This window comes from Loxodonta africana, chromosome 20, assembly GCF_030014295.1.
Source record: "Loxodonta africana isolate mLoxAfr1 chromosome 20, mLoxAfr1.hap2, whole genome shotgun sequence".
NCBI classification, from domain to species: domain Eukaryota; kingdom Metazoa; phylum Chordata; class Mammalia; order Proboscidea; family Elephantidae; genus Loxodonta; species Loxodonta africana.
In genome coordinates this window covers 74,566,088-74,852,755 of record NC_087361.1, presented here as the reverse complement: position 1 = coordinate 74,852,755, position 286,668 = coordinate 74,566,088, and the positions used below count along the sequence as shown (strand labels likewise).

At 40.1% G+C, this 286,668-nt stretch overlaps 2 protein-coding genes and 1 pseudogene across 5 annotated transcripts; 2 read left to right on the top strand and 1 right to left on the bottom strand.

The window, feature by feature from the left end:
* Window positions 1-59,893: 59,893 nt before the first annotated feature.
* On the bottom strand, window positions 59,894-61,074 carry LOC100672233 (tetratricopeptide repeat protein 12-like; annotated as a pseudogene).
* Window positions 61,075-107,560: 46,486 nt separating this feature from the next.
* Window positions 107,561-259,414, top strand: CAMSAP2 (calmodulin regulated spectrin associated protein family member 2). 4 transcript variants are annotated; one of them, XM_010590197.3, is made up of 17 exons: window positions 107,561-107,862; window positions 151,216-151,475; window positions 207,869-208,030; window positions 209,472-209,555; window positions 228,650-228,791; window positions 229,229-229,368; window positions 236,556-236,649; window positions 240,063-240,156; window positions 241,128-241,207; window positions 241,495-241,564; window positions 241,901-244,103; window positions 251,331-251,467; window positions 251,950-252,170; window positions 253,409-253,508; window positions 255,479-255,594; window positions 257,205-257,323; window positions 257,980-259,414. In XM_010590197.3, the coding sequence occupies exons 1-17, from the start codon at window positions 107,724-107,726 to the stop codon at window positions 258,283-258,285; spliced, it is 4,467 nt and encodes a 1,488-aa protein (XP_010588499.2). In that variant the 5' UTR covers window positions 107,561-107,723; the 3' UTR covers window positions 258,286-259,414. The 4 variants fall into 4 exon arrangements, with proteins under 4 accessions (XP_010588499.2, XP_003410254.2, XP_064129496.1 ...); XM_003410206.3 differs by having other exon boundaries at window positions 107,562-107,862; window positions 253,436-253,508; XM_064273426.1 differs by lacking the exon at window positions 151,216-151,475 and having other exon boundaries at window positions 107,756-107,862.
* Window positions 259,415-272,969: 13,555 nt separating this feature from the next.
* On the top strand, window positions 272,970-276,305 carry GPR25 (G protein-coupled receptor 25). Its single transcript, XM_064273428.1, has one exon. The coding sequence runs from the start codon at window positions 273,076-273,078 to the stop codon at window positions 274,186-274,188; it is 1,113 nt and encodes a 370-aa protein (XP_064129498.1). The 5' UTR covers window positions 272,970-273,075; the 3' UTR covers window positions 274,189-276,305.
* The last annotated feature ends 10,363 nt before the right edge of the window (window positions 276,306-286,668 follow it).

Here is a 286,668-nt window from a genome sequence, read left to right as displayed (position 1 = left end):
CTGCTTTCCAGTCTGGTCGATGCCTTTTTACTAAGGCTGAAAGTTCAGGTTTGAGGCCAGATATGAATACTGCGTTGAAAGCTCCTGTAGCCCCAAGGGATAATGGATCAATACAGGAATATTCAGCAAATCTTTGAAATAATCTGGTCTGCTAATTATATATGCCCTCTTATCTTTGTTTTGTATGCAGGAGTGGGGTTTTTGTTCAATCTATTATTGGGGGGAAAGCCTTAGGAATATCCTTTAGCAATCTTTTACTAATAGACTGAGAATCTTCTAACAGTTGGTCAGCTGTTCTATTTAGGTCTAGAGCTAAACTATGTTTAGGATTTCTCCATTTATCCTGTTCTAACCGCAACTGGGCCTCCCCTGGCCCAGTTATCATATGAATAGTTGATATAAATCAAGGAGCCTTGACAAGGATTCTAATTTCCTCAGCAAACTTGTAAGGATTCTCCTGCAGTTTTGGGAAACCTTTAGCAATTTTATATGAGTTGGAATTAACTTGACAGCAATGGGTTTGGCTTTTGGTTTTTCACAATTTTGTGTAATTCTTAGCACATCCAAGGAGTAAAAGTATTTTGGGGAGGATCCTCAGTATATGCACTGGGACAGATTTTAAAAGGCACTTCAGAAATAGGCTTTATGTTCCCAGTAGCTTCCTTAGGGGAAAAAAAAGGAAGTTCAGACAAAGTTATCAGAGGAATCCTTAGTAGGATCAAAGGAGTAAGAAGGTGGAGGAGGATACAAAGGAGACGGCCAGCAAAGGAGCAGATGGTCCAGGACAAATTGGGTAGTAACAGAAATCTAAAACTGCAATTCCTTATTTTATTTAGGTAATTTAGAAACATTATCTTGCAGGGAACCGCTTTTACTCTTATCACATCTCATAGAGGCTTCAAGATACCAATGAAAATAAGCATTCCATTGTTTTGGCTTAATTCAGGAGCCCTTCTCTTCTAATTTACTGTGCAGAAAATTCAATTTAGGTAATTCAAAACAACCCCAAAGTGGCCACATATTTTCCAGATTCTTCTTCGTGAGGTTATGCAAAACAGGTAGATACAGGTAGGTAGCAGAGCCATCGTGCATGTCCATATATTGGGCAAGAGTACCAGAGGGGAATTCCATATTGCCTCTAGATATGATATTTCCCATTTGCAAAGAAGATTCGAGTGTGTTCAAAATTTAAGGCTCTCACACTCAACAAAATCTTATGGAGCCTGAGATGCCACAAATCTGAAAACTTGTAGGACAACGGTTTGCCAATTTGCCCAGAACCTCACATCATTGCCACTAAAAAAAAAAATAGTGGAGGCAAATTCTTGAAAAAACAAATCAAAACAAAATGAAACAGATCTTTCAGTAAATCGCAAAGTGCTCAACGCAAGAAAGTTGAACTCAAAATTCCAAAGGTCTTATCTTAGTGGCTCCCAAGAGCTTGTGAAAATGGATGAGCTCAGTGGTCCTTGACCTCTCAGGGTCACTTAACATAAGGAGTCTTTGAATCCCATAATTCTGATACCAAGAAATGTTAAAGAGCAAACTGGAGCTTCTGTTAAAATTGAAGCAAAGGGTTTTAATGAAGGAGTTGAGTGAACTTGATCAGGCAGCACCTCGTGAGAATTCATGAAAGCACTCCAGTGAACGGAATTTTTTATATATAGTTTAAGTACAGAAAATTCAGAAACTTACCGGGAAAGAATTCCATTTGTTGACATTTACAAAATCATGCTTTAACAGACTTAAGATAATTATGAGATCCCTTAAACACTGTTTTGTTAATCATAAAGTTTGAGGCAGTTAACATCTTGTTAATCTATGGATATTTTGGGAGCTGCTTGAGTAAGTGTTCTTTTGGGGAGCCTTGAGTTGCAATATTGAAGGATCCTATGGATAAAATATTGAAAGATGCAGGAAGCATCAAAACAAGATGGAAGGAACACAGAAGGCCACTGTAGCAAAAAGAACTTGTCAACGATCTGATTTAGGACCATCTGCTCCTTTGCTGGGCTCACAAGGACGCTTCAGCTGAGCCCTGAGATAAAGACAGTAGCTAAAATAATCTTGGCAAATATCCTTAGAGAAGCTTTAGGGAAGCCGGAACACAAAGGGCCTTCCGCTCTTACCTTTCTCTGTGAACATTGAGTGAACTGAAATTTGTTGGACCGATGAAGACCCTCCTGACTGTCGTTACTGAAACCTGCACCAGTGATTAAGAAAGACTATTCAAAATGTAGAATCACAGTTTCCAGCCCATCTGTGAAAAGGTGAAGCTTTCAGAGGTTTTGTGCGTTTTGTAGTGTTAATTTATACTGATGACTCTGTAACATTCTCTGCACTCGGGTAGACGTGGCTGTGGCAGCATACTTGTCCGTTTTCCCATTCTTGCCTATTCTGTAATATTCTCTGGACTCAGGCAGACATGGCCGTGATGGCATACTTGTGCATTTTCCCATTCTTGCGTGTTCTGTAATATTTCCTTGGACTCGGGCAGACTCTAGCAACATGCTTGTTTGCTTCCCACTTTTGTCTTTTTGAATATATGCCAAATAAAACTTTCTTTTTCTTTACTAAACTTTGTGATTTTTTTTACCCTACAACAGTTCACCCATTTCTGGAGTATGTACAGCCTGTCATTGTTGTTATGTGCCATCAAGTTGATTCTGATTCATGTGCATATGAGTTAGGCATGTTGTATGGAGCCTAATATTTACCATCAAGCCCTTCATCTTTCTGTGTTAATAAGCCAAACCTCAGAATGACTGGGGCTATCCCTCAGTACATATTCTTTAATAAAGAGCTCAGATTCATATTTCCTCCTGGGTCTCACTAGAGCACAATCCAGTTCATTTAAACTACCATTTCTGTTTACTTCAAAAGAGTTCTTCACTGGCATGGCGTTATGATGACTTTTTAAGCTGAGGCCACATAAAGCCTTGCCTGTAGTAGCTCACATGGAAATCACAGATGGCATTACTGATGCATTCCTATTATGCTTTATGGCAGGGAGGGACAGGAAAATATCCAGGGTGACTCAATTAAACAGGAGCTGTGGAATGCATCCATCCTACATAATCATTTTAAGAGTTTGCTGTAAGCTGTGTCTTAGAACGGGAAATACTGCAATAATGTGAGCTGACCTGTATGCCAGTCTCATGTGCTGTTGAGACATGTATAGAAATAATTATGCCTATCATTCTTTCTTCTCAGGATTCTTAAACTCGTAAGTATTAACTTATAGCAACAGCTTACTTTTTTTAGCATCTAAGTCTTGGAAAACCTGTAAAAATTTATATCATGGTGAAGACAGGAGAGTACAGGTTAACAGCATCTGATTCCTGTTAACATTGTTTAGTATTACTGTTACACTGAAAAAAAAAATAGAATTCAGATTTTGTGCTCTTAATAGGTAGTATGGCCAAATCTTCAAAATTAAAAAATCAAATTATTTACTCATTCAACAGATTTGTGGCATCTACCATGTGCCAGACCTGGGACTATAACAAGAAAGATAATCTCTGCCTTCACTGAGCTTACAGTCAAGGGCAGGAGGCAGAAGAACAATTACATAGCAAGTGCCTTAATAGGGGCAGTACAGGATGTCATAAGAATGTATAGGGTGGGCAGGTCAGCCAGACATGGGGGATCAGGGTAAGCTTTCTAGTGAAAAGACACCTAAAGTGATATTTGAAGGCTGAATAGGAATTGAAACAACTAAAACAGGACAGAGAGAAGAAGGGAAAACCTTTTTGCAAAGCCCAAAGTGAGAGTATAGCACATCCAACTAACTGAAAGGAGTTCGGTATCAGTCTACATAGGTCAAGTTATGCTGGAGTAACAAGTGACCCCCAAATCTCAGTCGTGTATAATGACAACAATTTATTTCTCATTCATGCTACAATGCAGAGAAATGACTGGGGGGTGTGGGGGGGGGGAGGCAGGTTAAACTGAGGTAGGGAAATTAGGTAAAAGAGTCCACAGATGCCATTAGATTCTTAAACTGAGTACAACCCTAAAAGATCAAAAGCCACCTTAGAGATTAGAGTGTGTTCTCAACAAAGGAGAGACAAAGAGCAAAGCAATTGTCTATTGCATAATAATGACAATAATAATAGCTGACATTTATTGAGTACTTTCTATGTGCCCGGCTTCATGCCAAGAAAAACCTGCTTGAGCAAATATGAACAATTTAGTCTGTGTCCATGAGAGGTCTCCCAAGAAATTAATAAACAGGCATTCCATTTTTAAACATAAATGTTTTGTAACATCGTAATCGAGAGTCCTTTCACCAGAGACCAATCATCCCTTGTACATGGATAAAATTGACTTTAAGGACCTACCTAACTACCCCTGAACCTTGGTGACTGCATCAATATAAAGTGAACATGTTGGACCCTGCTGGAGTGGTCAGCCTGTCTCTTTTAGTTTATATCTTACGGTTACTACATTGGAAGCCCTGGTGGCGTAGTGGTTAAGTGCTACGGCTGCTAACCAAGAGGTCGGCAGTTCGAATCCACCAGGTGCTCCTTGGAAACTCTATCGGGAAGTTTTACTCTGTTCTATAAGGTTGCTATGAGTTGGAATCAACTCGACGGCACTGGGCTGGGTGGGTTACTACATTAGGACAACAAATGTGATATGTCTTCTTTCTTTTTTTAAAAAAAATAATTTTTATTGTGCTTTAAGTGAAAGTTTACAAATCAAGTCAGTCTCTCACACAAAAACCCATATACACCTTGCTACACACTCCCAATTTTTCTCCCCCTAATGAGACACCCCGCTCTCTCCCTCCCCTCTCTCTTTTCATGTCCATTTCGCCAGCTTCTAACCCCCTCCACCCTCTCATCTATCTCCCCTCCAGGCAGGAGATGCCAACATAGTCTCCAGTGTCCATCTGATCCAAGAAGCTCACTCCTCACCAGCATCCCTCTCCAACTCATTGTCCAGTCCAATCCCTGTCTGAAGAGTGGGCTTCAGGAATGGTTCCTGTCCTGGGCCAACAGAAGGTCTGGGGGCCATGACCACCGGGGTCCTTCTAGTCTCAGTCAGACCATTAAGTCTGGCCTTATGAGAATTTGGGGTCTGCATCCCACTGCTCTCCTGCTCCGTCAGGGGTTCTCTGTTGTGTTCCCTGTCAGGGCAGCCATCGGTTGTAGCCGGGCACCATCTAGTTCTTCTGGTCTCAGGATGATGTAGTCGCTGGTTCATGTGGCCCTTTCTGTCTCTAGGGCTTGTAATCGCCTCGTGTCCTTGGTGTTCTTCATTCTCCTTTGATCCAGGTGGGTTGAGACCAATTGATGTTATGTCTTCTTTCAATGGCAGTTTACCCTGTGAAGCAAACTAAATAAGTACGTTACACAGGAAATAAAAATAACATCAAAATTTGGCATTTTTAAGGCATGGAAGAAAGTTGGTTATTTGACCTTTAGTCAATCTATTAAAAACTTAAGAGTGTAAGGAAGCTGATGATGTTGTATGCTGCTGATCAATTGGTACAATGGAAGTTCGGCATATGCATTGAATTGACTCCATGGCACCTAACAACAACAACATGAAGAGCTTAAAAATATTCATACCTAGTGTGAAAAATAATCAAAGCTCACCGAACTTTAAACATGAGATTTATTGTGAGCGGTTATTCTATACACATATTAAAACAAACAAACAAACCTGTTGCTGTCGAGTTGATTCTGGCTCATAGTGACCCTATAGGACAGAGTAGAACTGCCCCATAGGGTTTCCAAGGAGTCACTGGTGGATTCTTACCGAGGCCATTTTGATTCCCAAAAAAACAAATGGCTCAAAGAAACTAGGAACAATGGGCTTATAAAGAGAAGGGGAGGGAGAAATATAGATTAAACATTGACTAATCTTACCGCGGTTGATTGAACCCAGCCTTTCCCCTTTACTGAGATCAGCTGATATCATTTTACTTCTGGCTTCCTGTTGCTAGGTGACATCAAGCCGGTTCTAATTCATAGCTTCTTATGTACAACAGAATGAAGCGCTGCTCTGTCCTATGCCATTTTCACAATCATCACTATGCTTGAGTTCATTGTTCAAGCCACTGTGTCAATCCATCTCCTTGAGGGTTGTCTTAGTCATCTAGTGCTGCTGTAACAGAAATACCACAAGTGGATGGCTTTAACAAAGAGAAATTTATTTCCTCAGAGTAAAGTAGGCAAAAAGTCCAAAGTCAGGGCTTTAGCTTCAGAGGAAGGCTTTCTCTGTCTGTCGGCATTCTCATCAATCTTTCCCCAGACTAGGAGCTTCTCTGCGCAGGGACCTGGAATGCAAAGGACTCTCCGCTTCCTGCACTGCTTTCTTGGTGGTACGAGGTCCCCCGTCTCTCTGTTCGCTTCTCTCTTTTCTATCTCAAGAGATTGCCTCAAAATGCAATTCAATCTTGTAGATTGAGTCCTGCTTCTCTAACAACTGCTGCCCATCCTCCCTCATTAACATCATAGAGGCAGGATTTACAACATATAGGAAAATCACACAATACTTGGAATCGTGGCCCAGCCAAATTGATACACACATCTTTACGGAGACATAATTCAAGCCATGACAAGGGTCTCCCTCTTTTTCACTGACTCTCTACTGTACCAAGTGTGATGTCCTTCTCCAGGGATTGGTCCTTCCTGATAACATGTTCAAAGTAAGAGGGATAAAGTCTCGCCATCCTCGCTTATAATGAGCATTCTGGCTGTACCTCTTCCAAGACAGATTTGTTTGTTCTTCTGGCAGTCCATGATAAATTCAATGTTCTTCATCAACACCGTAATTCAAAGACATCAATTCTTCGGTCTTCCTTACTCACTGACAAGCTTTCACATGCATATAATGCGATTGAAAATATCATGGCTTGTGTCAGGAGCAGCTTAGTCCTCAAGGTGACATCTTTGGTTTTTAACACTTTAAAGAGGTCTTTTGTTGCAGATTTGCCCACTGCAATATATCATTTGATTTCTCGACCGCTGCTTCCTTGGGCATTGATTGTACATCCAAGTAAAATGAAATTCTTGACAACTTCAGTATTTTCTCTGTTTTTCAAGAAGATTTCTGGTCTGTCTCCTAATAATTTGGACTTCCACCTACATGCAGCCATCAGGCTTTTTGGGATTTAAATTAGAAGGCAATGGGCTGACAATTATCTTTTTGTAGCATAAGACAAATTTACAATGTTATAGAGCAGCGTCCGGCAGACTTTTGCAGTTTGGGTCAGGCTTTCTGTGGTTAGTATTTGGTTTTGTGGATAAGAAAAAACCCAAAATCAAAGGAAAATAAACAACAAATCCATTGTCTTCTAGTTGATTCTGACTCATAGCAGCCCTATACGACAGAGTAGAACTGCCCCATAGGGTTTCCAAGGAGCAGCTGGTGGATATGAACTGTTGACCTTTTGTTTAGCAGCCAAACGCTTAACCACTGTGCCACCAGAGCTCCAGAATCAAAGAAAGATGTCTGTCATTAATTTTCCTTTCAACAGTAGCAATTTCTATTCTAGAGTTTTTTTTCTTATGAAATAGTCACTGATACAAATAGAGCTGTATTTTCGAGGTGTTCATTACATTATTTGGGAAATGATGCTATTCTGGAAATAGCCTAAATGTTCAACACTAGGGGAATTAGTTAAATTCACTGCTGTACATCTGTACAATGGAATACAATGTAACCATTAAAAATGAAAGAGATCCTGGGTGACGCAAATTGTTAACATGCTGGCTGCTAACCAAAAGGTTAGAAATTTGAGTCCACCCAGAGGCTCCTGATTATCTGCTTCTGAATCAGCCATTGGAAAATCAACGCCATAGAGCACAATTCTACTCTGACATACATGGGGACGCCACAAGTGCGAGTTGGCTCCACAGCAACCGGTACTGGTATTAACAATGATACTAAGTGTTTAATAACCTGAGTCGTTGTTGTCAGGTGCCGTCGAGTCGGTTCCGACTCATAACGACCCTATGCACAACAGAACGAAATGCTGCCCGGTCCTGCGCATCCTTACAATCCTTGTTATGCTTGAGCTCATTGTTACAGCCACTGTGTCAGTCCACCTCGTCGAGGGTCTTCCTCTTTTCTGCTGATCCTGTACTCTGCCGAGCATGATGTCCTTCTCCGGGGACTGATCCCTCCTGACAACATGTCCAAAGTATGTAAGATGCAGTCTCACCACCCTCACTTCTAAGGGGCATTCTGGTTGTACTTCTTCCAAGACAGATTTGTTGGTTCTTTTGGCAGTCCGTGGTATGTTCAGTATTCTTTGCCAACACCACAATTCAAAGGCGTGAATTCTTCTTCAGTTTTCCTTATTCATTGTCCAGCTTTCACATGCATATGATGCGATTGAAATACCATGGCTTAGGTCAGTGACATCTTTTCTTTTCAACACTTTAAAGAGGTCCTTTGCAGCAGATTTACCCAATGCAATGTGTCGTTTGATTTCTTGGCTGCTGCTTCCATGGGTGTTGATAGTGGGTCCAAGTAAAACGAAATCCTTGACAACTTCAATCTTTTCTCTGTTTATCATGATGTTACTCATTGGTCAAGTTGTGAGGATTTTTGCTTTCTTTATGTTGACGTGCAACCCATACTGAAGGCTGTGGTCTCATGAATAACATGAGAGGATGTTAATAATCTATTGAGAAAAAAACAGGTTAAAAACTGTATGTTTTGTATGTATCCAGTGGTTTGGAAAAATAAATATGAGTAAATATACAGAGAAAAAAGACAAGGAAGGATTTCTGGCAAATGTTATTAGTAATTCATAAGGATGGATAAGAGGACTATGGATACAATAGTGCAATATGATTGAAAATCCCAAAGTAAACGCTTGTATTTATGTTCAGTTGAATTTTGAAAAGGGTGCCAAGACAGCTCAATGGGGAAAAGAGTAGTCTCTTTGATAATGGGTATTGGGACAACTAGTATCTACATACAAAGGAATGAAGTCTGATCTTTACCTCACACCATACAAAAAAGTTAACTCAAAAATGAATCATAGACCTAATTGTCTGCACTAAAATTAGAAAACTCTCAGCAGAATATATAGGAGTAAATCTTCATAACGTTGTGTTAAGCACAGTCTTCTTTGATATGACACCAAAATCATAAGTCTCAAAAGAAAAAGTAGATAAATTGGACTTCGTCAAAACTAAAAACATTTTGTGCTGCAGAGGATACCATCAATGAAGTGAAAAGACAACCCACTGAGAGAAGTGATTTGCAAATACTATCCAATAAGGGACTTGTGTAGGGAGAAGTCTTACTCAGAAGGAAGAGGGGGAAAGGGAAAGGGACTCTTGCAGTAGTTGGGGAGGGAGACTAGACAAAGGGAGCACACTCGAACCATAAGATCTGCAAACTTATCAAGAATTAGGGAAAAAACTTTCCCGTTTATAGAAATTGAGAGTAAACAATGCTAGAAAAAAACCCAGGTGGGGGAAGTGGGATGAAAGGTTGAATTCATTAGATAATAAATGAATGTTTTATGCTGAGGCCAGCCTATTCTCCAGGAGAAGCCCTTAAAGATAGGTAGTATTGTTACCAGGGTCTTAGGTCCTGGTGAGGCTATACAGACAAAACAGGTGAAAGCCAAAGAAGAAGCTTTATTTGGTTGGCCAAGCAAACGAGCACACCAAGAACTGCGTCACCAAGGTGGCTCCCTGAACGATGGCCTGAACAGTGTTTATAAGAGGAAGAATGCTGGTGGGAAGGAGCAAGGTCTTTGATTGGTCTGGCCCAAAAAAGGCACTCCCGGAACAGTTCTATCGGCTGAGTTTGCTCAGTTGAAAAAGGGGGGTCTCTCAAACCGGATCTTAGTCTGGGACTCTTTGCTTCTGAAAGTCTCTCCCCAATCCTAGGCCACTACAGTTTGGTTGCGTCAGGTGGGTGAAAAGTTCTGGGGCCACCCAGAGGACGGGGTTGATGGTTCTGTGCATGTCAGGCGGGCCAGACTTTGTCTTAACTGGTTCTTCCAGCCTTGTTCTTCTTATCTTGGGCGGGAGGTTGGCAGACTGCCTAAAAAACACCTGGAGAAGCCAGTTCGAAGGGGAGGTGGCTCATGCTACTCTACTTACAAGTTGGGGGTTGGTAAAGGTGCCTGGAGGCTGTCAGCCTCATTATGGTGGTCAGGCTGAGGGTGGGCTAAAGCTTAGGGACTTGGGGGAAGGAGAGAAGCTTAACCAAAGTTTGGCTAGCAAGCACTTTGTTTCTGATTGCTGAGTGGGGACAGGCAATTCAGTTACTAATTAATGAGGCAAGAAGTGGGAATTTGGAGGATCTGTGCTTGGTCTTGTCATAGGTAAACAAGAGGGCATCCATGAGTTCTTATCTAAGTCGTATGGGATAAGTGGCTATTGGCAGCAAGCCATTTTCCTGAACACAAAGGGTGGGGTGACTTCTTTAATCATGATTATTTTCCAAAATCACGGGATTCAGGTAAAATTTAATATTAGCAATCCAAAATATGTAAAGAACTCTTAAAACTCAACAATAAAAAGGTGAACAACCCAATGAAAAAATGCGCAAAGGACTTGAATAGACATTTCTCTAAAGAAGATATACAAATGGCCAACCAGCATATGAGATGTTCAACATTACTAGTCATTAGAGAAATGCAGATCAAAACTACAATCAGATATCACTTCAAACCCACTAGGATTGTTACGATGAAAAAGACAGACAATAACAAGTATTGGTGAGGATGTGAAGAAATTGGAGCCTCATATTTTGCTGATAGAATGTAAAATGGTACAGCTGCTGTGAAAAAAATCTGGCAGTTCTAAGAAAACTTAGTCAGCCAGACATGGCAGATCAGGGTAAGCTTTCAACGAGAAAAGACATCGAAACTGTTATCTGCAAGCTGAATAGGAATTGAAACTATTAATACAGGAAAGGCAGGAGAAGAGAAAACCTTTTTGCAAAGCCCAAAGTAAGAGTTTAACACATCCAACTAACAGAAAGGAATTCAGTATCAGTCTACATAGGTCAAGTTATGCTGGAGTGACACATAACTCCAATCTCAGTAGCCTATAAAAACGAAGGTTTATTTTTCATTCATTCTACACTATAGAGAAATGATTACAGAGGAGTAAAACTGAGGTAGGGAAAGTAGGTAAAAGAGTCCGTAGATGCCATCAGATTCTCTTTTACAATAAAAAAGACAAACAATAGCAAGTATTGGTGAGGATGCGAAGAAATTGGAGCCTCCTACTTGAATGTAAAATGCTGTAGCTACTGTGGAAAACAATCTGGTAGTTCTGCAAAACTTAGTTACCACACGACCCAACAATTCCACTTCTAGGTATGTACACAAGAGGAATGAAAACATATCTCTACACAATAACTTGTCCATGAATGTTCCTAACAGCATTTTTCATAATAGCCCCAAAGTGGAAAAAACCCAAATGTCCATCAGCTAAGAATGGACAAACAAAATAGGTATATCCACACAATGGAATATTATTCGGCAATAAAAAGAAATGGGGTAGTAATACATGCTATGATATGGTGAATGAATCTTGAAAATATGGTAAGGGAAGGAAGTCAGTCACAAAAGAATATATTGTATGATTCCATTTATTTAAAATATCCAGACTAGGCCAATCCATAGAGACAGAAAGCAGACTGATGGCTGCCTACGGCTGAGGGAGGGGATATATATGTGAGGCGCAGTGGGGAGTGACTGTTAATAGGTCTCTTTCCAGGGAAATGAAATGTTCTCAAATTAGATTGTGGTGACGGTTGCAGAACACTGTGAAAATTCTAAAAACTCTTGAGCTGTATACTTTAAATGGGCTAATTGTAAGATACGTGAATTACATCTCAACTAAAAAAAAAACAAACCATAGCCATTGAGTTGATTCCAACTCATAGCGGCCCTACAGGACAGGGTAGAACTGCCCCATAGAGTTTCCAAGGAGCACCTGGTGGATTCAAACTGCAGACCATTTGGTTAGCAGCCATAGCACTTAACCACTATGCCACCAGGGTTTCCAACATGTCGATAGAGCTGTTAAATGTTAATCGTAATTATTCCTGGATGGTGGGCTTTTGGTGATTTTTATTTTTGTTCATCTGTATCTTCTGCAGTTAACAAATCTAATATTGCAAGAGAAAAAGAAACAAAGGTGTTGGTTTAAATGGTGTATCCTTAACGAAGTTACTTCTGAGAATATGGGTTCATAGATTTAAGAGCATTCATAAATTAAATAAGGCCCTGGAATAAAACTGGTCCATTTTCCCATCCCATTTCCCACATTTTCTTATTGTTCTCTATTGTAAAATAGGGAAGTTTTTTCCTTCAAATAATGAAATCAGTGGGTGTTTCTATTTTTTCATTTCGTGTGGTGATTCATTCCAGGCTGAATGCCTTTCCATTTTTGACTTCATTGCGGCATCAGGAGAAACTTCTGCACTTTCAAATCTTAATTTGGGTGGTAATTCGCTCAATGTGCTTTCACAAATTGAGTTTAATACTTTAATCCAATTTAGCAGACTGCAGCTTTGTTCCTTTCCTTACCCTATGACCAGTTATCATTTGGTTATAATTCCTTAACAATGATAAAGTGTAAGTAATAATGAATTCAGTTTGCAAAAGAAAAATTTAAATTTACCTTTAACAGTATAATAGTATGCTGTGAGACTTAAAATGATTGTCTTAAAATAGAACATAAACAGTCTAAAACCAAACCCATTGCTGTCGAGTCTATTCCTATTCATAGTGACCCTATAGGACAGAGTAGAACTGCCCCATAGGGTTTCCAAGGAGTGGCTGGTGGATTCAAACTGCTGACCTTTTGGTTATCAGCCATAGTCCTTAACCACTGCGCCACCAGGGCTCCTAAACAATCTAAAAGATTATATAAGTAATATTTTAAAGAACAAGGAATTTTCTCTTTACTGTAGCATATGTTGAACAACTACTTTATTGTAGATGGGTGAATCAATCAGTATCAGTTGCTAATTGGGCTTAAGAAAAATGACTATTCATACTTACTTAAAAGACATCTACTTAGTTGAAAAGCAATGCTTCTTAAACACTGAGAAAAACCCATGAAAGGTTATATCGAATATTCGTCTTATATGTAGATGATGAAATAAAAATGACTACATTAAAATTGGAGAGGACACAGCTCACAAAACTAAGATAACTGACAGGAAATCACTTTCAAAAGGTAAGAGCATTATAAAATAGAATAGGATTATAACCATATGAAGCAAGATAATAGGTTTTTTTAAGGATATATTATTGTTGTTGTTAGGTGCCATCGAGTGGGTTCCGACTTGTAGCGACCCTATGTACAACAGGACGAAATGCTGTCTGGTTCTGTGCCATCCTCACAATCGTCCTTATGCTTGAGCCCATTGTTGCAGCCACTGTGTCGATCCATCTCTTTGAGGGTCTTCCTCTTTTTCCCTGACTTTACCAAGCTCGTTGCCCTTCTCCAGGGACTAAGCCCTTCTGATAACATGTCCAAAGTATGTGAGATGTAGTCTTGCCACCCTTGCTTCTAAGGAGCATTCTGGTTATACTTCTTCCAAGACAGATACGAGCATAATTCTATACAAAAAAATTTCAAGTTACAGGTTTTTGCTTTGAATTTTTAGCCTTGAAGTTAGTGTTCTGAAAAACAACAGGGTTCTGCAAAGGTGTCTGGAAATAGGGATTGGGGGTAGTAACCTTCAGTTTTATGCCAAGAGATGATTTCATTTACACAAAGCATTCTACTGAAAGAAGAAAAATAAAGTTTGAAAACCGATGCTGGTTTCAGTGACCACTTACGTATATGTTTGAATCCTTTAAGTACTAATCGATCAGTTATGACTTGCACCTAAAAGACCAAGAAGGGAAAATCCTTATATGGTGAGGCAGGCTGACCCATGCCGTAGTAAAAGGCCATCCTGACGCTCTATTAGAAGTGAAAACAAAAAGTTTCGTTGAGGAATAAGATTCGTGAATCGGGACACAGCAATGTATCCACGGTACAATAGCAGAAAGACAGTGAAGTTTTTATCAGGTGGAGTAAACAAAGGGCACAAGGTGGCGGCAGGGCTACATGGCAAAAACTTACAAGGAGGCTGTTAAACTATAATCCTTTCTAACGTTATCAATTCTATTTTCTAACTTCCTGGATCACGCTGTGTAATCATTCTTGACAAACATCTGTTAACAAACATTTCTTACTCAAACTACAACTTCAATCCTCGACCCTTCCTCTTTCTGTGTTACAAGAAGTTAAACTTTTACAAGAAGCCGAACTGTCTTTTTAGAGTAGCAGAAGCAGAGATTTTTAGACCAAGTTGCAGTTTAATTTAAAATGGAGTTCGATTTGGATCTGGGATCAGCCATCTTGGTGATACCGAGCACCTTGGGTTTTAGGGGCCTGGATACACTCATAATGAGCTATACAAACGGCCCAATCTGTGTCAAGAGCCAAGGATGCAGTTATGTTCGCATCTCTTGGAGGTTATGCTTAAGTAAAATGCCTTGGGGAAAAACGCCCTTATGGTCAAATACAACACACAAATTTTCTCTTCTTCATCTTACATACTTTGGACATGTTATCAGGAGCGACCAGTCCCTGGACAAGGACATCATGCTTGGTAAAGTGGAGGGTCAGTGAAAAAGAGGAAGACCCTCGATGACGTGGAATGACACAACAGCTGCAACAATGGGCTCAAGCATAACAATGATCACAAGGATGGCACAGGACCAGGCTGTGCTCTGTTGTACATACAGGGTCCCCGTGAGTCGGAACCAACTCGATGGCATCTAACAACAAATAACAATAATAGGAAACCTCAGACATATTTCATTTTTGGCCTGGTATAATTGGTACAACATTTTATTGTTGTTGCACAAGGAACACTTTGTCTGCCCCATCTTCCACAAGAGTACTTTAGTTCTTGAAGACAACTTTTTTATTTCCCCTAAGTCAGTGAGTTTCACCTGGAGTCTAGGCTGTGTTTAGAGGTTATAATACAGGAGCAATCTTCTCGTGGGGCACTATCAGAATCTCGGAGCAGGAAAGGCTGAGCAGTTTGGGAAAGCAGTAGGCCTTTCCTTAAATGCTGTGATGCTTGATTGGTTGAAAAAAGAGGACATGTGCTAAAACTTTTTTAAAGTGATTTTAAAACCGCTATCTTAAATTTTCTCTTCCCCAGGTTAAACATTCCTTGCTCTTTAACGTATTTGGTATTCCTAAAAAAAAAAAATCAAACCCATTGCTGTCGAGTCAATTCTGACTCATAGCAACCGTATAGGACAGAGTAGAACTGCCCCATGGGGTTTCCAAGGAGTGCCTGACAGATTTGAACTGCCAACCTTTTGGTCAGCAGCTGAACTCTTAACCACTATGCCACCAGGGTTTCAGGAAAATATACATTTTTGGGCTCATACCTCTCCTTAGGCTAGACATCATTACATACTTAAGTTGAATAGATCTTCTCTTCCAGGTCCTATAGAACTAGAACAATGATTCTATTTGCATCAAGTAATTAATTATGGAGATTAGATTATGGTGTCAACAGTATTGTATTAGATATGTTATGAATTGAATTGTGTCAGTTCAAAAGACAATATGATGCAGATTTGGCTTCAGTAAAAGAGATCCCCAATAACAATGACTTAATACAGTAAAAGTATCTATACCATGTATAGCATGAAAGGAAGTTTCCACAGTGTTGGGTTCCCAAGCTTTTTCTTATCTTTTTGCTCCACCATCCCTCCTCTGAAAGAGGCAAGATGGGTCATCCTGGGGTGGGAAAGTTACCTTACGGAAAAAAATAAAGAGTAGCCTAACCTGCCCTTTCCTTTTTCAGCTACAACCTGGAAGTTGCATACATCGTTTCTACTCACATCTCATTCGTTAGAACTTTGTCCCACGGCCACATCCACTGATAAGGGAACTGGAAAGTGTAGTGTTTATTCTGATGGCAATGTGCCCAGATAAAAATTCCCTTACTGTGGAAGAAGGGCAGAGTGGATAGCAAGGGACTACTAACATCCTTTGCCGCAATAACTCTAAAAAGATTCTAAGCCACCAGATACTATAATGATAATGTGTCCTCAACTAAGAGATTCATTTTAATAGCCAAATACACATAACATATATGATAGACATTTGTTTTTGCCTTCCTAATATCCATTCATCCTACTTCCAGTAACAATCCCTGGTTCTTATGTGGGAAACTACCCTTCCTCATCTCAGCCCATGTGCTTCTGTGGAAGTCCCTCAATTCTTGACTCTGGGGTGACATGTGACTTAGGCTGGCCAATCAGAACATGATAGCCCTGAGACAACAGTGACTGGTTCAGGGATGGGCACATGATGCAAGCCAGGCCAATCACAGCTAAAGAAACTCATTTTTCCATACTTCATTTCAGCTACTGGAAAGCAGATTCTCTTATCCAAAAAACTTGAACTTAAGAGGATTTGAGACTAGAATTCCTGCAGCCATCTTGCCACATGGAGCCTGACAAGAAAACCAATTTTTTTTTTTTTTGAGCCCAGGAGCCAGCCATGCTTAGAACCTGCTCTACACTGGGGCTTTTTAGGTACAAAACCCAGTGAGTCTCCCCCTCCCCCACCTTTTTTTCCTCTTTACACTTGTTCGTAGTGAGTTTTCTGTAACCCACAATAGAAAGAATCCAAACTGATAAATTTGTGGCTATTTCTGAATTCCCAAAATGTAAAAATATATAGTAAAAATTTAAATAATTTTTGTAAATGAAGTAGAATATCTGTTTGACTAGTTCGTATATTTAAATGAATGCGCTATTTTCATATAGCAAAGAAATACAAAGCATCATTATTCTACACAATACTTGCAGAATTTGAATGCTAGTCTGACTAAAAACTACAGCCTTCCAAATATAGTTCAAGAATTCTTTCTCACACATACTAAGTAACTAATATTACTGTACACACAAGAGGTTAAAAAGTTTGGTCATTATCAGGCATTCAAGCTTAAATTCTTTATGGAATGAGGTGAGGGTATAAACAAATCAAAAAAGATATCAAGCAGTTTCTTTCTAATTTCTTCTTTCCTAAGCAGCCAAACCCTTCCTACACACAGACTCCATATTCTCATCCTGTGGTTCTCACGAAAAATAAAAATGCTTCTTCTTACCACTTAGAGAGAATAAGTAAGATAATATTCAACATGGCGTTGAACTGATCACGTTTCTTCCAAGGCCTTTGAAAAGCATCTTCAAAAGAAAATATTGACAATTTTATGTATTCCTCTATTGTTTCCAACAATTTCAGAGCGAAAAGAAACACTCATATTTCATGTGGTCTGGTTTGGAAAAGTCCTGTCTGTTCAGTGGGGTGGTACTGGTGTTCAGGAAAACACATGAAGCCTACACAGCCCCTGCTGAGTAAGTGCAAGGTAAAAGAATACAGACTGAAGGTTGCTTAGAGATCTCCTAGCACATCTTCTCCTCTATGAAACAATTGCACAAGAATTAGCCTAGAGATAAGGTGGCATGTCTCACGTTAAAGACTGGCAGAGGAGAAAATTCCATTCCTTTCTTAGTAACACATTTCAGTGCATAACAAACCTCACAAGAAATGTATCTCTTCATCCAGAATCTTTGGGCTTAAATTCTTCTGTTCTCAGTAGAAATAGAAAGCTGCTGCTGATTGTCATCAGTGTGAGAGCTTTTCATGTATTTGGAGACTGTAATTGAAATTGGAGGGGGATGCTACTGGCATGTAGTAGACAGAGGCCAGGGATGCTGCTTTATATCCTGCAATGCACAGGACAGTCCCACCATTCCTTTCCTCCCCACCACCACCCACACTCAACAAAGAATTATCCCAGCATGTTATTAGTGTTAAGGTTGATAAGCCTTGCTAACTTTCCTCATATGGTCTTATTTTCCAGACTTTTAACAATCGTTTGGATTTTCTTTGAGCCCCCTCTCAGACTTACATTATCCCATCTTGATGACACGTGGAGCTGATCATTAGTGAAAACTAAGGACAGATTACTTCATAATTCTTTCAGTGAGACTTATAAAGGAGTAACCTAAAGTGATATGTCCTGTGCGAGACAGAGGAGACATTCAGGTTACAGTCAAGAACTTCTCTGGGGATATAAATGATCCACATCAAATGTCTATAGGCTTTTGAATGAACTTCTAGGACACAACCAAAGTTCTGCCCAAGTAAGATTATTGAAATATGTGAACCTGATACAAGAGGCAAGGGGCCGGAGGGCAAAGGAGGATCTTCTTGAGCTGAAGCCAGAGGAATAAAGAATGATAAAGGAACTGGGAAAGGAAGGTTTCCCAAGACTCACCCTAACAACCCTCAATGTAAACAATCAGAGAAAGGGGCCGAGTAAGGTGTCCTAGCCTCAGATATGTTCACTGTGGCATAAAGACACATATTTAAGATAACTTTTGGTGATTTCTTAAACTTCTATAACATTTCCAATGTTGGTTTATTTTTAATCCCTTGTTTCTCAATAATGTAGAACAAAGAAAGCCCTGCTTCAAAAAATAGCAGAAGCAGCCCCTTTTGAGACTAACTTTGGGAAAAGGAGATTTCTGGGAAAAAAAACTGGAGTGACCACAGCCGGGAGGAGAAGCAATCTATTGAAGTCCCTGAGATCTGTAAAAAGAAATGTGGGATGCATGAAAGGCTAATGCTGGGGTTGGAAAAAGTGCCTCAAGTCTTCAAAGATGGATGTTGAGTCCTGCTTTGCATAGTGCCTCACTCATGAGAATATTTAATACGTGGTTTTCTGATTTTGATTAGCATTTTGCTCATAACTACTGCTCTTAAAGTCAAATTATAGCTTTCCAGAGGATGGAAAAAAATAAAAAGAAGACGAAGAAATATGCTGAGGTTTGCATAGAGATCATATAACCATTCCACTCTAAAACCATAGATTTTTGTCATTTGCTGAGTTTTCATGCCAGAGTTGACATTTCTCATGCTTGATGTCTACGTGCAAATGTTCACATTGGAGAGCTTGAACAAAAATCATTTGGTTGGTTTGAGGACTATAAGTAGTACATAAAATGTTCATCAAAATTATAGTTCCAAGTTTCCTTTTACATTTAGATGGCTAGTAAACACTATACTTGTACACTACCCATTTGGCCAGAAAGATGTTTACCAGTGTTTTATTGACTATGCAAAGGCATTCGACTGCGTGGATCATAACATATTATGGATAACACCACAAAGAATGGGAATTCCAGAACACTTAATTGTGTTCATAAGGAACCTGTACATAGACTAAGAGGCAGTCATTTGAACAGAACAAGGGGATAATGCATGGTTTAAAGTCAGGAAAGTTGTTCGTCAGGATTGTATCTTTTCACCATACTAATTCAATCTGTATGCTGAGCAAATAATCTGAGAGGCTGGACTATATGAAGAAGAACATGGCATCAGGATTGGAGGAAGACTCAGTGACAACCTGCGATATGCAGATGACATATCCTTGCTTGATGAGAGTGCAGAGGACTTGAAGCACTTACTGATGAAGATCAAAGACCACAGCCTTCAGTATGGATTACACCTCAACATGAGGAAAACAAAAATCCTCACGACTGGACCAATAAACAATGTTATGATAAACAGAGAGAAGACCGAATTTGTCAAAGGTTTCATTTTACTTGGATCCACAATCAATGCCCATGGAAACGGCAATCAGGAACTCAAACGATGTATTGCATTGGGCAGATCTTCTGCAAAAGACCTCTTTGGAGTGTTAAAAAGTAAAGTTGTCACTTTGAGGACTAGGGTGCATCTGATCCAAGCTATGGATCTCCTCTCATGCATGCAAAAACTGGACAATGAATAAGGAAAACTAAAGAAGAATTGATGTCTTTGAAGTATGGTGTTGGCAAAGAATATTGAATACACTGTGGACTGCCAGAAGAACAAACAAACCTGTCTTGGAAGAAATACAGCCAGAATCCTCCTTACAAGAGAGGATGGCGAGACTTCATCTCACCTACTTTGGACATGTTATCAGTAAAGACCAGTCCCTGGAGAAGGACATCATCCTTGATAAAGTAGAGGGTTAGTGAAAAAAAGGAAGACCCTCAGTGAGATGGACTGACACAGTGGTTGCAACAATGGGCTCAAGCATAGCAACAATCGTGAGGATGGTGCAGGACTGGGCAGCGTTTCGTTCTATATGCACACAGGGTTGCTACAAATCAGAACAGAGGCGAAGGAACCTAACAACAACAAGAACAGCAACCCATTTGGCATGAAAGATGACCCAGATAAATATGAAAAAATAATTTATTTCAAAAGTATGCAAGAGGAACATGACAGCTTAATGTATCTCACATTTCCTCTACTCCCAACTCTAGCTCTTTCCCGACTCCATTTGCTGAGAACCCCTAGGACCTGAAGGGTGAGAATCATAGAACTCATGTGATACTTTCTTCACTGTAGGCTAGACAGGAGTTGGGGGCCAGGAAGGGAGATCCCTGTCTTGAAGACCTGGAAGTGATAGTTGGACCCACCCTGGTGCTTCCATTATATTGACCTGCCAACAGAAGGTTGATTTCTGCCCTGTGTCGGTGTGCATATTCTCCCTAACTCCAAGATGCTGTGAAGGAACAAATCTGAAGCCACAAGAACTTGAGGAGATCAAGGAGCAGAAGGGCTTCCTTCCTTGCTGAAGACCTGTCTGCTACTATAGCATCAGACGATCAAAGACCACTGTCTTCCATCCTCTCAGGGCCACTTAAGCTACTCCCAAGGATCCCACACACAAGAAAGAGAAGAACAAACTGAACAATCAGAATATATTCCTTATGAAATAGCTGCTGGAAAAGACAGATGACAACTTGAACAGCAAAAAAAAGTAATAAGAACAATAAACTCCATTGCTGTCGAGTCAATTCCAACTCAGAGTAGAACTGCTCCATAGAGTTTCCAAGGAGTGCCTGGTGGACTTGAGCTGCTGACCTTTTGGTTAGCAGCTGTAGCACTTAACCACTATGCTACCAGGGTTCCTGAAATGAGAACAATAAGGACATCTGATTGAACTATAAAAGAGACTTTCTAGAAATAAATAAAACCATGATTTTCAGACCAAATTTTTAATAATAAAAGAAAGGCCATTGTTGAAAGTCATATTAGAAGCCTGGAAAACCCAGTGGAAGAAATATCTTAAATGACAGGTAAAAAATATAATGAGATAGAAATAGTAACAAAAAAGATAAGAGATATGGAAGGTAGATCCTGGAGAATTTATCCTAGAAGGAAAAAAAGGAGTGGATGGAGGAGAGATAATAATGGAAGAGAATATTTTTGTGTTGAAAAAAGACCTCAGTCTACAAATCCAAAAGGCTCGCTAAGTTCCACACACAATTAATGGGAAACATACCTAGGCATATACTTGTAAAATTCTTTAAGTTCAAGATAAAGGGAAAATCTTACAATTTTCAAAAAAAAAAAAAATAGGAGTAAGCTACAAAAAAAAAAAAAAGAATCAGATGGGTATCTGATTTATCTTCAACTTTGGAGGCTAAAAGACAGTGGAGCAAATTCTACAAACTACTGAGACAGAAGGACTGAAATCCAAAAATTTTTATATCCAGTGCCCAGTGCTATCGAGTCAATTACGACTTATAGCGACCCTTAGCATAAGTTTTCAGCCCACCTAACTAAGCCTATCTGGCCAGGGGGAGACCAAAAGAAGGTAGACTCCCATTTTTAAGTCACCCATCACACCACAAAGTGGGGTGTGTGTGTGTGTGTAAGAGCTGTCCCCTTCACACAGATAGCCTTCTCAAGTCGAGTGGATACTCAAAAAAGGATCCACACAAGGGTGTCATATTCATGGATCAATCAATATTGGTGATCGCTGCCCAATTTCTAATGGCCTTCTGGCGAATTAGAAATTAGGGACACACTTAGTGTTTTACACATGGGGTCATCGTGAGGTGGAATCAACTCAATGGCAACTAACAACAGCAACAACATTCTTAGTTTCAGTTTTTATTGCCTCTTTGGACCAAAGACTTTCTATGGGTATGTGCATTTGTTCATTTTTTAATTTCTAAGAAGTTACATAATGGGTTGTTTTGAGAATTAAAGTAATCATTACATGTAAAGTGCTCAGGATAACACTGATGTACAGAATGAACTAAAAAAAAAAAAAACAACAATATACTGTTGGATATTTTTACTTTAGATCATATTTTTATCATTTATTTTAGGGATTAAAGAATATATATCCTGTTTTTGAGGCATGTCTCTATGTATGTTTATTAAATATAGCATATTGATTCATTTACTCTACATTTCCTTCCTTTTTTTAATTTGTCCAATTCTGAAAATGTATATTGAAATTTCCCAACATAAGAGACTTTTTATTAGGTTTTTCTGGTATTTCTATCAGTTTTTACTTTATCTATGTTGTTTTCAAATATGTTCGTAAATTTTTTGACACATCTCTCTTCAAAGGTAGAATCAATCCTCTCTCCTTGAATGTTGGTTGGATTTTGGATTTAGTGATTTGACACTAGGAAGTAGACTGATGCTATGTAACTTCTGAGGATCCACCTGGGTCCCTCCTGTGGGATGGTTAGCTCTGGGGAGAGTTAGCCACCAAGTCATGAAGACACTCAAACAGTTCTAGAAAAGACCTATACAGAGGAACTGAGGACTTCCACTAACAGCTAACCAACTTGACAGCTGTATGATTTCAGTCCTTCTGTCTAGGTAGTTTGTAGAATTTGCTCCATTGTCTTTTAGCTTCCAAAGTTGAAGATAAATCAGGTACTCATCTGATTCTTTTTTTTGTAGCTTATTCCTTTTTTCTTTTTGGAAAATTGTAAGATTTTCTCTTTATCTTGAACTTCAAGTTACCATTTACCTATCAGTGTGAATAAAAGATATTTGTGTATATACAAGGATTCAGACATATCACAAGTTAAGGAAAAGACTTGAGAAATGGTGCCAAATAACAAATTAATCTGGATAGAGGTTATATAAAGCATATTAATTTGCTATCACTATATAGCAAATTATCTCAAAACTCAATGGCTTAAAACAACAATAAATATTTGTAATCTTTCACAGTTTTTGTGGGTAGGAATTTGGAATGGTATAGCTGTCTTCTAGGACTGTTTGAAAACCACATAGATAAGGTAAAAACTAATAGAAATACAAGAAAAACCTAATAAAAAAATCTCTTATGTTGGGAAATTTCAATATACCTTTTTCAGAATTGGACAAATAAAAAAAATAAGGATGGAAATATAGAGTAAATGAATCAATATGCTATATTTAATAAACATACATAGAGACTTACATGCCTCAAAAACAGGATATTCTTTAGTCCCTAAAATAAATGATAAAAATATGATCTAAAGTAAAAATATCTAACAGTATATTGTTAGTTTTTTTTTTTTTTTTTAGTTCAGTGTGTACATCAGTGTTATCCTCAGCACTTTACATGTAATGCTTGAGCTGCCGAGCTTTTTGGTTAGCCAAAACAAAAACAAACCAAACCCACTGCAGTCCAGTCCAGTCTGACTCATAACGACCCTATAGGACAAAGTGGATCTGCTCTACAGGGTTTCCAAGGAGTGGCTGGTAGATTCCAACTGCTAGTTAGCAGCCATGCTCTTAACCACTGTGCCACTAGGGCTCCAGAAAGACAAAAGGTACTTTAATTGCTCAGGCTATTTTCTGGAACCAGAGATAAAAAGCCAAATTTAGTTCTTTGTCCCACACCATATATGCAGAGTGGAACAGCTCCATAAGGTTTTCAAGACAGTAAACTTTCAGAAGCCGATCACCAGGCCTTATGTCCAAGGTTTGAATAGGCAAACTTTCAGCTAGTGGTCAAGTGCTTAACATTAGCACCACCCGTGGACTCCATAAATTATGAATAATTGTGTATATACATCACTATGCACTTATACAGCTATACTGGTGTTAATGACTAATTCCATTCTGATTGGTGAATGCCCACACTAAATACTAGTTGTTAAATATTTTTAATATTACCCTTATTGCAAACTATCTAAAAGATTTTGAAAAGAATACCTCAAAGCAAAAGCTAAGTAATATAGAAAAAGCTGTACCCAGAGGAAAATGAAATCTCTTCATTATGAAAGAAAAACAAAAATGAAAGAACAAAGTGCTTAATATATTAGAATCACAGCTAAACAAGCTGAAAGAAAGTACAAAGACGGCATTAGTATAAAGATAAAACTGAAATTAGTGAAATGGAAAACAAAAATAGTACAGAGAAGAAATAAATTCAAGAGCTGGCTTTGAATAAAATGATAGAGCCATATTAAAGAAAAAAGAGAAATAGGTAAGATTAGGAATGAGAAAGGAAAATTAAATACTTACAGAGATTAAAAAAAAATTGAGATAACAGTACCCAAGTAGACCCAGAAGAAACTGAAAGCTAGAATATTATAGTCACCATGAAAGATTGGAAAAGTAATTAAAGTTAGCATTTAAAAGAGCCAAGTTCTATAAATGTTAGAGAATCAGATAAATCCAATCTTATTTAAACTATTGCAGACAATAAAAGAGAGAAAAATCTTCTGAATTCATTTTATGAAACTGGCTTAATTTAATACTAAACATGATGAAGACATTGTAATAAAGAAAACTATAATCCAATTTTCTTATGAACTAAGTGATTTTTGACCAAATGAAAAGGTGGTTCAGTTTGAGAAAATCTATCAATATAATTCTTTACATCCATAAATTAAAGGAAAAAAGAGAAAACATATAACTAGTTGCTGAAAAGGCATTTGACAAAATGCAGCAACCACTTGTAATAAAACTTTATAGAAGAAAATGACTACATAACAAAGACTACACAAAACTAGCAAGTATTCTGAAGTATGAAATACTAAAACCATGTCGATTACAGTCAGAATACAATCAGGAATATTATTTCTAGCATTATTCAACATTTTCTTTGAAGTGCTAGCCAACAGAAAATTTGTTATAAACAGGTAAAAATGTTTGCTGCTGACTTGATTGTAAACCTAAGGAACCTAAGACACTCTAGTTGAAAAAAAAAATCCAATTAGAATTAATAAGAGAATTAGGTAAGTTATTTTAAAAACTAGTAACTTTTCTCAGCAATGAGCACCAACCAACTCACTGCCGTCGAGTTGTTTCCGACTCATAGCAACCTTAGAGGAGAGAGTAGAACTACCCCATAGGGTTTCCAAGGAGCAGCTGGTGGATTCAAACTGCTGACCTTTTAGCAGAGCTCTTAACCACTGTGCCACCAGGATCCCAATAAGTACCAAAAAATGAAAATACAGAGAAATTTCCTTAACAATAGTAACTCCATAAAATAACTAGCAATGAATTTTAAAAGAAAGGCACACCCTCTTTGTTTTAACCAATAGAACTACTAGACAAAATCAGCAAGGATACAGAAGATCTGAACGTAACAGTCAATGGGATCTAATTGACATATATAGAATACTCCATCCAATAACAGCAGAATACACAATTTTTTTCAAGCACCCATGGGCCACTGGAAAAAAAAATATGTGTATATACCATATCCTGGGCCACTAAAAAACGGCAACAACAACAACTTCGATTTAAAATAATTGAAATCATACAAAGTATTTTTCTTACCATAAAGGAATCAAACCAGAAATCAGTAACAGAAAGACAAAAGGAAAATCTCTAAGCACATGGAAATTAAGCAACATACTTCTAAATAATCTGTAGACAAAATAGGAAGTTTCAAAGGAAACTTCAAAATAAATAAAACTTAAAGAAAAAAATGTGGAATACAGCTAAAACAGTGCTGAGAGGGAAATTGGTAACACTAAATGCTTATATTAGAAACAAAGAAAGGTCATAAATCAGTCACCTTAGTTCCTGCCTCAAGAAACTAGAGAAAATGAAAAACAAAACAAAACCAAAGCAAGCAAAGGGAAGAAAAAATTGAGAGGAAAAAATCAATGAAATTGAAAATAAGAAAACAATAGAGAAAAATCAGTGAAACAAAACACTGTCTTTTCAAAAGACTGTCAAAGATAGAAAGAAAGAATACTCAATCCAGAATACCAGGAATGAAATAGGGACTACTACTACAAACACTGCAGGGAATACTAGAAACAACTTCATACTCATGAATTTGACAGCTTAGAAGAAATGAACCCATTCCTTGGAAATGACAAGTTACCAAAACTCATCCAAGATGAAATAGACAACCTAAATTATCCTATAACCATTAAAGAGATTTGAATTTGTAATTAAGTTCCCCAAAAAAGAAATCCCCAGGTTCTGGTGGCTTTAATAGAGAATTTTACCCAACATCTAAAGAAGTACTGACATCAATTTTACAGTCTTTTCCATAAAACAGAATAGGAGCTAATGCATTTCAACTCATATTATGAGACCAGTGTTATCTTGGTACCAAAAGCAGACAAAGACAGTAAAACAAAAGAAAATACAGACCAATATCTCTCATGAACTATCTCTCATAAACTTAGACACAAAAATTCCACCAAAATATTAGCAAGTTGAATTCAACATTGTATAAAAATAATTATACACCATGACTAAGTGAGATTTATTCCAGGTATACAAGCTGGTTCAATATTTGAAAACCAGTCAATGTAATCTACTGTATCAAGAGGCTAAGGAAAAAAATCAGATGATCATATCAATTGACAAAGCAAAAACATTTGCCAAAATCCAACACTCATTCATGATGACAAAGAAAAAAGTTCTCAGCAAAATAGGAATTGTTTTTGTTTTTGTTGTGTGCCCTTGAGTCAATTCCAACTCATCCTGACTTTAAGGACGGAGTAGAACTATGTCCTATAGGGTTTCTTAGCCTGTAATCTGTTTTGAAAATTATTTATTTATTTTTGTTGTTGTTGTTGAGAATATATACAGCAGAACACATATCAATTCAACAACTTCTACATGTACTATTCAGTTACATTGATTACATTTTTAAAGTCGTGCAACCATTCTCAACCACATTTTTCAAGTTGTTCCTCCCTCTTTAACATAAACACATTGCCCCCTAAGTTTCCTATCCTTCCATTTGCTGTTATCAATTAGATTCCAGGTAGATATATCTTAAAAGGGCATAATGCTCAAGGCAGACATTCTTTACTAATTAACTTAAACTATTGTTTGGAGGATGTTAGCGCAGTGGTTAGGTGCTTGGCTGTTACTCGAAAGATCGAGGGTTCGAACCACCCAGCAGCTCCACAGGAGAAAGATGTGGCATTCTGCTCCCATAAAGATTTTCAGCCTTGGAATCCCCATGAGGCGGTTCTACTCTATCCTACTGGGTCACTATGAGTTGGAATCAACTAGACAACAATGATTCTATTGTTTGGTTTTAAGAAGACTTCAGGGCCCATTTGAGGTTTATGGTTTATGGGTTAAAGATTATCTCAGACCAATCATTTCGGGAGTTCATCCAGCCTCCATGGCTCCAAAAAGTTTCTATAAGAATGTGAAATTCTGTTCCGCATTTTCCCCCTTTTGATCAGGATTCTTCTCCTCGACAGTTATTTTTATGGGAGCAGCTCACCAAGTCTTTTCTCCTGAGGATCAACTGGTGGGTTTGGACTGTGTACCTTTCAGCTAGTAGCCAAGTGCTTAACCATTGCAGCACCACAGCTCCTAGCTAGGAATAGAAGCGAATTTTCTCAACTTGATTTTTTTTTTTTTTTATAAAGAACATTAAAAAAAATACCCTACAGTTAATATGATAACTTAATTGTGAAATACTAAATGCTTTCCCCCTAAGCTTGGGAACAAGGCAAGAATGTCTACTTTCACCAGTATTAGTCGACATAGTACTGGAAGGTCTAGCCACTGCTTTAGAGAAAGAAAGAGAAATACAAGGCATACAAAGTGGAAAGGAAGATATAAAACTATGCCTTTGTGTAGATGATATGATTGTCTACATAGAAACTCCCAAGGAATCTACAAAAACCCTTAGAATAAATAAGTGAGTTTAGCAAGGTCACAGGATTTAAGATCCACACACACAAATTAACTGCATTTCTACATACTAACAATTAATATATGGAAAATAAAATTAAAAGTGCAATTCTATTTACAGTCTGTCCAAAGAAAATGAAATACTTTGGTAAATACCATATTTTTATGCAAATAACAAGTGCATTCTACATTTGTTTGTCAGCCGCTTCCTCCCCTGTGAGGTATTTTCATAAGCGTGCTATGCTAACTTTTTTTTTTACAACAACATGTAATAAAAAATTGGCATAGTGGCACTTATGAAAATTCCTCAGGGGGGAAGAAGCAACTAGCAAGCAAACGTAGAAGGCGTGCATTATCTGTGTAAACGTACAGTAATTAACAAAATATGTACATGATCTGTATGCTGAAAATTACAGAGGGCTGATGAAATAAATCAAAGATGGAGAGGCACACTATGTTCATGGATTGGGAGACTGTAAAAATGGCATGGTAATGGGGGTTTCTGACTTCCTCTAACTTCTCGAGGGAGAGAGAGAATCGACTTCAGAATCAGTACAAGGCTGATTTCTTTGAAGTGGACGTCACATTTTACCAATTCTGACACCATCTGTCCCTCCCGTGGCACTCTCTACTTCTCTGCTAGTTTGAATAATTCATTGCAATGGCCACACAGAACTCACAGACAATACTCATGATTGTGGGATTTATTAGGGAAGTAACAGGTTACAATTCAGGATCAGGAATGACTCAGGATACAGCTTCCTGATTCTCTCCCTGGCCCTTGGCCACTCAGGCCTGTTGGGCTGGCCCAGCCTCTGCCCTGATTGGGCAAGTGTTACAAAGCTCTTTAGCTCCATCGATAAATGCCCAGAGGCACTCCACTTCACCAGTAAAACTCATTCTGAAGGTGCTCAGCTCTCTAGCTCTGTTATTCTGGAAACTCACTGTGCCATCTCCTGCTTCTTTCCTGGTTCTGCTGCCTCTGCTGTCATCGTTTCTCTGTCGTTGCTTCTTGCAGTCTCTTGCCGTCTCCAGTGTTACAGCTCTCTCTCTGTCTGTCTCCTGGGTTTAAGAGATTATCAGTGCATGGATACCAGATCCAAAAGACATGCTCCACTCCTAGCTCGTCTTTCTTGGTGGTAGTGAGGTTCCTCCCCCCACCCCCTTGCTCTGGGATTGTTTCTCTTTTTTAAGCCTATGGGGATGGCAAAACTGACCAATCCCCTTGTTAGGTTTCCATACACCTTATCTGTATGGTCCCACCCCCACAGGGGTGTTATGCATATTATATGCATTATTAACAAGCTATCCAATCCCTTTGGTGGGCCGCAAGCACCTCATTTGCATAGTTCCACCCAGTCATTTAGTGGGAGTTACAAGACCATGGCAAGAAAGGCCATATAAATGCTATCCATTGCACCACAGACTAAACGCAGTAAAGATGTCAATTCTCCCAAAATTGATCTAGAGTTTTACTACAATTTCTATCAAAATCCCAGCAAGGTTTTTTTTTTATAGACATATACAAGTGTACTCTAAAGCGTATGTGGAAAGGAACGGGCCCTGACAATCTTGATGAAGAAGAATAAAATGGGAGAAAATACTGTATCTGATAGTCTCACTATATAGCTACAAAAATCAACAGAGTGTAGTATTGGTGTAATAGTAGATACATAGGTCAACATACAGAATATAGAACCTAGAAATAGACCCACACAAATATATTCTACTGATTTTTGACTAAGATGCAAAAGCAATTCAATGGAGGTAGTGGAAGGGTAGCCCTTTCAACAAATGGTGATGTAGCAAATGGACACCCTTTATAGGCAAAACAAAAAAGCCTTGATCTAAATCTCACGCCTTATATAAAAATTACTTTGAAATGGACTTCAGACTTAAACATAAAGCTATAAAACTTTTAAGAAAAAAGCACAGGAGAAAATCTTTGGCATTTAGGGCTAGGCAGAGTTCTTATACTTGATACCAAAAGCATGAGCCACAAAAGGAAAAATTAATAAATTGGACATCATCAATATTAAAAACTTTTGTTCTGCAAAACCCCATGTGAAGAGATTGAAAAGATAAGCTACAAACTGGGAGACAATATTTCCAAACCACATATCGGACAAAAAATTGGCATCTAGAATATATAGAGAACTATCTGAACTACCCAACAAACAAACCAGTTAGAAAATGGGCAAAGACATGAACCAATGTTTCACTAAAGAGAGTCTATGATGGGAAATAACCACATAAAAAGATTTTCAACACCATTAGCTCTCAGAGAAATGCAAATTAAAAACTGCTATGAGATATTACCACACATCTGGCAGTATGATTAAATAAAAAATAGTGACAACACCAAATGTTGGTGAGGACGAGAAGAAACTAGACACCGATACATTGCTGGTGGAAATGTAAAATGGTACATCCACTTTTGAAAATAGTTTTGCAATTTCATATAAAACTAAACAAAATTACCACACAACCCAACAATTTTACTCTTGGGCATCTATCCCAGAGAAATGAAAGCTTATGTTCACCCAAAAACCTGTATATGAATGTTCATAGCAGCTGTATTCTTTTTCTTTTTTAAAAATAATACTTTTGTGCTTTTGGTGAGGGTTGACGAAGCCGTTTAGGTTCCATTCAACGATCTCTACATAAATTGTTCAGTGACATTGGTTACATTCTTTACAATGCGTGTACTGTCTGCTTATTTCTGTTCTGGTTGTTTCATTTTCATTAATCTAGTTCCCCTGCCCCCTTACTTTCTCCTCTTTGTTTTAAAGAAATTGTTGACCGTTTGGTCTCACATAGGTGACTTTTTAAAGGAGCACAGTTCTTATTGGTGACATTCATTATTTTGTGAGCCAATCTGTTATCTTGCTACGGGGTGATCTCAGGTGTCAAACAACATGTTTTTACTAAGGAAATGTTGCTGTTGTCAGGTACTGTGAGTTGGTTCCAACTCATAGTGACCCTACGTACAAAAGAATGAAACACTGCCCGGTGTTGTGCCATCCTCACAATCGTTGCCATGCTTGAGTTCATTGCTGTGGCTGTTGTGTCCATCCACCCCATTGAGGGTTTCCCTTGTTTCGCTGACCCCTGCTTTACCAAATACGATGTCCTTTGCTAGTGATTGGTCTTTCCTGATGATGTGTCCAAAGTTAGCATGACAAAGTCTTATCATCCTCACTTCTAAGGAGCATTCTGGTTGTTTCGTATTTCTCCTAAGACTGATTTGTTCTTTCTTCTGGTAGACCACGGTATATTCAACCTTCTTTATCTGGAAATGTCTTAATTTCACCTTGATATTTAAGAGAGACCGTTTTGCTGGATATATGATTCTTGGCAGGCAACTTTTTTCCTCCAATTTTTAAAATATGTCATCCCATTGCAGTCTTGCCTGTGTGGCTTCTGCCGAGTAGTCCGAGCTTATTCTTATTGGCTCTCCTTTGTAGGTGACTTTTCGTTTATCCCTCGCTGCTCTTATAATTCTCTCTTTATCTTCGGCTTTGGCAAGTTTGATTATAATACGTCTTGGTGGCTTTTTTTTAAGATCTACCTTATGTGGACTTCGATGAGCAGCTTGGATAGATAGCTTCTCATCTTTCACGATATCAAGGAAGTTTTTTGCCAACAAATCTTCAACAATTCCCTCTGTATTTTCTGTTACCCCTCTCTGTTCTGGTACTCCCATCACTTGTAGGTTATTTCTCTTGATAGAATCCCACATGATCCTTAAAGTTTCTTCATTTTTTAAAATTCTTTTATCTGATTTTTCTTCATATATATTAGTGTCAAATGATTTATCTTTGAGTTCAGAAATTCTGGCTTCTACTTGCTCAATTCTGTTCCTCTGACTTTCTACTGAGTTGTCTAATTCCGTAATTTTGTTGTTAATCTTCTGACTTTCTGATTGCTCTCTGTCTATGGATTTTTCCAGCTTATTAGACTTTTCATTATGTTCCTGAATAATCTTTCTAATTTCTTCAATTGCTTTATCTGTGTGTTCCTTGGATTGTTCTGTGTATTGCCTCATTTCCTTTCTGATGTCTTGAAGGGTTCTGATTATTAAACTTTTGTATTCTGCATCTGGTAATTCCAGGAATGCACTTTCATCTAGAAGATCCCTGGATTCTTTGTTTTGAGAGCCTGTTGAGGTGATCATGGTCTGTTTCTTTATGTGGCTCGATATTGACTGTTGTCTCCAAGCCACCTATAAGTTATTGTATTAGTTTATGCTTGCTTACTGTGTCATAGCTTCTTGCTTTGTTTTGTTTTGGTATACCCAAATGGGTTGCTTGAGTGAGCTAGCTTGATTATTTTTGCTTTTGGAGTTCTGACGTCCTGTCCCCAGATAGCTGGAGCTGTTATCAGATATATCAGTCTAGGAGTCCATTCAGTTTTCTTGCATGAATTCAGCTCGGGTTTCCAGGTAGCTGATCATCAAGAGTGTGGTACAGGCTTTGTCCTACAGTCTTAGAGGGGCAGGGGTGATTGGGGTATATACCAGTATCTGATTGCAGCAGGGGATCACGCTTTGAACAAGTATGGGGTTGAGAACCATCTCCGGAGTGACTCTGAGGAAAGCGCGTCCCTGTTCCCTAGAGCGTGCTGGTGGGTGGGTTCTACAGATGGACCATGGGCACCCAAAGTTTTTGGTTGTAAGGACTGGGAGGTACCAGTTATCCTTGGACCCCTGTTGTGGGTGGCTGGGTGACCTGAGTGGAGCTACCAGTCCTTAGGTCCCTGATGTAGGTAGGTGAGGACCTTGCTTAATAGGCAAAGCAATGACAAACATCAAACACCAACCTCTCCACCACACAGCTGAAACGGTTGGAGTCTGCCAACAAGAGCCTATTCTCCCAAAATAGGCCTGCACAGGTCCATGCAGAAGGGAAAGGTGTCCAAAGTCCATGGGCCATTTATGCCTGGATGGGAGACGCTTATGTCCTGAGCTCCCCTGGTTAGTGGAGCTAGTAAATTATCTTTTCCCCCAGTTGCAAATTTTTTCCTTCCCCAAGGCTGGGAGGGTGGCTGTAGGTGCTCAATAGGGCCTATCTCAGGCCCAGGGAATTCAGCCACTGAAGCCAGCTTGGGGGTGGTGGGACGTAGTAAACTATACGCAACTACTTAGCTTTTGCGGAGAGTGCCGATCTTCTAAGGTTCCGGAGGTGTGAGTAGGCTGTGTGGCTGGCTGCTTCTCCCTGAGGAAACTGTGGCTGAACACTAGTACCAGCCCGCCACTGCTGCTGCTCCAGGAATGGTGCCTGAGTGCTCCCCGCGATTCAGGTCCAATAACTCCTCTCCACTTCTGAACGGTCTCTTCCTCCCCCTGCCCCTCAGTTTGTTTTCTGTTTGCCTTTTAAGCTCAGGGCTCCCAGCTTGTCAAAATATACTCGTTCCACTTGTTTTTTTGGGTCTTTGTTGTAAAGACGGCTCGCTGGAAGTGTCTGTCTTTTCTGCCACCTTGGTTCCGCCTCCTATTCAGCCTTCTTTGACAGCACCACAGTTCGAATGCATCAATTCTTCTTTGGTCTTCCTTTTTCATTGTCCAGTTTTCACATGGATGTGAGGTGATTGAAAAGACCATGGCTTGGGTCGGGTGCACTGTAGTCATCAAAGTGACATCTTCGTTTTTCAACATTTTAAAGAGGTATACTAAATAAAAGGTAGGCAGTTTGAATCTACCAGCCACTCCTTGGAAACTCTATGGGGCAGTTCTTCTCTGTCCTATAAGTCTGCTATGAATCAGAACCAATTCAACAACACTGGGTTTTTTGGTTGGTTTCCAGCAGATTTGCCCAAAGGAATTTTCTTTTCATTGTGCTTTAAGTGAAAACTTACAAACCAAGTCAGTCCCTCATGCAAAAATTTACATAACCTTGCTATGTACTCCTAGTTACTCTCCCCCTAATGAGACTGCACACCTCTCCTCTCCACCCTGTATTCCCTGTGTCCATTCAGCCATCTCCTGTCCCCCTCTGTCTTCTCATCTCCTCTCCAGATAGGAGCTGCCCACATAGTATCATGTGTCTACTTGAGCCAAGAAGCTCACTCCTCACCAGTATCATTTTCTATCTTATAGTCCAGTCCAATACCTGTCTGAAGGGTTGGCTTTGGGCAAGGTTCCAGTCTAGGGCTACCAGAAGGTCTGGGGATCATGACCTCTGGGATAGTTCTAGTCTCAGTCAGACCATTAAGTCTGGTCTTTTTGTGAGAAATTTGAAGTCTGCATCCCACTGTTCTCCTGGTCCATCAGGGATTCTATGTTGTGTTCCCTGTCAGGGCAGTCATCGGTCGTAGCCAGGCATCATCTAGTTCTGGTCTCAGGCTGACGTAGTCTCTGATTTATGTGTCCCCTTCTGTCTCTTGGGCTCATAATTACCTTGTATCTTTGGCGTTCTTCATTCTCCTTTACTCCAGGTAGGTCGAGACCAATTGATTCATCTCAGATGGCCACTTGCTAGTGTTTAAGACCCCAGACACAACTCACCAAAGTGGGATGCAGAATGTTTCCTTAATAGATTTTATTATGTCAATTGACTTAGAAGTCCCCTGAAACCATGGTCCCCAGACCCCCATCCCTGCTACTCTGTCTTTTGAAGCATTTGGCTGTATTGAAGAAACTTCTTTGCTTGCAGTTTAGTCCAGTTGTGCGGACCTGTCCTGTATTGTGTGTTGTCTTTCCCTTCACTTAAAATAGTTCTTGTCTACTATCTAATTAGTGAATACCCCTCTCCCTCCCTCCTTCCCTCTCCACGCTCATAACCATCAAAGAATATTTTCTTCTCTGTTTAAACTATTCCTTAAGTTCTTATGATAATAGTCTTGTACAATATTTGTCCTTCTGCAACTGACTAATTTCACTCAGCATAATGCCTTTAAGGTTCCTCCGCGTTATGAGATGCTTCAAAGATTCGTCATTGTTCTTTATCGATGTGTAGTATTCCACTGTGTGAGTATACCATAATTTATTTATCCATTCATCCATTGACGGGCAGCTTAGTTGCTTCCATCTTTTTGCTATTGTAAACAGTGCTGCAGTGAGCATGGGTGTGCATATATCTGTTCGTGTAAAGGCTCTTATTTCTCTGGGATATATTCCGAGGAGTGAGATTTGTGGACTGTATGGTAGCTCTATTTCTAACTTTTTAAAAAAAGTGCCAAATCAATTTCCAAAGTGGTTGTACCGTTTTACATTCCCACCAGCAGTGTAGACGTGTTCCAGACTCGCCACAACCTCTCCAACATTTATTATTTTCTTCTTTTTTTGGATTAATGCCAGCTTTGTTGGAGTGAGATGGTATCTCATTTTAATTTTGATTTGCATTTCTCTAGTGGCTCATGATTGTGAGCATTTCCTTATGTATCTGTTAGCTGCCTGAATGTCTTCTTTGGTGAAGTACCTGTTATATCCTTTGCCCATTTTTTAAATTGGGTTACTTGTCTTTTTGTTGTTGAGTTTTTGCAGTATCATGTAGATTTTAGAGATCAGACACTGATTGGAAGTGTCATAGCTAAAACTTCTTCCCAATCTGTAGGTAATCTTTTTACTCTTTTGGTGAAGTCTTTAGATGAGCATAGGTGTTTGATTTTTAGGAGCTCCCAGTTATCTAGTTTCTCTTCTGCATTAATGATAATATTTTGTATACTCTTTATGCCAGGTATTAGGGCTCCTAGTGTTGTCCCTCGTTTTTCTTCCATGATCATTATCATTTTAGATTTTATATTTAGGTCTTTGATCCATTTTGAGTTAGTTTTTGTGCATGGTGTGAGCTATGGGTCTTGTTTCATTTTTTTGCAGGTGGATATCCAATTATGCCAGGGCCATTTGTTGAAGAGACTGTCTTTTCCTCATTTAACTGACTTTGGGCATTTGTCAAATATCAGGTGCTCTTATGCGGTTGGGTTTATGTCTGGATTCTCAATTCTGTTCCATTGGTCTATGTATCTGTTGTTGTACCAGCACTAGGCTGTTTTGACTAGCGTGGCTGTATAATATGTTCTAAAATCAGGTAGAGTGAGGTCTCCCACTTTGTTCTTCTTTTTCAGTAATGCTTTGCTTATCTGGGGCCTCTTTCCCTTCCATATGAAGTTGGTGACTTGTTTCTCCATCCCATCAAAAAATGTCATTGGAATATGGATCTGAATTGAATCTATAGATCTTTATGGGTAGAACAGACATTTTTACAATGTTGGTTCTTCCTATCCATAAGCAAGGTATGTTTTTCCACTTATGTAGGTCTCTTTTGGTTTCTTGCAGTAGTGTCTTGTATTTTTCTTTGTACAGGTCTTTTACACCTCTGGTTAGATTTATTCCTAAGTATTTTATCTTCTTGGGGGCTATTGTAAATGGTATTGATTTGGTGATTTCTTCTTCGACGTTCTCTTTGTTGATATAGAGGGATCCAACTGATTTTTGTATGTTTATCTAGTATCCTGATTCTCTGCTGAACTCTTCTATTAGTTTCAGTAGTTTTCTTGAGGATTCTTTAAGGTTTTCTGTGTATAAGTTCACGTCATCTGCACATAGAGTTACTTTTACTTCTTCCTTACCAATTTGGATGCCCTTAATTTCTTTATCTAGCCTAATTGCTCTGGGTAGGACCTCCAGCACAATGCTGAATAAGAGTGGTGTCTGGTTCCTGTTCCCAAGGGGAATGCTTTCAGATTCTGTCCATTTAGGATGATGTTGGCTGTTGGCTTTGTATAAATGCACTTTATTACGTTGAGGAATTTTCCTTCTATTCCTATTTTGCTGAGAGTTTTTATCATGAATGGGTGTTGGACTTTGTCAAATGCCTTTTCTGCACAATTGATAAGATCGTGTGGTTCTTGTCTTTTGTTTTATTTATATAATGGATTACATTAATTGTTTTTCTCATGTCAAACCATCCCTGCATACCTGGTATGAATCCCACTTGATCATGGTGAATTATTTTTTTGATATGTTGTTGAATTCTATTGGCTAGAATTTTGTTGAGGGTTTTTGCATCTAAGTTCATGAGGGATATAGGTTTGTAATTTTCTTTTTTTGTGGTGTCTGTACCTGGTTTTGGTATCGGGGTTATGCTGGCTTCACAGAATGAGTTTGGGAGTATTCCATCCTTTTGTATGCTCTGAAGTACCTTTAGTAGTAGTGGTGTTAACTCTTCTCTGAAAGTTTGGTAGAACTCTCCAGTGAAGGCATCAGGGCCAGGGCTTTTTGTTGTTGGGAGTTTTAAAATTACCTTTTCAATCTCTTTTTTGTTATGGGTTTATTTAGTTGTTCTACTTCTGTTTGTGTTAATTTAGGAAGGTAGTGTGTTTCCAGAAATGCATCCATTTCTTCCAGGTTTTCAAATATGTTATAGAGTGTAATTTTCCATAGTAATCTGATATGATTCTTTTAATTTCAGTTGGATCTGTTATAATATTGCCCATCTCATTTCTCATTTGGGTTATTTGCTTCCTCTCCTGTTTTTCTTTTTGTCAGTTTGGCCAATAGTTTATGGATTTTGTTAATTTTTTCGAAGAGCCACGTTTTGGTCTGTTAACTCTATCAATTGTTTTTCTGTTCTGTATTTCATTTAATTCTGCTCTAATTTTTATTATTTGCTTTCTTCTGGTGCCTGAGGGTGTTTGTTGTTGTTGCTCTCTTTCTATTTGTTCAAGTTGTAGGGATAATTCTTTTATTTTGGCCCTTTCCTCTTTTTGAACGTGTGCATTTATTGATATAAATTGACCTCCGAGCACTGCTTTCGCTGTGTCCCAAAGGTTTTGATAGGAAGTATTTTCATTTTCATTGGATTCCTTGAATTTTTTTATTCCATCCTTAATTTTTTCTATAACCCTGTCATCTTAGAGCAGGGTGTTATTCAGTTTCCAAGTGTTTGATTTTTTCCCCCTGCTTTCACTGTTATTGACTTTTATAGCTTTATGGTCAGAGAAGATGCTTTGTAATATTTCAGTGTTTTGGATTCTGTTAAGACTTGCTTTATAACCTAATATGTGGTCTATTCTAAGGAATGTTCCATGCGCATTAGAAAAGAAAGTATACTTGGCTGCTGTTTGGTGGAGTGTTCTGTACATGTCTATGAGGGCAAGTTGGTTGATTGTGGCATTTAGATCTTCCGTGTCTTTATTGAGCTTCTTTCTGGATGTTCTGTTCTTCACTGGAAGTGGTGTGTTGAAGTCTTCTACTATTATTGTGGGACTGTCTTTCTCACTTTTCAATGCTGTTGGAGTTTGTTTTATGTATCTTGCAGCCCTGTCGTTGGGTGTATAAATATTTAATATGGTTAAAACCTCCTGGTGTACTGTACCTTTAATCGTTATACAGTGTCCTTCTTTATCCTTTGTGGTGGATTTAACTTTAAATTCTATTTTAATATTGCCACTCCTGCCCCTTTTTTATTGTTTGCTTGATATATTTTTTCCATCCTTTGAGTTTTAGTTTGTTTGTGTCTTTGGGTCCAAGGTGTGTCTCCTGTAGGCAGCATATTGAAGGATCGTGTTTTTTTTTTTTTACCCATTTTGCCACCCTCTGTCTCTTTATTTGTACATTTAGTCCATTACATTCAGCGTAATTACGGATAGGTATGAGTTTAGTGCTGTCATTTTGATGTCTTTTTTGTCAGTGTTGTTGACAGTTTCTTTTTTCCACTGCATTTTTTGTGCTGAGTAGCTTTTCTTTGTATATTGTCTTTTCCTCTTTTTTGTTGTTGTCGATTTTGTTTTTGCTGAGTCTTTATGTTTTTCTTGTATTTTATTTTGTTGTGTAGGATTGTTAGTCTCCTTTGTGGTTACCTTAATGTTTGCCCCTACTTTTCTAAGTTTAAATCTAACCTTTATTTCTTTATATTGCCTTGTCTTCCTCTCCATATGAAAGATCTATGACTACTTTTCTTAGTCCCTCTTTATTGTTTTAATGTTGTCTTCTTTTACATATTGACATCGCCATTTCCCTGTTTTGAGTGTTTTTTTATCTTGATTTATTTTTGTGATTTCCATATCTGGGTTAACATCTGATTGCTCTGTCCTGTATTCTAGTCTTGGGTTGATATCTGATGTTATTGATTTTCTAAATAGAGAACTCCCATTAGTATTTCTTGTAGTTTTGGTTTGGTTTTTATGAATTCTCTAAACTTCTGTTTATCTGGAAATATCCTAATTTCACCTTCATATTTGAGAGACAGTTTTGCTGGCAATTTTTTTCCTTCAAGGCTTTATATAAGTCATCCCATTGTCTTCTTGCCTGCATGGTTTCTTCTGAATGGTCTGAGCTTATTTTTATTCACTCTCCTTTGTAGGTGACTTTTCATTTATCTCTAGCTGCTCTTGAAATTCTCTCTTCATCTTTGGTTTTGGCAGGTTTGATTATAATATGTCTTGGTGACTTTCTTTTGAAATTGACCTTATGTGAGTTTTGAGGAGGCTTTTGGATAGATATCATCTCATCATTCACGATATCAGGGAAGATTTCTGCCAACAAATCTTCAACAATTCTGTCTGTATTTTCTGTTTTCCCTTCCTGTTCTGGCACTCCAATCACTCGTAGGTTACTTCTCTTGATAGAGTCCCACATGATTCTTAGGGTTTCTTCAGTTTTAAAAATTCTTTTAGCTGATTTTTCTTCAGCTATATTGGTGCTAAGTGTTTTATCTTCCATTTCACTAATTCTTATTTCCATTTCCTTAATTCTGCTCGTCTGACTTTCTACTGAGTTGTCTAATTCTGTAATTTTATTGTTAATCTTTTGAATTTCTGATTGTTGTCTCTATGGATTCTTGCAGCCTATTAAATTTTTCATTATGTTCTTGAATAACCTTCTTAATTCCCTCAACTACTTTATCTGTGTGTTCCTTGCCTTGTTCTACATTTTGCCTGATCTCCTTCCTGATCTCTTGAAGAGCTCTGTATATTAATCTTTTGTATTCTACCTCTGGCAATTCCAGAAATACCTCTTTGTCCAGAAGATTCCTTGATTCTTTGTTTTAAGAGCTCGTTGAAGCGATCATCATCTCGCTTCTTTATGTGATTTGATATCAACTGTTTTCTCCGAGCCATCTATAAGTTATTGTATTAATTTATTTTATGTTTGTTTACTGTATGCTAGCTTCTTGGTTTGTTTTGTTTTGATATGCTCAGATAGGCTGCTTGAGTGAGACAACTTGATTACTTGTGCCTTTGAAGCTCTAACATCCTGTCACCAGATGGCAAGAGCTGTTATCAGGTATATGAGCCTAGAAGTCCATTCACTTTTCTTGTATGGATTCAGCTCAGGTGTCCAGGTAGTGGGTCATCAAGTATGTGGTGGAAGCTCTGTCCTACAGTGTTAGAGGGGCAGGTGTGATTGTTATAGGCACAGGTATCTGGTTGTAGCGGGGGTCACATTCCAAACAAGGCAGGGGTCTGTCAACCATCCCCTGAGTGTCTGTGAGGAAAGCATGTCCCTGTTCCCTAGAGTGCACAGGTGGGTGGCTTCTGCATCCAGGCCATGGGCACCCAATGCTTTTGATTGTAAGGACTGGGAGGTACGTACCACTTATCCTTGGGCCCCTGTCATGCATGGCTAGCTGATGTGAGTGGAGCCACCAGTCCTCAGGCCCCTGATGTGGGTGAGAAACCTGTTAAATAGGCAAAGCAATGTCAAACATCAGAGACTTACCTCTCCACCGCACAGCTGAAACATTTGAAGTAAGCTCTCAAGCACACACACCATTGCAGTCCACCAACAAAGGCTTAAGCTCTTGAAATGGGCCCACAAAAGTCTATGCAGAGATGAAAGGTATTCAAAGCCATGGACCATTTGTGCCTGGACAAGATCTGCTTCTGTCCTGAGCTCCCCATCTTAGGGGAGCTGGCAGATTATTTTTTCTCCCAGTTGTGAATTTATTCCTTCTCCAACGCTGGGAGAATGGCTCAGGGCTTGCGGCAGGAACTATCTCAGGCCCAGGGAAATTGACAGCCACTGAAACTGGCTTGGGGGCTGGGGATGAGGTAAAATAGATGCATGTACTTAGCTTTTGCCAAGAGTGCTGTTCTTCTCTGATTCTAGAGGTGTGAGTAGACTGTGAGGCTCACTGTCTCTCCCTGAGGAAACTGTGTCCTGAATGCTACCACCAGCCCCACCATGGATTGTGCCTGAGGGGCGCCGATTCCCACTGAATCAGTCCAGCAACTCCTCACTGCTTCTGAACCACCTCTTCCTCCCCTGCCAATCAGTCTGATTTCCTAACTTTGCCTTTGATGTTCAGGGTTCCTAGCTGGTCATATATATAATTGTTTTGCTTTTTTTTTTTTTTTCACTTCTTTGTTGTAAGAGGGATCACCAGAAGCATCTGACTAGTCCGCCATCTTGGCCCCACCTCTGCCCAGAGGAATTTAATTAAAATTAAGGACTTTAAGGAAATAAGGCGTATGACTAGCTAGAAATAACTCTAACTTTTGAATAAGCTAATGGTTCCTTAATTAAGGTACATCAAATTGTAGATACTTTTTTTCCAATCAAAAATTTGCTGTTTCTTAATATATAATTTTGTGCTTCTTAATTAACCTATTGAAACATTGTCAATAACATAGTTTAGTGTTGTTTCAAAATAAATTTAGTAACTGGTTTTTCCTCTATAAGCAAGAATTCTAGAAATGCTTCCTGGCACAGTGTCATTGTTTTAACTTGCTACTTTATAGCAAAGCCCTTTCTTACAGTAACTTTAACTGCATCATCCTTCGTTCTAAAATTGCATTTTTCATCTTGACTTTGTTCAGTACTCATTAAGAAACAGCTTTCTGATGCCAATGCTGATGGAGTTCAATCTATGGCATCCAAGGTGCTGGAGAAAGAGGTTAATTGATCTTTGTTGTCCAAAAATTTACTAGAATACTCACTCTTTACTGAGCATTGTACGAATCAGAAGCCCCATGCTCCTATCTAGTGATTCAAACTGCTTGCCCCTCCCACTTTTAAACTACGGTGTTCCAATCTCTTGCAAAATCTCCAGTTCCCAATCACCCCCTCCTGGAAGGCTTCTATGATTACCCATTTATATTCTTCATATAATTCTAAATTTGTTTAATTTATATAATTGAACATTCACTGGTATGTTCCTTCATAACTTGTTTTCTAATTATTTGATCCTATGATCTGCCTTCATAGTTAGACTATGAACCCTTGGTTGTAGGCTTGGTGTCTATTGTTTTCATGGCTAGCATCACCAAGATTAGCACTCTTTCACCTTGAAAGCTAAAAGAATGTTCGTAATGATGACACCCCTGATGGTGAAGTGGTTAAGAACTCGGCTGCTAACCAAAAGGTCAGCAGCTCAAATCCACCAGATGCTCCTTGGAACCCCTATGGGGCAGTTCTACTCTGTCCTATAGGGTCACTATGAGCCAGAATTGACTCACCAGCAATGGTTTGTTTTTTTTAGTGATGACATCCAGTCACAGCAAAATTATTTTTTGGGAGGGGCTTTAAATGAAGATTTACAGAGAAAACTAGTTTCTCATTAAACAATTAATACACATACTGTTTTGTGACATTGGTTGCCAACCCCATGACGTGTCAACACTCTCCTCTTCTCGACCTTGGGTTCCCCATTACCAGCTTTCTTGGCCTCTTCTGTCTTCTCGTCCTTGCCCCTGGGCTGGTGTGCCTATTTTAGTCTTTTTTTGTTTTGTGGACCTGTTTAATCTATGGCTGAAGGAAGGACCTCAGGAGTGACTTCATTACTGAGCTATAAGGGTATCCAGGGTCCATACTCTCAGGGTTTCTCCAGTAATTGTCAGACAAGTAGGTCTGTTTCGTGTGTGTGTGAGTTAGAGTTTTGTTCTACATTTTTCTCTAGCTCCATCTGAGATAGAGGTATTGTAATTCCTGTCAGAACAGTCAGTGGTGATAGCCAGGCACTATCTAGTTGTGTTAGACTCAGTCCGGTGGAGGCTGTGGTAGTTGTGGTCCATTAGTCCTTTGGACTAATCTTTCCCTTGTGTCTTTGGTTTCTTCATTGTCCCTTTTGTTCCAGATGGGGTGAGACCAGTGGAGTATCTCAGATGGCTGCTCACAAGCTTTTAAGAACCTAGATGCTACTCACCAAAGTAGGCTGTAGAACATTCTCATTATAAACTATGTTATGCCAATTGAGCTAGATGTTTCCCGAGACCGTGGTCCCCACAGCCCTCAGCCCAGTAATTTTGTTCCTCAGGGAGTTTGGATGTATCCATGAAGCTTTCAAGACCTTGCCTTGGATAAGTTGTGCTGGCTTCCCCAGTATCGTGCACTGTCTTACCTTTCATCAAAGTTACCACTTATCAATTATCTATTTAGTGTTTTTACCTTCCACCCCTCTCCTCCCTCATAACCTTCAAAGATCGTTTCTTTTAGTATGTAAACCTTACGAGTTTTTATAGTAGTGGACTCATATAATATTTATCCTTTTGTGCTTGACTTATTTCACTCAGCACAATGCCCTCCAGATTCATCCATGTGTTGTAAGATGATTCACAGATTCATCACTGTTCATTTGTTGTGTAGTATTCCATTGTACATATGTACCATAGTTTGTTTATCCATTCATCTGTTGATGGGCACCTAAGTTGTTTCCATCATTTTGCTATTGTGAGCAATGCTGCATTGAGCATGGGTGTGCCTACGTCTATTTGTGTGACAGCTCTTATTTCTCTAGGGTACATTCCTAAGAGTAGGATTGCTGGATCATATGGTATTTCTATTTCTAGCTTTTCAAGGAAGCACCATGTCATTTTCCAAAATGGTTGTACCATTTTGCATTCTCAAGCTTTATTCTTCTTAATAACCAAAAAATTGGAAGCTTCCCAGATATACTTCAACAGGTGAATGATTAAACAAAATATGGGTCACATATACCATGGAATACTAGTCAGCAATAAAAAATAAAGGAACTATTGACGAATGCAACAATTTGGATGAATCTCCAGGGAATTGTGCTGAGTGAAAAAAATTCCAAAATGTTACATGCTATATAATCCCATTAATATAACATTTCTAAAATGACAAACTTTTAGAAATTGACAGCAGATGAGTGGTTGTCAGGGGTTAGAGATGGAAGTGGGGATCAAGGGAAGTGGGTTTGGTTATAAAAGGGCAACATGAAGGATCCTTGCCATAATGCACCTATTTAGTGTCTTGACTACGATGAGGGCTACAGAAACCCACACATATAATAACATTGTATAGAATTAAATATACACACACACCCTCAAACACACACACAAATGGATACAACTAAAAGTGGAAATCTGAGCAAAACTGGTGGATAGTACAGACAATAATTCTGGTCGTGATTCGGTTCTATAATTTTTCGCAATGTTACCATTGGGGAAATAGAGTAACATGTACACAGGATCTCTCTGTATTATTTCTTACAACTACATGTTAATCTGTCATTATCTCAATTAAAAATTCAATTAAGAATAATAGATAACTTCTGAATTTTTTCAGTATTTCAAAGGGTACTAAAAATGAGAGTAATAAATGACATTTGCTATTGAAGATATGTAGCTTTTCTATTTTTTAAGCCACAGGGCCTATATGAAGGAAAGTAAAAGTCATCTTGAAGGACTTAAAAAAGATCTAAACAAATGGAAAGATTTACCAGGTGCTTGGACAGGAAGACATTATAAAAATGACAAATCTCTCAAAATTAAGATAAAAATTCATTGTAACTGCAATTAGAATTCTAACCATTTGCAGGGGGAGGAATGGGAGCCCTGGGGATGCAGTGGTTAGGAGTATCCACCAGCTGTTCCTTGGAAGCCCTATAGAGCACTTCCACTCTGTCCTATAGGGTCGCTATGAATCGGAGTTGACTTGACAGCAACTTTTTTTGGTGGGGGGGGTGGTTGGGTGGTAAAGGGATGTTGGACGAAAATATCTTAAAGGTTATATTGAAAAATAACGCCCAAGAATATAAAAAGCATATTAAAAAGAAGAAGAGTGATGGGAAACTTGCCTTACGAGATATCAGAATGCAATCACAAGGCCACTGCACTCAAAACTCCATGGCATTGGTCTGGGACCAGACAACTGGGTCAGTGGAACACATCAGTGTCCAGAAATAGACCCCAGGGCGTGTGTAAGGATATGACAAAAGTGCTGTTTCCATTCAGAGGAAAAGAATTGTTTGTTAGCATGTGGTGCTGGCATGACTGGTTATCCATTCGGAAGAAAATACAAGTCAGCTTTCATGTCATATCATGTAAATCATAAAACAATAAAAATCTTACAGGAATAGCTGGGTGACAACATATGAACTTAGAGTGAGAGAGGCCTTCTCAACTAAGGTGGGAAACGCAGATGATAATTTTTTTAAAAGACATATTTAGCAATTTAAAAATTTTAAAGTTTCAAATGGCAAACTATATCAAATACGAATTCAACAAACAAATGATGGAGTGGAAAAACATTCACAATGTTTATGACAGGAAGAGGGTAATGTCTATTATATACAAAGAACTCTAACAAATTCATAAGGAAAAAAACAAAAACAGTATGAGCAGAGGATGTGCCATTCACAGAAGATCAAATCCAAATGGCCACGAAACATATGTGAAGATGCTCAGACTCACTCGTGGTCAGGCGATGCAAATTAAAAGGATAATCAAATAGCCTTTATATTCACTGGACTGTAAAAAGTTAGAAGGCATGATAACACCTATTTTTGGCTCAGATTGTAGGGAAAGAATTATTCTTATACATTTCTGGTGAAACTATAAAGTATTTTGGAAAGCAATCTGCCAATTATCTGTTAAAATAAAACTACACATATGTTTTCAACTCAGCAATCCTTCTGGGAATCTATTTCCTAGAAATAAAAGTCTATCAGGATATATGTCTGATGATGTTCATGGCAGCATTGCTCATAGTGGAAAAGACTGGAAACAAAGTGGATGTCCACTGAGAGGGGACTGGGTGAATACCATTACATTGCATCCATACTGTGAAATCTTATGCAGTCATGAAGAAGAAGGCATTCATATTCTGCCAGGCCACATAGAGGGATTCCCATGAGGTATTATCGCAGGCAGAAGTGAGGACTGTGAGGCTTCAGCTTGCTTACTTTAGGCACAACATCAGGAAAGACCAATCACTACAAAAGGATATCATGTTGGTAAAGTAGAGGGTCAGCGAAAAAGAGAAAAACCCTCAGTGAGATGGATTGACACAATACCCACAACAACGGTCTCAAACACACCAACGATCATGAAGATGGCGCAGCACCAGGCAATGTTTCCTTCTGTTATTTAAAAGGTCAGGAGTCAGAGCCAACTGGACAGCAACTGAAGACAACGATTATTGCATGAGAAAACTAAAATACAAGAGCAGCGTATATAATTCAATCTCATTTGTGTAAAGCAAACAATAATTTTTAAAGCTAAATATGACTACGAGTCTGGAAAAAAATACAGAGACAATATGTATCACATCGTTAACATAGGTTCCCTGGAGGGAAAAAGGGCGGGGGCAGAAGTGGAGGAAAATACAGGAAGAGGGAAGGAGAGGATGCTAATAAAGAAATAAATAATAAAAACGGGAAGACCAAACAAAATGAACTAAGCATATACGGAATGAACTTTGCCATGTAAAATAATGTGTGTGTGTGTGAGGGGGTATAAAGAAATAGGAAAAATATCACTATAGATCTATATCTACTAACTTGCAGCCATGTCTGTGATGAGCTGTTATATGACAATGTCAGTCCAGACACATGGATGGACTGAGGGTACTTATAAGAAAAGCGGGACACAGACATTATTGAATCTTGGGAAAACCTAGAACTGTACGGCATATGATTGTATTTTGCAATAACAGACAAACGAATCCTGGCATATCTGAATATATACATTTGTATGTGTATTAACAAAATATCAGGAGCCCTGGTGGCATAATGGTTAAATGCTATGCCTGCTAACCAAAAGGTTGGCAGTTCGAATCCACTAGCCTCTTTTTGGAAACCCTGTGGGGCAGTTCTCCCCTGTCCTATAGGGTCACTATGGGCTGAAACCGACTCAACTGCAATGGGTTTAACAAAATATTAATATTGGTTCCCTCAGGGAAACAACAGTGAAGTGATGGTATTCGGGCGGAAATGGGAGGAGAGGAGATAATTAGTGTTGTCTTCACATATGTTCATATTATTTACCTTATTATTAGAAACAGAGGCTGCTAGTGTAATGTTTAAAAAACAGAATAAAGAATTAAAAAAAAAGTAAACCCAAGTTTTTCCACATGCTACCTCACACCACAATCTGCCTGGTGAGCACACAACAAAAAAGGAATATGTTAAATGTCCATTTTGGAGACAGTACACAGGCATTATCGGCTTAAAATGGATTTAGGAACATAATGTAGAGGAGAAATTAAATACCCAAATTTAGGTGCATAAATATTTATTTAGGCTCATTTTGAAAGGACATTAGATAGCAACTGTTAAAAAATAATAATCTCTAATGCAAAGCTGGAGAGAGGTAGACTGACTCAATGTTGCTAGAAATATGAAGCTACCCATGGCACAAAGAGACAAAATTGCAATCATTCGGGCTTTGTGAACACTAGCTATAGTTTCGTTCAGGCTGCCACAGTCCAAGGCGATGAGCCAAAGTCATCATTTAAGATGGTTTTCAGAGGCACCAGAGCCCAAGGCAAATTGCAAAGCAGAAAATTCGCCTTTAATTGTGTTCCCTTTCTTTATGTCTTCCCTTTTCTCAGATTCCTATTGCCCGTGTTAGAGGATATGGAATGGGATTTTCTTGTCTCAAAATTTCAGCTAAAGCCTCAAAGCTGTAGACAATGGGTAACAAATACCCTATATTCTAAAAAGATGTATTAGACACATTCATGCAGGACTTATTTAGAGGTGACCAAACTGACCCTTCAATAATCAGTACCATCATCTGTTTCCAATCTTTATTAGATAGGACAAGAATCATCAATGAGATTCTTGAAAGCGAAGAATTCACGTAAGCATGCCTCCCCTCCTACCTCAAACCACAAGAAGGGGTCGATCCCAGGGAGCCATTTATAGAGAGAGGTATTATCTATAAGAGGAGAGACTGGTATCTCATTTTCTGCCTGGAAGCGGGTGTCTTGCTACCACAATGGAACACTACAGCACTTTTGGAAGAAAGTTTCCGTGGAGAATTCTCCCCTGGGGAATTCATAGGGTGGGGAGCCTGGCTAGAGTTGCCCGTGAAGGCAGGACAAGGACAAAAGAGAGCAGGAGGTGCAGTCTGCCCTTTCATCCATTTCCAGAGTCAGGATATGTAATGCTTCCTGTGGACCAAGTGGACATTAAGGAGAGTAGCTGGGAAAGAGCTGCCTAGAAAGGATGGAGCTGAGAAAGGCCAGGAAACAGTGCTGTGTTAGTCTGTCCAGTGGGAGTTCCAGAGATCTCACTAATTTGCTCTGTGAAAGAGTCAACATTTGGACACCTGCAGTGTATTAAATAAACATCACCAGATGTAAGAAACAGCCATTGCCTCTTTACCTCTAATCCCTCCTCCACCATCGCCCCCAACTCTAAGGAACCAGTGGTGGGAAGGAGGTAGAGCAAGAACAGATTGAACCCCTCACCCACAGCTCGTTCCCAAATTATGGGTCTGGCCTGAGCTGAGGATAAGAGAGAAGCTCTAAACTAGAAGACGGAATGGAATGTTTACCTAGACTTAGTAAAAAGCCCCAAAATAGCCCTGAAAACTATGGATACTGCTCAAAAAGTAACTTAATGGATGGAGAAGAAAAATCCTATTTAGAGTGTGTTTGAAGGAAGTGGTGGTAAATAAGTTTCCTAATCGCACTCAACCAAGTTCAGCCCATTCAACAAGGACGTTATACCCATAAAAGCCAATCTCCTGAGCTGACATTCAAGTCCTCTGTCACCTGGCCCTTACATACCCTTTAAGATTATTTCCTAATTACTTATTCCCTTCATTTCAACCAAACATTCCATGTGACTTTCCACACTCATGACATTTTCTACCCTTTGTTGGAATGTCTTCCCTGCCTCCCTTCTGCTTGTCTAAGTGCCAGTACTCTTTCAAGTCTTTACCTTGGAGCCCATCTCCTCCATCAAGCCTAATTAACCAGCCCAGGTTCTTTGGGATCACTTAGTCCTCTAAATTCCATATTCTGATCTGCAATGAAATAAAATATTATGTCCCCATGAGTACCCTCAGACCACACAATCCAATTTTTATTTGAAAAGTATGATCATCATACACATGACCTTGCTACTTTATGTTGTCATTTGCTTTCATGTTTATACCCAACATCTCATTATAAGCTCATCAACAGTGGTTATATATAGTTATATATAAAATATATGTATTACAAACCCTGTTGCCACTGAGTCAATTCCAACTCATAGTGACCCTGTAGGACAGAGTTTAACTGCTCCTAGGGTTTCCAAGGCTATAATCTTTACAGAAACAGACTGCTGCATCTTTCTCCCTGAAATAACTGGTTGAACCACCAACCTTTCAGTTATCAGCCAAGCGCTTAACCACTGTGCCACCAGGGCTCTTATAAAAATTATTTTAATTTTTTTAATATATATGTAGTATTTATATATTTAATAGCTATAATGTTTGTTTGTTTGTTTCTTGTCTCATTGTATCCCTAGACTTAGCATGGAGTAGATTCTAGGTAATTGTGTGTTGGTGGTGATTATATTGCTGACAATTCAGTGCTTGCCCATCCCCTTTTCCACAGTCCCTTCCCACATCTGGGGGCCCTCTCCAAAGTACTTATTGCCTTTAAGTTATCTTTTGGCTTGCCCAACTCTGAAATATCCCAATGTCAACCAGAAAACAAGGATCAGTCATTTCACAACCACTTCCAGAAGACTAGAATGACTAGACTGTATTTCCAGTAAAAAGATTTCCAAACTGAATATATCAAGAATTTGAACACAGAGAGAGAGCTGGGCAATGAGGACCAAGGCAGCAGGGCAACCCACGGGAGGCAGGGCCAGGGAACGTGTCTCTGGGAACTGGGAATCGAGTGCATGGGTTCACTTCCTGTTTTGCCAATCATCAGTGGCCAGGTTTCTAAAAAGGATCTGGACCACTTTCTTTACTTTTGAAATGGGAACAACAATATCTTTTCCTCTGCATAATCGGTAAGCATATTAGCAGAATCAATTGTGATGATGTGAACTGTGTAGTTCTGTAAATCTGATTATATATCATTAGCCCTTTGCAAGATCATTTCTGCAGAGATACAGAAATAACCGATCTAAAAGGATACTGGCTTCTCAAATAACAACTTTCTCTTATACTCTTGTCAATTGAGAAATCAAGATTTTAGCCCTCTAGGAGTAAAACAGCTGAGCTATGAATCAATTATGATTCATTTCAAAGATTTAAACAGTCTAAAGAAAAGTAAGTCTTAATTCAAAGACTCCTCAGATGTTGAGTATTGCAAATTATGTCCCAATTGAAATATCCCAGTGCAAACCAGAAAACAAGGATCCGTCATCTCACAACCACTTCCAGACGACTAGAACGACTAGACCGTATTTCTGTTTTCTGACTGTTGATTAGTCACAAAGAGTTCACGGTGCCCTTTTTTAGCACAAAGCAGTTTAAGTACAAGATCTACATTTGTTCCTGAAAGAAGCAAATACTCATATTTTATCTTGAGAAACCACCACTATGTGGAGAAAGGTGAAAGACGATGTGATTATCTGGCGAGTTTTCACTGCTGTGTTAATCATCTGGATGATTCGATAAAACAAGCCCAGAAAATGCATTGTCTACATTAGCTGTTATCCTGAATCTTCTTATTCCACAGATAAGTCAACCAACTCTTCGTTTTCCCCTTGGTCATTTGGAGCAATATATCTAACATCTGATCTCTCCTCCCTGGGAGTAGAGAATTTTGACCTCAGTTGGGGTCTTGGGGAGACAGTCAGGCATTAAGAGTGGGCAGAATTGTGTAGAGCTCAGGTGAGGAGCAATGTGGGCAAGTCAGTGGCTCAATGACAGTGTCTTGGGAAGCGAGGACAGAGGTCAAGGGAAGATTAACGGCACAAACATTGGCTCCAAACCAGTGTGTCAGGAGGGAGGGAGCTGGTTATGATTACAGAGCCTGGAGTGGCACCTGAGGCAGTGGCAGGCAGAAAGGCATTTTGCCCAGTGCCCACGGCCGAGCATCGTCAGGTGCAGTGAGTCAGACTGGGCACCCCAGGTCCATGAGCAGCAAGGCCAGCTATCACTTCACACATTACCTTCCCAAGCATAACTAAGATTGTCTAGTGAGCTCTAAAGCACCACAGAGATGTCACCTAATAGAATCTGCTCATTCATTCATTTAACAAATGTTGAGTGTCTTATGTGTCAGGGCCTGTTCTATGGTATTGGGATACAACAGTAAACAAAATATGTGGAGCTTAGATTCTAGTGGAGAAAAACTGTAACCAGCCCAAACCAGCTGCTGTCAAGTTAACTCTGACTCATGGGGACCCTATAAGTGTGCTCCATAGCGGTTTCGATGACTGATTTTTCAGAAATAGATCACTAGGTCTTTCTTCTCAGGTACCATTCTTTTGAGCTCATTAATCATTTGCACCCCCCATCAGGGACATCAATAGGTAAACTTTATAGCATTTAAGAAGGTGTTAAGTACTATAGGAAAAATAAATAAAGCAGGTAGAGATCACCAAGTGTGCCAAGGGTAGGAGAAACTTTCGATTTTAAGTAATGTACCCATTGAAAGAAGACATTTGAACAAAGATTTGAGGAAGGTGAAGGGGTTAGCCGTGTGGATATCTGAGAGAACAGCCAGTGCAAAGCCCCCAAATCAGGGACAGGCCTGGTATGTTGAGGGGACAGCAGGAAGGACAGTTTGGTTGGAGGTGAGTGAGTGAAAAGGAGAGAGTTGGGAGATAAAGTCAGAGAGAGAAAGTGGGGAGAAGGCTTGTGGGTCATACAGGGCCTTAGAGGCCTTCAGAAAGCTTTGGCTTTTGATGTGCACGAAATACATAGTTGTTAGGGATAAGGAGGGATGTGATCGGATTTAGGTATTCAAAGCATTCCTTTGGAAGATCTATTAAGAAGAGACTACAAGAGAGCAAGTGTGAAGCGGAGACCAGTTAGGAGGCTGCTGTAGTAATCTGAGGGAGAGAGACATTCTTAGTACAAAAAAAAACTCCTTGTCATCAAGTCGATTCCGACTCATAGCGCCCCTATAGGACAGAGTAGAACTGCCCCATAGAGCTTCCAAGGAGCACCTGGTGGATTCAAACTGTTGACCTTTCGGTTAGCAGCTGTAGCACTTAACCACTACACCACCAGGGTTTCCTTCTTAGCACAAGTGATGACTAAAGTTTGATCTACTGTCCCTCAGTGAGCAGTATATGTGGATAATGTACCTATATTGATTCTTCCTTTTGGTTTGTTTATGTAACGATTACTACATTCAGTGGGAGCTAATATACAAAAAGTCCAAAGAACACAATTGCTTTTCACATGCTTTTGATATATCAGAAGCCCTAATGAGATAACTCATTCTGGATTTTCTTTCACAACGCCACTTCATTTCTTTCAGTTATGGTGATATGTCAATTTTATGAATAAATATAATTTATTGTTTATTTCTTTGTAAATTATTTTATGTAAGTAAATAAATCAGAAAAAAATTTTGTCGTAGCAAATGTTTTGATCTGGGATTTAAAAAAACACAATGGAAAAAAAAAAAAGGATTTATTTTTAAATGTAGCCCCTTTAAGTGAATCCACATCCCCTTCCATGGACGGTTGTACGCTTGTGTTGCGTCCCTGCTCCTGGATCCCATGAAACTATATGATACGGTAGAAGTGCACAGGATGTGGAGTTAGGAGTCCCAGCTTGTCTCGAACTACGTGATCTTGGGCAAGTCACGTCGTCTTACGCCTCAGGCACTCAGCGATATTCACTGACTTGGGCCCTGGTGATGTGCCAGGCTATGGATTCAATGGTGAATTGATGGGGCTTATTATAGAGTTGAATGAGACTCTAAACATACAACAAAATATCCAGATGAATTAAACTCATATTTCTAAATATCTCATCTGTATTTTTTTGTTTGTTTGTTTACATGCTTTTGTTGGGGACTTCCTATTTCTTTCTACTGGCATATTTGCTGACTCATAAGATGCGTTTTTCTCTGAGGTACTACATTCCAAAATTATTCTGAATCCAAAGTACCCGTGTTATGGACAGAGAGTCTGGAGAGAGGTGGTCTTGTGCCTCTTCCTACTTTTATTCCGGCTCTCGTTGTTGCTAGGTCTAGCGTGGCCAGCTGATTGCAGGACCCATCTCATGGCAAGTGGACGGCACAGTCAGGGAAGCTGGGCTCAGTCTTCACATGCAGAAAGAAGACCACTAGAGGCGCTATCGGGTGGTGTGGATGTGGGATGATCTGGACTGGAATTTCTGTCTGCTCTTTTTTTTTTTTTTTCTGAGATGTCTGGGCTGGCATGAACAAGACATGCGTCATCTAAGGTGTGCAGCTGTGGACGGCAGGGTGAGGATGGTTTATCCTTTGAAGATAGCGATGACTCAGTTTCTAGCCCAGCAAATGCCAGTGATGAAGAGAATCCTCTGGATATTAGCAGTGACAAAGGGTTTTTAATCCATTGGAGCTAATGATTTTCTTGGTTAGGAGGATGAAAGATTAAAATCTTTTATTAATTCTTAGATGTTTTGTGGTGTATTTTACTATTACAATATGCACCAAAATATCAGTTTCCCTTAAAGCTCATTCAATGTTTCCCCTTTTGCTTGCTATATTCTAATAATCAGTGAACTATTTGCTACATGAATGAACATCACAACATAGGAATCTTCAAGTGCATCATGTTCTTATATGCTTTGTGATCATTTTTACTAAGATATTCGTTAGTCTGCGTGTACTAAAGTCTGTTAATTAGGTGTCTTTGGTTTCAAGCACCAGAAACAGACTTAGGATAATCTCAATAAAAATGAGTTTACTGGAAGATTATCAGGAGTGCGCAGAATCAACGAGAAGGCTTAAGACCTAGCTTTGTAACCAGTCAGCTGCAAAGATAGTTACTGAAGGCTAGGAAGAACTCAGAAGAGTGGGCTCACAGCAGGAACTGCCTGGTCTCTTCGTAGTAACTGGAATGGCATGGACTCTGGCTGCTTTCAGCCTTTTAGTGCCTCTTAACAAGATTCACATTTGCTGTTGCGTAGTGCCTGGGGTCTTAAAAGCTTGCAAGTGGCTGCCCAAGGCACGAAAATTGGTTTCTATTCACCTGGAGCAACAGAGAAAGGAGAGTCAGGAATAGGAGAAGGAAAAGGAATGCATGGCTAATTGCCTCCACAAACAACTGCCTCCTTTGCAATGAGACCAGAAGAACTGGGTGGTGCCCCGCTGCCATTAGTAAACATTTTGATCAAAGAACCTATAGAAGAATCCTCATTAAAAAGGGGGCGGGAGGGATAAGAAACAGAATTTCAAATTCTCATGGAATTCAAATTTTCTGGAGCCATTGAGGGTGGAAGAACCCCTAAAGCTACTGCCCTGAAATAATCTTTAACCCTGACACCTTAAACCAAAAATAACCCCTGAAGTCTTTAAACCAAACAATGTTGTTGTTGGGTGCTGTCAAGTCAGTTCCAACTCGTAGCGGACCCCAGGACAGAGTACAACTGCCCCCGTACGGTTTTCAAGGAGCGGCTGGTGGATCTAAGTTTAGATTAATTAGCAAAGAATGTCTGCCTTGAGCATTGCACTTTTTTAAAGAACTGTCTATGTGGGATCAAACTGACAACAGCAACTCGAAAGATTAGATAGGAAGCTTAGGAGGCAGTGAGTTTATGTTAATGGGGGAGGAACAATTTGGAAAAGGAGAGTGAGAATGGTCGCACAGCTTGAAGAATGGAATCAGTGTGACTAAATGGTACCTGTAGAAATTGCTGAACTGGTGTATGTTCTGCTGTGTATATTTTCAACAATAACAACAAAAATAAAATAAATTAGTAAAAAAACCCAAAACAGACAAGACCCTTAGTAGGCACATTGGCAGGCAGCAAATTCACCTTATGCAATAAGTTTTCTTTTAGAACTACACCAAAAAAATATTTACATTCGTATGGGGCAAGGTGATGATGACTATGATAGTCTGGGTCCTCTGAGAAACAGACACCAAGATAGGTATCATGCAAGCACCGTTTTAAGAGAAAGGCATGTTTTCTTCATTCACCTTTGCTCCAGATGGAATAGGACCAATAGATGTAACTTAGATGGCTGCTCGTGAGCTTTTAAGGCCCCAGACACTGCTCAGCAAAGTAGGATGTAGAACATTTTCTTTATGAAATGAGCATTTCCTCATGTGTCTATTATGCCAATTGACCTAGATGTCACCTGAGACTATGGTCTGAAGCCCTCAGCTTCAGCAATTCAGTCCCTCAAGGTGTTTGGATGTGTCTGGGAAACTTCTGTGACTTTGCCTTGATCAAATTGTGCTAACTTCCCTATATTGTGTGTTGTCTTTCCTTCACCTAAGTTGACACTTATCAACCATCTTGTTAGTGATTTCCCCTGCCCAACACTTCTTAACCTCATAGCCATCAAAGCATGTTTTTTTGTGTGTAAACCTTTTCTTGAGTTTTATATACAATATTTGTCCTTGTGTGACTGACTTATTTCACTCAGCATAATGCCCTACAGATTCATCCATGTTGTGAGATGATTTGCAGATTCATTATCGCTCTTTATTATTACGTAGTATTCCATTGTGCGTATGTATCATAATTTGTTTATCCATTCATCTGTTGACGGGCACTTAGCTTGTTTCCATCTTTTTGCTCTTGTGAACAATGCTGCAATGAACATGGATGTGCATATGTCTATTCATGTGACAACTCTTACTTCTGTAAGATATATTCCTGGGAGTGGAATTGCTGGATCATGTGGTATTTCTATTTCTAGCTTTATAGGGAGATGTCTTATTGTTTTCCATAGTGGATGTACTATTTTATATTCCTCTCAGCAGTCCATAAGAGTTCCAATCTCTCCGCAACCTCTTCAACACATATTATTTTGTTTTCTTTTTTTTTTAAATTAGCACCTGTATTGTTGGAGTGAGATGGTATCTTACTGTAGTTTTGATTTGCATTTCTCTAAAGGCTGATGATTTTGAGCATTTCCTCACGTGTCTATTAGCCACCTGAAGGTCTTCTTTGGTGAAGTGTCTGTTCATATACTTTGCCCATTTTTTAATTAGATTGTCTTTTTGTTGTTGAGATGTTGAAATATTTTGTAGATTTTAGAGATTAGACCCTTGTTGGGTATGTCATAACCAATTTTTTTTTCCCAGTCTGTAGGTTCTCTTTTTACTTTTTTGGTGAAGTCTTTTGATGAACATTGTGTTTAATTTTTAGGAGCTCCCATTTATCTAGTTTTTTTTTTCCTGGAGTTTGTTATGGTTTGTATTCTATTTATCTCATGTATTAGGGCCCCTAGCATTGTCTCCATTTTTTCTTCTGTGATCTTTATTGTTTTAGATTTTATATTTAGGTCTTAGATCCATTTTGAGTTAGTTTTTGTGTATGGTGTGAGGTATGGATCCTGTTGGATCTTTTTACAGATGGACATCCAGTTACTCCAGAAGTATTTGTTAAAGATACTATCTTTTCCCCATTTAACAAACTTTAACCCTTTGTCAAATATCAGCTTCTCATAGATAGGTGGATTTATGCCTGGGTTCTCAGCTCTGTTCCATTGGTTTATGTGTGTTGTACCGGTTGGGCTTTCCTTTTGATTATGAATAATTATTGAAATTCTATGGCACAGATGTTGTAAAACCTCTATTTGCTAGGGAATTTATGTTTTGTCATCTTCCATATACCAATATTCAACCTTACTAACATATTTCTTTTTAACTATCTGTTTTTATACTTATTTAGAGCTTAGTCAACTATTACCGTATGTGTAAAACTCAAAATTTTAGACTGAATTCTAATATCCTGTGTGTTGTATTTATGTAAATAAAATAATGTTTTGTAAAAATCTCTTTAAAATCACTTATAATACATATATAATGACAAGTAATTCCCCTCTCCCCGCAATTTTTCCTTTGTAAAATTGAAGCATGTCTTACACGTCAGCAAATACAGTGTTTGGGAAGGAAACCCTGCCAGATCTATCAAACTTACATTTAACCTTTCATGAATCTATAGTGATAAGCCAACTAAAAATTAACAGGCCTCTTTCAAGAAGTTTGGTGATTAAAAATAAGAACTCTAAATTTTTTAAATAAATGTGGAGGGAATAAACTATATTCTTGGGGCTTGAGTATAGTTGCTAAATTTCACTATGTGAAATGAAGGAGTGGGTCTTCTAATAAATTTATAGGCTTATGTAGTAATTGTTAGAGGTGTAGAAATATGACACTATGGGGGTGACAGGCAGCTATTTATGTCCCATTTATTTATGATTTTTGACATTTAAGCCCCATTTCTGAAACACCCAAGCAGCACCATGTGATATTAGCATATTATTAGAATATATTTATATGTTCTCCTAATAATATCTCTGATGAAGCCACCTTTGTCCCCTGAAGTCAGTGTCTTCCTGTCTCTTCCTTCCTACTCTCTGTTTATTGCTGATTGGAAAAGGGGTTGATACTTGTGTTGTGCAGCCAATTAGTTTTTCTCTTTTAGAAAGTTGGAATTATGACTGCTTGTCAGTCTCTGTCAGGCATTTATAATGAGAAGTGATTTAAAGTCAAGGCTAGGAGGGAATGTTTGGCCATCAAAATACTACAGCAAAAATTGGTCTGCAGAGAGAAGGAAAAATATGAAGATGCCACACAGAGAAAAGTTGACCCAAGAGGCCCTATTGCCCCAGAGAGTGAAGTAGAATTTTAGTTTATTAATTTATTTTTCTAATGTTTCATGGTACCCCATTCTGAGGGTTTTGTGATATACTTACATGCTTATAATAAACCTTTATATTTTTCAGGATAGCATGAAAAGGTCTCTATTATTCAAAACTAAAACAGATCTAGTTAAGAAAACCTGTCATGCCATTGTTTCTATGTATTCAGAAGTCAATTTCATCCAAGAATCATCTGCAAAGATGTGTATTATGTATATGATATTTGTAGTTTTTATTGTTAGTGTAGATGTCAAGTTCTCTCGAGATTTTTAGTAGGCAAAGGTATATCTAAGTACAAATATTTTCAATTAACTATCAGAAAATTATTATAATTCCAAGCATCTTATTAAAAACATACAAAATACTTTCTATAAAATATTTAAAGCAATATGCTGTTGATTTGTGTATCAAGTATTCCCTCCTCTGAATATTAAATAACAGTAGTAATTTCAAACTTAGAACTTTGAGAATTTAGGTAAAACAATTACAATTGATATTTAATTTTTAGGAATAAATTAAAATTTGCATTAAGACAATTCTTCTGCTCTACCTTGCTCTATATTATAGATATTATGCAAAACGAAAACCTCCTTTTGGCTAGCACTAGAGTAATAATGGATAGATTAATACTTCATGTAGTAATTGACTTATTGCATTTTCAAATTTCCAAAGCAAATTTATTAGATTTTTGAGTAAATACTTTATGATGTTATAAATTTAAATACATATAAAAATAATTTTAAATTGTTTACTCATATCTATTTATATTGAAGGAATTTTTGGGTTTTGTTTGCCCATTTGAAAGTGAACTATGCTTCCTGTCTGCAGTGCAATGGATGGCTTTTATATGGCCTTTCCCGCCGTGGTCTTGTAACTTCCACCAGATGATTGGGTGGGACTGTGCAACTGAGGTGCTTGTGGCCCATCAAAGGGATTGGACAGCTTGTTAATAATGCGAATAAGGTGCGTGGCACCTTATGGGAGTGGGACCATGCAAATAAAGTGGATGGAACCCTAACTAGGGGATTGGTCAGTTTTGCCATCCTGCTAGACTTAAAATGAACCACTCCAGAAGCAGAAAGGGGGGACCTTATTACCACCAAGAAAGAAATGCTAGGAGTGGAGTGCGTCTTTTCGACCCAAAATCCCTGTGCCAAGAACCTCCTGAACCCAGAAGACAGACAGAAAGAGCTGTAACACCTGAGATGGCACAAGGCGGCAAGAAGCGGCAGTGGAGAAGCACAGCAGCAGAACCAGGAGACTGGCATGGGATGGTGCAGCGGGCTTCCTGGGCCACAGAGCAAGGGTAACATCAGGTGTACCGATTCATAGAGTGAGAGAGCTGAGCGTCCTCGAGCAGGAGGCTTCCTGGTGGAGTGAGGTGTCCCCAGGCACTTATTGGTAGAGCTAAAGTGCATTGTAACATTTGCCTGGGCAGGGCAGAGGCCATGCAGAGGGACTGAGGGCCAGAGAGAGGCCTGCCTGCAGGCACAGCTGAGAAGAAGCGGTCCCAATGGCAAAACTGTAACCTGAGTAGCTCTTTTTTTTTCCAGACATGATTTACTTATTGATACTCCACCTTGTTCCAGAAGGGGTTTAAGGACATGTAAAACAAGATAGTGTTACCTCAAACAGGAATGAAAGAGGAAAAATAAAGACAGGAACAGGGTACTCCCAGGACTGAGGCTAAAAGGGCAGAAGCAAATGACATATTTTGAGTGAGGGCTCCAAATCTGGCTATGGAAGTACTGCCATGCATAGTGTCCACAGTCTCCATGAGATGGAAACAAGCCAGCTGCTCAGAGGAAGTGAAACTGTTCATGTACTAAGTTCAGACAGGAGTTTGGCCTGTGAAGAAGTGTTCCTTTCCAAGGCTCTTTCTTTTATTGACCTTCAATAAACTGTGATGGCACCTCACACATCAGAGGTGTGAGAAGGGCAATAGGAAAGTCTTAACTTGTTAGGTGGTGGTCTGAGATAACCCAAGCAAGATCCCGCCAGCAGGGCCTTAATGGGTCAGGTCAGGGTGGCTGAAGATCAGGCTCCATAAGTTCTCAGTCTGGGCGATCTGCATCAGCAGGACCAGGTTCTGCTGCTGGATGGTCATGACTCTGGAGTCCAAGAGGGAGGGGAGCAGCTCACCCATGCATGTCAGGGCATGTCACCAGCAGGTGCTGGTTTTCCTCGTTTCCACTGCACACTGCTTGCCAGAGCCAGAGAACAGGCACGCAGACTGTTTCTTCAACTGCATCGTTTTCTGCTGTGGAAAAGCACCTTCTTATGACCTCATTGTCACTGATGATACTGGATCCAATGTGTGTTCCGAATAAGGTTCGTTCTGTGCACTCCGTCATCATTTCTGTAAGGATCTCAATCCCCCCTGCGTAGAACAAGGGGATCTGATCAGGTTTGGAAAGTGTCTTCAGGAGATTCTTGGTCATCACGGCTGTGTTCTTTCTCTAATTCAGCAATTCATGGGCTTCCTTCTCTTGAAGTTCTGCTTTCTCCTGAAGATCTACTTGATTTAGACAATCTTTTACCTGTATCTGCAGCCTGGGGTCTATTTCTAAGATCTTCTGATAACGTTCTCTGGGTGCACTGTAGTTCCTGAGGGCCAGGTTAGCTTTTCCCATGTAGAAGTATGCTTTTGTGCATTTTTCACCATACTTTAGAGCCCAGTCACAGTCCACTAGTGCCGTTGGTAGTCCCCAAGTTTTATATAGGCCTGGGCTCCGTTCGTATACAGCACTTTCACGCCCTTCAGCTTCTTCAAGCCCTCACTGAGCACAGGACAGCTAGTTCATAATCACCTCTGGCGAATGCTTCATTCTCCTTTTCCTTTAGTGCATCTGGCTCGTTCATTTGCATCCTTCTCTAAAGATACCGAGAAGGCCTCTGAGTTTATTTCATCTGCATTCTTCATAGAAGCTTGTGGAGGACTGATCATGGTCTTGTTCAAGGTGGTCCTGTATTCGTCCTCCTCTTGGTCTTTCTCTGTAAGCAGTAGTCTTTTTTCTGTCTCCTGGACAGCTTTCTGTCGCACAACTGGGTCATCAGAATTCATCCCCTGAATTAAGTTGGTGATTTCATCCACTTTTTAGAGAAATTTCTGCAAGTCTTTCTCTTAATCTTCAGCCATTGTGGACCAGAATCCCTGACGCGCCTGAGGTTGGGCAGGAAATGGCGGCTTCTGAGTCGTTCTTGATCCTGAATTGCAACCTGTTACTTCCCTAATAAACCCCATAACTGTGAGTATGGTCTGTGAGTTGTGTGGGGCCACTGCAACAAATTACTGAACCCAGCAGAGAAGTAAAGAGTGCCATGGGAGGGACAGCTGGCGTCAGAATTGGTAAAAAGATTGGAGAGAGGGGGTATGTCTGACCTCCGCCTCATAGGAATCAGCCTTGGGCTGTTCACACTGATAATGAGTCTCTATCTCTCTTCTGAATTCAGAGGAGGTCAGACACCCCTACTACACCATTTTTACAAAGTCTGAATCAACATTTTAATAAAAATTATTATAAGACTTTATAAAGGTTTAACCAGTTCTTAGTTATTAAAAGTACTACTGCTCAAGCAGGTAAAGTGAGGACTGGAAGATGTAATTTCCTTATGTTGACAAAAGTATAACAGGAATAGGGGTTTGATATGGCCATACATAAAAAATAGGGATCATTTGAACATATCCCACGTGATATTTTTGGTAGGTACCATCTAGTCGATTTTGACTCATAGTGACCCCATGTGACAGAGTAAAACTGTCCCCACAAGGTTTTTCTAGACTGTAATCATTATATTTATAGGAACAGATGACCAGTCTTTTTCCTACCAAGTCTTTCTCCCACAGAGCTGCTGGGTGGGTTTGAACCACCAACCTCTCGGCTAGCTGCTAAGCTCTTAACCCTTGCACCGTCAGGGCTCTTAATTCCAGATAACAGTGGTGTAAATGAAAGGGACCAATCAGTTTAAATAGTCTTTCTGATGTTTCAGCTTATTAGAACATAAAATGGTGACTCTAGTACACCTTTTTTCTTTTTTATTGTGCTTTAAGTGAAAGTTTACAGTGCAAGTCAGTTTCTCATACAAAAATTTATGTATACATTCTTATGTGACCGTAGTTGCTCTCTCTATAATGTGATAGCACACGCCTCCTTCCCACTCTCTATTTCCCATGTCCATTCAACCAGCTCCTCTCCTTGCTGCCTTCTCATCTCACCTCTGGACAGGAGCTGCCCATTTAGTCTCATGTTTTATCCACTTCCGCTAAGAAGCACACTCTTTGCAAATATCATTTTATGTCTTATAGTCCAGTCTAATCTTTGTCTGAAGAGTTGGCTTCAGGAATGGTTAGTTCTGGGCTAGCAGAGAGTCCAAGGGCCATGTCTTCTGGGGTCCCTGCAGTCTCAGTCAGACCATTAATTCAGGCCTTTTAACTAGAATTTGAGTTCTGCACCCTACTTTTCTCCTGCTCCATCAGGGACTCTCTGCTGTGATCCCTGCCAGGGCAGTCATTGGTGGTAGCCAGGCACCATCTAGTTCTTCCAGTCTCAGGCTGATGGAGTCTCCAGTTTATGTGGCCCTTTCTGTGTCTTGGGCTCATATCTTCCTTATGTCTTTGCTGTTCTTCATTGTCCTTTGCTGCAGGTGGGTTGGGACCAATTGATGCATCTTAGATGGCCACTTGCTAGCTTTTAAGACCCCAGACTCCACTCACCAAAGTGGGATGCAGAATGTTTTCTTAATAAACTTTGTTATGTCAGTTAACCTAGATGTCCCCTGAAACCATGGTCCCCTGACCTCCGGCCCTGCTACTCTGTCCCTCGAAATGTTTGGTTGTATTCAGGAAACTTTTAGCTTTTGGTTTAGTCCAGATGTGCTGACTTCTCCTGTATTGTGTGTTGTCATTCCCTTCACCTAAAATAATTCCTGTCTACTATCTAGTGATTACCCCTCTTCCTCCCTCACTATCCTCAGAGCCATCAAAGAACGTTTACTTCTGTGTTTAAACCTTTTCTTGAATTCTTACACTAGTGGTCTCATACAATATTTGACCTTTTGAGATTGACTTATTTCACTCAGCATAATGCCTTCCGGATTCATCCATGTTATGAGATGTTTCACAGATACCATAATTTGTTTACCCATTCATCCATTGATGGGCATCTAGGTTTTTGCTATTGTAAACAGTGCTGCAAAGAACATGAGTCTGCATATATCTTTTCGTATGAGGGCTGTTATTTTTTCTAGGATATATCCCAAGGGGTAGGATTGCTGATTCCTGTGGTACTTCTATTTCTAGCTTCATAAGAACCAAAAAATTAAATCTGTTGCCATCGAGTCGATTCTGACTCATAGCGACCCTATAGGACAGAATAGAACTGCCCTCTAGGGTTTCCAAGGAGCGCCTGGTGGATTCGAACTGCCGACCTTTTGGTTAGCAGCCGTAGCTCTTAACCACTATGCCACCAGGGTTTCCTGTAGCTTTGTAAGGAAGCATCAAATCGATTTCCAAAGCAGTTCTACCGTTTTACATTCCCATCAGCAGTGAATAAGTGTTTCAGTCTCTCAACAATCTCTCCAACATTTATTATTTTGTGTTTTTTGGATTGCTGCTAGCCTCGTTGGGTGAGATGGTATCTCATTGTAGTTTTGATTTGCATTTCTCTGATGGCTAATGATCGTGAGCATTTCCTCATGTGTCTGTTACCTGCCTGAATGTCTTCTTCAGTGAAGTGCCTGTTAATATCCTTTGCCCGTTTTTTTAATTGGCTTATTTGCCTTTTTGTTGTTGAGGTTTTGCAGTATCTTGTTGATTTTAGAGATTACATGCTGATCAGATTTGTCGTAGCCAAATTTTTTTTCCCAGTCCATAGGTTGTCTTTTTACTCTTTTAAAACGAACTCTTCGCATGAGCATAAGTGTTTGATTTTTAGGAGCTCCCGGTTATCTAGTTTCTCTTCTGGTGTTTGCATATTGTTAGCAATGTTCTGCATACTGTTTATGCTATGTATTAGGGCTCTTAGCATTGTCCCTATTTTTTCTTCCGTGATCTTTATCATTTTAGATTTTATATTTAGGTTTTTCAACCATTTTGAGCTAGTTTTTGTGCATGGTGTGAGCTATGGGTCTTGTTTCATTTTTTTGTGCATGGATATCCAATTATGCCAGCACCATTTGTTAAACAGAGTGTCTTTTCCCCAGTTAATGGACTTTGGGCCTTTGTCAAATATCAACTGCTCATAAGTGGATGAATCTATGTCTGGATTCTCAGTTTTGTTCCATTGATCTGTGTATCTGTTGTTGTACCAGTACCAGGCTGTCCTGACTACTATGTCGGTATGATAGGTTCTAAATTCACGTAGTGTGAGGCCTCCCACTTTGTTTTTCTTCTGCAGTAATGCTTTATTTATCCAGGGCCTCGTCCCTTTCCATATGAAGTTGGTGATTTGTTTCCCCATCTCATTAAAAAATGCCATTGGAATTTGGATTGGGATTGCATTATATCTACCGATCGCTTTGGGTAGAATAGAAATTTTCACAATGTTGAGTCTTCCTATCCATGAGCAATGTATGTTTTTCCACTTATGTAGGTTTCTTGCAGTCTTCTAGTTTTCTTTGTATAGGTCTTTTACGTCTCTGGTTAGATTTTCTGTTCTTTCATTTAGTTCTGCTCTAATTTTTACTATTTGCTTTCTTCTGGCACCTGAGGGCTTCTTTTATTGCTCTCTTTCTATTTGTTCAAGCTGTTGGGTTAATGCTTTGATTTGGCCCTTTACTCTTTTTGTATGTGTGCATTTGTCACTATAAATTGACCTCTGAGTACTGCTTTTGCTGTGTCCCAAAAGTTCTGGTAGGATGTGTTTTCATTCTCATTTGATTCTATGAGTTTCTTTATTCCATCCTTAATTTCTTCTATAACCCAGTCGTTTTTGAGCAAGGTGTTGTTCAGTTTCCATGTGTTTGATTTATTTTCCTTGCATTGTAATATTTTGATGTTTTGGATTTTGTTAAGGCTTGCTTTATGGCCTAATATGTGGTCTATTCTGGAGAATATTCCACATGCTTTGGAAAAGGAAGTATACTTGACTTCTGTTGGGTGGAGTGTTCTGTATATGTCTATGAGGTCAGGTTGGTTGATTGTGGCATTTAGATCTTCAGGCATTTACTGAGCTTCTTTCTGGATGTTCTGTCCTTCACCGAAAGTGGTGTGTTGAAGTCTCCCACTATTATTGTGGAACTGCCCATCTCTCTTTTCAATGCTGTTAAAGAGTTTGTTTCACGTATTTTGGAGCTCTGTCATTGGGTATGTAAATATTTATTATGGTTATGTCCTCCTGTGTATTGATCTTTTAATCATTATTTTAGTGTCCTTCCTTATCCTTTGTGGTAGATTTTACTTTAAAGTCTATTTTGTCAGAGATTAATATTGCCATTTCATTGTTCTTTGCTTGATACATTTTTTTCCATCCTTGAATTTCAGTTTGTAGGCAGCATATAGACAAATCATGACTTTTTAATCCATTCTGCCACTCTCTGTCTCTTTATTTAGTCCATTTACATTCAGTGTAATTATGGATAGGTATGGGTTTTTTGATGTCTTTTTTTGTGTGTTGTTGACAGTTTCTTCATTCCACTTAATTTTATGGGCTTAGTCATTTTGGTTAGTCATTTTTCTTTAAGTATTTTCTTTTCCTCTTTTTCATTGTTGTTGGTTTTGTATTTGCTGAGTTTTTTTTTTTTCTTGTTTTTTATTCGGATGTGTAGGATTGGTTACCTTAATATTTACCCCTGTTTTTCTAAGTTTAAACCAATCTTTTATTTCTTTATATCACCTTGACTTCCTCTCCATATGAAAGATCTATACTACATTTTTCAGCCCCCGTTTTCTGTTTTAATGTTGTCATCTTTTACATAATGACATCTCTGTTTCCCTGTTTTGAGCATTTTAGCTTTATTTTTGTGATTTCCCTATCTGGGTTGATATCTGATTGCTCTGTCCTGTATTCTAGTCTTGGGTTGTTATCTGATGTTATTGATCCTCTAACAGGAGGACTCCCTTTAGTGTTTCTTGTAATTTTAGTTTGGCTTTTGCAAAGTCCCTAAACTCCTGTGTTTTTGGAAACACCCTAATTTTGCCATCATATTTGAGAGACAGTTTTGCTGAACATATAATTCTTGGCTGGCAATTTTTTTCCTTCAAGGCCTTATGTATGTCATCCCATTACCTTCTTGCCTGCATGGTTTCTGCTGATTGGTTCAAGCTTAATCTTATTGACTATCCTTTGTAGGTGAGTTTTCATTTATCCCCATCTGCTCTTAAAATTCTCTCTTTATCTTTGGTTTTGTCAAGTTTGATTATAATATGTCTTGGTGACTTTCTTTTGGGATCTACCTTGTGTGGGGTTTGGTGAGCATCTTGGATAGATATATTCCCATCTTTCATGGTATCAGGGAAGTTTTCTGCCAAAAATCTTCAACAATTCTCTCTGAGTTTTTTCTTATCCCCCCATTCTGGTACTCCAGTCACTCATAGGTTATTCCTCTTGAGAGAGTCCCACATAATTCTTAGGGTTTCTTCATTTTTTAAAATTCTTTTATCTGATTGTTCCTCAGATATGTTGCTGTCAAGTGCTTTATCTTCAATCTCACTAATCCTGACTTCCATTCCCTCAGTTCTGCTCCTATGACTTTCTATTGAGTTGTCTAATTCTGAAATTTTATTGTTCATCTTCTGGATTTCTGTTTGCTGTCTCTCTATGGATTCTTGCAGCCTGTTAAATTTGTCATTATGCTCTTCTCTAATCTTCTTAAGTTCCTCTATTGCTTTGTCTGTGTGCTCCTTGGCTTGTTCTGCATTTTGCCTGATCTCCTTCCTGATATCTTTAAGAGTTCTGTATATTAATCTTTTGTATTCTACCTCTAGTAATTCCAGGAAGTTCTTTTCATCTGGAAGATTTCTTAAATCTTTGTTTTGGGAGCTTGCTGAAACTATCATGGTCTGCCTTTTTATGTGAATTGATATTGACTGTTGCCTCCAAGCGATCAATGAGTTAAACTGTGTCCTAGGACACAGTAAACAAACAAAATAAATACAATAACTTATTGATCGCTTGTTTTGTTATGTTTTGATATGCAAATAGGCTGCTCATGTGAGCTAGTTTGATTATTGGCCTCTTTGAAGCTCTAACGCCCTGTCACCAGGTGGCTAGAGCTGTTACTAGGTATGTGAGCCCAGGAATCTGTTTACTTTTCTTGTATGGATTCAGCTCAGGTGTCCAGGTAGTTGGTCAGCAAGTGTGTCATGTAGGCTCTCACCTACAGTCCTAGATGGGCATGGGTAATTGGTATAGGCACAGGTATCTGGCTGCAGTAGGGGGTTACACACTGAGCAAGCAGGTGGCTGACTGCTGCCCCTGAGTGTCTGGGATGAAAGCATGTCCCTGTCCCTTAGGGTGTATAGGTGGGTGGGTTTTGCAGCCAGACAATGGGCACCCATTACTATTTGCTTTAGGGACTGGGAGGCACTACCTATTCTTGGATCCCTGTCGAGGGTGGCTAGGTGGTATAGGTGGAGCCACCAATCCTCAGGCTCCTGACGTGGGTAGGTGAGGATCCTGCTTAATAGGCAGAAAAAAAAGAAAAAAAAGCAGAGTAGTGTCAAATGTCTCAAACATGCCACTCCATCATATAGGTGATACAGTTGAAGTTAGGCTCCAGGTATATACCCTGTTGTACTGTGCTAATGAGGGCCTACATTGTTGAAATGGCGCTACACAGGTCTATGCGGGTGTGAAACGCATTCAAAGTCCATGGAACCCTTATGCCTGTGCCTAGGCAAAGGAGCTGTTTTTGCCCTGAGTTCCCGGCTTAGGGGAGTCAGCAGATTATTTTTTCATTTTCATGTTTGTTAATGTGTTCCCTCTCCAAGGCCAAGAAAATGGCTCCGGACGTGTGATGGGTCCTACTTCCAGCCCAGGGTATGTGGCAGTCTCTGAAGCCGGCCCAGGTCCCCATGCAGAGCAGGGAGGGGGCAGATAAATGGGAGAGAGGTTTTTCCCAAAGGGGTGTTTTTTGATTCATATGGTAGGTTAGATGCATGTACTTATCTTTTGCTGGTTGAGCACCATTTTTCACTGGTTCTGGAGGTGTGAGTAGACTCTTTGCTTCTCGGTCTCTTCTGATACGGAAAACATGTCCCAAAAGCCACTGTTTGCCTCACCGCACTGGTGCCAGCCAATCTGGCCTGTACAGTGCCGGTTCCCAATGGGTCAGGTCTAGCAAGTCCTCGCTGCTTCTGAACCATCTCTCCTTCCCCTCCTTGCTAGTTCTGATTCCTCAACTTTGCCTTTGATGTTCCGGGCTCCTAGATTGTCATATATAATCGATTCACTTGTTTTTTCTGGTCTTCATTGTAGGAGGGACCACAGGAATTGTCTGACTACTACACCATCTCACACCTTCTTTTTGTAAACAAACTTTCTATAAATATAACATGCCTACAAAAAAGCATACAAGTAAAGTGGACAGCTCAATGAATTTTCACAAAGTGAACTGTGGTGAGCTGTGAGCCTGTACCTCTGAGAGCTCTAACAACAAGAAGCATAATTGACCAAGGGCCTCAGTTCCTGTTCGCTAAAATCCATTGCCATGTTCTGACTGAGGCCATGCTTTCTTTGGGCTACTTCCAGTCAATGACTGAGTGTAGGCCTATTCCTAGGAGACACAGGACTCCCCTGGTGGCCAACTTTCACTCCAGGACTCCCCAAGCCATTACAATATCAGTTGCCACGGAGTTGGTTTTGGAGCCCTGGTGGCACAAGGATGGCAGTTTGGATCCACCACCCCCTCCTTGGAAACTCTATGGGGCAGTTCTAACCTGTCCTATAGGTTCACTATGAGTCAGAATCGACTAGATGGCAACAGGTTTGCTTGTTTTAGGTGGAGTTGATTTGGACTCATTGAGCTCCAAAAGGACAGAGTAGAACTGCCCCATAATGTTTCCTTGGCTGTAATCTTTACGAAAAAAAAGCCCTAATGACACAGTGGTTAAAGGTCAGTTGGAACCCACCAGCTGCTCTGTTGGAGGAAAAAGTGGCAGTCTGATTCCTTAAAGATTATAGCCTTGGAAGCCCTATGAGGCAGTTCTACTCTGTCCTATAAGGGTGCTATGATTCCATATCAACTAGACAGCAATGTGTTTGGATTTTGGCTTTTTAATTTTTATGGGACCAGGTAGCCACATCTCACTCCCTCACAGTGACTGCCAACCTTTCAGTTAGCAGCCGAGTGTTTAACCGCTGCACCACGAGTGTTCCTTGGACTCCGGAACAGCCTTGCCGCATCTTCCTTAGCAATCTTCAGAGTAATCTAGGATGTTTCTTCCCAACTTATCTTCCCTCTCTTCTTTCTGGGTTAGACCTGTATCTCAGTCTGATGACTCTCCCAGTCTTCCCAGCTCCCTCCCACTTTTTCTCACTAGTGGTTTCTCTGATAAAATCCCTGCACATTTAGTCTGACTTGGTGTCTACTTCTTAGAGGACTTGGACTAGCACATGTACCCAGCAATGTAACCAACCCCAGATCAAGAAACAGATTATCAGTACTCTGAAAGACTTCCTTGGGCCTCCTCCTAGGCATTACCCCACCACCACCTCTCCACTAAGAGTAAGCACTATATTGACTTTTAACACTATGGATTAGTTTTGTCTGTTTTAGAACTTTATATAAATGGACTATATAGACTACACAATTTTGTACCCACCTTCTTTAATTCAACATTATGTTTGTGAGATTCATCCATGCTGTTATGCATAGCAAAAATCCGTTCATTTTCTTTGATCTAAAGCAGGGGGAAAACTACGGCCAAAGCCAGGCTACTGCTTGTTTTTATAAATTAAGTTTTACTGGAACATAGCCATGCCCATTATTTACATATTGTTCTGTGGCTGCTTTTCAGTATAACAGCAAAGTTTAGTAGTTGTGACAGAGACCATTTGGCCCATAAAGCCTAGAGTATTTACTACCTGGCCCTTTATAAAAAATGTTTGCCAAAACTCCCTCTCTGGTATTCCGTTGTACGAACAGTTATCCATTCTATTATTGATGGACATTTGAGTTGTTTTTGGTTTTTACAAATAGCGTTGCTATGAAGATGCTAGTATATACCTTTTAGAAAACTTCTGTACATGTTCCTGATGAATATATACAAAGGAGTAAAACTGCTGAATCATAGGGTATGTGTATATTCAGTCTTAGTAACTACGAACAAATAATTTTCCACAGTTATTACATCAATTTACATTACCACCAACAATGTGTGAGATTTCTAGTTGCTCCACATTCTGCCCAAACTTTGTATTATCTATCTTTTTCATTTTAATCACTCTGGTTAAGTGTGGAACAATCACATTGTAGCTTTAAATTGCATTTCTAATCACTAATGACATTGTACAAATTTACATATGTCAACTGTCCATCTGAATATTCTCTTTAGTTCATTTATCTATTGGGTTATCTACCTCTTTCTTATAGATTTATAGCAGTTCTTCACTCATTCCTAGATAGAAGTCCCTTGTCAGGGAAATGTCTTCTCCTACTCTGTGGCCTGCCTCTTCATTTTCTTAATGGTGTCTTTTGACAACAGAAGTTTATTCTTAATTTTAATGTACTTTAACTTGTTATTTTAGTCCTTTATTGTTGGCACATTTTGTGTTCTGTTTAAGAAATCATTGCGCGTCCCAAGATTATGAACTTTTATTGTTTTACTCTTCACATTTACAGCTACGATCCATCTGGAATTGATTTTTGTATGTGACACAAAGAGGAAGTAAAAATTTATACTTTTCCAAATAAATAATCAATTGATCCAGCTCTTCAGGATCACCTTTGTTGAAATCAAGTGACGATATATGTTTGGATCTGTTTTTGAACTCTATTCTGTTCCATTGGTCCATTTGTTTTTTTGTGTCAGTACTACACGGTGTGAATTACCATAGCTTTATAAATCTAGATATTCCATGGTGTGAGCGTGGCATCATTGTTCTTACTCTTTAAGATTGCCTTAATTTGTCCTGGCCCTGTGCGTTTCTAAGATAAATATTGGAATCAATTCATCAATCCTCCTACCCAAAGAAACCTGGAGTTTTGATTGGGTTTGCATTGAATTTACAGATTAATAGATTAATTATAGATAAATGACATTTTTGCAATTTTGAGAATTACAACCCATGAACTTGGTATGTATCAGTTAGCTTTTGCTGTGTAACAAACCACCCCAAATATTAGTGGTTTATAACAGTTTAACTATTTAGCTCAAGACTCTGTGGGGGTAGTTGGATGGCTCTTCTGGTCTTGGCCAGCTCAGCTGAACTCTGCTGGACTAACTCACATACCTGTAACACTTGGGCTGGCAGTTAGATAATCAAGGATGGCTTCACACACATATCTGGCAGTTGGCAGGGTATTAGTTGGGGTGACAGGAAAGAGTGAGACACATGTTTTTAATCAGCCAACAGGCTAGATCAGACCTGTTCACTTACTGGGGCTGTAGGGTTCTCAAGAACAGTAAGTTTCTACTTGTATTAAGTTCGCTATTGTCTAACTGGACAAAGCAAGTCACAGGGCAAGCCCAGTGTCAGTGTGGGATAGCATTCCAAGGGCATGGAATCTGAGATGTATAAACCAACTGGAGGCTGATACTTCAGCCATCTACCACATGGTATATCTTTCCATCTATGTATGTCTTCTTTAGTATCTCTCATTCATGCTTTTAGTTTTTTTAGTAGAGGTCTTATGTATCTTTTGCTAAATTTATTCCTAGGCATTTGATGTTGATGCAAAAGGTATTTCTGAATTTCATTTTCTAATTGTTTGTTGCCGTTATAAAGGAATACAACTAAGATAAATATGCATTTGATTTTTAATTCACTTTTAAATTCTAATAGCTTAACTGTAGATTCGTCTACACTTTCTACATACAAAATAATGTCATCTGCAAACGATGACAGATTTATTTCTTCCTTTCCAATCTTTATACCTTTTTTTTTCTTACCTCATTGTATTGGCCAGAACCAACATTAAAATATTGAATAGAAGTAATGATAATGAACATCCTTGTCTGATTTCTGATCTCAGGAGGAAAGCCTTTAACATTTCACCACCATCTGCTCTTGCTTTTTTAATAAAATTCTCTTGATCGAAGGAGTTTTCTTTTAGTCCTAGTTTTCTAACAGCTTCATCTAAATGAATGTTGAATTTTTCTGATAAAGTGTGGTGAATTACACTGATTTCCAGATGTTAAACCAACATTTTATTCCTAGAGCAAACTTCATCGGGTCATGATGTGTTATTTTTTATGTATATTTGTGAATTCAGTTTGCTAAGATTTTTGTTAAGGATTAATGCATCTTTGTTCTTGAAAGAGATTAACCTAAACTTTTCTTTTGTGGTAATATCCTTGTCAAGTTATTGTATCAAACTTTTGCTGGCCTCATAAAATGAACTAGGATGTGTCTCAATTTCTAATCTGGAGAGTTTGTGTAAAATGGTGTTTTTTTTTCCTTTACATGTTTGGAAGAATTTACTCCATAAACCATCTGGCTTGACTATTTCTTTGTTGAAATTTTTATTATCATTATTATTAAAATTTAAACTTATTTAATAGATATCAAGCTATTCATATTTTCTCCTTGTGTAAGTTTTGTTTAGTTGTGTTTTTCTAGAAATTAAACTGAATTTTCAAATATATTGGCATAAAGATGTTTATCATATCTTCTCTGAATCTTTTTTATGTTTATAGGACCTGTAATGTAATTTTCTTTCTCATTCCTCTTATGGGTAATCTGTGCCTTTTCTCTTTTTTCGTGCTTGGTATAGCCATGAGTTTATCCATTTTATCAGTGTTTTTGAAGAACCAGGTTTGACTTAATTGTTTTTCTCTATTGCGCTTTGGTTTTCTATTTTATTAAATTCTCGTCTTCTTTTTATTATTTCCTAACTGCAGCTTTGTTTGGATTTAATTTGTTGTTCTCTAATTGAAATGAATACTGAAATAATTGATTTGCAGTCTTCTCTCCTAAAATAGAAATTGCAGGTTATTAACTTGCTTTGGCAAAGCTTTACCTACATCCCAAGTTTTGAGATATTATCATTTAGTTCAAAATATTTTCTAAATTTTCATTTGATTTCTTATTTGTCTCATGAATTACTTTAAAATGTACTGTTTGATTTCCAACACCTGATTATCTAGTTATCTCTCTGTCACTGATTTTTAGCTCAATCCCATTGTAATCAGAGAACACACTGTTTAGACTGAACAAACTTGTTGAAACTTGCTCTATGGCTGTGGTGCAATGGATTGCTTTTGTGTGGCCTTTCTCGCTGTGGTCCTGTAAGTCCCACCCAAGTGATTGCTAGTGGGACTGTGAAAATAAGGTAACTGTAGCCCACCAAGTTCAGTTTTGCCATCCCGCTAGGCTTAAAAGAAAGCCAATTCAAGAGCAGGAGAGGCTCTCACCACCACCAATGAAGAGCCAAGAACAGAGTGTGTCCTTTGGATCCCCGTGCTGAGAAGGTCCTGTAACCAGGAGACTGAGAGAGAGAGAGCTATAACACTGAAGATGGTGAGAAGTGCTGGCAGAGAAATGGCGGCAGGAGAGATAAGCGGGAGAAGGAGTGGTGGGATTCCTGACCCACAGAGCAAGAAAGCTGTGTGCCTTGGGGCAGGAGGCTTGCTGGCGGAGTAGGGTGCCTCCAGGTACTTTGTGGTGCTAGGTTTGCCTACCCATGGAGCTAGAGCTGACTGCCTTCAGGCCAAGGCTTACTGGCAGAGTGGGGGTGCCTCAGTGCGCTTACCAGCAGAGCTAAAAGAGCTTTGTAACACTTGACCGAGTAGGGCAGAAGCCAAGGGGCCAGAGAGAGGTATGCCTATAGGCAAGGCTGAGAAGAGGCTGTCCTGATGGAAGAACTGTATCCTGAGCATTCCTGAACCTGAAATATAACCTGTTACTTCCCTAATAAACCACCTAATCATGAGTATTGTCTATGAGTTCTGTGTGGCCACTGCAGTGAATGATCAAACCCAGCAGAGAAGTGGAGAGTGCTGTGGGAGGGACAGATGATGTCAGAATTGGTAAAGATGGTGGAGACAGGAGGCATGTCTGACATCTGCCTCGTAGGGATTAGCCTGGTGTTGTCGATCTTGATTCTCCTTCACCGTTGTGAAGTTAGAGGATGTCAGACGCCACCACCACACCATTTTTACAATGGCCTAGCACATAGTCAACTTTGGTGTGTGTGTATGTATTCCATGTACTTTTGGAAAGAAATTATACACACCCACACCTCACTTATTGACATGGTTAGGTTCCAAAGAACAGGGCGTTATGAAAAAATCAGGATCATGTGAAAATGGAGAATGACTGATGACCGCATCGGATTACAAAATGGAAGATAAGCACATCATTACATAACTGCCAAATTTTGTCATTACATAACTGCCAAACCACTAGGAATCATGGCCCAGACAAGCTGACACATAACTTTAACCATCACAGCCAGTGTTGCTCTCGCGTTGCACCTTGGTATTTGTTACGCCCAGACGTATGTTGTTAATGTGCAAAATAGTACATTTTTCGCTATTGTTGTAAATGCGAAATGTCAGATAACAAAATAGTCGGTAAGTGAGGAGTGGGTGTATTGTCATTGTTGCTTATATTCTCTATACATTAGGAAGTCAAGTTTGTTGATCAGATATTTTTAGGTATTTTATATCCTGACTGATTTTTTTTTTTTAATCTGCTTGGTCTATGAATTATCGAATGAAATGTCTTAAAAACTAGATACAAAATATAAGTTTTGGAACAAAAGATAAGTTTTGAGATACTTGGAGAAAAGGCATTTTACAGTTCAGAGTGAGGGACCTCACTCATCATTCTCCTCTAGTAATGTGAGCTGAAGCTCATGGTCTGTGTGCCCAAAGCAGAATACAGACAGAGGAGAGAAGGGCTTTGACTTTGAGCTGAAGCCGAGGCTGCAATTTACTAAACACGTGAGGAGATTTGAATTCTGAGGGAGTAGTGGCACATTCTACAAAACTAGAAGGAGGGGAAGACATCAGGAAAGGGAAGAGATAAATACAGAGGGGCTGTAGAAAGAAGGGAAAGGAGGGAGTCTCTAACCAGGGACACCTTGACCATCTTAAAAAGTAAAGCTCTGTGCTCTTGCTTACTGAAAGAGGCTGCAGGAAATAGGTCAGGAGCACAATGCCTGTTTTCCTACTCTCTGATCCTGTATGGTGTGGATTTATCATTAGTGGCTTTGAATAAAGAACTGTTTAGAGAACGAGGGTCCAGTATTTATTTCAGGAAGCAGTTTTCCAAAACAGTATCTGGAACAAGGGAGGGCAATATCTTCTTTTATACTCAGTTACCAGCAGCAAAGATGTATTTACCATGAAGCTAATAAGCTTCAGCTTCAGGGGCACTCACTTGTATGAATACTTTTATGGCATTGAAGAGGCAATGTATGCATCTGGTCAAAAGTTTTTATAAAATTTGACAATATGACTAAGTAAGTCATTTTTGTATTCTTTTTCAAAGAAGCTCCCGTCCTTACCCCCATAAAATTGTGTAAGCTTCAAGCTGCTTAAAATCTGAACCACACCCTCTCCCCAGCTGATTTTAAAAACATCTTCATCATGAACTATGGAACTGTGAGGAAATAACAACTTAGCTAGAAAAACAAAAAAATCAATCCCTAAAAATAGTCCTTTTTTGAGAAAAAGGCTTGCAGATGCATTTCCTTATGACAAAAACAGAACTAAAAATAAAAACAAACGAAAAACTCCTGCTTATCATATGAGGTTCACTGATACCGGTTAATGGCTCCACTATCGAACCGTCTAATCCTTAAAGGAAGCCCTGGTGGCACAGTGGTTAAGAGTTTGCCTGCTAACCAAAAGGTCAGCAGTTTGAATCCACCCGTCTCTCTTGGAAACCCTGTGTGGGCAGTTCTACTCTGTCCTAAAGGGTCACTGTGAGTTGGAATCGACTTGACAGCAACAGTTTCTTTTTTTTAAATCCTTAAAGGCACTCTTCCTCACCACATCTCCATCCAATTGTTGATAAGTCTTATCGCTTCTACCCTAGAAATTTCCTCCCTCTTCTCCATCTCTAATACCTGACAACCAAACCAAAAAACCAAACCCACTGCCGTCGAGTCAATTCCGACTCATAGCGACCCTATAGGTCAGAGTAGAACTGCCCCATAGAGTTTCCAAGGAGCGCCTGGTGGATTTGAACTGCCAACCTTTTGGTTAGCAGCTGTAGCTCCTAACCACTATGCCACCTGGGTCTCCTACCTGACAACAGTCAAAGTTAATATAAGCGCTCATTAATATTCCCTGTACCCCCACTACGTTTACCTCAAAATGCATCTTTCTCCTTTCAGAATCAATACCCTTTGTCATAGATTGAATTATGTCCCCCCCAAAATGTGAGTATCAGTTTGGCTGGGCCACGATTCCTGGTATTGTGTGATTGTCCACCATTTTGTCATCTGATGTGATTTTCCTATTTGTTTTAAATCCTGCCTCATGATGTTAATGAGCGGGGATGGGCAGCAGTTCTGTTAATGAGGGAGGACTCAATCTACAAGACTGGGTTGTGTTTTGAGGCAATCTCTTTTGAGATATAAAAGACAGAAGTGAGCAGAGAGACAGGGGGACCTCGTACTACCAAGAAAGCAGTGCTGGGAGGAGAGCACGTCCTTTGGACTGGGGGTTCCTGCGTGGAGGAGCTCCTAGTCCAGGCAAAGATTGATGAGAAGGCCAAAAGAGGGAGAAAGACTTCCCCTGGAGCTGACACCCTGAATTTGCACTTTTAGCCTGCTTTACTGTGAAGAAATAAACTTCTCTTTGTTAAAGCCATCCACTTGTGGTATTTCTGTTATAGCAGCACTATATGACTAAGACACCCTCATACTCCATTCTCTAATATGATCTCTACCTCTAATAAGATATTTTCAGAAGAAATGTCTGATTATATTACTCCCTAGCTTAAATATGTTCAGTTGGCTTCTATTACCCCCAGGTAAGCCTCATTGGCCATTCTTTCAAAGTGAGCTGTGCTTCAGTTCAAACTGGAGTTTTATAAGTCTGGTGCATGTAGAGGACATGAGATGATTTTAATTAGTTGTCACATGGATAAGGAGCTGTGGCAGTGTAGTGGCTAAGCACCTAGCAGCTACCAAAAGGTCAGCGGTTCAAACCCACCAGCCGCTCCATGGGAGAAAGATGTGGCAGTTTGCTTCCGTAAAGATTTATGGCCTTGGAAACTCTATGGGGGCAATTCTACTCTGCCCTACAGGGTTGCTATAAGTTAGAATCGACTGAACAGCAGTAGGTTAAGTTTTTTTTTTTTTTGGCCCCAGAGATAAATGATTTCATTTTAACAATCATTTTAATTTGTGTTAGGAAAAAATAAAACGCAATAAAACCATGATTTCATGGATGTCATTGCTTCCAATGAGGTTGAAGTGGGCAGCACCATGGTAACCTGCCTCTAAGAGACCTCATAAATTACAAAGCATGGTGCTCAGGCACCAAGTGTTAAAGCTTTACACTTTCATAGACAGAGAGGCACTTACTACTCCCCACACAAGATATGCACAACAGCTTAGGATAATTACATAATGAGGCTGCTCAATTTGTCATTAACATGAAGAGGTGATTTCTGAGAACTGTTACTACCTAATAATGAAAGACAGGAGTCCTCAGATCTGAGTATTACAAGGAGTCCCAAGAAGGTTAAATAAAAACTCACATACATACACAGTAGTGCAACTATAGCACATCATAGACAAAGAAAACATATTCCAAGCAATCAAAGGAAAAAAAGAAATTACACACAAGGATAACAATTAGACCAAGAGGAAACTTCTCAAAAGCAACAATAAAAACTACAATGCAATGGAATATTTTCAAACTGCTGCAAATAACAGTCAACCTAAAATTCTATGTCCAGTTAACTCTCATTTGAGAGGGTGTAATATTCTTTTTTCAGACAAAAATAAAGAGAATATATCAATCCCTGAACCTCACAGAAAAGCTATTACTAAGGGATGCCCTTCAGGTCAACGAAGACCTAAGATGCAAGCAAGAATTGTGAGCAAAGACATTGGTAAACAAGTGGATATGTCTAAACAAACGTTGATTTATGACAACAGCAAAAGTAAGTATGATAACTAATTTGGGAGAATAAAACAATGTGGAGGTGAAAACCTGGACAGCAATAACATATTAGATGGAAGAAAGCAATCACAGTTGGTGGATTCTAAGGCGCCTGTGCTCGAGAGGCTCATGGAGATACGGATTACCCTCAGAGTTCATCAAGTAAAGTATGTTTATTGAAATTTTAACGATAACCACCAAAGTAAAAGAAGTGGAATGCATATCTCAAAACAGAGGACGGACAACAGGAAGTAATGTAAACTCAGCCAATTCAAAATAAAATATAAAAGGGGAAAAAACAGAGTAAATAGGAAGTGCAAAATAATATGCTAGAAATAAATCTAGCTCTAATTGTAAAAGCAATCAACTTTCCAGTTAAAAGACAGAGATTGTCAGATGACAAAATCCAGCTTGATGCTGTTTATAAGTGTTGGCAAGGGGCCATAGACACATATACCACCAGCTACCCATGATGTAAAATTACTGTTTATTGAGGAAACTTAAAGGCAGAGAACAACACAGGGCACATGATCTTCCCACCTGTACCCACCCACATAATCCACAGAGAATTGTGTTCAGGTGGGACATCACAGGTGGGACTCCCTCTTTATCATTCTGCATATTTCTAGGGAAGTTGGAAGGAGAAACAATGAGCATACAGTCAACCACATAACAATGGGAGCTTCTTGACTGAGGAAATGGATTTATTAGAAAGGAGGAGTTGGCACTGATTTAGGAAATAATACTGGAGTCATTATTCCCTGTCCTTGAGCATAGAGAAGGTGACTCAGCTGGAGCTGGGCTCACAAGGGCTCACAAGGACTCACAAGGACTCCTCAACTGGGCCCTGAGATAAAGACAATAGATAGAATAATCCTGGAAATATCTTCTAGGGAACCTTTCACAGAAGCCAGAACACAGAAGACCTTCCGCTCTTATCTTTTTCTATTAACATTCAGTGAATAGAAATTTGTTGGATCAATGAAGACCCTCCTGACTGTGGGCTACTGAACCCTGCACCAGTGATCAGTTTCTAGCCAATCTGCAAAAAAGTGGAGCTTTCAATGGTTTTGCCGATTTGTAATGTTAATATATACTGATGACACTGTAATATTTCCTTGGACTTGGGCAGACATGGCTGTGGCAGCATTCTTGTCCGTTTTCCCATTCTTGCTTATTCTGTAATACTTCCTTGGACTCAGCAGACATCAGCTCTGGCAACTGCTGTCGGCTTCTCAACTTTTGTCTTTTCGAATATATGCCAAATAAAACTTTCTTTTCTCTTTGCTAAACTTTGTGATGTTTTTACCCTACAACAGCACAAATAGGATGCTGGTATCAGCCTGTACTTCCATGGAGCTAATTTGGACCTACTAAGCTAGCTTCTTGTTAGGCTACCAAATGTGAGGAGGGAGTGAGTCTCTAGGCCAACCAACCTGTCTCATCAATAAGCAAGAAACTTAAAATATAAGGACAGAAAAAGGTTGAAAACATAAGGATGGAAAGGATGGAAAAGATATACTGGGTAAATTCTAACCAAAAGAAGACTTCACCATTAAGAGAAAAAAAAAAAAAACCCACACAAACAAACAATCAAATCAACAAAAAATATCATTAGGGATAAGGAAGGCAACATCCTAACAATAAAAAGATACAATTTTCTAGAAAGCTACAACAATTCTAAATTTGTATGTACCCAATAACATAGCCTCAGAATACACAAGGCCAAGATTGTCCAAATTACGAGGAGAAATTGACAAATTATAGGGGGAGACTTTAATACTCTTAGTAATTGATACATAGACCAAGATTAAAAGACGCAGAAGTTTAAAAAACACAATTAACAAGCTAAATCTAATGTACATATACAGAACCTTGAAACCAGTAATTAGAGAAATTACACTCTTTCTCAAGCACACATGGAATATTTACAAAATATACCACATAGGAAGCCACAATAAAAATCACAATCAGTATTACAGGATCAACATGCCATACATACGATGCTTTCTCAACACAATGCAGTGAAGTTAGACATCATTAACAAAAGGATAACTGCAAAACTCTATACATCTGGAAATTTAAAATACACCTCTACAAATATGACAAAATTTTAACAGTTGTTAACTGTGGAGGTTCGCTGGTTATGTTTCTAAATTTTCATAATAAAAACACACTTTAAAATAATTCTTGGGTTAAAAAGAAGTGGTAAGTAAATTAGACAATTTTTAAAACTGAAAAATATTGAACATATATAAAAACTTGTTTAAAGATGTTCATTCTCCCAATTAACCTCTGAACTCATTGCAATTCCAACCAAAATCTCTACAGGGTTTTGACAAGTGATTCCAACATTTATACAAAGAGGCACTTCTGAAGAAAAAGAATAAGGTAAACGAATTTGCTCTATCACATACCAAAAACCCAAACCAAACCCAGTGCCATCGAGTCAATTCTGACTCCTAGCGACCCTTTAGGACAAGGTAGAACTGCCCCATGGAGTTTCTAAGGAGCGCCTGGCGGATTTGAACTGCCGAACCTTTGGTTAGCAGCCGTAGCACTTAACCACTATGCCACCAGGGTTTCCAGCTCTATCATATAAGCAAGCTTATTATAAAACTATGATAATTAAGATTGTGATGTTGGTGCAGGGATAGGAAAATGGACAATATCACCAAAGCAAGTGCTGCAATATAGGACCATTCATCCAGGGAGACTTCCCACAACATTGCCGACCAGTAGGGGAAGGAATGAGCTCTTCATTAACTGGTGCTAGAAAAATGGATTATCCATACGGAAAAAAAAAATTAGATACGTATCTCACCATTGGAAATCCTGGTGGTATAGTGGTTAAGTGCTAAGGCTGTTAACCAAAACATTGGCAGTTCGAATCCACCAGACACTCCCTGGAAACTCTATGGGGCAGTTCTACTCTGTCCTATAGGGTCGTTATGAGTCAGGATTGAGTCGATGGCAGTGGGTATGGGTTATCTCACCATCACAAAGGAAAAGTCTGTGTAGTATAAAAACAACTCAAAAGCAAAATGGCCAAAAGATATTAATAGGAAAGTTACAGAAAAAGAGACCCAATTAACATGGGGGGAAAAAAAGTCAAGTCACTAGTAATTAGAGAAATGCAAATTACAACCACAATGAGCTACCATTTCAGATCATTGTCAGATTGGAAAAAAATGTAAAAGCCTGAATGATGTCAAGCGCTGGTGTAGTTGTACAACAGGAGAAACACATATGCTGCTGAGGGAGCTTCAACTGGAACAACCACTACTGAGAGCAATTTAGAAATATGTAGTTGAAGACGTACATCTTCATATCCCTCAGCAAGGCTCACATACGTGCCTAAGAAAATACGTACAAGAAAGTTTTTTCTAGCATTGTAGTAGTGAATAATTAGAAACCACCTAAGTATTCACCAACAGGAAAACCGGGAAATAAATTATGGTATAGTCACATAAAAGAACGCTACACAACAATCAAAGTGAATGAGCTTGAGCTAAGTGTATCGACATGGTTAAATTTCAAAAACATAGCATTCAATCGCAAGATGGTATGTTATGATTTATACAAAACTTAAAAACACACGTATATTATATGTAATCATAATACAAAAAATGCACAGGAAAAAAAACACCAAATGCAGGAGAGTGAGCACATGTGGAGCAGAGTGGGGAAGAGTACAAAGAAAGTTTTTGTTACATTTGTAACATTTTATTTAAAAGACTTTGAGGCAAATACAGCAAAGTACTCAGATTTGACAAAGATCAGTGGTTAGTACTTATGGTATTATTTTCTGTAAGCTTGAAATATTTCAAAATATAAAAATTTAAAATACAGTAAAACCAACCCTGTCTGATTTCTACCTTCCAATTGTTACATCATTCAGTAGTTGCCTCGTTGGAAATATTTTTGTAACATCTTGAACTTGAGTAAGGACATATTGATTTAACAGCAGCATTTTCTACTTATAACACAAATGAAAGAATCATTTAAAATCTAGCGATGTTTTCTGAAATCACTTCACTAGGGTAAAGGAGTGAAGACGGAGCAGTATTTAATGAAAACAGAGGAATAAAGGAGGAAAAGGCTAAACGAGCAGGAGAAAGTGGAGGAACATAGGAATAGAGCAACAGGAGCCAGAGGAAAAGGAACCAACAATAAAAGGAGTAAACTGAAAAACAGTAAGAGTGAATAATTCTTTATGTAAATGTAGAAAGCATTTTAAAAGGCAAATTTAAATGCCAAATGTGATTTAATTGAACTTAGGCCACAGAATTTCAAGGTTACTAATGCCTTCTTTCTTTAAAAACGAAAGGTGATCCAACGGAATCTGGAAATTATGGAACATATCATTAATATCACATGCAAATAAAATTATACTGAAGATAATTCAAAAATGGTTACAGCAGTACATCGACAGGGAACTGCCAGAAATTCAAGCCTGATTCAGAAGAGGATATGGAACGAGGGGTATCACTGTTGATGTCAGAGGGCTCTTGGCTGAAACAGAATACCAGAAATGCAAAGGCATTCAATTGAGTGGATTATAACAAGGTATGAATAACATTTCGAAGGTTGGAAATTCCAGAACACTTAATTGTGCTCATATAGAACCTGTTGTTGTTGTTGTTAGGTGCTGTCGAGTCGCTTCCAACTCATAGTGGCCCTATGAACAACAGACTGAAACGCTGCCTGGTCCTGAGCCATCCTTACAAACGTTGTTATGCTTGAGCTCATTGTCGCAGCCACTGTGTCAATCCACCTCGTTGAGGATCTTCCTCTTTTCTGCTGACCCTGTACTCTGCCAAGCATGATGTCCTTCTCCAGGGACTGATCCCTCCTGACAACATGTCCAAAGTATGTAAGACTCAGTCTCCCCATCCTTGCTTCTAAGGAGCATTCTGGTTGTACTTCTTCCAAGACAGATTTGTTGGTTCTTTTGGCAGTCCATGGTATAGTCAATATTCTTTGCCAACACCATGATTCAAAGGTGTCAATTCTTCTTTGGTCTTTCTTATTCATTGTCCAGCTTCCGCATGCATATGATGCAATTGAAAATACCATGGCTTGGGCCAGGTGCACCTTAGTCTTCAAGGTGACGTCTTCGCTCTTCAACACTTTAAAGAGGTCCTTTGCAGTAGATTTACCTAATGCAATGCGTCTTTTGATTTCTTGACTGCTGCTTCCATAGAACCTGTACATACATCAAGAGGCAGTCTTTGAACAGAACAAGGGGATACTATGTGGCTTAAAATCAGAAAAAGTGTGTGTCAGGGCTGGATTCTTTCACCATATCTATTCTATCTGTATGCTGAGCAAATAATCCGAGAAGCTGGACTATATGAAGAAGAACAAAGCAACAGGGTTGGAGGAAGACTAGGTGATGACCTGTGACATGCAGATGACAAAACCTTGCTTGCTGAAAGTGAGGAGGACTTGAAGCACTTACTAATGAAGATCAAAGACTACAGCCGACAGTACGGATTATACCTTAACATAATGAAACAAAAATCCTCACAACTGGACTAATAAGCAAAAACAAGACTGAAGCTATCAAGGAATTAATTTTACTTGGATCCACAATCAAAACCCATGGAAGCAGCAATCAAGAAATCAAATGCCATATTGCATGAGGCAAATCTGCTCCAAATGGCCTCTTTATAGAGTTAAAAAGCAAAGATGTCACTTTTAGGACTAAGATACACCTGACCCAAACAAGCCATGGTATTTTCAATCTCCTCATATGCATGTGAAAGCTGGACAGTGAATAAGGGAGGCCAAAGAAGAATTGATGCCTTTAAATTATGATGTTGGCGAAGAACATGAATATGTCATGGACTGTCAGAAGGTGCCTGGGTGGCGTAGTGGTTAAGAGCTTGGCTGCTAACCAAAAGGTTGGGGGATCAAATCTACCAGCCACTCCTCAGAAACCCTATGGGGCAGTTTTACTCTGTCCTGTAGGGTCGCTACGAGGCAGAACCAACTCCATGGCACCTAACAACAACAGCAGAAGAATGAACAAATTTGCCTTGGAAGATGTACAGCCATGAATGCTCCTTAGAAATAAGAATAGTGAGACTTGGTCTCATGTACATTGGACATGTTATTAGGAGGGACCAGTCCCTGGAAGACATCACGCTTGGTAAAGTAGAGGATCACGGAAAAAGAGGAAGGCCCTCAAGGAGATGGATTGTCACACTGGCTACAACAATAGGTTTAAACATAGCAAGGACTGTGAGGATGACACAGGCAGTGTTTTGTTCTGTTGTACATGGGGTCACTATGAGCTGGAACCAACTCCACGGCACCTAGCAACAACAATGCCTTCTTCAAGAAGCCCTGATGGCACAGGGGTTACACGTTCTGCTGCTAACCAAAAAGCCGAGGGTTCAAATCTACCCGTCGCTCCATGGGAGAAAGATGTGGCAGTCTTCGCCCATTAAGATTTCAACCTAGGAATCTCTCTGGGGCAGCCCTACTGTGTCTTATAGTATTGCTATGAGTCAGAATCAACTTGAGGGCAATGGGTATGTATATTTCTCTGATTTCAGAATGGTGAAACTGAGTTCCAAGGAGTTAAGTGACTCATCTCGTGGCTTAGTGCAGAGCTGGAAGTAGAACTCATAACTCCTTGGGGGCACCTTGATGCAGCGATTCTTTCACTTCACTGTACTGCCTAACACCACGTGGGTCTCCATCCCCATGATGGTGGCAGGGTGGGAATGGGGAATGAGAGGGAAGCACAAGGGACTCACTCAGGGCAACAAAACTCCAAAAAATGGTGACCACAGAGTGATATAAACAGAGTTAACCTTTTATGACTGTGTAGTCTTCTTGTGTGTTTTTAAACATTTAAAAAGGCTCTTGGGATATGCTTCTTCTGTTTAGATATTTGGATAGGGACAAATGATGTGGGGAATTAAAAATGGAGACTTGAGAATAAAAAATGTTGAGAACTGCTGAACATTTTCTGTAACACATTCCTAGAAGTCCAACAGAGAAAGTATCAAAGAGAAATCTTTTCTAATTAGGTCCTAAAATAAGATGGCAACCACAAAGGAGGAGCTGGCCTATACATAGTTCCATTCTGATTACTATAATAATTTTTTTTTAAGTGAATTATATCAAATTTAAACAGTAAATCTGGTTTCTAATGGTTACTTGATTTTTCTAGTTAGGGGGTGGTTATGTGCTTTAAGACAAAATATTAAAGAAAACAAACAAAAATTGGCTATGTAATATGTCAAAGTGTTTTAGTTTTGTTAAACTGTAAAAGCACATGATTACCTAATGAAATGTATGTGCCAAAATAATAAAAAAAAAAATTTTGTTTTTTTTCAAAAAAAATAATATCTGGTCTAAAAGAAGTCCAACCCATAGGAAGATGCCGGGTACATTTTTATATTTTTCTTTCCATGACTTTGAGTTTTCCTGATAAACTTCACTAACAGCACCAGCAAGCTGATGTTTAGCTGGGGACAGACTCTGGCATTAAGTGGTTGACCAGACTCATGAATGTTTCTTTGTTGGGCAGAGGAGTTGTGCGGCAGTAAAGGCACCGTCCTGTCCAACACTTGCCACTTAAGCCTCCATTTGCTGAGATTTATAACTTGGCTGGAACACATTATTCATCACAGAACTTTGTGTCAAAGGATTATTTTTTGTGCAAATCCTGAAAAACACACTCAGAAAAACAAACAACACATTTTATAGACAGCCTGACTTTCTCCTTTCATAAGCTGTGCTCTCACGTTTTATTTTTAAAAAGTCTTGGGAAAGGACGTAATTAGGAAAGTAGATGTTTCAATAAGACCTTTGATTAAAAACCAATCACACTCTTGGCAAACATTTGTTACGTAACGTAGCTGAGTTCCATTTGGAATGGAGAAAGAACTAAGATATTTACATGGGAAAAAAGAGTGTGGTAATTTGTTTTCTTTTAGAGGGTTTTCCCTAAGCAAAGGTACCTGGGACCCTGCTGAATCAGTTTTAAAACACCTTGAAAAAAATCACCTAACATTGTTCTAATTAACTATAATAATTAATATATTAAAAAAATACATTATACAACAACAAAAAAATGTTTTTAAGTTCCATGAAACTTTAACCATTGAAGTATGGTAGAACTCAGGGATGGACAAGGCCTCTGAGGTCATTGTTATGCTGGGCAAGACTGTCCCCTTCATTGTTTTCTTCAGCATTTTCTCCAGTCCACTTGGAATGTCTAAAGCAACACAATATAGTCCTTTGAATTACAATTGTTTTTCATAGCATTTCGTCAACTGGAGCAATGCTGAGTGGAACTGATGTTTTTTTTTTTTTAATTGGATGCAAGTTCTAATCTTCATTAGAAGATTTAAAACTAAGGTAGTGATACTCCTTTTTAATATCGGTGTTCTGCTTGGAAGGAGTCCCGGTGGTGCAGAGGTTGCTAACCGAAAGGTTAGTGGTTGGAACCCACGAGCTGCTCCTTGGAGAAAGATGGGGCAGTCTGCTTCCCTAAAGATTTACAGCTTTGGAAACCCTATGGTACAGTTCAATTCTGTCCTATAGGGTCACTATAAATTGGAATCAACTCGATGGCAATGGGTTTTTTTTTAATTCTGTTTGGTGGTAGGTGTTACACCTATACACAATTTATAATCTAGCATTATTTCAAACTTTCACTGTAATTATTATGCTTCAGAAGACACAGCCCTGCGTAGTTATGTTATAATAAGTTCCTACTATAACACATAATAGAGCCCTGGTGTTGCAGTGGTTAGGAGCTATGGCAGCTAATCAAAAGTTTGGCAGTTTGAATTCACCAGCCATTCCTTGGAAACCCTATGGGACAGTTCTAATCTGTCCTGTAAGTTGCTAGGAGTTGGAATCGACTTAATGGCAATAGGTTTATACCACATAATATTCTGAGGTTTTATTGTTTCATCACATATAATTATTCCATAAACAGATATAGTATGCATTTAGATATTCGAGTACAAGTGTCTAACACACTTTATCGAGGGGAAGAAGTTACCTCAAGACACATGTTATCACTGATGGACCCCACAGGCTATCTGCCAAGAGATCTATTTTAAAAAGTAGAAGACAATTCAAATGCTTTCTTTGTGAGTGAAAGGAATAAATAAACAAATCGATAATCTAATTATTATATAAACTATAAACACACCCTGTCTTTTATAAATATTATGCATGTCCAAAGTTGAATGAACAATTGTGTAAAGAATTTCACCACATCAAATGCAAACTTCCTGAAACGCTGTTCATCCCACCTTTGTCAGCAAATTTTTTTCTTGGCAAAAGACATTTAGGGCTTTGTAGATCCATTCTTTTCCGTCTATTCATCAATAAAAACCAGGTATCTAATTTGACTATTTAAGATCATGATTTTAGACAGTGTGGTTAATTTTAAATATTCTCAAAAGTTTGACTATAAAATCTCTGTTTCTCAGTCAAGGATTTGAAATCCTGTGGTGCCCACCACAATGGGCACAAAATTATAAAATAGGCTGCTGAAGGATTGGGATGAAGAGTAGGATAGCTACCAGATATACCTGTGCACAGTGAAAGTGAATTTTGGGGAGTGGTGTTTAATCATGGGAGTCCCTGGGTGTTACAAATGGTTTATGCTCTCAGGCGCTAACTGAAAGGCTGGAGGTTAGAGTCTACCCAGAGGCACCTCAGAAGGAAGGCCTGGTGATTTACTTCCAATAAATCAGCCACTGAAAACCCTGAGTGCACTTCTACTCGACACACAAGGGGTCACCGTGAGTCGGAATTGACTAGGGAGCAACTGGTAATTTAATCATAGAAGCTGTTTTCTTTTTACCAGAAATCCAGAATGGTTTATATAACCTATTCCATCCTGTCTAACTTGGAAGAGAAAATCAGAGGGAGAGAATGAGGAAGTTCACGAGGGATAAGAACAGGAAGGCAGAGGGTGAGTTTAGAAGGAGTGAGTGTGGTGAGGAGGATAGAGGAGCAACATAGGCAAGAGCATTTATCGTCATCTCACTGATAGAGAGCAAACGGCTACCCAGGTGACATCTCCAGGAAGGCTCTTCTGACCCCCTTCCTGCTCCAACTCACTGTCACATCTCCTTAATTAGTTATCTATTGATGCAACACAAGTTAACCCAAAACTATCTCATAGTTTCTAAAGGTCAAGAATCGAGCAGCAGATTAGCTAGATAGTTGTGGCTCAGCCTCTCACCAGGCCACGGGTAGGGCTGCAGCCTTCTGAGGCTTAGATGGAGGACTTACTTCCAAGATGACTCATTCACATGGCTTTTGGCAGGTGGCCTCAGTTGTTCACTAAGTGGGCCTCTCCATAGGCTGCTTGGGTGTCCTCACAACATGGTAGCAGGATTCCTCAGGAACAAGCGATCCAAGAAAGAGAGGGAGCAGGAAGCCACAGTGCCTTAATGACCCAGTCTCCAGGAACTAGTTTATAGACACTGTCCTTTATGCTTTTGTCCTATTCTTTAGAATTTAGTCCCTTATTCCAGCCTACGCTCAAGGCGTAGGGAATCAGGCCTCATATTTTTAAAAAGAATTTCAAAGAATTTATGGACATATTTTAAACCACCATGCCACTTACCCTCCCTGGGCTGGCAAAGGAATCCTGCTCTCTCTTCTCCTGTGTGGTATTAATAGTATATTTCATTTATAACATCAACTTTTTTTTTTTTACTCTAGTTCATAATGAAAATTACTGGTAGAAATAATACACACAAAATGAAAAAATTAAGTAGAAGCTGTAATAGATAAAAAGTTGCTGGGATAATCACATCTTTTTAAAACGTGACTCAGGAAAATTGAACTTGGTAAGGATAATGACAAAAAAAAGAAAATTTACAATAGCAGAAGTTTCTGCTATTAGAATTTGTTATGGACTAAAAAATTTTACAAAGAAACAAAACTTTGTTACAAATTTACATAGAAAAGAATTAATATCAATTTAAAAAACTCAATAACCTGTACATAGATCAAGAGGCAGTTGTTCGAACAGAACAAGGAGATACTGCACAGTTTAAAGTCAGGAAAGGTTTCCATCAGGGTTGTATCCTTTCATCATATCTATTCAGTCTGTATGCTGAGCAAATAACCCAAGAAGCTGGACTATATGAAGAAGAATGGGCCATCAGGATTGGAGGAAGACTCATTGACAACCTGCGTTATGCAGATGACACAACTTTGCTTGCTGAAAGTGAAGAGGACTTGAAGCTCTTACTGATGAAGATCAAAGACCACAGCCTTCGGTATGGATTGTACCTCAACATAAAGAAAACAAAAATCCTCAGGACTGGACCAATATGCAACATCATGATAAACAGGGAAAAAGCCGAAGTTGTCAAGGATTTCATTTTACTTGGATCCACAATCAACGGCCATGGAAACAGAAGTGGAGAAATCAAAAGACGCATTGCATTGGGCAAATCTGCTGCAAAAGACCTCTTTAAAGTATTGAAAAGCAAAGATGTCACCTTGAAAACTAAGGTGCACCTGACCCAAGCCATGGTGTTTTCAATCACCTGCTATGCATGTGAAACCTGGAGGATGAATAAAGAAGACCGAAAAAGAACTGACACCTTTGAAGTGTGGTGTTGGAGAAGAATACTGAATATACCATGGACTGCCAAAAAGAATAAAAAATCTGTCTTGGAAAAGTACAACCAGAACGCTCCTTAGAAGCAAAGATGATGAGACATTGTCTGATATACCTTGGACATGTTGTCAGGAGGCATCAGTCCTTGGAGAAGGACATCATGCTTGGTAAAGCATAGTGGCACAATAGTTAAGCGCTAGGCTGCTAAACAAAAGGTCAGCGGTTCAAACCAACCAGTGGCTCTGTGGGAGAAAGGGCCTGATGATCTGCTCCTGTGAAGATCTGCAGCCCAGGAAACTCTTTGGGCAGTTCTGCTCTGTCCTGTAGGGTCACTGTGAGTCAGAATCGCCTGGAAGCCACATAAAACATGCAAAGATGTACGCTCAAAAGTTTTCCTCACGGTATTATTTATAACAGCAAAAATATAGAAATAACAAAAATATTCTGTAATAAGGAGGTTGGTTAAAAGTTTTTTACGTAATGCACCCACACAATGTTATACGTTAAACTGGTTTTTTAGATAAATATTTGCGATATTGTCACACGGAAGAAGCAAGTTACGAACGAAGGTACAGTAGGGTGCCATGTAGTACAAAATGAACGGAAGGCCACACAACGGATGTCTCTGTGTGGTGGGATTTAAGTGTTTATTTCTTTCACTTGATTTTCTGTATTTTCTAAATTAAGTAAATGAGAAAAAAAAATAATTTTTAAGGATAAAAAGTACATTCAACTCTAATTAGAAGAATGTGTCTTAATTCTTTTTAGTCTATGACTTAAAAAATGACTTACCACATATTAAAGTTAGGACGAACCACACTTAACGACTGTCCCACTGGGCCACCAAGCTCCCTTGTTAACAGGGTGTACTACACAGAACGTTGCAACGCATCGTTATCTGACGTTATGATTCTCGGATGTTCCCTCGTGGATGTTCCATTTTATTATGGTTTACTACTCAAAACACTTCCCTATAGCAGACCACGGCCTAGTCTACGATGAAGTCAGTGTAGGTGTACAAAGTTGTAACAGATAGAAAGTTGGGCAACATTTTCAATGTGGAGGAAACAGGCTTGTTTTGGAAAAGGATGCCAGAACCGACCTATATTCACAAAGAAGCAAAGTTGATGCCTTGTTTCAATACATGTAAAGACAGAATCACACTGCAGCTTGGGGAAAACACTGCTAACCTTTTTTCGTTTACCTGAAAACCCTGGAGCATTCAAAAACATTGACAAAAATGAGCTGCCTGTCTGCTACAGAAGTAACTCCAAGGCCTATATGATGACTGTGTTATTCTAAAACTGGCTTTTAAATTATTTCATCCCAGAATCTACTGCTACTTGATCATGCCCCAGGACATCCTCCTCACTAGCTGATCTAAATCCAGATGCAGAAGTGGTTCATCTACCTCCCAACACGACAGCTGTGACTCAACCTGTGGATGAAGGTGCAGTCGCCACCTTTGAGGTATACTACCTACGGACTGTGTTTGCTCAGGCAATAGCTACAATCATGGAGGTACAGGAACATTATGCAATTTCTGGAAAAAATCATAATATTCTTCAGCGTATCTGGAACATTGCAGCTTCCTGGGAGGAAGTTATGGGAAAATGCATGAAGGGGATGTGGGAAAAATTGCTGAGTTGGGTGAACATGCTCCAAGCATCTGATCAGGATAATATGATGGAAGAGATGGGTGGAAAGATGATCCATAATGGCAAGAGCGCTCAGTGTAGAACTTCATATCGTGGATGTGGAAGAGCTCATGGATCCGGAAGAAGGGGAGCTGACAGATCAGGACTTCATGGATTTTGAAGAGGAAGGAAACGCTGAAGAAGAAAGAAATAATGAGGAAGATGAAGGAGAGAGGTTGTCCAAAAATTTCCCAGTGAAAGAGTAGCTTAAGTTTTTTCTAAATTAAATTAGGGGCTTTAGCTGCTTGAAAACATGGACCCAAATGCCGATCGACTTGTAATAGTTGATAGAAAGATATGGCAAGCAGTGAGATGTTACTACAAAATAAGTGAAAAAAAAAAGAAAAAGACCACACACCCAACTCTCAGTAATTTTCTGACTAGAAACACCATTCTCATTCCCAGGGATACTCCAAATGATCTAGAACCTTTCACAGGTGGAGTTATGCTGCAACTGAGAACGTCATCCAACTCTTCTTCAACATCGGAGTAAATTCTTATGCTTTGTGTGTGTGTGTGTGTGTGTGTGTGTGTTTTAATGTATGAAAGTATGTCTGTAAGGAACAACTCAGAAAAAGAGGGTGAGAATGGGTGCACAACTGGAAAAATGTAATCAATGTCACTAAATGGTACATGTAGAAACTGTTGAATTGGTGTATGTTTGGCTATGTAAGTGGGCCCTGGTGATGCAGTGGTTAAACCGCTCAGCTGCTAACCTAATGATCAGTGGTTTGAACGCGCCAGCTGCTCTGCGAGAGAAAGATGTGGCAGTCTGCTTCTGTAAAGATTTACACCTTTGAAACCCTAAGGGGCAGTTCTACTCTGTCCTATAGGGTCACTATGAGTCGGAATCAACTCAGTGGCAGTGGGTTTGGCTTTAGAGTTTTTGCTGTGTATATTCTCAGCGACAACAAAAAAATAAATGCTAAAAGGCAATAATAATAGAAGCTAAAAAAAAAATACATGAGGTACCCTACTTATGTCATAACTGACTTATGACAGAGTCATTGGAACGGAAATTGGGGACTACCTGTATTTATATAGGGTTCCCCAAGTAATTATGGAGCCCTGGTGGTGCAGTAGTTAACAGTGTTAAAGGTTGGCAGTTCGAATCACCAGCTGCTCCTTGGAAACCCTATGGGACAGTTCCACTCTGTCCTATAGGGTCGCTATGAGTTGAGGGAAAATTTTTTTTCTTAAGTTATTTACACTTTTTGCTCTTTTGCCTGGTGAAAAAATAACATACAGTTGTTTTGTTGTTGTTATTGTTTGTTTTATAGAGCTGTCAAAGGTCTGGATACAGGCCGTACCGATAACCTGACCCCTCTGCCACACATACCTCTGAGCCCATCTCCCACCCCACCCTCTAAAAACTTAACCAGACTAGCTAACTGACCCATGGAAGGTAAACAATAAAATTTATTTCACGTGCAATTAAAAAAGAGGTAAAAAAAATGTTCAGATATTAGACCTGCCCGATCCATGTCAATATTAAGATGGCCATACAAGATTTGGTGGGGAAATAATGGACTACACTATTTGAACACATCCATGTGGTTTGTGGTATTTCCAGTTAGACTCCCTAATTTGTTATTAGGGACAGATGCTTGTTATTATTCTAACTGCATTCACTAATTTAATATAACAAAAATGAGCGAAAGTACAATGAGAAATAGATTTAAGCAGATTTTACATGCATTAGTAAAAGCACTAGAGTATTTCTGTCATTTTTAGAGAAACTGCTTTTATTCTGGAATTGTGGACTATCTCAGCATATTTTTAACCCATTAGCCCTTTCGCTTTTCTTTCCTTTAGAATTTCAGCTTCCATTCTGAATAACCTACAACTAAAGAGTTTCTCACCCGGCAAAAATAACATTCTCAGTTATCTAAGTTCCATAAAGAATATCACTTTGGCCACCTCAAGCTTTGGCCTTTTCAAGTTCTCAACATCAAGCTGTAATTTTTTTCTTCTAGTTCATCCAGTACCTTTAAGTTAACAACATAAGAAACTAAACAGGAAGTGACATTTCTCGGATCTAGAAAATTAGGGGGAAGACGGGAAACGGATGAGAATGCTAAATCTAGAGGAGGAAGCCACCATATTTTGTTTCTGATCATCAAAATCATATATGCAAAATCCTCCTGGTATCCTGACTAAAAAGATCAAACATCAGAAAGAGGTAGGTTGTTTTTCCAGCTGTCTGTAGGTCCTAACAAAAGGAGCAACACGATCATTTCCTATGACCCACTGATAGTGAAAAATCTGTACAAAAAGTAGTCACAAAAGTTTAATCACAGCTCCTAACTAGTGCTTTAAAAGGTTTGATTTATATTTACAGAGACTAAAGAAGAAAAATTTAGTGCATATGCCATGACTTTTTCAAATACCCACATATTCGAAAATACCAACATATTTGAAACCACGATAACTGTTTCCATAGCAAATATGATACACAAAAACAACAGATTTTCACTTTGTTTTTCTGAACACTATCAGGAGCCAGTTTTGTTTAAGAAGCTAATCAGTACTAAACCGCTTAGTTAATTAAAAACAGTGGCTTCCCAGACTTTGTGATTTTGCAGCTAAATTTGCCAAATGAATGGATAACTAAATAAATAATCTCAGAATAAGAAATAGTCCTTTAGAAGAAAATTTTAATTTTATGAAGAACTCACTACACTTTTTGTAAGATAAATTCTGATAAAACATAATAGAGTGCTATTTAGGCACCATTAGGAGCCACTCTCGACGGCACTGGGTTTTTTAGTACAGTATTACAGAAAAACTTCCTGTTTTTAATTCCCATGTGGGCTAATTAAGTTATATCAATCTGTTTCATAGTTCCAGAATGTGTGTAAATGTGTATATTTTGTTACCTGTTAATTCACTGATTCAAATATTTCTTGTGGCGTGTTATGTGAAAGTATTTGCTTTAGGCACTGCTGGAGATTATGAAATGGAATAAGAGTGTCTCTTCTCTTAAGGAGCACAGAAAGAATTATAATTGAAGACAAAACGTATCATACCAAAAACCCACAGCCACTGAGTTGATTCCAACTCATAGTGACCCTTAGGACAGAGAAGAACGGCCCCATAGGATTCCAAGGAGCAGCTAGTAGAGCCGAACTGCTGACCATTAGTAGCCGAGCTCTTAACCACTGTGCCACCAGAGCTTCAAACATACCATAAAAACCAAAAAACTAAACCCAGTGCCGTTGAGTCGATTCCGACTCATAGCGACCCTATAGGACAGAGCAGAACTGCCCCGTAGAGTTTCCAAGGAGTGCCCGGCAGATTCGAACTGCCAACCTCTTGCTTAGCAGCTGTAGCACTTAACCACTATGCCACCAGGGTTTCCAAACATACCATACTACAAGAGGGCACAAATGGATCAGGGAAGCCTCGTGGAAGAGGGGGCGTTTATACTGAGATAAGGATTTTCATAGCTCGTGGTAGGCTCGTTGTGGGCATTATGTTACCGTCGTTAGCTGCTGTCGAGTTGGCTCTGACCCATGGCGACCCGTTATACAACAAAACAAATCATTGTCCAGTCCTGTGCCATTTTCACAGTCTTTGGTCTGCTTGAGTCCACTGTTGTGGGCACTGTGTATTTGAGTGCCTTCCAACCTACAGGGCTCATCCTTCAGCACTATATCAGATAATATTCTGTTGTGATCCGTAAGGTTTTCATTGGATAATTTTCAGAAGTAGATCTCCAGGCCTTTGTTCCTAGTCTGTCTTAGTCTGGAAACTCCACTAAAACCTGTCCATCATGAGTAACCCTGCTGGAATTTGAAATACTGGTGGTATAGCTTCCTGCATCATAGGAACAAGCAAGCTATTATCGCAACATGCAAGTGTGACAAACCGACAGGCGGGTGGTGGGAGGGCATTATAGAGGGAGGTTAATAAAGTGAGCCAAGTCAATAAGCCCTGGAAAGAATTAAACATGTTCAAGGTTCTGAGAGTAGTTTGGTTTGATAGGTACAGAAAAGAACTAGGGAAATGTGAATGTAAAGATAGGCTAGTATTGGTAGAGGGTCTTCAAAGTCAGGGCAAATGTTTAGACTATATTTGGTAAGCAATGCATAGCCACAGAGCAGGTGAGAGGGGACGGAAAGATTCCTGAACTTGAAATCAGGAGCCGTGAGTTTGACCGTCAGCTCTGCTCTTCCCCAAGAAACCTGAAGGAATTCCTTTAATCTCTCTAGGCCTCCATTTTCCATCTATAAAATGAGGCTAATATATCTACATCACATGATATTTTATGATTAAGTTAAATGAGATGGAGTATATGAAAGGCCTAGTAAAATATGACACATAGTCTCCAGTTACTAGAGTTTGCTGACTGTGGATATTTGCTGAATCATCAAAATCCAGGTTTAAGAAGATTAGCCTGTTAACTCGTGAGTTCAAAAAGCAAAACTGAGTAGGTAGTGAATGAGGGGAGATGAGGAGTCTGTGGGAAACGGAGAAGAGTGACGGGGACCAAGAGAGATCTGGACTGATGAGATGCAGCAGGATGAGGGGGCTCACGCAAAGAATGGCGTCATTATCAGTATCTGGGAGGCTGGGGCTAGAAGCCACGTGAGAGGGAAGCCTCACGAGTCTGTGTTATGCTGACTTTGAGGTCCTAGGACTATATCTGGCTGGAAATATCCAGAAGACTTTGGAAGTTACTCAGGACAGGAGTTAGGAGCTGAGATATAGAGCAGGGAATTACCTGTATAGTGATGAGAACTGAAGCCATAAGGAGATCATTGTGATGCCAAGGCAGGGAGTGTAGAGGAAGGAGAGAACAAAGGACTGAGTCCTGAGCAGCAACTCTACTAGGTGGAAGAGAAAACAAAGGAGAGTTGGAAGAGCAGCAGAGAAGTGATTTGAAAAGTGAGAGAGAACAGGTGTCTACAAAAGAGTCACTGAACCTGAGAGAGAAGAGCATTTTATTTTTTATTTATTTTGAGAAGACCATTTTAAGAACACAGAGGCTAAAGGAACAAGAACACAAGAGTCATGAGGAGCTCATTAATGACTTTCGTGAGAGCAGGAATCACATTGCTGGGGGGAGAAAAGTGGTTCCTTTGAGAAACTTCTTAATTTATATTTTGAATAAGATGCATATGAATCAAATGGCAAAAGCCCTCAAAGCACAGAAAGAGGAAAATAGGTCTCTCGCCTACTCTTCCAGTTTGTTGTGTATTCTCCCAGGAATATCCACGGATATTCTGTGAATATATATATTTTTAAATACCGTAGTAAAACATATTGCTCTGTACCTTTCTTTTTACTTAACCATATAATGCCTTGGAGATCCTTCCATATGATACACGGTGGAGATAATTTATAATTTATTTGGTCAATCTTCTACTGATGGACATTTGGGTTGTTACCATTAAGAAGGTGATAAAAAGAGCAGAATCTTCCTGGCAACCTTTTAGAACTTGTTCACTTATGTGGTGGGACTACTGTATTTACCAATAAACAGCTGCCTGCATCCCCCTCTCTCGAGAGTCCTTCCTTTCTTGATTTGGTCCCTGCCTTCACTGGACTTGCTCTGTAACCTTCCCTAGCCATTTAGCACATTCCATCATAAAACTTCTGGAAATAAAAAAGTTACTCCTGCTCTAAAAATTTAAATCCTGAATGCTAGGCAGCTGACTGGTTTAACCTTCAGTTATTATCTGGCGAAGTGTATAGACGTCATCCTACCATTGTAGACTGCTGACATTGGAGGTACAGCAGCAGTTGGAAACCTGAGAGTAGCGAAGTGACATGTGCTCCCCTAAATCATGTGGTGGAAATAAAGAACAGTAACAGAAGTCAGGGTCCTCGCTCCCAGACCAGTGCACTTTCTGTTATCTCCCAACACTGCTGTGTGCCGTCAAGTCGATCCCAACTCACAGCAATCCTATACAACAGAGTAGAACTGCCCCAAAGTTTCCTAGGTTGTAATCTTTACAGAAGCAGATTGCCAGGTCTTCTTCTGCAGAGTAGCCGGTGGGTTTGAACCGCCAACTTTTTGGTTAGCAGCTGAGTGCTCAACCGCTATGCAACCAGGGCTCCTTACCTGCCTTCAGTGGTGTCAAAAATGATGGGATTTTTGCCTGTTATTGGAGGCTCAGGGAGGTCGGTTTGAATAGGGAAGAAATAAAGGAAAAATGCTTTAGGGATGTGGGAAAATACAGTGTCATGCCTGGGAACTAGAGGTCCAGGTTTTTATTTTTGGTTCAGGCACTAACTCAGGCGCAACTCTGGGAAGTTGACTGGCCTCCTGTGTTCCAGTTTCTCCAGCTGCACACTTGGCATCACACCACACAGGACTCACTGGAATTGTTGGGTAGGTTGATGAGCTAATCCTTGTAAAACTCTCTTAGCTATTTAGATGAAAGCCATGACTGTCTAGAAATGAGAGTGTCAGATATACGGCCCAGACTCTCCTATCCCACATTGGTTTATTAGAAGCTGCTGTTCTTCAGCCAACTAAACATCTTAATGTCATCAGTTAGCTAAGCATTCTTGTCTTTTTCTTGGTCATTCTTAACCTGGTTGATCCAAAGTTTACTTATTCTAATTCCTTGAGTTTCAAAATAATGTAAGGTCTTCACCACTTAAGTCCTCTGTGCCTTAGTTTCTCCACTGTCAAATGAGGATAATTATAGGGCTATGGTGAGGATTAAACACGTTAATATCTGAAGAATAAGGCCTGGCTCATAGAAAATGGTCTATAAGTGTTAGCTGCTATTAATGCAAATAGTTACCACTGGATGATAGTATATGTATATGTGCTTCATATTTAAAAAAAAAAAAAAAATGAGATCTTACCGTATTGCTCAATGGGTTAATGTTTCTTTGCTTCTGCAGAGACATGCTGAATAGTTCTAGAGGTGCAGGAACAAGGTTTCTAGCCTAAGGAAACGGACAGGACAATGAAGGAGAGCTGAGTTGTTTAGGCCCTAGGTGCTCCATGTTTTCTTACTAAAAACTTAGTTCCTCATGTCTTGCTCAACATTACATCCTCAATTTATCAATCAATATTTGTTGATGAATAAATGAATGAATCTATTCAAAAACAGAGCAATGGAGAATGGGCATAAGGAAGGAAGTCTGGCTGGCATTTTGGATCTTCCAGGAGAAGTGCTTTTAAAGCAGAGAGGAGGGTTGTGTACGTGGGAGTAAGTGTAACTGTTGCCGAATGGACTGAGACCCCAGGCCTGGAGGTAAAAAATAGGGCGATAGCTATGAAGCTGGCCAAGCAGGCCCAAAAAATCACTGGTTGTTTTTGATTTTCGTATTTGTTTTGTTTCAAAGGGAGTCAGACATCTTAAGGAGGCAGGGCAGAGCATTTCTTTCTGACAGAGGTATTTTGCAGTTATTCAATTTTTAAAAGGATCATTCTGAAGGTGTCACAAAGAATACCCTATTAGAGTGGCTGTCTCCCTGAAAATGAACCCTTCTTTGTACTCAGGGTGTTTCTCTGTTAATAATAGCCTCCTACTATGACCCTAAGTTGTCCCACAGCCTCCCTAAAAGTAAAAGCTCCTCATTGTGTAGGCATGTTTCCCCCCCATCCCCATTCTAAACACACTCCTCCCCAACTGGGGCATAGTAATGCCATCTCTACTAAATGCATTACCACTGACTCAAGGGACAGGTCAGAGCAACCGTCTTTCTTGCTTCCTTCTCCTCCTCGTTATGTTTATTTAGATTGAAATCATTTTCAATGAAATTCAACAAGCATTTACCCAGCTTTTTTTTTTTTTTTTTTTTTACTGAGAGCAAAGCGCTGTGCTGGGTCACATGCAACATAACCAGGCATGGTTTCTGCTCTACTCACTCGTTATATCTCTTTTATATCTCAAAAAAACATAGACTCAGGATACATCCTATATTAATCTGCCTCATTAACATAACAAAGACAACCCATTGCCAAGTAGGGTTATAACCATAGGCATAGAGGTCAGAAATTACAACACATATTTTGTTGTTGTTGTTCTTGTTAGGTGCTGTTGAGTCGGTTCCAACTCATAGCGACCCTATGCACAACAGAACAAAATACTGCCTGGTCCTGTGCCACCCTTAAAATCATTGTTGTGCTTGAGCCCATTGTTGCTGCCACTGTGTCAATCCACCTCATTGAGGGTCTTCTGCTTTTCCGCTGACCCTGTACTTTGCCAAGCATGATATCATTCTCCAGAGACTGATCCCTCCTGACAACATGTCCAAAGCATGTAAGATGCAGTCTCGCCATCCCTGCTTCTAAGGAGCATTCTGGTGGTACCTTTCCTAAGACAGATTTGTTTGTTCTTCTGGCAGTCCATGGTATATTCTTTGCCAACACCACAATTCAAAGGCGTCAATTCTTCTTCGGTCTTTCTTATTCACTGTCCAGCTTTCACATGCATATGATGCAATTGAAAATACCATGGCTTGGGTCAGGTGCACCTTAGTCTTCAAGGTGACATCTTTGCTCTTCAACACTTTAAAGAGGTCCTTTGCAGCAGATTTACCCAATGCAATGCATCTTTCGATTTCCTGACTGCTGCTTCCATGGCTGTTGATTGTGGATCCAAGTAAAATGAAATCCTTGACAACTTCAATCTTTGCTCTTTTATCACGATGTTGCTCATTGGTCCAGTTGTGGGGATTTTTGTTTTCTTTATGTTGAGGTGCAATCCATACTGAAGGCTGTGGTCTTTGATCTTCATTAGCAAGTGCTTCAAGTCCTTTTCACTTTCAGCAAGCAAGTTTGTGTCATCTGCATAACGCGGGTTGTTAATGAGTCTTCCTCCAATCCTGATGCCCAGTTCTTCTTCATGTAGTCCAGCTTCTCGGATTATTTGTTCAGCATACAGATTAAATAGGTATGGTGAAAGAATACAACCCTGACACACACATTTCCTGACTTTAAACCAATCAGTATCCCCTTCTTCTGTCCGAACAACTGCCTCTTGATCTATGTAAAGGCTCCTTATGAGCACAATTAAGTGTTCTGGAATTCCCATTCTTCGCAGTGTTATCCATAGTTTGTTATGATCCACACAGTCGAATGCCTTTGCATAGCCAATAAAACACAGGTAAACATCCTTCTGGTATTCTCTGCTTTCAGCCAGGATCCATCTGACATCAGCAGTGATATCCCTGGTTCCATGTCCTCTTCTGAAACCAGCCTGAATTTCTGGCGGTTCCCTGTTGATATACTGCGGCAGCCATTTTTTAATGATCTTCAGCAAAATTTTGCTTGCATGTGATGTTAATGATATTGTTCGATCATTTCCACATTTGGTCAGATCACCTTTCTTGCGAATAGGCAAAAATATGGATCTTTTCCAGTCAGTTGGCCAGGAAGCTGTCTTCCATGTTTCTTGGTATAGACGAGTGAGCACATCCAACACTGCATCCGTTTGTTGAAACAGCTCAATTGATATTCTGTCAATTCCTGGAGCCTTGTTTTTCGTCAACGCCTTCAGAGCAGCTTGGACTTCTTCCTTCAGTACCATCGGTACATATTTTGGGGGGGACATAATTCAATCCCTAAAATTCCACCCTTTGGCCTCCCAAACTTGATGTCCCTGCCATATGCAAAACACGTTCACCCCAAATCTCTTAAATCAACTCCAAGTCCAAAGTCTCATTTTCTGAATCAAATATGGGTGAGACTTTAGGCATATTTCATCCTGGGGCAAAATTCCTCTTCATCTGTGAACCTGTGAAATCTAGAATACAAGTTATCTGTTTCCAAAATACCATGGTGGAACAGGCATGAAGTAGACATTTCCATTACAAAAGGGGGAAACTGGAGGGAAAGAAGGGATAACAGGCACTAAGCAAGTTCAAAACCCAGCAGGACAATTATATTAGTTCTTAAGTCTTGAAAATAATCCTCTGGTCTCTCAGACCATCTGGGCAATGGCCGTACCCTCTAGACTCTGGGTATTGGCTATGCCCTTTAGATTCTGGGTGGAGGCCCCTTGGCCCTGGGCTTCAGCTCTGCCTTCCAGGCCATCTGGGATGGCAATTCTGCTCCCTTGGCTTTAGGCGGCCCTATTTCCAAGTCCATCTGAATGGCGACCCCACTCCTTAGGCCCCAGCAGGACCTATTCATCTGCCCGTTGGGTGTGGTATCTCTGCCACCTCAGCTCTGGGCGGTAGAACTATCCCCCTGGCACACCTTAATGGCAGCCCCACACTCCAGAGCCAAGCTGATGAAGATCCAACTCTTTGAAACCTAGGAGGCTGTGACCCCACCCTTTGAGATCCAGGAGACTGAGGTCCCACCCTTTGAAACCAAGAAGGCCCTCCTTCCCGTGCTCCTTCCAACAGTTCTGCTGATCTCCAAGCTGCTCCAGAAATGATCCTTTTCTTTTCTCGAAGGGCAAGAGACGTAGCTCCTCTGGACTGTTTCCTGCCTGTAGAATTCCAAGATGCAGACAGTGTTCTTTCCTTTCATTCTTTCTCTGTCCACTTCAGTCTAAGCTGCTGGGTTTTCTGCTGTGGTAGTTGGTTAGATCCATCAGTCACAGGCTTAGTCTCTTTAACAAAAGATTGTGTAGCCATGTCCTTGGTGAACATTCAAGGACATGTGTTCTTATTTTGTACAACAGAATTTCCCAATCTTTAAGTTCTGTTTTCATTTTGTACAGTTCATTTTTAAGTCTATCTCTTTCCTCTCACATTTTACTACAAGTGGCAAGGAGAAATCATGTGGCCCCTTTCAGATCTTGCTTAGAAATCTCATCAGCCAGATATCCAAGTTCATCACTTAGAAGTTCTACTTTCCACCCACATTTGAACATAATTCAGACAAGTTCTTTGCCACTGCATAAAAAGCATTGTCCTTCTTCCATTGTCCAGTTACACGTTCTTCATTTTCTTTTAAAGCCTCACCAGAAGCACATCTAATGTCCACCTTTCTAGCAACATTCTATTGCTGTCACCAATTTATATGGTCCAAGACAATGGACACTTTCTCTGTAGCTCTCCTTACTTCATTCTGAGCTCTCACCAGAATTGCCTTTGACGTCCATAATTCTACAGTCTCTTCAAGGCAATCTAGGCTTTTACTATTAGGCGCCTTAAAACTCTTCCAACCTCTACCCATTACCCAATTCCAAAAGCACTTCCACATTGTAAGTATTTGTTAGAGTAGCACCCTCACTTCTTGGTGACAAATTCTTAGTTATCTAGTGCTTCTATAATAGAAATATGACAAATCGGTCATTTTAACAAACAGAAATCTATTTTCTTACAGTTTGGGAGGCCAAATGTCCAAATTCAGGGTGCTGGCTCTAAGGGAAGGCTTTCTCTGATGGCTCTGGAAGAAAGTACTTATCTCTTCTGAGCTTCTGCTCCTGGGCAATCTTCATGTGACCTGGCATTTCTTTCCCACCATCTCTGCTCTGCTTACTTGTTTAATCTTTTATATCTCAGAAGAGGTTGACTCCAGATACACCCTACACTAATCTTGCCTCACTAACATAACAATGACAACCTATTCCAAACGGGATCATAGCCATGAGTATAGAGGTTAGGGAAACCCTGGTGGTGTAGTGGTTAAGTGCTACAGCTGCTAACCAAAGGGTTGGAAGTTCGAATCTGCCAGGTACTCCTTGGAAACTCTATGGGGCAGTTCTACTCTAAAATATAGGGTCGCTATGAGTCAGAGTCGACTTGATGGCACTGGGTATAGAGGTTAGTATTTACAACACAAATTTTGGGGGCTATAATTCAATCTATAACATCTTATTTACATGCAAGTCGGCCTCCATAATCTGGCAAGGGAGCAAGCACAGGGAAAGATGCCTGAGGAGTGGGGCTAGAAGACTTGTGCCTGCATTTGCAGCCAAGCTCAAATATGAACCAATCATGAAATCTTGGCTATACCATTTAATCTCTATGACCCTGAATCTTGCATCTAGAATTAGAAAATAATAATGCCTATTTCACAGAATGGGTGTAAGAATTAAAGCAGTAATTATATAAACATACTTTGTGTACCCATATGGTAATTTTTTATCCTCCAATTGGTCCAGGCCCCAGGGTAGTACAAAATGCTAACATGCTTGGCTGCTAACCAAAAGGTTGGAGGTTTGAGTCCACTCAGAGATACCCTGGAAGAAAGGCCTGGTGATCAACTTCTGAAAATGCAGCCATTTGGAGAACAGTTCTATTCTGACACACATGGGGTCGCCATGAGTTGGAACTGACTCGACGGCAACTGGTTTGGGTGTTTTTATATGGTCTAGCAAAGGGTCTTACCCATGAGAAATACTCTATAAATATTCATCAGACTATTGAAAAGTCACATCATTTTTAAATATATAAACATACATTTTAAAAAATTTTTTTACAGTAAAACCTAAGAAATATGAAACATGTGTAAGGCAGAAACCTGTCAGAGAAGGAAAACTCAAATATTTTCCACTAAAACGATCAACAGAAAAGTGGTAAGACTGTACCCCGTCAGAGGTAGAAGAGTTACAAGACCCAGAAAAACAAGGCAGAACTGCTGAGTTCTGGCTTTCACAGGTTGCGCTATAATTTATTTTATTTTGTTGGTGTTGTTGAGAATATACATAGCAGGACATACACCAATTCAGCCATTTCTACACGGGCAATTCAGTGACAGTGATTACACTCTTTACGTTGTGTAACCATTTTCACCCTCCCTTTTCCTAATTGCTCCTCCCCCATTAACATAAACTCATTATCCCCTAAATTTCCTATCTAATCTTTCAAGTTGTTGCTGTCAATTTGATCCTATACAGAGAGTTCTTAAAAGAGCACAATGCTCAAGGCAGACATTCTTTACTAATTTAGCTAAGCTACTGTTTGCTTTTAAGAGGACTTCAAGGGATATTTTTGTTTTAAGGTTTAAATATTACCTCAGGGCAAAATTTCAGAGTTTCACCTAGACTCCACGGCTCCAGAAAATCTGGATTCTGTAGGGATTTGAAACACTGTCCTTTATTTTCTCCCTTTAGATCAGGATTCTTCTATACAATCTTTGATCAAGATGTTCAGTGATGTTAGCTAAAAAATTGGTTCACAAAATAAAGGTTATCAGCTGAGCATACTATGCTCCTCTGAAAGATGATCTATATGTGACCAAACAGTCAACAATTACTTTAAAACAAAGATGGTGATATAAAGCGGCAGGGAAATTAGATCAATGGAAACAGAACAACCAGAACGGAAATAAGGAGAATGTTCAGGTATTGTAAAGAATGTAACCTATGTCACTGAACAGTTTGTGTAGAAATTGTTTAATGTGAACCTAAACTGTTGTGTAAACCTTCATCTAAAACATTATTAAAAACAGTTCTGTAATGGTAGCTGGGCACCATTCAGTTTTTCTGGTTTCATGACAAAGGAGGTAGTTGTTCCTAGAGGCAATTACCACACATTCCATTTCCTCCTCCTCTTCCTCATTCTTCCTCTGTTGCTTCAGGTGAATAGAGACTAACTGTTCTATGGTACAGTATTCTCTTTATTCTCCTTTTCTTTTCGTATTCCACATAGTTAACAAGGCTTATCTGTAAATCTTACGAGGTTCAAGGAGGAGTGTGTGTATGATTAAACATGATCAAAGGGGCTTGCTCGCTGGGGGACTGCCCTTTTAGATAGTAGTGTCCAAAGGCCCTCCCCTTATGCTTCGTAGGCTTGCTTCTATCTTGCGGGTAGGTAAGAATAGGGAGGCTCTAGTAGTTTTGATGGTGCAATGGTTAAAGTGGTAGGCCACTAACCGAAAGGTCGGCGGTTTGAACCCACCCTGTTGCTCCATGGGAGAAAAGACCCGACAATCTGCTCCTAGAAAGATTCAGCCTATGAAATCCTATGGAGCAGCTCTACTCTGTCCTACAGGGTTGCTTTTAGTGGGACTCGACAGCACATAACAACAAGTAGTTCAAACCACAAGATTTGGAGTGAAATGGTCTGGGTTCACGTAAGCTCTGCCACTTACTAGCTGTGTGGTACTGGGAAATTTTTTAATTTTTCTGATTCTTAGTTTTCCCATCTATAAAATGAGGATCATACAGGATTTTACAATGATTAAAACTAGATAATGTATTAAATATGGAGCCCCGGTAGCACAGTAGTTAAGAGCTCGGCTGCTAACCAAAAGGTCAGCAGTTCGAATCCACCAGTTGCTTCTTGGAAACCCTCTGGGGCAGTTCTACTCTGTCCTATAGGGTCGCTGAGTTGGACCCCACAGCAACGGGTTTGATTTTGGTTTGAATGTATTAAAATTAGACGGCGTATGGCATAAATGAGTCAAATAAGCACAGTGTCAACTACAATACTTTCATCTTCAGTCCCCAAACATTAATTGAGCAACTACTATGGGATGACCACTATAGGTGCTGGAGATAGACTCTGTCATTAGTGAGAAAGACAGACAAATAACTGATGATTGCCATACAGCTTGACAAGTGCTATGACAGAAATAAGAACAGGGTACTCTGGGAGTAGTAGGAGAGGCACCTATTTGACAAGTGTCCCACAGAAGCTGTCAGGGGAGCCTCCTGGAGTAAGGGACTACTGTGAAGAGGCTTGAAGATCAGTAGAAGCCAGGTCGGCAGAGATCTGAGAAAGCTTGTCTCTTTTGCAAAATGAAGGACGGTTCTGACAAAAACGAAGTTACAAAGGTTTGTAGAGGCCAGATTATGGAGGGTGTCATTTGCTTTGTGAGAGAATTTATGCTTTACTCTGAGGGAACGGGGAGGCATAGATGGACGTGCCTCCTCCCCGAGAAAGTTCAAGTGGAGAGCATCCAGTTAAGTACGAAGCTTGGCACAACTGAATTAATACCAGTTTGGAGCCACACACTCAATGCCACAGCCCCATGTGTGATTTAAATCACTTCCCTTCTCTGTAATCTCGCGGTCACCAAGAGCTAACATCTACCCTTCAGACTTACTGCAAGGACTAGTGGGATTATGTACGTCAGGTTCGCAATAAAGTGTGCGCCAAATTAAAAAAAAAAAAAAAATTTTTTTTTTTTAAATAAAAAGCATTCTAATTTTTTTTTATTCTAATAAATATGAATTCTCTTTGCTTAACCACTGTGTAACTACAACATAAAAGCTGCCGCCAGGCCTCTCTCTGCTGCCTTCCCTCCCTTTTCTCTCTCAGCAGCGTGAGCAGCAGCAGCCCAAACCCACGGACGTGGAGGGTGTCCACTCAAGCCATGACTCCCAAGCGACGATTACAGGGCAGTCGCGCCTCGCGCAGGCCGAGGCTGGGAGGGCGGGGGGATGAGGCTGCGCATGCTCAGTGAGTCGGGCCGCCGGGCTGGGATCACCGGGCGGGAGGGAAGCGGGGCGGGGGCGAGAGGCGGCGGCGGGCCGGGGCCGCGCGAACGCGCATGCTCAGTCTCCGCGGCTGCTCCCTCCATCCAGTGCCGCAGCCGGAAAACCGCAGCGGCGGCGGCGGCGGCCGAGAGGGAGCGACCTAACCCGGCGGCTCAGGGGAAAAAACACAAGGGCACAGCTGATAAGACGGGAACTGAGAGTGTGGGACTGACGGCCTCTCGCAGGCCCCCGCCTTCGCCGTCCGCAGGGAGGGAGACCCGGGAGCAGACGGAGACGGCGACGGGAGGGGGCCGCGGAGGAGGGGACGGGCCGCCGGCGGCCGCGGAGCCGCAGTGATTTTGACGTTTCCAGCGGCCTCGTCTCCGGCTGCCCAGGCCGGGCCGCGCGCCCTACCCCGCCGTCCTGCTCCGCCCGCTGGGCCCCGGGGGTCTCCCTGCTCCGCCCGCTGGGTCCCCGGGGGTCTCCCTGCTCCGCCCGCTGGGCCCCGGGGGTCTCGCTGCGCCGCCGGGGGGAAGGAGGAGGCGGGGGCTGCAGGCGCGGCGATGGCGGGGACATTTTCCACAACGTGATTGTTGAAAACTCCGGGCCCTTCCAGCCCCCACCCTCCCCCAGCTCGTGTGACTAAACGGAGACAAAGGGGAGGCGGCCTCGCTCACACGCGCGCTCGCGGGGCGGGTGGCTCGGAGGGGCGCCGGCGCGGGGCGGACGCTCGCAGGGACGCGCCGACGGACGGGCGGACGGACGGGAGCGCGGACGCGGCGCCGCCACATTCCGATGTCCCGCGGCGGGCGGCAGGCTCCCCGAGCCGACAGCTGAGCCGCGCCGCCGTCGCCGCCCGGGCGGGCCTCGCCCCGGCCCGATGGTTTGATCCGGCCTCTCGTGCCCCCGTGTCTGCTGTCCCCTCCCGAGGCCGCGGCGGCGAGGCCCCAGCATGTGAAGGGAGAGCCCGGACCTCCGAGGAGCCGCCGGGAAAGATGGGGGAGGCTGCAGACCCCAGGGAGGGGCGGAGGACCTTCATTGTTCCAGCCATCAAGCCGTTCGACCACTACGACTTCGGCAGGGCCAAGATCGCCTGCAATTTGGCCTGGTTGGTGGCCAAAGCCTTCGGGACAGGTCAGTGGTGTCTTCCCTTGTCCCCTCCTTTTTAGGATGTACTCATGCCGGGTTTTGTTTCCCGTCAGCGAGATCTCCATGCGCGGCTCGTCCAGGCTCAGGGATGTGATGGGTGACCCCGGGAAGAGGAAAAAGGAAGGAGAAATAAAGAAAGCAGGCCTGGTCTTAAATGAAGGGCCCTTGAATGGTCAGGTGGAATTTGGCCCGACTTCTTTTACTGGAGAGCAGAAGTGTTTTTTCCTTCTGTCAGCAGTGTTGTCATATTTTTACATAGACTGGTTTTAATTTGTGGTGTTTTTCTCATTACGCTGCATTTATTACTCCCTCAGTCACAATTATGATCACATCACCGAGAAATCTTGAGTTGATTTCTTTATTGTTGGGAGACACTGGATTGTATATAGTAAAAAAAAAAAAAAAGTATCATATTGATTTTGACATTTGTGGTGATGGCTGCTCTCTTCAGGCTCCGTGGGATGTAAGGTGGCCTGTGTCGAAGTGCAGTATTAATTTTGGTTGTCGTTCTTTCAGCCTGTATCATTCCTCCAATACCTACACATAACTGGTCTATTGAACTAGTTATTTAAACCAGTACTTAGCGTGCTGACTGTAGATGGTTTTCATTTGATATTATCAGTAATACATATTCCTTTTTCCAAACAACAATATTTTGACTTCATAAATTCAGAGGAAAAACTCCCTACTTTGGATTTGTTTTTTAAAATAGAAGAGTTTTTCGAGGGCATGTGTTGTTGACACAGAAATTGTATAGTACAGTAGCAATTAAACACTCCTAGTCTTTGCAAAATAACAGGAAAAAGGCCTGGTGTTGTAATTCCTTAGCTTTTGTTTTTGGAGCCCATGTTGTGGAATGCTAAATAATTGGTCAGCTACTTTTCATTTGAAGATCCTCCTCCTGTTTGGTAACTTTTAAGAGTAATTTGCAAGGTTTCTCTTCCCTCGTAAATGAGTTTTGGGTGCTTGAAATATTTGTTGGGAAGCTTCTTAGTATTTACGTACTTTTCTCACATGTTAAATACAGGTTTTTTTTTTTTTTGGAGGATGGTGTTTTAGGACTATGAAAATATGTGGGTAAATGGTTTATGCAGCTGAGCATTTTCAGGGCTTGCACATTTTATTTAATAGCAGACGAATCTTAATGTTTGAAAAATTATTTGAATTCGTTTTGGGCAAAACTTCACATTGATGTGATATCATATTTATGACAGCTTTAGTTTTATTTGAGTTCTCATGCCTGATATTGAAGTAGGAAGATGCTACCGGTTTTACAACTGGCATTAGGAATAAATATATAGCTCTCTCTTTGAAATAATTTTAATTTTAAAGACTTGCTTCTAGCCAAATGTCTAGGCCAACACATAGGACAAAGCACAAAGTGTTACTGTTTTTTGAATTTCTGGTACTGCTGATAATAAGCAGTGAAAATAACAGATAAATTTTGGTTTTAACTTAAGTAGCTGTTGAAGCTAATACCCATTTAGAGAGGAAATGAAGGCTATTTAAGGCTATTTAGAAAAGATGGAAATTTATGTAGTGACCTCTGCACAAAAGTAGTGTGTACAGAATGGAAGGTAGGGGGAATAACAAAAATATTTCCTTTTTTTCTGAAACAGAGAAGATTCTTTTAGTACAGATGTCCAAATGTTGCCCTAAATTCTTCACAAAGACTACTAACCAGCAAATGTCCTACTTTCTGCCTATGTGTCAGGCAAGTTACTCAGTTCTGGACCACTTGATGAATACACACTGAAGACACTTGAATAGGAAAGGAAGTGAAAGAAATCTAGTATTGGTGGAATCTGTGGTGGGCCAGGCATTGTACTATATGCTTTGCATGAAGTTGTATGTTTGGAACTCACTAGGATCCTTGGATGCAGATTTTGTGTTTCCTATTTAAAACAAACAAACAAACAAAAACCGGGAAGCCAATGCACAGAGAGGTTAAGTAGTTTTCCTGCTATCACACTGTTAGTAAGTGGCAGAGATGAGTTTTGATTTGGGTTCTTTCTGATTTCAGGGGGTAAGGTATTGGTTGAGGTGGACATGCCGTTATACACCTAACACTTAGTGAGTAACTATTTATACCTAAAAAAAAAAAATTTTTTTTTTTTTTTAATAGATAAATACTGTTCTCATCTTGCAGATGAGGGAGCAGGCTCAAAGAGCCAAATGTATCTAAGATTAAACATCCGGCAAGTGCGGGTTTCTGTATGCCAGCTCAGGTTTTTCTGACTCCGACGATTTTGCTTTTCACACTACACTTACTCTGCAAAGTAATTCTTTTTTCCTGAAAGTATGAAAAATATGCAAATAGTACATGTTAAAGTCTTATGTTGATTTTGCTTTTATTTTTCTTTGCGGAGTGGGAAGATCTTAACTTACTTTCATGTGGTTTAGATGATTATTGTTGATACTTAGTTAACATTTGCCTCAGCAGCAGTTGGAATGGATAAAAAGCCCATGTTCAAAGTGGAATGAAAAACAAGTTAGTTTAGAAGACCTTAAGAGAGAGACCTGGAGCCCTAGTGGCACAGTGCTTAAGTGCTCAGCTGCTAACCAAAAGGTCCGCAGTTTGAATCCACCTTGGAAACCCTGTGGGGCAGTTCTTCTCTGTCCTGTGGGGTCACTATGAGTCGGAATTGACTTGACAGCAATGGGTTTGTTTTGTTTTGTTTTGGTTAAGAGAGAGGCTTATTAGTAGGGAATTAATACATTATTAAGAATGTTTTATTTTTTTTTTTATCATCAGTCCTTCGAATATACATTTATATGGAGTGAATAGAGAAAAATGGTGTGATTCTCATTTCTTTTGATAGAAATATTCATTATTTGCTGTAGATAATGTTAAGTAGCAAAGGTTAATAGACAGTGTATTTCAAAGGTATTACCTGGTAGTTTTCAGCTCGTCATTCAGAAAATTAGCCAATCTTTAGGGTATGGTTTGGAGCCCTGGTGGTACAGTGGTTAAGAGCTCGGCTGCTAACCGAAAGATCAGCAGTTCTAATCCACCAGACTTGGAAACCCTATGGGGCAGTTTCACTCTGTCCTGTGGATTGCAATGAGTCAGAATCAACTCGACGGCAACAGGCTTTAGGGTATGGTTTACTAAAATCACTTCTTTGACAATGACACCTAGGGTCTTCAGGCACTGACTTAGTCTTTTTCCATCAGAAACTTTCTAATGTTTGACGTGTTAAAAAGTAATATGTCAATTTTAGAACCATATGTTTGAAAAGTCATTTAAGGGTAGCTAGAAATTAACTGTGGGCATAAAATGAAGTAATAAAACTGTAAAAAATAAATAAACCACCAGTACTGTAATAACTAAAAAGCAGATGGAGTATTTATTTAAATTGGAGTCTTATGTCAGGATTTTTGAACTCTTTTCTTCTCTTTTTTAATTTTTCTGGCTTATTTGCCATTTTTAGTTTTTTTTTTTTTAAGTTGTACTTTAGGTGAAAGTTTATGGCTCAAGTTAATTTCTCATACAAAAATTTATAAACATATTGTAATCCCTGTAATGTGACAACACACTCCCCCTTTCCACTCCAGGTTTCCTTTGTCCATTCAACCAGCTCCTGTTCCTTTCTGCCTTCTCATCCCGTCTCCGGATAAGAGCTGCCCACTTAGTCTCGTGTATCTACTTTAAGAAGCACACTCTTCACAAGTATTTTATGTTTGATAGTCTAGTCTTATCTTTGTCTGAGGAGTGGACTTTGGGAATGGTTTTAGTTCTGGGTTAACAGAGCTTCTGGGGGCCGTGGTTCAAGGGTTCCTCCAGTGTCAGACCATTAAGTCTGGTCTTTTTATGTGAATTTGAATTCTGCACCCCACTTTTCTCCTGTTCTGTCAGGGATTCTCTGTTGTGTTCCCTGTCAGGGTGGTCATTAGTGTAGCTGAGCACCATCTAGTTTTCCTGGTCTCAGGCTGATGGAGTCTCTGGTTTATATGGCCCTTTTGTCTCTTGGGCTAATATTTTCCTAGTGTCTTTGGTGTTCTTCATTCTCCTTTGCTCCAAGTGGGTTGGGGCCAATTGATGCATCTTTAATGGCTGCTCACAAGCTTTTAAGACCCCACACACACCACTCACCAAAGTGGGATGCAGAACATTTTCTTAGTAACCTTTGTTATACCAGTTCACCTAGATGTCCCCTGAAACCATGGTCCCCAGACCCCAGCCCCTGCTACTCTGTCCCTCAGAGTGTTTGGTTGTGTTCAGGAAACTTCTCAGCTTTTGCTGAATTATTTTCTTCTCTTTACACTAAAAGTTTTCCAAATCCCTCCAAGTAGCCCAAATTTTAATATTTTACCTTGTGGAAGAATGCCAATATAGTTTTAAATGGAGAATAAATTTATATAGATGAATTTGAAACAGTAAAGAGATACCTTAGTTATTGTAAGTAAATACTTAAAAGAGGAAGAAGTTAAACTATTTGTGCTGTCTCTACTACTGTATTTGAACAGCTTAGCCCATTTAGGCAATAATATTACTGTGTTTTCAACCTTATCAATTATCATTGCTCTTCTCATGCCATTTAGTTTAGCAGTATAAAGTTGTTTGCTATTATAAATACACTTTGTTACATTTTTGTGTCCATCTGTTGTCTATCTTGTTGTCAAAATCCTGCATAAAATTTTACTCTTATGTATTTATGAAGATTGCGAGAGCCGTGAGTAGGGTTATGGTTGAAAGAGACTAGTAGCGGAGAAACCAGTTTAGGAAGCAATTTCAAGAGTCCAGGCAAAATGTGATGAAGGCTTGAAGCAGGGTAGAAATAATAATAAAGCTGCTAATATTTATTGAGCAATTACTGTCAGTTGTACATATTATCTCATTTTAATCCTCATGACAGCCTTATGAGGTAGAACTATTATTCTAGTTTTACGCATTTGGAAAGTGAGGCCCAGAGGTACAGGGAAGTTGTTCAAAGTCACTTACTCATGCAGCTAGGATTGGAACCTGGGGAACCTGACTTCACCCTATTTTCTTAACCACTATACTATATGGGGAGCCTTGGTGGCACAGTGGCCAAGAGCTCAGGCTGCTTATCAAAAGGTTGGCAGTTCAAATCCACCAGCTGCTCCTTAGAAACCCAATGGGGCAGTTTTCTGTCCTGTAGGGTCACTACGAGTTGCAATCGACTCGGGGCAACTAGCTTGGTTTTTTTCTTTTTATGCTATATGTGTCTTAGTCATTTTGTACTGCTCTAACAGAAATACCACAAGTGGATGGATTTAATAAAGAGAAGTTTATTCTCTCACAGTCCAGTAGGCTAAAAGTCTGAATTCAGGGTGCCGGCTCCAGGGAAAGGCTTTCCCTGTTGGCTCTGGAGGAAGGTCCTTGTCATCAGTCTTCTCTTGGTCTGGGACCATCTCAGTGCAGGAACCTCAGGTTCAAAGGACGTGCTCTGCTCCGGGCACTACTTTCTTAGTGGTATGAGGTCCCACTGTCTTTCTGCTTGCTTCTCTCTTTTATATCTCAGAAGAGATTGGCTTAAGACACTATCTAATATTGCAGATCTCATCAATAATAACTGCCGCTAATCTATCTCATTACATCATGGTAATAGGATTTATAACACATAGGGAAATCACATCAGATGACAAAATGGTAGACAGTCATACAATACTGGGAATCATGACCTAACCAAGTTGACAGATTAAAATTTTTTTTTCTGTTTATTTATTGTTATTTTTTAATTAATTTTTATTGTGCTTTTTTTTTTTAAGTGAAAGTTTACAAATCATGTCAGTCTCTCATACAAAAATTTACATATACCTTGCTATACACTCCTAATTGCTCTCCTGCTAATGAGATAGCACAGTTCTTCCCTCCACTCTCTCCTTGTGTCCATTTGGGTAGCTTCTGCACCCTTCTGCCCTCTCATCTCCCCTCCAGACAGGAGATGCCAACATAGTCTCATGTGTCTACTTGATCTAAGAAGCTCGTTCTTCACCAGTATCATTTTCCATCCCATATTCCAATCTAATCCCTGTCTGAAGAGTTGGCTTTGGGAATGGTTCCCAAGTTGACAGATATATTTGAGGGACACAGTTCAATCCATGACAATATGGGTAGAAATCAAAAGAATAGAAAAGAGGCAAAGGATAGAAAAATGTTGTAGTGGTAGAGTCCCCAGTATTTTGAAATAACTGAATTTGGGGTACTTTTTTTTTTTATGAGTGGTTTGGAAACCCTGGTGGTGTAGTGGTTAACTGCTACGGCTGCTAACCAAAGGGTCAGCAGTTTGAATCCGCCAGGCGCTCCTTGGAAACTCTATGGGGGAGTTCTACTCTGTCCTGTAGGGGCGCTGTGAGTCGGAATCAACTGCATGACACTGGGTTTTTGGTTTTGGATATGAGGGGTTTAGATGAAAAGGGAATGTATAAGAGGATGAGGTTACCTGGAGTTTTAAGGAAGATGAGGTTACCTGAGCTTTTGAGATTTGATGACTGGGAGGATGTATCACGATCCTGTTGACAGAGATAGAGAAAGAAGTGAGTTGGAAGGGGAAGGCACCTTTGTTTTTGGAAACCTTGAACGTGATGTGTAGGCTACATATCTTGTCTGAGAAATTCAATGAAATAGGTAGCTAGAAAATCAGACCTAGAATATGAGAGAGAGGTTGAGGCTAGAAAGAACAATTTGGGAGTCTTCTGTGTATAGTGGCGTAGTTGTAAATAAAAGCAGATGAAATTGTAGAGGAAGAGAAGAAATCTAAGAAAGAATCTTGGGCGGCGAACACTTAAAATGGGGGTCCAGAGATGTAGAATGCTGAGGAAAAGGAGGAAGAACTAGAGCAATTGGAGAATTAGGAGGAAAATACAAGGTCACTGAAGCCCTGGGAAGAGGAAATTTCAAAAAGGGTGCTCTAATTAGCAGTGTCAAGTGCTTCAGGTTTAAACTGTATCTTTCTTTTAAGGGAGCCTTGGTGGCACAGTGGTTAGGAGCTCGGCTGCTAACAAAAAAGTTGGCAGTTTGAATCCACCAGGCACTCCCTGGAAACCCTGTGGGGCAGTTCTACTCTGTCCCATAGGGTCGCCGTGAGTTGAAATTGACTGGACGGCAATGGGTTTGGTTTGTTTGTTTGTTTCCTTCTAAGAGTTTGTGCTCTAGTAGGGGAGATATGGTAAATGTATAACCACAGTGGAGTTCAAGAAATACATAAGAGAGGGGCGGGGCCAAGATGGCGGACTAGGTATACACTACCTCGGATCCCTCTTGAAACAAAGACTCGGAAAAACAAGTGAATCGATCACAATCATAACAATCTACGAACCCTGAACAACAAACACAGATTTAAAGAGTTGACCTGAATGACAGAGACGGAGAGCAAACAAATACGGGGAAGCAGCGACTGTTTTCGGAGCCTGGAGCTAGCGTCCCAGTCAGGTAACTTTGGTGCCGGGCTTAGGACTGGGCCCAGGAGAGCTGAACACAAAATCTTGTGATGGCGCAAACAAGGGGCGCAGCCCTACACCTCTGAACTGACCCTGGGAGGGGGCCCAGCCAGTCCGCGCGGGCGGCGTGGCGACGCGGCTGGTGGGAGAAGTCCCCGGGAGGCAGTGACTGGTTTTGGAGCTGGGAGTGCAGCGTCCCAGCCAGGGAACCTTGGCGCCGGGCTTTGGACTGGGTGCAGGGGAGCTGAACACAGCATCTACTCACGGCACAAACACGGGGCACAGCCCTACTACCCTAAACTAACCCCGGGAGGGGGCCCAGCCGGTCTGCAGAGGCGGCGCGGCGATGCGGCTGGCAGGACGAGAAGTCCTCGGGAGGCAGTGACTGGTTTTGGAGCCGGGAGTGCAGCGTCCCAGCAGGGGAACCTTGACGCTGGGCTTTGGATTGGCAGCGGAGGATCTGACCGCGGCTTTAGCGGGCCAGACCCTCGGGGGCAATTTCCACACAGCCAGCACACATAGGTGACAGATAAAATAGTCATCTCAAGCAAGATAAGCAATTTTGGCTATATTCCTGGGTGCTACTCTCCTGTTTTTCTGAACCCCCCTTCCCCTTCCCAGGTGGCTTCATTAACATTGGAATTTCCTGAGCCAGAGGGAGAACGGCTCTGGGTCCGCGGCGGCTTTGCTTTTTCCTTTTTTTTTGGTCTTTCCCTAACCCATTCTTCCAGCCTGAGAGAAGCAACCACAAAGAACCCAGAGACCAAAAATCCTTCCCTAACTGGACTAAAAACACAGAACCAGCTACAGCCAAGCATATATGATCCAAATCTGGGGCTTTCATCCTTACAGGGAACAAGGTGGCGGTTATAATCCAAAGGCAGTTCTGATAGGGATCTGACTGCATTTTTTTAAAGCGGATTTACTGGAAAAACAAGTTTCCCAGGTCTGATATCTCTGCTTATTCAACAGAGCCCTAACTGACCCACAACAGGGAACTGAGGGCTGAAGCTCCCCCCAGACCACCTAGCCTTTTGCCTTAGGGGTCTAGGGAGGGTGACACCTACCAATCAGTAGAGGTACTTGCACTGGGGGCCTAAGGTACAGCTGCAGTGCCCTCCCACCAAGGTGCTATAGGAATAGAGACACACCTACCTCACTGACACTTGGGGGAAGCCTGTCAGCATCCTGCCCCCCATGGAGTGTGAACCCCAGCTGCTAATAGAATGTGGTGCACACAACTGTCACCACTACTTCTCGAGGTGGATAGGTGTTAGGGTGCAGCACACACTTGATGACCCAAAATCAGATTCTACTCAAGAATAGTGAATAGACTCAGGCATATATATCTGGCAGTAGCCCAGACCAGCTGGTAATAGGTCATAAGTAAGTCAAGGGCTACAACAAACAAAACAGCACAACCTAGTAGCCCATTCACGTATATTGAAAGAAAACAAAACAAGATAAGACTCAGTGAGCAATTATAGAATAAACCACTACTATATCTTAGTGATGGCTCGGAGACAGCAGTCGATATCAAACCACATAAAGAAGCAGACCATGACAGCTTCTACAGCCCCGCAAACAAAAGAATCAAAATCTTTCCCAAATGAAGATACAATCCTGGAATTATCAGATACAGAATATAAAAAACTAATTTACAGAATGCTTCAAGACATCAGGGATGACCTCAGAAATGAAATAAGGCAAACTGCAGAAAAAGCCAAGGAACACACTGATAAAACAGTTGAAGAACTCAAAAAGATTATTCAAGAACATAGTGGAAAAATTAATAAGTTGCAAGAATCCATAGAGAGACAGCATGCAGAAATCCAAAAGATTAACAATAAAATTACAGAATTAGACAATGCAATAGGAAGTCAGAGGAGCAGACTCGAGCAATTACAATGCAGCCTGGGAAATCTGGAGGACCAGGGAATTAACATCAACATAAAAAAATAAGATAAAAGAATTAAAAAAAAATGAAGAAACCCTAAGAATCATGTGGGACTCTATCAAGAAGGATAACTTGTGTGTGATTGGAGTCCCAGAACAGGGAGGGAGGACAGAAAACACAGAGAAAATAGTTGAACATCTCCTGACAGAAAACTTCCCTGACGTCATGAAAGACGAAAGGATATCTATCCAAGATGCTCATCGAGCCCCATTTAAGATTGATCCAAAAAGAAAAACACCAAGACATATTATCATCAAACTTGCCAAAACCAAAGATAAAGAGAAAATTTTAAAAGCAGCCAGGGAGAAAAGAAAGGTTTCCTTCAAGGGAGAATCAATAAGAATAAGTTCAGACTACTCAGCAGAAACCATGCAGGCAAGAAGGCAATGGGATGACATATACAGAGCACTGAAGGAGAAAAACTGCCAGCCAAGGATCATATAACCAGCAAAACTCTCTCTGAAATATGAAGGCGAAATTAAGATATTTACAGATAAACACAAGGTTAGAGAATTTGCAAAAACCAAACCAAAGCTACAAGAAATACTAAAGGAAATTGTTTGGTCAGAAAACCAATAACATCAGATACCAGCACAACACAAAGTCACAAAACAGAACATCCTGATATCAACTCAAATAGGGAAATCACAAAAACAAATTAAGTTTAATTAAAAAAAAAAAAGCTCATAACAGGGAATCATTGAAGTCAATACGTAAAAGATCACAATAATAAAAAAGAGGGACTAAATACAGGTGGCATAGAACGGCCATATGGAGAGTGATACAAGGTGATATAGGACAATACAAGTTAGGTTTTTACTTAGAAAAATAGGGGTAAATATTAAGGTAACCACAAAGGGGTATAACAACTCCATAACTAAAAATAAAAGCCAAGAAAAAAGTAACGACTCAACAAACATAAAGTCAAATACTATGAAAATGAGGATCTCACAATTTACAAAGAAAAACATCCCAGCAAAAAAAAGTAAGTGGAAAAATGAAATTGTCAACACACATAAAAAGGCATCAAAATGACAACACTAAACACTTATTTATCTATAATTACGCTGAATGTAAATGGACTAAATGCACCAATAAAGAGACAGAGAGTCTCGGACTGGGTAAAGAAACACGATCCATCTATATGCTGCCTACAAGAGACACACCTTAGACTTAGAGACACAAACAAACTAAAACTCAAAGGATGGAAAAAAATATATCAAGCAAACAATAAGCAAAGAAGAAGAGGAATAGCAATATTAATTTCTGACAAAATAGACTTTAAACTTAAATCCACCACAAAGGATAAAGAAGGACACTACATAATGATAAAAGGGACAATTGATCAGGAAGACATAACCATATTAAATATTTATGCACCCAATGACAGGGCTGCAATATACATAAATCAAATTTTAAGAGAATTAAAAAGTGAGATAGACACCTCCACAATTATACTAGGAGACTTCAGCACACCACTTTCGGAGAAGGACAGGACATCCAGTAAGAAGCTCAATAGAGACACGGAAGACCTAATTACAACAATCAACCAACTTGACCTCATTAACTTATACAGAACTCTCCACCCAACTGCTGCAAAGTATACTTTTTTTCCTAGCGCACATGGAACATTCTCTAGAATAGACCACATATTAGGTCATAAAACAAACCTTTGCAGAGTCCAAAACATTGAAATATTACAAAGCATCTTCTCAGACCACAAGGTAATAAAACTAGAAATCAATAACAGAAAAACTAGGGAAAAGAAATCAAATACTTGGAAAATGAACAATACCCTCCTGAAAAAAGAGTGGGTTATAGACGACATCAAGGAGGGAATAAGGAAATTCATAGAATGCAATGAGAATGAAAATACTTCCTATCAAAACCTCTGGGACACAGCAAAAGCAGTGCTCAGAGGCCAATTTATATCGATAAATGCACACATACAAAAAGAAAAAAGAGCCAAAATCAGAGAACTGTCCCTACAACTTGAACAAATAGAAAGTGAGCAACAAAAGAATCCATCAGGCACCAGAAGAAAACAATAAAAATTAGAGCTGAACTAAATGAGTTAGAGAACAGAAAAACAGTTGAAAGAATTAACAAAGCCAAAAGCTGGTTCTTTGAAAAAATTTAAAAAATTGATAAACCATTGGCCAGACTGACTAAAGAAAAACAGGAAAGGAAACAAATAACCCGAATAAGAAACAAGGAGGGCCACATCACAACAGACCCAACTGAAATTAAAAGAATCATATCAGGTTATTACGAAAAATTGTACTCTAACAAATTTGCAAACCTAGAAGAAATGGATGAATTTCTGGAAAAACACTACCTACCTAAACTCACACATTCAGAAGTAGAACAACTAAATAGACCCATAACAAAAAAAGAGATTGAAACGGCAATCAAAAAACTCCCAACAAAAAAAGCCCTGGCCCGGACGGCTTCACTGCAGAGTTCTACCAAACTTTCAGAGAAGAGTTAACACCACTACTACTAAAGGTACTTCAAAGCATAGAAAATGACGGAATACTACCCAACTCATTCTATGAAGCCACCATCTCCCTGATACCAAAACCAGGTAAAGACATCATCACAAAAAAAGAAAATTATAGACCTATATCCCTCATGAACATAAATGCAAAAATCCTCAACAAAATTCTAGCCAATAGAATTCAACAACATATCAAAAGAATAATTCACCATGACCAAGTGGGATTTATACCAGGTATGCAAGGCTGGTTTAATATTAGAAAAACCATAAATGTAATCCACCATATAAATAAAACAAAAGACAAAAACCACACGATCTTATCAATTGCTGCAGAAAAGGCATTTGACAAAGTCCAACACCCATTTATGATAAAAACTCTTATCAAAATAGGGATTGAAGGAAAATTCCTCAACATAATAAAGGGCACCTATGCAAAGCCAACAGCCGACATCACTCTAAATGGAGAGAGCCTGAAAGCATTTCCCTTGAGATCGGGAACCAGACAAGGATGCCCTTTATCACTGCTCTTATTCAACATTGTGCTAGAAGTCCTAGCCAGAGCAATTAGGCTAGACAAAGAAATAAAGGGCATCCGGATTGGCAAAGAGGAAGTAAAATTATCTCTATTTGCAGATGACATGATCTTATACACAGAAAACCCCAAGGAATCCTCCAGAAAACTACTGAAACTAATAGAAGAGTTTGGCAGAGTCTCAGGTTATAAGATAAACATACAAAAATCACTTGGATTCCTCTACATCAAAAAAAGAACATCGAAGAGGAAATCACCAAATCAATACCATTCACAGTAGCCCCCAAGAAGATAAAATACTTAAGAATAAATCTTACCAAGGATGTAAAAGACCTATACAAAGAAAACTACAAAGCTCTACTACAAGAAATTAAAAAGGACATACTTAAGTAGAAAAAGATACATTGCTCATGGATAGGAAGACTTAACATAGTAAAAATGTCTATTCTACCAAAAGCCATCTGTACATACAATGCACTTCCGATCCAAATTCCAATGTCATTTTTTAAGGTGATAGAGAAACAAATCACTAACTTCATATGGAAGGGAAAGAAGCCTCGGATAAGCAAAGCATTACTGAAAAAGAAGAAAGTGGGAGGCCTCACTCTACCTGATTTCAGAAGCTATTATACAGCCACAGTAGTCAAAACAGCCTGGTACTGGTACTGGTACAACAACAGACACATAGACCAGTGGAACAGAATTGAGAACCCAGATATAAATCCATCCATCTATGAGCAGCTGATATTTGATAAAGGCCCAGTGTCAGTTAATTGGGGAAAAGATAGTCTTTTTAACAAATGGTGCTGGCATACGTGGATATCCATTTGCAAAAAAATGAAACAGGACCCATACCTCACACCATGCACAAAAACTAACTTCAAGTGGATCAAAGACCTAGACATAAAGACTAAAACGATAAAGATCATGGAAGAAAAAATAGGGTCAACCTTAGGAGCCCTAATACAAGGCATAAACAGAATACAAAACATTACGAAAAATGACGAAGAGAAACCAGGTAACTGGGAGCTCCTAAAAATCAAACACCTATGCTCATCTAAAGACTTCACCAAAAGAGTAAAAAGACCATCTACAGACTGGGAAAGAATTTTTAGCTCTGACATCTCCGACCAGCGCCTGATCTCTAAAATCTATATGATTCTGTCAAAACTCAACCACAAAAAGACAAACAACCCAATCAAGAAGTGGGCAAAGGATATGAACACACACTTCACTAAAGAAGATATTCAGGCACCTAACAGATAACATGAGAAAATGCTCTCCATCATTATCCATTAGAGAAATGCAAATTAAAACTACGATGAGATTCCATCTCACTCCAACAAGGCTGGCATTAATCCAAAAAACACAAAATAATAAATGTTGGAGAGGCTGCGGAGAGATTGGAACTCTTATACACTGATGGTGGGAGTGTCAAATGGTACAACCACTTTGGAAATGTATCTGGCGTTATCTTAAACAGTTAGAACTACCATACAACCCAGAAATCCCACTCCTCGGAATATACCCTAGAGAAGTAAGAGCCTTCACACAAGCAGATATATGCACACCCATGTTCACTGCAGCTCTGTTTACAATAGGAAAAAGCTGGAGGCAACCAAGGTGTCCATCAACGGATGAATGGGTAAATAAATTGTGGTATATTCACACAATGGAATACTACACATCAATAAAGAACAGTGACGAATCTGTGAAACATTTCATAACATGGAGGAACCTGGAAGGCATTATGCTGCGCGAAATTAGAGGCAAAAGGACAAATACTGTATAAGACCACTATTATAAGATCTTGAGAAATAGTATAAACTGAGACGAACACATACTTTTGTGGTTACGAGGTGGGGAGGGAGGGAGGGTGGGAGAGGGTTTTTTACTGATTAGTTAGTAGATAAGAACTACTTTAGGTGAAGGGAAGGACAATACTCAATACACAGAAGGTCAGCTCAAATGGACTGGACCAAAAGCAAAGAAGTTTCCGGGATAAACTGAATGCTTCAAAGGTCAGTGAAGCAAGGGCGGGGGTTTGGGGACTATGGCTTAAGGGGACTTCTAAGTCAATTGGCAAAATACTACTATTATGAAAACATTCTGCGTCCTACTTTGAAATGTGGCGTCTGGGGTCTTAAATGCTAACAAGCGGCCATCTAAGATGCATCAATTGGTCTCAACCTACCTGGAGCAAAGGAGAATGAAGAACACCAAGGTCACACGACAACTAAGAGCCCAAGAGACAGAAAGGGCCACATGAACCAGAGACTTACATCATCCTGAGACCAAAAGAACTAGATGGTGTCCGGCCACAACTGATGACTGCCCTGACAGGGAGCACAACAGAGAACCCCTGAGGGAGCAGGAGATCAGTGGGAGGCAGACCCCAAATTCTCATAAAAAGACCAGACTTAATGGTCTGACTGAGACTAGAGGAATCCTGGCGGTCATGGTCCCCAAACCTTCTGTTGGCCCAGGACAGGAACCACTCCCGAAGACAACTCATCAGACATGGAAGGGACTGGACAGTGGGTTGGAGAGAGATGTTAATGAAGAGTGAGCTACTTATAGCAGGTGGACACTTGAGACTGTGTTGGCATCTCCTGTCTGGAGGGGAGATGGGAGGGTAGAGAGGGTTAGAAACTGGCAAAATTGTTACGAAAGGAGAGACCGGAAGGGCTGACTCATTAGGGGGAGAGTAAGTGGGAGTATGGAGTGAGGTGTATATAAGCTTATACGTGACAGACTGACTTGATTTGTAAACGTTCACTTAAAGCTCAATAAAAATTATTTAAAAAAAGAAAAAGAAGTACATAAGAGCCATATAGCTCACTTCTCATTCCCCCCCTTTTTCACATAGATGTTAGAGGTCTTAATGATAGGTTCTTGAAAGTTTATTTTTTGACACTTAACCTGATATGCAGAGGGAAACCAGGCAAGAAGAGATCACTTTCAGCCACAGCGAAGGAAGGCTTCTGTAATAGAGGTGGTATTTAAGCTAAACCCTGAAGTGAGTCAGGTTGAATGGAAAGTAGGCATTGTAGGTAGAGGCAGTGGTGTGTGTGCAGGAATGGAATTGTGAAATCTAGGTAGTGTTGGTCAAACAACAGAGACCAGTTTGGAGGAGGTTTATGTAATGAGGTAGTGGGAGAGTGAGCTGGAATGGTAAATTGGGGCACAATTGTGTGAAGGACCAAGGTAGGGAGTTTGGCATTTACTTAGTCGATAAATAAATTATCTTAAGCACATTGGATTAAAAAAGAAAACCTACTATTATTAGTTTATTAACACCTACTTTGTGCTGAGTACTATTCTGAGCATTTTATATACATTATTTCTTTCGATTCTGAGAACAACCCTATTAAGTAAAAAAAAAAAATTTTTTTTTTTTTGTAGATATTGTTTTATTTTCTCTTATAAGACTCTAAAGCAGGGTTTCTCAACCGCAGAAACTATTGGACAGAAATTCTTCGTTGTTGGGGGCTGTCTTGTGCGTTGTAGGATTGCAGCAGGATCCCTGGCCTCTATCTACTAGATGCTGACTAGATTTCCTTCCCTCCAGTTGTGACAAAAATATCTCCCAACCCATAAAACCCATTGCCGTTGAGTTGGTTCCAACTCATAGCGATCTTATAGGACAGAGTAGAACTGCCCCATACGGTTTCCAAGGACTGGCTGGTGGATTTGAACTGCTGACCTTTTGGTTAGCGGCCAAGCTCTTGACTACTGTGCCATCAGTGCTCCAAAAATGTCCCCGTGGGGGCATAATCACCCCTGGTTGAGAACTACTGTTACAAAGATGGTAAGATACATCGTTGATGTAGAAAGGTTTTTTGTATATTGAAAAAAATCCTGATTTCACAATATATTCAAATAGTCTAAGATTTCAGGAACTATGACAGTATACCCTTTTATAAATGAGGAAACAGGTTTAGAATGGTTAAATAACTTGCCCTTGATCATTTAGCTGTTAAGTAGCGGAACCAAAATTAGAGTCCAGCCTTTGTGATACTAACATCTATACTTTAACCTTTATGTTATACTCTTCTGTAGTCATTCCATTTTATAGTACAGTACTAAAAATGAAGGCATAAAACATAAAAACTTTTCAAATGTAGATCTTACTCTATTTCAAAATTGCAAAGTATGTGTAATTTTTCTTTGACAAGCCTATTTATATTTGATTAGTACAGAAATAAGAAATACATGTAGCATTGATCTGTAATTTCAGGTCCCCCCACCCGCAGTGGATCTACTTTTCTGTGTATACTAGTTTATGGACCCTTTCTATTGGTAAATTACAAATAATTATATTTAAATGAATTAGTATGCATTTATTATTAGTGACAAGTTCGGAGCTTTAACTGTGATAATAATAGTTTTCATTTATCACATTTAACACTTTTTCTCCACCCTAAGCCTTGCATAGTTTTTCCTTTTCTTTTTAAATATTGATGCTTCATCAAGAAAACATCATTTTTAAAAAAAGATCTGTACAGTAGTATTTTTCCAGTTCTTCTTCCACCATTTATTCCCTTCTTTTCTGGGGGTTTTCTTAAAGGGCTCAGTTTCCCTACTTGCTGAATCGTCATGGTAATAAATATTTGTGCATCATTTTGAGTTCTTTGGAAGAAAAAATGTATAAATACAAAGTGTTAAAATGTATCAGCCTCATATTTAGGCTAACTTCAAATATCCTGTTTCCCACTGTAGAATGGAATTGTATTTCTTACACTTATTTTAAATAATTTTTGATAATTAAAAAAATTTTTTTTTACTGTGCTTTAAGTGAAAGTTTACAAATCAAGTCAGTCTTTCACACAAAAACTTATATACACTTTGCTACATACTCCCAGTTGCTCTCCCCCTAATGGGACAGCCCACTCCCTCCCTCCGCCCTCTATTTTCGTATCCATTTCACCATCTTCTAACCCCCTCTACCCTCTCATCTCCCCTCCAGGGAAGAGATGCCAACATAGTCTCAAGTGACCACCTGATCCGAGAAGCTCACTCCTCACCATCATCTGTCTCCAACCCATTGTCCAGTCCAATCCATGTCTGAAGAGTTGGCTTTGGGAATGGTTCCTGCCCTGGGCCAACAGAAGGTCTGGGGGCAATGACCACGGGGGTCCTTCTAGCCTCAGTCAGACCATTAAGTCTGGTCTTTTTATGAGAATTTAGGGTCTGCATCCCACTGCTCCCCTGCTCCTTCAGGGGTTCTCTGTTGTGTTTTTTGTCAGGGCAGTCATCAGCTGTAGCCGGGCACCATTTAGCTCCTCTGGTCTCAGGCTGATGTAGTCTCTGGTTTATGTGGCCTTTTCTGTGTCATGGGCTTGTAATTACCTGGTGTCCATGGTGTTCTTCATTCTCCTTTGATTGAGGTGAGTTGAGACCATCTGATGCATCTTAGATGGCCGCTTGCTAGCGTTTAAGACCCCAGATGCCTCTCTCCAAGGTGGGATGCAGAATGTTTTCTTAATAGATTTTATTATGCCAGTTGACTTAGATGTCCCCTGAAACCACAGTCCCCAAACCCCTGCCCCTGCTATGCTGGCCTTCGAAGCATCCAGTTTATTCCGGAAACTTCCTTGCTTTTGGTTTAGTCCAGTTGTGCTGACCTCGCCTATATTGTTTGTTGTCATTCCTGTCACCTAAAGTAGTTCTTATTACTGTCTAATTAGTGAATCCCCCTCTCCCACTTTCCTTCCTTCCCCCCTCTCGTAACCATCAAAGAATATTTTCTTCTGTGTTGAAACTGTTTCTTGAGTTCTTATAATAGTGGTCTTATACAATATTTGTCCTTTTGCAACTGACTAATTTCACTCAGCATAATGCCTTCCGGATTCCTCCGTGTTATGAAATGTTTCACAGATTCGTCACTGTTCTTTATCGATGCGTAGTATTCCATTGTGTGAATGTACCATAATTTATTTATCCATTCATCTGTTGATGGGCACCTTGGTTGCTTCCATCTTTTTGCTATTGTAAACAGTGCTGCAGTGAACATGGGTGTGCATATATCTGTTTGTGTAAAGGCTCTTATTTCTCTAGGATATATTCCAAGGAGTGGGATTGCTGGATCATATGGTAGTTCTATTTTGAGCTTTTTAAGGAAGTGCCAAATCGGTTTCCGGTTGTACCGTTTTACATTCCCACCAGCAGTATGTAAATGTTCAAATCTCTCCACAGCCTCTCCGACATTTATTGTTTTGTGTTGTTTGGATTAATACCAGCTTCGTTGGAGTGAGATGGAATCTCATTGTAGTTTTGATTTGCATTTCTCTAATGGCTCATGATTGTGAAGCATTTCCTCATAATATCTCTTAGCTACCTGAATGTCTTCTTTAGTAAAGTGTCCATATCTTTTGCCCATTTTTTAATTGGGTTATTTGTCTTTTTGCAGTTGGAGTTCTTGCAGTATCATGTAGATTTTAGAGATCAGGCGCTGATCAGAAATGTCATAGCTAAAAACTTTTTCCCAGTCTGTAGGTAATCCTTTTACTCTTTTGGTGAAGTCTTTGGATGAGCATAGGTGTGTGATTTTCAGGAGCTCCCAGTTATCTAGTTTTTCTTCTGCATTGTTAGTAATGTTTTGTATACTGTCTATGCCATGTATTAGGGCTCCTAACATTGTCCCTATTTTTTTCTTCCATGATCTTTATTATTTTAGATTTTATATTTAGGTCTTTGATCCATTTCGAGCTTGTTTTTGTGCATGGAGTGAGGCATGGGTCTCGTTTCATTTTTTTTGCAGATGGATATCCAGTTATGTCAGCACCATTTGTTAAAAAGACTGTCTTTTCCCTGTGTAGGTGTTTTGGGGCCTTTGTCAAATATCAACTGCGGATATCACATGTGGATGGGTTTATGTCTGGATTCTGAATTCTGTTCCATTGGTCTATGTATCTGTTGTTGTACCAGTACCAGGCTGTTTTGACTACTGTGTTGGTATAATAGGTTCTAAAATCAGGCAAAGTAAGGCCTCCTGCTTTGTTCTTTTTCAGTAATGCTTTACTTATCTGGGGCCTCTTTCCCTTCCATATGAAGTTGGTGATTTGTTTCTCCATTTTATTAAAGAATGTCATTGGAATTTGGATCAGAATTGCATTAAACGTATAGATCGCTTTTGGTAGAATAGACGTTTTTAAAATGTTAAGTCTTCCTATCCATGAGCAAGGTATGTTTTTCCACTTATGTTTTAGGTCTCTTTTGGTTTCTTGGCAGAAGTGTATTGTAGTTTTCTTTGTATAAGTCTTTTACATCTCTGGTAAGATTTGTTCGTAAGTATTTTATCTTCTTGGGGGCTACTGTAAATGATATTGATTTGGTGATTTCCTCTTCAATGTTCTTTTTGTTGGTGTAGAGGAATCCAACTGATTTTTGTATGTTTATCTTGTATCCCGATACTCTGCTGAACTCTTCTATTAGTTTCAGTAGTTTTCTGGAGGATTCATTGGGGTTTTCTGTGTATAAGATCATGTCATCTGCAAATAGAGATAATTTTACTTCTTCCTTGCCAATCTGGATGCCCTTTATTTCTTCATCTAGCCTACTTGCTCTGGCTAGGACCTCCAGCACAGTGTTGAATAAGAGTGGTGATAAAGGGCATCCTTGTCTGGTTCCCGATCTCAAGGGGAATGCTTTCAGCCTCTCTCCATTTAGGGTGATGTTGGCTGTTGGCCAAGCGTATAAACGCCCTTCATTATGTTGAGGAATTTTCCTTCTATTCCTATTTTGCTGAGAGTTTTTATCATCAATGGGTGTTGAACTTTGTCAAATGCCTTTTCTGCATCAATTGATAAAATCATGTGATTCTCGTCTTTTGTTTTATTTATGTGATGGATTACATTAATTGTTTTTCTGATGTTGAACCATCCCTGCATACCTGGTAGGAATCCCACTTGGTCATGGTGAATTATTTTTTTGATATGTTGTTGAATTCTATTGGCTAGAATTTTGTTGAGGATTTTTGCATCTAAGTTCATGAGGGATAAAAACCCATAACCCATTGCTGTTGAGTCAGTTCCAACTCATAGCAAGGATATAGGCCTGTAATTTTCTTTTTTTGTCGTGTCTTTACCTAGTTGTAGTATCAGGGATATGCTGGCTTCATAGAATGAGTTTTAGGGAGCATTCTATCATTTTCTGTGCTCTGAAATACCTTTAGTAGTAGTGTTGTTAGCTCTTCTCTGAAAGTTTGGTAGTACTCTGCAGTGAAGCCGTCCGGGCCAGGGCCTTTTTTTGTTGGGAGTTTTTTGATTACATTTTCAATCTTCTTTTGTTATGGGTCTATTTAGTTGTTCTACCTCTGTTTGTGTTAGTTTAGGTAGGTAGTGTTTCTAGGAAATCATCCATTTCTTCTAGGTTTTCAAATTTGTTAGAGTACAGTTTTTCATAGTAATCTGGTATGATTCTTGTAATTTCAGTTGGGTCTGTTGTAATATCACCCATCTCATTTCTTATTTGGGTTATTTGTTTCCTGACCTCTTTTTCTTTTGTCAGTTTGGCCAATGGTTTATCAATTTTGTTGATTTTTTTCAAAGAACCAGCTTTTGGTCTTGTTAATTCTTTCAGTTGTTTTTCTGTTTTCTATTTGGTTTAATTCCGCTCTATTTTTTATTATTTGTTTTCTTCTGGTGCCGTGTGTTTCTTTTGTTGCTTTCTTCCTATTTGTTCAAGTTGTAGGGATAATTCTTTGATTTTGGCCCTTTCCTCTTTTTGGATATGTGCATTTATTGATATAAATTGACCTCTGAGCACTGCTTTCTCTGTGTCCCAACGTTTCTGATAGAAAGTGTTTTCATTCTCATTGGCTTCTATGAATTTCTTCATTCCATCCTTAATGTCTTCTATAATCCAGTCTTTTTTGAGCAGGGTATTGTTCAGTTTCCAAGTGTTTGATTTCTTTTCCCTGCTTTTTCTGTTACTGATTTCCACTTTTATGGCCTTTTGGTCAGAGAAGATGCTTTGTAATATTTCAGTGTTTTGGATTCTGCTAAGGATTGCTTTATGACATAATATGTGGTCTATTCTAGAGACTGTTCCATGTGCACTAGAAAAGAAAGTATACTTGGTTGCTGTTGGGTGGAGTGTTCTGTATATGTCCACGAGGTCAAGTTGGTTGATTGTGGCATTTAGATCTTCCATGTCTTTATTGAGCTTCTTTCTGGATGTCATGTCTTTCACCGAAGGTGGTGTGTTGAAGTCTTCTACTATAATTGTGAAGCTGTCTATCTCACTTTTCAATGCTGATAGAGTTTGTTTTATGTATCTTGCAGCCCTGTCATTGGGTGCATGAGTATTTAATATGGTTATATCTTCTTGGTATATTGTCCCTTTAATCATTCTATAGTGTCCTTCCTTATCTTTTGTGGTGGATTTAACTTTAAAGTCCATTTTGTCAGAAATTAATATTGCCACTCCTGCTCTTTTTTTATTTTTTTTGCTTGATACATATTTTTTACATCCTTTGAGTTTTAATTTGTTTGTGTCTCTAAATACAGGGTGTCTCTTGTAGGCAGCATATAGATGGATCATGTTTTTTAATCCATTCTGCTACTCTCTGTCTCTTTATTGGTGCATTTAGTCCATTTGCATTCAGCGTAATAATGGATAAGTATGTGCTGTCATTTTGATGTCTTCTTTTGTGTGTTGTTGACCGTTTCTTTTTCCTACTTAATTTTATGTGTTGAGTAGATTATATATTGTTCTTTGCTCATGTTCATTGTTGATCCTTGTTTCTGTTGAGTCTCTATTTTTTTCTTGTATTTTATTTTGATGAGTAAGTCAGTTTGTCTCCTTTGTGGTTACCTTATTATTTACCCCTATTTTTCTAACTTTAAAGGTAACTTGTATTTCTTTGTATCACCAGATCTTCCTGTCCATATTGAAGATCTACGATTAGATTTCTTAGTCCCTCTTTATTGTTTTAATATTGTCTTCTTTTATGCAATAACATTGGTTTTACCCTGTTTTGAGCTTTTTTTTTTAATCTTGCTTTTTATTTTTTTGATTTCTCTGTCTGGGTTGACTTCTGATTTCTCAGCCCAGTGTTCTAGTCTTGGGCAGACATTATTAATTTTCTAACCAAAGAACTCCCTTTAGTGTTTCTTGTATTTTGGTTTGGTTTTTATGAATTCCCTAAACTTCTGTTTATCTGGAAATGTCCTAATTTCACCTTCATATTTAAGAGGCAGTTTTGCTGGATATATGATTTTTGGCTGGCCAATTTTTTCCTTCAATTTTTTAATTAAGACATCGCATTGCCTTCTTGCGTGCAGGGTTGCTTCCCAGTAGTCAGAGCTTATTGTCTCTTCTTTGTAGGTGACTTTTCATTTATCCCTAGCAGCTCTTAAAATTGTCTCTTTATCTTTGGTTTTGGCAAGTTTGATCTTAATATGTCTAGGTGACTTTCTTTTAACATCTACCTTATGTGGAATTTGATGAGCATCTTGGATAGATATCATGTTGCACGAAATCAGGGAAGTTTTCTGCCAACAAATCTTCAACAATTCTCTCTGTATTTTCTGTTATCCCTCCCTGTTCTGGTACTGCAATCACTTGTAGGTTATCTGTCTTGCTAGAATCCCACATGATTCTTAATGTTTCTTCATTTTTTAAAATTCTTTTACCTGATTTTTCTTCAAATATATTAGTGCCAAGTGATTTATCTTCAAATTGAGAAATTCTGGCTTCTGCTTGTTCAGTACTGTTCCTCTGACTTCTGTAATTTTATTGTTAATCTTCTGAATTTCTGATTGCTGTCTGTCTGTGGATTTTTCCAGCTTATTAAATTTTTCATTATGTTGCTGAATAATCTAATTTCTTCAATTGCTATACCTCTGTGTTCCTTTGCTTATTCTGGGTATTGCCTCATTTCCTTCCTGATGTCTTGAAGGTTTCTGTATATTAATCTTTTGTATTCTGGCTCTGGTAATTCCAGGAGTGCACATTCATTTAGAAGATCTCTGGATTGTTTGTTTTGAGAGCCTGTTGAGGTGATCGTGGTCTGTTTCTTTATGTGACTTGATATTGACTGCTGTCTCTGAGACATCTATGAGTTATTGTATTAGTTTGTGCTTGCTTACTGTGTCATAGCTTCTTGCTTTGTTTTGTTTTGATATGCCCAAATGGGTTGTTTGAGTGAGCTAGCTTGATTATTTTCACCTTTGGACCTCTGACGTCCTGTCCTCAGATGGCTAGAGTTGTTATCAGGTATATCAGCCTAAGAGCCCATTCAGTTTTTTTGTGTGAATTCAACTCAGGTGTCCAGGTAGCTGATCATCAAGTGTGTGGTACAGGCTCTGTCCTACAGTCTTAGAGGGGCAGGGGTGATTGGTGTATGTACCGGTATCTGATTGCAGTAGGGGGTCACACTCTGAACAAGGCAGGGGGCTGAGAACCATCCCCCAAGTGTATCTGAGGAAAGTGCACCCCTGTTCCCTAGAGTGTGCGCTTGGGTGGTTTCTGCAGATGGACCATGGACACGCAATATTTTTGGTTGTAATGACTGGGAGGTACCAGTTATCCTTGGACCTCCATTGTGGGCGGCTGGGTGACCTGCGTGGAGCTACCAGTCCTTAGGTCCCTGATGTGGGTAGGTGAGGACCTTGTTTAATAGGCAAAGCAACGTCAATCATCAAATACCCGCCTCTCCACCACACAGCTGAAATGGTTGGAGTCTGCCAACAAGGGCCTATTCTCCTAAAATAGGCCCTCACGGGTCCATATAGAAGGGAAAGGTGCTCAAAGTCTTCACCATTTATGTCTGGACAGGAGCCGCTTCTGTCCTGAGCGCCACTGGTTAGTGGAGCTGGCAAATTGTCTTTTCTTCCAAATGCAAATTTTTTCGTTCTGCAAGGCTGGGAGGTTGGCTCTGGGAACTCAACAGTGCCTATCTTAGGCCCAGGGAATTCAGCTGCTGAAGCCAGCTTGTGGGGGGGGGGGGGATGTGGCGGGGTAAAATATACGCAAGTACTTAGCTTTTGCTGAGAGCACAGTGCTTCTCTCGTTCTGGAGGTGTGAGTACGCTGTGTGGCTGGCTGCTTTTCCCTGAGGAAACTGCGGCCGAACGCTAGTACCAGCCCGCTGCCGCTCCAGGAGTGGTGCTTGAGGGCTCCCCATGATTCAGGTCCAGTAACTCCTCTCCACTTCTGAACCGTCTCTTCCTCTCCCTGCCCCTCTGATCGTTTTCTAAGGTTGCCTTTGATGCTCAGGGCTCCTAGCTTGTCATAAATATACTCGTTTCACTTGTTTTTTCAGGTCTTTGTTGTAAAGAGGGCTTGCTGGAAGCATCTGTGTATTCTGCCATCTTTACTCCGCCTCTTGATAATTCTTTTTATTAAAAATGTTTTTCAGTACCAACCATGAAAGATACAACAGAGGCTAGGATACAGCAGTGGAGACCAAAATCCTCTCTAACCCTCATAGTTGGAGTCAGTCTGTGGTATTATGCCTACCTAATGTTCATGGAAGGAGCCCTCGTGGTGCAGTGGTTAAGCACTTGGTTGCCAACCAGAAAGTTGGTGGTTTGAACCCACTGGCCACACTATGGGAGAAAGATGTGGCAGTCTGCTTCCATGAGGATAATAGCCTTGGGGCAGTTCTCTGTGCTGTAGGGTGGCTATGAGTCGGGATTCACTCAGTGGCAACTGGTTAATGTTCTTGGAGTACTCTGGATCTTACTTTATTGAGATAAAGAAATGGAAAGTTAAGTGAAATAAGTGTTTGTCTCCTCACTCCGTATTTCACGTCCATGAGTTCCTAGGGATGTCTGTGTCCTTCAAAAGTTATTTGAAAGCTAATATATTCCTCCGGTTTTCAGCCCCATTTCCCACACCACTTTCTGTCTTTCAAATGGGAATGGCATGCAGATTTTAAGCACTTTAGGCTGATGGAATAAAAAAAAAAAATAAAGGGCATTTGAAATGTTTGAAACTTTTTAAAAGATTTGTCTTCAGCAAAGGAAAGTATCAAAGTCCATGGTTTTTTGTTTTTTTTTTTTAATGGCATTCTCCTACTCCTCAGATTCTTTTTTTTAACTGTCTTCTCCTTATCTTTTGATGGCATTTGAATGAAGAGGTTGCTGACCTAGTAAATTTGTTCTCTAATTTATTTGTTGTGTGAAATTTTATATTGTAACAGATTTTGAAACAGCAAAAATATTGTGTTTTTAAAACTGTCGCTACTTTTTTTTTTTACATAGATGTTAGTGGTCTTGATTATAGGTTTTGAAAATGTATTTTTTGACACTTAATAGACAGGCACAAACTTCAGAACTCAAAAGGTAAGAAAGGGTCGATCTAGTGAAAAATCTCCTTCCCACCTGGACCACCAGCTACTCAGTTTCTGTTTTAAGCAAGGTAACATCATCAGAAGTCTGTTTTTCAAATGTCTTGGAAACAGAGTAGAAAATATATTGGAAGGGGGCTAAGAATTATGAAGGGCAAAACTAACTGGGAAGTTATTATGGTCCGGGTGAACTTGAATTTGAATGGAAGCAGTGGATGTGAAGAGAAGTGGATGAATAAAAGATCAGACCTGATTGATAGGCTGCCTGGAAGGAAAGGTGAGGTTGTGGGAAGTGTAGAGATTGATTCTGTTTAATGAGAAAGGGAACAGTGGAAGAGGGCTGGGTTGTATGTATGTGAGAGAGACAGTGGGAGAGAACAGTGTTAAGTTTGAGGAACATCTAAAATGGTGATATGTGCATTATGCTGTTGAAAATTAAAGTGTGGAGTTTAGAAGATCGGAGGGAAGAGAGATACAGGTGGTAATTAAAATTAAGAGAATGGATGACTGCCAGTCCCTTTGAGAGAAAGAACGGAGAGATTAGAGGGTCCAAGACATCCTAGAAAAATGCTCACATTTAACATTTGCTAGAGAAAGGATGCAGTACAGCCAGGATACTCCTTAGAAGCAAGAATGGTAAGACTTTGTCTCACTTACTTTGGACATGTTATCAGAAGGGATCAATTGGTCCGTGAAGAAGGACCTCATTCTTGGTAAAGTAGAGGGTCAGTGAAAAAGAGGAAGACCCTCAACGAGATGGATTGACACTGTGGCTGTAACAATGGGCTCAAGCATAGCAACGATTGTTAAGATGGGGCAGGATCAGATAGTGTTTCGTTCTGTTATACATGGGGTCGCTGTGAGTCAGAACCGACTCGACAGCACCTAATAGCACCAACAGAGAAAGGAAAGTCAGCAAAGAAGCCAGAAATAAGAGTAGGCAAAGAGGAAGAAAGAAAACCAGGGGAGTGTGAAGTCTCAGAATCCTGGGGAAGAGAACATTGAGGATGAGGGTGTGTAAGGTGCAGCTGAGAAAGGTTAAGCAAGAGATGATCTCAAAAGGGTTAGTTGGCTTTAGCAACAAGAAAGTCATCAGTGACTTCCTGAGAATATTTTGAGGGGAAGGTGGAGGCAAAACCATGATTGGAGTAGATTAAGAGTGAGTAGGGGATTGTATCAGTTTGGATATCTTTGCTTGTAGTAACAAAAAAATCCGACTCCAATTGGCTAACAGTAAAGAGTACTTATTGGCTTATATAACGGAAAATGTCCTGAGGGATTGGACCTGGTTTATTCAGGGATCTACCTCCATTTCTCTGTGATTCCCTTAGCCATGCCCTTCTTCATCTGTGGGTTCCATTCTCTGGTAGCAAATGGCTATAGTAGTTCCAGGCCTCACTCACATGCATGTACCATTCAGAGCTCTTCCCTCATCATTGAATGGAAGCTCTGCACTCTTCTCTTTGCTTTTTCTTTCTCTTTAAACAAACAAACAAAGCCATTTGATTATGGAAGATCTCAAACTTACAGTTACAATATACCCTCATGTATTCATCATCCAACCTCTGTAATCATCGATTTATGGCCGATCTTGTTTCATCTGTAAATCCCTCTCACTCTGGATTATTTGAAGCAAATCCCAGACATCATGTCATTCCATCTGTAACTATATCTGTATGTATACCCATAAGTCAAGGACTCCCATTTGAGCATAACCACGGGGCTGCCTTAATCAGCACAGCACTGTCATCACACACTGTTCCATATCATCTGTATTAACATTTTTCTGATTATTTGTTAGAGAAACCAGAGTTATTTGTGCTGTAGAGTTTTCCATTGTCTGGATTCTTATGATATTGTTTAACAGGTTTCTCCTTGTCCCCTGTATTTTTTATAAAGTAGTTAGATCTAGCGGATCTGATTCAGTTTTGATGTGTGTGTATGTATTTTTGTGTGTGTGTGTGTACTTTATAGATGATGTGTACTTCAACCAGAAGCACTTAATGTCAGGTTTTCTCTCTATCATTATTTCTTCATTCATTAGCTGGACTACTTCTTTAAAAAAGAAATTTCCCTTTATTAAATATTTGGTTACCCTGAGTATTGTGTGGGAAATTACCTTGATGCGAGGATACCCACCAAATGCACTACCGGGGTCACAGAACAGAAAGGCTCACAGACCAAATTAAAATGTTTGAATCACAGGGCTTGTTAAATCAATTTATAGTGAGAGGCAAGGGGAAGGAGATGGGCCAAGTTAACACACTTAGGAAGAAGGACGACACTCCCTGAATCCTGCGGACTCAGTGTTCATATGCTCATCTCTTTCTTTCTGCCACGTTTTCCTTCTCTGCTGGTGGTGTAGTTACAAGGACCAGAGTTGAGGTTTGAACAAGGGAGCCCAGGTGACACACAGGGCAGTGAAACACAGTTGTTCTATCAGAAATAGGGATATAGGGACAAACATGCCTGCCACAGCTGTAGCTTGCCAGTAACCTGCGAAACAGCCATTGGTTTCATTTGTGTTCCTTGGACAGAGGACACATGAACCAAAATGGGTGTCAGCAGTGGGTGGCCAAATTAAAGACTCATGAATATTAAGTTTTCATGTATATTTAGTGCTCATTGCCTCTTACTTGTTTAGTATCATGCGTATTTAGTGTATCATGAATATTTAGTGTATTTTTCAATTGGGGGAAAATTGAACCGAACAGAATGGATCAGTGGCCCAGAGAATCCAAAAGACTGTGGAGTAGGGGGAGAGAGCATTATGGACACAGCAGCCAGAATGTGCAATGGCTATGTAGTAGAAGGGACTATGGTTTCCAGGAAATGAATATGAAGTAGGGGGGAGAGGCAGGTCCATAATGCAACATAAAGTTGGAGATGAGCAGGGACAAGATCATGCCTTTCTTGTAGGCCAGAGGAAAGATTTAGGGCTTTAAACCTTAGAGATGTAAAAAGTCACCAAAAACTCTCTAGGGTTTGGTGGTGGTGATGATGGTGGCGGTATATGTGACATGATTAAATTTGCTTATGGGAAAGAAACAAATTCTGGCTACAGTAGAGAATGGTTTGGAGTGGGAATAAGTGTGAATGTGGGAAGATCAAATTAGGAGTAAATGCAGTAGTTCAAATGAAAAGTGCTAATAACTTGGACCAAGGAAATATGAGCTGAGATTGTATGACAGAGACGGATTTGGGCAGGATTCGATCATGGATTTTATTTGGTAGTTGGGGGAGAAGAAGGAATTAACAGTGGCTCCTGGGTTTTTGGTTTGTGCAGCTAGATGGATGGTGGTCTAGTTCATTGGTAAAGGGAACACCAAAAGAAGAATAAAGTTTGGGGGAAAAGATTGGTTTTGGGCATTTTGAGGTTTTGTAACTTTTTAAAAAATATATAACTTTAAACGAACGAGAATAATACAAAGAACTCCTGAATACCCTCTACCCAGCTTCACCAATTGTTAACATTTTGTCCCATTTGTTTTATCATTCTCTCCCTCCCTCCCTCACCCTCCCTCCCATACAATACATATATGCGTAGTATACGTATACATATATATTGCTTTTTCTTAACTATTTAAGAATATGCTAGAGACGTTGTATCCCTTTACCCTTAAATACTTCAGTGGGTAACCTCAGTAAAATTATAAAAACCGGGAAATTTAACCTCAATATATTCAATTTGCCAATTGTCTTAATGTCCATTTTCACTGTTTTTTCCCATTCCAAGATCATACATTGCGTTTAGTTGTCGTATCTCTTAGTCTTCTTTAGTCTGGAATAGTTCTTCAGTCTGTCATTATTTTTGCATGACACTGGCACTTTTGAAGACCAAGCACCCTGAGCACTCTTCTGAGCTGGGGATCAGGCTCCTTCTGCAAGCTGTCACTACAGCACACCTCTGAAGTGCTGGGCCCGTATTCAGCAGGATGTCCCCCTCCACCTTTGGTCTGAATGACTGGGATGATGATGAGGTCCTGGCGTGGGTCCTGACAGTGTCCCAACAGGAGTACCTGGACGATATGGAGAAAAGCAAAATGTACAGAGACCTGCCCCCAGACAAGAGTCCCAGGGACCGGAGACCATCTCTCAACCCGCTACTACTCCTGCTCTCTGGTGCTGCCCCATCTTCTTTGGCTTTTCTTTCCTCTTGTCCCCTCTATTTCTTTCCTTCTTCCCCTCCCTCCCTTTCACGTCCCCTCTGGCTGACCCAGCCCTGCAGCCTCTCTCATCACTGTCACTACCACCACCACCTGACTCTTCAGCAGCTGGTGTTCCTTGTTACCCCACACGTAACACCATCCTTGCGTTTCACAGGGGCTTTTTTTCTGGCTAGGTGTTCAAGAGGCACCAGAAACAAACCAGTTGGCAGCCAGGCAGCCCCAGAAGAGAGACATTCAGATAGAGGAAAGTCTCCTTACCTGTCTTTCCTCCCAAGATCAGAACAACTTGATGTCTCCCCATATATGATACCAGGGAGGTGGATGGAGGGGAGAAGTGGGAAACCCTCTTCCTTGTACCCCGCAAAATGCCTGCACCTTCAGTGTTGATTTTTTTCTTAATTAAAATATACCTTTATAAAAACAGTAGGCTAGTTATAGAATATCTCCCAATTTGAGTTTTTTCAGTGTTTCTTCATGATTAAATTCAAGTTATGCAGGTCTGGCAGGGAGACTAAAGAAGAGAGATGGTATCCTCAGTACATTGTATCAGGAGACATGTAATGCTTGTGCCAGTATTGGTGATGTTAACTATGATCATTTGGTTAAGGTGGTATCTGCCAGTTATCTCCACTATAATGTTACTATTTTTCTATTTTTAGTTAATAACTAATTTATGAGGAGATAATTTGAAATATCCTGTTGATGAGACTTTTACTCACTGTTTTAGCATCTAATGATGATTCTTGCCGGAATTGATTATACTGTTATTGATTATTGAGTTTATAATGTTATTAATTACTATTTTTGGTTATTGTTATTACTACTATTGATTATGACTATCATTTTTCCCAGTTTATTTGTTGGCATTCTACTGTAAGGAAGAGCTTTCCTTTCTTATTTATTTATTTATATCTGAATAGACTCATTGAGGCTTGTTTTATTCAGTGGGTTGTAGTCTGTTATCATCATTGTTTATTTTGATGCTCAGATTGTCTCAGATTTGTTCAATGGGAGCCCCTTCCAGCTGAATCCTGTGTCATTAGGATTTCTTAACTTTCTAGGACAAACAAGATGTTCTGAGCTCATCTTGTACTTTCCCTGCACATGCTCTGGAAATAGCCGTTTCTTCAAGGAGCCCTTGTTCCTTTTAGTGGGAGAGGTATTAGAAATCAAGACCTAGGTGCTAGGCTTGTTGCTACTGGGCTGTTATTTAGCAAACAGAGCTAGGAAACACACACATATACATACACAACATATGTACATCTATCTGTCTATATACATGTATAGAGAGACAAGAATACAACTGTATCTTAAAACAAGACAAAACAAAACTGTTTTCATACTGATAATTGGCAATTCCAATCCAAAACCACAGGCTTAATTCTTGTCTTTCCCCTTTCCGTGTTTGTAACTCCCCTTGACACTGAGAAGCCTGGCTCCCATTTTGCGCTTGAGGTTTCTTTGGGACATGCAAGTGAAGAGTTGAATAGGCTGGTGGCTTACGAGGATCTGGAGCTCAGAAGAGGTGCTTTGGTCTCAGAGGGCAGTTGGGCGGGGGTGGTGGAGGTGGTAGTTTAAGCTCAGGAATGCCGTACAGCACATCGTTTGGTAATGAAGTGGAGGGAAGGAGGGAACCTTCTATGAAGGCAAGGATTTATGTTTAGGTGTACTTTACCTTCTTAGTAAATATTTGAGTGCATGTTATGTTCCAGGCTCTGTTCTAGGTACTAGTGATGCAAGACCAAGAAGTATCCTGCTCTCGTCAAAGTTACATTCTAGTGGGAGGAGGCAGAAATAAATAAGCATGAATACTGTGGGGTGGTAACCCTGGGTTCCCTATTACCAGCTTTACTGTTTCCTCCTACTTTCCAGTCCCCACCCTAGGGCTGGTGTACCCCTTTAGTCCTGTTTTGTTCCACCGGCCTGTTCAGTCTTTGCCTGAAAGATGAACCTCAGGAGCGACCTCATTACTGAACTGAAAGGATGTCCAGGAGCCGTACTCTCAGGGTTTCTCCAGTCTCTGTCAGGCCAGCAAGTCTGGCCTTTCTCTTTGAGTTGGAATTTTGTTCTACATTTTTCTCCAGCTCTGTACCGGACCCTCTATTGTGATCCCTGTCAGAGCAGTCAGTGGTGGTAGCCAGGCACCATGTAGTTGTAGTGGACGCAATCTGGTGGAGGTCATGGAAGATGTGGCCCATTAGATCTTTGGACTAATCTTTCCCTTGTGTCTTTAGTTTTCTTCATTCTTCCTTGCTCCCGAAGGGGTGAGACCAGTGGAGTATCCTAGATGGCCACTCATAGGCAAAGCCTATACTTTTTCAAAGCCCCAATTTTTCCCACTATACGTGCTGCCTCCTAATTAAGTGAATGTAGGTTATCTGAAATAAGATTTGGTTTTGATAAGAAGTACCATTGCAGAGCAAAGACTGGCTTAGGAGAAAATTTTGAAGGTTTTTTAAGGTGGTACATGGAGTAAATTATGGTTACCAGAGCAGAATCACTAAGTTAATTGAGAGGGAAGTTAAAATCTGGGTGTTCCTTCAGGACAGAGCTAATGACTAGAATTTTTTAAAAAACAACATTTCCATTCATTTCTCCTTGTTAGGTGCTGTCACATCAGTTCCGATGCATAGTGACCTTATGTATAACAAAACATAACAAGACAAAACACTGCCAAGTCTTGTGCCACTGTCGCAGTTTTGGCTGTGTTTGAGCCCATTGTTGCAGCCACTGTGTCAGTCTATCTTGTTAAGGGTCTTCCTCTTTTCCACTCGTCCCTACCAAGTATAGTGTCCTTTTCTGGGGATTGGTCCCTCCTGATAACATGTCTTAGTTATCTAGTGCTGCTGTAACAGAAATACCAGAAGTGGATGGCTTTAACAAAGAGAAATTTATTCTCTCACAGTCTAGGAGGCTAAAAGTCCAAATTCAGGGCGTCAGCTCCAGGGAAAGTCTTTCTCTTTTTGTTCACTCTGAAGGAAGGTCCTTGTCATCAGTCTTCCCTTGGTCTAGGAACTTCTTCACACAGGGACCCCAGGTTCAAAGGATGTGCGGTCCTGGCTCTACTTCTTGGTGGTATGAGGTCCCCTTGTCTCTCTGCTTGCTTCTGTCTTTTATATTTCAAAAGAGATTGGCTTAGGACACACTCTAATCTTCTCGATTGAATCCTGCCTCATTAATGTAACTACCACTTATCCTGTTTCATTAAACATCATAGAGAGAGGATTTACAACACATAGGAAAATCACATCAGATGAAAGAATGGTGGACAGTCATGTAATAGTGGGAATCATTGATACAAATATTTTAGGGGGACACAGTTCAGTCCATGACATTCTACCCTTTGGCCCCCAAAAATTCATGTCCTTGCCACATGTAAAATATATTCATCCCATCATATCATAGCAAAAGTCTTAATTGAACTCCAAGTCCAAAAATCTAGAAATTACTCTTTATCTGTGAAATCTAGAATACAAGTTATCTGCTTCCAGAGAACAATGGTGGGACAGGCACAAGCCAGACATTTCCATTACACATGGGAGAAATTGGAGGGAAAGAAGGGATAACAGGCACCAAGCAAGTCAACAGAACACATTACATTAGCCCTCAGGGCTTGAAAATAACCTCTTTTCTCTGAGACCATTTAGACAATGGCCCTGCCCTTCAGAGTCTAGGTGTTCGCTACACTCTGTATGGAATTCCCTAAGTCCTGGGTGACAGCTCCACCCTCCAGGCCCACTGGAACAGCACCTCTGCTCCTTTAAATTTGGGTGGCCCATTTCTCCTACACCATCTGAGTGGCAACTCCACCCTTAGAAACTCCAGAGGCCATGGCTACAACCTTTGAAATTGAGGCAGCTCTGCTTCCTAGTTCCTTGGCCTCTCGGCCCCTTAAGCCACCTGTGGCTGCTCAGCTCTGGCAAGCATTCCAAAGCTCTGTATCTCCACCAGTAAGTGTCTGAAGGCACCGCACTCTGCCAGTAAACTTCATCTGGGAGGTACTCAGCTCTCTTACTCTGTGGGTTGGCAAACTCCAATAAGTGCCTGGAGGCACCCCACTCAACCAGAAAGCCTCCTGTGCAAAGGTACTCAGCTCTCTTGCTCTGTGGGTTAGCCCTAGCACTATCTCATGCTGGTTCTGCTGCTGCCAGTTCTCTGCTGCTGCTGTTTCTCTTCTCACTTCCTTCTGAGTCCTTTCCAGAATTATCTGATGTCCATAATTCCACCAGTAGTCTCTTCAAGGCAACTGCTTCCACATTTGGTATTGTTAGAGCAGCACCCCACTCCTGGTACCAAATTCTGTCTTAGTTATAGTGCACTTGTTATAGTGCTGCTATAACAGAAATATCACCAGTGAATGGCTTTAACAAAGAGAAGTTTATTCTCTTACAACCTAGGAGTCAAAAGTCCAAAATCAGGGCATCAGGTTCAGGGGAAGGCTTTCTCTCTCTGTATCAGCTCTGGAGGAAGGTCTTTGTCACCAGTTTTCTCTTGCTCCAGGAGCTTCCCTGTACAGGGACCCCAGATCTGAAGGAAATGCACTCCTGGCTCTACTTGGTGGGATGAGGTCCCCTTGTCTCTCTGCTCGCTTCTCTCATTTATATCTCAAAAGAAATTGGCTTAAGACACATCTAATCTTGTATATTGAGTCCAGCCTCATTAACAACTACCGCTATTCCCATCTCATTAACATCACAGAGATAGGATTTACAACACATAGGAAAATCACATCAGATCACAAAATGGCAGACAATCACGTAATAGTGGGAATCATGGTCTAGCCAAATTGATACACATATTTTTGGGCAACACAGTTCAATCCATGAAAATGTCCAAAGTAAGCAAGATGAAGTCTTGCCATCCTCACTTCTAAGGAGCATTCTGTCCGTACTTTGTCCCAGACAGATTTGTTCGTTCTTCTAATAGTCTGTGATATATTCAGTATTGTTCGCCAACATGAAATTCAAACGCATCAATTTTTCTTTGGTATTCCTTATTAATAGTCCAGCTTTTGCATGCGTATGAAAAACCTGTACCTGTTGCCATCAAGTTGATTCCGACTCATAGCAACCCTATAGGACAGAGTAGAACTGCCCCATAGAGTTTCCAAGAAGCACCTGGTGGATTTGAACTGCTGACCTCTTGCAGCTGTAGCTCTTAACCACTATGCCACCACAGTGTCCATGCATATGAGGTGATTGAAAATACCATGGCTTGGGTCAGGTGCACCTTAATCATCAAAGTGACATCTTTGCTTTTTAACATGTTCAGAAGGTCTTTTGGAGCACATTTGATTTCTTGACTGCTGCTTCCACAGGCATTGATTGTGAATCCAAGTAAATTGAAATCCTTGACAACTTTGGTGTTTTCTCTAGTTTTGATAACGCTGCTTATTGGTCCAGCTGTGAGGATTTTTCTTTTCTTTATGTTGAGGTGTAATCCGTACTGAAGGCTGTAGTCTTTGATCTTCATCAGTAAGTGCTTCTAGTTCTCTTCACTTTCAGCAAGCAGGGTTATGTCATCTGCATATTGCAGATTGTTAACGAGTCTTTGTGGTACAGTGAATTACTTAATATGGCCCTTCTAGCCATGTCTGTGTGACTCCCACACAATGATTGGTTGGGACTATGCAAATAAGGTCTATGGAACCTGTGATGGTTAAGATTATGTGTCAGCTTGGCTCGGCCATGATTTTCAGTGATTTGGCAGTTATATGATGATGTAACTTGGCAGTTATGTAATGATGTAGTCCTCTTCCTTTTTGTGATCTGATGTAATTATCATCCATTTTGTGATGTGTTGTGGATCCTAGCTTCTGTGCCTGTGATAATGGTCCCCTTTGGGAGTGAGTTGTCCATTATGTTAATGAGGCAGGGTTAGGGTGGGATGTATTTCTAGAGCGTGTGACTCAACTCACCACCTTTATCACCTTTATTAAAGTCACACCTTTACTTGAGTCACACCTTTTATCTTACAAGAGGTTAGAGAAAAGTAAGCGGGGGCAGGGGGAGGAAACACTCTACCACCGAGAAGAACAGCTAGGAGTGGAGCATGTCCTTTGGACCTGGGATCCCTGAGCTGAGAACCCCCTTGACCCAGGAGACAAGAGAGCTGTAACACTGGGGATGGCCAGAGATGGCGAGAAGCAGTGGCAGAGAAATGGCAGCAGAACCAGAGCGGTAGGAGTTGGCATGATGGGTTCTCCGGCCCACAGAGTGGGAAAGTTGAGTGCTCTTGGGCAGGAAGCTTGCTGGTGGAGTGGGATACCCAGGGCACTTAGCAGAGCTAAAGAGATTTTTAACACTCGCCCAAGCAGGGCAGAGACCAGGTCGAGGGACTGAAGGACTGAGGGGCTGAGGGGCAGAGGGCTAGAGGGAGAGCCTGCATGTGGGCATGGCTGAGAAGAGACTGTCCTGATCAAAGAACTGTATCATGAGTCGTTTCTGATTCTGAATTGTAACCTGCTACTTCCTTAATAAACCCCATAATCATGAGTATTGTTTGTGAGTTCTCTGTGGCCGTTGCAGCGAATTATTAAACACGGCAGAGAAATAGAGAGTGCTGTGGGAGAGGTGGTCGGTGTCAGGATTGGTAAAAAGGTTGGAGAGGGGAGATACATCTGACCTCCGTCTCGTAGGAATCAGCCTTGGGCTGTTGATGTTGATACTGATTCTCTCTCTCCCTCGTGAACTTAGACTAGGAGGTCTCACGCTGCCGCCACGTCACTTTTACGGTGTCTTCCTCCAGTCCTCGTGTTGTTCTTCATGTAGTCCAGCTTCTCGAATTATTTGCTCAGCATACAGATTGAATATTGTTGTTGTTAGGTCCGGTCAAGTCGGTTCTGACTCATAGCAACCCTGTTTACAGCAGAACAAAGCACTGCCCAGTCCTGTGCCATCCTCAACAATCATTGCTATGTTTGAGCCCACTGTTGCAGCCACTGTGTCAGTCCATTTCATTGAGGGTCTTCATCTTTTCACTGTCTCTCTAATTTACCGATCATGATGCCCTTCTCCAGGGACTGGTCCCTCCTGACAACATGTCCAGAGTATGTGAGACAAAGTCTTGCCGTCCTTGCTTCTAAGGAGAATTCTGGCTGTACTTCTTCCAAGACAGATTTATTCCTTTTTCTGGCAGTCCATGATGTATTCAGTATTCTTCGCCAGCACTGTAATTCAAAGGCATCAATTCTTCTTCAGTCTTCCTTATTCATTGTTGAGCTTTTGCATGCGTATGAAACAATTATGGAAATACCTTATCTTGGGTCAGATGCACCTTAGTCCTCAGAGTGACGTCTTTGTTTTTTAACACTTTAAAGAGGCCTTCTGCAGGAGATTTGCCCAATGCAATGCCTCTTTTGATTTCTCGACTGCTGCTTCCACGGGCATTGATTGTGGATCCAAATAAAATGAAATTGTTGACAACTTCAGTCTTTTCTCCATTTATCATGATGTTGCTTATTGGTCCAGTCGTGACGATTTTTGTTTTCTTTATGTTGAGGTTTGATCCATACTGATGGCTCTAGTCTTTGATCTTCATTAATAAGTGTTTCAAGCCCTCTTTACTTTTCAGCTACTAAGGTTATGTCACCTGCATATCACAGGTTGTTGACGAGTCTTCCTTCAATCCTGATGCCTCTTTCTTCTTCATATGGTCCATCTTTTCGGATTATTTGCTCAGCCTACAGATTGAATAAGTATGGTAAAAGGATACAACCCTGACACACATCTTTCCTCATTTTAAACCACGCAGTATCCCCTTGTTGTGTTTGAACAACTGTCTCTTCTCCTGTATATAGGTTCCTCGCGAACAGTCAAGTGTTCTGGAATTCCCATTCTTTGCAATGTTATCCATAATTTGTTATGATCCATACAGTTGAATGCCTTTGCATAGTCAATAAAACACAAGTAAACATCTTCCTGCTTTTCTCTGCTTTTAGCCAAGACCCACCTGACATCACCAACGATATCCCTTGTTCCATGTCCTCTTCTGAGTCTGGCTTGATTTTTTGGCAGTTCCCTGTCGATGTACTGCTGTAACTGTTTTTTAATTATCTTCAGTGAAATAGTACAGATTAAATAAATATGATGAAGGGGTACAACCTGACACATACCTTTTCCAGTTTTACACCACACGATATTGTTTGCCATATACCAGACACTGAATTAGGCCCTGGAAAATCATATCATAATGACTAAGACAGACATGGTCCTTTCCCTCTTACAATGTAGAGGGTCCCTATTCAGTAAACCCTTGTCCGCAATGGGTTTTTAAGAGAAAACTTTGTCGTTTTTTTCCCCTAACTCTCCATTCCACCCTGTTCGTTGCCACTGGTGACCGCTAATCTTCTTTTATCTCATGTGGATGGATTTGCCTATTCTAGATACTTCTCATAAGTGGACATAATTTCATATTAGTGGGATCATACAATATTTGGCCTTTTGTGTCTGACTTATTTCACTGAGCGTAATGTTTTCCAGGTTTATCCACATGGTGGCACACATGAGAACTTCATTTGTCTTTATGGCTGAATAATCCTCCATGTATGTATATTGCCATGGATATATTCATGGATTGATCTGTTGATGGGCACCTTGACTGTTTGCACCATTTAGCTATTGTGAGTAATGCTACAGGGAGCGTTGGTCTACGTGTATCTGTTTGTGTTCCCGCTTCAACTTTTGGGTATATACCTAGGAGTAGAATTGCTGGATCGTGGTTTAACTTTTTTAGGAATTGCCAAAATGTTGTCCACAGTGGCTGCACCACTTTACATTCCTACCAACAATGCGGCAAATATTCTACTCAACCAGCATTTGTTATTTTTCGTTTTTTTGGTAATAGCCATGTTGTTATCTGTAATGTACTGTCTCACGGTGCTTTTAATTGGTACTTCCCTAATGACTAAAAAAACTGCCATTTTGACAGGCAGTTTTCTTTTATTACTGGTAACTGAATTTTTGTTGTTGTCATTGACCGTTTTTATATCTTTCGGCTAATTTTGAGTTCAAAGTCTGTGGCTTATTTTCAATTGGAATTCTATATTAGCAATTCTATATTAGTAATTGAGAAAGTTTTTTTTTAGATTTGGAAAATCAGACAGTGTTTCTATGATTCAGTATGGTAATAGTTCTAATGTGCATTCCCCTTGTGTTCTCCACTTCATTGTTTTAAAGAGGTCTGTATCTCTTGGTGGAATATGAATATACAACTGGCAGCTAACCCAGCTTTACAGAAAATTGCTTTAAGCAATACTGTGTTTACTCTTGTCTACCTGTACCTCAAGAATTTCAGGTGAATGTTAATTTCAAGACTTAGATCTAGTCAGGATTAACATGATTAAAGTAGGTTCTGCTTAAGTCCTGGTGCACAGGAAAAACTTGTCTCTTATCCTTTGCAGAACCTACTTTAATCATGTTAGGAGTGGCGTTTCACTCACCTGTTCCGTAATATGCCCTGGAGATTAAGGAGACAGTGAAGCCTTTTAACCTTAATTCTGCCTGCTTATTTTCTAATACGTTGTTTCAGTTCATTTGTCTTAAAATATGATACAGCTTCCAAAGGTGTTTTAAAATGATAGTCTTGTACTATTGGCAAAACGGTGAACATTTTTGAAGTCCCCTCTTAAGCATATTTAGTTCTCGAAGACTTGTTTTTGTTTTTAGTGACCATTTTTATAATATTTAACATACAGTTTTGCATTCTTTTGGGGATGGAGAAATCTGCTTGTATTCCTTTTTTTTATTGTACTGTAGATGAAGGTTTACAGAGCAAATTAATTTCTCATTAAACAGTTAATACACATATTGTCTTGTGACGTTGGTTGCCTACTCTATGACATGTCAACACTCTCCCCTTCTTGACCTTGGGTTCCCCATTACCAGCTTTCCTGCCTTCTCATCCTTGCCCCAGGGCTGGTGTGCCCATTTAGTCTTATTTTGTTTTATGGGCTTGTCCAATCTCTGGCTGAAAGCTGAACCTCAGGAGTGGCTTCAGTACTCAGTTAAAAGGGTGTCTGGGGGCCATATCCTTGGAATTTTTCCAGTTTCTGTCAAACTTGTAAGTCTGGCCTTTTTTTGTGAGTTAGAATTTTATTCTACATTTTTCTCCAGCTCTGTGCAGGACCCTCTGTTGTGATCCCTGTCAGAGCAGTGAGTGGCTTTAGCTGGGCACCATCTAGTTGTGCTGGACTCAGTCTGGTAGAGGCTGTGGTAGTTGTGGGCCGTTAGTCCTTTGGACTAATTTTTCCCTTATGTCTTTGGTGTTCTTCATTCTCTGTTGCTCCTGAAGAGGTGAGACCAGTGGAGTAACTTAGATGGCTGCTCACACAAGCTTTTAATACCCTTGACATTACTAACCACAGTCGTATATAGAACATTTTGTTTATAAACTGTATTAGGCCAATTGAGCTAGATGTCCCCTGAGACTGCTCATCATATTCTTGAAATATTCTTTTGACTTGCTTTAGATCTTTCCGTTTTCTTTGCTTTGGGGTCTTTTTAAAACTTACATTTCTCACAACTTAGATTTGTGGGTACCCTGTAATAAAACGGAAACAGCCCCTCTGCTCCATGTCTTCCACTTTCCACCCTCATGATCTTGGCAGACCATTTTTTGCCTGCTTAGCTGGATGGTTTAGAGCTAGGGCTCTGCCTTTGTCCGTTACGTGCCCTTGGGCAAGATAGCTTTTCTTGAATTTCTTATCTGTAAAATGGGGATAAGAGGATTTTAGGATTAAAGGAATGCAGGTTTAGGACAGTATCTGACACATAAAAGTTCCTTAAATATTAGTATATATTTTTATTATTATTTATCTGTATGTTATCTGATTTGCCAGTTTCACCAAGTTGTTATAAAGATCATGTGTGAGAATGGCTTGTAAAAGCAGTAAATAAATATTAGGTGAAATGTATAGGTGCAATAGAGAAGTTTGTAATCTTGATAATGAACATTTTTCTTTGTGCAGCCAATGCTTAGTTACCAAGTCGCCTATATTAGTCATTTTTTTATTGTATGAAAAATAAAAATCAGTTATGTTTACATGTTATAATGGTTTTCTTAGACTCATATGATTTTTCTTTTACAGTTGTACTAAATAGCTTCTATTTAGTTCCCACAATACAAAAATTAGAGTCAGCACTATATTCTGCAGTTTACAAATGAGCTTATGTATCGTGCTGAGGCATGTATATTTTAAGTTTAAGGCTGGCTCGCTACTGGTTAATGCAGTTACGAAGGAAGGAAAGTGCTTTCAATTATTAAATGAGGATAATATTTTTAGGTGTCACCAAAATCCCAAATTGATATATCCACTGACCTCTTTTCAGAGTCCCATATCTCTAGCTATATTTCCACTTGAATATTTTTGCTATTGTTTCAGACACAACATGTTTAAAACAGAGTGTATGATCTTGCTTCCCCTGATTTTCCTTTTTCCATTAATGGTACCACCATTTCTGTAGTAACCCAGGCTTATTCATCTTTGGTTTCCATCTCGACTTTGCTTTATTCCTGGGTACTTGTGGATGGAGCCCTGATGACGGAGTGATTAAGAGCTCAGTTGCTACCAAAAGGCTGGCGGTTCGAATCCATCAGCCACTCCTTGGAAACCCTGTGGGGCAGTTCAACTCTGTCCTATGGGGTCTCTGAGTGGAAATTGACTCGATGGCAACAGTTTTTTTTGGGGGGGGGGAGTAGAGGGGGATGGTTAGCAGTCTTTCATGTCCTTCACTTCCTGTTTTCACTACTGCCTTCTAACTTTATTTTATTTCTATAAAATAATCTTCTGTCTCTAACTTTTGTCACCATCAATATTGAACACCAGATTAATTGTCCCAAAACATCACTCTTAATGTGTCACTTTCCTGCTTTAAAACTGTCAGCAGCTCCTTGTTAGCTACTATATAAAGGCCTCATGTTTAAAAGGAAACCCTGGTGGCATAGTGGTACCAAAAGGTCACCAGTTTGAATCTACCACGTGCTCCTTAGAAACCCTGTGGGGCAGTTCTACTCTCTCCTATACAGTCATTATGAGTCAGAATTGGCTCGACAGCAACAGGTTGGGATTGGTTTTCATGTTTAAAAGAGATTACTTTTAAGTCCTGTCACCAGCCTCCCATTCCAGCCTTACCTCACACTGCTGTCCTACATGGACCCTTCTGTCCACCCAGATTGTTCAGCATGTGGCCTCTTGAACAAATCTTTTTATTTCCTCTTTCTTGTTTAGAAAGTCTTTTTGTTTCTACCTAAACAGATTCTTCCTATTCTGTTTCTTTAAGATGAAATCATGTCAGCCCATTCACTGTGATGCATCCTCCCCTGAACTCTATGTACTGAATTATTCATTTCTTTCATTTGGCACTTAATCATTTACTGCTTACTGTTATCTCTGATTTCTGAATTGCTTAACTTTATCTGTCTATATGTCTAGTCCTTTTGTAGAATGTTGGCTCCTTGAGGGCAGGAATTATTTCTACTTCCCTGAATTCCAAGAATCATGCCAGTATATAAAATGAACACTCAATAATTATTGTAATAATGTTTGATGGCTATGTTTTTCTAAATAATAAGAGCTTTTTAAAAACTTTAAGGTGAAGATTGCTAAGGAATATGTAAATACTTAATGAATAATCTTTTTCAAAGTGCTAACTTTAATTGGTACTGTGATGTCATCGAGCTTATATTAAAGATGCCTGTTCAGGAAACTGCTAAAATTAGTGATGGGCTGGCTGGCCTTAGGGAACCCTACTTACCAAAAAGAAGACAGGTGAGGGCCTAGCTAAGTCCCAGTCCAGAGTTATCAGGTTCTATGATCACAGCTCCATGTTAACTTCTAATTTAGGTGTCTGTCCTCCTTTTCGGGGGCAAGCCTCATTCTTGTCCTGGCTTTGATGGAAAGCATAGAGCCCAAGTAAGGAGTGAGTACGAAGAGGAAGAGATACAGGGCAGAAAAGGCAAGAAAACGTGTAAAACACTGAAGAGTTTGTTTGTTTTAGTAATCTTGCTGCCATCAGAAGCAAAGGTAGCCTCTAAAGTTGATTTGGGACTAGACATTGGGAGAGCGGGGGTTGGCATTGTTAAGGGAAATGGCTAGCAGAAAAGAAACCTGGAGGGAGAACTTGGTTTCCTCTCCATGCCCCATTTGTAAACTACTCTTTCTGTGTCTCCATTGAGCAAGTATCTCTGAAGAAGAAAGATGTGGCAGTCTGCTTCCGTAAAGATTACAGCCTCAGAAACCCTCTGTGGTAGTCTACTCTGTGCTGTAGGGTCACTGTGAGTTGGAATCGATTCAACAGCACTGGGTATTCCAGATTATCTGCCAGTGTTCATTATGATTCATATAAACCATCTTTTCATTTACAGGATTATTGTTATTTTTAGAAGGAATCTTAAGTTCTACAAAAATAATAATTATTAAATAAATTGTGTTTCTTTTATAAAAATCTTGTAAGAGAATTTTTTTTCCCCTTTATAGAAAATGTACCAGAGGAACTTCGAGAACCATTTTACACAGATCAGTATGACCAGGAACACATCAAACCACCTGTTGTTAATTTGCTTCTATCGGCTGAACTGTACTGTCGAGCTGGGAGTCTTATTCTCAAGAGTGATGCTGCAAAACCCCTTTTGGGCCATGATGCTGTAATCCAGGCTTTAGCACAGAAAGGTCTTTATGTCACTGACCAGGAAAAACTGGTAACTGAACGAGATCTCCACAAGAAACCCATACAGATGGTGAGTCTTTATATCTATCCAAGATTATTCTGTTTGAAGTACATACCTTTAAGGGTAAATTATACTGTAAAACAGAGAGAGATACTTTGAAATTGGATTGTCACCTTAATAAACCTATTATAAAATCTTTAAAACGAAGGAAGAGTTAACAAAACTACTTTGGAATGTTTGTTGCCATCTAATATGTATGAGAAACAGTTACATAACTTCCATCTACTTTAAAGTGTTTTTTATTCAATTTAAAACTCAGTTTTTCCAGCATGGAGGCTAGCTGGAAGAGACGGAAACTGTGTACTTGGCTTTATTCATTAGGAAAGAGATGAGATTTGTGAGTGTTCATTTATATGCTTGGATGACCTCATGGTAAATTTCTACGTATCAGATATTTTAGCTTATTTAATAACCATTAACTCATTCTTGTGGAAACAGAGAGAGAGAGAGAGAGAGAAGACTCTAAGCTAGCCTGGGGTAAACTTGCAGGAAGAACTCTCTTGTAGATGGCCTCTGGAGACATAAATCTGAATGTTGAAGTTCACTGTGTGCTGCTTCAGTCCATTGGACTGCTTTAGCTTAAGTTTCGTGAAATACTGGTTATCAACAAGAATGATACCAGAAAGAAGACTTGTTTTATATGTTGATTAAATCATGCTGTCTTATAGACTAGTTGTTTGGTTTGGGAGGGGTATATGTAGAAGGATATATTATGAAATTTAAGAAGGGTGAACAAAAATTAGCTCACCAAGTCTAGTGCTAAATGGCACAGTGGTTAAAAGCTTGGCTGCTAACCAAAAGGTCGGTAGTTCGAATGCACCAGCCGCTCCTTGCAAACCCTGTGGGGCAGTTCTGCTCTGTCCTGTTGGTCGCTATGAGTTGGAACTGCCCTGATGGCACACAACAATAACAACAGCAGTGCTAGGTGAGGAGACAACCTACTTTGCTCCCTGACTGTTTTCTTTCTTTAAAAAACAAACAAGCCCCTATATATCAGGTGATAATAAACCTAATTTAATGCTTTCAAGAAATGGGAATGACTGAGGAATGATTTAATTAATGGAATATAGTTACAGATTTGTAATAGAATTATTCAAGATAACTAGAAATGTTTGTCTTTTACCACATTTTAGATTTTCAGCTTTCACTGGTGAACCTCAAATTCACGTTTGGTTACCTCCTGATTTTTGTATGCCTGCTGTATGTGCATCTCATATACGTGAACGGTTTACCAGCACCAGAGGCGAGCAGAATTCGACTCAGGTCTCCAACCGGTCACATTCTACCCGTCTAGGACCCCTTCACTAGTTGGAAGCTTCTGCTCTGATTACTTCCAACTGCCCTTGTTTCAAGGCCAGGTGGACAGTTACAAAGCACTGTGATGACTTTGTGAATTAGTGTTTGCTTAGCTCTTTCAGGTACAGTCATACTCATTAGATGACCTAAACAAACAACCAAACCCAGTGCCTGGTGGTGGTAGATAACCTAGCTGTCCTTAAAGTAGGTTATCTATTTAAAAAAAAAAAAATTTTAGATCCTCTTTAATAAGTGAAACAAGTATAGCATATTTTCTGCAGTTTGTGTGTATAAAGATACAGTATGAAGATACCTCTGGGAATATTAAAAAATAAAGAGTTTGGTAGATTGCTAATTACATCACTCTGAGGTTTCTGTCACACTGTATAGAGAAATTATATTTATGGAATGTAAGTGGTGTGGAATCACCTTGTTCCTCTGGTTGTAACTTCTTTCCCCCTGTGGGCTGTCACACCTTGGGAATACTCCATCATACCTGCTGCGTTGTCTTTCCCCCTATGGGCTGTCACACCTTGGGAATACTCCATCATACCTGCCGCGTTGTCTTTCCCCCTGTGGGCTGTCGCAGCTTGAGAATACTCCATCATACCTGCCGCGTTGTCTTTCCACCTGTGGGCTGTCACAGCTTGGGAATACTCCATCATACCTGCCGCGTTGTCTTTCCCCCTGTGGGCTGTCACAGCTTGGGAATACTCCATCACACCTGCCGCGTTGTCTTTCCCCCTGTGGGCTGTCACAGCTTGAGAATACTCCATCATACCTGCCGCGTTGTCTTAACCCCTGTGGGCTGTCACAGCTCGAGAATACTCCATCATACCTGCCGCGTTGTCTTTCCCCCTGTGGGCTGTCACAGCTTGGGAATACTCCATCATACCTGCCGCATTGTCTTTCCCCCTGTGGGCTGTCACAGCTTGGGAATACTCCATCATGCCTGCCGCGTTGTCTTTCCCCCTGTGGGCTGTCACAGCTTGGGAATACTCCATCATGCCTGCCACGTTGTCTTTCCCCCTGTGGGCTGTCACAGCTTGGGAATACTCCATCATGCCTGCCGCGTTGTCTTTCCCCCTGTGGGCTGTCACAGCTTGGGAATACTCCATCATACCTGCCGCGTTGTCTCTCCCCCTGTGGGCTGTCACAGCTTGGGAATACTCCATCATACCTGCCGCGTTGTCTTAACCCTTTGCAGCAGCGTGTTTACTGACCTGCGTTTTAATTGTGTAGTTTCAGTTTTTGTCACAATTTAAAGTTTTCCAATTGCTGTGAAATTGTGATGGATGATATTGTAATATTATTTTGCTATTTTCCTTCTGTGTGAGAAAATTTCTCAGATTACCAAGTAAAAACTTTGTTCTTTAAGAACCTCTTTTTTTTTTTTTAAGAGTAATAAGTTATGTAGATTATCAGTTTCCTCCTTTGTCTTGCTTTTTGGAAAGTATACTTAAACATAGTATAATTAAAATATTCATTGCACTGATTATTTTACCATTTCCCCTGTCTCTTCCTCTAAATTGTTTTAGTAATTTTGGGGTATTTTATTTCTGTATGCGGCCTCATAGCCTTTTGGGGGGAGAAAGTGTGGTGGTAGCAAAAATACCATCTTAATTAAAAAAAAAATTTTAGTACTCATTGATTTCGATCAAAGTCTCAGACAGTGTAAAATGTCCCAATGAAATATAAGACAATTGTTGTTGGAAAAATGTACACCAAGCTATTAACTTTGGTTTCTCTGGGGGAAGGGATTAAAATGGGGTTGGAGAGATAAACGGAGACATTTGATTTTTTGTTTAATGTATTTCTGCACTTTTAACATTTTCATATAATTATGCTCTTTTTTAAAGAAAAAAATTAAACTCAAATAGAAATGACCACTCTAAAGTAGAGTGCCTTGTGTGTATGCTAAATACTTCTGAGAGTTAAACTGTTAAGAGAATGAGTCCCCTGCTGTTAACCTTTGAGCAGACATAGGAAGTTAGAGTAAATACTGAGTTTCCCTAAATGGTTGAATTCATGTATCCCATGAATGGCAATCTGAGGCTTTAAGATGATTTTTCTGGAGTTTGTTTTAATAATCAGTCTTCAAAAAGAAAAGATGTGTGGCTGAGACAGGTTTCACTAAGCAGACCTTATTCTTAATTTTATGGTGGGAATTGTGAGGATTGAGGGAATTTTTTTTTTTTTTTAAATGAGAAGCCTTGTTGGAGAATATGTGCTTTTTATCACAGTGCTTTTAAAGGCAGACTTTAAAGAGTATAGCCTTTAAAATGTTTTGTTCTGTATTCATACCACTGAAAAAGTATTTTCAGACACTATGTTTTAGAGCTAATTATTAATTATAATATTGCATTAAAGTTTATTTCATCATATAAGCATTATCTATAAGATCGCTAGAAGGGATTGTAATTGTGATCTACCTAATGAACACTTGTGTAAACGACAGATGTAAACAGTGTTCCCAGTTACAGTGTTAAAATGCACACAGTGCTGAAAGCTAACATAAATGTATGCTTGAACTAACATTAAATGTATGACCAAGTGGTGACCATGGGAAAAGTTGTGTATGTTAAAATCACACTGGAATGTCTCTCAGTCAAAAGTATGTTCCACCTCAAATCATGTTATCTCTCAAATTCTTTATCAAAATAAACACTGGTATCCAGGATGGAGTGAAAATGGAGGTCCTGAGGCAAATAGAGCCAAATGCTAAAGAAGATGGCTTAAGAGTAGACAGAAAGCTTGGAACTCTCTTTCATAGCAAAATGCAGTTACATGCATATTGCATTCAGCATCAGTATAGTCTGGGGGATTTGATCAGTGTCATACAATCTTAAATTCATAAAATTTTATAGCCAGAAGGAACCTAAGAAATCAAATCCAGTCTTTGTAAAACTTCATGATCATCAAAGTTACCTGGGGAAGTTTGACTACAGATTCCCTGGCCCCTTGGTTAAATCAAAAAACTGAACCCTGTTGCCCAGCAGTTGATTCCGACTCATAGAGACCCTATAGGACTGAGTAGAACTGTCGCGTAGAGTTTCCAAGGAGTGCCTGGTGGATTTGGACTGCTGACATTTTTGGTTATCAGCCATTGCATTTAACCACTACGCCACCAGAGTTAGTACTGATAAATTAGAACCTTCAGGGGAGAGGCCGAGGCACATATTTTGAAGTATTCAGGGTGATGTTGATGATCAAGAATGTTATGGGATATACTGATCTAATCCAGAGTCATTTTATATATGTGATACCTAGGATTTAGAGAGGCTGAGTGATTTACCTGAGGCAGCACTGCTACTTAGTAGCAAAATTCTAATTCAGAATTAGAATCTGAATGAGCTAGGTATGTGACTTTCTAATTCGCTGTTAAAATCTGAAGCAGATTTATACAATTAAGTATGTGAAATCATGTTTACCCAGCTACTATCCAAACTGTAGACCATGATATGGATCAAACTCTTGATTGTGAATCACCTTTTCCACTGTTTGTATTTATAGGGAATAAGCGTTGACATTTATGAAACTCAGTTATGAATTATTTAAACATATATATGTATGTGGAAACCCTGGTGGCGTAGTGGTTAAGTGCTATGGCTGCTAACCAGAAGGTCGGCAGTTCGAATCCTCTGGGTGCTCCTTGGAAACTCTATGGGGCAGTTCTGCTCTGTCCTACGGGGTCACTATGAGTAGGAATCAACTCAACAATAACAGGTTTGGGTTTGGGGTTTTTTATATGTATGTAGTGTATGTGGAAACCCCAGTGGCGTAGTGGTTAAGTGCTAGGGCTGCTAACCAAGAGGTCGGCAGTTCAAATCCTCCAGGCGCTCCTTGGAAACTCTATGGGGCAGTTCTGTTCTGTCCTATAGGATCACTATAAGTTGGAATCGACTCGACGGCAGTGGGTTTTGGTAGTGTATATGTGAGATAATGAGATTGATTTTCATATGTGACTTGTAGAATGAGTTATGTAATCAAATCTTGTTTTAGAATCATCATTGTTACATAAGTCCAAAATTTATTTTGAAATGCCTCTTTTTTTTTTTTAATGAGTGGAGTCCTGGTGGTACAGTGATTAACAGCTCAGGCTGCTAACCAAAAGTCCAGTAGTTCAGATCCACCAACTGTGCCTTGGAAACCCTGTAGGGCAGTTTTACTCTGTCCTATAGGATTGCTATGAGTCAGAATCAACTCGATGGCAACGGATTTGGTTTGTTTTAATGAGTACCAAAGAGATTGAATGTTCTTTTTACTTGATGGAAATTAAAGGGGGCGGATATGTTACTGGATGAGTAAGGCAGAAAATGTTCTCTCATGAACTGTCAGTTATTATAATGGATGTTTTTGAATATTCAGAAAATACAAGCCAAAAAATCACTACATGTGCTACTAGCATTACACTGCTTTATTATAAAGGAAAGGCCATTGAAGCTGTGATTAAAACTTACAGGAAGATGATGGAGATATTTTTTACCCTCAAGCAGGATATTCCTATATGTAAAGAAGTATTATTTCATTTTATCAGATTTTGTGTCCTGTGAATCCAGGAGACTGCTTGATAACTCCACTTGAATTATGTTGAGCTTAGGATCCAGTGAGGAAGAAGACTGGAACACAACAACTAATTAGATGGCATGAGATAAGTGCTCGAAATATAAGTTTAAGTAATTGGCTTTGGGAACAAGAGGTGCATGTCATAATTTCTGCTTGGTAGGATCAGGGAGGTATCTTAGGATAGAATGATTTCAATAGATGGGAAAAGGGATAGGTTGAAAATGGCAACTGGATTGAAGGAATTGTTTGACCCAAGTCATAGGGCTGTGAAAATATTCTATTACAAGTCCAAGTGTTGACTGTGTAGAGAGAGAAATGGGAAATGAGGCTAGAAAAGAGGCTATGAGTCTAAGTTCGGGATTTTAAAAACTTTCATAGGTCACAGGATCATGGAGTAGGTGTCATTCTATTCTCCCTTTTTTTCCTCTCTGCCTGTATTAAACTAATAAAACATTCCAAAATACTGTCAGATGCTTTGTGGACTGCTATACTGTCATCTTAGTGTATTCCTGTAGTTAATTAATTCTCACATCTTTGTAATTGCTTATATTTGTTTAACCCTAGTACAGTTAAACTCTGACTCACATAAGGTTGGCCCCCTAAGGTTCCTATATAATGTTTGAGCTGCTGTGGTTAGTTCGATCTTGTATAAATAGTTCTTAAAAGAGCATAATGTTCAGGGCAGACATTTTTTACTAGTCAAGCTAAACTACTGTTTGGTTTTAAGAAGACCTCAGGGATTATTTTTTATTTCATTTTAAAGATTATCTAAAGGCAGTAGTTGCCTGGGTTCATCCAACCTTCATGGCCTTAGGAAGCCTGGAGTCCATGAGAATTTGAAATTCTCTTAATGTATTTTCCCCTTTTGATTGGGATTCTTCTGTGGAATCCTTGATCAGAATGTTTAGTAATGGTAGCTGGCCACCATCTAGTTCTTCTGGTCTCATGGCAAAGGAGGGAGTTGTTCATGGAAGCAGTTAGCCACATTCCATCTCCTCCTCCTCTTCCTGCTACTCCTTCCTCTGTTGTTTCAGGCAAAAAGAGACCATTTGTTATTGTCGTGCCTTGGGCCCAGCTTGCTTTTCAAAGTTAGTTTACTATTTTTCTCCTGTCTTGAAAGTTGTGTTAGTTTTATATATGGTGAGAGTAACTAGTAGTTGAGTTGGAAAACTGTTGATAGATGATAGAGCTGAGTTGTAATAAAGCCTTTCTGGGTGGACGTGAGTTTCTTGATATTTATGAATGTACAAGGCAGTCCTTTAGTTATCCTTATTTTTGCTGGATGCATGAAAAGTGTTGAGAACAGAGAAGCAGATCTCAGAAATACTGAGTTGTTCCTTCTATCTTTTCTTCTTTACCTTTTTAAAAAATACTTAATTTTCATGAAAACGTACAGAGCAAGGCATGCACCCATTGTACAGCCCCTGCAGATCCAGTTCAGTGACATTAGTTACATCCTCCTTTATATCAGCAGTCTTGCTGTTTCTACACAGATTGTTTCACCACCTCTAACTTAGGCTCACTGTTCCCCTAGCTTTCTCATCTATACCTTTCTTTTTATTTTCATTTTTAAAACATGATAATCCTGTTTGGTAGCAATTCTTACAGATTTCCATGGCGCCACCATCTGTTGGAGCTCAGTGTAGTTTAGTCATGTAGAGGCTTTAAAAAAAAATCTTTGCTTAAGAAGATTAAAAATTCTACCTTGGAGGTAACCCAAACCCAAACCCAGTGCCGTCGAGTCGATTCCGACTCATAGCGAACCTACAGGACTGAGTAGAACTGCCCCATAGAGTTTCGAAGGAGCGCCTGGTGGATTCAAATTGCCAGCCCTTTGGTTAGCAGCAGTAGCAGTCAACCACTACGCCACCAGGGTTTCTCTTTAGAGGTAAAGGACTATATAAATGTAGCATTACAGTAGTAGGTGAGGAGACAGTTTCTGATCATCTCATATAATAATGCCTTGCAAATTTACGAGCAGAACTTGTGTGTGAAAAATTTTTAAGTCCTCAGAGCTGTTGTTAAATAGGGTTTTCTTCTTCATGCACAGTGCTGGAACTCAGTTCTTTGTTTCCTATTAACATGCACCTAATTTGGATTCCATTAATTCTAGGTGACATGTTAATATATATGTCAGTTATAAGTTCATGTTATCTTTTGATACCTTATAACCATTTTATCATGTTAGAGTTAGTGTTCCCTTGTAATAATTTGTTTGGAACTCAATTTTACTTTTTCATAGAAATAACCTGATTAATGGGGGTTATTTTACTAGATGATATCACAGAATTTTTTATATTAATTTTATAATAAAGCTGAAATCAGGCCATTTTTTAAGTTATTTAGTTTATTTATGGAACTTATACTATGTATTATGTACTATCTGCTGTGATTGAAAAGGGTTCCTGTCCTTCAGTGTCACACTTTCTAGTGGGGGTTATACAAAAAGAAATAAATGGTAATACTTAAGCTTTTAGAAGTACAGAGGCATCAAACTTGGTCCTGTTCTTATGAGCTCTGAAGGATGTGAAGGAGTTTATGAAATAGACAAACAAAGGGAGTGTTATAAGGGAGTGTATAGGGAAAGTTAAAAGGGAATGTAAGATTATAATTCACCCAGGGCAAAGCAAGTGATTTGGTTGTAGCAAGGAGCCCTGGTGGTGCAGTGGTTAAGTGCTCTGCTGCTAACTGAAAATTTGGCAGTTCCAACCCACCAGCCACTCTGAGGGAGAAAGATGTGGCTGTCTGCTTCCAAAAAGACTATAGCCTTGGAAACCCTACGGGGCAGTTCTGCTCTAACCTATAGGGTCATTATGAGTTGGAATCAACTTGAGTGCTGCAGGTTTGGTTGGTTGTAGCTTTAGCATTAGTTTCATCCTGGGGAATGACTAGAAATGAGGTTGGAAAGTTAGATGGGAATAGGCCATGAATGATCTTTTATGCCATGCCAAGTTTGTACTTTATTCTGGAAGTGATAGAGTTTTAAACCAGAAAGGATACTCTCAGATTTGTGTTTTAGAAAGTCACAGTGGTAGCATTGTTTTTTTTTTTTTTTTTTTTAGGAGGCTGTAAAATAGCCAAGGGCCTGATTAAGGTAGAGGCCATAGAGATGCAGAAGAGGGGTTCAGTGGGAGAGGCATTTTTGTGGTAGATACAGGAGAAGAAGGAGAGGGAGAATCTAGTACAGGGCAGACAGGCAACAAGATTTTATCCCTTATGTCACCTCTAATTAAATTTAAAAAAAAATTTTTTTTTTTTTTACTACCAGAAGCTGAGTCACATTAGCTCCTTGTTTCATTGTATTCTTCTTGGAGCCTCTGTGACTCGATGTTGGCTTCCCCATCCTCTGTTACTCCTGGTGCTTTCGAGCCCTAATAATGGTAAAAAAGAGTAAAGGGACAGTTTTACAGTTTAAAAATCTTGAGCTGATGTTCCTAAATTTCTTTATTTTCAAGGAGAAAGATAAAGAAGGCTCTCCATGTCTCATCATGGAATGTGGCTAACTGCTTCCATGAACAACTCCCTCCTTTGCCATGAGACCAGAAGAACTAGATGGTGGCCAGCTACCATTACTAAACATTCTGATCAAGGATTCCACAGAAGAATCCCAATCAAAAGGGGAAAATACATTAAGAGAATTTCAAATTCTCATGGACTCCAGGCTTCCTAGAGCCATGAAGGTTGGATGAACCCAGGCAACTACTGCCCTTAGTTTCTCTTTTCTTCTTTGTTCCTGTTGAAAAAGATAGAGTTGTATATTCATGAAAGTTGGTCTTTGGGGGTACAGAGAAACTAAATAAGATTTATAATTTTGGTGGAATATTCTTTTTTTTTTTTTAATGTTATGCTTATATATTTACCACGAAGGCTAGTAGGCATTCATTTATTTTTTAGATGCTTTTTCAGTTCCTACTGTGTACTCTAGGCTAGGCAGTGGCAATAAAGATGATCTCTGATCTCTGCTCTAAAGATGCTCTTAGAGGAGACATGAGATCAGGGATCACATGGGATGGAAAGAGCTGCCTTGTGGAGATGGGATAAGACTAACAGTGCCGAAAAGTAGGCAAGAAATAAGGGATGAAGACAATTAGATGTACTTAACCCTGGTGGAGTAGTGGTTAAGAGTTATGGCTGCTAACCAAAAGGCTGGCAGTTCAAATCCATCAGGCACTCTTTGGAAACTCTTTAGGGCAGTTCTGCTCTGCCCTATAAGGTCGCTGTGAGTCAGAATCGACTTGATGGCAACAGGTTTGGTTTCTGGGTTTTTCGAATGTTATGGAGCCCTGGTGCTGCACTGGTTAAGAGTTCACTTGCTAACCAAAAGATCAACAGTTTGAACCCACCAGCTGCTCCCTGGAAACCCGATGGGGCAGTTCTGCTCTGTCCTATAGGGTCGCTATGAGTCGGAACCGACTTGACGGCAGTGGGTCTGGTGGGTTTTATGTGATATATGTGGTGTTATTTCCATTTTGAGGAGCCCTGGTGGCACAGTGGTTAAGTGCTCAGCTGCAAACAGAAAGGTCAGCAGTTCGAACACACCAGCCACTCTGCAAGAGAAAGATGCGGCAGTCTGCTTCTGTAAAGATTTATAGCCTTAGAAGCCCCACGGGGCGGTTCTGCACTGTCGTGTAGGCTCACTAGGAGCCAGAATCAACTCAGCAGCAACGGTTTCTTTCTTTTTTTTTTTTTTTCTTAATTTCCGTTTTATAGCTGGGGAAACTGATATTTAAAAGATGAGTTAATTTGCCCAAGGCTGAACAGGGAGTAAATGATGATGCTAGGATTTAAACTAGTATCTGCTGACACCAAAGCCCATGCTTATCCAGTTTACACCATATGGCCTTCCAAAAAACAAAACAAACAAAACTTCTGCTTCTACTTCTAAGGTGCTTAATAGCGTTATAGGAAGGCCTGATAGTTAGCTCAGCTGCTAACAGGTCAGTGGTTCAAACCCACCAGCCACTCCTGGGGAGAAAGATGTGGTAGTCAGCTTCCTTAAAGATTTATAGCCTTGGAAACTCTATGGGGCAGTTTTATTCTGTCCTGGAGGGTCACTGGAAACCCTGGTGGCGTAGTGGTTAAGTGCTACAGCTGCTAACCAAAGGGTCGGTAGTTTGAATCTGCCAGGTGCTCCTTGGAAACTCTATGAGGCAGTTCTACTCTGTCCTACAGGGTCTCTGTGAGTCGGAATCGACTTGACGGCACTGGGTTTGGTTTTGGTTTTTGGTTTATAGGGTCACTGGAAACCCTGGTGCTGTAGTAGTTAAGAGTTCAGTTGCTAACCGAAGGTCAGTAGTTCGAGTCCACCAGGTGCTCCTTGGCAACGGTACGGGGCCGTTCTACTCTGTCCTATAGGGTCACTGTGAGTCAGAATTGACTCAACAGCAACAGGTTTGGTTTTGGTTTGGTAGTAATTTATAAAGCATGTACACACTGTTTATAAGATGTATAGATATTTTGCTACCACCAGAGAAGGTAAATAGGGTAGTTATTACCACATCTTTTTGACAAGTAAGGAAATTTTATGGATGTATTTATTTAATGGATACTTATTCACTTCTTATGGAAAGAGGTAAAGGACGTGAATAATCATGATCATTTGGCTAGTATGTGACACAGCAGAGATAGATTCCAGGTCTTCCTGACTTCTGTCCCAGAGCTTGTTCTACAGATAAATCATGCTGCCATCCCTTTTCCTGTCTTTGTGAGTTGTTCCCTAGATGGGTACTGAGGAGACCAGCAGAGATTATCAGTATGAAGCAGGATGCCAAACAGTGAGTGGTGTGCAGCAATGAAGGGAAATATGGTAGAGGGGAGTGGGGTGGAAATCCCAAGAAGGGGAATACCTACTGTCATTTAGTTGACTCTGACTCACAGGGACCGTATATGACAGAGTAGTACTGCCCCATAGGGTTTCCAAGGCTGTAATCTTTACAGGAGCAGGTTGCCAGGTCATTTCTCCTGTGTAACTGCTAATGGGTTTGAACCACCAACGTTTCAATTAGCAGCTGAGCAGTTAACTGCTGAGCACTTAACCACTGCGCCACTAGGGCTTCCTTAAAGCAGAGGAATAGTAGGGAGAAAAGGGAATTGTTTTGGGTACCTGGCTTAAGGATTCTTTTTTTTTTTTTTTAATGTAATCTCATTTAGTGACCACTGAATTTTTTTGACATTCAAAGTTATATACGTAATGAAAATAATTTGAGTGATTACTTGGCAAAATAATTTTTTATTTTTAAAAATATTTTACTTTAGGATTCATTTTCATAACACTGGTTTAGAAAAATATGACTTTTTAGATTTTTAAGAACACATTATATGAAATTAAAAATAATATTTATAATGTTTGATTTAATATTCATACTGAAAATCTTGTTTTTAAGTATAGTCCACATTTTCCTTTATCTATTAACAATGTATTTTATATTTTTTATATTGCACCAAGTATTATGCCTTGTACATACCCATTGCCATCAATCTGGTTCCAACTCCTAGCAGCCCTGTAAGACAGAGTAGAATTGCCTCATATGGTTTCCAAGGCTGTAATGTTTTTTTTTTAATTGATTAATTGAAAGCCCCCCGCCGCTTTTTAAAACATTTTATTGTACTTTAGGTGATGCTTACATAGCAAATTAATTTTCCAGTCAATGATTCTTAAGCACATTGTTCCATGACATCGGCTGCAATCCCCACAGTGTGTCAGCACTCTCCCCATTTCCTCCCTGGGTTTCCTGTTTCCATTAGTCTGGTCACCCTGTCCTTCCCTGTCTTCTCATCTTTGGTTTTGGGCAAACGCTGCCCTTTTGGTCTTGTATAGTTGATTTTTCTCAGGAGAACATTCTTCACGGATGTTATTGTTTATTTTATAGCCCCATGTATTATTTGGCCAAAAGGTGCCTCTGGGAGTGTCTGTAGTTTCAAGTTAGAAAGTTGTCTTACAATAGATAAGTGGAAACTTCGGTGAAGGGTAAGACAGTACACAGTGCTGGGGAAGCCAGCACAACCTGTACAAGGCAAGGTCATGGTAGCTCCATAGACACACCTAAACTTTCTGAGAGACTGAATTGCTGGGCTGAGGGCTGTGGGGACCATGATCTTGGGGAATATCTAGCTCAACTGGCATAACAGTTTATAAAGAATATGTTCTACATTCTACTTTGATGAGTAGCGTATGGTGTCTTCTTAAAAGCCTGTGAGATTTAACAGGGCCATGGAACAAAACAAGGCTAAGGGGGCATACCAGCCCTGGAGCGGGAACAGAAAGGCAGGAGGGGACAGGAAAGCTGGTAATAAGGAACCTAAGGTTGAGAAGGGAGAGTGTTGACATGTCGAGGGGTTGCTAACTGTTGTTATAGAACAATGCATGTACTGACTAATGAAAAACTAGTTTGTTCTGTAAACCTTCATCTAAAGCATAATAAAAAAAAAAAGGAAAAGAAAGTTGTCTTAGGGCATTAGTCTCAGGGTTCCTTCAGTCTCTTTCAGAATAGCAAGTCTGGTCTTTTTTTTTTTTAATATGAATTTTGTTTGACATTTTTTACCCATTCTAACCAGGACCTTCTATTGTGTTCCCAGTCAGAGCAATCAGTAGTGGCAGCCGGGCACCATCTAGTTCTTCTGGTCTCAGGTTAGAGGAGGCCGTGATACACGTGAGCCATTAGTCCCTTTGACTGATCGCTTCCTTGAGTCTTCGTTTTTCTTCATTCTCCTTTGCTCCAGATGGGAAGAGACCAGTAGTTTCTTCTTAGATGGCTGTTTACAGGCTTTTAAGACCCCAGACACTACTCACCAGGCTAGGATGTAGAACATTATGAACTGTGTTTTGACTGTTGACCTAGATGTCCCCTGAGACTGTTGTCCTTAGCCTTCATGTCCAGTAGTTCAGTCCCGATGTCTAAGTAGTTTCTATAATTGTGTCTCCTATAGGCTCTTATTATGTATATGAGGATACATGCAGCATTTACAAATATGTATGTAGTAATATCCGCAACCATACCTGTGTAGGTACACGAGTGTACTCCTGTATGTTCCCCCTCATCTACTTAGCATACATATTAGCCTGTGTATCTACTCCCAAATTATTGATAGTTATTATGGTTGTTGCAGGATTGTATATAACAAAATTTCCCATAGTTACCCTTTATTCCTGCATGCCTCTCAGTGTCTTCCTTTGCCTTGGTCATGTTGTGCTGACTTCCCTTACATTGTGTGTTGTCTTTCCCTTCAGCAACATTAATACTTGTCTTCTGTCTAGTTGGTGATTCTCCCTCCCTTCCCCTCCCATCCCTGGTAACCATCAAAGAATGTTTCTGTGTGTAAACCTATTCTTTACTTTTTAGAATAGTGGTCTCATACAACATTTGTCCTTTTGTGATTGACCTATTTCAGTCAGCATAGTGTCCTCCAGATTCATCCATATCGTGAGATATTTTGTGGATTCATCATTAGTCTCTATCGTTGTGTAGTATTCCATTGTGTGTATGTACCACAGTTTGTTTATCTGTTCATCTGTTGACGGGCATTTAAGTTGTTTCCATCTGTTTGCTCTTGCAAATAGTACAGCATTGAACATGGGTATGCGTGTATCTATCCCTGTTACAGTTCTTATTTCTCTTGGATATATACCTAAGAGTGGGATTGCTAGATCATAGGGTAACTCTGTCTCTAGCTTTTTAAGGAGCACCATATTGTTTTCCATAGAGGCTGTACCATTTTACATTTCCACCAGCAGTATATGAGAGTTCCAGTCTCCCCACAGTCTCACCAGCACTTGTTGTTTTCTGTTTTTTGGATCAGTGCCATTATTGCCAGGATAAAGTGGTATCTTGTAGTTGGCTTTTTTTTTTTTTTTAATAATTTTTATTGTGCTTTAAGTGAAAGTTTACAAATCAAGTCAGTCTCTCACGTAAAAACTTATATACACCTTGCTACATACTCCCAATTACTCTCCCCCTAATGAGACAGCCCGCTCCCTCCCTCCACTCTCTCTTTTCGTGTCCATGTTACCAGCTTTTAACCCCCTCTACCTTCTCATCTCCCCTCCAGGCAGGAGGTGCCAACATAGTCTCAAGTGTCCACCTGACCCAAGAAGCTCACTCCTCACCAGCATCCCTTTCCAACCCATTGTCCAGTCCAATCCGTGTCTGAAGAGTTGGCTTTGGGAATGGTTCCTGTCCTGGGCCAACAGAAGGTCTGGGGGCCATGACCACCGGCATTCTTCTAGCCTCAGTCAGACCATTAAGTCTGGTCTTTTTATGAGAATTTGGGGTCTGCATCCCACTGCTCTCCTGCTCCTTCCGGGGTTCTCTGTTGTGTTCCCTGTCAGGGCAGTCATCAGCATCTTGTAGTTTTGATTTGCATCTCTATAATGGCTAATGATCACAAGCATCTCTTCATGTATTTATAGGCTGCCTGTCTTAGTCATCTAGTGCTGCTATAACAGACATACCATAAATGAATGGCTTTAACAAAGAGAATTTTATTTTCTTACAGTCTAGTAGGTTAGAAGTCCAAACTCAGGGCATCAGCTCCAGAGGGAGGCTTTCTCTCTGTGTCAGCTCTGGAGGAAGGTGCTTATCCTCAATCTTCCCATGGTCGAGGAGTTTCTCAGGCGCAGGGACCCTGGGTCCAAAGGATGCGCTCTGCTCCTAGTGCTGCTTTCTTGGTGGTATGAGGTCCCCAACTCTGCCTGCTTCCCTTTCCTTTTATCTCTTGAGAGATAAAAGGTGTGCAGGTCACACCGCGGGAAAACTCCCTTTACCTTGGATCGGGGAGGTGACCTGAGTAAGGGTGGTGTTAAAATCCCACCCTAATTCTCTCAACATAAAATTACAATTACAAAAATGGAGGACAACCACACAATACTGGGAATCATGGCCTAACCAAGCTGATACATTTTTGGGGGGACACAGTTCAACCCATGACACTGCCTGAATGTCTTCTTTGGTAAAGTGTCTGTTCATGTCCTTCGTCCATTTTTTAATTGGGTTGCTTGTCTTTTTGTTCTTGGGGTGTTAAGTTTTCTATAAATTTTAGAGATTAGACCCTTGTCAGATATACCAAGGCTGTAATCTTTATGGAAACAGACTGCCACATCTTTCTCCTGAGGTGCAGTTGGTCGGTTTGAACTGCCAACCGTTTGGTTAGTAACCGCTTGCTTAACCACTGCACCACCAGGGCTCCTTTCCTTGTACATGCCAAAAAAACACCAAACCCAGTGCTGTCGAGTCGATTCTGACTCGTAGTGACCCTATAGGACAGAGTAGAACTGCCCCATAGACTTTCCAAGGAGCGCCTGGAGGATTCAAACTGCTGACCCTTTGGTTAGCAGCCATAGCACTTAACCACTACGCCACCAGGGTTTAAAGGCTTAGTAAATGAAGTGTTAATTTCTGGTCATAAACATCAGATGTTACAGACAAATCAGGATAGGTGAGTAGTTCCTGATTTGCCTAGTGACCATATCTGTACTCCTTACCCTGGTCCTGGTCATTGCTGATTGATCTAAGGGTTACAATACCACAGATAAGCTGAGCCAGCTAGATTCTTTCCTGGGAATCTGAAAACCTGAGTGGAGAATTACAGCACCGTGGTGGGAGGTGCTTATAGAAGCAGTGCTCTAGGGAAAAGTCTCTGAGCACCTGGGACTGCTAAATTTCTGTCCTTCCCGAGCTTGGTGGTTCAGCTCTTCCCTAGATTCTGTGAACTACCCTAGTGCCCCCTCAGTAAACCCTCATTTTCTTTCAGTTGGCAGACTTAATTTAACAGAGCTGGATTCTGTTGCTTGCCATTAAAAGAGCTGTAGCTAAACATTAAATAAAGAAAAAGTTACCCATTAACCCTTTTTGCCTAGTTGAGGACAGATTTAGCTATAGAAGTATAGTTTTAGAGCTGAAAGATACCCTAGCACTTGGTCTTGTCTGGTGTTTTCCAAATTCTTCTGACTGTGACCCACAGACTGTGACCCACAGTTAGAAATACATTTTGCTACAAGATCACACCTGATTTACCTAGTTACAAATATATTACAGAAACAAAAGTACTTATGCTTGTAACTTAAAAAAAAATGGGTTATGACTGAGTAAATTGACTTCACGCATGACCCAGTAATGGATTGCAAACCTGTATTTTAATACTAATTTAGTTAAACTGCTTTATTTTGTAGAGAAGAGTAGTTAAATGACAGTGTTGGTTCTTGAATACCATACTCATGTTTTCCTTAAAACCCTGTCTTAATATGCAAATTATCAACAGCTTTTATCTATTTTAGTGAAAAGAACTATGAGAGTAGAGTTTGTATGTGAACTTGCCTCCTCAAGATTTACTTAACCTAATCTCTATGGGAGGAAACCCTGGTGGTGTAGTGGTTAAGTGCTATGGCTGCTAATCAAAGGGTCGGCAGCTCGAATCCGCCAGGTGCTCCTTGGAAACTCTATAGGGCAGTTCTACTCTGTCCTATAGGGTCGCTATGAGTCGAAATCGACTCGACGGCACTGGGTTTGGTTTGGTTTGGTTTAATCTCTACGGTATGCGGCTGCCAGATTGTTTCCCTGTAATATCACTTTAATATCTGCCTTACTTCCCAATTCCAAAACCCTTGCTGATTTTATTGTATTCAACTTGAAATGTAGTATACATGTCACAGTTTCATACTCCTTCCTTTTAATTTATCTGATTTTTTTAGAGCTAAGATGTAACATATGAGGGAAGAAGTTGCCACACACTTTGTGTATAAAATAGGTAACGGGAAAATTTTATATTCTTTTTGTGTTCTCATCCTTGTAACTTGTTCAAAGTAGCAAAAGCTAAATACTTAGGAAATTGTCTGCTATTATACAGACCTGCCAGCAGTCATTTTTGATGATTATTGGAAATGAATTAAGTTCATATTAGCTAGAATGTTTCATTTTATGTAACGAGAAAAATAACTGTCTATGCAGTGTAGATTACTAAATTTGAATAGATGGTATAGTAGAAGGTAATTTATCACTGGTGTCTGGGACCTGGCCTAGACAATAGACCTAGAGTAACCATGTTCTTCTAGACTAAATATCTCGAAAAAGTACAAGGACACATACGTAATCGGACCACAAAGATTGAGGGTTTTTTTTAGCAGGTTTGGTATAGAAATACAGTTTTTTTAATTTGCACAAATGCAGTCCAGTGCTGCGAACAGTGGATGGTCACAGCAGTTGTCTGTTGTTGAACAGATGGGTCCTACCCCCATCCCATGATACTGACCCATTTTTGTAGCTTGGTAGATGATGCTGTCAGTACAGGTCATACAGGTTAGTGAATTGTTTTTCATTAATTTCAGTGATGTGTTTTTAAAAAAGAAAACAGATGATCAGTAACAAAACAAATTCTTTTAAACTGTTATATTTGGATGCTTGTCTGCGTTCAAGTACCTGCAAAGAAATCTTTACAATGCTCAGATTCTTCCAACCCTGTACTGCTTGGTAGTTGAAAAGCCTGTTAGAATGAGCCATGTTATGAAGTGAGCTATGTGATGATGTCTATCTCAGGGGCCTACCTTTTCAGGAAGTTCTTTTGATACACTTGGAGGAATGTAAGAATACTGATGATTATTGTTTTCCTGAAGCTAAAAATTTTAGTTTGTGTTAAACACTTAAACAGATTTTAAAAGATGAGATAGTAGTAAGAACTGTGAAGAAAATAAAAGCTGTATGATGTGGTAGAGTGATCTGTGTGCTAATTTATTAGAGTGGCCAGGGGCAGTCTTTACACAGGAGAATATATTTGAGTAGAGATCTGAAATGAGCTAGTTAGGCAAAGATATACATGAAGAGCACTGGTGCCAGAAGGCAACAAGTACACAGGCTCTGAGTTGGTAGTAGTGGTTAACAGCTCAGCTGCTAACCGAAAGGTCAGCAGTTTGAATCCACCAGCCATTCCTTGGAAACCCTATGGGACAGTTCTACTCTGTCCTATAGGGTTGCTGTGTGTTGGAATTGACTCGAAGGCAACGGGTTTGATTTTTGGTTTTGAGTTGGTAGATAATCCACAAAATAAATAAACGTCTTGTCTTGTTGATAAACCTCCTACTAAGAACTTCCTGGAGGGAACATTTTCAGGAATTTGAAATTTCACAGCCACACTTAGTTACCATATAATTTGTATGGTGTGAGATATTTGACTCATTGACTACGTATTTGTTGAGAATTACTGTGGCCCAGGTTCTGGCCCAGGCAGTGGGATACAGTGATGGGAAGACAGACCAAGCCCTTACTTTCATGGAGTTAATATTCTAGTAGCAAAGACAAACCATGAACAACCAAAGAAATTGTAATAATTTCAGACAGGGGTAAATGCTGTGAAGAAAATAAATCAAGAAGAAGAGGCTACAGGGAGTGGAACATGCTGTTTTCATAGAATGTAGTCAGGGAAGGCCTGTCTGGAGAGTTGGCATTTGAACTGAGACCTAAATACTAGGAAGGAACCAGTGCGTGACAATCTGGGAAAAGAACATTTCAGAAGGGGGAAACAGCGTGCTTAATGGTCCTGACATAGGAGTAAGGTTGGTGTGACGCAGGAACTGAAAGAAGGGCCGCTGATGCTAGTCCTGGGCAAGATTGATAGGGATGGTGGCATGAATGAGGCTTAACCAGTTGCCTTGGAGTCAGGGCTGACTCATGGCTACCCCATGGGTATCAGAGTGGAACTGTGCTCCATAGGGTTTTCAGTGGCTAATTCTTCAGAAGTAGATTACCAGGCCTTTCTTCTGAGGTATCTTTGGGTGAATTCAAACCTCTAGCCTTGTGGTTAGCAGCCAAAGTCATCAATCATTTGCTCCATCCAGGAACTCCTATGAATGAGGCCAGAGAGAAAGATTGTAACCAAATCAGGTAGAGCCCTATAGGCCATGATAAGAGGTTTGAATTTTATTCTGAATGTACAAGGAAGTGATTGAAGAATATCTTTGTTATCTAATACTGCCATAACAGAAATACCACAAGTGGATAGCTTTAACAAAGAAAAATTTATTCTCTTACAGTCCAGTTGGCTAGAAGTCCAAATTCAGGGTACCAGCTCCAGGGGAAGGCTTTCTCTCTATTGGCTCTGGAAGAAGGTCTTTGTCATCAATTTTCCCCTGGACTTGAAGCTTCTCAGCACAGAAACTCTGGGTCCAAAGGATGTGCTCACTCCTGGCTCTTGTTTCTTAGTATTATGAGGTCCCCATGTTTCTCAGCTCGCTTCTCTCTTTTATGTCTCAAAAGAGATTGGCTCAAGACACATTCCAGTCTTGTAAATTGAGTCCTGCCTCATTGACGTAACTTCCACTAATCCTATCTCATCAACATCATAGAGATAGAATTTACAACACATAGGAAAATCACATCAGGTGACAGAATGGTGGACAATCATACAATACTTGGAATCATGGCCTAGCCAAATTGATACACATATTTTGGGCGGCGGCGGGGGGGCGGGGCGGGGGGCACAATTCGATCCGTGACAGGATTTTAAGCAGGGCAATGAGCTGACTTGGTTTACTTTTTTTAAAGGAGCTGTCAGGTTGCTTTGTAGAGAATGGTTGCAGGGAGTGGGAGTTGGAAGGGGAGTGGACAAGGCAGCTGGGGAATCAAGAACTGTATTTTGCACATGTTAAGTTTGAAATGACTTCTAGATACCAAGTAAGTGGTTGGATATGTGAGTCTGAAGTTTAAAATTCTGGTGCTAGAGATTTAAATTTGAGAGCCATCAACATTTAAAGCCCATGGGACTGAATGAAAGCACTTAGGGAGAGAACGTGGCTGGAGCATCACTAAACGCCGTTTTAGTGCAGTAGAAAAGCTTCCGGTTTCGCCAGTGTCGGTATTTTAGTAGAATAACGTTATAGTAAAGCAAAATAATGTGAAAAAAGACTGGTGACATGTATGTGACAACTTTAGTAAGTGCAGAGTGTTATGCCCATATAAAATCACTGCTCCTTGCGTGACGAATCAGGACGTTAACATGATTAATAATCCAGATAAGCACACTTTACAGCTTCTCCCTTCTGTCATAGACTTATGCCAGGCTTATTGTTTTGAATAAATTAGTTGTCCTAGGTATTGAAAATGTAATGAGTTTGGGTGCTATGTTTTTTTCAGTCACCTCATATACTTGCAAAAGTGGGCTATTGGAAAAGGAAAATGGATTAGTTGACACATTTGAACTATGGGGTTGGTGAACAATATTGAATATACAGTGGACTGCCAGAAGAACAAACAAATCAATCTTCAAAGAAATACAATCACAATGTTCCTTAGAAGCAAGAGTGGCAAGACTTTGGATCACTTTGGACATGTCATCAGGAAAGAAAAATTGCTAGAAAAGATCGTCAGCAAAAATGGGGGGAAACCCTCCATGCAATGAGTTGATACAGTAGTCCCAACAGTGGACTCAAACATACCAATGATTGTGAAGATGGAGCAGGACCAGGCAACGTTTCCGTCTGTTTACAGAAGGTCATTATAAGTTGGAGCTCACTCACCAGCAACTAAGAAGAGCACCATAGTATTTGGTCAGGGCTCTCAGGAACCTTCAAATGCTTCTTTGACTCAGACTGTAGATTGTTCTGTAGAGAAATACTTGAGAGAGAACTATGGACAGAAAAGGCAAAGCAAGACAAAGAAAACATTTTAATGTTAGCCCAGGTTTAAATCCAGCCCCCAACGCAGAATTTTGGTAAACTAGACTGAATGGACCAAGGCCTTTTTATCTTAAGCTAGGCTGGCCTTGTACCAAGTAGTCCTAAAAAAAAAAAAATTTTCGTATAACAATCAAACGTGGAACTTACCATTCCAGTGCTGCCAGTGGCCATCCTGTCTGTGTCAGAGGAGAAAGAACCTGAGAGCGAGACAAAGAAGGGTAGGAGTTCACGGAGGGCAGGAGGAGGTAGAGAACTGACCAGTGGTAGGAAAAAGTAGGAGATGTTGGGGGAGAAAAAATAGGAAGGGAAGGGGCAATGAGAGTTGAAGGTATGGAAAGGAAGGGGCCGGGATGGGGAAAAGACAGTTCCCAGGCAGGTGCTGCCTCTAGGCTCTTTATTTGGAAAATGTCTAAAGGAGAAGAACTTGAGTTTCTCAGAGTACTCTTAATATCTTATTTACGGGTTATAAGGGGGAGAGATTTAGAGAAAGATGACCTGCCTTTCTTCTTGAGAGAGCGGGTTCTGGCTCATGAACGCTGCAGCCACAAGGGCAAAAGGCAGATGGGGCCATGACTCATAGCCAACCTTTAACTCCTTTGAATGCACCACCCCTCTTTCCTGGGTATGGAGTAAAGGAAGGGGTGGGGTGCTTAGAAAAGAGAATTTTCTTCCCTTGGTGCCAGCTTTATGATGAAAAGGATTTAGATTTTTTACTTATATGATAAAACTACTTTCAGAAAAACAGTTAACATTAATTGGAAGAGGCATAGTACAGTATCTTGTGTAATAATCTGGATGGAAATAGCATATTACATTTACCTCCAGTATTAGTCTTTTGTTTCTTTCTGATAAATGAAGAGAGAAAAATGGTACTAATACCCTAAAAAGTACCAAACGACTGTATCTCTTCAAGTTTCTTTTTTTAACCCCTAGAAAAAGTCACTTTTTAGAAAAAATGAATTCTATAGATTTCAGCTCATTTTTATATAATGGAACCAATATGCAATTCCTCAAATCAAGTTCATAATAGGAAAAAAAAAAGTCTACTACTTATTACAGTTGTTCCACCGTGCAAGGCTATACTAGACAATGACCTTTTTATATAGAATCAGCTCCACAAGGACGGCATGTGAGTCATGTTTGCCATCGTATTCCCAGTGTCTCACCCAGAGAAGGTGCTGATGAATGAATGAATAAGAGATGTTAAGGAATATTTAAATTAAATATATTTTGAAAGAGAAGAAAACAGTGGTGGAGATTCACTTATTTTTGTTTTCCCCCCACAGATTTTGAATAGAGTATGCCATAATTATTCATGAAATACCTATTTATTGAACTTCTGGTAGCAGGGGTTCTGGGAAAGGCTTCTGAATTAATGGAGTTTAGAAGAGAATCTAGTTTAGTGATTAGGTTGTTAGCTTTCTACTTTAGCATTTTAATATAATAAGTCTCTGTCTGCTTTTAGGAAGCCCTGGTACTTTAGTGGTTAAGAGCTCCAGCTGCTAACCAGAAGGTTGGCAGTTCAAATCCACCAGGTGCTCCTTGGAAGCCGTGTGGGGCAGTTCTGTTCGGTCTTATACTGTTGCTATGAGTCGGAATCGACTCGAAGGTAACAGTTGTGGTTTTGGTTTGGTCTGCTTTCAAATAACCATGGGAAAAGTAGCGTGAACTTTGGGTTTCAGTTAGCTCATGATCACTTGCTAGTCTCCTTCTTACCTCTGTTTTTTGACTCCACCTGTGTTGTTTAAAATTTAACAAGTAATTAATCCTGTTTAATATATATGTAACACCTGAATTTTTAGCAGTTTGTTTTCATGAAGCATGCTTGAAATATAAATAGATCTGTTAATACTAAGATTGTATTTTAGAAACTAAATCCAATTAGAATAGATTTCAGGTTGGTGCTCAAATTCTTTCATTATATAGTTATATTGTACTGATCAAGAAATCTTTCTTTAAATTTTTATTGTGATAAAAATATATATAGCAGGAAAATTTTCCGGGTCAGCCTTTTTTACATGTACAATTCAGTAACATTGTGTTCGTCATGCTGTGCGACCATCACCATATTTCCCCAAATTATTTCATCACCATTAGTAGGAACCCAGTACCTCTAAGCAGAGATTCCCCCCTTCCTCCCGCCCACTAATTTGTTTTTGTGTCTGTACATTTGCCTTTTTCATGTAAGTGGGATCATAAAATATTTGTCCCTTTGTAACTGACTTATTTTATTCAGCATAATGTTTTTAAGGTTCATCTGTGTCGTAGCATGTATCAGGATTTCATTTCTCCTTATGGCTTAGTAATATTCCATTGTACAAATGTACCACATTTCGTTTATCCATTCATCTGTTGGTGGACATTTAGGTTGTTTCCACCTTTTGGCCATCTTGAATAGTGCTGCAGCGAACATTTGTATACAGGTACCTGTTTGCGTTCCTGCTTTTAATTCTTTGGGGTATATTCCTAGAATTGGGATTGCTGGGTAAGAAATCTTTTAATTATAAAAGTTAATTCAGAGTTTTATTACATTTAGCCAAAGCCTTTTTTTTTTTTTTTTTGTGAGGCAATGTAAAATCCAAAGAATACCTACTAACCTATGGCTTTTGCTCAGTTGCCTTGCACAGGATGATGAATGAGGCCAATCAGATTCTTTACCTCAGAAGTCTGAACTAGAAAGCATAGAATTTGCTTATTAGTAAACTGGGAGATTAAGCAGATTCATGCAGTAGAATTAGAGGTAGAGGAGACTTGGCAAACCGTAGAGTTAGAGGTGGGGAGGGTGCCTAGAAAGGCTTCATAATCATCTTTCCATATTAATGAATATAGAGCCACAGTATCGGTATTGAATGCTGTACAATATTCAGGGGTAAGAAAATGCCATAATCTCTCATTGGATGTTTAGGACCTCAGAGAACTAAAGGATAAGCAAAACAATGACACGATCAGAGTTCCATTTTTAAAAGAAATGATGAGACTATGTAATCCAGACTAAGCAGACCGGGTAAATATTGTGGTTGCCTTTATTGAAACGGGGAAAATAGAAGATGAAGGAATTGGCTTGGAGGAACTGGCTGTGGTAGAATGCATACATAATGAATTCGGCATGCAGTGAGTGTAGGTTTATTCAGGACATCTAGGAAGAGATGCCCAGTAAAGTGTGGGCTGGAGACAGATGTGAGAATCACCTGAGTAGTAATGGTTAGTTGAAGCCATGGAAATCGAGATACCTGGGGGAGGGCATGTTGTAGAGGAAAAGAGAAGGCCAGGGATAGAACTGTTAGGAATACATACTTATGTAATGCACAGATGATGCTGTGAAGAACAGTCGAAAGTGCAGGATAAAGAATGAACAACTCTGAATTGTATCAGAGTCTTCTTGTATATATGTCTTAGTCTTGGTCTGGAAGCTCAGCTGAAACCTGTCCACCATGGGTGATCCTGCTAGCATTTGAATACTAGTGGCATAGCTTGGAAACCCTGGAGGCGTAGTGGTTAAGTGCCGTGGCTGCTAACCAAGAGGTCAGCAGTTCGAATCAGCCGGGCAGGCACTCCTTGGAAACTCTATGGGGCAGTTCTACCCTGTCCTGTAGGGTTGCTGTGAGTCAGAATCGACTCGACAGCAGTGGGTTTGGTTTTTTTTTTTTTTTTTTGGCATAGCTTCCAGGATCACAGCAATATGCAAGCTGCCACAGTATGACAAACTGACAGATGCATGAAGAGTAGGAAGAAGGATCAAACCAAAAACCAAACCCAGTGCCGTCGAGTCGATTTCGACTCATAGCAACCCTATAGGACAGAGCAGAACTGCCCCCATAGAGTTTCCAAGGAGCGCCTGGTGGATTTGAACTGCCAACCCTTTGGTTAGCAGCTGTAGCATTTAACCACTACGCCACCAGGGTTTCCAGGAAGAAGGATACGGCAGTATATTTCTCGAAAAAAAAAAAAAATTAGCCAGTGAAAACTCTATGAATAGCAGCAGAACATTGATATAGTGCCAAAAGATGACCCCCTCAGGTTGGAAGGCACTTAAAAGATGACTCAGGAAGAGCTGTCTCCTGAAGTAGAGTCTGCCTTAAGGATGTGAATAGTGTCAAGCTTTCGGGACCTTCATTTGCTGGTATGGAATGACTCAAAATGAGGAGAGACAGTTGCAAACATCAATTAGCAATCAGAACGTGGAATGTATGAAGTATGAATCTAGGAATGTTAGAAATCGTCAAAAATAAAATGGAACACATAAACATCGATATCCTAGGCATTAGTGAGCTGAAATGGACTCGTGTTGGCCATTTTGAATTGAACAATCATATGATCTACTATGCTGGGAATGACAACTTGAAGAGGGATGTTGTTGCATTCATCGTCAAAAGAACATTGCCCGAAGAGGCAGAAAGGGCCATGTAAACCAGAGACTGCGTCATTCTGAGACCAGAAGAACTAGATGGTATCCGGCTACAACCGATGACTTCTCTGACAGGGAACACAATAGAGAACCCTTGAGGGCGCAGAAGAGCAGTGGGATGCAGACCCCAAATTCTTGCAGAAAGACCAGACTTGATGGTTTGACTGAGACTGGGGGGGCCCCGGTGATCATGGCCTCCAGACCTTCTGTTGGCCCAAGACGGGAACCATTCCTGGGGCTGGCTCTTCAGACAGGGAGTGGACTGGGCAATGAGATAGAAAAAGATGCTGGTGAAGAATGAGCTGCTTGGGTCAAGTACACACTTGAGATTGTGTTGGCATCTCCTGTCCGGAGGGGAGATGGGAGAGCGGAGGGGGTCAGAAGCTGGCGGAATGGACACGAGGAGAGAGAGTGGAGGCAAGGAGTGGGCTGTCTCGTTAGGGGGAGAGCAATTGGGAGTATAGAGCAAGGTGTGTATAAATTTTTGTATGGGAGACTGACTTGTAAATTTTCACTTAAAGCACAATCAAAATTAAAAAAAAATTAATTACAAGATCTACCCTGAAGTACAGCATTGTCAGTGATGTGATAATATCCATACGCCTACAAGGAAGACCAGTTAATACGACTATTCGAATTTATGCACCAACCACTAAGGCCAAAGATGAAGAAACTGAAGATTTTTACCAACTTCTGCAGTCTGAAACTGATCTAACATACAGTCAGAGTGCATTGATAATTACTGGTGATTGGAATGCAAAAGTTGGAAGCAAAGAAGAAGGATTGGTAGTTGAAAAACATGACCTTGGTGATAGGAACGATGCTGGAGATGTGATCATAGAATTTTGCAAGACCGACAACTTCTTCACTGCAGATACCTTTTGTCAACAACATAAACGGTGGCTATGCACGCGGACCTTACCAGATAGAATACACAGGAATCAAATCGACTACATCTGTGGAAAGAGATGATGGAAAAGCTCAATATCATCAGTCAGAACAAAGCCGGGGGCTGACTGTGGAACAGACCATCAACTGCTTGTATGCAAGATCAAGTTGAAGCTGAAGAAAATTAGAACAGGTCCATGAGAGCTAAAGTAGGACCTTGAGTATATCCCACCTGAATTTAGAGACCATCTTAAGAATAGATTTGACACATTGAACACTAATGACTGAAGACCGGACAAGTTGTAGGATGACACCAAGAACATCATACATGAAAAAAGCAAGAGGTCATTAAAAAGACAGGAAAGAAAGAAAAGACCAAAATGGATGTCAGAAGAGACTCTGAAACTTGCTCTTGAGTGTTGAGTAGCTAAAGCAAAAGGAAGAGGAGCTGAAGAGAAAATTTCAAAGTGCAGCTTGAGAAGACAGACTATTTTCATGACATGTGCAAAGACTTGGAGCTAGAAAACCAAAATGGAAGAATCCACCCGGAATTTCTCAAGCTGAAAGAACTGAAGAAAAAATTCAAGTCTCAGGTTGCAATATTGAAGGATTTTACAGGGAAAATATTAAACAAGGCAGGAAACATCAAAAGAAAATAGAAGGAATACACAGTTACTATACCAAAAAGAATTGGTCAACATTCAACCATTTCAGGAGGTAGCATATCCTATAATCAGGAACCGATGGTACTGAAGGAAGAGGTCCAAGCTGCACTGAAGGCACTGGTGAAAAACAAGACTCCAGGAATTGGTGAAGTATCAGTTGAGATGTTTCAACAAATGGATTTAGCTCTGGAAGAGCTCGCTTGTCGATGCCAAGAAATTTGGAAGATAACTATCTGGCCAACTAACTGGAAGAGATCCATATTTATGCCTATTCTGAAGAAAGGTGATCCAGTCAACTGCGGAAATTATCAAACAGTATCATTAATATCACATGCAAGTAAAATTTTGCTGAAGATCATTCAAAAGCGGCTGCAGCAGTACATAGACAGGGAACTGCCAGAAATTCAAGCTGGATTCAGAAGAGGACATGAAACAAGGGATATCATTGCTGATATCAAATGGTTCCTGGCTGAAAGCAGAGAATACCAGAAAGATGTTTACCTGTGTTTTATTGACTATGCAAAGACATTCAACTGTGTGAATCCTAACAAATTACAGATAACATGGCAAAGAATGGGAATTCCAGAACACTTCATCACGCTTGTGAGGAACCTGTACTTAGACCAAGAGGCAGTTGTTCCAGCAGAACAAGGGGATATACTGCGTGGTTTAAAGTCAGGAAAGGTGTGCGTCAGGGTTGTATTCTTTCACCTTACTTATTCAGTCTGCATGCTGAGCAAATAACCTGAGAAGCTGGACTATACGAAGAAGAATGTGACATAAGGATTGGAGCAAGACTCAGTGACAACCTGCGATACACAGATGAGACAACGTTGCTTGCTGAAAGTGAAAAGGACTTCAAGCACTTACTGATGAACATCAAAGAATACAGCCTTCAGTATGGATTATACCTCAACAACAGCAAAAACAAAATCCTCACAACTAGACCAATAAACAACATCATGATAAATGGAGAAAAAATTGAAGTTGTCAAGGATTTCATTTTACTTGGATCCACAGTCAACACCCATGAAAGGCAGCAGTCAAATCAAATGGCAGGTTGCATTGGGCGAGTCTGCTGCAAAAGACCTCTTTAAAGTGTTAACAAGCGAAGATGTCACTTTGAGGACTAAGGTGTGCCTGACCCAAGCCATGGTGTTTTCAGTGGCCTCATATGCATGGGAAAGCTGGACAATGAATGAGGAAGACTGAAGAAGAATTGACGCCTTTGAGTTGTGGTATTGGAGAAGAATATTGGAGATGCCATGAACTGCCAAAAGAATGAACAAATCTGTCTGGGAGGAAGTACAGCCAGGATGCCCCTTAGAAGCAAGGATGATGGCAAGACTTTGTCTCACATACTTTGGGCGTGTTATGAGGAGGGACCAGTCCCTGGAGAAGAACATCATGCTTCATAAAGTAGAGGGTCAGCAAAAAAGAGGAACCCTCAGTGAGGTGGATTGACAGAGTGGCTGCAACAATGGGTTCAAGCATAGCAACTATCATGGGGATGGCGCAGGACTGGACAGTGTTTCATTGCATTGTGCCTAGGGTCACTGTGATTCGGAACCAACTCAACGACACCTAACAACAACAACTTCTTGTATAATACCTACTTTATATTATTTTTTTTCCATTTTGCTGTAGAACAATCATGCTGTAGTAAGAGTGATCTCAGCATTTTCTTGATTTTTCTAAAGCAGTTCTGAAATAAACCGAAAAGTTCCTTTTTATTTTAAATGATCATGTGCACAGGTTCAGAAATTCTTTGGATATTTTGATATTTTATCAATTGTGTTAATATACATTGAACCACGTCTTTGTAATAAGCCTTCCCTTTCTCTCTGGGTTTTCTCTTTAGCAGTGTTTACACCATACTATTAGTTTCCATGTAAACTAGAAAGATTAGAAGAATATTTCTAGAGAAAGCATGAAAATGCAGGAAAACTTTTTCGTAGTCTTTCTTTTGTTAGGTTGCATTAGTATTGAAAATAATAGTATGATTTGTTTAATTTTTTTGATCTTTGTGATGATTATGGTTATGTGTCAACTTGGCTAGGCAGTGATGTTCAGTGGTTCAGCAGTTAAGATGTAATTACTGTCTGTGATGTGATCTGTTGTGAGCAGCCAATGAATTGAAAGGGGAGTTTCCTTGGGGATGTGGCCTGCATCCAGTATATATGGATGCTCTCTCAAATCTTGCCCTCTCTCAATCCTGCATCTGACTCATCATCTTCTGACCTCCAGTTCTTGGAACACAAGCCAGCAGCCTGACGCATGACATACAGCTTTGGGGCTTGCCAGCCTCTACAACTACATGAGCCATTTCCTTGAAATAAATCTCTCTGTATATATACATTTATATATATACACTTCACTGGTTTTGCTCTAGAGAACCCAGCCTAAGACAATCTACAATTAGAATTTAGGTCTAAATAATGTAGCTATCATCCATTCTACTCTAGTATACCAGGTTCATACATTGAAACTCCTTTCAAGTAAGAATATTTTCCTGCTACTTGGCTAGCAAGGTACCTCCCACATCTATGGCTTTTCACTTTTTCTGATGACTGTAGCTTTCTGGGCACTGGCCAGTGTCTCCCATGAAGCTATGGCTTTAGAAAAGTTTGGTCTCTTAGTTCCACCACTGCAGCATGTAAACCTGGGCATTGCTTACCAGCAAACACTGATCTGAAGGGAAATGGGTGACCAACGTCTGGATACTTGGTAGGCTGAGGGAAAATTATTCATACTTTGTTTTTTGAGTTTCTGCCACAGCTATCTTATAAATCTTATGAAACTTTCCCTGCTATTATTAAACTTCAAATTGTGTAGTTTCTAAAATCCTGGGAATGGGTAGTTACCAAGGGAACAGCATGACCTTCCTTTTTCTCTTTCTCACACAGAGTGCATGGGAAATTAAATCTGACCGGGTGGGAGAGGCAAGTGAGAGGGCAGCTATATTGTGTCATAACCTTTGGTGGTTCAGTTTATTTTGCTGCTGGTAATGCTAGTACTGCCAGGCACATTTTTCATACACTCAGCGGAAGAGAAATTTGCTGACAAACTTCCTTACAGGCAATTTTTTGAGTGTTGTTTGGAGCTTTTATTGGTGCTTATTTTTTTTTTTTATTTTTATATGATAAAGCATATTTTTGTGTATTTAATGTAACTTGTTTTAGATTTTGAGATTTGAAGCACAGTCTTTGGCTCAGGATCAAATATGCCTGGAAAACTTTCAAATCTGGAAAGCTGTAAAACACATACTTTGAAGTCACCATATGTGACTGGTTAAAATATACTAGGAATGTCATACTGGTTAGCAAATGAAAGACCATAGCTGTCATTTTACATTCTTGGCATAAGGTAGCAGCAATTATGTCGAGTGGTGGTGGACAAGCCTGAGCTGCCATATATAGACTATCATAAAAATAAATCTTGTCCAGGTCACTATGGTTAGGACATTTGGAAAATACATATGCCCCATGCTTAAATCTTTATTTGTTGGATATAATCATCTACTTTAGTGGATTTTTTATGAAGCCCATGTTTTATGTCTTGATGGTTATTATTTCTTTTTCTGCTTACATGTCTTCCATAACTTGTTGGCAACTCCACTTAAGTGGACCAGGCATGTGGAAGGTGATGTTTGTGTATTTTAATGCAGATAACATGTATCTTTTACATTGGTTTGCCAACTGCTCCCTCCCCCATGAGATACTTTCATAAACTCCATTATGCCAATTTTTTTTACATTTTGCTGTTCAAAAAAAAAAAGTTAGCGTAGTATAGTTACAAAAATACCTTGCAGTGGGTGGGAGCAGTTGGCAAACAAAGGTAGATGGTGTGCATTATTTGTGTAAAATGCGTATATAAATCTCTTCATTTAATTCTTTAAAGCATTAATTGAAGAACATTTGTTTGGGGAAGACATAAAATAAATAATTACATGAAGTTTGAAGATTATTTTTAGATTTTGTTATGTAATGAACTATTCTCTAGATTAATCCCATAGGCATAAATTGGCTGTATAATGCTTTAAATAAGAAAAATGCTGTAGGTTTTTCTATCACTTAGAACTTTTTAGTATACTTTACTATACATCTCATTTGACACGTTGTGAAGAAACATTTAACAGAAGATGAGGCTCAATGAAGTTAAGTGATTCCTGAGGTGAGCGCTTTCTTTTTAAAAGCCAGCACTGTGCAGGCATAATTTAGGTAAAATATACTAGTTTGATAAGTTTTGGCAAATATATATGCTCCCATATCACCCCAGTCAAGATACACATAGACTTGGGCCCCTTTGTAGTCAGTCTCCACTCTCTCACACACCCTACTCCAGGCACCCACTAATCTTTCTGTCTCAGTAGATTAATTTTATCTGTTCTAGGATTTCATATGAATGAAAACATACAGTGTGGACTGTTTTTTTTGTTTGTTTTGTGCTTTAGATGAAGTTTTACAGAGCAAATTAGTTTCTCATTAAATAATTAATACGTGTATTGTTTTGTGACATTGGTTGCCAACCCTGTGACATGTCAGCACTCTCCCCTTCTTGACCTTGTGTTTGCTGGCTTCTTTTACTTTTTCTTTTTTTGAGGCTTATTTTCTATATTTGTAGTTTATTCCTTTTTACTGCTCCCTTCTCCCTGGTATTCTGCCCCGTGAGTTTCAACTGCCTCAGCCTCCCCGAACTCTAGATTTTGTCTCTTCAACTCAGGAAGACCACCATGCAGAGGGTTCCCCCTCCCTGTGCAGTGTTCCAGAAAGTTTCTTTAGGCAGAAAGGTGAGGTGATTGTAAGGTCCTCATTTGTTGTCCTTCTCTCAAGATTCACAATCCTGTGTTGCTTGTGATCCGTTATGGAAATAGAAGAGATATAGCACAAGAGATGAGTGTAGGTTGTAATTGAAGAGGGGAACCAAATGTCAGAGGAGAACTACCAAATATAAAACTATTGGCAGAAGACAAAGCAAGGTCAGGGATCACTGTCAAGTACAAGGCACAATGAGACAAAATGATTCAAAACAGGGTAAGGGTGCTGGGAGCTGACTTCCCTGGGGTTTGAATATCAGTTCCTTCTTTCAACCTCTTCTGCGTTAGGTCCTGGGTAAACTAGACAAGAACATCTATTTGCATGGAGCATGCTTTTTGGCGTAGCAGAGGTAGGAGTGTGCGAAGAGGGGACAAGGTAATAGACATAAAGCAAACATGAGTAACATCGGATAGTGTTAACTGCCATGGAGAAAATACCAGCATGATTTGATAGAGAAAACTGAGTATGCAGAAGAAGGACAATCTTTAGAGAAGATCTCTGAGGAGATAATAGTGTGGCTGAAACCAGAATTAATAAAACAAAAACCAAGGTAGGTATGCAAAGATCTGACAGCAAAGCCAGTCAGTCCAAGGAACCAGCAAGTACAAAATTCCTAGGCAAGAAGAGACTTGTCATAAGCTAGGAACAGAAACATCAGCGTGGCTGTACCAAGTTGGACAACCTTGTCTGAGGATGTATCTGAGAGGTAAGCATGGACCAGATTTAGTCCCATCTAATGAATCGTGAAAAGGATTTTATTCCAAGCACAGTGGAATTTTTAAACACAGAGGTTACATGATCTAATTTGTGTTTTAACATCGCTCAGGCTGCTCTGAAAGAAAGTGGGGAGACTCATTAGGCCATTACAGAAGTCCAAGCAAGGATGGTGCGAGGGTAGTAGCAATGGTGAATTGGGCATATCATGTTTAGCACTGTTTATTATAAATAGATATTGAACTGAATTATTTTAAAGTTACTCATGGGTACAGGTTAGCTGAACTTTTTTTTTTAGCAGAATGACTGTTTTCCCAGCTCTGGGGTGGTTCATTTCAAACCCAGCAGGGTGGCAACACCTGACCAATCCCTTTGGTGGCCACAGTTACCATACCTGCATAGTCCTGCCTGATCAGCTGGGTGGGAGTTACAAGACTGTAAAAATGGCATGGGGACGGTGTCTGACCTCCTCCAACCCCATGAAGAGGGGGAAGGAGAACCAAGATCAACAGCACAAGGTTGACTCCCAAGAGGCGGAGGCCAGACAAGCCCTCTCTCTTTGCCATCTTTATCAATTCTGACACCAACCATCCCTCGCACAGTACTCTCTGCTTCTGTGCTGAGTTTGCTAATTCATTGCAGTGGCCACACAGAACTCACAGACAATATTGACAATTATGGGGTTTATTAGGGCAGTAACAGTTACAGTTCAGGCTCAGGAGCATTCAGGATACAGTTCTTCCATCAGGACAGCCTCTCTCCAGCTGTGCTTGCAGGCATGCCTCTTCCTGGCCCTCAGTTCGTGCCCAAAGGCACTCAGCTTTCTCTCTCCATGGGCTGGGAAGCCCACCATGCCGTCTAATGATGCTAGGTCTCTCCTGCTGGTCTCTTCTTCCACTGTGGTGGTGGCCTCCTCTCCTCTGCTCTGGAATTGGCTCTCTTTGACGGCAAAACTGACCAGTGCCCTTGGTAGGCCACATTGTCCTGTCATACCGTCACCTGGGTGGGAGTTACAAGACCATGGCTAGAAAGGCCACACACAAAAGTAATGAATCACACTGCAAAGACCATGGCTAGAAAGGCTACACAAAAGTGATGTATGGCACCAGAGGCCACCCTCTGGCTTTTCTAGCCATGGTTCTGTCATACTTGGAGGATAACTTCGCCCTCCCAATCATTTTACCAGTCCAAAACAGCCATTAACAATTAGTCCTGCAGAAGGGCAAAGAGTCCTCAGGGTGTGGTTACTAAAGTACTAGTGGTTCAGGTCTTGGGCAGGTTTCCACCTGATCTGGTCAGGTTCTCCAAAAGTTTGTCTTGGCTTCACCCTTTCTGGTGCCTGATACAATTTAATTCAGAGAAGGTTGTTCCCTTGCTCTGAGCCTCACAAGGTATCAGCATAGCAAAACCTTTAAAGGACTTTAGGTTTGGCCACTGTACTTAAGTCCGGCAGTACCTTCCCCTTAGTTCATCTTTCACACTTGGAGCTTCTGCAGTTACAGTTTTTACAATCACAATTAACCCTGTTGACAATCAACACTCACAACTGAATCATATAATCCTGTCAACATCCCTCCCACCCTCTCTTCTCCAGACCCATCAGATTGCCCCTTATCCCCCTCGTTTTGAGTCTTAAGCACACCTGTGAAAGCATGTAAGCCAGCCACTTTATGTTTTTATCTGCCCCCGTTTTAGATAGCCAGCGTTTAAATTGGCCGTCTGTATCAAACCAGTAGTGGAGGAGACAAGCATGGTCTTGATGTTGAAGAATCTTCTATTCCGGTTAGAACTTTCAGGATCTTCATTCATAAGCAAAGTCCAGTCCAGAGCAAGCCATCAAATTGCAGCAGTCTATACCAGCTTACGGTGTCAAACATCTTTCCCTTCATTAGGTCAAGTTCTGGTCAGCTCATCCCTAGCCATCCAAGCTAGGTCACAATGGGTAGTAGTCTTAGACTTGAGAGTTCCCACAAACCTCCTGGCACTTCAAACAGCACCTTCACATTCTCATCCCTAGCCCCCTTGGGCTAGGTCAGTGGGTTCCACCCATAAACTTCAGGAGTCCAACAATTCATTTTACTTCTGACCAGCCAGCCCTTCCTCTCTTTCTCATCCCTAGTCCCTGTGGGCTGGGTCAATGGCGGTCAATGGAACGTGTTCAAACTCAACCTGTCGCTTCGTTGCTGCACTTCCCCCACTTCCACTCATTGAGCGGACCCATGTGGTTACCACAAGCAAGCAAACCAGGCTGTCTACTTGCTAGCTCCCGTTAACTTCGAGTCCTGGAAGGGGGCTCTTCTGAGAGACACTGGCTTTTTCTGCCTCGATGCATCCAACAGCAAACCACTTGCTCAAAATTCAAAAAGCAAAACAGTCACTTTTTTTTCAGTGGTCCTTCCTTAAAATATAAATCTGTTCTCTCAGCAGTTCTGGGTGGTTCTGCATGTCTTTTCAAATGCAAACCTGGGTGGGGGTCAGATTTTCAACCGAAGCCCCCACTCCATACATAGGGCTACTGGCTTGGAACAAAAAGCCTGTGTTTCTCCTGGGCAAATCCTAGCCCCGCTTTTATCATATCCAATCAAGTATTGGCTGACGCTGGAGTTACATGCTTTCTGTAATCCGTAATACCCAATATTCATTTCTACCATACATTTAGGTCTGCTTTACAACACTGGATAAGAGAAACATTCAGTATCCATTGTATATTCCAATGAACACATAATCCTAAACACATGACCCTTTTCAAAACACTGCAGTTGCATCTTCTCTTCTCCATCCCTTACCTATCTTCCCATTCATATGCATATGGCCCTGGGCCTCTGGCTGGGTAGAACCAGAAGACCCTGACCCCCTATCAGTCATCCTGCTTATCTGGCCTGGCTTTTGCCCCAGGCCACTCCAAGTGCAGCATAATGTTTGCTTTTAGCCATTACAGCAACTAAAGTAACCATCGAAGAATCAAAAGTTTCACTCCCCAAGCCCCTGAGTTCTTTCTCTTCAAAGTCCCAAGCTTTCATGAGCCTGGAGCCATTGCAAAGAATCCTACTTCTGACACCAACTAATGAATAATTTCATTTATAAGGATCAACACAAAGCTTGTTCCTATGAGGTGGAGTTAAAGATGTCCCAAATGTCCAGCTTTTCCAAAATGCTGTATCACTCCATCATCGCTAACATCAACTACTCTCTCCCACCTTTGGGTTCCCTGCTTTGCTGCAGCGTCTCACAGAACTCAAGAACCATGTAAAGGAAATGGCCCACCTGGTTGTGGAGGCTGGCAAGTCCCAAATTCATGGGTCAAGTGTATGCTTCTTTCGCCCATGTGGCTACAGGAGCTGATGAACCCAGACCAGCAGTTCAGACCACAGACTGCTGGCTCACAAGGCTGCAGAAGCTGGTGAATCAGGGCACGTGATAGGCTGCCAGCCCAAGGGGCTGTGGAGGCTCCGAATCCCAGAATCGTCAGATCAGACAGTAGGCTTCTAGGGTGATCAATTGATCACAAACTAGATGCAGGGCCCAGATACAGAGAGAGCCTCAGCAGGATACAAACACGTATCTTAGATGCAGGCTACACCCTGGGGAAGGGTGGAAGTTTAGTAAGGGTGGGGCTTGAGTCATGCCCTCCTGCAAGGCTGAAACCCAAGACACACTAAGATCTACTTCAACGTGTAGAGGTCAGGATCAATAACACGTAAAATGGAGGACAATCACACAATACTGGGAATCATGGTCTAGCCAAATTGGTAAATATTTTTGGGGGGTACAGTTCAATCCATAACAATAAATAAATACTGAACTGTAACTATTTTAAAGTTACTCAGGTATAGGTTAGCTGAATTTTTTTTTAGCAGTACGACTGAAATACTTCAGATCTCTAAAATTGTAAAAGTGCTAATTTATATGGTGTGTGGATTTTAGAATAAAAAAAATTTAGTTCTAGAGGATTTAGGTAGAGTGATGATATACTGTCTTTTAATGGCGGCAGTTGTTTTTAAAAGCGTATCTATAAACAAGGTATCTAATTAAAAAGTGACCTGGTGGAGTAGTGGTTAAGTGCTACAGCTGCTAACCAAAAGGTCGGCAGTTCAAATCCACCAGGCACTCCTTGGAAACCCTATGGGGCAGTTCTACTCTGTCCTGTAGGGTCGCTATGCGTTGGAACCGACTCGATGGCAATGGCTTTGGTTGGTTGTATTTTTAGGAAACCCTGGTGGCATAGTGGTTAAGTGCTATGGCTGCTAATCAAAAGGCTGGCAGTTCGAATCCACCAGGCGCTCCCTGGAAACTCTATGGGGTAGTTCTACTCTGTCATATAGGGTCACTATGCGTCAGAATCGACCCGACGGGAACGGGTTTGATTTTTTGGTTCGTATTTTTATGCAAGTAACATGCGCCTTCTGTGATGGTTTGGCAGCCACCCCACCCCCCGCTCCGAGGTATTTTCGTAAGAGCACTGTGCTAATTTTTTTTGCAGCAACATGTGGAAGAGGATTGGCATTTGTGAGGGTGCTTCACGGGGAGGGCATGGCTGGCAAACAAACGCAGAAGTTGTGTGTTATTTGCAAACAAACGCAGAAGCTGTGTGTTATTTGAATAAAAATATGTAATAGTAGCCTGCATTAAAATGGGTGCCATTGAAAAGCACATAAGGATAATTCTGCTTTGACACTGAACACAATGTCATGGAAGAACTGGTTTCTGGATCTTCCAGTCGATGTTACGGTATATGTTTCATGCATAGTCATTTGTTCAGCAAATATTTATATATCGAACACCTAATATATGTTAAACTGTACTGTAGTGACACAACCATGCTTTCAGAACACGTAGAGTCTAGAAGGAGAGACAGGTAAGTAAGCAGTTACTCCATGGTAACTGCTACTGTAAGGTTCTGTGGAACCTGTCAGAGGGGCACCTAAACCTCATCTAGTCTGAGGTGGGGAGTAGTGGTCAGGGGAAACTTTCTAGGTGATGTGATACTTAGTCTAAAACCTAAAGAATGAGTAGGAATTAGCTTAAATTTTTTCTCTTGAGAAAAAGAAATGGTTAACTGATGGTTACAAAGCATAGAAAAGAAGATGTCCATTTTATTTATCATCAGCCAAGTTCTTGTGAAATCATTAAGTAATATTTTTAGGCTTCTGTAATCTGGGGAACACGCGCACATGCGTGCCTGTGTGTTCATAAATGAGGACATGTAATACCACTTGGTAGGAGATTAATAAAAACTGTATGTGGGTATCTGAGAACAGACTGCCTCATATTAACACTTCTTTGTTAGCTTGAAATATCACTGAAGTTGAGAACAGGGACGTGGATTACATTTCCAGCCTTGTTGTTATGTTCCCTTTAAAGATGTATTCTGGGGTAGCTGTCTCCTGTGATTATTATTCTCTTTCCTTAAAGACCCTCTAAGGAGATTTACTTTTCCTGTGAGCTGGTTAGAGGAGTTAAAAATTAATGTTGTTAGGTGCTCTCGAGTCAGTTCTGACTCATAGCAACCCTGTGTACAACAGAACAAAATACTGCCCGGTCCTGCACCATCCTTACAGTCTTGTTAGGCTTGAGCCCATTGTTGCAGCCACTGTGTCAGTCCATCTCATTGAGAGTTCTTCCTCTTTTCACTGACCCTCTACTTTACCAAGCATGATGTCCTTCTACAGGGCCTGGTCACTCCTGACTAACATGTCTTAATTATGTGAGATAAAGTCTCACCATCCTCAGTTCTAATGAGCATTTGGCTGTACTTCTTCCAGAACAGATTTGCTTGTTATTCTGGCAGTCCATGGTATATTCAATATTCTTCACCAACACCATAGTTGAAAGACATCAAGTAAATTACTTTTTATTTTAACTATGCCATAAGGCTTGAGTTTTTTTTTTTTTTTTAAAGAGTGTAAACTATAGTTAGAACTTTAACCACTCATAAGAAAGGTAAGTTAAATTGAGAAAATCAGACTACCCAATGATGTTAAATATGTAGTTCAGTACAATATACTCAGGAATAAAAAGGAACAAACTATTGATACATGTAACAATTGAATGAATCTCCATAAAATTATGTTGAGTAAAAAAAGCCTATCCCAAAATATTAACATACTATATTACTCCATTTATACAACAATCTTGAAATGACAAAACTACAGAATTGGAGATCAGATTAGTGGTTGCCAGGGGTTAAGGACTGGGGGTAGGGCAGTGTCCAGGAGGGAAGTGGGTGTGGCAATAAAAAAGGCAGCATGATGGAAAAACTCTGTATCTTGACAGTATCCATGTTCAATATTTTGGTTGTGATAATGTACTGTGGTTTTGCAAAATGATACCATTGGGGAAACTGGGTAGAGACATGGGATCTCACTGTGTTATTTTTTTTTTTATAACTGGATGTGAACCTAATTATCTCAAAAAGTTTAATGAAAATAAAAGGTCTATGAAGAATGGATGTTTAAGATTAAAAAGAAATAGTGCCATCTGGGGCAGAACTGGTTCCAGTGCCTTTTGGAAAATGCATCACTGCTAACGAGGCAGTAAGTGTTGTAGTGATTGAGCGCGTTGGCTCTGGAGTAGAACAGAAGGTTGGAAACGCCAACAAATATTCCACAAATATCAGCTGTTTGACTTTGGACTAGTTCTGGAACTCTCCAAGCTTCAACTTTCTTGTCTGTAATAAGGGGTGATAATGTTACCTCAGGCGGTTGTTGTGAGGATTAAATAGAAGAGTGCCTGTGGAGCATCTCAGGTAGTGCCTGACCTGTAATGAGAGGTCAGTAAGTGTAAGCGATTATTGCTTTTTTATTGCCCTGCTTTTCTTCCTAGAATTTTTAAAAAATTGGATATTGGCATTATAAATTAATTCAAATAAACATATTTACTTATTATTAGAAAATGGTTACTAATATATAGTGAAACAAAATAATAACTAAAAGGAAGAAAAATATTTTTCACTTAAGATCCTAACATTTCTTAAGAGCAGAATTGTTTTTGAAAGGGTTGCAGTAGAGAAACCTGCCTCTTTTTGATATTATTGATGACAGGGTAGTATCCTACCTTAAAATGCCTGCATCCTATTTCTCTGCATACTTAACAGTGACATGAAAGTGCTTACATTTTCTTTGAAACCCCATTTGGAAGCATTTTATTCTTAAAGCTGCTATTTTTTCTTTTTGGCTCACTGAAACCTACTCAGTTTCTATTTCTGATGTAACAACAGGGCTAGCATGTGTTGCTTAATTACCTTTACATTAAGGCTGTGCACCTTAAAGTACCCATCTAATGACTGCCTTCCTGTACAGATAAAGCCTGGGCATGCATTCCTTATGAGGTGCGGCTTGGGAAGAAATCCACCAGCAATTAACCTATGAATTAAAAAAGTAGAAACATAACTTACCATTCTGTGGATGTATTAACAGCTCCTTTTTGAGTCTGATACCACTTAATACTTGCTTCATAAACATAATTTCATGGGACAAGAGTATCAATACAAGATCTGTAAATTCATCTTTAGGCCTTAGCTGACTTGGCTATGGCATATATAATGATGTATGTATAAAATGTACTTAGATTTTTACGGAGAAATGAATACGAGCTTTGTTTGCTTCTAAGTTACATTTTCTTCTTAATTTGAAAAATTTTAGACCTGCTATAAGGTTAAATAGTTTAACACTAGCATTTTGCCGTATTTGCTTTATCTTGCCTCCTCCCCCCTCTCCGTCCCTCCCTCTCTCTACATGTGTGCACACAGCATCGTTGGAATGTGACAGATCTCACTCCTAAGTATTTCAGCATGTGTCTTATGAAAGCAAGGACACTCTCCTGTATGATCACAATACCATTATCATGCCAAGAAATTTAACACTGTTTAAACAGTATTCTCTAAACACAGTCCATATTTATGTTTCCCCAGTTATTGTACCTAAAATTTTCTTTATAGGTATTGTTTTCTTTTTCAAACCTAGAATAACCAAGGTTCACCTACTTTTTTGTTGTCATGTCTTTTTTTCTCCTTAAACCTAGAGTAGTTGCCTGCCACCTCCACTGCGTCCTCTTCCTCTTCCTCCTTTTTCTTATTGTTATCACTTCAGGACATTGACACTTTTGAAAAGTCTAAGCCAGTTGGATTGTAGAATATACTCTAATCCTGATTGTTGAACTGTTTCCTTGTAATTAGATTCAGATTAAAAAAATTTTTGGCAAGATTACTACATAGGTGACGTTGTGTACGTCCTGTTAAATTTCATCAGGAGACATATAATATCAGTTGGTCCCAATACTACTAAGTTTGACCACTTTTTCCTTTGTAAGGAAGAAGTGATCTGTAGGGTGATCTTTGAGATTCAATGCGTATACTGTTTCCCAGTAACTTTTCACCTTGTGCTTTAGTGTCTTTTGGTGATCTGTGCCTGACTTGGTGGTGGCAAAATGGTGATTTTCTTATTCTGTTATTCCTGGCCTTCTCCTGTAAAAAAAAGCTTTCCCTATTCCTCCCCACGCTGCCTTAATCATTATCACTGTGGAGTCATAGAATTCCTTTTTAATTGTGTTTTTAATTCCTTGTGTTATAATTCATTATCATCATTAGCCTTTTTTTTATGCTCATGTGGGCACACATTTGACCACTGAGAGCCCTTTTCAGGCTAGTTCCTGTATCCTTTTGATATATCCTCATTAGTCTTTGAATATTTTCTTTCTGGCACAACCAGATACTCCAGGCTCACTTTCTGCTTTCCCTATTTCAGACCCAAAATCATCCATTGTTCATTTTAGTGAGGATTCTTGTTTAAAAACCAAGATCAGGACATAGGTATACTTACTGCTACTTAGATGATTTTGCTTCTAGCCCCTTTCCTCACGACACAGGTAGGGAAAAATATATGTATATGATCATGAGTTCTCACACTACAGGATTCTCTCATATTTGAATCTTAATTAAAATGAGCATCTGCTCCCCGGGCTCCTTCCCGGAAGAGTACATCTTCAGCCTAATGCAGCTCTCAGCCAGGGACAGTTGCATTGCCTCCTGTGCCCACCTTAATACAGGCTACTGGATGAGGTCACTTCCGTCTGCATTACCACAGCGTTTCCACACTGGTTTTTGTGTATTTTTCAATATATACTGTGGTAACCTCCAGCTATGTGGGCTGCCTGCCTGGGTAGTCCATGTTATCTTCTGGTTACAAATTTGCATGGCTTTTGGTTGCCCCACCCCTATTGACATAAGCCATGTCATTTCTAGGCAAAATGCCTTATACTAATATTATTAGCACTCTGCATTTTACAGATGAGGATATTGAAATACAGAAGAATTAAGGAATTTTCCCAAAATCATATAATTAGTAGGTGGTAGAGTCAGGATCGAACCCAGACGGTTTGCTTGTATAGTCCTTGTTCATAACCTGTGTTGCTAGACCACAGGGTTTACATAGAGAAATAATAGATCAGACCTGAAATGAGTGATTATTTTAAAAGTTCTCTGTTGTTGTTACGTGCCGTTGAGTCGGTTCCTACTCAGAGCGACCCAGTGCACAACAGCACGAAACACTGCCTGGTCCTGCACCATTCTTAGAATCATTGTTATGCTCGAGCTCATTGTTGTAGCCACTGTGTCAATCGACCTCGTTGAGGGTCTTCCTCTTTTCTGCTGACCCTGTACTTTGTCAACTATGATGGCCTTCTCTAGGAACTGATCCCTCCTGACAACATGTCCCAAGTATGTAAGACTCAGTCTCACCATCCTTGCTTCTAAGGAGCATTCTGGTTGTACTTCTTCCAAAACAGAGTTTGAATATTCTGCAGACATGTTGAATATTATTCAAATAGTTTTGGACTTGTTTGGTAGTATGTCCTGGGAAGCCATTGTAGGCTTTTGATTGTAGGGTGATATGATTGGACATGTGCTGTAGAAAGGTTGATCTTTTGGTGGCTTACTGCTGGAGGCATGAATCCTGCAAGGATGCTATTCTTGGTCCTCTCTCTAGGGATCTGGTGAATCAAAGTCTCTAAGGTTTGGGGCCAGGGAATTTGTGACAGTCAGCCAGATTTGAGCCACTGCTGTAAATTATTTCCTTTGTTTACCATATTCACTTGGTTACTATTATCCAGTTCTTGTATGTATTTACCCAGCAGAGCTGCATTTTAATGAATTTCTTGCCGTTTGAAGTTAAATATGGTCTAGATGACATTGATGGAACTCCTCACGAGACATATATCTTTTGTTAATCTGGGACTTACATTTTAATACACTACTAGGCTATACTGTTGCTTGTATATATTCATTTTGCAATAAAGCTTAGTATCAGTTTGGTTCAACATTACCTTAAAAGCATTTTTCCATTCGGTAGCGTGATTATCAGATTCTCCAAATGTAAATGACAGAATAAACCCCATCCATGCTTGTGCTACCTTACAGAAACAGACTAAAGAAAACTCTCAACTACTTCTCTGTGTTATATTTGTTCCCCTAAAAATTCAGGCAGAATTAAATGGCTGCTGAGTAAGTATTATGCTGATAAAAACCCATCTGTTGTTGAGTAGATTCCAACTCATAGTGACCCTACAGGACAAAATAGAACTGCCCCATACGGTTCCCAAGGAGCACCTTGTGGATTCAAACTCCCGACCTTTTTGGTTAAAGCTGTAGCTCTTAAGCACTACGCCACCAGGTTTCCATTATGCTGTGATAGTCACGTGATGTTTCTATTTTACGTGGAACTCTCTAGTTAGATACGTGAATGAGGCATAGAGAGCAAGTCAAAAGGCATGTGACTATTCTGCTGATAGTCACATGCTTTTTGACTTGCTCTCTATCCCTCATTCACGTATCTAACTAGAGTTCCACGTAAAATAGAAACACCAGTTTTATGTAGTCAGGTGTTTAAGGAAATGCCATATTATTCAGATTTTGAATCTCATGAGACATGTTGAATCTCATGGAAGTCACTTTCCTTGCCTGAGCTGCCAAATTCGCTGTCCCACCTGAATATAGCACTCTGTAGCCTGGCCACATTAAATAAAGGTTGGTTACGTCAGTATGTCTGGAGTATCCTCCTGTAGATTACTACTGAAATATTCGTTGGTCAGTGTATATTCCTGATTTTGTTCTTAAGGCCAGTGCTTTTTGCTCCTTGGACCAACTGACTTTTGATAGGCTAGATTTTTGAGCGTAGTGGTTAAAGCAGCGCGCTGCTAACCAAAAGGTTGGCGGTTCGAACCCACCAGCCACTCCGCGGAATAAAGATGTGGCAGTCTGCTTCCATAAAGATGTACAGCCTCGGAAAGCCTATGGGGCAGCTATACTCTGTCCTGCAGGGTCGCTATGAGTCCAAATTGACTCCATGGCAGTGGGTTTCAGCGGGTAAGATTTCCTTAGTGTATGAAAGGATAGACATGATTTCAGACAGATTTTTTTCTGGAAAATTTTTCTTCTCATACCAACTATAGAAATCTGTCCCTAAGATTCTACCTACTTAAATAATTAAGAAGTTATCTGACTAAGAAAGATCCCAGATAATGATCTTTAAAAATAAACCATATGCCTTTTATCTAGACTAGTTGGAGTATTGTCATTGTTAGGTGTTGTTGAGTCAATTTCGACTCATGGTAATCCCATGTGACAGAGTAGAACTGCCCCGGAGGATTTTCTAGGCAGTAAATTTTTTAATCGTCAGGTCTTTCTCTCTCACAGAGCCACTGGGTGGATTTGAACTGCCAAGTGGATTAACAGCCAAGCTCTTGACCATTGGAGTATTAGGAAAGTGAAAATACAATTTATGGGAGGAAAATAAAATTAACATTTTTTTTTCTTTTATTATTAGTCTATATATAGATGTTTCCTGCTTAAAAGTATGTAGAAATGCAAAGTTAGGGAAATAAACAGATGGTAGTTTATTTTTTTAATAACATCTGTCTTTGCTATAACAGAAATACCACAAGTGGATGGCTTTAACAAAGAGAAGTTTATTTCTTGACAGTAAAGTAGGCTAGCAGTCCAAATTCAGGGCATCAGCTCCAGGGGAAGGCTTTCTCTCTCTGTCGGCCTTCTCAGCAATCTTCCCCGGAACTAGGAGCTTCTCCGTGCAGGGTCTCGGAGCCCAGAGGACATGCCCTGCTTCTGGCACTGCTTTCTTAGTGGTATGAGAACCCCTCCCCCCTTCACCTCCCTTTCCTTTTTATCTCTTGAGTGAGAAAAGGTGGTGTAGGCCACACCCTGGGAAACTCCCTTTACATTGGATCAGGGATGTGACCTTAGTAAAGATGTTACAATCCCACCTTAATCATCTTTAACCACAGGTAGAGATTATGATTTATAACACATAGGAAAATCACAAAGTGGAGGATAACGACACAATACTGGGAATCATGGTCTAACCAAGTTGACACGTATTTTTGGGGGGACACAATTCAGTCCATAACAATGTCTACAGTTACCTCACTGTCTAGAAAAATAATTGCCCTCTCACCTTGAAGTACTTATAAAGATACTGTGCAAACACATGGATAGTTGGTAACTGTCTTTTTTATAGCTGTAACTGTCAATTTATGAGTTATTTCATTGGAAAAGTGGGAGAAGCATCAAAAATGTTTTTTGTAATAACTTTATTGAGATATAATTAACATACCATAAAATTGACCCATTTAAAGTGTATAATTCAGTGGTTTTTCATATATTCTGAGAGTTGTACAACCATTACCACTATCTAATACCAAAACATTTTCATCACCCCAAAGAAAAACTGTGTACTCATTAAGTAGTCACTCCCCATTCTACCCTGCCCCCAGCCCTTGGCAACCACTAATCTGTTTTCTGTCTTTATGAATTGGCCTTTTCTGGACATTTCATATTAATGGAATTATATGATAAGTGGTCTTTTGTGTCACTTTTACAATAAGTGGCTTCTTTCACTTGGCATAATCTTCCCAAGGTTCATGTGTATTATAGTATGCGTTGGTATTTTATGGCTGAATAATCTTCAGTTGTATGGATATACCTGTATTGTTTATCCATTCACCGGTTTATGGACATTTGGATTGTTTCCACCTTTTGGCTAAATGCTATTTTGAACATTCGTGTACAAGTTTTTGCATGAAAATATGTCTTCATTTCTCTTGGGTATATGTCCTGTTGACCCATATGTCTGTCTTTAATGCCAGTATCACACTGTCTTGATTACTGTAGATATATAGTTAAGTTTTGACATTGGGAAGCATGAGTCCTCCAACTATGTTCAAAACTTTGTTTTGGCTATTCTGGACCCCTTGAGTTTCCGTGGAAACCCTGGTGCCATAGTGGTTAGGAGGTACGGCTGCTAACCAAAAGGTCGGCAGTTCAAATCCACCAGGCATTCCTTGGAAACCATATGGGGCAGTTCTGCTCTGCCCCAGAGGGTCGCTAGGAGTTGGAGTCGACTTGATGGCAACCAGGTTTTTTTTAATTTGAGTTTGCATGTGGATTTTAGGATCTGCTTGTCAGTTTCTACAAGGAAGCCAGCAGGGATTCTAATAGAATTTAAGTAGCAGTTGTCTTGAACCAGTATGTCAATTCGAGGAGTATTGCTGTCTCAACGATATTAAGTCTTCTGCTTCATGAACATGGGATGTCTTGCATTTATTTAGGTCTTCTTTATTTGTGTAGTTTTCAGAGTATGAGCTTTGTACTTCTTTTGATACATTTACTGCTAAGTATTTTATTCTTTCTGATGCTATTGTAAATGGAATTATTTTCCTAATTTTATTTTCGGGCTATTCATTGCACGTGAATAGAAATACAATGATTTTTGTATGTTGATCTTGTATCCTGAAACCTTGCTGAACTCATTTATTAGCTCTAATAGTTTTTAGTGGATTTCTTAGGATTTTCTATATATTAAGATCATGTTATCTGTGAATAGAGATATTTTACTTCTTTCCAATCTGGATGCTTTGTCTGATATTTTAATAGTTTTTACTACTTAAATAATCTCATTAATAAGAATAAGCATAAAGCTAGTTCCTGTGAGGCAGAGGTTAAATATATCCCAGATTTCCAACTTCTCCAAGCTGTTGTGCCAGCCCATCATCTCTGACACCAGCCACTGCTTCTCCCTTCAGCACTCTTCTTTCCCCCATTGGGTTCAGTAATTTGTTGCAGTGTCTCACAGAACTCACAAACTGTACATACAGTTAAGTGATTATTGGGAGACAACTCAGAATAGATCGCAACTTGGAAGTAACAGGATACAATTCAGGACAAGATGCAGTTCGTCAATCAGAACAGCTTTCAACAGGGACAACTCTCTCAGCCCCTGTCTGCCATGATAGCAGGCCTCTCGGCTGTGTTAGTAGGCCCTTGTCAGCCATGCAGACAAGCCCTTCTTGGCTGTGCATGCCGCCTCTTGGCCATGCATGGCCTCTCTGCCTTCCACCTCCATGCATTTGGCTTCTCTGAAATGAATTGGCCCAACTCCTGGCCAGCGTAGCAGCCTGCTCAGCTCTCTTAGCTGCTTTCCTATCAGCAGCTTTATGGCGCCACCACCTGCTGTGCCACTGGGCCCCTCTTCCAGGCCCTTTGCCACCAGCTGTCTGCTGCTGGGCCCCTTTCTGGGTCTCTTGTGACCTTCAGTGTTACAGTCTTTGACCCATACAACAGCTCTTTTGAAGGTTCTTGCAGGAACCCCAGGCCTAAACCACTCTGCTCCAAGGTCTTCTTGGTCTTGAGGTTCCCTTCTCAACTCTTTACTTAAAAAAAAAAAAAAAGACCGTGGGATTGGCCACTTATATAAGCAAACTCCTTGTCAGTTTCAAGGTGTTGCCCTCCTAGCAGGACCACAAACCAACCAATTCCCTCAGTGGACCGCAAGTCACTCAATCTTGTTGGGTGATTTTACATGATTTTACACACCACTTTTTTGACTAGTAAAGGGACCAGTCCCTGCAAGGTGTGAAAACAGGCCAATCACAGGCAGACTGTAGCCAACCAGTCATTTTTGGCAGAACTACAAACCCAGGGTCAGAAAGATTGTATGTAAGAGAAACCCGTTGTGCTGCACTACTTTAGCTTGAGCAACATTACTACTATCAGAAAAGTATTTCCTTCCAATATGTGATTTTGTAGTAACAGTTTGTACATTATTAATTTTGGGGGCTCTAGTCAGTTCTGCTATAATACGATGTAGGCAGTCCTAAAAATTACTGTATTATGCAAAATAGTGCGTTAAAAACACAAGGCTTATAACAGTGGGGTTAAAGACACAGCACTCAAAAACCTCATCATTGGCACATTTAAAAGAAAAAAAATTCACTTGCCATCGAGTCGACTCTGACTCAGGGTGACCCCATGTGTGTCACAGTAGAACAGGGCTCCATAGGGTTTTCAATGACTGATTTTTCGAACGTAGATCTCCAGGCCTTTCTTCTGATGTGTCTCTGGGTAGACTTGAACCTCCAGCCTTTTGGTTAACAGCCAGACGTGCTCACTGTTCCTACCACTTCAAAAATAGGAACCTAATGAAAGTGGTAATAACAGTGTCATGGATTGAATTGTATCCCCCAAGAAATATGTGTCAACTTGGTTAGGCCAGGAGTATCCCAGTATTCTGTGGTTGTCCTCCATTATGTGATTATAGTTTATGTTAAAGAGTATTAGGGTGGGGTTGTAACACCACCCTTACCCAGATCACATTCCCGATCCAATGTAAAGGGATTTCCCTGGGGTATGGCTGGCACCACCTATCATCTTTTTATCAAGAGATGAAAGGGAAGCAAGTAAGAGAATGGGGACCTCATACCACCAAGAATGTAGCACCAGTAGCAGAGCACATCCTTTGGACCTGAGGTTCCTGCACCGAGATGCTCCTAGACCAAGGGAAGACTGATGACAAGGACCTTCTTCAGAGCCAACAGAGAGAGAAAGCATTCCCTTAGAGCTGGCCCCCTGAATTCAGACTTCTAGCCTACTGGACTGGGAGAGAATAAACTCTTTGTTAAAGCCATCCACTTGTGGTATTTTTGTTACAGCAGCAGTAGATGACTAAGACACACGGTTTTACACATGTTAAATAGTTAAGAAATATATAAAAATACAGTAAGTATGCACTTTACCTTGAAAAAGACCTGAAGTTTGTTTGTGGAAGTAGTCATCAGAATGGTTGTGAGATTTTATGAACTGATGGAATGTCGGGTATTTGAAATTGGCTGGAAAGAAAGAATATGGCTCATAGTACATTGTGGTAGATGTTTGAGCTGTGTGCACATTTTGTGTATTCCTACGTGGCTCGGTACAGCTAGGTGCAGTTTTTTGAGACACCTAGTACGTCTGGCTAATGAAACTGTGCATAAGCAAACTGAAATTCACCTTATGTTCCAATTGTTCCCTGGTATATTGATTACTTTAAACCAGATCTGAATTTTCAAATCAGAACAGAGCTGACTGTGCCTGTCAGATATTTATTTGCTCCCCTGATTGAAAAATGAAAGTCAACTTGATTCAATTTGCAGAAATTGGTTTTATACAAAATTTAAACAGGATAAATTTCATGCAGAAAAACCCCTGTAGTAATAATGGACAAGACTGTTATGGCGTATCTGAAGTTTACTTTAACTTACACCTAGATGATATTTAGATTAACGTATGCATAGGCTGAAAGCTAAAGTCAGATGGCAGTATTAAGATACTGAGTTTAGTTGGTGCTTTTGTTTTTTACTCATTATCTGTTTACCTCATTTTTAGTACTTACTCTCTAGTGCTGGGAACCGCATTCAAGCCTTGAGAGGGAGGACAGTGCTTGACGGGATAGCAGTTAGTGACCCCTCGGCTTAGCTAAACTGATGACAGAAGCAAAGTTTTTACCCCTGCATTCTTATGGTGAAATAATGGTGGTTTAACACTAAGTTAAGTTGAAATTAAACTTAGTTTTCAACCAAGATATTTCCATACATCAATGTCTTTGGATTAGAGCTTTGGTTTGGAGTTAGTTCTCTGAATTGTCAGAACCAGTTTAGAATTACTAATTTGGTTTCTGTAATTCAGCATATACTTCCTTGGTGGGATGATATTATGTAACAACACAAATGTATTGTGATATACCCAGGGACAGCATGGAGTAACGCGACATGCACGAGCCGGACCGACCTGGCTTTGCGTCAGTTCTCTCACTAACTCTGTGACCCAATGTCGACTGCTCAACCTGAGTCTCAGTTTCATCATTTCTAGAATGAGGTATACCACCTCAGTAGGTCTATGAGTGCTATTTCACTTTTATCTCTATGTACATTAAAGAAAAGGCAGATGAAACCTGTGATAACACCCGCTGATATAAATGCATGGTATGTTAAATAATTTCTGAATTGGAATTAACTTTTGGAGAAAACTCTAGTCTGATGTGTGTGTGCTGCCTGCTCCATTTTCGCATACTTCATGTTGGTGATGACTGCTGTTCTTGTTCTGTACTAAATCCCTGTAGGATTGCTTAGACATAGGTCTTCTGGCCACTTAACCACAATGAGGCTGGAGTCCCGAGTTCACTTTAGGAATTTTTTTTTTTTTTTTACTTCTCTGTCCAAATCTGGTACAAGAATAGTGAAAACCATGCACTGGCGGAACTTCTGCCTTATTACTTTATGAGGCTGACTTCTTACCTACAACATTTAAAAGCTCTCTTTTCTTTAATAGCTTTAACCTTCAGTTCTAATGCATACATAAATGTAACTTATTTTTGCTTAGACTGTGTTGGTTGGAAATAACAAAAATATAATCCTGGTAACCCAGATATAGAACCTAACGTTGGTTTTTGGTTGCTGCTTAAGCTCTCACTCAATAAAGTTTCTGGACTCCACATCCTCCCAGCCTTTTCCCTCTTGAGTGAAATGCCAGGTAGCCCTTTTCCTTTTTCTGCACTAACTGACCACTCTGTACCGCTGCTCTTATGCGTCACTTTCTGCTCTGCCACCTGGTGGCCGCAGTCTACAACTGTTGCTTTATCACTGCTGCTGTTTCCTGCCACCGCAGTACTTCAGTAGAGCATCGAGATTGAGTCTGCAGGCTGGGTATTTATTAGATGGTATAAAAAAGAAAAGAAAAAATTTTTTTTTCTTTTCTTTTTTATGGACTCTGGAGCCAGACCTCTAGGTTTAAATCCCTGTGTCACCACCACCTGTTCAAGGTTATACAGTTTTCTCTTCTGTAAAATGTGTATAATAACAGTGGTTATATCACGGGGTTGTATTAAATGAAGTTGTTGCCGTTTTGTTGTTGTGTGCTGTCAAGTCGATTCCAAATCATAATGACAGAATAGAAGTGCCGCGTAGAGATTTCTAGGCTGTAATCTTTATGGGAGCAAATCACCAGGTCTTTTCTCCTGTAGTCACTGCTGGGTTCAAACCACCAGCCTTTCAGTTAGCAGCTGAGGGCTTAACCATTGTGCCACCAGAGTTCCCTTTAAATGAGGTTAATGCATGTAAAATGCTGAAAACAGTATATGACAGTATTAGCAGTTATTATTTTTTTTTTTTAATGCTTTAGGTAAGAAAAGATATATATTTTATTTGGAGCCATAATTGCCTGATTGATCTTAGCCTTGAATTTATGTCTCAGTGTTGATCTTTTATAGATCCATTATATATTTTCTTTATACATAATTTTTAATTTACCACTGCCTCACATTGTAAAGTTCAAGAGTGAAAGAACCATACTAAAACTTGAGGCCTCTTAGTTTAAACGCAGGTGAGTATCATATGGAAATAACTATAATAATAGTAGTGGAACTTTTTAAGTTATTTTTTAATTTCATTCAATTCAATGAAATGATCTTTGTTCTGAAAATCTGTTAGTAACTATACTTAGTGTTAACTATCCCAATTTTTGAAGTAAACTAGATTTTATAGGTATCTTTTTGTATACTGTAATAAAAGTTTCTAAATAAGTTTAACGCATTCATTCCCTTTATTTTCCTGTTTCATGTTTGTGTGTGTAACATTATTTTAGTATAATGTTGTGCTTTTTTCACTCAATATTGTGCTGTACACATTTTCCTATATTAACTAGTTTAAGAAGTCATAAATTACTCCTTATGATTGGATGTTTATATTGTTTACTTTGTTGTTGTTATGTATAATACTTTGTCATTTTCATTCATACAGCTTTTTTTCAAATTATATCTGTAGAACAAATTGTCAAGAGAGTCTTGATTAAAGGGCACATGAATGCTTTTACAGCTCTTGAAATGTTTTTCCACATTTTTGTCCAAAAGAAGTGTGCTTTTTCATGCTATTTAGATACCAGTTTACCAAGAGTTTTCATCTGTAAAACACTACTAGGAACAAAGATGAAAAAGGCAGGATCTCTGCTCTCTAGGGCTAGAGTTGAACAGAGAGGGCACGTACAGATAAGTGACTTGAGTAAAAGGATGTGCTGTGGTGGATTCAATGTGCTACTCAGGATGGAGGAAGAACTGGGATGTCTGGGCTATAGCAGTCTGGAAAGAGCCCCTTTGAAGAGGTAGAATAGGAGAATATGATTTGAATTTGAAGTAATTTATGATGCTTATTTTTTGTGTGTATCATATCTGCTATTTCTAAAACCTCTTCCTTGCCTTTGCGACTGAATGACTTAATTACTGCCAGCTGCGTCAAACACTGGAAGGAGCACAAGCTTGGACAAACTACTTAATCGTCTGAACCTCAGTTTCCTCACATATAAAATGTTAATGATACTTCCTTCAGAGAGTTGTGAGAATTATAGAAAGTATAAATTATTTATTATTCCCAGCCTTATTTCAGGAAATGGAAGAGCTAATATAGGAATAAAGTACTTAATGCAGTATCTGGCACATAAGTTGGACCTAATAAATAGGAGTCAGCATTGGTTTCATGATTGTTATTATTAAGCATTCTGCCTCAGACCAAGTAGCTGCCTTCTTCTCAAATACTACTAAATTTTTAGCGGCTGGACCCATCACTTCCTAATATGGCCAGAATCTACTTCCTCAGCCTCTAGAATAGAGCTAGCTCTTCATTCCCCAGTCTGTATAGTGGCCACTAGGCTAAATTCTTTCCTTCTTCAGCCCCTGCTGGTTGCCAGGCACCGTGTTAGATGTAAGGATCTGAAGACAACTAAAATAATGCCCTTGCCTCCAGGGCCTCACTGCCTAACCAAAGAAACAGGGTTGTGTACAGGCGACGGCCAGCAGTCATGTGAGGCTGTGGTTCTCAGTACCGGCTGCTCATCAGCATTACCTGGGGGTGTTTTTTAATAACGATGCCCATGCCTTACTTCAGATAAGAAATCAGAATCTAATGCAAGTATGAAGAGTATTCTGTGGGACCAGGCGGGACGGGTCACCGTGAGTGGACAGGGATTGGCCAGGCTTCACGGTGAGGGCAAGACTGAAATCAGCAATGTGACTTCAGCTACATTCTAAGGAGGGGCCACGACAAGCAAGACCATGGAAGCTTGGAAGTTGGTGACAGGTTTAAGGAACAGCAAACAGTCTTGTGTGGCAGTTTTGAAATGAGAATAAATTGGGGGAAGGAAATGGTAGGTTATCAGTCTAAACTGATAGGTTGTTGTCAGCCCTGACTCGTGGGATTAGAACATTGCGATCTACAGGGTTTTCACTGACTAAATTTTCAGAAGTAGATTGCCAGGCCTTTCTTCCTATAACCAAACCAACCAAACCCAGTGCCGCTGAGTCGATTGCAACTCCTAGCGACCCTATAGGACAGGGTAGAACTGCCCCATGGAGTTTCCAGGGAGCGCCTGGCAGATTTGAACTGCCAACCCTTTGGTTAGCAGCCATAGCACTTAACCACTACGCCACCAGAGTTTCCTTTATTCCTATTCCGACCTGCTGATAAAGAGCCTTACGTCTGTTAAGGAGTTTAGATTTTATTGTGGAGAAAATGAGGTAGAACTTTATGAGAGAATAATATAATGAAATACAGTAAAATCTGTGAAAGCTGTAACATGTTTAAAGTAGAAACCTGTGAGAGAAGGAAAATGCAAATATTTTCCACTAAAATGAGCAGTAGAAAAGTTCACCCTGTCAAAGGCAGAAAACTTAGGAGACCTGGAAAAACAGGGCAGTCTCAGTGAGTTCCAGCTCTCACAGGTTTCATTGTATCTGATTTGGAAAAATAACTAGTCGCTAGTTGATACCATCTTTGAAAATAAATTCCAGGTGTATTTAAAGTAATAGAAAAAAATAATAGAGGAGGAAATTTCTGTATTCTTGGGGGTGGAGAATCCCTTTGTAAACTTGAGATAAATGCCAAAGCCATAAAGGAGAACATCGAGATGGACAGGTTTTGCTAAGTAAATACAGTGAAACCTGTGAGAGCTGGAACTCAATGGAACTGCCTTGTTTTTCCAGGTCTCGCAACTCAACCACTTTTGACAGAGTCAGTCTTACCACTTCTGTATCACTCGTTTTAGTGGAAAAATATTTTAGTTTTCCTTCTCTCACACGTTTTCACCTTACACAGGCTCTGGCTTTCACAGGTTTTACTGTATTTAAGATTTCTCTACAGCAAAAGATGCTCTGAAATTGAAAATCCAAAGACAAACTAGGAAAAAGTATTTATTACTGAATGATAAAGGGCTAATGCACCTAATATATAATGAACTCTTACAAATCAATAAAGTTGAACATCCCAAAGGGAAAAGTAGGTAAAATATACGTGCAGGAAGTTTTCCGAACAAGAAATGTAAATGATGGTTAAATGTATAAAAAGATGCTCAGCCTTGTTGATAATCAGAGAAGTACAGAGTCAAACAAGAGTGAATATTTTTTCAGACTGATACAGAGGGAAAAAAAAGTAATGACACTTAATGTTGGCAGGGATCCCTGGTGGCGCAGTGGTTAGGAACTTGGCTGCCAACCACAAGGCCAGCAGTTCGAATCTACCAGCCGTTCCTTGGAAACCCTATGGGGCAGTTCTGCTCTGTCCTATAGGATCACTATGAGTCAGAATTGGCTCAAGGTTAATGGGTTCATGTTGGCAAAATCTAGGGAAACAAGCATGGTGATAACATTCTTGGTGGGAGATAAAGTTAGTACAACCTTTTCAGTGAATAGCTTACTGGCTATTTATCAAACCTTACAACCTGGATGTCCTTAGACCCAGTAGTCCCACAACTAAGAGTTAGCCCTAGAGGAATACAATGTTGTAGCATTGCTTGTAATAGCAAAAGAACAAGAAACGATGTAAATGTCTACCTATTGAGGTACATTAAGTTTTTTGTGTGTGAAAATATCAGGGCTTTGGAATGGTTCTTCCTGGTTCAATCATGGCCAAGGAAACAACACTGAAAAGACCCAAATTTTTTAAAATTTGGGTAGAAAAGAACCATAGCTGAACAGGAAAAATTATGGGTTGAAACGCTGCTAGAAACTTAGTTTCCCTCTTGGAAAACAGGAGCACATGCACCATATCTCTTACGCGTTGGATTTTGTGCAGAGTCGGAAACGGGTGCCTGGCTCAAAGATGGCAACTAACTGCACTGCTTTGAATGTGTGTTGCTGTCCTCAGTCCTGGCAGTAATCCAGTGGCACATATCAGGCTCCTGAAAGGACTCAGTACACTTCTTCCGAGTCTCCCATTCCAGGGTTTCGGCCTGTAATTTTTCCTGTTCTGGTTATGATTCCAGATGACCTAAATTTTAAAAATTCAGGTCTGTTCCAACTTCACTCATCAGCCATGACTGAACCAGTTTGAACCAGTTCGAAGCCCTGAAAAATATACCAAACTGTAGATGTTGTTGGGAGAATCCTGCTAGGGGAGGGGCACTTTCTACTTCACATACTTAAAATGTTTGGAATTTTTTTAAACTTCCGTGTAACACTTTCGTATTTAAAAAAAAAAAAAGCCAACTGAAAGTCCTTTGCTGGATGAATTGGAAGAGGAAGGAGTTAAAGGCAGGAATATCAGTTGAAGGATTTTTTTTGCCTTGTTGACTTAGTGCCACTTCAACGGAATTGTTGATGGTTTGAAATGCTCCTGCGACAGTCAGAATGAGGAAAAGGGTAGATTCGAGAGACATTTTAGAAGTAGAGCCCATAAAGTTTTACTGTGTGGATATGAAGAATGAGGAAAAAGAATAGTCAAAGATGACTCTGAAGTTTGTAAATTGTATTGTCAACTATATGATTTTGCCATTATAGGAAATAAGAAAAGGAACATCTTTGAGTAGAAGATAATGAGTGTGTTAAACATAGATCCTCTGTAAATATTTGGTGGTAAATTGGTTTGGTTCAGTTAATTCATCTTTAGCATATACCATTTATCCTTTCTCATTAAGGCTGGTCTTCTAAAGTCTAGTTCTACTACTGCTTGTTAATAAATGCTATTAATATTTAAAAATATATAAACAGCAATTTCTAAGTTTAACTTTAAAACTGTGTGTTCCTGTTTTGTATTTTCAGAGTGCACATTTGGCCATGATTGACACCCTAATGATGGCTTATACTGTAGAAATGGTCAGTATAGAGAAAGTAATTGCGTGTGCTCAACAGTATTCAGCTTTTTTTCAAGCCACGGATCTGCCCTACGATATTGAGGATGCTGTCATGTATTGGATAAATAAGGTAGGATTATACTTATTTGGAGCCCTGGTGGGGCAATGGTTAAGAGCTTGGCTGCTAACTAAAAGGTTGGCAGTTCGGATCCACCAGCTACTCCTTTGGAAACCCTATGGGGCAGTCCTGCTCTGTCCTGTAGGATTGCTATGAGTCAGAATCGACGACAATGAGTTACACTTAAGTAAAATGAGTCTCATAACCAGAAAGAGTAAATCCTAAATTATCCATTGCCATTCCATTATGTTTTCTGTTTTAAATCAAAGTTGAAAGCCAAAGTTGTGGAACTGGTCACTTAAGATTTCCTATTTCTTCTTGACTTTTGATGATGTAAAAAATGCTGTTAAAATGATGAAAATAGATTTCTATATAGTTATCAATAGTTATAATCACAGTTAATAAGTAATGTAGCTCATATCAGATTATTACAAAATTCAGAGCATAGTAGGGAGTGATATAGAGTGAGTGTTCGGTAAGTATTTTTTGGATCCAAGGATGAAATAATTTTCTCCCACTCACAATTAGGGTATTCTTAGGTTTGCTTGACTGTGTTGCACAAGATCGTATTGATGGTGGATTTCTCTTCTTGGAAATTTTATGGAGCTGTGATTAGTTACTTGTGCCCTGAAGATGTTTAAATTGCCAGTGTATCACTCCCTTTGCCAGTTTGAGGAGTTAATTCCACACAACCCTCTTTGTTTTTCAACTGTCACACCAGAGATTTAAACATGATGTATGGGCAAGCACTTCATTTCTCCCTTTTGAACTTCAGTTCTTGCAAGTACTGTCAGTTTTTACCGCCTCTTTTTCTCTCCTTGGTTGTCATCTGATAAAACCATGGTTGAGCTCAGTTCTTCACCTTATCTCTGCCTGCACCTCTGGAGGTAAATGCTGCTGGAGAAATTCACACAAGAAAGCTGACTTGTTTCACTTTAGAGTTCATAAACACAAATTTCAGATGGACACTCGCACTCACTGTCAGTTCAACAGTGTGTGTTTCATAAGTTTGCTTTCCCACAGTTCATGATGACTATTTCATACCTTCTACTACAATATCATTTTAGCAATTCCTTTTTAGCTAATTTATATTACTAGAGCCAATTATTTGTTGTATTGCTCTCTAATCCATTAGTCCTCATGGTCAACTACCTCTAAGTCATGGGTGAGTGCTTTGACCTTTAACTTTTATCCTTGCATTGCACAAATACATTACAACTAAAGTTACCAGTTCCTGACCTATAGTAAGTGTTAAATATTTGTTAAATTAATGAATTAATTTTAGAATACCAAAGTACCTATAAAATTTTTTTGTTGTTGGAAAAATGAAATTTCTCTTGAGTGGTATTGATATTTGACATCGGAGACGTCTGACATAGGCATTTTTGTGAGCGTGTTATTTTATTGTTAAATATTTGAGTATAAATTCAAATTAATATTTTTATATTTTAAGGTAAATGAACATTTGAAAGACATAATGGAACAAGAGCAGAAATTGAAAGACCATCACACAGTTGAAGCTCCAGGAGGTCAAAAGGTATATGTTTCAAAGAAAAAAAAAGTGCCTTTATGAGACTGTAGATACATTTACATGTATGTATTAGTTTAGGAGATAATGGTAGTTGTGTTTCATTAAGTACCTTTTTGGTGATGTTAACTGTGCCCTAGAAAGCCATACCATAAACACTAAGTAAATTGAAGTACAAAATGAAGGTTAATTGGATGATGGTGTTTATGAAAAATTGTTAATAATTATAGTTTGATTTCTGAAGTTCTTTTGGCAAAGATAATGGTTTTGCCTGTGTTTGGTGAAACAAGAAGAATACAGTTTTAAATGTGTCAGCCTTTATAGTGACTTGCAATAAGACCAGCATTTAAAACAGTCTTCTAGGTATTTTAAGTTGTATATACTGTTATTCTGTGAAGAAAAAAAAAATGTTAAAGTGGATTCATTATTGAAAAATTCTTAAACAGGCTTACAGAATTTTCCTCTTTGAAAACTAAATGTGGGTTTGTCATTTACTAAGGAAAATGTATTTTCTATAATATAGTATGGTTTACATCTTTTAACATTCATTATCATCAGAGCTCTTTAAAAATGTATAGCATTAGAATTGAGGTATAATAAATGATAATTATTCAGAGATCTTATTTTTCATTTGGATTATCGCTCTTCATTTTTGCACAGTACTTTTATTCATTTTGTACTAATGCTACTAGTCACCAATCCCTCCTTAAGAAGAGAAGGACAAAAAGGGAAAGAAGGGAAAAGCTCTTTTATGTATTACCAACTCCAGTAGGAAAGCTTTATGGGAGAACTGCCTGAAGCTTTGTCTAAATTTGGTGTTCTGGAATCACAGTGATTTCCCCCCGCAAAAAAAAAAAAAATTTTTTTTTTTTTAGTTTACTTACCAGCTCCTGAAAGCGCTATCCATGCTTAATCCTTCTTAACTTTGTTGAAGTCCTTTTCATTAAAGGCATATCGGAATGGAAATCTCTTTTCCCATCACACCGGATTACAGATTGTTTCCTTGACTTCAGCCAGCTTGTGTCTCTGCTTCTTCCCGCTCACCTCCCCTGGTCTACCCCTGTCTGTCCCTTCCCTCTCTTTTTCCCATACCGTAGGAGCTGAAGCCTTTGCTTGGAGGTGCGTGTAATCCTGCTTCCCAGTCTTGCTTGTGGCTTAAGGTTAAGCCTTTAACCTTATCATGGAATAAGATTAAGATGGCATCATCCTAAATTATAACACTAATGAAATTTTTCAGTAGAAATCTTGTATATTACGTATGTAATTAAATTCTTTAGTATTGCATATGCATCATGAACAAAATGGGAATTTTATATGCTGACATAAGAAAACCATTGCCATCAGGTCAATCCCAACTCATAGTGACCCGGTTGGACAGAGTAGAACTGTCCCATAGGGTTTCCAAGGCCGTAATCTTCATGGAAGCAGACTGCCACATCTTTCTGCCTTGGAGTGCCTGATGGGTTTAGACCACCGACCTTTTGATTAGCAGCCTAGTGCTTAACCACTATACCGCCAGGGCTCCTTACATGCAGACATAGGACTGAATAAATATTATATCTATGGGGGAAAATGCCATTTATATTCCAAACAATCAGATTAAGTGATCTTTAAGAAAACAAACTTCATGGAGTCTAGATACTACTTGCGTTATGATGCTTTGCCTTTTTCACAGCACCTAGCCCCATGCAGTTGCATATTAACCATGCAACCAGTGTTTGCTGAATAAGAGAGTGAGGAAATGAATAAATAAATGTGATTTGTTTTTAAATACTTGGATTAGTACATATTTTTAATTTAGCACACATGTTGCATTTACACCTTTATTTTCAAATGAATTTTATCCTTTTTCCATTTTTAGAATCTTTATGAAAATTAAGGTTAATTTCACATAGTCTTACTGCAAGTATTGATGTCGTCATTATGAAAAATACACTCACAGAATAAATTAAGGACAGGAATCTTGCTGTGTTACCTAACAATGGGGTTGTTGGTATTTCATGTACCTGGAAATATAATCAGTCTGTTCTCGATTTGTAATCCTATAAAAGCAAAATTCTTGGTCCTTTTCTCCCTTTAGGAATGAGAGATAGAATGACTTGCTGTTTCTAATTACTATGCATTTGGTAAGAAGATGCCATTTCTTCTACCTTCTTCAGCTAGCTTGCCTAGTGAAGCATACCCAATTGCCTAACCCTGTAGTCTGTTACTTATCAAGCCTTAGTCAAAACCCATGGCATCAGATGATAACATAGCTTACCTTTGTCCTTGCCCCGTTACCCTCAACTCAGACGTTGAAGAATCAGTGGAAAAATAAAATTTGTTTTATGAAATTTCTTTTTATAACCATCTTCTTGATAAAATGTGTGCATATTCTGAGGGATAGTTATACTTTGTATTAATAGTGTTGGGTCAAGATTAAAAATCCCAAAGGTATTTTTAGGATATTAGATTCTCTAATGATGTCTTTCTGATTGCTAGGTTGGTTGATACCCTAAGAGGAAGAAATAAGTGTAGATCAAAATCTGATTTTAAAGATTCTCTTCCTTGAGGAAGAATGCATATGTGTTTGTGTCTGTGGGAGAGTATGTACATCTTAATGTACGTTTAGTAGTATGTTATAGTAATATTTTAGACATTTTAAATGGTACCATGTCCTAGGAAAATGTTTTGTTTAAATATATTTCTTAATGTTATTTTCTCAGTTTATTTATTTGTCTATTTATTTGACTTCCGATCATCCTTTTGACTCTAAAATAGGGTTGCCAGATAAAACACAGGAAGCCCAGTTAAATTTGAATTTCAAATAAATAATTTTGTAGTATAAATAAACCTAGAAGAGCATCTTGTTTTTTTTTTTGTAATTGGCTGACTCTATCAACTCTAAAGATCTCTATATAGTTTATAGTCGATAGAACATTAAATGTAGCATTCATTCTCAAAGAGTTTATATAAAGTGTGGTGTGGTAAAAAGAGCAGTGGACTTAAAATCAGAATAGTTCTGCCACTAACTAGCTTCATGACCTTTCCAAAGGTTATGACATCTCTGGGCCTCATTTTCTTTCTCTGTAAAAATAAACGGTTGGATTAAATGGCTCCTAAATCTATGAATATAAAGAGTCTCAATGTTTCCCTTCTCCATACATTAGTAAACGTAAGTGACTGAAAACAAAAGTTTAGTGAAAATAGAAAGTAGCTGGTTATAAACTTTCTTGTATGTGTATTCCTAGTAGATGTATGGTAACTGTGGGCATGAAATAGTTAAGGCCTTCAAGAGGATTTGGGGCTGAACCAGTACCTTAGTAGGTGTTGTGGTATTTAGATAGGGAATAATATGAACAGGGACCCTACAGTCACAAGGAAAAGACACATTCGGGAATTAGTGAGTAAACCAATTGGCCAGGATAGTTTTTGAAAGAGCTGTTAATTCATAAGTTTACAATGCTATCTATATATTGAGTAAAACTTAATATTTATCAGAATACTAAAGATACATGTTTATTCAATGTGACATTTGCCACTTTTTAAAGAGAAATATTTGTGAGATTTTACATGGAATGGGAATGGGATGGAGGAATTACCTCTGGAGAAAAGGTAATTACTGAGCTCAAATTGCTTTTCACTTGAAGGTGTAGTATCAAAATAGATTATACTTTCCCTGGTGAAAATATAGGTGAATGGTTATACATTTTTGCTTGATTACTTCAGCCCATGTGAATTTCTTCCATGACCAAAGTTCCTTAGCAATTAAAAACTATAGCTCACTTTTTCCCCCTCAAACTCCATTTCTTTGAACAGTAGTACTTTAAGGTACTATGTGAGAAAAAAGGTTCTGAAGTCAAATACGTTTGGGAAGTGCTGCCTAGTCTGTGCTACTTTAAGAATGTTTACAACCCATTTTAGTACATGAAAAGCACAGTCAAGAAGCCTGTATAGCTGATTAACTCATTCATTCTCAAACGTGTTTGATCTTTGAACTCTTTTATGAGTAGCATGTACTGACATCTCACAGAATTAGTGTTCTTTGGAGCATACTTTGGAAAACACTGATTTGTAACCTATAACTTTGTACTTGTCTGTTTCCTACATATATAAATACATAGAAGAAATACTTACTGTTCTAACATAGTATGTAATTTTTTGATATATCATTTGGTTTGATTCTTAGATTTACCTTAGTTACCACAAAGGTGAAGTGCCCTCATCACATATGGGCTTAAGCATAACAATGACTGTGAGGATGGTGCAGGACTGGGCAGGGTTTCATTCTGTTGTACGTAGGGTCGCTATGAATTGGAATCAACAGCACCTAACAACAACAACATATCGGGGTTACATGATACCAACATGATTTATTACTGGTGATGTTAACTTTGATCACTTGGTTAAGGTGTGTTTTTCAGATTTCCTATTGTAAAGTTACTATTTTTCCCTTTCCATATTCGGTTCTTTGGAAGTGGGCTAAGTCCAACATACATTCAAGGGGAGGCAAATAAAGCTCACTTACTAAATGGAGTGTCTACATATACTATATGGAATTCTATAAAGGAGATGTGTGTCTTCTTCCCATTTATTTATATATTGAATTGTTTATATCAGTAAAGGCTCATGTATATTTATTTTATACTTTGGGTTATAATCAAGAATTACATTATTTGTTGCTCAAATTGTTCCGACTTTGGCACCATTATTCACAATAGCAAAAAGATGGAAACAACCTTAGTGCCCACAAACAGATGAATGGGTAAATAAACTATGGTACATCCACACAATGGAATACTACACAACGATAAAAAACAATGGTGACTCTGAAACATCTCTCAACATGGATGAATCTGTAAGGTATTATACTAAGTGAAATAAGTCAATCACAAAAGGACAAATACTATATGAGACCACTGTTAGAAAACTCAAGAAAAGGTTTACACGCAGAAAGAAATAATCTTTGATGGTTACGAGGGAGGAGAGTGGTAGAGAGGGATAAACACTAACTAGATAGTCTTGTAGATTCTGACTCATAGCCATCCTGTGGGACAAAGTAGTACTGCCCTATAGGGTTCCCAAGGAGCAGCTGGTGGATTCGAACTACTGACCTTTTGGTTAGCATCCGAGCTCTTAACCACTCTGCCACCAGGGCCCCAGATAGTAGATAAGTGGTAGCTTTGGTGAAGGGTAAGACGGTACACAATACTGGGGAAGTCAGCACGGCTTGACCAAGGCAGAGTTGTAGAAGCTTCATAGACCCATCCAGACTCCCTGAAGGACTGAGTTACTGGGCTGAGGGCTGGGGCCATGGTCTTGAGGCACATCTAACTCAATTGGCATATCATAGTTTATAAAGAAAATGTTCTACAAACGATTGTGGTAAGTAGTATCTGGGGTCTTAAAAGCCTGTGAGCAGCCATCTGGAGGAAAGGAGAATGAAGAACATCGAAGACATGGAAAAAATTAGTCCAAAGGACTAATGGACTACAACTACCACAGCCTCCACCAGACTGATCCCAGAACAGCTAGGTGGTGCCCGGCTACCATCACTAATTGCTCTGACAGGGATCACAATAGAGTGTCCCAGACAGAGCAGGAGAAAATTGTAGAACAAAATTCAAACTCTCAAAAAAAGACCAGACTTACTGGCCTGAGACTGGAGAAACCCCCAAGAGTATGGCTCCTACACACCCTTTTAACTCAATACTGAAGTCACTCCTGAAGTTCCCCCTTCGGCCAGAGATTAGACAGGCCTATAAAACAAACACTAACACATGTGAGGAATGTGTTTCGTAGTTCAACCACATATACAAGACTAAATTGGCACACTCGCCCAAAAGCAAAGACGAGAAGGCAGGAAGGGAAAGGGAAACTGGAAGAATGGAAATGGGGAACCCGAGGTGGAGAAGGAGAGGTTGGCAATCAATTGCCAACACTGCGGGGTTGTCACAAAATAAATTGTGTATTAATTGTTTAATGAGAAACTAATTTGTTCTATAAACTTTCACCTAAAGCACAATTAAAAAAAAAAAAAATTGTTCCAACTTTGTCCGTTGGGAACTCTTTAAGTTTGGCCCTTGTGTCCCTTGGATAATGCCCCCCATTCTTTTGTTTTTTGAGCACTTATTTTCTGGCACTGCAGGATACTCCAGGCTCATGTGTTTTTTTCCCTGCCTCAGCCCTACAATCAACTGTATGTTTATTTTGATGCTTATATCGTCCCAAGTTAGGCCAGTGGAAACTCCTTCAAGATGACTTAGGTGCCCTTTTGATATGACCCCATCTAACTATCCGTCTGCCCATCCATCTAAATCTATGGATGGGTCCTTTTTTTTTTTTTTCACCCCTTCTTACGTTCTGGTTGAACAAGATGTTTCAGGCTCATGTTGTACCTTCCTTGCCATAGTCCTGGGATCAGCTCTTTGACCAAGAAGTCTTGGTTTCTTTTGGTGAGGAACGATATTTAGAAACTAAGATATGGGTACTAAGTGGCTCATTGCTACTAGGGTATCATTGTTTCTAGGCCCCTTGTCAGTGGACAGAACTCAGAAATAAATAAATTATACACATTCATGAATTCCTACTTAAGCCTCCAATTCCAGTCCAGCCCCACATTCCCTTTTCCATATCTGAATCTCCCTTCTACAATGAGAATAACTCAGGCTCCCAGCAACATCGATATACCTACTTAATTGTTTAATGCTACAGTATGTATAAAATACTTGGAAAATTGCTATACCCACACCAATATGAAAAATGAACCTCCTAAGAAGAGTTTATAAAGTTTATTTGTAATGCTTTTTTTCTGTAGGTTGATAATATATGGTCACAATACTGTGTTCTAAAGTTATTTAGGTTTTGTTGTTTATTTCCCACCTTCATTGTGTTTATATTATTGCTTTGGGTTAGTTGGTTTTGTTTTCATTCTGTTTTGGTGGTCTTTTTTTTTTTTTTTTTACCCTGCCTTGTTGATTTAAGTTTATTTTTTTGAATATGTAGAACATAATTCCAAAAGTTGAAAGTACACCAAAGGTACGCTGAGAGACGTGTCACTCCCTCCCCATCTTTTCTACTTGTGCCCCACCCTTGACCCTTCATCAAGTAGGTCACCAGTTCCATTGGTTCTGATTTATCCTTCCTATGTTCCCTTTTGCAAAAGGAAGTAGGTACATGCATTTTCTTTATTTCTCCTCCTTTCTAACACAAAATATAATATATTTACTCTTTTGCACTTTGCGTTGTCTCATTACCAGTATATTCTGGAAATCAGTCCCACACAGCCCCTAGAGAACTTCCTCGTTCCTTTTTACAGCAGCATACTCTACCACTGTGTGTATATACCAGGGTTTTTTCAATCACTTTTCTATGTTTGGGCATTTAAATAGTTTCTGGTTTCTTGCAATTACAAATAATGCTACAAAGAACAGGCTCATGTATGTACTTTTGTATTATTGGAGATGTATTTTCAGGGTAATTCCCTGGAAGTTGGATTACTAGGCTGAAGGGTAAATGCATATGTAGTTTTATTAGATATTGTCAAAATCCCCTCCACAGGGGTTTGTATCATTTTACATTCTAGCAGGAGTTAAATACAACTGGACCTAGAACAACTAAGAGGCTCTTCAGTCTAACAGGTTACGAGATGAAAGTCACAGCTATGATTAACTCCCTGAAGGATCCCAGCTTCTTGGGGTCTCCTGTGACCAAACCAGCCTCCTCCCAGAATGGACTGAGAGCATCTGCAAGAAGTTCAGCAGTTATCCCACCTCTCAGAGTGATTGTAGCTGCCCAGAGGAAGACTGTGCTATCAGGATTGCTCAAAGGAATCCCACCTTCATCACCAGTTGTATCAAACCAGCCCAGGAAGGCTGAGATCACCCACCCCTAAAGCCAAATGTGTGGTGGATAATAAATCTCACTCGACGTGCTATGTCCTGTAGAAACCCCAGTTTCCCTTCCCTGGTCAGTTCATACCCCCAGCTGCTCTATGCAGCTCTTCCCTCTCATACCTGTTCCCCCCGGGGCTAAATCAGGCCCCTTCCTGAGGCTGAGTTAGCATCAGGCCCCCAGGTGGTCCTTCTGGGTCTGGTCAGTCCCCACTCATTGATCTCAGGTGTGGTCCGGCTCTCAGGAACCAGGACCAAAGACCAAATTGTTCACTGCAAGGGAGTTCCACACTTCACAAATACATAGAACTCCTGAGGAGTATTAATGGCAGATTCTAAAACAACTAACAAAAATTAGGATGAGCCAAACATGTCTTACACAGACAGTGGAAAAGAATACTTGAAATTGGAACTATTCCCCAAAATCTGTACTGCTCAGGTTAGCGCCTGCCATTCATGAGGGACTTAAGACAAATTTTTTCACCTATCATTCATGGCCTTATAGAAACCTTTTTTTTCACATAATTACTTGCATCTTAAAACAGGATTTGGGGTTTCAGTCTGACCAGTTCTTCCCTGAAAAGTGGCGGGGGGAGGGTAGCAATTGATGATCACTTCAGAAATATAGTTTCCTTCAGAAGGAACTTGTACTATCTGTTTGAACTTTTTGAAGCCTGAATATATAAGCACCCAAGTACTGGGTTTCTGGGGTTAGTTTAATTTTTTTTTTCTTCTTTTTTATTTTGATTGTAGATTTGCTAGTTTCCTTTATGGTTACCTTATAATTTACCTCTATTTTTCTAAGTTTAAAATCTTTTATTTTGTGATACACACCTTAACTTCCACTCCATATGAAAGTTCTACAACTATTTAGTCCCTCTTTTTGTTTTAATGTTGTCATCTTTTACGTATTGACGTCTTTGTTTCCCTGTTTGCAGTGTTTCAGCTTTGACTTGTTTTTGTGACTTCCCTAACTAGGTTTATACCTGGTTGTTCTGTCCTGTGTTCTAATCTTGGGTTGTTATCTGATATTACTGGTTCCATAGCCGGAGGACTTCCTGTAATATTTCTTGTAATTTTGGTTTGGTTTTTACAGATTCCCTTAACTTTTGTTTATCTGGCAATGCCCTAATTTCACCTTCATATTTGAGAGACAGTTTTGCTGAATATATAATTCTCGGCTGGTATTTTTCTCTTCAAGGCTTTGTATATGTCACCCCGTTGCCTTCCAGCCTGCGCGTTTCTGCTGAGTAGCCAGAGCTTAGTCTTACTGACTGTCCTTTGTCGGTGACTTTTCATTTATTCCTAGCCACTCTTAAAATTCTCTCTTTATCTTTGGTTTTGGCAAGTTTAATTATAATGTCTTGGTGACTTTCTTTTGGGACCTACCCTGCGTGGGGTTTGATGAGCTTCTTGGATAGATATCTTTTCATCTTTCACAATATCGAGGAAGTTTCCTGCCAACAAGTCTCTGTATTTTCTGTTATCCCCCTGTGTCCTGGTACTCCAGTCACTCGTAGGTTATTCTTCTCGATAGAGTGCCACATAATTCTTAGAGTTTCTTCATTTTTTTTAATTCTTTTATCTGATTTTTCCTCAGATACGCTGCTGTCAAGTGCTTTATCTTCAGTCTCACTAATTCTGACTTACATTGCCTCAGTTCTGCTCCTGTGACTTTCTATTGAATTGTCTAATTCTGAAATTTTATTGTTAATCTTTTGGATTTCTGTTTGCTGTCGCCCTGTGGATTCTAGCAGCCTATTAAATTTGTCATTCAGATCTTGTATAACTTTCCTAAGTTCCTCTATTGCTTTGTCTGGGTGTTCCTTGGCTTGGTCTGAGTTTTACCTGATCTCCTTGACCTCTTGAAGAGCTCTGTATGTTAATCTTTTGAATTCTACCTCCATTAATTCCAAGATGTTCTCTTTCTCCAGATTTCCTGGTCCTTTGTTGTGGTTGCTTTCTGGAGCCATCATGACCTGCCTCTTTGTGTGATTTGATACTGTCTGTCATCGCCGACCCATCAATATGTTATTATATTTATTTATTGTATGTTTGCTTACCCTGTCCTAGTTTTTTGTTTTGTTTTGTTTTCGTATGCCCAAATAGGCTGGTCATGTGAGCTACTCAGGTTATTGGCGTCTTCGAAGCTTTCACGTCCTGTCACCAGGTGATGAGAGCTACTGCTAGGTGTGTGAGCCCAGGAGTACATTTATTTGTGTGGTTGCAACTCAGGTGCCCAGATCATTGGTCACCAAGTGTGTGGTGCAGACTTTCACCTACAGTCCTAGACGGGCAGGGCTATCTATGTAGGGGTGATTGGAACAGGCACAGGTATCCGGCTGCAGCAGGGGGTTATGTGCTGAGCAAAGTAAGGGGCTGATGGTTGCCCCTGAGTGCCTAGGTAGGTGAGTTCTGCAGCCAGACTTTGGGCACCCAGTGCTGTTGGCCATAAGGGCTGGGAGGCAGCACTTATTCTCAGACCCCTGTCATGGATGGCTAGGCAGAATGGGTAAAACCGCCAGTCCTCAGGCCCCCAATGTGGGTGGGTGAGGACCCTGCTTAATGGACAGGGTGGTGTCAAATATCTTGAATCTGCCATTCCCACTTAGCTGTTGCAGATGAAGATAGGCTTCAGGTATATATACCCTGTTGTACTATGCTAATAAGGCTTTCACTGTTGAATGGGCGCACACAGGTCTAGGCGGGGTGAAAGGCATTCAAAGTCCGTGGATCCCTTATGCCTGTGCCTAGCAAAGGGGCAATCCCTGCCCTGAGTTCACAGTTTAGGGGGGGGCGTGGTGATTTTTTAAAGCTGAGAGACTTGTTTCGGCTTGGTTAGTCCTGAATACCCAGCTTAGGGGAGTGGCGGTGGGGCGTTGTTTGTTTGTTTGTTCCCAAAAGCTAGGAGACTGGTTTGGGTGCAGTAGGTCCTATTTCTGGCTTAGGGGGCTTGGCAATTGTTGAATACTGCAGGACTGGTGTCAGAGTGGAGCGGGGAAGCGGGTAGGTGAGGGGAAAGGAGGCACTTCTCCACTGCTAAGTTCCCAGAGCGGGAAGGTTATTTTGATTCCATGTGGTAGGTTAGATGCTTGCACTTAACTTCCGCAGATCCAGTGCCACTTCCCCCGGCTCCAGAGGCTTGTGCAAACTCTCCACCATCCAGTCTCTCCCGATGTGGTAAAGTGTGTCCTGAGCGCTACTGCTTGCCTCTGCCCGTGTTCACCAGCCAATCCATCCCACCGGGCGCCATCTAGCTCAAGTCTGTCACTTCTTCGTTGCTTCTGAACTGTCTCTCCGTCCCCTTGCCTCTCAATCCAGCTCCTCAACTTTGTCTTTGATGTTCAGGGCTCCTAGATAGTCACATATAATCAATCCACTTCAAGTCTTTGTTGTAAGAGGGACCACAGGAAGCATGTGACTGTTCTGCCATCTTGGCCCCCCTCCATAGTTTAATTATTTCTTTGTTTTAGTACATTTGCTTTTTAAAGTCATGTTTCCTTTACACACTCGGTCTATATGGTTTTCACCTATTTCCTCTAATAGGATTCCTATTACTATTTTAGGCCAGTCGAGAGGCAGGAAAAAGGTCAAAGCAGCCTGAATTAGTAAAAATACTATTATAGAATATTTTACAAGAAGTATGTAGTGATTTGAACCCTTAAAGACTCCTTTGCAGATCTCCTGTCAAGAATAGTCCAAGTCATCTAGCTCAATTGGTGTAACATAGTTTATAGAGAAAATGTTCTACATTCTACTTTGGTGAGTAGCATCTGGAGTCTTAAAAGCTTGTAAGTGGCCATCTAAGATACTCCACTGGTCTCACTCCATCTGGAGCAAGGGAGAATGAAGAAAACCAAAGACACGAGGGAAAGATTAGTCCAAAGGACTGATGGACCACAACTACTGCAGCCTCCACCAGACTGAGTCCAGCACAACTAGATGGTACCCGGCTATCACCATTGACTGCTCTGACAGGGATCACAGTAGAGGGCCCTGGACAGAGCTGGAGAAAAATGTAGAACAAAATTCTAACTAAAAAAAGACCAGACTTACTGATCTGACAGAGAGTGGAGAAAGCCCGAGAGTATCACCCCTGGACACCCTTTTAAAGTGAGTACCAGAGTGACTCCTGAGGTTCACCGTTCAGCCAAAGTTTAGACAGGCCCGTAAAACAAAATGAGACTAAATGGGCACACCAGCCCAGGGGCAAGGATAAGAAGGTAGGAGGAGGGGTCAGGAAAGCTAGTTAGGGGAAACCCAAGGTGGAGAAAGGGAGAGTGTTGACACTCATGGGGCAACCAGTGTCACAAACCAATATGTGTGTTGTTTAATGAGAAACTAATCTGCTTTTTTTTTTTTTTAATCTGCTTTGTAAACCTTCATCTAAAGCACAATTAAAAAAAAAAAATAGTCCAAGTGATTTTTTGGTTATCAGTTTGTATGTAGTAGATTCTTCTAGTGTAGAGAGTAAGAAAACCCTTGTTTTTGAAATTTCTGTTATTCATTGGGAACACTGACATTTTTGGTGGCTTTCTGCTCTTGTACTTTCTGTGGCTGCTGTAACTACAGCTACAAAAAACTTTTGGTTAAATGGGAGATTAAAATGTGTGCAAAAAAGTATTGGGGCTGTTCTTCCTGATATTAAAAAAAAAAAAATTATTGGAAATATCTATTTCTGGGAAGCTGGCATTTTTCTGATTCTTGAAGTTCTTAAAATTACTTCATTTATCTCATTTTCCAAATAATCTTACTGTCATTGTTAATTTATGTAGGAAAAATTTTCTACATGAAAGTTGATTATGAATCTTCACTCAGACCCTGATTAGTTTGGTTCAGTTCAACAAATACTTTTCAGGGCTGCCAGAAATTGTGCTAGGAAATATAAAGATAAATAATCACAAATTATAGTTCATATTGTCTGAAATTATGCATTTGTTACATTCATTTGTTTTTTAAAGAAGAAAAATTATGTTCTTTGGGATAGCCCTGTTGTTGTTAGGTCCTGTCAAGTTGGTTCCAACTCATAGCAACCCTGTGTACAACAGAACTAAACACTGTCTGCCCCTGTGCCATCCTCACAATTACTGCTGTGTTTGAGCCCATTGTAGCAGCCACTGCGTCAATCTATCTCATTGAGATTCTTGCTCTTGTTCGCTGACCCTCTGCTTTACCAAGCATGATGTCCTTCTCCAGGGACTGGTCCCTCCTGATAACAATACCAACCTGTGATATGCAGATGACATACATGAGATGAAATGGAGCATTCTGGCTATACTTCCTCCAAGACAGATCTGTTTGTTCTTCTGACAGTCCACAGTATATTCAGCATTCTTCACCAGCACCATACTTCCAAGGCATCAATTCTTCAGTCCTCCTTATTCATTCTCCAGCTTTCACATGCATGTGAAGTGATTGATAATACCATGGCTTGGGTCAGGTGCGCCTTAGTCCTCAAAGTGACATCTTTACTTTTTAACACTTTTGAGTAAGAGGTGTCGTACAGCAGATTTGCACAATGCAATGCATCATTTGATTTTTGACTGCTGCTTCCATGGGTTGTGATTGTAGATCCAAGTAAAATTAAATTCTTGACAACTTCAGTATTTTCTCATTCATCACGATATTGCTGATTGGTCGAGTTGTGAGGTTTTTTGTTTTCTTTCTGTTGAGGTGTAATCCATGTTGAAGACTCTATAGTCTTTGATCTTCATCAGTAAGTGATTCAAGTCCTTTTCACTTTCAGCAAGGAAAGTGGTGTAATCTGCGTATCACAGGTTGTTCTCCAGTCTTGATGGCGCACTCCTCTTCATATAGTCCAGCGTCTCAGATTATTCGCTTAGGATAGAGATTGAGTCATGAAAGGATACAACCCTGACACACACGTTTTTCTGATATTAAACTACTCAGTATCCCCTTGTTCTGTTCAAACGACTGTCTCTTGGTCTATGTACAGGTTCCACATGAGCACTATGGTGGGTAAGATTGTGTGTCAGCTTGGCTGGGCCATGATTCTCAGTGTTTCGGCAGTCATATAATGTTATGATCGCTTCCCTGTTGAGATTCAATATGTGATCACCTCCATGATAGGATCTGCTATGAGTAGCCAGTCAGTTGAAAGGGAGTTACCTTGGGCGTGTGGGCTGCATCGAATATAAGTGGACATTCCGGCAAGGCTTGGGGCATTTTGCTTGTGCTGGGTCCTACAGCTGGCTCCTGTTCATTTGACCTCTCATTCTTGGGGCTTGAGCTAGCAGCTTGCCTGTGGTCTTGCTTGCTGATGTTGGAACTCATCTATCTTCAAAGCCAGTGAGCAAGAGCCCTTCTCTCCAACCTGCTGATCTTGGGTACCCCAGCCCTTGTGGCTACGTGAATCAGGAGAAGCCTCTCTCCTGACCCATGGACTTGGAACATTTAGGTCTGTACAACTGCATGAGCCATTTCCTTGATATAAATTTCTATATATTTATACACTTTACTGGTTTTGCTTCCCTAGAGAACCGAGCCTAAGACAAGCGCAGTTAAGAGTTCTGGGATTCCCAGTCTTTGAAGCATTATCCATAACTTATGATCCACACACCAGTTGGATCCACACACCAGGTCTGTTCCACATTCAGCCTCTGTCCTTGTTCTGATTGATGATATTGAGCTTTTCGATCGTCTCTTTCCACGGATGTAGTCAGTTTGATTTCTGTGTATTCCATCTTGCAAGATCCATATGTATAATTGCCATTTATGTTGTTAAAAAATGGTATTTGCAGTGAAGTCATTGGTCTTACAAAATTCTATCATATAATCTCCAGTGTCGTTTCTGTCACCAAGGCCATATTTTCCAACTACTGATCCTTTTTCGTTTCCAGCTTCCGCATTCCAATCACCAGTGATTATCAGTGCATCTTGATTGCATGTTTGATGAATTTCAGACTGCAGAAGTTGGTAAAAATCTTCAATTTCTTCATCTTTGGCATTAGTGGTTTGTGTGTATACTTCAATAATATTCATATTAACTTGTCTTCCTTGTAGGTGTATGGATATTATCCTATCACTGACAGCATTTTTCCTTTACAATAGATCTTTAAATGTTCTTTTTGATGATGAATATGATGCCATTCCTCTTCAATTTGTCGTTCCTAGCATAGTAGACCATTCAATTGTCTGATTCAGAATGGCCAGTACCAGTCCATTTTAGCTCACTAACGCCTAGAATGTTGATCTCTATGTGTTCCATTTTATTTTTGATGACTTCGAATTTTCCTAGGTTCATACTCTGTATATTCCATGTTCCGATTATTAATGGATGTTTGCGGCCATTTCTTCTTATTTTGAGTTGTGCCACATCAGCAAATGAAGGTCTCAAAAGCTTGACTCCATCACGTCATTAAGGTCGATGCTACTTTGAGGAGGCAGCTCTTCCCCAGTCATATTTTCAGTGTCTTCCAATGTGAGGGGCTCATTTTTTGGCACCATATCCGACAATGTTCTGCTGCTATTCATAAGGTTTTTACTGGCAAGTTTTTTTTAGAAGCAGATTGCCAGGTCTTTCTTCCTAGTCTGTCTTAGTTTGGAAGCTCCGCTGAAACTTGTCCACCATGGGTGACTCTCCCGGTATTTGAAATACTGGTGACATAGCTTCCAGCATCACAGCAACACGCAAGCCACCACAGTATAACAAACGGATAGGCAAGTGGTAGCCATCTAGCAATATCCCTAGGTAGTAAAATTAATAACAATTTTTTGTGCTTCTCTAAGTAGTTCCTTGCTATAAGACTCAACATATTCATGACTAATAAAAATCTTCACTGGTAAGAATTGCCAACTAGAATTTTTTTTTTTCCCATTAATTAAAAGAAGTTCTTTATATAATTGAAAGAAGTGATCATCTTGATAAATTTTACTACATTACTGTTTGCTTTATATTTACTTATTGAAACAATCTTTCTTCCTTTCCTCTGTGGGAAAGATACTGCCTTATCAGACTGGGACTACTAATGTCTAAGAAGTGCAATGATTGCAAATCTTCTCTACAACTTTTCTACTCTCTTTTGTGATATAGATAGATTTTTTTTAGTAATTGACTCCAAAACTCAGAATATAAAATTCTTTGTGCCAAAATACACATCCTATCCTAGGTGTCCTAAAATGAATTTCTCTGGGGAGAGAAAAGTGGGGTGGAGGAGGTGGTTGTCTTTATCATTAGTAACCTGTATGCCTTTTAACTAAACTATTAATTAATTGACATTTTAAAAATATTATGAAAACTATAAATCTGGAACTCCATTATCAGAAGCTTTACTACAACTTTTTAATTGAAAATAATTCTGATGAATTTTCCCTTTACCTTTTGCTTTCCCTTTTTTCTGCTGCTTCCTCTGAAGTCTCCTTCCAAATGGTTTTGGAAACTGGTTCCAGTAAGTTTGCCCAGCTCCTTCAATTTGCTGTCCAGAACTGTAATTGTAGAATGATTTCGTTGATGTCTTGCTGGTGTAGTCGTTTTATGTAATTCTGTTAGTCACTGCATAGAGATTGAATTTTAAGGCATTTGATCATAATGCAAAATAGAAAGATCACAGTCTAGCCAAAGTTTGGTTGCAAAGTGACTTTTAAAATAATTTAAAGGGTAAGCATCCTTTTGCTAATCTTGTCAATTTTCACAGACCATCAATAAGTAGATAAAATGATGAATATGTATTCTCATTAATTTATAACCATTTTAGTACAAGTGAATTTGAATTGTGTATATAAATTATTGGTATTTCAAAAGTCATCTTTTTGAGAAAATAATTTCATTTTTAGTCTGAATTGCAGGGGTTAATTTTTGTGGGATAAAGAATGTGCCAGGTTCTCTGTATCCTCACCACTGGTGGACCTAAGCTGTATTAAATTCTAATTTGATTTGAAGGGTCGACTTTCAGGATTGAATCTGTGTGGTTAAACCATTTAAAAAGTATTTTACACCCTCTAGAATAAAAGTATAACTTAGAAATACACCATAATGTTGAAATATAGAAAATATGATGCTTCTTTAGAACAGAGAATGTTTCCAAGCATTGAATTTATAATGCACATAGGATGTTCAAGTATATGGCTGTATAACTTTCATGAACTGCAGTTGAATTTTCTGGGAGTTGCATATAACCTCAAGATACAGAGTTGTTCTACCTGATGTATCTTCTAGGATACAATAATAGGGAAATGTTTTCGCAGGCCACTTAACAGTTCTCTGATTGTCTAGTCTAAACCATAGGCATTTACTGGTAAAACCATGTAAAGCTCTCTCTGTGTGTGTATATTCTTTGTACAGAAGTGTTACTTGGCAGAGGCCAATAGAACAAATTACATGATTCAGTCCTTTGTTTCATGATGGTGGGTGCTCAGCTCAGTCCATTTTGGATTGTAGGCTGAAAACAAGCTAGTCCTAGAGAAGATATGGGAGGTTTGGGACTGAGTCCAGCCCAATTTACGGATTTCCAATAGGCATACTTTTTGTTTCTAGATGGCCAAAGAAAAGAGTGTAAAGATCTGGAACAGTGCTTACCAAATATGAGAAAGGTACCTTAAGGCCAGAAAATGCTACTGTTTGATTTCTTTTTTCTCCCTTTCTTCCTCAACCTCTCCCCCCCACCCCACCCCTTTTAAACTGGTTGATTTTAAAGTAACCCCTACCAGCAAAGCGAGGAAATTTTCTAAGAATTATTTAAAAACCAGTAATCCATCAAAGAATCTGTGTATTACATGTGAGTATTTTTTCTCTGAATATAGGTACTCTGTGAATTAAGAATATTCCATTAAGCACAAATATCCAGCCTGTGCTGAATAATAGGAAAAAACTTCTCTGAAAACCTTTAAAAAGAAAACATGTTCAAAAGTCTTGTCCCTAGGTAGCCAGTGAGAGAGAAATAGGCATAAGTATCTCCTTCTTCATTAATACATATGCTTTTCTCAGGGATATTATTTAAAAGAAATCTAACTTTATCAGCAAATGTTAAATGTTCTCTTTCAATAAATTTTCATTTTTCTTTTGTTTTTATAAAAGGATGTTATCTTATAATTACATTTTTATTATAAAGCATAGAGATGACTGATTTATATGGCGTTAAAAGAAAAATTAGTTTTGGTTACTTTTTTTTTAAAGGAGGTCTTTTTAAATATGAGTAACATATGTAGTCATAAAGCTTGCCAATAAAATATTTGAGTAAATACTTTCACTAAATCTTCACCATTATTTTCCTTGGCTTCAGGAGAGCTTATATCTAATAAGAGCTAGTGTTTAGTGATTGCTTGCTATGTATATAGCGCTTTATGTCCGTCATCTTATTTAATCCACCAGTGATCCTATGAAGTAGGTACTATTATGCCCATTTTATAGATGAGAAAAACTGAGAAATGAGAGTTTAACTTGCCCAAGATTACAGAGCTAATACGTGGCAGAACGAGGATCTGAACCTAGGCAGTCTGATTAAAAAGTTTGTTGTCTTAATGACTATATTTTACAGCCTGTCTCATTTTTAGAGGACTGTCATAAATTTGTATCCAGCCACACCTAGCAGTCTTAAGAAAACAAAGGTTTTGTCTGTTTTTCTGAGAAAGAGCAAAAATCCTTACACTTACTCTTGTATTGGTTAATGTAAACCTGAATGGGGAGTTTTTCCCACTTTCAAAGTTATGCTTCATTTACATTATTTCAACATTAGAATGATAAACCAGAGTATCTTGGTGGTATTATCCCAGTTTCTAAAAGTGATGTTTGTTATTATTGCCAAATTTCCTTTAAGGATAGCATCATATTCTGCCCCCCAACTTTGATAAATCTAGTAATTCTTTCTGTTCCCATAGTACTCTTGCTCTTTCTGTAAATACTTTGAGTCTTCTATATATAAACTTTCCATCTAAATTAAGTCTAACAATAAATAGATTTTGTCCTCAAAAGAGCAGAATTGATGATTTGGATACAAAGGGTTCAAAAATCTCTTTTGTGAGACTTTTATATATAAGTATTTAAGCTAAATGACATTACACATAAATTAGCAATATAATATATTAATTATGTTGCTTTGAAACTAGAATGTTGTTGCTGTTTGTTTAACTTTGGTAAAGTAATGTCCAGTGTTACTTAGAAAAGAAGGACGTTGGTGAGTAGTTCTCATTTTTCTTTATATTTTATTATCTCTGTCTGAAATTTTTCTTATACATTGTTCAGTACTTATTTATTTGCATCTCTTCTTTATATCGTAGGCTCGTTATAGGAAAGAGCAAACATTGCTCAAGCAACTCCCTTGCATTCCATTGGTGGAAAATTTGTTGAAGGATGGTACAGATGGCTGTGCTTTAGCTGCCCTTATTCATTTTTACTGTCCTGATGTTGTCAGACTAGAGGGTAAGTGTTTTGAAGTAGTAATGAACTGTAGGTGGATACTTAGAACAATATTTAATAAGTAATGAAGGCCTTTTTAAAAAGAATATTTATATATAATTTTTAAAGAAAATAGGTGGGAAAAGCAGGCTTGGTTTCTATGTCTTCCTATGTAGTAACCATTTTATTTATAAAGTGGTTAAGAGTTCAGCTGCTAACCAAAAAAGATCAGCAGTTCAAATCCACCAGCCACTCCTTGGAAACCCTATGGGGCAGCTCTACTCTGCTCTGCAGGGTCGCTATGAGTCAGAAACGACTCGATGGCAACAGGTTTTTTTGGTATGTGTGTTAAACAGATTGTATACACTTGTGTATTTGTACTAAGTCACTAATTACGAAGTGGATATGAAATACTATCAAATTAACCCAAAGTAATCACCTTGCTTTTTTCCTATTTGAAGATATTTGTTTGAAAGAAACTATGTCTTTGGCTGATAGCCTGTATAATCTGCAGCTAATTCAAGAATTTTGCCAAGAGTACCTGAACCAGTGTTGCCATTTCACCCTTGAAGATATGCTCTATGCAGCTTCATCCATAAAGGTAAATTAGATTACTCCGTTTCCTTTTGCTTTTTTTTTTAAAGTTTGTGGGAAAGGAATATGATTAGATATATAAATGGTCTAGCCACCTTAGGTTTACAAATTAACTATAATATCAGTCAAAAGAGTTTTTGAAAATATAGTTTTTTGTTTGATTTTTTCTGCTTATTTTGTGTTTTTAAATACACTACTAGCTACAGATTTCTTTTACAGTACAAAACCAAAATGAAAGTCATAGTACAAAATTGATCCACTGTCCTAACGTTGATAAGGTAGAGGGCGAGCCAGTTAATGTTTCTGGACTGTAGATGCTAACAAAAAAGGCTGCTCCTTTATAGGTAATAAAGGCCTCTTTTCCCTGGAGAATTTAAATGTTTTAATTAAGTAGAGAATTAACTTTATTGAAAAGTAAAGTCGTATACTCTTTAATTACTATTATGCGTAAATATGTATTACATAAAGTTATATAAAATAACCTGGTGTCCTTGAATATTTTTATGTGTATTCTAAGTCACTGAGCATGAAACAGAAACATAGTTTGCTTTTCCCACTAGGCCTTATATAATTGTTCTTGTCACTTTTATTATCCTTTGACTATTGGCCATATTTTGCTTTCAGATTTTGTTAAAAGAATAATTAAAATTTCACATGGGTGGTATCATTTCCTTAACTGTATTTCATTTACATTGATGTTAAATGTTAAAGAGAATAATCACAAATAGATTTTGAAAATTAGATTGTGTTATTAATACTATATTTTAACACTTTAAGGATTATTTCTTATCCTTCAGAGGTTATTTTAGTGATGTTAATATTATATTTTATGTGAGGCATTAATATAAAATGAATTCAGTCATCAGAAATGTTTTATAATGCATCATATACGAGTTGTGTAAGATCTTAAACTGCCATATAACTGTAGAATAATTATGGCTATTAAAAACGTTGGGAGCTTTTTTTTTTAATTCCCAAACTAAAAAAGAGTACTTAAAATATTAAGTCATTTGTATGAAGCTCAAGATTTATTTTTTAAAACACTTGAGGAGAGCCACCTGCATACGTAAGCACAGGCAGCGCCACGGGTACAGCTTGTGTTGTGGTAAACCATTGGAAAATGAATGGTGAAGATCAACTGGGCTCATCTGCTTCTGGAGGGTTTTAGGGTGTGTTTGCGGCTGCGCAGAATCGCCACAGAGCGTTACATGTGCATCATTAGACAGAGTCCTAATTAAGACATTGTCTGAAGGAACCACACGATAAAGGTATGAAAAAGTTATTAAGATAAGAAGAAAGGCAGCATTAAACAAGATTACCAGCAAAATGTGAAATGGCTAGAATTGGAGATAATTATAACTTCTAGAACATTTTAGAACCAATACTAATGTTTGACGGATATTTAGTAAAAGCCTATTATGTGCTAGGCACTGTGCTTTAGCTGGGGGATTTATTCATTTATTCTTTCATCCACAGATATTTATTGAATATCTCTATGTGCCAAACACTGTTCTCGTTCTAGGGACACCGCAGTGAATAAAACAGACCAAAAACCAAACAGACAAAAAACCCTGTGCTAACAGTACTTACATTCCCAAAAGATCTCGACAGTTAGCAGGGGACACCTATCTATAAGCAAATAATGACGGTACGATGCTGTAATAGACATGTGAACCCAGTATATGTGAGAGCATAAAAGAGGCACCAGTCACTTTCGGCATTCAGTAGGACTGGAATATGGCAGGAAGGAACCCTTCGGGCCCCAGAACTTGAGATAACCCCAACAAAACCTAGAATGGAAAAGAGTGAAGGAAATATTAAAAGTGGGAAGGATTGCCTTTTAAAAAGGTCTGGTCCTTTACTTTAGAATACCATACACTGCCTGTAAGCTTTAAGCATTGCTTGCTGCCATTCTTTAAAGACATATTTATTGAGAACCTAGCAGTGTTCTAGGTGATTGAGGTAAATCAGCGAACAAAGCAGACAGATACCTGTCCTCTTGGGACTTACTTTCTAGTGGGGAAGACAAACACGTGTGTCTCAAGCATATTTACTTCTGAGCTGCAGGTTAGAATTTTATGCTTCCAGTGGCTCACAACTACAACAGTCCTTTATGTCTCTTACATACTTGCCTAAAGTTTACCATCTCTGTTTCAAGGTTTTAGGAATAAATGAACTTCTAATGGATTTTTTTTTTCCCCTAAATCGGCTGAGAGGAACACTTTATATTAGTCCTGATCTTATCTCCAATGCCAGCGTTCATGGAAACTGCTATGGTCCCCTTTCACACTAATGCTAGTGCCTTGTGATTGTTCTAATTTCTGTTCTTATGTAACTATCACTTTTTCCTTTGCCTGCCTCTGGATTTCCAGAGGGCGGAAGGTAGAGTCAATGGTAAAGGCATTTCTAATGTAATTTACTACTTTCATTGATGGAAAATAGGATCTACCTCCCACCAAACCATTTGGAAATATTTTCCCATGAACAGTACAGAAAGATTTCTCTTTTCACTGGTAAAAGTTCCTTCTGTTTTCGCTTTTATCAAAATTGAAGTTAGGAAATATTTCCATATATATCTTGCTAATGACTTTTCTGGCACATGCCTGTTAAAAAATTTAAATACTAATAGGGTAGCTATAAGTCAGAATCGACTCAAGGGCAGAGTTTATTTTTTTGTTTTTTGGTGTTTTTTTTTTTTTTCGGTGTTCTATCATCTCAGAGAACATAATCATCTCACTGAATACAATGAGACATAAGATCAATCACATGTCTAGCTCCCAGGAAATAATATATAGCCCCTGATGTTTAGATTGCTCCTTGGAAACTCTATGGGGCAGTTCTACTCTGTCCTATAGGGTCGCTATGAGTCAGAATCGACTCAGTGGCAGTGGGTTTGGTTTTTAATGTTTAGGTCAGTTTAGTTTAGGCATGATCCAGATATAAAGAAATTTTCTTTGGTTATTTTCTGTAGTTTTTGCTAAATTATTAGAACCACAGCTTTGACTTCAAGTGACTATCCTAAGACACCAAGTCTTCAAGACATTACCAGGTACCTTGTTGTCACTTTGTCAGCTTGTTAACTTTAATAACAACTGTCTGTGTAGGCAATGAGCATTGTCTTCCCTTCTTCGTGGAAATATAAACTGGCAAGGTCTTTTTAGAGGGCAGTTTGACATTAATTACGTTTAAAGTGTCCGGAAAACATGGGTAAGGATTGTTCATGATGATGAAATGATGGAAACAATTTATCTTAACCCACTGCCGTCGAGTCGATTCCAACTCATACCGACCCTATAGGACAGAGTAGAACTGCCCCATAGAGTTTCCAAGGGGCGCCTGGCGGATTCAAATTGACGACCTCTTGGTTAGCACCCATAGCACTTAACCGCTACGCCACCAGGGTTTCCTAATTTATCTTAATGGGGCATAGTTAAAATGTTTCGTAATTCAGTCCAGCTATTTAAAGGAAGGAGGTAGAGAGATTTTTATAGACACAGAAAGCTCTCCAAGACATTATTAAATCAAGAAAGCAGGTAGCAAACATTATGTATAGCATGATGCAATTTATATACTTTTTATTAAAAATCTCTTTTCTATGTATACGAAAAGTTGTACGTGTACATAGAAGCACAGAAAAAGGGTCTATGGGAAGATACACAAAACTGTTAAAAGTGGCTTTTCTGAGTTGGGTATTAGGATTTAAGGGAAAAGGTTAAAGCATCCTTTAATTTTTATAGTCTGTGTTCTTTTATATTGTCTACATTTTTTACAGTGTATAGCTGGATGATCATATTAACTAAAAGAAGGAAGGAAGAAACTTTTAGATAAAATTAATTTGGTATCATTCCTGGAATACGGTGACAGGCTTATTTTTATTTTAATCATCATATTCAGAAAGAAAGAATCTTCATGAGCTATAGTTACACTGAGAAAATAATTTTTTACTTTACCCCCATCTTGTGACGAAATACAGTGCAATTATGTCATTAGGATGATTATCTTACCAAGATCTTTAAAATATTTATTCATTTCCTGTAAGTGGACAATTGTGGAGCACTTAAACAGTATGTTTATCCAAAAGCTACAGGCAGCTTTCATTTAACTGTACTAATAGAGTGCAACCCAGCACCAATACTTCAAAAATAATTTTATACTTTGGCTTTAGAAAGTATACTACGAAGGGAAGTATAAAGAAAAATATAAATCACTAGTAGTCTACCCAGAGGTATTGCCTATGAATGCTTTGATATTTTACCTACTGGCCTTTTTTGTTACGCATATATCCATTCAGTCAGTAAATATTTATTGAGCATCTACTGTGTGCCAGGCACTGTTTTGAACACCGAAGATAAAATCATGAGCATAAATTCTGCCCTTACTGACCTTATAGTCTGGGGAGTAAGACAGGTAACCAGGGAGAATGTGGTGTTAGATGAAGCTAGAGAGAGAAAAAGAGACCCAATCAAGTAGCCTCTTATAAAAACCAACCAAACCCAGTGCTGTCGAGTCGCTTCCTACTCATAGTGACCATACAGTAAAAACGAAAAAAAAAAAAAAAAACCCATTGCTGTTGAGTCGTTTCTGACACAGTGACCCTATAGTAAGTTTCCCCTTTATCCTAAGAGCAATGGAAAGGAGGATGTGTTACATTTTGAAAAGTTTGTTCTTAATAAGCCAGAGAAACAGTATTCCAAAGAGATGAAAAGAGTTTCAATCAGAGTAGTTATGATGAGGATGGAGAAGAGTCGGTGAATTCCAGAGAGATTTAGGATGCAAAGTCTGTAGGCTTTGTTGATGAATTTGTTATGAGAAGAGAAATTGGAGGTATCAAAGATGATTCACAAGTTTCTGGTGTGCACACGAGGATAATGGTGCCATTCTGTGAGATAGGACCGGAGTAAAACCAGATTTGGAGAGAAAATCACTGGCTCAGTTTTAGATATAATGCCTTTGAGGTACTCTTGAGATATCCCGGAGAAAATGCTCTGTAGGCCACTGCAGATATACGTACAGTCAGTGAGTCAGGAGTCATTTGGTAGCAGAGGGACATGGATGGCAGTGTTTCAGAGGGAAGCGGTCACAAGCATTGCATGCTACTGAGAGGTCAAGTAAGGCAAAGACTGAAAAATCTCAGTTTGATATAGCGACATATATGTCATTGGTGACTTTAGCAAATGCTGTTTTGGAGGAATGATGCAGCCCTGTGCCAGACTGGAGTGGATCAGTGAGTAGGGAGGGATGAAACAGAGGTTGTTATTTTAGAGAAGTTTGCAAAGGGGTAAAGAGCTGGAGGTGGGGAGGATCCAGAGAATGACGAGTTATTGAATGAATGTTTTATTTTTAATGGGACAGATTTGAACATGTTTAAAAGTCAAGTAGGAAGGATTCAGCTGGGAGGAGCAGGGTAATATATAGGAGAAAGAAATATAATTAAGAACATAAAGTTTCTGAGAAGGGAAATGGGAATGAAACCCATCACACAGCCTTAGGGATTATAAGCATTATCATTTCTTTAAAAAAAAAAAAAAAACATTTTAATGACTTCTTAAAGTAGTATTTGTAGTAGATGTTTGAATATATTGAATGTTTAAAAACAAATGCTGAAAGTAAAGTAGGAAGCCAACCAAATTCTGTCCTCTATAACACTCCAGACTCATACTCAACTACCTACGTGACACGTCCACTTAAATGTCTAATGAACACCTCAGAGCTGTAACTCATGATTCCTTATACCACCCCCTGGTAGCCTGATTCTCTCAATTTCTCCATCTGAGTCAGTGGCACTGTCAGTTGCTCAAGACAGAAACCTAGAAAAAGAAGTCACCCTTAATTCTGGAACTATCAGGCAAGAGATGAATATATGAAAGCTTAAGTATGACAGAAACTAAAGCCAAGAGAGTGGATGAACTCTCTAAGGGCGAATGTATGGAGCCTTGAGGATTATTCCTGATTAGCAGGTAGGAAGAACAAAGCAAGCCATTAGAAGGTACCATATTTCTAATGATAATTTTGAAAACTGAAATTTAATATGAAATATGACTTCACTCATCAAATATTAATAAATTTTTTAATAACAATTTTACTAGATATAAAAAACCCAGAATTTAAGACATGATATTATTTTAAGTAATTACAAAAGTAGGTTTTGTATGGTACTATATTTTTTTAAAACTTATCAAATGCCTAAAATTAAAATAATTCATGTTCACAGATTTTATTATGTATGCATTTTAAAATACAGGCATGAAGCAGAAATGTGCTTTTGAGGATCCTCTTAAAACTTTCTTGTAATTTTAAGTCATTTAAAAAATTTTTTGCATTTTCAAATATAAATAATAAAAAGTAAATGACATTGTTGACTTATTCTCACTAATAACTTTTTAAAATTAAGTGTACACATTAAATTGTATAAATAATATCTTTACATTTAAAAATAAAGAATCAGCCATAGTAATCTAGAGTCTTTGTGTTATTTATAGCCTGGGTTACTGTTGCATTTAACACTATATCAAGCACATAAATATAATAATTTCTAACTGTACACCTAATTATGTTTTGGAGAAATTTCTAGGGACCTGGGTAAAGCTTAATAATTTTTTTTAAGTAACAATTCTTCAGAGTGTCAAAGGCTTTTGAAGAGCTTTTTAAATTGTTGGTATTTACTTTGGAAGAAAAGCTTCTTATTTATTATCTCAAAGTACTACCAGTTAGAGGTGTTAATACCTGCCAGATAAATTATATCACCATTCTGGAACTATACAACAAATCAACAAAGAGATTGTTATAATAGTTGCTATAATATTTAATAATTTATAATAATTATTTTACCTACAAGCTCTAATGTTCTACCCCAGGTTTAATAGTCTATAGTTGATATACTATAGTTGATATAAATGAATGACGTTTAAACCTACGTTTTATATGTAACCAAAAAAAAAAAAACCCACTGCCGTCGAGTTGATTCCATCTCGTAGCGCCCCATAGGCCAGAGTAGAACTGCCCCATAGAGTTTCCAAGGAGCGCCTGGCGGATCCGAACTGCCAACCTTTTGGTTAGCAGCCGTAGCGCTTCACCACCACGCCACCGGGGTTTCCTTTATATGTAAAAAAGAATAAAATTCTATTTATCATTAATTTTTGGTCAAGTTTTACCTAATTTAGGTTTTCTTTTAATTTTCTTCACTTTCCTGTGTAGAGTAATTATTTGGTGTTCATGGCAGAGCTCTTCTGGTGGTTCCAAGTTGTGAGGCCATCGTTTGTACAGCCTCGCGTCGTTCGTCCACAAGGAGGTAATCAATCAAAACAAATGTTTAATATTGTGTTTCAGTGAAGGTTTACACAGCAGTTTAGGTTGCTATGCAACAGTTTCTGCACAAGTTGTTTGGTGATATTGGTTATGTTCTCACAATGTGTGAACATTCTTGCTGTTTCTTTTCTGGTTGTTCTATTTCCATTAATCTAGTTTCCCTGTACCATTACATTCTCATCTTTGTTTTAAAGTAATTGTTGACCATTTGGTCTCTTATAGGTGATTTGATAATAATCTTTTTCATTTTAAGTGTTCCTATAAACAAAATCGAATAACTTCACCTGGTTATTTTAGAGGAAAGACTATCATTGATTCCGATTTCAAGTATTCCTTGATTCTGAATATTTTAATATTTAAAACCACTAAATTCTCTGTGAGAGACAGATGATTATGATGGTTAGGAAAGAAAAAAGAAAACGGAGACAGTGGCTCTGAATTGAAGCTTTATGATGTGGGACTTGTAGCTTTGACTATTTGTGATGTGGAGTTTTTAGCTTTTTTACCCACTTTTTTGTCTTTGGATCTTTCACCTTTATCCGTAACTTTTATTCCCTATCAGATTCTGAGTTTTTAACATAATCCCCTCAAATCATGGCTTGGTTTTTAACCTATAAGTTGAATTTGCCATTAAACCATAAAATGTTTTATTTATATATATATACATACATGCATATATACACATATGTGTGTGTGTGTGTATAATATATAAAGTGAGAATAAAAGTAATTAGAAATAAAATCCATTGAGGTCAAGTTGACCCCGACTCATGGCAACCTCATGTCTTAAACAGTAGAATTGCTCTATAGGGTTTTCTTTGCTGGGATCTTTACAGAAGTAGATTCCCAGACCTTTCGTCTGTGGAAAAATAAAGGGGCCACTATAAAAAATCTCTAGATATAAAGAACAAATAATCTTCCTGAATTTTCTCTAAAGCAGTGTTTGTATAGCAAAACAAATTTTCCATTGGGCTTCCATTGTAAAACTAGATGCTTATTTTTACGGGAAAAAAAAAATGACCCTGAATTGTAAGGTTCAGCCCCACTAAAGAACTTTCTTCCAGCATCACTATGGGACCAGTTCTTTCTGCCATCAGTGGCTGTCCCAGCCAACACAAAACATACTGCTGTGCATCCCAACTACTTTAGCTGCTCTCTTTAGCTCCAAATTTTGATGTTCTAACCACTGCCCTCACTCCCCACTCTATCCAAAAAAGTAAAGCGTTCAACACATACTTTTGTGGTTATGAGGCGGGGAGGGAGGGAGGGTGGGAGAGGGTTATTTACTGATTAGTTAGTAGATAAGAACTACCTTAGGTGAAGGGAAGGACAATACTCAATACACGGAAGGTCAGTTCAGCTGGACTGGACCAAAAGCAAAGAAGTTTCCGGGATAAACTGAATGCTTCAAAGGTCAGCGGAGCAAGGGCAGGGGTTTGGGGACTATGGCTTAAGGGGACTTCTAAGTCAATTAGCAAAATAAATTCTATTATGAAAACATTCTGCATCCCACTTTGAAGTGTGGCGTCTGGGGTCTTAAATGCTAACAAGCGGCCATCTAAGATGCATCAATTGGTCTCAACCCACCTGGATCAAAGGAAAATGAAGAATACCAAGGTCACACGATAACTATGAGCCCAAGAGACAGAAAGGGGCACATGAACCAGAGACTTACCTCATCCTGAGACCAAAAGAACTAGATGGTGCCCAGCCACAATTGATGACTGCCCTGACAGGGAGCACAACAGAGAACCCCTGAGGAAGCAGGAGATCAGTGGGATGCAGACCCCAAATTCTCATAAAAAGACCAGACTTAATGGTCTGACTGAGACTAGAGGAATCCTGGTGGTCATGGTCCCCAAACCTTCTGTTGGCCCAGGACAGGAGCCATTCCCAAAGACAACTCATCAGACATGGAAGGGACTGGACAATGGGTTGGAGAGAGAAGCTGACGAAGAGTGAGCTACTTAGGTGGACACTTGAGACTGTGTTGGCATCTCCTGTCTGGAGGGGAGATAGGAGGGTAGAGAGGGTTAGAAACTGGCAAAATTGTCACGAAAGGAGAGACTGGAAGGAGGGAGCTGGCTGACTCATTAGAGGGAGAGTAAGTGGCAGTATGGAGTAAGGTGTATATAAGCTTGTATGTGACAGACTGACTTGATTTGTAAATGTTCGCTTAAAGCTCAATAAAAATTATTTAAAAAAAAAAAAAGCGTTCAAGAGGGAGGAAAAAAATCTGTAACCAAGGGGGAGGCGACATATTCTCGTGAATAAAAGGAGCTTACTTCAGGCAGCCTATTGCATCTCAGGCAAAATTCTGTGAAATATGTGCTAATGAGTATGTAATCTGTTCTGTTATTTCTAAGCTGCTTATGGCAGATTCCAACTATTGAGCCATTCTATAACAAGAATACCTACAAAGAAGTTGTAATCCTTCTCTAAGGCAATTAAGGAAAGTCAGATGTCAAAGATAATCGTATGTAATTGAAGTTCTATGAAAGCTTTAGCAAAGTGAAACAATCAGATTTTTGTTTTAAATCTATTTTATACCTTTTTTTCCCCAATTACTATATTTTTATGCAAATAATGTGCACCTTCTAAAAAATATGGTGGCCTTACAGGGGTTTAGCAAGGGTAACGAGGGCCCAGGAGCAATCTCTTAAGTTGTGCCTTCCCCAATGCGCTTTGAGCGCCCAGGGTTAGTCTCTAAATTGCACCTCCCTCCACCCAAATTTCGGGATGAATAGATACTAGATAAAGATAGCAGGGACAAAAAGGAGAAGCTGAGCACGCCCACTGCCCAGGCACGATTTCCCGCTGCACCCCATCCTGGGTGGTGGGCAGGCTGATGGAGTGCCTGAGCATTGGCAGCAGCCCGAGTGGCAGTTCCAGGCTGGTGAATCATCCCAGCAGACACTGAGAAGCCACAGCAGCAGAGGGCAGTATCAAAACATGGCTGAAACGGGCACAGGCTTTCTGGAGCAGCTCAGGTCCTTCATAGTTCGGTCTTGGACTTACCGCCTGTCCATTTTGTATCGGCCCTTCTGACCGTGTCACCTGGTTTGATCTGTACCCCCTAGTGACGCCACTGGTGCCCCTTTGGACTTGCACGGTGGGGCAGGTGCCTCCCCTGTACCCTCGCAACAGTCGCTACACCTCTGTAGCCTTAATAGAACAGTTTTTTCTTTTTAAGCCAGAATACTTCAGGAAGAGTTTAAAGAAAATTTGACCTGTTGAAAGTATTTAAGATGATAACTTCTAATATGCTATGATTTTTCTATAAGTAGTGCAAGATTTTGTGATTAAATTTTAAACATTTATTTATGGTCCAGAATTCTTGAAATAATGTTGGAAACACGCTAAACATGTAATTTTGAGATTTCGTCTTTTATCCTAGCTGAACCTGCAAGAGATACGCCTTCAGTTCCTGTCTTGAATGCTGCCAAAAGGAATGTCCTGGATAGTTCATGTAGTTCTGACTTCAGTTCAAGGTAGATTCCAGAATGACTTCATTTTCACTATTTCCATTCTGTTCACTAATGAAATCAAAATAAATTTTTTTTATTACATTAAATAAGGGTGTTTTATTTCATTTGGAATTTCAACTAAATTGATTTTAATTAGATTACCCTCTTAATGCCTGTTATAACTTAAATGTAATTGAAAATTATACTGAAATGAATATTTCATAAACAGGCTTTTATGAACCGTAGTAAAATTGGGAGAATATATCCTACGGTCCAAATAAAACCAAAAAAACACTAAACCCATTGCCGTCGAGTCGATTCCAACTCATAGTGACCCTATAGGACAGAATAAATTTCTTTGTCTGACTACAGTGCTGGGTGTGGGCAGACTTAAAACTTAGAAAAATAAAGAGAAGATAGCTTGATTCAGGCCAAATGTCATTATAATTTGATAGACCATCCAGTCCCCTACATTAATTGGAATAGGGTGGAATTAACAAAGAAATAACAGGAAAGCCTTGTATCTTTAGAGGCACCGAAGTCTTCAGAGTGAAGCTGGCTGTATTACTCTTGTTGTAACATGAGAGATGTGCAGACACGGGTCTGTGAGCAGGGAGGCTACCAGGCTTTATTACACCTGTTTTTTAGAGACACAGATTAGACCAAAATATTTTAAATTGATGTGTCTCATTTAACTTCTTTATATCTGTTTTTCTATTTGTAAAATGAAGATAATACATTGTATCTTAAAAAGACATTTTGATATATGTGAAAATACTTTAAGCTCTTCAGCTAAAAGGCATAATATATATAAAAATGCATATTATGATCACAGCCATTCTTTGGTTTCAACAATATGTAATGTTTACTTAATTTTTTTTGTTGTTTAGAGTGGAAGGTTGGAGGTGATAATATTATTTATAACTTCAGCCATTTTGTATAAAATTTATATTTAAGGGATAAAATATAAATTTTTCATTCATTTTACATTGCAGTGAGGAGGGAGCTACATTGACACAGTCTCTTCATTTGCCTTCTAGACATTTCCGTTCCCAAGCTCATTCTTCAGCCTCAGGTAGTGTATTTTAAGAAGTCTAGGAAAGTGCTTTTTAAATAGTTAACTGGGAAATGATAAACAAAAATATCCCATCTTTTTTCTCAAAAGTAGGTGTTACATACACGCTAAAAAGTTGATTGTTTCTCTGTGCTTGCTTTTCTTAATAAGATAATGTATAATTCCCCAAATGTACTTACTTACATTTTAGTACTATCAACAAATTCTCAAGTATGTGACATGTTAAATTGCTGTAAGTTAAAAATTTTTACAAAATTCCAATGACTTTTTCTTTTTTGTATGTGAAGGAGGAATTAGAAGGTCTTCCTCTATGTCTTATGTTGATGGCTTCATAGGGACATGGCCCAAAGAGAAAAGGTAAGCAAAGGGAGTTGTTTTTGGCATGTTCACTTTATCAAGAAGTGCTGACTTTAGTGCTTCTCAGCCTGCCATGCCTGTCTTTTTTAATGTTGTTAACCAAATTGTCTATTCTAGACTTTTATTTAGTACCTAAATTTGAAACAGGCTGCATAGACACATGATATTTGAGAAGTCCAGTGGGCTAAATTTTAAAAGTTGCCAGATAGCCTTAACTTTCCTTAAGGACAATATGATGATGAGAAATGGGGGAAATAATCATTGTTGTTCAGTGATATCATAACAAATCATTTCTTCTCTAAGATGATTTAAGGATTTTCTCTTTATTTTTCCCAGATCATCAGTGCACGGAGTTTCATTTGATATTTCTTTTGATAAAGAAAATAGTGTACAGAAATCGACTCCAAACAGAGGAATTACTCGTTCTGTTAGTAATGAAGGACTTAATCTGAACAACAATCGTGTATCTAAACACACTAGGAAAAATTTGTCCTTCAAACCAGTAAATGGAGAAGAGGAAGCTGAAAGCATTGAAGAAGAACTTAATATAGACCGTCACACTGACCTCAGATCTTACGTGCCCCTTAATACAAATGAGCTACATTCGAATGAGAGTATTCATTATAAGTTTCCAAATGGAGCTTTACAAAATAGAGTACTTCTAGATGAGTTTGGCAATCAGATCGAAACACCAAGCATTGAAGAAGCATTACAAATAATTCATGATACTGAAAAATCTCCCTGCACACCTCAGCCGGATCAAATTGCTAATGGCTTCTTTCTTCATAGCCAGGAAATGAGTATCCTAAATTCAGATATCAAGCTAACTCAATCTAGCCCTGATAACATATCTGATACAAAAGGTGCCTTGAGTCCTATAACTGACAATACTGAAGTAGACACTGGAATTCACGTTCCTTCAGAAGATATTCCTGAAACTATGGATGAGGATTCTTCTTTGAGAGATTATACTGTAAGCTTGGACTCTGACATGGATGACGCATCCAGATTTCTGCAGGATTATGATATGAGAAGCAGCAACCCCAGAGAAGCTTTGAGTCCTTGTCCAAGTACAATAAGTACCAAGTCTCAGCCAGGCAGCAGTGCTTCTTCTAGTTCTGGAGTTAAAATGACCAGCTTTGCTGAACAGAAATTCAGGAAACTGAATCACACTGATGGAAAAAGTAGTGGTAGCAGTTCTCAAAAAACTACACCAGAGGGTTCTGAACTTAATATTCCCCATGTGGTTGCTTGGGCACAAATTCCAGAAGAAACAGGCATTCCACAAGGAAGGGACACTACCCAGCTGTTGGCTTCTGAAATGGTGCATCTTAGAATGAAACTAGAAGAAAAAAGGCGTGCTATAGAAGCCCAGAAGAAGAAAATGGAAGCTGCTTTTACTAAACAGAGGCAGAAAATGGGAAGGACAGCGTTCCTTACTGTAGTGAAAAAGAAAGGGGATGGGATTTGCCCTCTGCGTGAGGAAGCAGCTGGTGCAGAAGATGAGAAGGTATATACTGATCAAGCAAAAGAAAAGGAGCCTCAAAAAGCTAATGGACAAAGGAGTAAGTCTCTGGCAGATATCAAAGAAAGCATGGAGAATCCTCAAGCCAAATGGCCGAAGTCTCCAACCACACCTGTTGATCCTGAGAAACAGTGGAACCTGGCAAGCCCCTCAGAAGAAACTTTAAATGAGGGAGAAATTTTAGAATATACAAGATCCATTGAAAAGTTAAATTCTTCTCTGCATTTTCTACAACAAGAAATGCAACGCTTGTCACTTCAGCAGGAAATGTTGATGCAGATGAGAGAGCAGCAGTCTTGGGTGATTTCACCTCCACAGCCCTCTCCACAGAAACAGATCAGAGATTTTAAACCTTCCAGGCAGGCAGGCCTGTCATCGTCCATTGTACCGTTCTCCTCAGACTCCCCTCGTCCTCCTCATCCATCTCCACAGTCTTCTAACAGGAAAAGCACATCTTTTTCTGTTAAGAATCAAAGGACTCCGAGGCCAAATGAGTTAAAAATAACACCTCTGAACCGAACCTTGACACCCCCTCGGTCTGTTGATAGTCTTCCTCGGTTAAGGAGGTTTTCACCAAGTCAGGTTCCTATTCAGACTAGGTCATTTGTGTGTTTTGGAGATGATGGAGAACCTCAGCTGAAGGAATCCAAACCTAAAGAGGAAGTTAAAAAGGAGGAATTGGAATCCAAGGGGCCTTTGGAACAGCGTGCACATAATCCAGAAGGAAAGGAGATGAGACCCTTGGAGTCCACAGTGTCTGAAGTACTGTCACAGCCCATCACAGAGACTGTCTGTCTAACACCAAATGAGGACCAACTGAATCAACCCACAGAACCGCCTCCTAAACCCGTTTTCCCACCACCAGCTCCTAAAAATGTTAATCTAATTGAAGTTTCCCTCTCAGATTTGAAACCCCCTGAAAAGGCCGATGTGTCAGTTGAAAAATATGATGGAGAAAGTGATAAAGAACAATTTGACGATGACCAGAAAGTATGCTGTGGATTCTTTTTTAAGGTAATACTAATCCGCATAGTTTTGGGTATCTTCATCAGATGGGTGTTTTTTGTTTGTTTCGTTGTTGTTGTTTGCGTGGACGTGCTTGCTTCTCTTAGTAGCAATCTATATTGTTGCAAGTCTGCCATTAATTATACATGAAATTTTGGTACCCCCGTTTGTGGACTGTCGTATCATTCAAGCACACTGTGATTCATAGAACAGCCTTCTGACGAAGATTCAAAGCTGTAATAAATCCTTTTATTGTCCAAGTCATTGTACATATTTAGATACACTCCCTGTTTTTAATCCCCTGCCTCTCTTTCTGGCTTTCACAAAAGCCTTTAAAAATTAAGGCTACTCAAATCTCTCCAGAGTGAGTCCACTGCTGATTTGTAAAAAGCTCCTAACTTAGCATTTTCATCAGTAAATATATTTTAGATTCTTTTTTTTTTTTTTAATCTTGAACATCTCACATGCTTTGTCTTTTAAAAATCTTTTTAAAACTGACCAGACAGGATCTAAAAAGGTGAAACATTTTTTAAAGCATATATAGTTTGAACCCTTGTCATCAGAATGATTCCTTTAAAAGCCCTGGACCAGGGTCTAGCATATGACCTTTAACTTTAGTATTGTTAGTAGATACATCATATTTTTACAATACTGTAGCCGGCTAACGCAAATAATGAACAGCATCACCTCTTGATGGCAAAGATCTTATAATTTTATCACAGATACTAGAAAACCTAATATTTTTAAACATCCTCCTAGATTTTTCATCCATATATTTTTCTGTTTTCCAAGTTACCTATAGAAAATGATATTTTTATAATCACAAATATATGTGTGTGTTAGTCATTCTTCTTTTTGTAATTAAAGAACTAAAGTAGATAATCTCTGGTTCTGTATAGCTACAAAATATGGAATGCAGATTGAAAAGACAACACAAAACAGCAGCAATTAATCATTTAAGATTTTAAATTGAAGCACTCAGCAGTCCTACTGGAAAAAGTAACCCAAGAATATTGAAATGATTACACTTGCTAGTTTTACTTCTGATGATTTAATGTTGGAAATTCGTGACTTATTTTAAAATTGACTTCAGGGTCATTGCCCTTCAGGGCCTTTTCAGTTTTAAAAATGTGGATGTAAGTCATGTTTTGTCTCTTAGTCATGTAAATCTACCATTTTTTAATACAATGCCCTTGTAGACACTAATAGATATTAAAGTTTAGTGTCTAATGTTAGAGGACCTTGCTCCTTGCAGAGAAAGGAAAACGGGGAGAAAAAAACTTGACAGCTTTAGTGTGAAACAGGCAGTGCACCTGTACCTGCATTTCCATCCTTGCCTTCACTGCCCCAGTACTCATCCCTTGGACTGTGGTTAGAGCTCTTCACTGCGTTCCCTGCCTCTGATCACTCCACTCTGTTCTTCATACTGCTACTAGAGGTAATTGTTCCAGGAGCACACCTCCAGTTGAATCTCTTCCTATCCAAAAATCTTACTGAATAAAGCTTAAACTCCTTAGCACAGCATCCACGGACTTCTACAGTCCAAGCCAAGCCTACTGTCCAGCCTCTCCCCCATAACTTCTATTTTGAGCTGTTTTTAAATAATAAATTCAAGCCTCACCTCTTTGCTGAAGCCATTCATAATTCCTTACGAAGAAGTTAAATACTTCCTCCTTTGTGTGTTTAGGAGTCTCTGGGTGATGCAAATGTTTAATGCATTCAGTTGCTGACCAAAAGGTTGTCTCTTTGAGTCTACCAAGAGGCATCTCATAAGGAAGTCCTGGAAATCTACTTCCAAAAACTCAGCCATTGAAAATGCTATGGAGCAGCATTCTACTGTGACACACTTGGGGTTGCCATGAGTCGGAGTGGACTGGAAGGCAACTGGTTTGTGTGTCTGCTGTATTCTCAATATACTGCAGTACCTATGACCCAGATTCTTCAACCATTTATGATTTGCTTTTTCTCTTACACTGTGAGACCCTAGAGATGCTGATTCTTTTTATCACTATATGTACCTGGCAAATTGGAAAGTATCTATAGTTTGTTAGGTATATGAATATTTCGCTTGATTGGCTGAGTGGTGTCTTTGACTTTCTCCATTCAGAGTTAGTCTCTCTCGGGGCTCTTATACAAAGCACTTTGTTTGACCTCTTCTCCAGGAGATTTGACATCCAAGAAGTGTTTACAGAATTAAGTGTTATAAGGAGTCATTAAGACCACGAACCACCTCTAAAGCTTGTTGCTTTGCTGATTCCTTTTTTAAATAATATTTTATTGTGTTTTTGGTGAAAGTTCACAGAGCAAGCTAGGTTCCCATTTAACCATTACTACACATATTTTTCAGAGACATTGGTTACATTTTTCACAATGTTTTAACGTTCTCATTAATTTCCTTCTGGATGTTTTTCTTCCAATAATATGGTTTCCCAGTCCCCTTACCTTTCATCTTTGCTTTGGTCTCATATAGATGATTTTTTAAAGGTGCGCAGTACTCACTGGTAGTATTTATTTTATGAACAAATCTGTTATTTAGCTAAAAGGTTCCCTCAGGGTAGTTTCAAGTCAAGGTTTATGGAGTATCTCAGGGTGACAGTCTCAGGGAGTCCTCTAGTCTCAACTGGCCCAGTAAGTTAGTCTGGACTCTTTAAGAATTTGAATTCTGTTCTACATTTTTCTCCCCTTTTATCAGGATCCATCTATTGTGGCCCTGATCGGAATTAGTGGTAGCCAGGCACCATCTAGTTCTTCTGGTCTCAGGGTAGATGAGGCCATGGTTCATGTAGATTGCTAGTCCTGTAGACTAGTTTCTTCTCTGAGTCTTTGGTTCCTACTTTCTCTTTTGCTGCAGCCATGATGGGACCAATAGTTATGTCTTAGATGGGCGCTCGCAAGCTTTTAGGACCCTAGCTGCTACTTACCAACCTAGGATATAGAATATAAACTTTGTGAACTATAATGTGCCAGTTGACAGAGTTGTCCCATGGGATTGTGGTCCTAAGACTTCTCACCGAGATTTCCAATCCCACAAAGTGTTTGGTTATATCTAAGAGGTATCCGTAACTGTGTCCCCATGTGCTTTATTATATATGTGAACATACATGCATGCACACAGACATGTATAGGCACATACATATGGCTGCATGTATATAAGCATACATATGTACATATGTAACCACACACATATTTTTTTGGCTGTTGTTACAAAACTATGTGTTTTCTAGCATTTACCAAAAACATCCGGGGTGTGTGTGTGTGTATGTGTACTCAGTGAAATCATTTACATGGTCAAGCTGTGCACACCTCACCCACATTCAGTGTTACCTTTCCCATCACCAAAAATAGCAAGCTTCTACTATCTAAATGAGTTATCCCCCCTCTTCCCACCCACCCCTGCCTGGTAACCACCAATGAATGTTGGTTTCTTTATGTATACATTATTTCTGTCTTTTTATAAAAGTGGGATCATGCAGTATTTTTCCTTTGTGATTGACTTATTTCAATTAGTATAATGTCCTCCAGATTCATCCACGTTTTAAGATGTTTGAGAACTCATCATTATTCTTTATGATTGCATAGTATTCCATTGTATGTATGTACTACATTTTGCTTATCCATTCGTCATTGATGGGTACTTAGGTTGTTTCCATCCTTTTGCTATTGTGAATAGTGCTGCAGTGGACACAGGTGTGCATATGTCTGTTTGTGTCACTTCTATTTGTTCTCTAGGGTATACACCTAGGAGTGGGAGTGCCGGATCATAAGGTAGTTCTAGTTTTTTGAAGCGGAAGCGCCACACCATTTTCCATAGTTGTTACACCATTTTCCAATCCCACCATCTGTGGATAAGAGTTCTTATCTCCCCACATCCTCGCCAGCATTTGCTGTTTTATGTTTTTGTGATCAGTGTGCCATTTTAGGAGGAACAAGATGGTATCTCATTGCAGTTTTGATAGCATCTCCCTAATGGCGACAGATCATGAACATCTTTTCATGTGTTTCTTGGCTGCTTGAATATCCTCTTTGGTAAACTGTCTATTCATGTCTTTTGCCCGTTTTCTTTTTCAGATATAAATATATATATATGTACATGGAAACCCTGGTGGCATAGTGGCTAAGTGCTATGGCTGCTAACTAGAGAGTCGGCAGTTCGAATCCACCAGGCACTCCTTGGAAGCTCTATGGGACAGTTCTACTCTGTCCTATAGGGTTGCTATGAGTCAGAATCGACTCGATGGCAACAGGTTATATTATTGTACTTTGGAAACCCTGGTGGTGTAGTGGTTAAGTGCTACGGCTGCTAACCAAGAGGTCAGCAGTTCAAATCTGCCAGGCACTCCTTGGAAAGTCTATCGGGCAGCTCTACTCTGCCTTATAGGGTCGCTATGAGTCGGAATCAACTCGACGGCAGTGGGTTTTTGGTACTGTACTTTAAGTGAAAGTTTACACACAAATTAGTTTCTCATTCAAAAATTTATGCATTTGTTTTATGACATTGTTTGCAGTCCCTGCAATGTGTTGGCACCACCTCTGTCCCTTTCCACCCTGGGTTCTCCATGTCCATTTGTCCAGTTTTCTTGTCCCTTCCTGCCTTCTTGTGTTTGCTTTTGGGCAGGTGTTGCCCATTTGGTCTCGTATACTTGATTGAACTAAGGAAAGCATTCCTCACATGTGTTACTGTTTGTTTTATAGGCCTGTCTAATCTTTGGTTGAAAGGTGAATTTCTGGAGTGGCTTCAGTTCTGAGTTAGCAGGGTATCCAGGGGCCATAATCTCAGGGGTTGCTCCACCCAGTCTCTGTCAGACGTGTGTGTGTGTGTGTGTGAGTGAGTGAATTTATATTTTGTTCTACATTTGTCTCCTGCTGTGTCCAGGATCCTCTATTGTGATCCCTGTCAGCAGTAGGTAATAGTAGCTGAGCACCATCTCGTTCTTCTGGGCTCAGGCTGGTGGAGGCTGTGGTTCATGTGGTCCATTAGTCCTTTGGACTAATATTTTCCGTGTGCCTTTGGTTTTCTTCATTCTTCTTTGCTCCAGACAGGATGGGACCAATAGATGTATCTTAGATGGTTGTTCGCAAGCTTTTAAGACCCCAGACACTACACTCACCAAAGGAGGATGTAGAATATTTTCTTTATGAACTGTATTATGGCAGTCGATCTAGATGCCCCCCGAGACCATGGTCCCCAGCCCGCAGCCTCAACAACTTGGCCCCTCAAGGTGTTTGGCTGTGTCTAGGAAGCTTCTGTGACTTTGCTTTGGTCAAGTTGTGCTGACTTCTCTTATATTGTATGTTGTCTTTCTCTTCACCAAAGTTAACACTTTGAGAGAAGTTTATTTCCTCACAGTAAGGTGGGCTAAAAGTCTAAATTTCAGGGCATCAGCTCCAGGGGAAGGCTTTCTCTCTCTGTTGGCCTTCTCATCAATTTTCCCCCAGACTAGGGGCTTCTCCATGCAGGAACCCCCGGTCCAAAGGACACACACTGCTGCCACAACTGCTTTCTCGGTGGTATGAGATCCCCCCTCCCTGCTCACTTCCCTGTCCTTTTTATCTCTTGAGAGATAAAAGGTGGTGCAGGCCACACCCCAGGGAAACTCCCTTTATATCGGATCAGGGATATGACCTTGGTAAGGGTGTAACAATTCCACCCTAATTCTCTCTAACATAAAACTATAATTACAAAATAGAGGACAACCACATAATGCTGGGAGTCATGGCCTAACCAAGTTGACATATATTTTTGGGGAACACAATTCAATCCATGATACCTCCCCTCCATGTAACCATCAAAGATCGTTTTTTTCTGTGTGTAAAACTTTTCTTGAGTTTTTATAACAGTGGTCTCATACAATATTTGTCCTTTTGTGATTGACTTATTTCCCTCAGCTTAATGCCATGCAGATTCATCTGTGTTGTGAGATTTTTCACAGATTCATCATTGTTCTTTATTGTTGCATAGTATTCCATTGTGTGTATGTACCATAATTTGTTTATCCTGTTGATGGGCACTTAGGTTGTTTCTGTCATTTTGCTGTTGTGAATAATGCTGCAGTGAACATGGTTGTGCATATGTCTATTTGTGTGATGGCTCTTGTTTCTTTTTCCTAGGATGGGATTGCTGGGGATCATATGTTATTTCTATTTCTAGCTTTTTAAGGAGGTGCCAAATTGTTTTCCATAGTGGTTGTACTATTTTACATTCCCACCAGCAGTGCATAAAGTGTTCCAGTCTCCCCACAACCTATCCACCATTTGTTTTTATTATTATTATTACTAGTGTCAGTAATGTCAGGGTGTGATGGTCTTTTGTCCATTTTTTAAGTTGGGTTGTTTGTCTTTTTGTTGCTGAAGTTTTCTATGTATTTTAGAGATTAGACCCTTATCAGATGTCGTTCCCGAAGATTTTTTCCCAGTCTGTAGGTTGTCTTTTTATTCTTTTAATAAAGACTTTCGGTAAGCATAAGTATTTCATTTTTATGAGGTCCCAGTTATCTATTTTGCCTGCTGCTGCTCTTGCATTTGTAGTTGTATTTGATAATTAATCATTAAAAAAAAAAAAGCAGGTCCCATAGTTTTGTACTTTGCTGAGTTCTGAAGCATTTTGGAAGCGCTGTGAGAACTGGGGCTGTCCCTAAGAATTCAGGTAGAAACTAGGGCAGACCCAGGTGGCCTACTGATGATGAACCAGCTCTCAGAGGGAAAGTACCATAGAAGAGGAATGTAATTATGCCCATCAAAGGACAAACCTCTTCAAAGGAAAAACCTTCAGGATAGTTCAGAACTTATCAAGCAAGCTTTCAGAGCCTCACCTTTAAAAAAAATCAGCAGTAGTTGCATTTATGTGGTGCAACTGGGTGGCTGATTTTTTGGTAATTTTACCTGAGTTTTTGCTGTTGAACATGTATTCTAGATATAATTTATATGCAGTTTTAAAAACTAAGGGAAAACTACTTTTTTTCTTCTCATGGTTCTTTTCAAATTTCTTAGGTTTTTCAAATAGTGGAATGAAATAAATATAAGTGTTTTCTGCTGCTTGACAGAACTGTTGCCACATTAATTCAGTTCTTCCTTAATGATTAGTGGAATATGTCCATATTTGGTCAGGTTGGAATAAGTATGAATAAATAGTTCAGTTTTTCAGTTGTAAGAGTTACCTCTAAATGTGACCCCAATCACTGAAAATGAGAATATTGTTACCTAAAATGTTTTGTTTTTTTTAATGAAATTCACCCTTAGGATGATCAAAAAGCAGAGAATGATATGGCAATGAAACGGGCAGCTTTGTTGGAGAAACGATTAAGAAGAGAAAAAGAAACCCAGCTTCGGAAACAACAGCTGGAAGCAGAAATGGAGCATAAGAAGGAAGAGACAAGGTAAAGGAAATTGTGATGCCGGTTCCAGACCTCGGCACTGACGATACACAGGCGTATTGAGAAAACACGGGTCTGTGCTGCAGGAGGCAGCTTCTCATTAATTGTCTTTAGGAACAGATTTTTTTTAGAGACATTTGAAGTATCTACAGACAAATGAATTAATGCAGATTCTTGGTGCTTTTTGGAAGTTTATTTATTTTCCCAAGGTTATTGCCTAATTGTCTATTTTGATCCTAAGTTTGAGGTACTTCAAAGTAAAGTTCTCCAGAAATATTGAATTTAAAATAATTTCACTGGATTATATATTTTCTTTTTTTAAATGACCTAAATTATCTCAATAAGTACTTTTTAGATGACCTGTATTTTTCCCAGGGTGCTGGAATATGATAAGTCTCCCTTCTCACCTCAAATATGTACTCTTTCCAATGTGTGTTTTTGTCTCTGGTGTACAGAATGAGAAATTTAACCATTTGGTTTCTTAGGCGTAAAACTGAGGAAGAACGTCAAAAGAAAGAAGACGAGAGAGCGCGCAGAGAATTTATTAGGCAAGAATATATGAGGCGAAAACAACTGAAACTCATGGAAGATATGGATACAGTAATTAAACCCCGGCCTCAAGTAGCAAAACAAAAAAAACAGCGCCCAAAATCTATTCACAGAGATCATATCGAATCCCCCAAAACACCAATAAAAGGTCCTCCAGGTAACACCACTTATTATGAAGAGTCTGTTCATGAAAAAACACCAGCTTGGTATGTCCTACTAACGTGATTGTGCTTTGATCTGCTAAATTGGATACACAATTTGAGAATATGCATGCTTCTAATTTGGAAAACCAAAATGAGCAAATGACTTAAGTGTATTATGTGTGCATGCATATATTCAGTAGAACAAATGTGAATGCTAAAAATCCAATATAAATACTAACCTATTAGGGAACTCTGCTTTCAGATATAATCTCCCTGAATTACTAACTACCCTTCACACATTTGTACATTTAATGAGAAATTTTGTGTGCATGAAAAATAGACGAAACATGTCAGTATAATAAGGAGTATAAGACCAAAAGTTCAGGAGACCCTCCTTTAGGATAGAAATGGTAAAATCCAAATATTACTTAACCTGGTTGCACAGTGGTTAAGCATTCAGCTGCTAACCAAAAGGCTGGCAGCTCGACTCCCCCAGCTGCTCCTTGGAAACCCTGTGGGGCAGTTCTCCTCGGTCCTGTGGGGTCACTGTGAGTCAGAATTGACTCAGTGGCAATGGGTTTGGTGTGTTTTTTTTGTTGTTGTTGTTACAGTTGAGAGTGTATATGTATCGACGGCACTGAGTATGGGTGTGTGTATATATATATATATATAATTCAACATGCATACTTCTCAAAAAAATCTTTGTTTTTTTATTTTTATTTTAAGACAAAATGCCATGGAAAATTTTAGAGAATTCCTGTAGTTATTCTAAAGCTGAGGAAAAAATAATATAACATTGTTTAAATAGAACTCTGCCTTTTCTAGTTAGTGAAACTTTTTGATACCCGATATTGGCTGAAATTAATACTATTAGTTTTTCACCTATGCATTAAAATATATATCTTATATCTTATAAGATATATATCTTATATTTTTTGTTAATTTCTTTTGCTAATTTTCTTTTTGTACTTTTTTTTCCTTTAGGCTTACAGTTTCATGTCTCATATTAGCACTTTCTTTTTGGGATAAATCCTAATAACAAGTTAGTTTTATCATTGTTTCTTAAAAATAGGTTCCTGACTAATTGTAAATAAATTTATGTATATATGCATGCAAGCATATTACGTGTTTAGATTAAGAGTAAAGAAAAAAGAAAACCTACAGAAATTCAATTTTTATATGCTGGTGTTATCTAATGAACAGACTCTTTGCTAGTTGCTCCTTTTAAATTTCTAATTTTGTTTTTATTCAGGGTCACGAATTTATCGTGTTTTTTCAGTCTCTAGCCTTTCTTTGGCATCACTGAACACGGGCGATAATGAGAGCATGCATTCAGGCAAGAGGACACCAAGGTAATCCACACCTTATGAACACTTTTCATGGAAAAGAATATGGTACCCGAAATTATACAGAATTCTAAGTAAAAAATCTTTTTTTTTTAATATTTTATAATTGTGAATCATAATAAAAATTTTTTTTTAAGTTTTGCTGACTAGAATTGTTTGAGTTTCTGTTAAAAGAAGTTGTATAAAGAGGAAGACTAGCATAGTTTATTAATCTTTTACTATTTTTATCTTTTAGAATTTTGGAATTATTGTCATCGAGATACTTTTTATAACCTTGAAATATTAACAGTAATTGTGCATCAGTGATTGCCAACATGATTGTGATGAAATCATGGTCTATAGAAATAGAAAGTGCGTCATCTATGTAGTGCTGGCCTGTAGCTTCTTTCTCCTGAACATAAAGGGTATTTTTCACTGTTGAATAATTCCGAGTACATGGCCTATAACTTAGGGAAGATCTCTTTTGTACTCTCTTCCTATGTAGATTAGCAGCTAAAAGCCAGCGTTTCATCGTCTTACACTAATATCCAAATCAAAAAGAATGTATCTAGTGGCAGTTATCAGCTCAGAGTTCGAATCTTTGTACTCCCATCCTATTGCATTAATTGTCCATTTTCATATGGAAAAGGATTTTATTCGTTCATTCAACAAATATTTTGAAGTATCTACTATGTTCCATGGAGCCCTGGTGGTGCAGTGGTTAAGTGCTTGGCTGCTAACCCACAGGTTGGTGATTCAAACCCACCAGCTGTTTCTTGGAGAAAGATGTGGCAGTCTGCTTCCAAAAAGATTACAGCCTTGGAAACCCTATGGGGCAGTTCTACTCTGTACTACAGGGTTGCTATGAGTAGGAATCAACTTGATGACAGTGGGTTAGGTTTTTAGTTTTACTATGCTCTAGGCACATGGATGTATAGTTATCAATAAGACAAATGAAGTTATCACCATCTTTTTATTTTTAAGCATCTAGGATAATTTTGTTGGTGCTTTCACATATACTCTCCTGGCCCCCAAACGTTCTTTGTTTGAGAAGAAAAATATTCTATTACAAGGGAGGGGAAAAATGGAGAGTGAAAAATACTAACTAGATGATAGATAAGTGGTAACTTTGGTGAAGGGTAAGATAGTATACAGTACTGGGGAAGTCAGCACAACTTGACCAAGGCAAAGCTGTAGAAGCTTCATAGACATATCCAGACTACCTGAAGAACCAAATTACTGGGGTGAGGGCTGGAGACCATGGTCTCAGAGGACATCTAGCTCAATTGGCATAACATAGCTTATAAAGAAAATGTTCTACATCCTACTTTGGTGAGTAGCATCGGGGTCTTAAAAGCTTGTGAGCAGCCATCTAAGATACTCCACTGGTCCCAAACTGTCTGGAGCAAGGGAGAATGAAGAAAACCAAAGACACAAGGAAAAGATTAATCCAAAGGACTCATGGACCCCAACTCCCACAGCCTCCACCAGAATGAGTCCAGTACAACTAGATGGTGCCTGGCTACCACCACTGACTGCTCTGACAGGGATCACAATAGAGGGTCCCAGACAGAGTGGAGAAAAATGTAGAACAAAATTCAACTCACAAAAAAAGACCAGACTTACTGGTCTGAGAGAGACTGGAGAAACCCCAGCGTATGGCCCCCAGATACTCTTTTAAGAAAAGCCCATAAAACAATAATACATGTAGCTCAGCCATATATATGAGACTAAATGGGCACACCAGCCAAGGGGCAAAAACAAGAAGGCAGGAGGGGACAGGAAAGCTGGATAAATGGAAATGAGGAACCCAGGGTCGGGAAGGGGAGAGTGTTAACAGTCACAGGGTTGGCAACCTGTGTCAAAAAACAATATGTGTATTAGTTGTTTAATGAGAAACTAATTTGCTCTGTAAACCTTCATCTAAAGCACAGTTTAAAAAAGAAGAAACGATGACGATATGAACAAAAGAAAAAAAAATTCTATTTACTATTTAGGTCAGAGTCAGTAGAAGGCTTCTTATCTCCAAGTCGTTGTGGCAGTCGAAATGGAGAAAAAGACTGGGAAAATGCATCAACAACTTCTTCGGTGGCTTCTGGAACAGAGTACACAGGTTAGTGTCTGTCTGTACATATTTAGGGTAACAGTTGAATTTAACACTCTTACTGAGAATAGATATAGGTAGTAAAGAAAGTTTCATTGGCTCACCTCTTGGTAAACACCAGAGAGTCTGAGCCAGAAGAGTGAACACAGGTGGTCACTTTCAGGTAGGCCCGTTTCAGTGATACAGCTCCACTTAGGGAAGTGGTGACTTGTCTCAGATGACTTGAAATAGTTTTCTCAACAAAATTAGTCACACTACTAACAGCTCATTCCTCTACTTCTCTCCTTCTGTCTTAAAAATGTTAGCCATTTCTGTATTGTAGTTGGAGTCTGAAGAAAGTTTTGGAGAGGTTCTGTCAGCAATGCATAGATCTTAAGTACAGAGAAAAAAAGAATCCACAAAGTCTTGTCCCTAACATTGGGATTTCTGGCATGTAGAGTTGTGCATCATTGATAAGTATTAAGAGGCTCTAAGAGAGAGAAGAATTCCTCAGATCTAGGAGAGTGTCCAGCCTCACATGTCCACACCAGGTTCTTTGCTAGCCTCTGTTTGGGTAGGTATTTTTGACATAAAAGCAAATTAAAGAAGAGGGTGTAGGTAAGGATGCTTCTAGAGAAATGACAGAATATTTTGAGAGGTAAAATGAAAAGGCACAAGAGAAAAAGATGGGGAAAGGGAAATTGCCTCCATCCCCCTGTGAGCCAGTGACAGTGGGAGCCCTATAAAGGCCTAAAGAGGTTGGAACTTGTTAGAGACTGTCCATGTAGCCTTAACTCTGTGGCTTTTCACACTGCCTCCTAGAGTCAGACTGACAGCCACTGAGGCCTGGGATCGGACAGTGTTACTGCGTTATTCCCTCGGCTCATCCTCGTTAGTTCAGTTTAACAATCACTCATGAACCCATCTGCCAAGTGCTGTTTTATGTGATGGAGTTGCAGAGTTGCAGTGGTGTGCTAGAACCAAGTAGTACCAGCCCTTGAACCAGTTGTTAAATTTTCAAGAATTTTGCAAGCTGTCCAATCATTGGTACCTTGAAAATAGCCCTCATGGGAGTATTTACACCATAGAAGTTGATAAATGATACAAATCAGGGGCTCCCCCTCATCCCCCCGCAAGAGAACCAGCTTACCAGTACACTACTGAAAGTATGTCAGAGCCCTCGCCTCCCAGGACAGGTTTAATAAGTTTGAAGCAGGAAGAGGACTGTAAATGGCAAAAAGTGCTTCTGTGGTTTCACTGACCAAAGAGTGCCAGCGATGAAAGAAATGATAAAAATAAACAAAAAACCAGAGGTGTAGAGAAGAAAAATATGAGCCCTTTTCTCATCTTTTTAATGGCTTATGTCAGACAGTGTTAATTGTAGCTGTATCTGGCTTCTAAAACTGCTGTCACAGGGCAGCTTCAGAAGGCCATAGAAACATCCTCAAGATTTCCCCGTGTGGATAAAAAGCTCCTCTGATGGAGTGGTCTGCAGAGTATGGTTGGAAGTTTCCTAGTACAGAGTTTGGTTTTCTATTACAGTGTCTCATCAGTGTAGGAACAATTATCTTACTCGAAGATAGTACTATTTCTGAGGTAGGAATGTTGTTTTTGTTACTATTGTTAAATCCTTACTGCAGGACCAAAGCTCTACAAAGAACCCAGTGCAAAATCCAATAAGCACATAATACAAAATGCTTTAGCTCATTGCTGTTTGGCTGGAAAAGTGAACGAAGGGCAGAAGAAAAAAATACTAGAGGTAAGCATGTTTTCATGAGAAATTAAATCTGGCATCATTCTAAAACCGTCAGAGTCTTGTCTTCTCTATCAGTTCAAAGAAAATACTCGTTGTGGAGCCCCTAGAATTTCAACAGCTTCTAAAAGATCTGAACGCAGACGTTTAAATTCTTAGATTTAGTTTACCTTCACACTGGGTTCTGAGAGACTGAAGATTTAATTAAAAGACTGGGAATAAACTTAGGTGATCTAGAAATACTACCTTCTTGTCCATATTCACTCACGTTTCATAAATGTAGATAACAACTTTCTTCTGAAAATGAAGCTCCATTAGCAAAGGAGATAAGCAGTGCCTAGTTGTTAATGTTAAACATACTTTGGCTAAGATCAAGACTGAGCAGATACTTCATAGCTTTAACAGTTTCCTACAGGATTGTTATATCCATACAGAACCAATAGACCCACTAGCCAATGGTAAGGTGTTTGCATACATTTTTAACTTAAAGCTTGCTCTATTTTTATAATATGCCTCTTATTTTGACTATTAAGAATTTATATTTTAAAGTAAATGTCATGTAAAATTTGACTAAGAAATGTAACACAATTATGTAAACTTCACTCAGCGAAATGTTTGAAAGTATTTTTTGTTGTCATTTTGTTTTGGTTTTTATTCCAAAGGAAATGGAGAAGTCAGATGCCAACAACTTCTTAATCTTGTTCCGGGATTCAGGCTGCCAGTTCAGGTCTTTGTACACTTACTGCCCAGAAACTGAAGAAATCAGTAAACTGACAGGGATAGGCCCTAAATCTATCACTAAAAAAATGATTGAGGGCCTTTACAAGTATAACTCCGACAGGAAACAGTTTAGCCACATACCTGCTAAAACGTTATCCGCCAGTGTTGATGCAATTACCATTCACAGCCATTTGTGGCAGACCAAGAGACCAGTAACACCCAAAAAACTTCTACCCACTAAGGCATAGGAGTTGTGAAATACACGCTTCAGAACATTCGTGATAAATTTGCACTTCATCTTTCCCGCCTGTAGAAAATCTTTCTAATTGCCAACAAGACTTACATTCATTAAACTGGACATTAAGCTCTGTTGTCATGAACAACTGGAATGTCAACCACAGTATTTTGGAGTGTGGAAGATTCTCACTTAGGTGATAAGTCCAAGTGATGAAGGAAATGTTTTGATTCACAAACGGAGATTTGTACAGTTAATCAGGTTCATCTGCTTGAAACAAGATATGTTGAAGCACTGAATTTTCATCTGTACTAGTTGGACTTACCGTTGAAATATGGCTAAGATTTCAAATTATGTGTTTTATTTGTTGCCTTTTTTTTTTTTTTTTTTTTTAAACCTTTTCGTGTACATGCTTGTCTTCAGATGGTTTATTTTGCTATTCTCCTCCCCTGGGGTTTATTCTAAGATAGGTTTGTGTTTGTTTAATGTGGAGATCACGAGAGTAGGAAATACACCTTCAGAGGTAACTTGCACCTTTCTTACGATGCTCAGAGAAACACTAGTGTTCAGATTTACAATAATCCTCATATTTTAACAATGCTAAGGCATTTGCCAAAATTATCCTGCTAAGTATTTACAGTTCTGTATTTATTATTCACTCAAGTATTAACATTTCTCTGCTACATAAAGGAGGTGTTGTAAAGAGCTGCTAGTAGGTTTGCTTTAAACCATGTCAGTTTTAACCAAGAATATGTTCTAAGAAGTTGCTGATTAAATCAGTGCTGTTTTTATACCACTTCTGGCCAACTCAGAATAATTTAGATTGTTCTTTTAACAAAAAAGGCTTTCTATATCTTTTAAAGTAAGTCACTTTATAAGCCGGCAGAAGTGAATGACACTTGAGAGTAGTCTTTCAAACTGAAGATGTAGGACTTCCTGCTACAAGTTCTCAAGAGGTCTTTACATTATATTTATAACTGATAGGAAAATTATATTTAGAATTTTTAAACATGTACAAAGGGCTACATTTTAATTTTAAAATAGCTTCACATTATTTTACTTACTTTGAGTTCTTCTTCTTCTTCTTTTTAATCCTTCTCAAGTGGAACAGCTTAGAAATCTTGAAATCTCCTTTCTGTGATTTTTCTTCCTTCAACAACGTATACCAGAGGGTTAGTTGGGGAAAAACTTCATTCTCAGGAAAAGACTTGAATGATTATGTGACCCTGTTATGTTTCAGTGTTGTGACAACTGTGTAACGTAGGGGGAAAGAGACAGTATTGTATCATAAGCAAGATGCTTAGTTTGTTTTCTTTCATGGGAAGTAGAGACTAAAATATATACGTTTCTCTAATTGAGTAGTTGAGAGAGATAACTAACGTCTCATCTGATGTATTTACTTATTTTAAAAGAAGAGTAGGAATGAGATGTCCCTGAACTGTACTTTTCTATTATTATAAGCCCTTTAGGCATCAGTGCATCTGGGTTATCAATACTTTCTCAAATGCTGTCCATATTTTACTGTAATTTATGTTCTTATATTTATGTATATTTGTTAAAACTGTAAAAAAAATTGCACAGATTTTTTTCCAATACCTGTGCAAGATGTATGTGTAGCTCAAAACTATTTGTGACCTACTGTTTGCATGTAAGAGACCAGGATATGTAACTCTTATATTTTAAGTGTATACATATTATGTATATAATATATAAATATTAAAACGGGAAATGGCACATTTTACCTTTAAGACAACAATTTCTATCACAATTAGAAGGAAATGATTGTCAAATACATGATTAAATTAAAACTAGTTTAAAAAAATAGTAAACAAACCTAATCAAAATGTGTTGAATAGTCAAAAAAAGTAATAAGCATTTTACATGATTAAATTTGTTCTTTCCAATCACTTAAGTTTCCCATATCAAAGCAACCTTCTTTATGATATTACTTGGCTATTAAATAAAGAGAAAAATGGATACAAGACAATGGAGGAACTATTCAAAACTAGGTGGGACCACCATTTATTCTTAAATTACTAACGTGTGTCCAACAGTTGAATTAAATGTCTGTAGTATCTAAAGGTAGAATGTGAATATTGCCACAGAAGTTCATTGCTCTCACTATAAGATTATTAATGCAGAAAAAATATGGATATATTTCTTCAAGTCTGCAGATTTTTTTTGTTACAGCTTTCATTGGAATTATGCTTTAAAAATTATACAAATTAAAATTATGCCATTTCATAAAGTCTGGGGATTTTCATCAACCTTACTGAAACCCACTGGTGCTTTCATCTTTGGAGGTCAAGTTATGATGATGATAATTATGAAACTTGCCAAACACTTGTCATGGTTACCAGTACAAACTGTCAGATTCTGCCACTGACACAGCTTTGGGAAGCTTTTAATTCCTCTCAGTGTTTTCGTTTTTGTTGTAGAATGACTGTTACAGTTTTTATTTGGTTGTTGAAAGCCAACTGCAGCTATTTAATTATGGTTTCGTGGACACTACTGGACCACGTACAGTGTATGGTGTGCTTACTGTCCACTCCAGAGCGTCGCTTACAGGCTTTTGAAGATGCTCTGCTGTAAATTTCTGTCATATTTGCTATTTCCTGGTACAGTGTAGTTTTTCCCCTTTCATTTGAATAAAAGCATGGCACCAAATATCTCCTTTTCTGTGTTTCTTGAATAAAATGTTTTTGTTTTTGGTAAAATTGTTTCAGCTTGGGAGAACTCACAGTTTTCCTGCCTCTTAACCTATTTTTAAATTTAATAGTTTGAACATTCATATTTATAAGAAGCAACTATTAGTAATATTAGATGTCTCAATACTGCCTTAAGGCAGTGTTAAAAAGTGTTACTTTCTATGCTTAGCTAAGACAATCTGCATAATGTGGTGTATAAATGTTTGTGCTCATTTTGTATTAATCTTGACCATATTAATTCAATATCTTTTGGTGAATTAATAATTGTGCCAGAATTAACATTCTGTGCCTTTGAACTTGAATGGCCAGTGAACCCACTAATCTACAGTAGCCATGGGAAGCCAGTTCTGGACCATTATTCCATTCATTTCACTTTACTTTGCTGATTTCTGTTCGTTCAGATCACAGAAGTTAGGAGAAAAAAAGATCTTCTAATAACAAAACAGTCCCCCTGTCCCCCCCAAAAAAATCCTTACACCTAATTACATACCTGAAGAAACATCTATAGTTGCCAGGCATAGGCATGGAACTCTTCCATGGGATCCTTTGATGGGATACTCAAGCTTCAAAACAGAGCTACACTTCCATAATATTTTCTAGCACTTTAATCTTAAATAAATAAATGACTACACGACCCAGGCAGTTATTACAGAAATATACACAAACCATGGTACCCTAGAGCTCACACACTTCAGTGTGTGTTACCTGGCCTGGCTACTTGATAGTTCTTAACTCCGGCAGAGGAAAATATTCTGTAGTAAATGAGAACAGACATCTTTATTTTGTAACCTGCCAGCACAGAGAGGTAATAAAGAATAACTTCAAGAGAAGGAAATTTAGCACTAATGTTTTGACCTAGGAATCAGGAATTAGATTATAGAGTATGAAATTCTGTCATCCCTCAGAAGTGTACAGATAGTTAAAAATAGTTCTGTATCTCTTTAAATGGCAGTTCTGCTTTAAAAAAGTAGCAAAAGAAATGGTTTTGTGTACTTTGATGGCGAGTGGTGCACGGGTTGGTATGTCAGAGCTGTTCTTCACATAAGATGCAGAATCTTGTTTCAGTCATCTGTGGTCCTTCTAGCATCTCAACATTCCAAAGTGCTTAGACAACAAGAATTAGTTAATATCATGTGTTAATATCACTGTGGTATTCATAACAAAAGTAACTTACAACCACACTGACTTGTATTTATGTCAGAAAAATAAGGGGCGAGTGTTGACTTCTTTTACTTTCCATTGAAGAGGATAAAAGCAAATGAGTTCACAAAAAAGTTTTAAAACTAATTAGGATTTTTTTTTTAATGTATTAATAAGCAAAACCACTATGGTACCTAAGCTACTGATGTATTTTGTTCTCCTTAACAGACAGCAAGGGTTTTGGTTTTCTTTTTGTTTTTAACCACAATTTATTGTTTTAGGTGGTTGAATCTGTGCCTTGCGTCAGTAACCAACAACAGTTGCTGTCAAGTCAACCCCGACTCATGCATGTCACTGTAGAACTCTGCTCCGTAGGGTTTTCAGTGATTTTTATGAAGGAGGTTGACTGGCATTTCTTCCTAGGCGCCTGTGTAGTGACACCTTTGGTATCAGAAGCATCCCTGGGCTAAAGGCCAAGTGTAGGTGACAGTGCCTGTAGTTTACAATTCAGTTGGCAGTGACTCCTGGCCCACCCAGTTATCCATACTTCTGCGTTTGCATGTTTATGTAAGAAAGGAAATGTGGGTCTCAACCCCAAAACAGATAGAAACTATCCACTTAAATACTGCCTTACAATGTAAAACATTCTTTGATGTGCTTCCTGGTTTAACTCTTGCCACCACCTGTGAAGAGGTGAGCATTAACCTCTGCATTTCACAGATGAGGGGGAGGGGGCTTTACAGGTTGAGTGACTGTCCCAGGTGCACAGAGCTAATATGTGGCAGAATCACAACTGGAATCAAAGCCTTCTGATTTCAGATCCCCTTCACTGAGCCACAGGAAGCAATCTTTCCCACTTCGGTGTAGGTGTCGTGGGAAAAAATACGTAAAGGCTCACAGTTGTACTAACTAGTAATGTCTTCACCATTGACAGAAAACCGAGAACTCACAGTTACAGTAGATATTGTCCTCTTGCTGGTACTCCAACCAGCATCAACACAGTAACAACAGAGCTACAATCAGACTGGCCCCATACTCTTGTATATCTAGATTCATAAAGACAGAAGAAAGGAGGAATCACAAAAGTGGTAGAAATTAACGCTGATAATACATTGATTAGATTTATTCAGCAGTTTTCTTAGATGCAGTGGGCTGGGTCACAAAAATAAGTTCTCTTCCCTCAGCGGACTAACAGCCTTGCGAGGGATGAAGCTAGACCTTCACAGACCACGGACATGCTACGTGCTATAACAGAGAGATGGACGAAAAGTAGAGGGCAGGTAAGCCCTTGTTAACAGTGAGAGGTTCATGTTCGTTATGCAAGTTCATGTGCTAGGTCGTATTGTTTAAACTGACTTCATAAAGAACACACGATCTTATACTGCAGTAGAATACCATGTCCTAGTTTTCTTCAGACTCCTGAATTTTGAATTACAGAGACATCAAGTCTGGTGATACGACCTTAAGGGCAACCTACTTCACAATCGCAAGCATTCCTCAGAGCTGTGGTTGGCTGCCGTGACCCCGAGCACAGTGGATGAACTGCCCCCGCTGCCGGGCTCTGCCCTCCCCGTGACTGGCTGCAGATTGGACTTCTCTGATCCATGGGACTGGAAGTAGATCTCCAGGCCTTTCTTCCTAATCTGGCATTGTCTGGAAGCTCTGCTAAAACTTGCTCAGCATCATAGCAAGTTGGCCAAGAATCGAACCCAGGTCTTCCACATGGAGACCGAGAATTCTACCACTGAGCCACCACTGCCCCGTCACAAAGCTGTTTGTTAACTGCATCCTCAACTTTCTTAGCCAGAGGCATCTGTATTGCACTGCTTTTGCTACTCTGTTACCTCCGATTGAGAGCCCTGGTGGCACAGTGGTTAAGTGTTCAGCTCCCAACCAAAAGGTCAGCAGTTCGAATCTACCAGCTACTCCTTGGAAACTCTATGGGGCAGTTATACTCTGCCCTATAGGGTCACTATGAGTCAGAATTGACTCAATGACAGTGGGTTAGGTTATCTTTTCTTGTCTCCTATTAGCTGTGAAGGTCTCATCAGTGGGCTGGCTGAACACTAGGAGTACTACAGATAAATCTGTGTACCTTAGGAAGTGAGTTTTTTGCCTAGATTTTTTTTATCCTTATAATCAGTGCCTAAACACAATAGGTACTTCAATAAATATTTGTCAAATGAGTAAGTGAAAAGACTGTCCAATTCTTGTCCAAGATTCAAAACCAAACCCAAAACTTGGTCAGATTTCTGCAGGCACCTCCAAGTGGTCTAATTCCAATTCTCCCTCCAAACTGTTGGGCCAGTTGTTATTCAGTTTTCCTAAAGCACTGATTTCATCATGTCATTCCCTCTAGTCAAAAACTCAGTGGTGTCTTAGAGTATAAAACTCACACTCCTGAGATCAGCATTTAAAGCTTTCGAAGGTTTGCCCCAACTTTTCACCAAAGTCAGAACACCTGGTTAGGAAATACCCAATTAAAAAAAAAACAAACCTGTTGCCGTCGAGTCAATTCTGACTCATAGCGACCCTATAGGACAGAGTGGAACTGCCCCATAGAGTTTCCAAGGAGCGGCTGGTGGATTCAAACTGCCGACCTTTTGATTCGCAGCCATAGCACTTCACCACTACACCACCAGGGTTTCTGAAATACCCAGTAGGTACCCCAGAACTCAGAAAATGTTGGCATTTCAAGGTAACTCATCAATGTAGTCATGAAAAAATGAAGCCATAGGCAGTTTCTTACACTCATTTTACAGTTCATCATTGTCTTTACTCTGAGCTGTAGAGAGCATGGGAGTGGGGTGCAGAGGGGTAATCTCTTCAGTGCTTGGGGCCACTAAAGCTCTTGCTCCTGTTTTTCATGCTGTTCCTATACACGGACCTCTTCTTCAGGAAGGCTGATTTGCTCCGGCTTTGGTATAAGGCAGGACATCACAAAACGGTCTGCCTTATGTCAGAGTTATTTGTACATTATAGCTCATCTTCTCCAATTTTTTTTTTTTTCTCCAATAATGTGTAAGCTTGAGAGGAAGAAGCATGTCAGATTCATCTTTGTGTCTATTAACTATACCTTGCCCCACGGCAGGAACGGACTGTTTAGAGTCAATTTGAATGGAAGGTGACCTTAGGGATTAAGGTGTCGCTGACCTGTGGGGAACCCCCACCAATGCAGAGGGAGTAATGACAAATTCCTGCTGCACACAACTAGAGCTCAACACGAACTTTCTGTGAAATCACTGAAAAGTAATGGCGAGTCCTGGTTTAAAAGTGTCTGTGGGCAGAATAGTTACTACAGAGAGAAAAATGTTACTTCCTTTCCAAACAAATTCTGGGGCCATTTTTATATCAAGGGACTTCCCTATTGCTTGTCTTTTGAAGTTTCTGGTGGGTTTGTTTTTTACCTTTTAAAAGAAAACTAGAGCTGTGGCAACCTACAGTGGAGGAGGGATAGGAGTCATATTCCTTGAAAGCTACGCCCCTCCACCCCACCCTCCCTGCCCATCCCTGGCGCCCTCCCCCAGGCCTCCTAAGGGGCAATAGTGCTGCCTGGTGTAGATCTGGCCTAGAGACAATTACACAGCTGCAGGCTACAAGGCTTTCACATTGAGTCATCCCCTCAGTGGTGTGGGCTGGAGCCCGAACGCTGAGTCTGACTCAGATGGGGTCCTTTCCCAGACACCCCATATTTAGTACCTGAAAGCTTCTGAAATAATTGAACATCTGAAACTTTCTGCATGGCCTCTGGCACCCAGGGTGGGGCCCCTCCCTGGTGTGTACCAGCCGGCCCCTGAGGTGGTCAGGCTGCAAGGCTGGGGTCATGACTGCTGCCACCACCTTCTTCCCCTTCCTCTACCACCCTCTCCCTCCCCCGAACACCAGGAGATTCTCCTCAACATCTCAGGGGTGTGTGGCCTGTGGGACACCCCACCCTGGTAGCCAGTCAGTAATACTGAATAAAAGGGAGGATTCCCATCCCCAGTTCCATATTTATCAGGAGAGGACGTGGAAACACAGTCCGTGCACCTCTTCTTCAGGAAGGCTGATCTGCTCCGGTTTTGATACAAGGCAGGAGATCACAGAACAGTCTGCCTTATGTCAGAGTTATTTGTACATTATAGCTCATCTTCTCCAATAATGTGTAAGGAGACATGGTTTGGCAGGGTTTTCCTCCTGCTCAGGACTCATTACTGTTAACCTCCCTGTCGGCCACAACCGAATTGACATAATGCGGTCTGTCTATGCCTCAGCCCTGTCAGCAGTTTCTCTACAACGTTCATTCTGTCACACTGTGGAATTCACCGTGAGGCACCGTGAACTGTGGTGGTCAGGCCTTGAAGACCCCCATGTGGGGATTATCTCTTGGTAAATTTCCAATGCCATTCCCAGGACATTTACTGTGTCTTTGAGGGGAGAAGCAGCAGTGCAAGCAGCTCTGAGACTAGCAGCAAAACAATCGAACACAAGAGAGATCCATCATGATGCTACTAAGCCAGGAACAGGGTGGAGTGGAGTGCCCGGGGCATGTCAGGGAGAGCCTGTGGGGAAGGAAGAACAGGTACTGAACCCTGCTGTGACCCGGCCTGAGGATGTGACTCCCACAAGGGGTATCTAATTTGATCCTCTCAACACCCCTATTAATAAATATTATCATGCCTGTTTTAAGATGGAGAAACTGGAGCCCAGGATCAGGAAGCTATCAAGGAGTAAAGAAAACCAAAACCCAAACCCAGTGCCGTCAAGTCGATTCCAACTCACAGCAACCCTGTATGACAGAGTAGAGCTGTCCCACAGAGTTTCCAAGGAGCACCCGGTGGGTTCAAACTGCCGACCCTTTGGTTAGCAGCTGTAGCACTTAACCACTACGCCACCAGGGTTTCCTGCAAGGAGTAAAGAGGATCTTTAAACCAGGCATTTGCCACTGATAATCCGATCTGCCCTGTTTATTCACTGACCAGAACCAGACACGCTGACATAAGAAATTTATATAATAAATTAGACATCACAACACAAAGGTTAAGAGCAAGGTTTTAAAATATTTTAGATTTGGTAATTGATGTTAGAAAACCTGGATAGAAATCTGAAAAAAAAAATTACACAGTATGTAGATTTAAAAAGACAAGATAGAAAAATCATTTTTTAAGAATAGATTTGAATGTTTTTAGATCATCAAAGAAAGTAACATTCTAAACTTTGAAATTGCTAAAAGCAACAAATTTGACTACAGTATATAAAAATATAAAACTAATGACAATGAAAATAGCTAAGAAAAAAGTCTGGAAAAATATGTGAATCAAACGTGACAATGATTTGTCCTAAATAAATACAAAACCAAAAAAACCAAACTTGTTGCCGTCAAGTCCATTCCAACTCACAGCGACCCTATAGGACAGAGCTGAACTGCCCCCTAGGGTTTCCAAGGCTGTGATCTTTACAGAAGCAGGCTGCCACATCTTTCTCCCATGGAGTACTGGTGGGTTCCAACTGCTGACCTTGCAGTTAGCAGCCAAGCACTTAACCACTGTGCCACCAGGGCTCCATCCTAAATAAACGTACAAATTAATAAGAAATATAATAGATGAATGTGTGAAAGACATTGATTAGGCACTTCACATAACAAAGTAAATATGGAAAAATTTTCAATCTTTTATGTAACTAAAGAAATACAAATTAGAATGAAGTATCATTTTACCTCATTATTGCAGTAGAAAAAATATATATTTACTGATAAATGTCTCTAACAAGATTTCTTCAACCCAATACCCTCATGCAATGCCAGTGACTCTCTAAAGCAAAAAGCAATGTAAGCATTTGTCTCAAAAGCCACGAAAATTTTCATAGCCTTTGACCAACACAAGGGCATTGATACTATAAAAACAGCATGAAAGAAGAAAAAAAGTCGTAAGTGCAGTTATTCATGACAAATTTCTGTAACAGCAAAAACTCTGGAAACAACCTCACAGTCCAAAATTAAGAGATTAGAATACTAAGCAACACAGAAAAATGCGGATTCATGTGGCATTGAGAAAAGCAACAGAAAATTGTGTATACTCAACTACAACTATGACTGAAACAGTTGTATAAAAAAAACACATATGTGGAGAGTATCTTAAATGGGATGTGGAAAAATAGAAAATTTGAGAGTAATGGGGTTACAAGTAAATTCTTTTAAAAATGTCACTGGCTGTTAAGAAACCAAAATGGCCATATGGTGGTACCAGGGCCGGGACGGCTTTTCTTATGTTTTCTATAATGTGATTACGTGGGGTGTTTTTTTCTTTGTTTTATTGTGGTCAAAACAGTTGCCAATTCAAAGATTTTTACATGTACAATTCAGTGACATTGAATATGTTGATAATATTGTGCCAACCATCACCACTGTCCTTTCCCAAATTACTCCACCACTGGCTGATTGTGTGGCTTTTAATGGTGGAAAGGGGAAATACAACGTTCCAGAATTTTTCTGAAACGGTTAAATGTTTCGTACAAAAAAATCTAGACTGGGGAAAAAACATTTAAGAGCTGAAATATAGCCCATAAAATAAAACAAACAAACAAAAAAAACCCGTTGAGTCGATTCAGACTCATAGTGACCCTGAAGGACAGAGTAGAACTGCCCCGTTGGGTTTCCAAGGAGCACCTGGTGGATTCGAAGTGGTGACTTTTTTTTGGTTAGCAGCCATAGCTCTTAACCACTATGCCACCAGTATTTCCAATATAGCCCATAAAGGGGCAGAAATCAAATGAACCTACTCCTGGAAGCAATTTAGTTCAGCACTGGATAGGTATTTAAGTATCTCCTGTCGCCAGGCTTGGAAACCCTGGTGGCAAGTTCGACTATGAGTGGGAATTAACTGGATGGCAACAGGTTTGGTTTGGTTTTGTTCCCAGGCTTATGCCGATCACTGTGATAAGTGAGAGAACTCTGCCTCACCCCAGGAGGTTGTACTCCCACCACCGGGAAGGCAAGGCTGGCCCACGTAACCCAATTGGAAAGGAGCACAATCTGTAATCAAACGTCCGGCAGTACAGAGCAGGAGGGCCTTTAGGGACAGGGATCTGAGGTGGCTTCACGGGGGTGGCCTCTGAGCTGGCTCGTGAAGTATGTAGACAGGCAGGAGCAAGAGGGACAGCCACTCCAGCTCTGCCACCCCTGTCAGACAGTGGCCTGGATTCTCAGCCTGTCAGGAGGCAGGTTTCTATTAGCTGACTTATTTCTAATGCTGTGGGGAGGGAAAATGAGGGCAGTATCATGGAGTTGGCCTTGATCACTGAAACCAGGCTGGGCCCCTCGAAGGCCAGGCCCAGGGTAGTGTCCCTGGCTCTGGCCTTTGCTGCTTCCTCCCATCCCATGGGCCAGCAGAGAGAATCGCTGTGTGCTCAGGACCACAGACTTTCCTTGGGTATGAGGCCACGGCCCCAGGAAACAAGAACCTCCGTGTTTTGTAATAAACAACCTACTTCAACTTCCCCTCAATCCCCTACCTACACCCTCCTCTTGGACCGCTCACCCATTCTTCTTTTCACCTGGCAGTTTCTTTGTTTTTCATATCTACCTTTTGAGATCAGTCTTGCTCTCCAGGCCCCAGACTGCAGTACACCCGAGGGAGAATGAAGTCCGGCACCACTAAGCCTGTCCTCGACTGTCCCCATGCTCTGTGAAGCAGGCCCTGTCCCTGCTGGCCTCGAGGGAAGGTGGCTGCAGCCCCCCAAGGCCTCTCCGGATGTGGGCACAGGTCACCAGCAACCATGTGATCAGACATTAGAGAAGTGACTGAGTCTCCAGCCCCCAAGGTGGAAACCCAAGCACCAAGGCTGTGATGCCCATGCAGGGACCAGTCTAGAAACCATTCACTGCCTGGCCTCTTTTCTTGCCTGCCTTTCCCCCAGCTTGTAATCAACCCAGGAGAAAAATTCTTCACAGGAACGGCCTAGACATGGGCATGCCTAACCTTCCTTGACCTCTAGAACCACTTGCCACCTCCCTGCTGGGGATCAATTGCCCCATATCAGAGGAACCTCGAGCTGGGGTGACTTTATGTCTCAGTTTGCCCAGAACAGCCCTGGTTTGTGGCTGATGGCCCAGGTTAATTAGCATAGTGCCTCTTTCACTCTCAAAAGTGTCCTGGTTTGGACCGTACATGATTTCGTGACCCTGTCTCAAATCAGCATGTCAAAGCCGAATATATCATCTTCCTCTGACACACACACACACACACACATTCCTCTGTGTTCCCCACCTCAATTAATGCAGCAGCATTGATACAGCATCCTGGTGGCACAGTGGTTAAAGCGCTCGGCTACGAACCAGAAGATTGGAGGTTCAAATCCACCAGCCCCTCCTCGGGAGAAAGATGTGGCAGTCTGCTTCCATAAAGATTTACAGCCTTGGAAACCCTATGGGGCGCTTCTACTCTGCCCTTTCAGGTGGCTATGAGTTGGAGTTGACATGGTGGCAGGGGGTTTATCCATACAGTTACCAGGCTGACAAATCCCAGGCCTTTCTTTGACTCAGAGTCCCTGGGTGGTGCAGTTAATGAATTCAGCTGCTGAAGGTTGAAGTTTTGAGTCCACCCAGAACCACCTCGGAAGAAAGGCCTGGTGATCTACCTCCCAAAAATCAGCCACTGAAAAACCTGTGGAGCACCGTTCTCCTCTGACACACATGGAGTCACCACGAGTCAGAGTCGACTCAAGGGCAGCTGGTAATCTTCGACTCTTCTCTGCATCTGGCTGGTTGCTGAACCCCGTGATGACCCAGTTATCTCTGGAATAGGTCCTTTCCTTTCTGTCCATATTGCCAGCATTCTATTTCAAACTCTTCCCACTCCCGACACGAACAATTACAATGGTCTGCTCTAGGGTCTCCCTGGCTTAAGCCTCTCCCCTCTCCAATCCACAGCTCTGCCAGTAATCTTTTCAAAACACAGACTTAAGTTGTGCTGCTATTCAAAACTGCCCAGTGGCTCCCCACACCCTACAGAATGAAATCCAAACCCCTTTGTCATCTGGCCCCAAACTACCTTTCCTGCTTCATCTCTTGCCACCCTCCTCCCATCCTGGGCTCTGGCCGCACTGGGCAGACGGCTTCTTGTTCCATGAAGTTCATGTTTCTACACGTCTCCGTATGCTTGTCCTTTTCACTTCCTCCTTCTAGTCTGACCCTTTCTCCTGTTTTCTGCTGCTCATAAAAATAATTGCCCTTCGACTCCTTCCTGGAATCGACCTCAAGTATCATCTAGAAGGAGCCCTGGGGTGCAGTGGTTAAGAGCTATGGCTGCTAACCAAAAGGTCGGCAGTTCAAATCCACCAACCACGCCTTGGAAATCCTATGGGGCAGTTCTACTCTGTCCTATAGGGTCACTATGAGTCGGAATCAACTCATTGTCAACGGGTTTGGTTTTTGGTATCATCTAGGAAGCTTTTTCTAATTCACTGCTGCCATCAGAAGTAACTGCTCCCTTCTCTAAGCTCTAAGATGACATTGTTTTAAACATTTATTACAGTTTGATTCTGGAATGTTGGCTGTTGATATACCACGTATGTATCTATCTCTCCTGGCTAACGATGAAACTCTCCGGTCAAGAATTGTACCTCTTGCAATGCCCAAAAGAGTGCCTGCCCTGCCACATGCAGGAGCTCACTGCTAACTAAACTGAATCAGACAAAATTGACCATCCTCGATTTTTCAGCACCAGGTTGCCCAGTGGGCCAGTCACTCATTCTTGGTAACAATGTGGTAAGACTCTGGAAGTTCTGACACAGTGTTTCATGGGAGGAAAGTCTGTGAAGAATTCACACGTAACTGGAGTCACCCAGAATCCCAGCTGCACCCTACCTTCAGAGAGCAAAACCTTTCCCTCACCCATCCTCTCCTCCACAGGGGGCCAGCCTCCCCTCTGCAAGGCCAGACACCATTGCCACCCTTCTACGTGAATCCCTCCCTGTCTCCCTCAGTCTATAGTGGGTCTCTTAGAGCCTCCCCTAAACTCCTGAATCCTAACGTTGGGCAACTAATCTGCTGCTTAATGAGGCACCATCTCATGTAATCTTTTGAACTGAGCTTTTCTGTACTGTACTGAGTCTTTTTGTGCTGTGTTAACAGGTAGGTTGCTGCAGGATGGGGGAGGGAGAGAAGAGCAATGAACTAGCAGTCAGTTGGCCGGACTTAAATCTCAGGCTCTGCTTTTTTCCAGCTGGATAAGCTGGCCATACCCCTTCCACCCTGGTTTAAAACCCTTGCATGTGCCTCCGTGAGGACCTGATATGGTCAGAAAAGCCACTTCTAGGGTTAAGACATTTGGTCACAGCAGCTCAAGGGACTAACAATGGCAGGAGAGCCACCCCAATGCCATGCTCACCAGATAGCAGAACCCCCTCCTTCCTAGAGAGGTGAAGAGAAGGCAGCCCTGGCCCTCTCCCCCTTATAAAACCCTCATCCTGGGTTCTGTCTCCTCACCTCTAAAGCTAGAGAAAACAACAGGGGGCCAGCCGAGGGGGACACTGAGAACAGACTGGGGCTCTGGAGCACCCACCACCTCTTGTAACCCGACATCAGACCCCTGAGATAGTAGGGCAAGTACCCTCACTTCATAAGCAAAGAAACTGAGCAACTAGTAGAGGAAGCAATGGGCCACGCTCCCAATAACAGGTCTCCCAGCCCTGGGGACTCTTCCTCTCAGGGCCCAGCTATGAAGCCACCTCTGCCCTGTCCCTGCCCTTCCGCTTAGGCCAGCCCAAATCACAGGCCACCATCTCTACCACAGGAGCCTGCCCCGCCCACCCCACACCCTCCCCCTCAACCTTCCTGCCCACCCATTCGCCTCAATTTGGGGTGGCAGGAAGGGAGGTGCTGGGCACAGGCCGTGAAGGGCAAACCCCCCTCTCCCACGGAGCTGCTGCCACCTGCGCCAAGGCTGTGTCCCCTACAGGCCCCTTGACCTATCCCGGCCATGCACCCCACCGAGCCCTGGAGCCCCAGCCCATGGGCAGGGTCCGAGGACTACTCCGGATCGGGCGCCCTGGAGGAGCTGGAGGAGCTGAAGCTGTGCCCGTCCTGGGACCTGCCCTACAGCTACGCCTACATCCCCGTGCTCTACCTGGTGGCCTTCGCCGTGGGCCTGCTGGGCAACGCCTTCGTGGTGTGGCTGCTGGCCGGGCGGCGGGGCCCGCGGCGGCTCGTGGACACCTTCGTGCTGCACCTGGCCGCCGCCGACCTGGGCTTTGTGCTCACGCTGCCGCTGTGGGCTGTGGCGGCGGCGCTGGGCGGCCGCTGGCCCTTCGGTGAGAGCCTCTGCAAGCTCAGCAGCTTCGCGCTGGCCGGCACGCGCTGCGCAGGCGCGCTGCTGCTGGCGGGCATGAGCGTGGACCGCTACCTGGCCGTGGTGAAGCTGCTCGACGCGCGCCCGCTGCGCACCCCGCGCTGCGCTCTGGCCACCTGCTGCGCTGTCTGGGCCGTGGCGCTCCTGGCCGGCCTGCCGGCCCTGGCCTACCGCGGGCTGCAGCCACTCCCCGGGGGCCAGGGCAGCCAGTGCGGGGAGGAGGCCTCTGATGCCTTCCAGGGCCTCAGCCTGCTGCTGCTGCTGCTCACCTTCATGCTGCCCCTGGGTGTCACCCTTTTCTGCTACTGCCGCATCTCACGCCGCCTGCGCAGGCCGCCGCACCTGGGCCGGGCCCGGAGGAATTCGCTACGCATCATCTTCGCCATTGAGAGCACGTTCGTGGGCTCCTGGCTGCCCTTCAGCGCCCTGCGGGCCATCTTTTACCTGGCGCGCCTGGGGGCGCTGCCGCTGCCCTGCTCCCTGGTGCTGGCGCTGCGCTGGGGCCTCACCATCGCCACCTGCCTGGCCTTCGTCAACAGCTGCGCCAACCCGGTCATCTACCTCCTCCTGGACCGCTCGTTCCGCGCCCGGGCGCGTCGCGGGGCCTGCGGGACCATCGGCCGCCTGGCGCGCAGGGTCAGCTCGGCCTCTTCGCTCTCCGGGGACGACAGCTCCTTGTTTCGGAGCGGGGCCTGCAGCTGGGGCTCGTTCCAGCCGGTGCAGTCAGTCTCGGGCCCCCTATAGCTGCCCCAGGCCCGTGGCGGGGGGCGGAAGGAGGGAGGAAAAGGGGAAGAGAGCCACAGGGAGGCGGGCTGGGCTCCGCAGACATGCCTGTTCTTGTGGCAGCAGAAAGCCCCAGCCCGCGCTGTCCCACCAGGACCTACTCCATCAGTTTTTCCAGAACCTCGGAGCTATTTGAACTCCTCCAAGCCGGGATGCTGAGACCAGCTGTTCTCCCCGCCTGAAGGGCATCTCAGCTAATTTTCTCCAGTCCAAGAAAAGTTCCTTTGAGATGAAGCAGACAGCAACCTGGAGACCCACAGATTCACCAAGTAGAGGAAAGAAAACCGGTCTCATTTCCTGCCCCAAGGAGAATAGCACTGGCCCAGAAAAAACCGAGATGCCCAGAGGCCACTCCTGTCTCCAGCTATGCTTTCTCTGGACCCCTACAATAGCCTTTGCCTTCCGAGAACCACCTTCTCCACTTTAGGCCCCCTCGCTCTCCAAAAAATTTCTATGCAACATGGGAATCAACAGCCCCTTTTTTTTTTTTTTTTGCTCATTCGCCGTTTAGCTGCTTTTGCTATATTATTAAGTCACCATCAATTCAGACTTTTATTTTCAAAGGTCACCAAAGCCACTGGGACCAGCTTAAGTGTGAGCTCCCCAGCTTATTTCTCCAAACGGATTCCCCTGCAGTGATAGGCCTGCCCTGGGTTTGTATCTGGTGACCTTTCTCCCTACTGTGGCTGCATCCCGGAAGCCAAAGAACTCACCGTGGAAGTTGTCCGGCCCTTCCTTCTGGACAAAAAAAAAAAAAAAGAGGGCTCCAAAATCTCTCCCCAGGTGCTCAGATTCTCTATCGCTCAGCCGGGGATCCCAGAATCTTCTCTGTGAGTTCACCCTCCTCAATAAACACTTTTGCTTGGCTAGCCTAGCCCGACTGGTGTGTCTTTACTTGAGCAGTTAGAGTGAAATGAATGTGGGCGATGGATCACACACTGGGTCAGACAAAACTCAAACCTGTAGTTGAGGTTGACCTCAGGATGATCAGGATTTGGTGTTCGCCGGCGGGCCTGAGGGTTAGCTACACCAGTGTAGGCGTCATAACCCCTGAGGAGGGCAGCACATAATTTATTCTTATTATTTTAAAGGAAATTTCGTATTTTGAAGGTAATAGAGGAAAAAAATTTGAATGTGTCTGCCAACCAGGTATCACTTCAAAGAGAGATAAGCCACTATGATTTTCAAATATATATTGGGCCATTTTTCCTACTTTTTTTTGAGATCTTCCTGTACCAAAACCAAAACCAAACCAAACCCACTGCCGTCGAGTCAATTCCGACTCGTAGTAACCCTATTGGACAGAGTAGAACTGCCCCACAGAGTTTCCAAGGAGCACCTGGTGGATTCGAGCTGCCGACCTTTTGGTTAGAAGCCATAGCACTTAACTGCTATGCCACCAGGGTTTCCTCTTCCTGTACAAATGTTTGGAATTATTCATATTCTAATTCTGACTCTCTGCCTAATCCTTTGAGGGATTGGAAAGGCAATGTTTATACTTTTGTTTTAAGAGGATTTGGCCTAAGGAAATTTCAGTCAGTGCAGGGAAAGGAACTCAATAATTCTCTTGCCCATGGAAATCTCTCCCAGCCAGTTCACCTCGAGGCCAGGTATGAATTTGCAGGTTCTGGGGGCAGTGTCCACTCAGATCAGTACTCCAGCTGGAGTCAGCTCTAGATTGGGTCTTCTGATCACTTAGGTTGTGTGTCAACTTGGCTGGGCCATGATTCTCAGGGGTTTGGCAGTTATGAAGTAGCTTGGCAGTCGTATGATGTGATCACCTCCATGATGAGATCTGATATAATGTGATCACCTTCATGATAGGATCTGCTGTGAGTAGCCAGTCAGTTGAATGGGAGTTTCCTTAGGGATCTGGCCTGCATCCAATATACGTGGACTTTCTAGCAGGACTCATGGGCTTTTACTTGCTCTGGATCCTGAAGGTGGCTTGTCTGACCTCTGGTTCTTGGGACTTGAGCTAGTAGCTTACCTGTCATCTTGCCTGCGGATGTTGGGATTCATCGGTCTCCAAAGCCTGTGAGCTTCAGCCCTGTTCTTTGACATGCTGATCTTGGGTTCGCCAGCCCTTGCAGCTACATGAGTAAGGAGAAGCTTCCAGCCTGACCCACAGACTTGAGGCTTTCCAGCCTCTACAACCACGTGAGCCATTTCCTTGATATAAATCTGTCTCTATATATATACATTTACATGCTTCGCTGGTTTTGCTTCTCTAGAGAGCCTAGCCTAAGACAAGTCACAAAAATGATAACACATTTTCTGTGGTTAAACTCTATCCCCTCCCCAGCCTGGGTTGGGGAGTCATCTGCGGGCCCCATACACCTTCCTGGGCCTACCTGTATCATTGTGCCTACTTATCAGACAGGCCTGCCAACACCTTTTGACAAATGTGGTGTGAGCACCAGGTCCACCAGGGCAAGATTACAGTTCCCATTTTAGGAACATCTAGGAAGCCTGAAGAGCCTTGGTGCCGCAGTGGTTAAGAGATCAGCTGCTAACCAAAGGGTTGACAGTTTGAACCCACCAGCCACTCCTTGGAAAGCCTATGGGGCAGTTCTAATCTGTCCTAAAGAGTCGCTGTGACTCAAAATCGACTTAGTGGTAATGGGTTTGGTTTGGTTTTAGGGAGTTGCTAGGAATCCCTGGGTAGTACAAATGGATAGGCGCTCAGCTACTAGCCAAAAGGTCGGCCATTCAAACCCACCCAGAGGCACCTTGGAAGAAGGGCCTGGCAATCTGCTTCAGAAGGGTCACAGCCTTAAAAACCTACCGGGCACAGTTCAACTCTGAAACACATGGGGTCGCCATGAGTTGGAATCCACTTAATAACTAAGACAGAATTTGGTACCAGGAGTATGGGTGCTCCTCTAACAGATACCTAAAATGTAGATGCTGTTTTGAAACTGAATGGGTAGAGGCTAGAAGAATTTTAAAGTACCTAATAGTTAAAACCTAGATTGCCTTGAAGAGACTGTTGGTGGAATTATGGACACCAAAGACAATTCTGGTGAGGACTCAGAATGAAGTGAGGAGAGCTGTGGCACTGGAGGTGGCATAGACAGCTAGAGGCAGCAGCAGAGGAACAGCAGCAGCAGAGCCAGGAGATCAGCGTGGAACAGTATGAGAGCTGCCCACAGAATCAGAGAGCCGAGGGCATTTGCATAGGAGGCTTCCTGGCAGAGTGGGGCGCCTCTGGTCACTTGTCAATGGAAGTAGGCTTGCTGACCCATGGAGCAAGAGAGCAGAGTGTCTTCTGGCTGAGATTTACTGGTGGAGTTGTATACCTCCAGGCAATTATCAATAGAGCTTAAGAGCTTTGGAACACTTGTCTGAGCTGGGCAGATGCCAGGCTAACCCAAGAGACCCGAAGGGCCAAGAGGCCAAGGAACCAGGAAGTAAAAGCTGAAGAGACAAGGAACATAGGAAGCAGAGCTGCCTCAGTCTCAAAGGGTGTGGCCACGACCACTGGAATCTCAAAAGGTGGAGCCATGGCCTCTAGGACTTCAAAGGGTGGGACCACAGCCTCTTAGGTTTCAAAGAGTCAGATCTTCACCACCTCAGTTCCAGAGTGTGGGGCTGCTGTTCACAAGTGCCAGTGGGATGGGGCCAGATCTGCTGCCCAAAGCAGAGGAGGCAGGGCTGCCATGCCCAAGGGGCAGAAGAACAGGGCCTGCCGGGGCTGAGGGTGTAGGGTTGCCACTCAGGTGGACTAGGAGAATGGAGACCCCCTACCACCAAGAAATAAGAAGCAGGAGCAGAGTACGTCCTTTAGACCTAGGGTCCCTGTGCTGAGAAGCTCCTAGACCAGGGGAGGATGGATGACAAGGACCTTCCTCCAGAACCGACAGAGAGAGAGAAAGCCCACCCCTAGAGCTGGTGCCCTGAATTCAGACTTCTAGCCTTCTAGACTGTGAGAGAATAAATTTCTGCAGGTTAAAGCCATCCACTTATGGTATTTGTGTTATATAGCAGCATTAGGTACCTAAGACAGGTCTGAAACCTGGGCATTCTTTCTCAGCCTGTTTAACCCTTCATCCAGTGCCTCTGCGTGCTTTTTTAGCATTTGGGGCTATTGGGTTAGAGCAGGTTGAACATCACACCCCACCCACCCGGACCCCATTTATTCACTGCCCCCCAGGAAGTCAGGTTGTCAAGAAGTGCACCCATGCAGGCCCCTCCCACACTCCAAGAGAGTCTAGCAGTTCGTATTTCAGGTACTTTAACGTTTGAGAGCTCAGGTATATCATGTCCAGGGTCCTTCCTATCCTTGCCATTGCTCTCCGAGCAACTATTCCATTTCAAGTAGCTGAAGCTCTAGAGGTTCTAACATTTTGTGAGATCCAACACAAAATGAATCTCATCTGAGTTGGTCCGTGGTGAAACCCCAGCCTACAGAAGAGGCACTTTTCTAGGCTGTTGAGACTTTGTCCCCATTTCCACCCACGCCGATGTGCTAATTGAGCTCCCTGAAGACAGACAGGAAGAAGGCTTCTCCTTGCCGTGGTGGGCTTTCCTTTCCCCTCCTGTGGTAATTATCGAAGCTCAGCATTTCCCTCCCGCTGCAGAACTGCGCCTGATGTGGTGAGGAAGTTTCCTTCCTTTGTTTGGGGAGGTCCCTGGTCTGGTCTACCATGTGTCCCTTGGACATTTTCTCTTATACGTACTCAGACAAAAATGAAGGAGGACCAAGGAGTTCTCATTTCTAACTCAGGAAGATGAGGCACAGATTCAGCAAGGAAGTAGTTAAATGAGCACGCTGCATGTTGCTGGTGGGAATATTCTTTTAGCACGTTGTCAGTCTATATGGGGAGCTTTAAAAATATTCATATCGCATCCCTCCAAAATGTTCATACCTTTTGACCCTGCAATTTCCCTTCTGCCCCTCTCTTCCAACGTGGTAATACTAAACAAGAAAGGTTTGGTGCACTGCTTAAACCTGAAAGGAAACAACCCAGTGTCCAACAACTGTAAAACATCATCAATATTATAGAATATCATGCAAATCTTAAAATGATGTTTAAAGAGGGCTTCCCCCCCACCACCCCGTTGCCATCAAGTTGATTCTGACTCATAGCGACCCTATAGGACAGAGCAGAATTTCCCCACCGGACTCCCAAGAAACAGCTGGTGAATTTGAACTGCAGACCTTTTGGTTAGCAGCTGAGTTCTTAACCACTGTGCCACTTAGAAAATGTTAATTACAGGTGAAAGGAAAAAGGAAAAAAAAGGTAACAAAATTGCTTATGCTAAACACATCTGCACATTTCAAGTATAAAAAAGCCTGGAGGACATAAAATAAGTGCTGGCACCGGGTTTGTGGAAGGAAAACGTTACACGATGTCTCTTTAGTCCTTTGGATAAAAATGATCTTTTGCTCTTTTCTTCTCTATAGCCTAAGTGCTAAGTGTGGTAACAGGCATCTTTTTTCTTGGTGCTAACTAGAGAGATGCCACCTGTTTTGCCTTCTACAATCAGAATATGAGTTCCAGGAGCATGAGAGTTCTGTCTGCTACAATCAGTTCTGTATCCCCAGTGCCTGGAACAGTGCGTGGCATGGAGTAGGCCCTCACTACCTACCCGTTGAATGAATGATCATCAGGATTATGTCATAATACGAAGTAATATGACATAGTGGGAAGAGTAAAAGGAAAGACATTGCATTTTATTTATCATAATAACAACTATGTTTTATAAAAGGGCACAAAAAGAAGACAGACTAGAAGGAAATAAACCTAATGTTAATAGGGATAGTAAGACAATTATGGATCCTTCCCTACTTTCTCCCCTCCCATTTCTTTATTTTTGAAATTGTCTATATAGTTTCACTTTTTTTCTTTCTAAAGGGCAGGTCGTTAACAAATAAGGAGCCTGCAGTGGCTAAGCACTTGGCTGCTGACTGAAAGGTTGGTGGCCTGAGCCACCTAGCAACTCCTTGAGAAAAAGACCTGCTGATCTGCTTCCATAAAGGTTACAGCCAAAATAACCCTATGGTGCAGTTCTAGTCTGTCGCATGGGGTCACTCTTAGTCAGAATTGACTCAAAGGCACCCAGCAACAACAGTTAACAAATAGCTGTGAAGCTGCCGAAACACTAGAGCTGAAATCAAACCTGGATACTGGCTCTGGCTCAGTCACAACTCGTTTCCTGACCTTGGGCAGCTCTCTTAGCCTCCTTGAGCCTCGCTTTCTTCATTTGAAGAATGGAAATGAGAGCATCTGCTCTGGCTGCCATGTAGATCAAAGGAAATCATATTCTCGAAAATGTTTTGTAAGCTGTGGTGTTTCAGACAAGTGCACCCTCGAGATTAGTTCGTCCAAGCCTGGCTATTCCTGCCTTCTCCCCTTGGACGGAGCTGGTCTGAGTTTCTAAAAGGCTGGGATCCATCGAGGCAAAGGCTGGTCCCATCCACCAGCTCTGTGTGATTCTGATTTGCTTCTTGTGACTAATTCTGGGCTTTCTCCTCACCTCCCTCGACCCCATGGGTTCTTTCTCAGGGCACAGTGTGGGAACCCAGGGCCCCGGTGGTGATGAGTGATCTGGGGAGTTCAGGAGAATGGCACCTGGTGGTATGACTCAGCCCTCACATCCCTTGTGAAGGTGCCTCACTGTTACAGCACCTCTGGTCTCTGCCTGCTCAGTGATGGCCATGTGGCCTGGAGGAAGCTTCTCACCCCCTTCTCTGAGCCTCAGTCAAATGGGGCAAATGATGGAAAGATCCACAGCCAGAAGACCAGTGGAATGGTTGGAAAGGGAGAGAGAAGGATGAAGGAAAAATGTGAAAATACTCTTCCTTTTCCTTATCGCCAAAATCAAAAAGTATTTCCTCAAAATATATATAAAACTTTGACAACTTAACAACAAAAAGACAAATAATCATAAAATGGGCCAAGGACTTGAGTAAACATTTCACCAAAGAGGACATTCAAATGGTCACCAAACACATGAAGAGATGTTCGGTGTCATTAGCCATTACCCATTAAAACCTGTTGCCGTCGAGTCGAGAGAGATGCAAGTCAAAACCACAATGAGATACCATTTCACTTCCACTAGGATGGCTGAGATAAAAAAAAAAAAAATGAAAATAACAAATGTTGGCAAGGCTGTGTGGAAATTAAAAACATAACCCATTGTTGGTAGGAATGCAAAATGGTACAGCTGTTGTGGAAAATAGTGTGGCAGTTCTTCAAAAAACTAAAAATAGAACTACCATATGATCCGGCAATTCCACTCTTAGGTATATACCCAAAAGACTTGAAAGCAGAGACTCAGAGACTTGTACACCAATGTTCATTGCAGCACTGTTCACAATAGCCAAAACGTGGAAACAACCTAAATGCCCATCAAGAGACGAAAGGATAAACAAAACGTGGTACACACATGCAATGAAATACTACTCAGCCAGTAGGACAAATGAAGTCTTGATACAGGCTACAATACGGACAGAGCTGGAAGACATTATACTGAGCAAAATAAATCAACCACAAATAGACAAATATTGTATGATCTCCCTTATGTAAGAAGACAAGAAAAGGCAAATTTATAGAGATGTTGTTGTTAGGTGCCATCGAGTCGTTTCTGACTCATAGCAACCCTATTTTTTTGGTTCTGGGCCATCCTCACAATCATTGCTGAGTTTGAGCCCATTGTTGCAGCCACTGTGTCAATCATCTCACTGAGGGTCTTCCTCTTTTTCTCTGACTCTCTAATTTGCCAAGCATGATGCCCTTCTCCAGGGACTGGTCCGTTCTGATAACATGTCCAAAGTACTTGAGACAAAGTCTTGTCCTTGTTTCTAAGAATTATCCTGGCTATGCTTCTTCCCAGACAAATTTGATCCATCTTCTGGCAGTCCATGGTACATTCAATATTCTTTGCCAACACCATAATTCAAAGGCATCAATTCTTCTTTGGTCTTCCTTATTCATTGTTCAGTTTTCATATGCTCGTGAGGCTATTGAAAATACCATGACTTGGGTCAGATGCACCTTAGTTCTCAAAGTGACATCTTTGCTTTTTAATATTTTAAAGAGGTTTTCTGAAGCAGATTTGCCCAGTGCAATGCATCATTTGATTTCTTGACTGCTGCTTCCATGGGTGTCGATTGTGGATCCAAATAAAATGAAACCCTTAACAACTTCAATATTTTCTCCATTTATCATGATGTTGTTTATTGGTCCAGTTTTGAAGATTTTTTTTGTTTGTTTGTTTTTATGTTGAGTTGTAGTCCATACCGAAGGCTGTAGTCTTTGATCTTCTTCAGTAAGTGCTTCAAGTCCTCTTCACTCTCAGCAAGCAAGGTTGTGTCATCTGAATATCACAAGTTGTTAATGAGTATCCCTCCAATCCTGGTATTGCACTTTTCATGTAGTCTAGCTCCTCAGATTATTTGCTCAGTGTAGAGATTCAATAAGTATGGTGAAAAGTTACAGCCCTGATGCACACCTTTCCTGACTTTAAACCACACAGTATCCCCTTGTTCTTCTCAACTGACCGCCTTTTGGTCTATGCACAGGTTCTGCATGAGCACAATTAAGTGTTCTGGAATTCCCATTCTTCACAATGTTACCCATAATTTGTTATGATCCACACAGTTGAATCCATTTGCATAGTCAATAAACACAGGCGAACATCTTTCTGGTATTCTCAGCTTTCAGACAAGATTCATCTGACATCAGCAATGATATCCCTCATTCCATGTCCTCTTCTGAATCTGGCTTGAATTCAATACTGACAGTAAGAAGGAAGAAGCCCAAGCTTCACTGAAGAGATTGGTGAAAAATAAGACACCAGAAACTGATGGAATACCAATTGAGATGTTTTGACAAACGAATGCAATGCTGGAAGAAGGCACTCATTTATGCCAAGAAATTTGGAAGACTGCTACCTGGCTTACTGACTGAAAGAGATCCACGTTTGTGCCCATTCCAAAGAAAGGTGAACCAATGGAATGCAGAAATTATTGAACAACATCATTAATATCACACACAAGTAAAATTTTGCTGATATATATATTATCTTACTTATTATCACAACAATTCTATGGGATACATAACTGTCCTTGTCCTACAGATTTAAATATTGAATCTCAGAGAGTTTGTGTAACTTGCCCAAAGTATCTCATACAAATGACTTATATTAACAACCCCATTTTACAGATGGGGAAACAAAAGGTCCAAGAGCTTTGTTGACTTGCCAGGATCACACATACACGGGCCGGAACTAAAACCCACACCTCCGAGTCCACAGCTCACCTGATCTTCCATCTTCCACGAGTCTACTAGCACCTGGCTGATCACTAATTAGTATTAAAGCAAAGGAGGCCTTGGGGCCAAGGTCGCCATTACTGGCCCTGCATGGAAGTTGCCCTGCTTTTGTTCTCAAAAGCTCAGGGTCCCACTTGCCTAGGAGATGGACAACCTGAGCACTCAGATTGAGACGATAATCAGGGCTCTTCCCAGGGGTGCTGAGGCCAGGTGTGGGGAGAAACAGTGCTAAGATTCCAGGGGAACCTGGATTGTCAGAGCCTATGAGTAGGAGATCTGGGGAAGGAGTTGGTGGGCTTCAATGGGCAGTAAAGCCCCCAGCACAGGCCAGAGATGGCTGCCAGTGTCTGTGTGTAGGCTGTGGGTGGAGACTGTGGTTTGCCCAGGGAGATGTGCTAGACAAGGGGTGATTAATTTAGCTCAACCCGGCTGTGAAAACGACTGTCTTCTTGATGCACATGCTAACTATCTCTAATCCTACTAACCACTCAAAACCTGAAGCAAGCAGGTCGGGCCTTGGAGCCATCCCCTCCCCCCATGCTGGATCCTATGAAAACAAAGTCACATGAGAGACAGGGTCAGAAGCTCACTCAGTTCTTTCTCTCTTTTTAAACAGTCTTGGCTTTAAATATACCCTTTTGTCCCACATTTTCACAGGTCTCATTTTCTAAGACTAGTATTACCATAAAGAGAGAACACGCAATATAAGAGAGCGAGATAACTCAAAATCCTCCACCTGATTGCAATAATTTTCATTTTTGCACACTCTCCGTCCCATCCTTCTCTATCCTGATCACATTTTGCATTGCTGTAGTCATGACGTACTTGGTTTTTTGTTTTTGCCATTATAAACAGTTTTCTTTGCCATTAGACGGATTTTGTAATTGCTGTTTTTGATGGCTGCATACAGTTTAATTCAGTGGATAAACCAGAATGTAACCATTTCTCTGTTATTGGACATTGAAGTTGCTTGGGAGCTTTTGCTTTTATAAATATGCTACAATAAACATCTTTTCCATCTAGTTCAGGACCAGTCTTGAGGGTCTCTTTCAAGCTGAGCAAACCCCTTGCCTCCTGTCCCCTCCTTTAGGCTCTTACTCTTTGCCGCCCTGTGCCCTGTGTGATTATCACCTCTTATGCTCTATCTCCTTCAAAACATTAAAACCAGTTGCTGTCGAGTCGACTCCGGCCCCTGGCAATCCCACATGTGTCAGAGCAGAACTGTGCTCCACAGTGCTTTCAGGGGCTGATTTTTGGAAATAAGTGGCCAGGCTTTTCTTCCAAGGTGCCTCTGGGTGAATCAGAATCCCCAACCTTTTTGTTAGCAGCTGTGCACGTTAACCATCTGAATCACCCAAACACTCCTCCAAAACACTGAAACCTCTTTGGTAGCCAGGGACTTGTGGAAAATAGACTTTGAAAGGCAGCGCGCCACACTAATGGAATGTAAGCACTTGTTAGTAATCAGGTATGGCTGTTCTTGACCCCGATGCACTGGCTGTGAACGGCAGGACAGCACAGGAGTGAAGTGCACCACCTCAGGTATGCGCTACCCGTGTTCAAGTGGAGGCCCTGCTTCTCAGAGCTCCCGCCTGAAAAACGGGGAGGGTACTTCTTATCTCATAAGGTTATGTGAGAGGATTAAATGTGTTAATACATGTCACACGTTTAGAACTTTCTGCTGCATATTAAAGATTACGATTGCTATAATTGTTGGGAATAAGATAAACAATTAGAAATATTTGTTAAATGGAATTGAACTCTACCATGCTTTTGGGTTTCTCTTCTCAAATTCATTGATTAAACAAAATTTCATTTTTACCCTTACTTTTTTTTAGCCTTGGAGTGACAGAAATTTAAAAAACACCTTGCTTTCCTATAGAGCAACCATTCATAATTTGAGTGATGTTCAAGTATTCCTGTTTTCAGTCTCTACCCCACAGAAAAAAGAGGTGTGAGCTGTGGGCTTCACAGTATGAAAGGAAGATATAAAACCCCACGGACCTTTAATCTGGGGCAAAATGTAGTTTTTCTTTTCTGATTTCTTTTTTCTGAAACTAAAAATCATACATAAAGAATGCTGTGCTGTGAATTAGTCATTTTTGTATATTGTTGATTTGTGGAGAATTAGTTGGTCGGCATGTCCCTTCAGTGAAAGGCTGTGAGCAGACGAGAAGACATTTTCCGTTTGGGCTGGGAATTTCCTGAAGAGCTCAGAGCGTTCCCTGAAATGAATGAGCCTGAGTAATGGTGCAGTGGTTAATCGTTTGGTTGCTAACCAAAAGGTCAAGAATTCAAATCTACCAGCCGCTCCTTGGAAACACTATGGGGTAGTATCTTAGTCATCTAGTGCTGCTGTAACAGAAATACCACAAGTGATGGCTTTAATGAAGGGAAATTTGTTTCTTCACAGTAAAATAGGCTAAAAGTCCAAATTCAGGACGTCAGCTCCAGGGGACGCCTTTCTCTCTCTGTCAGCCCTCTCATCAATCTTCTTCCGGAATAGCAGCTTTCTCTTGCAGGGACCCCAGGTGCAAAGGATGCACTCTTCTCCTGGCACTGTTTTCTTTTTGGTATGAGGTCCCAGAAAGGGGCTGTAGTACTGCCATTGTCCACTTTTGAGTGGTGCCTGCATATCTTGTAGAACCATTTGTAAACCAGGCACGAGTTTTCTCTCCTTCAGTCAACTGGTCATAAGGAACTCCCCACGAGGTCATAGGTGCAGACTAGAAGAAGGAAGGTAATGTGACAGGAGTGGAGACCATGGGAATTTGGGCCACTTCCTCATGGAACTTACTTGTGCCTTCACGTCCTGCTCAGGCCCGATCTCATTTATACCACTTCCATTTAATGATGGAGTGCTGCCGTGCACGTCCAACTTCATGACTCTGTGTGTCAGACAACACCCAGTTCATGATGGGAAGCTCAGGCCACATGTCGACTTGGTGTCCCATGGTTAAGCATTCAGTCTCTACTAAGGCCCAGTAACAAGCCAAGACCTGTTTCTCAAAAGAAGAGTAGTTATCTGCAGAGGATGGCAGGGCTTTGCTCCAAAATCCTAAGGGCCTACGCTGTGATTCACCAATAGGGACCTGCCAAAGACTTCAAACAGCATCTCTATCTGCCATGGACACCTCAAGCACCATTGGATCAGCTGGAT

What these genes read in the sequence shown, in the direction of transcription:
- CAMSAP2 (XM_010590197.3), top strand. Translation starts at nt 107,724, where the DNA reads ATGGGGGAGGCTGCAGACCCCAGGGAGGGGCGGAGGACCTTCATTGTT. An exon ending in AAGCTCCAGGAGGTCAAAAG is followed by an intron (nt 209,556 to 228,649) that starts GTATATGTTTCA and finishes TTTATATCGTAG; the next exon opens with GCTCGTTATAGGAAAGAGCA. An exon ending in ATGCAGCTTCATCCATAAAG is followed by an intron (nt 229,369 to 236,555) that starts GTAAATTAGATT and finishes TTTCCTGTGTAG; the next exon opens with AGTAATTATTTGGTGTTCAT.
- GPR25 (XM_064273428.1), top strand. Translation starts at nt 273,076, where the DNA reads ATGCACCCCACCGAGCCCTGGAGCCCCAGCCCATGGGCAGGGTCCGAG.